General features: G+C 40.1%; 1 protein-coding gene across 1 annotated transcript; it reads left to right on the plus strand.

Moving 5' to 3' along the window:
• The first annotated feature begins 5816 nt into the window (after window positions 1-5816).
• Window positions 5817-199442, plus strand: DISC1 (DISC1 scaffold protein). The gene is made up of 14 exons (XM_027657391.1): window positions 5817-5863; window positions 24189-25186; window positions 28692-28761; window positions 61952-62102; window positions 65418-65547; window positions 69789-70024; window positions 85635-85689; window positions 90840-90942; window positions 101492-101680; window positions 155023-155083; window positions 175488-175731; window positions 182412-182456; window positions 190292-190409; window positions 197340-199442. Exons 2-14 carry the CDS (start codon window positions 24206-24208, stop codon window positions 197486-197488), a joined length of 2532 nt encoding a protein of 843 aa, XP_027513192.1. The 5' UTR covers window positions 5817-5863; window positions 24189-24205; the 3' UTR covers window positions 197489-199442.
• The last annotated feature ends 88916 nt before the right edge of the window (window positions 199443-288358 follow it).

The following is a 288358-nucleotide window of genomic DNA, read 5'->3' on the forward strand; positions in this document are numbered from 1 at the left end:
GAACGTGAATTTGCAAGGAGAGTTGGCTTCCCTTCAGGAGCATGTTCTGGTGAATACATTATTTACTACTGAAACAGAAAAGGTGTCTGGTGTAGCTGTGATGGGGCGGAGAGTGAACAACAAAGATGAATGCAAGAAGAAGAAGAAAAGCAGGGTTTGCAGCTGAGCTATGAGATGAACCAGAGGTTGTAAGGAACAGAACTACAGGAAATCTGTTCACTATGGCAGCAGGTGCAAGGGGGGAGCTCTCATACACTGATGTCAATTGGAAGCGAAGGTACCACACAAAGAAGCAGCTATGTGTAGGCAGTGAGAAGCTGAGAGGCCAAGACAAGCAGTGAAAAACGGGTCAATTTGGAGCTTGCATGAGGGCTAAGGAAGTTATTTGAGAAGGAAAGAGGCAGCAGTACTTCAGTCAGTACAGAGAGAGTTTGTTAAAATTTGGTGGGATTTCTGATGCAGCATGTAATGCTGCAGCTTCACAGTTGCTTTCAACTGGACAGAAGTTTTTGGTGGAAAAAAAGCACAAAGCGGGCATGGGGGAAGGGAAGGAAGGCACAACTGGAGATGTAGTGGAGGGAACAGGCAGCACCATTTCTTTTGGCAGCTGTGTCTGTATATGCCATTATAACGAAAACTGGAAATTAAGAACTAGCAAAATGCTCCGGCTCCCTCCTGACTAAACTAAACTAGAGGATAGCCTTATAGTATCCACTGTTAGATATGCTTTTCTTTGTTATTTCTTACACCATCCATCTCAATCTAAATACCTAACCACTGCCTAAAAGTGCATTAGGGCAAACTGTAGGGGGTATATTTCTTTTTAAGCTCTGGATGTCTCACCATGTCATTTGCATTAGACCTTACATGAAGGGCACAATTCAAACAGCATTAAAACCCAAGAGGACTATTTTCACCTAGGAGTATTTGCTTCAGAAGTCTATCTGCTTCCTGCACCTCTTTCTCCAGGTATGCTTAAAGTCTTCAGTAAAAACTATCTGCCATCTCCTTTCCAATGGTCTTTGGAGTAGATTCAGAGCAAATGCAAGGAACTCATTAGCCGTGCTTTTTTTTTCTGAGTGCAGATCATGCCGTTCTTCTCTTGAATATTCCTTTAGAGAAGAGGTACTTTTTGGTAGCTTTGGATTAACTAGCATCTCTTGAACCTCTGCTGTTCAACAGCTGAAACGAGTCTGCTGCTGATGCTGAGTTATTTGAAATAGCATGAACAAGAACTGGCTGCAAAGAACTGCAGAAGGACCTTGAGAGGTTGAATGACTGGGCAATCAAAAAACAGATGAAATTCACTGTGTATAAATTGAATCGACACCTACGAGGAAGAAAAATCTTAGCCTGTCATATAAGATAGAAAGCTCTGATATGATCACTGTCACTGAGAAGGAAACTATGGCATTAGTTACATATCTGAGAATATCAGTAAAGTATGTGGCAGCACTCAGACAATCAAATGTTACAGATCATTGGTAAAGGAACACAGAACACAACAGGAAACATGAAGATGGCACTGCAGGAATCCATAGATAACCTGCACCCTTACTTAGCCTTCTCATCCCAAAAAGCAGAAACAGAAAAAAAAATAGAGAGGGGCAACAAAGATCATCAAAAGTTTGGAGCAGCTTCTGTACAAGGTCAGTCTGATTAGCTTAGCACTGTGCAGTTTGGAAAAGGGATTGCATGATGTGTTAACATATAGGAAATCACCAGGGGCACAGACACAGTGGGAAAAACCTCTGTTTCCTAAAGCACAAAAATCCAAGAGCTCTCAAAGGCAGGAAGCCAGAGCCAGGCTCAGAGCATGCATCAGGAGTTGATGCCTTGTGCAGCAGGTAGACCTGGGGACCCCTCACCCACAGATGCTGTGTGGGCTAAAAGCTGAAGTGGGCTCAAGGCAGGGGCTGGTCAAGCCCTTGGAGAGTGTGAGAGCCACTGCAAGTTACTGACTCAACTAACCAAACTGAGCTGAGGAAACCCCTCTGCAGATATTGGTCAGAGGGTGGGAGAGCCCAAAAGGGAAGTGTGGTGTGGGCTGCCTTGTTCCTGCTCTTGCTGAGGCAACTGCCCTGGCTGCTCTAGATGGCCCTTTGTCTGCACCCATATGCTGCCCTTTTACAACCAATTTCCCCCTGACTGATGGGAGCCAGCACTGACATCATCTGAGCCAGATGCACTGCAGCAAGGCTGAAGGAAGAAGGAGAAGGATGTGGGGCTATTTTTGGCATGTGAGGCCCATATGCTTGCTGTCTTCTCTCACAAGTCAGGAAGGGCACAGACTAGAACAGGAGGTCAAAACTCCTTTAGAATGTCCTGTATTTCTTAGTAAATGGACTGGAACCAGAGAAGATCAGTAAGTTGACAGTTGTTAGATAAACCTGGGCTTTTTTTAGTAACTTTTCTGAATGTTATGAAAACTTCCTTGTGCACAGGATGGTATATTTAATGTACAATTACATTTCCTGCATCTGAGAAGGCAGGAGCGTCCTTGAAGATTAGGATGGATGGAGGTCATCTTGAAAAATGCTGAATTCATGTGTATGGTTAATATAATGGATATGATGATCCACAATTGAAGCAGGTATTACTTTAGCAAGGTTAATAAAAGCTGTAGTCAGTGGACATTCTTAAGCTTATATAAAACTTGTAATAAGTAATATCAATAGAAATAAAACTGTCAGTAGAGAGATACTAGGGGTAACAAAAGGTGATGTGTATGTTAACTAGGGAGGAGAAGATACATAGGAAATGATGGAGGACCAAAATTATATAAAACACAAACAGGAAAGGGGATTTTAGCAGAAAATCATGTTGTTACAATGATATGTGAGCTCAAGGTGACAGTCTTGGTACAGTGATCTTAGAAATTGTTTACTGTCTTGAAATTATTTACTGTTAACTCTGGTAGGCAGGTAATTCCCATGCTTGCTCACTCACCTTCCTTCTCTTGCCAGATAGGAGAGAGATTTAGAAAGGTAAAAGTGAAAAAGGTAAAAGTTATGGGCTGAGGTGTAGACAGTGCAATAGGTAAAACAAAAGCTGCGTGCACCAGCAAAGCAAAACAAGGAATTCACCACTTCCCATCAGCAGGCAGGTGTTCAGTCATCCCCAGGAAAGCAGGGCTCCGTCATGCATAGTGATGACTTTGGAAGACAAATGCCCTAACTTTCAATATCCTCTCTTCTTCCTCCTTTCCTCCAGCATTCACTGTTGGGCATGACACCATATGGATAGTCATAAGGAATATCTCTTGGGTCATTGGGGTAGCTGTCCCAGCTGCATCCCCTCCCAGCTTCTTGGATATCCCAGCCTACTTGATGGCGGGGCAGTGCGAGAAGCAGTGTAAGCACTGCTCGGCAGAAACTAAAATATCCCTGTGCTATACACTAGTCACAAACCCAATACAGAGTCCTCAACAAGCTACGATAAAGAGAATTGCCTCTATCCTAGCCAAAATCCATATATATATATATATGATAGCACCTTGCAATGAAAATAAAAAGCTTGTGACATCAAGAGATGTGGAGTCATACGAAAGAAATGAAAATACATACACAGCATTCACAGAATCACAGAATATTCTGAGTTAGAAGGACCCACATGGATCATGGAGTCCAGTTCCTGGTCCTGCACAGGACAGCCCCAAGAGTCACACCATGTGCCTGAGAGTATTGTCCAAAGGCTTCTTGAAGTCTGTCAGGCTTGGTGCCGTGACCACTTTCCTGGGGAGCCTTTCCAGTGCGCAACCATCCTCTGGGTAAAGAACCTTTTCTGTAATATCCAACCTAAACCTCCCATGACACAACTTCAGGCCATTCCCTCAGGTCCTGTCACTGGTCACCAGAGAGAAGAGACCAGTGCCTGTCCCTCCACATCTCCTTGTGAGGAAGTTGTTAAACTGTGATGAGGTCTCTCCTCAGTCTCCTTTACTCCAGGCTGAAAAAACCAAGTGACCTCAGCCACTCCTCGTATGGTTTCCCTTCTAGACTCTCCACCATCTTTGTTGCCCTCCTTTGGACGCTTTATATAATAGCTTTATATCTTTCTTATATTGTGGTGCCCAAAACTGCACACAATATTCAAGGTGAGGCCACATCAGTGCAGAGAAGAGTGGACAATCACCTCCCTCAACCGGCTGGCGATGCTTTGCCTGATGCCCCTCAGAACACAGTTCCTGGCTGCCAGGGCACTGCTGACTCATATTCAACTTGCCATTGACCAGGACTCCCAGGTCCCTTTCCCAGCACTGCTCTCCAGCCTCTCGTTCCCCATTCTGTAGGGACATCTGGGGTTGCCCCATCCCAGGTGCAGAATCCAGCACCTTCCCTTGTTGAACTTCATATAGTTGGTGATTGCCCAGTCCTCTAATTTGTCTTGGTCTCTCTTCAGGGCCTCCCTGCCTCTGAGGAAGTCAACAGTTCCTTGCAATTTTGTATCTATCATCTGCAAACTTGCTTAGTATCCCTTCAAGTCCTGCATCCAAGTCATTTACGGCTACTTAAAACCAATGAATACCATAATAATTGTACACATGTCTTATTAAATTCAGCAAGTATCTGAATGCAATGCAGTGCCAGAGTAGGGCTCACTAACAGTTACATGATGGCTCTGAGACACAAGCAATGCCTAGTATAGCTAAATTTGAAAGTAAATCGTTTCCCAAGAGTATGTTTGGCATATACATTTTGCTTAGCCAGATCCCCGTGATGCTGGGATGTGGAAGAGGGAAGCAATAGACCTCTGTACGTGTAACATAGGTGGTGTCCTGCACCTGGGGCAGAATAACCCCAAGCACCCATACAGGTTGAGGGCCGACCTATTGGAAAGTAGCTCTGTGGAGAAGGACCTGCGGGTCCTGGTGGACAACAAGCTGTTCATGAACCAGTGATGTGTCCTAGTGGCCAAGACCAATGGAATCCTGAGATGCATTAGGAAGAGCATTGACAGTAGGTCAAGGGAGGTGATCCTGCTCCTCTACCCAGCTCTGGTGAGGCCTCATCTGGAGTGCTGTTTCCAGTTCTGGGCTCCACAGTACAAGAGGGACATGGAGTTCCTGGAGCGGGTCCAGCAGAGGGCTGCAAAGTTCAGTAAGGGATTGGAGTATCTCACCTATGAGGACAGGCTGAGGGAGTTGGGCCTGTTCAGCCTTGAGAAGAGATGACCGAGAGAAGCATCAATGTATTTGAGGGAGGAATACCCTCACTAAAGCGGGAATGCCAAGAAGATGGATCCAGGCTCTTCTCAGTGATGCCAACCAATAGGACAAGAGGCACTTGGCAGAATTCTTTATTGTGAGGGTGACTGCATGCTAGAACACATTGCCCAGAGAGGTTGTGGAGTCTCCTTCACTGGAGATATTCAAGAACCATCTGGACACAATCCTGTGCCATGTGATCTAGGATGACCCTGCTTGAGCAGGGAGGTTGGACCAGATGACCCACAGTGGTCCCTTCTAACCTGACCCATTCTGTGATTCTTCATCCCTCCTAACTTAACGGCGGTGTCCCGCAGACCTGCGAGAGCAGAAACCGTACAGCCCGAGACCACCGCGCAAGCAGGAACTGGAGGGCCCTTGTTCTCTGGGACCGTGCGTGCGAACAACCCTGGCCCCACCGCCGCTCCCGCACCGCCGCCACCCGCACCACCCTCCGGAGCCGGTCCCGCCCGCCGCCCTCTCCTTCCCCAGGGCGGCGGGGCTGCTTGCGGCCCGCCCCTGGCGGGGAGGGGCCGGCGCCACGGCCGCTTTCCGCCCCGGTGTGGGACGGGGGGGCCGGGATGTGGCGGCCGCAGCCCCGGGCGGGCGGTACCGACAGGCGGCGCCGCGGCGGCGGGGGGGACGCGGCGGGCTCAGGTGAGCGGGGCGGCCCGAGGGAGCCGCGGGTGTTGCGGGGGAGGGCGGGGCGGCCGCCGACGGGAAGGGGGGGACGGCGGGTGCTCGGCCGGGGAGCTCCGGCGGAGCCCGTGAACGGGCAGGGGGCGACTGGGACCCCTGATGGGGCCGGGGCCGGCAGCGCTTCGCCCTGCTGGAGGGGCCGGGCGGCTCGGCTGGAGGTACCCTAGGGCTGGGAGAGTCGGCAGCCCCGGGGAGTCGTGTTGAGTATGGAGGGAATTTACTAATGTTTTGGTTTGGGTTTCTTTTGTTTGTTTGTGGTTTGTTTTCCCTCGTAAATAAAACACGGATCTTTCATTTCAAAGTCTGAAAGTTTTAGGATTTTATAATGTTTCCTTTTTTTTTTTTTTTCTAAGCCCCCGCTCTTGTTGGCATTTGTTTCACAGTAACTGTAGTCTAAGAAACAGTCTTGCAACTTTTAAATAACAGAACTGTTTTTACCTCAATAAACCCCTCGAATTTCTCTTCGGCTGGTGAACGCAGTTATAATGATACGAAGATGTATAATTTGTTGTGTTTTTTTTTTTTTTTTTTTTTTTTTTTTTTAATAAACAAAAAGAGGGAAGTAATAGTGCTTTTAGAAGAGTCACCCACATAATATCTCCAGTCTTGGCTTAAGGAAGAAAAAGGAAAATGCCATCCCAACGAAAACTCTGTGCATATATACTTATAAATAACTGAATTTTATAAGACCGTGACCTCTTATGTGGATGAGCTGCTCTCCTCCTCCCTCAGAGCAGCAGCAGTCAGCTGTCCTGAGCTAGGACTGCCCTTGTTACCTATACTGGTGCTGGCAAAAGGCTGGAGCCTTGGGAAATTTTGGAAGAAAGCACTTCACCTTTTCCAGGACAGCTGGTGAAGAAAGCTGTATCGCTCACTGGGTGCATTTCTGCTGTTTTTTCATCTTCCTTGCCAACGATTTAATAGAAAACAGTTCATTCGTATTTTGGTAATCCAGGCTAATCTTTCCGTACAAGTGCTTGAGTAACTTCTTGCTATACTCTTACATAGCAGTTTAAGAGTTCTGCAGTGAAGTGCTTTTATAATAAGGGCTTTCACAGAATATGCTGCAGAAGGTATACAAGCTAGTGCTGCTGGTAATTAAAAGTATATGAGTTTTCAAAGAAGTTACTGAAGTACACTGGGATGCATTATTTCTGTTTTTGTCCTTTCTTATTTGTTCATTTACTTGTCAGTTTGCAATTGGCCTTACGGTAACTCTTGAAAATGGGAGAAGTTCTACTTTATTAAACTTTTCTTGGTGTTTAAATACTGAAGTCCCTTTAATTATGTTGTATGGGTATTCCCTCATGTCATTGCTGAAGTTAAAATTGTTGTGGTTCACTCTAGGAAGACATTGACAGTGGTTTTCCAGTTAAAGCTACAGTACATTTATTACGATTGATAGGGCTTTTAGACCCTTATGAAGCTGAAAAGTGAGAGTGTTTAAATATTTGATTTAAAAGTTAAAAAAGCTGAGTTTAGAGGTTTTTGGTTTCTTAAAATATTGTGATCGTGGCAATATACCCAAGGGAATGTGCATGAACCCCCAAATGCTTATGCACAGTGTTTTGTACACTTGAGATTAGGATCATGTCCAACTATGTCTTTTTTTCTTCCTAGTGCTTGATACTATCAGAGTTATCAATTTTCTGTACAGCTCTTTGAGACTGGACACTGCAAACGGCGTGTTCTCATACATGATACTGATAATTGCAGTGCAGCAGCACTCTAAAGAACGGTCAGAGGCAAGTATTGTATTGCCACTGGTTTCCTCCCTCTTTAAATTTAGATAAATAATCCTTTGTTCCTGTCAGTAAAGTGAAGTCAAAACTTTGGGCCTAAGCTGCTGCTGCTGGAATTGTAGTGGAGCCGTGAAAGAAAAGAGGATTTATTAGCACCAGGATAAATTAATTGTGACGAACAGGAGGACAGAAAGCACTGCAAACAATGTTTTGTACTGACAAAAGGGAAAACCCTAAAGGTTAATTCTGACTTTGTTCACAAATTAGGCACACTCGGTTAGGCTTTTTTTCCTCGCCATAGCTTGAGCCTTTGACAACTACTGAGCCACCTGACCTTTTAAGTGAGATTTACTGGAGTGTGTGACACCTCACGAGTGCTCCTTGGGAGTTATGATTTTTATTTTTCCTCTCATTTCAGTATCGTGTTTTTTTGAGCAAATTGTCTTTCTAATTGAGCAGAGACAGGCTGTGACCTTTTCTGGTTTTGGCCATAATGCGTATTAATGACTCCTGTGTAAAGGGGTTTCCGTACCTCCTTTGGAGTATTGGCCTCCAAGGTGAACAGAAAGGAACCTGCAGAGTTGCCATAGTGATTTCCAAGTTCATCCGTGCCATCTTGTGTCTTTTTCCAGAAAGCAGTCCTTTCATGCTGTGTCGCTTAGATTAGGATTGAACCCAGGATATGTTGTAATACTATTCAATATTCTTGAAGGAAAACTGTTGAAAAACCCTTATGTATTCGGAATGAATGCGCCTTTTGTAAATCAACAGTCACACGAGATAAAACTTGGCCCTCTCGCACTGAAGAAGGCTGCTGTGCTTATGTTAAGCATGGTAGTATCCTTATTTGGAGGTGTTTCCTTAATTCTGTGTAATGTTAACATTATTTAACACTTTTTTCTTTTTTCTTCTTCTTTAGCCTATGGGCACAGATTCCATTAACAGCTCATCTGAAAAATGCTTTCAGGGAGAAATGTTTCTTCATCAAGCCTGCTAGCTACTGCTGCAGTGGAAGCTGAGATCCACTATGGACATACTTTGTTTGTTAAACATCAGTCTTCTCTATGGAAATTGAATTAGCAATTGACATGGAGTTGCTTTCCTATTTATTGATGCCGAGAATGTGAAGTGGCTTAATGAGTAATCTGAAGTCTGCAGGCAGAGGGGTGAGATCATGTGCTTGCCTCAAGTAGGGTTTCTTTGTTCAGTGTGATTCCTTTGGGACATGCAGAATTTGGATTCTGTCTCCCTTTTGTATGTACTGTAAAATGCTGCTTGCTCTGTTTCAGACCCTCCTTCATCTTACTGCCACGCTTCCTTCCAGAACAGCTCTTATTATCTGTGTGTGATAAATTTCTAACTGGGGCCTTGCTGTCTAATGAGTATGATCGATGGCAAATTCTGTTCTTTCTCACCCCCTCCTCCCTTCCCCTCTTGCTGCCTTACAAATAGGTGTGTTAGTTGTGTGACCCTGATGTCAGGGTAAATTGTCTAATTACTCTGCTCTTTTTGCCTTCCGTCACTCTGTTTATTTGTAACAGTGACAAGTGTAAAAAAACCCCACCTAAATATTAGATTTTACCTTGAAAAGTAAATATTTACTACATAAACAGCTCTGTACTCAGAATTAGGGATGGAAAGTGGAAAATGCATTTTCTTAGTAGTGCTTAGTGCTTTAGTTTCAAAGTTGTATGCATTACCTGTATTTATGGATTGAATGAAACAGTAACCAAGTCAGAATGAACAGAAATTTGCTAAACACACTGTATGTATGCTCAGATTATAAAATCTCATTGGAAAAGAGCTCTGTGGGAAAAGTGACTCCTGGAAAAAAAGAGCAGAAAGAATGTCATGTGTGTGAACTTTCCTTGTTCTCTACAGTGGCTGAAGAGCTGGTTGGTTGGAGGGGTTTAGTGTGCTCTTGTTGAAAGTTTTGCTTTGCTGGGCTGAGAGGTCAGTGGGGCAGGAAACCATTACAGAGGAAAATCTCTTAGTAGGGAAACTTTGAGGCAACCTGTAGAGTGAAGTCAAGAGGTTGATAGAGAGCATTCTAAAACTAAACAGGAATGGAAGGGTTAGTAGCTGTGGCATTGGTGTAGCTTTTCAAGACCTTGCTTAAGTGTGAATAATAATGGAAAATTAGAATCAAATGATAGTGATGTTTTCAATATGTCTGTAGGTAATGAAGTTTGTCAATGGCTTCATGATCATGGCTCGGCTTCGCGAACAAAGATTTGGGGAGGGCTCATGTTTGTTACAAGCACACTGGTGGCTAAAAAGGCCAATAGGAGATAGGCATGTCCGGTTGCAAAAGGCACAGCAGAAAGACTCCTTGGGTGGTATATTCTACAAGACACAATTTGTTCTGTGTTGTCTCTTCTCCTCAAGAGTGATCCTGCGTGCGTTCTCAAAGGAAGCAGCAGCGTTATAGATGGTGTGTCTCCAGACCTCCCAATTTGAGGCCAGAGTAGACCAGTGATGTTGCTAAATATGGCCAAGGCTGAGATGTTGTTTCAAGGAGTCCTTGTATCTTTTCTTCGGGGCTCCTCTCTTGCGGCAGCCAGTGGCAAGTTCACCATAAAGCAGGATCTTAGGGAGGTGGTGGTCCTTCATCCTTGAGATGTACCCTGCCCAGCTCAGCTGTGACTTTGCTGATTAATGGGGTGAGCAGCTTAGTCCCTAGCTCAGCTCATCTGTCTGACAGCACTTTGAGTTTAAATCACCAAGGTTTAAGGTCTGAAAAATAAGTTTTGAGCATCAAAGGAGACCATTCTTAGGATCTTCTTGTTTTGTTTTTGGAAAGCCATAAAGTCTCCAGAGAGCTTGGGAAGGGAAAGAATAGTGTTTTCATGCTACTAAACTGCTTTCATGCCGTTTTAGTGGGATGCTTAAAGTATTTTGCTACCAATCTTTAATGATATGTTGGTAAGCATCCTTTCCACTGACATACCAGCTTAGTCTTATGGGTTATCACTCTTGTAGATACACAGGCACCTGGAATGGTGCCTAGGGGAGACTACTTTCAAGGCCAGATGCTTATAGCCACAGGGTTTTCCTTTATGTCACTAATGTGTGTGGTCTGGTTGTTCCCCTTTCCCACACACATAAATGCCTTACTTCAGGGAAACACAATGAGGTTCCAAGGAAGGAACATCACCGACCCTGTTCAGTGTGGTAAATCCAGGCTGTCTCAGCTCCATAAAGTATCTGACTCTGTTGCAAGGGCTAAACTGATCATATCAATTTAGTTTTCTCCTCTTGTTGGAGAGCATGGCTTTGGGAACAAAAACTTTCCATTCTCTTTTAGGATTTTGGACAAGGATGGTAACTGAGGCAGGAATGAGATTGAATTTCATTGTGCTGGTCTAAATTCCAGGTGCTTCCTGTTGCTGATGGTCCATGGAGACCCAGATGATGGAGGGAAATGGGCAGCACAGCCATTTGCTGGGGCCTGGCTGTTCCCGTTTTGTGAGTAGTGCATTAACCTGTCAGTATTTGCACTAATAGCTCAGGCTGAGCTGTGGCTGTGTTGCATTCCTAGCTCTGCTCTTGCAGAGCCATAGGCACACCAATCTTGGGAGAATGTGACAAACACCTGCTGAGTTTGGTGATGATTTATATTGCTATAGTAAGATTTCCTTAATGGTAACATCTTTTTTGTTGCTGTGTCCCCAGTGGGAGTGATGCGGATAGGGTGCTGATATCTCTGCTTTAGCAGTGGTGTGGAGTCTCAGAAGCATGGGATGCTCTCAGACACCCCGGATGGTCCCAGACTATGCTGCCACTGCAGTGGGGCAGCACTGTTTTGCCAGGGAACCATGCTGAAAACTTGCTCCCGTTCTGCCAGAGCCCTTGTTTAGGGGAGCAGTACATTTTTATTTGCTTAGAGCTGTGAAATCTTGAGGAGACCCTCAATGAAATTGTGTGAGAAGGGCCTGGTCACTGTTGCCTTGAGTGCCACACCAGAGCAGCTGATCTTCTGTGTGGTTTTGCTCCCAAACTAGTTAATAATCAACAGGTATTGTGTTTACCTTTTCCATTGGGAACCTGAACGTGGTCATGGAGGGACAGCTGCTGTGGTGTTCCCATGCAGGTGGTCTGTGGGGGCCTCGTACAGACTTGGCTATGAGAAGAGCTGCTTCACTTAATAGTTCCCTTTGAGCAGTGCACCAGAGCTGGATGTCTGCTTCCTGTGTGAATGTAGATGGGAAAATCCAGTTTTGCCAGGGGTCTCAGATTGCTGTAAGGTCAGAAAAGATCAGCTTCCACTTCTTTCTTTGTTTGCAGTAAGCAATAGCGATAGGGTATTTGTTTTTTTAGCAGATTGAGAATTTTCCTGCTATGGCACCACCTTTTGCCAATGACAGAATTTTCCATGGAGTCATCTGTTCTAGGGTCAAGTTAGGAACCATTTCATGTTAGCCAATAAGGTGTTTTCTGCCCACCTTGAATATAGTTATGAAGTACATTTGTTACCAACTTTTTCTGTATGGGGTAGCACTGTGAGGTAGTAACCAGTGTTGCTGTTTTGGGAAGAACAATCCATAACAATTCTGATTGCACTTTGTGAAACCTACTGACTTGCCCAGTTGTTCTTTAGGGCCTTCTGTTTATCCTTTAGAGTGCAGTTAGTAAGGTTTTCCATCTTTGGGTTGAAGAGTCTGTATATTCATGCCATTCACCTTCTGAATTAATTTCATATAATTTAAAAATAATTTAGCTTTGTTATGACTAGTGACGGTGTGTAGCAACCCTTTGGTTGTGCTTCTGGTGAGTGTGGTGTGGCACTGAATTTCCTGATGAGAGTTCAGACCTTTCTCCTGAATCTGGATGCACACATACTTCTTACATTACTGCTTTGTGTGCTGCCCTTAGTGAAACTCTCTGTGCTTTGCCTGGCCATAAAATTGAAAGCCTAGGTGTTATGTGTAGCCTTAGCAAGTTTAAATTGGTTGTTGTTTTAATGCTGAGAGGCCAGTATGACTGTTCAGTGCAAGCCATGAGAAGTACATGGGGTTACTGTCTTTCTTCTAGGTCTCTTAGGAGTAATTGTTCTACATGTTAGCTGTCTAAAAGTGATCTCTAATGACTTGAAAATCATGATATAAAATATGAGAGGAGTTTTTAAAAGGAGGATTACAATGCAGGGAGCAAGTAGGGAATAATACTAGTAGTAATAATAATCAAAATCAAACAGACCAGCTAAAGATAGTGCAGAGGACAATTAGGAATTCTGGGTAGCAGCCTGTGGATGTATTTTGAGCACCAACATTGCTTAGTAGTGGAAGAAGAACAAGACCAGCCCCAGAAATCCCTCAAAAACCAAACCAAGAAAGAGAAGATATAGAAATAGCTGTATTACTACTTAATTCAGTTATATAGAACATACACACCTCTGTCACACTTATGGCTGCCTGATACAGCTGTGTGGCAGAGTTTTCAAGTTTGACTTTTTCCCTGCTCATGTCATAATCAGACTTCATGCTGGATAGGAAAGTGGCAGTATTCCCTGGGCAGAGGTGGTCATCCTCCTTGCCTTGCTAGGAAGTTTGTGTGAGAGGCAGGTTTTGTTGCAGCTGTTCAGATGTGATGTTAGATTTTTCTCTGTGTGTAATGCCCTTGGAACCATTTAAGGGATTATGTTTTTGAAAGGAAAGTGTCTTCAGAGAGTTATAGTCTCACAGATGGCTCCATCTTGTCCTCCAGTTGGCAAGCAGCCTAGGAAAAGGTATCAAAATAATTTTTAATGTAGTAAACCAAATAATGCCTTGAGAGAAATGCTCTCCAATATTTGTTACAGCCAATAAAAAACCCTCAGTAATAAAGATTTTGTGAAATAACTGCAGTAGATCAAAGTGACATTTAAGTGATGCTCGTGAGCATTGTTTAATCACCAGCTAACTACTAAAGGCCTTCTGCTGTGGAACAGTTGGAGTTCCTGTGTTCTTATGCCTTCCTGTGTCTGCCTTGCTTAAGGCCCTGACCATCCCAAAACTTGTGATTTCTCTGTGTGTGTGTTGGATGCTTAAATGCTGTTTGAGAACTTATTTATTTCTAGTACTGAACTTTATTCTGAACTTTATTCATTGAAAGTCAGCTGTTTTCAGCTTCCAGGATGTGATGGAACTATTGTTTTTTAATTTACTTGTGACTCCTTTGTGGAGTTAAATCAGATAAGTTGCTTTCTTGTAAGGTGGTATGCATCTTCAGAAATGAAACTCTTCAACTTCTGTGTATAGTTAACTAGTGGAATACTGAAATCCTGACATATATATTTAAATCTTAGATGTATAATAGGATAGTTTGGGTTGGAGGGAGCTTCAGATAGTTTCTGGTCCAATTCCCTGTTTAAAGCTGGACTAACTCTGAGGTTCTGTCAGGTCACTCAGGGCTTTATGCTGTTGGGCCCTGAAAAGCTCCAAGGACAGTGCAACCTGCTCTACCTCTTGGCTGCTCTCAGGATGAAAAAGTTTTTCTTAGTATCCAGTTGGAACCTTTTTTGTTCTAAGTTATGCCCATCTCTTTCTTGACCTATCTCTGTGCGCTGCTGTGTATGGATTGCTGTCATCCTTGCTACTGGTATGTAGCATCTTCAGAAAATTGTTACCAGTAGAGGGTAATTAGAAGGTAATTTCTAACATCTTTGGAAGTCTTAGAGTAGCACACTTGGCATTCTTTGATTTACTTTCCTTTCTATACCATAAAATAGCACTGTACTTAATGAAATTTATCATTGCTGCAAATATATCTTTATACCCAAAGAGGGCATTCTAACCTCAGAGATGTTCTTAGTTCTGCCTTCATGGCTTTCTCTGGTGCAGAGTCCTTGCTTATGACTCAGACTTTAAGGTAATTTAAGTTCAAGACATTTCATATGTTTTTGTTCAATAAAGCACTATGACACTTTTATTGTACAGAAATGAAAATACATGTATCTTCTCGATATCTCTCACAATTTTATTGTCATCTCTTTGTTTTTTTTTAAGGCTAGTCATGCAAGGTGTTCCTGCTCACAGAGGTTTGGAAAGAGAGGATACTTTCTAGGTTGTGAAACTTTTGCAACTGTGTTCAAAATGCTGTGATTCCTTTTCCCCTAGTCAGGAGAAAATTTAAAAGGTTTCTAGCATAAAAGTAGCACTGTTTCACTCAGAAGTGAAAGAAACCTGTCAATTAACTACTTATATCTATGGACTCTCTTAGTGGACTTCCTTGACACAGATATTTTATAAATATATTTTCCAGTCTCAGATCTGTGGATTAGTATAGACTTGTTTCAGTTCCGAGTACACAAGTGTAGACAGGTTCAAGTCATTATGGCTAAGTTAAGGAGTCATCTAAATATGATGTTTGTATTTGCTTCAAATTTCTGGTGAAAATGTAAGTTAAACCTGAAGTTTTGAGTAAAAATTCATTGGACAGGATAGCATTATTGCAGAGTCTGCCTCAGGGGGGACCTGGGACTCCAAGGTTTGATAGTTTAGATAATATAAAGATAAAATTCATCCAAGTGCTACTTTTAAATCTCCAATCTATTCCATGAAGGTGGGAGTTCTAAAAGTACAAAGCCTTAGGTGTATTCTTATAGTAAAAATACTTATTTTCTAGCTGTCTTTCAGGAGTCCTGTTTTAGTAATTTTTCTGTCTTGAGCATGCTTTGTGACTGGGGTAAGTCATATAGCTTCTCACATGGCCTGCTCTAACCACAAAGCAATGCATCAGACCACTGCTGTACCTCAGAACTGATGAGATCAAATGTCTCTGAAAATGCATTGCTTTCCTTGAAAGGAAACTACAGCAGTTCTGCCTGCTACTTCTTAATAGTAATACTTGTCAGGAGTATTGTATGTAAACCTGAAAGAAGCAGGGGAAGAAATCTGCTACTGCTGCTACTACACTAGTAGTACCCACGGACCTGTCCCATACACCTGAAAGGATAGGCACATGTGAGCTACTTTGCACAGAATCCTGCTAATCCTGGGTTCAGAATTCAGGTTTTCTAAAACAAGTAATAAATTAAAAAGAAAAAAGTATTGGAAGTAACGAGCTAACCATCTATATTTATTCTGGAAAACAATTTGAATGACACTCAAAGTTTTCCTCTGCCAAGCTTTTTGTTACTGAAGCAGATCTATTCAGGTGTGCGTGTTTAACGCCATATGGTACAATATGCACCTTTTTTATCCACTTAAAATGCTAAGCTGAATCTGGAATATGCTGACCTAAAAAACTGCTTCATTGGCTTATTCTTTTAATAGAGAGAATATTTTTGAAAGGCCAGTCTGATTTTTGAGTGTACTTCTCATTATTTTTTTAACTTGAAGTATTCTACAGAAGACTGTTTCATTACAGTATCACACAGGGGCCTTGGCACCCAAGAAACATCTGCAAGCTATCTCATATAAGGGTACAATTTCCTTAAAGGTTAATACTATGCTTTAATGTACCTAGGTAACAAAAGCAGACAAGTAAGGCTCGATGAAAGGTGGCAGATCCTAGGGCTTTGTACGTAGGTAGTAGTACTTCAGTGAATTACAAATAGCATGTGACAGAAATATGTTAAAAAAAACTTAGGGCAAAAGTGTGCTTTTGTTGAGCAGCATAGACATGTGTTAATAAGTGAAGTGTAGCCTGTATTATTAGGTAATATATGTTAGCCCAGGGAGACTGCCAGAGTAAATTGTGGCAGGTAATTGTCTTGATTTCCTAGACATGAATAGCAGTGATTTAGAGTCATGGGAAAGAAGCTCTTTCAAGAGTGTTTTCATTGAGATGATCTCAAAGGGGATGAATGGAGTCAGTGTGCCTTTAGAGTGAGGTTTGGTTTAGATTGTCATACTAACTCTTGTGTGTGCTGTGAAAGAGGTAAACGGAGCCCTGAGAACTGGCTGAAGTCCTGGTAACTAAAAGGCTGAGCACCTGGAGGGAAGCGATGAAATCAGTGAACACAGCTGAAGTGGGGTTGGGTTCCTTTTAAATGCACCTGGGGAAGCCTAGAAACTTCTGAGCCCTGCTCAGATGGGAAGTGTGAAGTAGGAAGGCTCTCCATCTAGGAAGGGATGGGGTGGTCTGAGGAGCTGGAGGGCCTGGAGGCTCATAGGAAGAGGATTTTTGGAGGTAAGTTGAGGCATGCTTTTTTGCTGTTGTGAGAGGAATGCTGTCAAGGGAGATGAAGGGAGGCTTATGCATTTTGGGCTCAGGATGAAAAGAATAAACTGGAAAGGACCAGGGAAGTGGTATTGAGGAATGATATTGGGAAAGAGGGTATCTCTCTGTGGCTTTGAACATTGTTTGGGAGCTTTGTTATCGCTCTAGACTGTGTGGTGTGAAGTGTGACCTATGCAGAGTTTGGTCAAAAGATCCAGGGCAGCAAATAGAATGATTTCTGGATTAATTCTCTTTTTCACTTGAAGAGAAATGAGTGCTTGGTTTGAGAGAGGTAAATAGGGAGCGAGGATTGAAATGCAACGGAAGTTAGTGTAAAAGAATGCAGGGTTTGATGGGAGTGGTGAAAAGTGTGTGCAGCGTTGGGATGGAGACAAAAATGAGTAAGGTGACAGTCAAAGTAAATCTATTGGTGTTGATGATGTCTTCACTCAGTCTAGAGTCTGACTGGCTGCTACTTGACTGTACTCCCTGATCCTTGTCTGCTTCTAGTGGAAGTCAAATGGCTTTTGACTGTGCATGAACGTGCTTTGGTCCTGTTGAGTCTTTAGTCATGGTGTCAGGTACATGGGGTAACTCTCAACTCCTACCTGGAGATGAGTAAGCAGTTGCTCAAATCTGTGCTCCTGCAGTACCTGGTGATGTGGGTTGGAAATACCAAGTTTGGCCTCTAATGCTAGGGCTCACACCTGGGAAGGTATAGACAGCGAGCTGTCTAGCACTGGTGGGTGCCTTCTTTGAGTGCTCCGTGATCATTTCTTGAGATCTTCTCATCCTCTGTATTGATTGCCGTTGTTGCTCTGTGCTACCATGTGTGCTACATTCTGTAATTCAATGCCATTGCCTTCTAGAGAGAAACTCTATTCTTTCTTGGAGTGTTAATTTTTTAAAATTCTTTTTAAGATATCTGACTTGTTCTAGGCAGAGTGACTTCTGTCCCACTGTATTTAGAAGGACCAGTAATTTCTGCTAGAAGAGAGGTGTTCTTGCCAGTGGTTAGTATTCTCCTGCAGTTGCAGCAATATCTGCTATAGTACTTCTTCCATAGCTTGTTCATACATAATCTCAGAATTTCCTGAACAGTCTACTTTTTTCCTCCATGCTAGAGGAAACGGATATAGCTCATGTCCTCACTTTTGTATTCTCAGGCCCAATAAAACAAACTTCCAACTTCTGTTTTGTCTGTCTACAGCCTTGGGTAAGGTTTGTAAAGATCAAGCCATATTCTCAGCAAAGGTCTCAAAAGGGATATTGTGTGTGTCTTTCCTGTGTAGCGGTGAAGGTCTCCGAGGGAACTGCAGTCTGCTTGCTGGAGCACAAAGGTTGACCCCTCACAGGTTATAACATCTGCAGGCTGATGATGATACTGAGTAATCTACTGGCATTTAGCAAGGACTTGTGTTAACTGAAGTCACTTGTGCCGCTGTTGAGGATGGGAGAGCAGTGCTGCAGTCTGTGCCTCGTGGGTTCAGCTGAGAATCTTCATCTTGCCACTTAGAGTGGCAAGTTTATTGTCAGCTGGCAGAAGTACAGTTCACACAGTTGCTGCTGCAAAGAGCAAAGAATACCTGAGTACAGAAATTTTGTTGGAGCATAAAGAGTTGCAGGGCTTCATGTGAAGCCCTGAGATTTTCATTTCAGGGGGAACAGGGTGATGGACCAGCACCACTTTTTTTGCTTTCCTTCTAGCTACAGGTTGGCCTTGTGTCCTGAGCACAGTTGTAACTGCAGTTTGTGTTCATGCCTGGCTTTTATAGTATCTTATATTTAAGCTGCATCCTGGGGTGGTGTGCTTTCTGTGGGAACTTAGTGCTCAGGTTTCCTTGTGTCTGGAGCTCCATTCCGTCTCCATTGTTGCCTAGACCTCATGGGCACTGCATCTGACAGCCGGACTGCGGCTGTAAGGTGAACTTCTTTCATCAGGCAAAGGAGGAGTATTTGTCCCAGGACTGATATTAAATTGTAAAACTAGAAGAATTCGGACTCCTCACCCTTGGCAATATAGGAACTGCCACGTTGTTTTATTTTCATTATAGTGATCACTACTGAGCTGTTAAGAGAAAATTACTTTCTATTTCAGTAAACTCAATTCTGGTTTCAGACTGACTGTGCATCAGATGCTTAATTTGGAACCCACTCTCTTGGTGAAATTAAAAATTCAAATCTCCAAGCTGGAGCACTCAAACTGTGCTTGAATTAGAAATTGACTGCTGTCAATGTGCTCTCACACTTCACTTTTTTTTTTTTTAAATTCTTCCCCCCTCCCCCCCCGATGAGTTTTATATTAGAGTCTTGCTGTAGATGATCTGACTGAGCAGAAGCAGTGGGAATCCATGCTGTCACTCTGTAGACAGAGTGATGAAAGAGAAGTGTGTTGTGTTAAATAGACCATTCTTGAAAAGGACTGCTGTGTACTAATTTCGCAGTTTCACGCGTGTTTGGTGAAATACTTTTATAAGATATGATTGCAAACCCATTAAGTGTTGTTTGCAAATTAATTTATGACCTAAGCAAACTTCACGGTTTCTATGCAATATCCTTGCTCCCCTATTTCTATGTAATATTTAAAGCTGTTGTCAGATCTTGACTGAAAGAACAGGGTGTTCTCTCCACTTTAGACATTTGCATGGGCTGCCTCTACAGAATTTTGCACTGAAACAGGGAACAAAACGTTTTTTCTCCATGAAGAACAACAAAATTTACACCCCCCCAACTCCTGAAATAAGCATTGATTTTTTTCTATTGTGAATATTCTCTGTAGGCTTGCAACTTGTGTGTCCATCTGCCTCTTTGAAAACTGGATAAATTATTCTCAGTTATTTACCTAGAAGTTAAAGAGAATTATACTTAAAGGTTTGGATAAAATTGGGCTGGATATTTGTGGGGAAGTGCTTTCTGTTATTGACTGTGCTGAAGGCACCCAGTGCTGGTACTGGCTTGTTCTTCCAGACCTACTTGTGTTCTCCTTCCACGGTGTTTTGTTGTCCATCAGATGGTCGACAGGATGGATTGCTGAGCTGGGTGTAGGGTAAGTGATGACTGAGGAGCCTAAAAACTGTTGTTAGGCAGCTAGTTATGTGAGTTTGGCAGTTCTAGCTAGCCAAGGTGGATATCCGTGGGTTGGGTGAAATATATCAGTGAGTTGTGTAAGCAGGTTTGGAGAGTGATTTGGGTTGAGGCACATCAACCACAGATGAATTTGGGAAGTGAGATGTAATAACAGCTGGAGAACGAGAAGTGTGAGAAGTGTCTGTAACAGGATTACACTGATGTTAATCGCAAGGGTCTTGGGCTTTCCTGGCTTTTTTTTGCTTGAGACTTCTGTAACAGTACTTTTAACAGAGGCTATGTTGGGATCAGTGCCATCTTATTTTGAATATTTAGTGGTATCTCTGAAATTCAGCAAATGAGTCAAACTGTAACCCATTAAGAACCTACAACATTTTATGTATTTCTATGACTTAGGAACTGAACAGTAATAGTTGTTGTCATGTCAGATTGATTAATCCCTCAGAATGGTTCGTTTTTGTTCCTGATAGGTTAAACATTTGTGTATGTGTTTGTAAATAATAAATATTTTCATCTCACTTACTTTGTTTGTGTACAGTTTGATGCAGGTGTTTAAGGCTTCCTTAACAAAAGCAGCACTACAGAAATTGCTTGGAGCAGTACTTTGATAGTTGACTTTGAATATGACCTTTTCCTCCCCACCACAGTTACCACCCACAAATGCTGTGAAGGTGAATTTGTTAATCTAATAAAAATCAGTTGTATGTAATATATGTGTATTCACATAGTTGAGCTATCTTTAAAACTGCATATATAATTTCTCACTTACTTTCAGAAAGGACTTGATGAGCTTCCAAGCATTTTGCATTACATGCTTAAAGCAGGCGTGAGGAGGTGATCGTTTCAGAGTTTCTGTACTGATCTGTAAAATTCTAGTGTACTTAACAAAAGTGTAAGGTGGTTATACCTTTTCATCCACAGATGCTACTAGAGCTTTTGATCAAAAAACCTGAAATGACACTTTTGTGGCTGAAAACAAAGACCGATGATCTAAAATAAATTAAATGATTGTTGTTCTTTAGCATCAGGCTGGATACAAGAGAACGTGCTCTTTTCATCAGTGGGAAATGCTCTTTGGCTTCACCTCTCCCTCTTTCATCTCACTGGTGTGAACTAAGATGTGAACAACATCGCTTTACAGCAGTAGACTATTTTCTTTTTCCCTGTGCTCTGGATGTGAACTGTTAGCTTCTATGAAATATTGGTCATCAGGAAAGATTGCTGTGGTGAAAGAGCTGTTATGATTGCTTCTGGGCTTTTATAATTTGAAGTAATTTGCACATACTTGCCATTAGAATATATATTGCATCATCTTCTAAGATTGTAAAATATATTTTTTTTAAAGTTGATTTGTAATACTACAATTGAAAGGCTCTTCCATTTGGGACTTCACTCTTTTTCTAAATGCATGTCTGATATAATGCATGAAACACTGTTATGTAGGATTTAAAAATTACCTTCAGTTGTTTCCATTCTGATAGTCTTGTAGTTAATTGTGAAATGTTATTTGATGTTCTTGAAATTGAGAGAATTATAAGATGAATTTGAGGCCTGTCTTTATTTAACAAGATACCTGAATTGGTTCAGGGTAGTTTCTGTATCTGATGTGCAGACGAAGCAAGCTATGGTTGGGAGGCTATGCAGAGAAACAAAGTCTCTGTAACTAAATTTCAGATAGGTGATGATAAACGACGGAAATTATTCTAATCTTGAGAAAAGGGACATGACAGAAAGGTAAACAATGCCCAAACAGTATGCCCAAGGTCATAGTAACTTCCTGGCTGGGTTTTGTGATGGCTGAGGGCACCATGACTGCTCTCTAGCTGGAACTGGGGATCAGGCTGTGGCCACTGCCTTCTCCCTCCCTTATCCTTTGGGCAAAGGTGTGAGTGTTCATGTTGGTGCCAGCTCTGGCCACTCTGCCTTGTGCTCAGAGGCAGCTACATTGGGGTGAAGGACTTGCAGCTCTCTCCTGGTAGCATCCTCTGGATGGGTCGTGGCTTGGACTATAATCTTGAGGATAATTCAGACAGTGGTCTGTACTGGTATCCAGATGAGTAACTTGGGCTGCTGGACTCACTGGGAGACAGACCTGGAGTCCCTAAAAGAGCCGAATGCCAAACGTGCTTAGATTACCTGCAAATGTTGTGAGGAATGCAGAGATGTATGGGTTTTGTGTGAACTTGTTGAGGATACTGGAATTCTACCCCTTTGGCTCTAATAATATTTAGAATTGCATCCAGTTCAGTTGGTGTGAATATCTAATGCTTTGGCCAATTTAAACCCTATTTACATTAGCTTAGTTTAAATTTGGTGTTTAAAGAGCTGTAATTATCTGTCTGCTTTAGAAATTCATAGTGATTTAGTGAGATCAATTTTAAACTGATTTTAATTAAAGCAGAAAATCTTTGACTTTTTACAGATGAGGCCTGTGACTAGCCTTTTTAAATGGTGAGGAAGTATATGCAGTCCTAGAATGATTTTTTTTTTCCTACATGACTGATTTCTTCTGCTGAAGTCAAATTTAGGCTGTTGTTTTGTATATAAACTAAAAGAATTAAATTCTAAAGAACATTTTATTGAATTTTTTCCCTTGCTCCAAGAGTGGTTTCTGTTTGTTAAGACTTCTATTAAATTGCTGCCAGTACAGCATTTCACTGTCTTTTTATTGTAGACAGACCGATGGATTCTGTGACCTTTTTTACTTTTGATTTCTGTGATTCTTTTTTCCTCAGACAAAAGAGAATGTAAGAGATAGCTGGGATATTCTAATTTATGGTGATAGGAAGCAGAATACAGAGGCCTAACTGCAGTCTCATGGTGAGATGTGCCACTATTCTAGTATATGGAAAATATATCAACTGCTTTTGTTGAAGGTTATTTGGAGAGAATGTAATGAATGTCGGGAAAATTCTCCTGGAAAGTTTCAGGTCTAATGCTTAAATTCTTGTACAGGATGTCCTTGTAGTGAGGTGTGTATGAGACCTGTGTTAGGAGTTGCTGAGTAGTTTAGATTATGTGCACATCTGTCAATGTAAAAATTGACAAAGGATCGTGATGAGAGATGAATATTAAATGTAAAGAAAAAAATCTGAAACTTGCGTTTTTGGAAAAACTCTGTGTGTGGGATATGGATATATCTAATACCTGAGATTCTGGCAATTTGATTCTGTTTCAGTGAGTAGAGGGCATAATTCAGCTAGACATCAGATTCCCTTGAAGGGTGATTCCAGCAAATAGGTCCAGTCAATATGTTTCCATGATACAAAATGGATGATAGCACAAAGCTTGTATTCCCATTATTGTGTGCAGGACAGACAAATGGAATACCTTTTAACTAGCAGTAAACTGAGAAACTGAAAGTAATTGCCACATAATCCTTCACCCATAATATATATAGAAATATGCAGAAAACATAGACAGCACATCAGTTCTGATGTCCTGCTTTTAATGTTCGCTGTGATTTATATCATGGGGTTTTTTTGGTTGATTGTTTGTTTGTTTTGTATTCTCTGCAAACAGCAAATTTATCTTTACATCTATGTAAGTAAGGTATGTGTGAGGAAATAGAGTTATTGAGCAAAGGCCCTTCCTTAATGATACTAATACTTCAGTAATGCTAGAAAGCATTAGTTTTCTAGGACTGATGGTTCTGCATGCAAAGCTTCTCCTTTAACTCTATATTTTGTACGATAGGTAGTACCATAAATCTAAATGACAACTTCTACAATATTTCATTAGACTGATATCTGCATCCACAGGGTGCTACAGAATTGCATCTGTTCTGGAAGCAGAATCTGAACCACTTGCTACTCATACAATTAAAGCATGGATATGGACACAAGAAACTGGACACAAGCAACAATAGGTTATGAACAAAATTTCCTTGTGAGTATGGTTCTCACCTTGTTGGATGCAGATTCAGTCCTGTCTTACATGTGCTTGTAAGTCTACCATCATTCTGAGAGACTTAAAAGTCTGTCCTTTAATGTGCTGTTAAGCAAGTTGAGAATGAAAAAGTAGACTGGTATTGTGAATAGGGAAGATGAGGTGATTCATTATATCCAGGTTTGTGTCCTGATGGACAAGACTGTTAGTGAGTTCGCTTAAAACCAGGTGCAAATTCTTTAGAAAGTGAATGAATACATGCTGTGTTCTCTATCTGCAGTATGGTCATTGTCTTTGTTTCGTTGAAATGGAAAACAATGCGTGCTGCTTGAAATTTCAGAAACAACTATTTTCAGGTGCTACAATGTGTTAAGCCTATAAAACTGCAGAAGCATTTCACTGACTCTTTTTCCCTCCCCCAGATGATCACCAACAGTTAATGCCTGCAGGCTCCCTTCGTAAAAAGAAGCTGGCAAAAAGACCTGGATACATGAGACCAGAAGTTCAGCAACAGATAGAGTTTCAGTCCCTTGGTGCCTGCAAACCATCCAGACCAGGAGAGCTCCAACATGGAAGGCAGGGTTGTGGAGACTTTGAGAACTGCACTCTATGCAGACAATGCCAAAATAACTTTGAATTCCTGCGCTGTAGTGCAGTTAGTAGCACTGTAGTTCCTGCTGATGGGGTAACAATGTTGACCACTACTGGAAATATGCTAGGATGCTGCAAAAATCTATCATGTTGCAAGAGTCCACGGTCAGAAAACACAGTGAGAGCAGCTTACCCTGCTGCCGCAACAAGCAAAGGAGATGTTTCTGCTGTATGCTGCACATGGCAGAAAAACCACAGTGCTAAAGTGAGCATGCCCCCAAATATGTATGCTTTGGATCGAACAGAAGTGAATAACAACTGTGAATGTCAAAACAGAGATGATATTTCTAATTCTGCTGTTGCACACAATAGTTTAGATAGTTTTAGTTCAAGTTTCAGCTTCATACAGCTCTCCCTGAACTCGGCCTCTGGAGTAAATGATGTTGAAGGCAAATCAACTGTTGAGGAAACTGAGATTGTTCTGCATCCCAAAACCACAGGAAGTCTGCAGAAGCCAGAAGAGATGTCACAAACTCATGAGAACTTGGGAGATCCATGTTGCTTCTCCAGGTCCAGTGAGGATTTGGAGCATGAACATGAGAACCCTGTGAATGATAAATTCCAGGACTGTGAGACTCTCTCTCTCTCAGATATAGATGCAACATTTTCATATTCTACAGATTCCTTGGATGCAGCATCTGCTGGCTCTTCTGTCACCTCAGGCTACGAAAGTAACTTTACTGTTAGTGACCGTAACTGGGATATTTTGATGAAAAAATATGAACCAGTGCTGCAGGATTGCTTGCTTGGCAACCGCAGTACACTAAAGGTCAGTAATCTCACTTTGGTTTTGATTCCTCTCCCTGTCCCTCAAAACATTTTTATTTATAGTTCTGAAATCAAAGTTTACATTGGAGTTCAGGTACTAATGGCTTTTGTAGCATTTGTTCAAAGAGTTTTACAGTAATGCTCTGTATGATAAAAGTGAGAGAATAGGTTTTGGTTGGTTCTTCAGAAAAAAGGTGATGTTGTTGCAGTACCCTATTCTGTGTTCACCTGAAACTCACTTCTAATGTCACACATCACTTTCTGAGTTCATTAAGCACTGTTTTCTTTCACAGGTGGCTGTTTTTTCTGCAGTTTGGGGTATATGTAGTACAAAATTTGGGGATGATAATAACTCTTTTCTTGAAGCATCATGATTTAACAATGTTAAACTTTTTAACTGGAAATGTTTAAGTTTAGCTAGAGATTTCCTGGAGTGAGGCAACTGTGTGAGAGTAGCATGTAATCAAAGAGATGGGTACTCTCCCCCCATGAAGAAAAATGGGGGTCAAGTCCCTCTCTGCCTCCAACTGGGAATGGAACTTTTTTTTTTCCTTCCACCACAGAGGAGTAGTGGAACAGTGAGTCAGGAGTCTTTATTTCTGCATGTATGTATATACCCACACTTACACCTGCGATGTGTACAGGCAGTCATTCACTGTGTCCTTTATGGGAGATGGGTGAGGAAACTTTAAGAAGGATCATCTGTGTTTTGTTATATGGTTTCTGGGATGGCAGGGTGGGCATTGGAGGAAAATAATTCTGAGTTTACCTGCTCCAAGGAACCAAATACTAGATTTGTTATGCAACCAGGAAGCAGTAATCTAGAGATTAATATGGACACAATGTATTTCACTAATTTGTTCAAGGCGCACTGAGTAGGTAGTGGGGTTTTTCTGGTGTGGTGGGCTTTTCGTTTGGTTTTTCTTTGTTGGGTTGGTTGGGTTTTTTGAATTTTTTCATTAGTGCCTTTCAGAAACTCAGATTCTTGTGACTTCTCAGCTCAGACACATAACTGTTGAGATACACTGTATTGTCTTTAGGCCTGATGAAAGAACCTGCTCTGGGGAGACTTAGCACAACCCTGCTGTCTGGGTAAGACAGAATGTTGAGAAACTTTTACTATTGCTTTTTTCTGCATGACATCTGACCTGGGCCTGCAATGCTCTCTAATACTTTCTTTCCATAGAGGATTCATGTAGAACTCAAACTAGGTTCTGTTATTTACAGACTTCACACACATTGACATGGAGCAGTTTCTTTGGCTTCATGCCTGGAATGACAATGTGCCTGTGGTCTGGGATGGTTTGGGAAATTAATTTGCTACAAATTTGGGAATATATAACACAATCAAAATAGGAAGTTATTTTTCTTTCTTTTCAGTACTTTTTTTGATAGGCACAAATGAAACATTGCTATTTTGAATTTCTGTATTCATTAATTCGTTTAAAGGAGAACTGGGGATTTGTGCCCTCAGATGTCTTTGCCCTTGGTTAGCCAGTCGTGTATGTTTAATTTGAAGCACCTTCCTATTGTAATGATAATGAGCAAGTCTTAAAGTTTTCAGAAAGGAACAAAGGCAACTGCAGTCAAGAAAAGGAGACAATACCAAAATTGTTAAAATTATGCATTCTCTGTACTTAAAAACAAAAGTGATCATCATCTGGTACAGATTTAGGACGTGCCATGCTGAAGCAGCTCTCTGAGTTGAGCTCCAAATGTCTTAGCAGCCTGCAAATAGAAAACATTTTACTGTGGCAGCATCAGTCAGTTTGCCGTGGGTGAACCTGGGCTGTGGTACCCAAGCAGACTTTAAATGACCTGCCCCTGTAGCACATGATGGAACAAACACTGCAAACAGGAGCAAAGCTGTATTGCAGTACAGATGGTTGTTATACATCATACATGTGAAAAAAAGTGTCGTTTGAATCATTCCTCCTGCAGGCTTCTTTAAAGCTCTGTCAAAAGTCAGGCATAAAATACAGAAAATAGTTTACGATGAGAATTCAGAGCTCCTCCCTTCAGTATCTTACACATTCCTCAGCAACCTCAGAGAAAAAAGATTGGAGTTTCAGGATATGAAAACCAAAATAAAATAAAGCCTTGAGGAAATGGGAATATATACAATGTTTTGTGTTTGTTTTTCTTCTGGGCCATCCTATAGCCTATTATTAATCAGCCATTTTTGGATACTTTTCTGGCTTTATTTTTTATAGTTCTTTTCTGACTAGTCCACTTTCACATACCATGTTTAGAAGGGATATCCTGAATTTAAAGGTCTTGCCTAATTTGTGTGTTGATTGTGTAGTCTCAATAACTGAGTGCTTCTATGAAGTTGTTGACTGGCTGTACCTCTTTTTCTCTATTCAATTTAGAGTTTAAATATAGGGATTAAATATGAAAGAGTTTCAGGGAGGAGTGAAGTACTCTGTAAATGCAGAATGTCTAAAGCATGGATTTTGTTGTGTTGGAAAATGCTTTCCCAAGCACTTTCAGGCTTTGGACTGTAGGAATATATGCTGCTTTTTTTCCAGTCTTACCTTTTTCAGTGCTGATATTGGCTTGTTTGGTACCTGTCATGTATAAATTTAATAAGAAACACATTTCAGTCTTGTAACTGTAGACCTGCTAGGCTATGGCTAGCATGACAATGAGGAGAGGACTAAACCTACCTTCTAACCAATTTCTTTTTACAGTAAAAACTTGTAAAGGCCTTGGAATGCACACCTAGCCTTACAAATTTTTAGTAAATTTAGAACTTTAGTCCAGACTCTTTGATGTTAACAAAGAAAAGCATTAGCTTCTGAAATAACACTTTATTATGGTAGAAGTTTCTTTTTGGGTGTGAGAGCAGTCTGTATGTGGTTTAGGTATTCTTGGTGTTCTGCTTTTTTCTTCATCCAGCATTTGGATTGTGAACTGAAAATGCAAACATCGACATTATGTAGATGAGCCTAAATTGTATTTTAATGAAACTTTGTTGGGTGTATATGAATACTGTCTTCTGACCCATGACATGAGTATACCTGTTCCAAAATATTCATACTGCATTTCTCTTTCTAGTTACAGAATAAAATGTGGTTTGCATATGGAAATATTGTATTCTGTGCAAAACTCAGGGAAAAAATTGTTGGAATGGGCTGGAGAACACACTGTTGAGTACAGCGTGATCAGAAGTATATGTCATGCTGACAGAATCCTCTAATAATCCTACTTTGATTTAGTCAAAGGGTGAAAAATATCCTGTGATCACATGATCTCCTTTTCTTTTGAAGAAATATCATTTGTTATTCTCTGTATGTGTTTGGACTAAAGCCATGCTTGGCTCAAGTAGCTTCAGTTCAACTGACTTCCAAATAGGTCTGTCTAATTAACAAATACTGGGCTTAATTATCAAAATTTGGACATTGTAGTGATTTAGTAAGCCATTATATTATGTAGAGGTTAAGAGTCTAAATACTTTTAAATGCAACTTCTTCTTCATAATTAACTTTTTTTTCTTTGCCTAGATAAAATCCTTGATCTTGCGGCTTCAGAGGCTTCAGGAAAAAGCAATAGAGGAAGATGACTATGATAGAGGTGAGAATTGCTCCCCCCTACTGTCCATGGGATCATGCTGCTGGTTTTTTTTTTTTTCTTTCCTTCTCCTTTCTCTCTTAATTTTATTTTGTATTTCCTACATAACAGTTGGTAGGTGTGGAAGACTAGTTCAATGAACTGTATTCTTTATCCTTTTGTATGGCAGGAAGCAAATTAAAGTAGGTCAGCAGCAGGTAGCAACAGTTTTTATTTTCTTGAGCCACATCACCATGTGGGAAGGTTGAAATCCAAATATCCACCATCTGGATCAGCTGTTTTGAAGCAGCATGACTTTAAAAAAAATTGCAGAAATGAATGAAAGCTTTAAAAGGAGAAAGGACAGGCGCTGGCTGCTGACAGAGTGAGATTTGTTGCTTGCCACATTTAGTCATGACACTACAACAGGGCTCAAACACAGAAATAAGGTCAGTAGCTATTATAAAAGTGAATGATACTGTCCTGTGGGATTAAGTTGATGTCACTGAATTCAATCAAAACCAACTAGAAAATATGGTGATGATAATGTTGCTGGCAAATGGCTGTCTTTCAATAGTGCTTTTCAAATACCTTGGCACTTCTGATAAGCTTGGTGTGCGCACACATTAATAATTATAGCATTTATTAACACACATATTCGGTTTCTTCGTGTTTCCTACTCTAGTAGTCTGTGTTCAGGTACTCATGTTTTGATAGTCTGGACGTTCTAGGTTAAATTCTTCCCCCTAGATCTATAATTAGTTGGAAAACCCTGCAAACATGTCAGTAAAATATGTATGAATTGAGAGAATAAGACTGGAAACAGATAACTCCTTTCCTACCACTTTTTTATTCTCAGCTTTTAGAGATTGGGCAGTGGTCAGAACTTATGGTTTGCCTTTCAAAGTGAGTGTGTGATGCTTGCAGTTGTACCATGACTTCCTGCCCTCAAAGAAGTCTCCAAGGTGATGAAAATGTGTTTTAATAGTGTGTAGGGAGTAGATATGTAACCCTTTGGCAAGAGTGGTTCTGTTGGCCTCTTAAAGGCCCGCCTGTGTATAGAAGAGTTTGCTACCATCCCAAATCATTCTTTTAGTGTGGCACCTCCTGATGGGGAAAATGTTTAGGTATGTTAAAAGCTAAGGATGTTTTACATATTCATGGGTTTAATCTCTGTCAAATAGATACTATTCATGTGTGCGCTTTACATGTGTAACACTCACAACTCTTCTTTTTCTAGTGTCTGTGGGTTGAGCTCACAGTTGGAGACTTCCCAACAACTGTGTACTTGGTGCACATGGTTAGCACAGATTCCAGCTGGGATTCTCTGGGCAGTCAGCCACTCTGACAGCAGTATTTCAGTGTGTCAGGTGTGACATCTCCTTGTGATGCCACATAGTCACTGACCACAGGGAAAAATTATGACTTGCCTTGAATCTTGCACAGAAAGCCCTTCTGTAGTTTTCCTCGGCGCTAGTCTTGTACCCTTAAAACAGGACCAATGTTCTGTTGACCATCACTTCATCAACTACCCTTTTCAGTTCCACCCTGGTTATCAAGCAGGTAGCACGGAGGGTGGTTTGCAGAATCTTCCCCTCAGAAAGATGATCTGGCTGAAATGTTATTTCACCACGTATTGTGAACACAGAGAGAAAAAGTGGCAGCAGTACAAGGGTGGTAAGAAGCATCCACAGGTGGGATTGCTGTTTTCTGTGCTAAGTCTGGTGTATATATAGGCAGAAAACATTTGTTCTGATATGGGACTAGATGCTGAAGTGCTTGAGACACTTTGCCTTGGGTTCTTCTATCCTTTTGAAAACTGGGAGACCATCTTGAGACACCGTTGTTCTCAGAAAATGCCATGCTTCAAGCATATGTGTGACCATGCATCCTTAATTTTATGAATTTCTAGCTTTTGAGTCCTTGACCTGCTTTCTGTCATACTGGTCTTTGTTCCTCTTCTGATAAAACTGTGAACCGAGGGGTTTTTGATACTGCTTTTCATTATTTTCATGGTATCTGAACTGGCTTTTTTAGTTTTTTTGTTCATGAAACATGGGCAGCATATTTTCAAGGAAAGAGTCACATGGAGAAGGTGCAGTGCTGCAAGGAGAATCAGAGCTGTGACCTTCCCTCCTCATCTTGCAGTGGCAAGATTTCCACCTTTGCTTTTAGAGCTATGTCACTGCTCCTGGTGGAGAACAGTCTTCCCTGGTGTGAAGTTTGAAAGCTTATTAAAGAGCTTACAGATTGGCCCAGTACCAATTTCTGTTCAAGTGAAATTTGTAATTAGCCTTTAAAATGCTCTTATTGTCAAATATCGCTAGCAGGGAATGGAATTGCTAAATGTGCAGAGCTGTGATGTGGAGCATAAATGGCAGTATATTATCAGGGAGTGGGAGAAACCAACATGGTGGATATGGAGGGCTAATGACATTTTAACTATATGCAGAAGATTATTGTCCCTGTAATTTGGGGAATGACCTTGAGTGTACACTGAGTCCTCTGTTAAGAGCAGAACTGTTTTGAACCAGAGAGGATAGTTGTGCTGTGTGTGGTGATGACATGGGTCTTGCTCATTTGGAAGTTCTCTAGGAGAAAGGTAGGCCTAGTATGATGTGGATAACTGATAAATGCCCTATATATGGAAGAGATGAGTAGGGGGGAAGGAGAGCAGGTGGAGGGAGGGGTATGAGTGACTGGACTCCCAAGTGGAAAATTGAATTGTCAAAAAATACATTATCATGTGTAATTACTGCTTTGTTGTTAGAGGCTCCTCGCTAGCTCTGACCATAGTTGAAGGGATTTTCTGACTTGAGCTTTCTGAGTCATCTAGTCTTGCAGGAAGGGCCTTTTTTTTTTTTTTTTTACAGCAGTTTGGTGGGACAGAGATGTGTTAGTACTTAAAACTCCTCAAAGTGCTCAGGACTGGTTTCTGCTGTGTGACACTGCGAACTTTGCAGGAATAAGGATATATTTGTTTTCCCCCTTTACAGAAATACAGGACAAATGCATGCTGCTTGGATCTGTTACAGTGATGATTCCTGAATGAGTGATGATTTTTTTAAGGGCTTTTTGCAACCACAACCTTCCATTTTTGTTTAAAAGACAAGGGAATACCCGTTTAAATCTTCAGCTTTTTTCTTCCTAGTTTTTCCTTTCTTTAGGTGAATCTATTTGCTCCTTCTCTTCTTCCTCATCTTGGGCTTGAGAGGTGTGCAGCAGAAATGGTACTTGCCGTTGCTTGGTTACCTGTGCTGTGCCTTCTGAAGTCCTGCCTTGGCATGGTTAGGGTGTTGGTGTAGGGGAGCTTCAGTCAGTCATTCAAATAATTACATTTTTTTCCTATACTTTCTTGTAGTGCCATGGGATCGAGTGGGGGACATGTTTGTTCCAAGAGTGCTGGGGGGCTACTTGGGCAGAGGCCGTCCCCCATGTCCTGTGTTACTGCTCATCTATTGCAGGTCACTGAGCACGGTGCAATGAAACTGCAGGGTGTTCTCTCTTCATACTGTAGCTGTCAGGGGTTGTTTCAAATGCAGTTATTCATACTGTGAAATGGTTACGTGAAATGCATATTCAGTGAGACAAATCTCCTCAGCCCTGGTATATTTTTAAATAGGAACCATTAGGATGTTACCTGTTTTATTGCTCTTTCTGTTTGTAGGGGTGGAAATATCAGGAAATAAGTGATTTGTTTTTTTTTTTTTTTTTCTGTATTTACTTGTGGTCTCCTCTTGATGGCCACATTACTGTATATTTTCAAAGCAGGTACAGTACCATGGGAATGTAAGCATTTTGCCTTGCCTAGCATATAGGAAAAATTGGTCTGTTCTCCAAGGATCACTTGAAGTGTTGTCATGGCTCATTATTCATGATGGAGCTTGACAACTCCAAGGTTAAACACACTGCTGAATACAGGGGGGGAAAAAAGAAGACAATATATTTTGTGTCTGTAGGAGTTGTACTTGCAGTAGGAGCAAGTGTATTTTGCTCAGTACAAATCTATTGCCCCAACATTTGAAAACCTTTTTCCTGTTTTTTGCTTCTTGAGCTGCTCAACTTTGCCTGGTGCAAGAGGCAAGTGGATTGGTAACTATCAGGACTGTCTTGCTGCTGAACTCTACTGGTGGTTCTTGTGCCATCTTGTTACTCAGAAGAAAGTTTTTTCAGAGATATTTTTTGTTTGTTTGTTTGTTTGTGGTTTTTTGTTTTCAATTATTATTTTTTTAAGAAAATTCTTGTATCCAGGAATGTGAGCATACAGATTCATTGTTTGCAACTGATAGGGAATCTAAACTTCCCTGTGCAATCAGATTGTATTCAGAGTAGCTACAGCTATTCAGTGAAGGTGATACAGTAGATCAGAGCAACTCCTCATCAGTCCAGTATGTCAGGTAGAACACAGAAACATCTTTGCCAGACATGGCAAAACCTGTCCTATCTCAGCAACAAAAATTCAGGCTGTTAATACATTTAACATCATGTGAGCCTTCGGTTATTTTAGGTGAGTTCTCAAAGCATGAACTATGTGAATTGGTAAGCTGCCATGGACTTGTGTGCTGTGTGTTCTGCAGAAAGAGAGAAGACAATAGAGTATCATGTTAATTAATGGCTGGGTTAAAAATGTTGTGTTAAGTGGTATTCCGAGGGAGGCCTTGGACTTTTCTTACAGTGGTTCTTGCAAACTCCAAAACTCTGAACTCCTGGCCAGGTGTATAGCTGTTTGGTATTTCCAAATTTCTTTTTGCAGTTTAAACTGGAACAATATTTTTTCCTAGTGTAAAGTACTATTTCTAGTCATAACTCTTACAACATTTGAACCAATTTGATATTGAAGCAGGTGGGTGGTGTGTTGTTCTTTTTGTTGTCTTTTTTTTCTTTTTTTTTAATTTCTTTTTTTCCTGGAAGTGCTATTTGTGGATGAGGGTTGGACAGAATCCCTGCTTTACTGTGCTTCTATTATTTTGAACTAAAATGCTTGCTTGACAGATGGCTGCTATAACAGGACACAAACGAAGGCAAGTTGGCTTCTTTCTGAGGAAGGACAGTGAATTTGAGAGAAGGTATATCTGGAAATAATTCTCAAAGAATATGTTACTTTGGATTGGACTTGTTTCAGTGTGGCATATACCTTTGAAAGTTAAATCCTTAAACCTTAGCTGTATATTGAGTGAAGCTCTATATCTGAGGCTGCTGACTTAATAAAAAGTGGATGCTGGAGGGGAGGGGTCCTGTGACACAGGAGATTTACTATGAGCTTGTAACTTGCAGTTTGCAGGCTATTGATTTGTCAATGGATTTGGGGTGGATGGAAGAAATAGGACTTTGTGTTATGCCATACAGTCAGAGCTTTGTTTCATCACAAGCTGTAGAAGTTTCCTTAAATATGTGGCTAAGCCTTTTTGGGTTTCATGTTCATTTTTACAACTTCCCAGTAAAGCTATTGAGAGGATTTGGGAATGGGCCTGTACAAATTCCCAACCATAAATCTTTGTTGCATGAATCTTGTTTATCTTGTCCTACTCTGACAAATTCAGATAACCTCCACCAAAGAGTTTGGGTGGTTAAGGATAGCAAATACTTATGTGAAGTATAAATTAGACTTAATTTACCTTGTAACAAAACAGAGGTAACACAAGCCTTGCAACTCTTACACCTTGTATTTCTCTAAGGCGGCTGAAATGAAAAGATAGAAGTCTTTTTTTGTACATATCCATTTATTGTTTGGTGCTGGCTGAAACTGTTGACCAAGATGCCGTTGTCCAAATGCTTTACCATGGCTTCTGTTTACTAGCAGCAGTAATGCCATCGTTTCTTTTTATGCAGTCTGTGTTAGGTGTATCCAGTTGCTACTGTGTGGTTTGTTTTGTTTTTTTTTAATCAGAAAACTGAGCAGGAGTCACAATTTAAAGGTATGAATTTCCTTATCTTGCTGTCCTGTAGACTACAGGAAAAGCTTTTTTTAATATTAAAATAATATAGTAATTACCAGTGCTCGTGAGAGGGAGGTCTGGTATGCATTTCTTGGTACTTTGACTTGTTGTGTTTACTCGTTACATATAAAGCACATGCATCTTCAGAAGCTTCTTGAAATGCTTTTGATGTGAATCCTCGTTTTAGCCCAGCTGTTTAGTTTCCATCACATCAAGGTGTGTCTTTGAGGTAGAACAGGATCTTGCTGTTGGTCTGCTTGTGCCCCCACACTGAAAATGCAGTCACGTTTTCTACATCTCTAATTCCTTAGCCAATATTGGAGAGGAAACTGCTGTACTCATGCAATATCTCGCTTAAACTGTGCAGCCTAAATATTTTTAGGAAGTGATAGTGTTTTGTAGGATTCTACTATGGTGTCGTATTTTACTCTTGGCCAGTGTGAAGAGGTTCGGCTACATCTTGTGTTTCTGGAAGCTGCTTGAACAAAAAGAAAATTGCTGAAGTTTTGGCAAACTGTGTGCTTGGAAGCTTTCTCTGCTCCTGGCCATCTGCTGTCTAAAACTGACACTGCTGGCCACCCCTCCTATGATAGTTGGGCCCTATTTCTCAGTCCATGATGCAGCCAAGCTGTTCCCAGACAGCCTGGCTAGTCTTTTACAAACAAACAGGCAATGAAAAAATATGAACAAAATAAGCAATTATGGGTAATTTAAGATATTACTTGCTGAATTGCTGTTTGAAGCATAGGGCTCTGATGGGTGTAACTTGGGAGAAGTGTTGATGTGCTATCTGGACAGTACCCACTGAGTGAGTGACATGGCTCTCCTGATACTCAGCCAGCCCATCTGCTTACTTTGCACTTGAAAACAAATTTTATATTCAGGACAGACTTATCTTTCCCTTGCTCTTTAGAAATATTAGCTCCAGATAAGAAAATTGTTTTTCATTTGCAATATGGCCACTGGAGATGGTATGGCTATTAATTCAGTCAACAAGTAGAAATTGATTTTGCTGCCCTTGTCTTACACTTAGGATATAAAAATTTTAAGGGAAAGGGGACACCTCCTCTTTTCAATTATTATCTGCTTAATAAATGACTGAACATGGGTAGAAACTTCTGGATGTCGCAGTAATGCAAATTCTCTGTAATTAGGGGTTAAAACAGTGCTGAATGAATGTGACTACCATTTGAAAGCAGACATGAAAGTCTTCCAGTGTAAGTCCTCTGTGGAGAACTGATAATACTCCTTCCTCATTGTTGGATGGTGTCTGGTCAAATTCATGGTGCACAGATGTAATTAAAATCAAATCTGAATTCATATTGAAGTGCAGGGGGTGTTGGTTTGAAATATTTTAATCGTGACCTGTACTTGGTGGAGAAAACACTTTTGAGCGAGAGCTGAAATGGCCCCATTCACAGGCAGGCTTCAACAGCTGGATAATCTGGTGCTATATAGTAAATATTAAAATAGTGAGGAGTTCTGAATAGAGTGGTTCTGGTCATGCTATTTCACCTGCCTCACAGAACCTAGGGTAAGAAGACTCAAGATGTATAAGTGTGTTTAAAAAAAAATAATTCATAATATTGTACAAAATGACAAAGTCTTCCAGAGAAAGAAACACTGAGGATGCTGAGGAGGAGAAAGAGAAGAAATATTTGGGGAAAGGAAAATAAAAATCCAAAGTAGAATAACTCTAGAATTAAAATTTAATTCTCTTTCAGAGCACTATGCCTGTAGAAGCATTGCTACTGGAAATAGCTTTCTGATATAATTATTCTACCATCACAATTCTGTTCTTGTCTGCCTGTAGATAAGTCTGAATTTTGTGCAGTTTTATATTTCCCATCTCAGTTGCTTTTTTTCCCCACCTGTAACTCCCAGGGCTTATAACGAGGAATACACAAGATTCAGTAGGATTCTCTTATTTCATTTAAATGGCTCTTATATTTCTTCTTTTGGACATTTTTGAAAACAATCATGCAGTTCCAAATAAGAAGGTGAGGAATCTGTCAGAGAAACAAATAATCTTCACTCCCCATGCCAGGCACTGGTTCCATTTTACTTATTGAGTGAACCTGCCTGTTACTGTGTACAAGAGTTATTTCTCTGTGCCCTCCTCCTGCTTTCAAAATACTTAGGCTCTTCTTATCTATAGCTGTTATATTGACTGACCCATTCAGCCTGAATATATAGGGACAGCCTTACATGCTCAGTAAAACTATTCCATTGCTGTTACTTCTTGGGGGGGGGGGGGGGTGAGCCCTTTCCTTTTCAATCAAGCAAGGAGAAGGCAAGACTGCCTGTGTGTGAATGGCTAATGCCTCCCCAGTGCGAACAGATGAGGGTTACTTGGGAACAGTGTGAGCAGCAAAGCACCTGAGCTGTATTTGACTTACTTTCTTTACTTGTAACACACTTGTTTGTTGAATGCAGGAAAAAAATTATTTGTTATGTCAAAGAATGTGAAACAAAGCTTTCTTGGCTTGTTGAAGTGCCCTGAAAAATGCTGCTTTTGCTCAGATTAAAATATTCAGATGAATTCAGTCCCTCTTCAAACCAGAGCTCAGTTATGTGATGACTGCAGGAGATGTAGGTCATGTGAGGACTGGAGTAATTTGGAGGGATAATGCAGGAGGCCTGGTTCTGCTGGACAAGCATCCCCTGGGGTTGTAGGTTTAAGGAGTAAACTTGAACTTTAAAAGGCCTGTGGTGAGAAGTTTCTTGTACCTCCATGTATGCTCCTGTAGGAGCTGTGCTATTAGTGGTGTTAACCACATTTCCTGGTCTCCCTTGTGTGCAAGCAACAGTGTCATTTCTTCTGTCTCTGGAGTTAGGGGCCAAGTCTGCCTCGCGTGCTGTGTCTGCTTTTAATTTGTCTAGAAGCCCTTTTTTCCCCTGCTTCAATTTTATCACCTATAATTCCTTAATAGAAACTTCCTAAAACCACCTCTAATTATTGTTTAGAGTGAATGCTCTAGAGCAGCTAATAATGAACTGAATGTTTGCTTATAAAATCGATTTTGATTTCAGAAATTAGGAGGGATGGAAAATTAGTTCTTCGGGGAAGCGTACCCTCCTTGCTTGTAAACACTTTCCTGCCTCTCCCTTTCCTTAAGAGGCAACCTTTCCTCTGTTTCTGTTAGAAAAGTGAACTTCTGTGCTCCCAATTCTCTCTCTGGAGTTCAGTGTGCTGCCTGGCCTTCTCTATGCTTACCCAAGTTTGTTCTTTCTGTAGCAGTTGTGGGCAGGTCGGTGGCTTGTGTGCCTTCCCCACTGCTGGAGCAGGGATCCAAGAAGCTGGCGTGTTTCTAGCCAAGATAGATGTTGGGTTTTTTTTTCATTTCTTTCATGTAAGGCTTGTAGGGTTCACATTTCTTTGTCTGTAGGAAGATCTAAAGAGTTGTTTGGATGGTTGGTTGTTCAGGTATGTATAGCTGATGCCTATTAGTTCTAAGGAGTGTCTTCTTTCTTATGCATTTTTATACAGTCTTATTTTCTTTTCCCCTATCCACTACAAAGTTACACTTCATGTCTGCCTAAAATTACCAAAGTCCCTTTTTAATATCCAAGATTCATCTGTGATGTAATGTAACAGCACATATAGTTCCTATTATCTCCAATGCCTACCTAAAAGGAATATTGCTAAATGTTACCTGTGGTGCAGAATTTTTTTGAAGTACCCTTGAGAGAGCAAAGAAAGCATTTATACACCCCTGACAGGCAACTAGAAAGGCTGCCTTTACCAAAGTAGACTGGATCACCTTTGGAAAAATCAAGAAAACAATGTAAAATACTGGATTTTATTTTTTTTTTCAGTTCTCATCTGCAGGCCAATTGACTCGACAGTTGGAGGTCTTTTTTGAAATGATGTATAGCACACAAAGCTATCTCTTGGCTTCCAGGCAAGCAGACAGATGATACTGGGGTCAGTTAAAAGTCACAAAAATTACCAGTCATCCCTTCTATCCAAAGGAGTTTAAAGCAACAACCCAAACCAACTTGCAATAGAGAGGTGTAGGGAGGCTGGATCTTCCTTGATATAGATATTCTGCTCAGCTAAGATTTAACTGCTGCAGATTTCTTTTGAATGTTAGGATGAAGCTGGTGCAATGCTTATTTCCGTTCAAAGAATGTTCTTCTTAGGAACTCAGGGTAAGGTCAAAAAGTTGAATGAATGTTTCAGCACTACCAACTCTCACGAAGTTCGTGACTGTCCTGCTTTACAACTTTGTCCCACTCTATGCAACACTTGTCAGGCCACACCTGGAATCCTGTGTTCAGTTTTGGTCCCTGCTGAAAAAAAAAAAGTGGACAGGCTGAAGAGGGTTCAAGGAAGGGCTACAAAGATGATCAAAGGACTGGGATACCTTCCATGTGAGGAAAGGCTGAGAGAACTGGGTTTGTTTAATCCTGGGAAAAGAAGCTTTAGAGGGAGACCTTGTCACTCTGTTCCTGTATTTAAGCGGTGTCTACAAAGAAGATGGAGGTTCCCTTTGTGCAATGAATCACCTAAGAAGATAAGTGGTAAAGGGCTCTAGTTACTCCGGGAGAGATTCCAATTGGACACAAGAGGAAAATTTTTCACAATGAGCCCAATAGTTATTGGAATGATCTCCTTAGGGAAGTGGTAGATTTCCCAATGCTGGATACCTTTAAGGTTCAGCTTGGCGGGTGCTGGGCTGTCTTGTCTAGACTGTGTGTCACCAAGAGAGGTTGGACCTGATAATCCTTGAGATACCTTCCAAGCTGCTTCCTTCTATTGGTGAGGAGGCCAATTTGGCCTTGAATACCTGTTTGAGAAAACATCTCGTGGATATGGGGTATGTTTAGCAGTGTTATAATGTGCTCAGTGCTGTACTGCCTGTGCAGTCTTTGTGAAGGTGATGCTCTTGCCATCTTTGGTTTTTGATCAATATTTAAATATCCTCTTCCTTTATTGCTCAACTTCTTCCAAGCATAGGCAGCTGCTTGTTAGTGAAATCTGTGGGAATGACCACGGTGAAGAAGGAATTACTAATTGCCAGTGGGAAATACAGATCTGTCAGAAGTGCTGTTTCTGGGTGGATTCTATGCTGTGGTGTTTTGCACTTGTTCATTCACAAATACTCTGCCTGGGGCTTCTGGCAAAAGGGCAGCTATTTCTTTACTGCCTTAACCTTGGTCATGAGGAGTTGCCAGGGCTCCTACTGTGCAAATTCAGCCACAGCAGATGCTGTTTTAGAAATGAAGATTTGAAGTCTTTCAGGCATGGGAGTTGTGTGCAAAGAAGAGTGCATCCTGCATGCGTGGGACTGTATGAGGAACTTAAGTGACAGTAAGGCAAGAAGCTTGCTTTTGTGTGTCTCCCTCTGTGATGTCATCTGTTTCCATGTCCTCTTCTTATAAGACTAGGAAATCTCCTAGCAGTAACTTTGCTTCCCTCTACTTCTTGTTTTAGGAAAGTGCTTGGCAAGTGTCTCATCTCCTTCCCTGAGTTACAGGTTCTTCCTCTCCTGTGCCCTTCTTACATGTTTACTCAGCCAGCAGGCTTCATTAGCCTGTGCTCCTGCTGTTTCTGCTTGTCACCTGGTGAGCAGGGCTTGAATTTGCTCCTCACCTGCTAATTGTGGTCTTCTGGGGAGGGTAGTGGATATTGTCAGCCTGCTGCTGTGATGCATTTTGTGGTTGTATCTGTCCTCTGGGCTGCAGGCTCTAACCTGGTGCAATATAGTCATTCTGCTGCCTCCCTGCAATCTGAAATCAAGATTAGGGGCATGATAACAATGTGCATCTTTCTTTTCCTTTTGTTTCAATGAGATTTTACTAGACTAGACAGCTAATAACCTTTCCTTAGCAGGTGGTGTTTTCCTGCATTCCTCTATTTGCAGCAGCCCCCCAGGTGCCTGAGGAACAAAAGTGCATGTGTGAAAGCTGGAGTTCAAGCCAGTGCACTCTTTAGTATGGGAGGGAGCCTCACACAATGTATCTAATTGAATCAAAATTAGTTGGTTTGAATTTGTGCCTTCTGGAAACAAGTAAAAAGGATTTGGGTGGTGGTGGTGTGTGTTTCTATGTATTGTTTTTCTGCTGGCTGTGAGTGGTTTGGGTTAGATTCTGTAAAGCCATCCTCTGCTCCTAATGAACTTGTTCCTTCCTCAGGTTTTTGTCAGTGTGTGATTGCAGCAGAATTCTGGCAGAAAGGTGTAATTGGAAGAGAGTGTGTTAAACTTACCCTTTGCTGTCCTGGTCTTTTGGGAGTGAGAGAACCGGATTGTACTTCTGGCTTGCTCTCTGCCTATACCTTTTGTCCTTGCTTTCCCAGAGCTTCCTATTTTGGAAGAATGGTGGAATTATTTTTTCGTTGTTTGGGTTTTATTTTTAGCAAAATATTTGCATTCAGTCATATAGTTTTTTCTTTCCCTTTTCCCCAAGAGATGGATGCATTAAATGCCTGGCCTCAAATACTTTACTTTTCTTCTAGCTTTCTTGCTGCTTTCTGTTATTTCCGTCTCCCCTCACACCAAAGAGCACATTCCTGGAGACCTCTCTGCCCACTGCATGCAGTTGCACTCTTTTGTGCTTTCTGCCATACTTTCTATTGCAGTTGGCAGTATTTGTGCCTTAATCATTAGCATCTCTGTTCTGTCTTTTCTTTTTCCTTCTCTGTTTATGTTAGTCCATTGCAGTGAGTCTTGCTGCTGCAGTATCTCTAGGAAATTCCCAGGCTATCTCTAGTATTGGGAATGAAGCATGTGTATTGAGGTATTGTGAGACATCTCTGTTGATGTGGCTCCTGAAGCTCATGCATATCTTTGTTTCTTTCTTTCCAAGTTGGTGCCTGGAGTTAAAGCTTCTGGTAGTCTGATTGTTTCCATAGTCCTGTGTGACTGCTGTCAGGCTGCAAGTCTGGGGGTTCAGCTGGAATCACCCCTTATTCTTACCATCTTGTGTGAACTTTACACTCTGCCTTGATGAGAGCCTCCTGACCAGCCACCAGTAAGACTGTAAACCTGTTTCAATCCTTTTAACCAAAATCTGCGGATATCTGTACTGGTTCACAGCTAGGGCTAATTGTTAGTGGATTTAGGTAAATAAGCCAAAGGCTTGTTTCTATGCGAAGAAAATCAAGCCAAGCTAGGACAGTGCTAGAGGATATCTTAATCCTTTCTTTAGAAAATTAGTAATTCAAAGAGTCGGGTTAAGTACAAGGACAAATAATGGTTTGTTTGATTTCCAAAGGAAGATTTGTGAAACTGGATGGAGTGACCAGGAATGCCTGAATTGCACAAGAGATATTTTGCTGTTTAGAAGAGAATTTATTTCTCTTTTTTTTTTTTTTAAGTTTTATGTTTATTCTTCCGTTTAATAACAGTGGAGGAAGAAGGTGAATATAAGTTAGAGTGATGACAGTGCAAATTTTGTGGCATCAGGGAGAACTTCTGTAGAATTTGTTTGAAAAAAATAATGCAGGCTTTTGATCATCAGTGAAGCTTAGTAACTGGAATGTAGGAGACAAAGCAGTTGTACAGAGGGAAGTATTATATAGGAGTGTTCTGAAAGAATAACATTCAGACTTCTACTTTCTTTGAAACTTTATGCAAATACTTCATTGCATTTTTTATTGTATTCTTTCATGTATTTGACACACTGCCTATTGTATCTGATTGTGCCTTCTGTCTAAAGAAGTATTTCTGGAAAATTTTTTTGAAAGTTAGCATGAGAGAATTTTGTCTGAATGTTTATTTCTTAATGTTCATTGTAGCATAATGGCACTAAATATAAAATATAGCAGCTTGGTAATTCCTGGAGCCTGCTGAAGAGGTCTGCAGGATTTCCCAGCACCAGAGGTGTGTGCAGCATTGCAGAGGGTGGTGGGCTGCCCAAGTAGGCCTTTCTCTCCATCCTTTGAAGTGTTGAAAAATCAAGTTGCCACTGCTGCAGGCAGGATCCTGTGCTCGATGGAGGGCAAATTTTATTTACACAATAATGGATCTATTTGAAATTTTCAAGTAAATAATATTTTCCAGAATGGGGAGGGTTATTCTCAGGAATATTGTATTGTGTCAATGCAGTTAAAGTTAAAGCATCCACATCTCAAGGGACATTGTTCAAACACAGTGCTTTGTTAACCTAAAAGACTTAAAAATTATATTTTCTGTCTGTTACTGAACAACTGAAACCTGCCAGAGGGTAAAACAAACGTCACTCTCATTCTTGCATGTGGCAGCTGAAGTGGCAGTGAAGAGGTCTGAAGAATGCTACCTATCCTTTGGTCAGCTTCCAGCCTTCTCTTCCCTCTGGAAGTGAAAACCTGTGTTATTATGCTATACCATGCCAGATTTTTCCTAATGAAGCAGTAATGCCTTTAAAGAGAGATATGTGGCTTCAGTTACCTGGAACTGTATCTCTTAGAGTATTTATTGACAGGATAGCCTGATTCTGTTATTAATGATGATATAATTTCCATTAGCCTCATTCTAGAGACATTCATGTAGTTAATGTTTATTCTGTATCTTAGGGACAGAGTTACAGCTACCTCTGGTTAATTTTTGTTACTTTAAGAGAAAGTTGTTACTTCTTTATTTAATCTAAAGCTTACTTAGGATGCAGGCAGTTTTTAGTTATATTCAACTAGCATCTGGGAAGGCTACTGAGATTTAAGCAACTTTGCAGCAACTCCAGAAGCCCAGTGCTTACAATTAGAGCATCAATTGTATGCTATGTTGTTTTTGGTTTTAGAATCCAGTGTGTAAAATATTTCTGCTACTCTTCCCAGTAACTGCAAAATTTCTTCCAAACTCGTCTTGATGATACAGGATCTGAATCTTATGTTTTCAATTTTTACTCTTTTGTTAGTAATGAAAGCTGAGAATACACAGAGTTATATATGAATTGCACTTGGATTGACGTAATGAGGTGAGGTGAACCTGAACATCTTCCTTTTCTTTCTCTTCCATCATTGCACAACACAACCCCAGGCTTCCTTGGGTGACAAAGGTCATGTGTCTGTGTAGGTTGGGGTGTTGCTCACTTAGCCATAAGATTTCAGTTCTATCGTTAAAGTGGCCTAATGCTAACTTCTGTATTTGTAGATGTTAATTTGATCTTTTACAACACGCTGTGTTTTTACACTGATACTTTTTGAAGAAAAAGAAAAAAGTTCTCATGACAGAGAATGGATTTTATACAGAAATAGGGAGCTAAAAGAAAGAAAAAACCCCAAAAAACAACCCAAACCCAGAACAGATTTCCATTTTTTCTTTTGTTTTAGGCTACGTGATCATATTTGCTCTTTGCTATTTTAACTTTAGGCAAGCTACTGCAGTCTGCTTCAGGTGAGCTTGGTCATAAAATGGGTATATCATTACTGGCCATACTGCAGTCCTTGGAGTTTTAATTAAAGATTGTAAAGCCCCTTGAACTCCAATCATGAAATGACAGTAGTGTTAGTTTGTCATATCTTGGAAAAAAATTAAGTACTCCAACTGCTTTTTTTTTTTCTCTACCATGTAGAGTACACCAAAGTTATTTTCTGTAGTAGCAATTATTGGATGGAGTGACCTTTACCAATTTAGACATTGATGTAGTGGAAGGGACATTTTTCCACTTGACCTTTATGCAATGTGTCAGCTTGTCCTGTAGCACCAAATGAGTTGCAATTGACAGATTTGATGGAACGCTAACTTGGTAGGAGCTTATTGTTTGAAGCAGATATGTGTTGAAATCTGGAGCCTCTAGTAAATAATGTGATAAAAGTTATTTGCATATCTTCCATCACTAAGGGACAGCTTGCTTAGAAATGACTGCTGCCTAAATTTGAACACTGGTTAACTGAGATTCTAGTAAACCTTATCAAATAGTGATATTTCTGAGTAAAATCTATTGGTTTAACTTTTTAATTATTTTTGTATTGCTGTGTAACCAAACAGTGGTTTTCTATATTTTAACTTTGCTACTTGTCTTATAAAAGGAAGAGGAATAAAAGATAATCAATTTTCAGTGTCTGACAAGGAAGGACATGTCTTTCAAGAGGATGGCAGGATGTGTGTGTGTATATATATGTATATGCATGCCACCCAAAGATGGAGATAGATATGTGTCTAAATAGCTTTTTTGGTTATGGTCAGATATAATTCTGGGAAGAGAGAAGTTCTGGTTGTGGGGAGGAGCTATGAGCACACTCTAGGGTGAGGGTGGATAGTGTAAAGAGAACCATAAAAGGAGAACTGAGCCATCCTGCCCCACTGATCCAGATAGGAAGTGCAGATGTCAGCTGCTCTTCAGATCTGTTGAAATAAGAGGAAGAGGATTGTGCTTGTTGAGGAGAAAGCAAAGAACAAAGGTCAGGTATTTCAGGTATCTTGTTATAATCCAGTATCTCTGCTCTGGTGGAAGGTTTTGATACTTCCCATAAATAAAATAATTCCGCTTCCAAAATGGATAAGTAAAAGTTGTAGTGGAACTCAGGATCTATCTGGGACTATTCAAGTAATGAATTTTCATGGCTTTTTGAAACCACTGAGCAGCAGGACTGATAAAAGAGCAGCAAATGCCATCTGTCTGATCTACATATTTTACCACAGTTCTTCTCAAGCTGTCCAGTTGAGGTAAAGTAAAAAGAATCTGAATGGGTGTGAGAGGGAAAAGCAGCTCAGCTATTTTCTGTTGCTTTTGCAGGAGGTATTTGGAAGGGAGAAAAGAAGGTGTTTGTAGAGGTTGCTGTTTACACACATGGAAATAATAAGCATTAAAGACAATCTGCTCAAACATTTCAACAACAGGGGATGCTGCTGGACAGAATCACTGTGGGAAGCTGGGCAGAAATGTTTATTTTACTATGGTAAAACAAGTTATGTGGGTGTACTGACATAGAGTGAAATTCATAGCAAGATTCACTACTGCAACAATACTATTTGTAACTCATGAAGAAAATAGAGATCAGTTATTGTGAAGCTGTCTGCTAATAAAAACTATTTTCTTGCAATGTTTTAATTTGTAGTCAATGCATGGTACAGAAGATAGGAGGCTTTAATGCACTTGTTTTACATGCTTGCAGGAGATGTGTAGAAAGCTCAGCTGCAGTAGCAGGAAGCAGAACCTGCCCCTGGTTAGCTGCAATTCTGGGGCCTACAACATGATCACATTTCAAAGACATTCTGTCTTTCATATTAAAATAGCAAATCCCTCGTCCTCTCTGGAGCACCTCCTTTTTCTGAACCCCTTCTGGAGAGCATGATAATAGCCAAACCTCTCCCTGAGCTCGGTTGCTAGGAGGTACTCCCATCAGAGTCCCACTCTGCTCCTCCTTCCCCTTACCACCTGGCTCTTAGTCAATACAGGTACTGGTATGGCAGCTTTCTTTTCCAGCCTGAGGATGCTCTGATGAATGGGGGAAGAGGCTGCTGGAGGCAGTGAAACTTTCATGGGCTCAGGCTGGATAAGGCAGTGAGCCTGTATGTAAAGTTTAAGAGGCTCATAGCTTGAAGTATGAGGACTGGTGAAGATGCCTTAGCACTGCTGTGTTCCACTCAGTTTGGGCATGCAAGAGGCTCTTCTGTGGATCTGCATGCTGGAAGAGGTTGGACTTCTTTGTGGTGGCTGTCATTGGGTGGTCGCTGCTGTTTCCATATGAATGCAATCCAGCCAGGCCTCCAACTCATTTAGTGGTTGATGGGATGTTGTCTCATTCGTAACTGCTTTGCTGATGTGGGGACCAAAATAGAGTTAAAGGGCTGTGGAACCTCCTTAGAGAGCCTTTGGTTTTCTCCCTACTGACTTCTGCGGGTATCTACTTGTGCAGCTCTACCCACTGCCCTGTGTGTTTGAGGAGTGATTCTTAACACTTGAAACAGTTCCAGGAGCTCAGAGCCAGTATGAAAGGAATTTTGTAAATGTAAAAAAACCTGACGTGTGTATGTGAAAGGAAAGAAGGAGGTGAGGAATAATGATTAAAAAAAACCACAAACAAAACAACAAAAACCAACCAAACAAAACCCCAAAAAACTTCCAGGATTCTCTTTGTTCAAATAGGAAAGATGATGGGCTTCATCTGCTTTTGAAATTAGATTTAAGAAGTGACTCCAGCAGGTGATAGTCTTTTATATGGAATAGTTTCTGAAAAGGTCAAATTATGAAAGGGTTAATACAAGGTTTCCTATGCAAGTAGAAGCTCAAATTGTGTAATTACAGGGATCCTTTTCTCTGAGGATCTCACACAGGTGTTAATTAAGCCTAATGAGGCCCCTGTGGAGCAGTTGTTACTATCTGTGTTTTTACAGAGGACCTAGAAGCTGAAAGAAAACGGGTTATTGGTTTGAGATCCTCTAATGCGGCACTGTAAAATTGGTGTTCATGGGAAATACACAGTGTGACTTCAAGCCATCTGGTGCAGCCATGGCAGAACCCTTTCCATGAAACCATGCTGCATATTCCTACTGCCTTTTTTTTTTTTTACCTGAAAGTCTAGGTATGTGTAGATACAGAAAAAGAAACTGTGGACTAAGAAAAATTACTCTTTCTAGGTGGGCTATCTTGCTTATGCCTGTAACTGCTCCTGAGTTTTTCCTTTTATTTCTTTTTTCTTATGCTTATGCTATACCTGTGATTTGTGGGTTCCTGGGATATTATGATTAGCATTCCGTGTTTCGAGAGGCTTATGGGAAGCAGCAGTAAGAAAAATATATGTTGGTGAGGTTTTTATGTTAATTCCTTTCATGTGTTCGTGTAAATCTTTTCAATGCAGAACAGACAGATTGTTTTGTCAGCTTCCTATAGGGAAATCAAACAACTCTTAATTGTTGTTTTTCTTCCTGTAATACTCCTGAACTATTGGTAATGTCACAAAAAAAATTCTGTAAAAGTACTGGTGGATGGATGAGGATGGGGAAACAGAATTTTGCGATATTCCTACACTGCTTTGTTTGTAGAATGTTGGATTTTTGAGCCAAGTAATCTAAGCTTTTCATCATAGAATCATAGAATAGATTGGGTTGGAAAAGACCTCCAAGATCATCAAGTCCAACCCCTGATCCAACTCCAATTACTATATCATGGCACTAAGGGCCACGTCCAATCTCTTTTTAAAAACCTCTAGGGATGGTGAATCCACCACCTCTCTGGGTAGGCCATTCCAATACCTGATAACCCTCTCTGTAAAGAATTTCTTCCTAACATCTAACCTAAACCTCCCCTGGCAGAGCTTGAGCCCATGTCCCCTTGTCCTATTGTTGGTTGCCTGGGAGAAGAGACCAACCCCCACCTGGCTATAACCTCCCTTCAGGTAGTTGAAGAGAGTGATGAGGTCGCCTCTAAGCCTTCTCTTCTCCAGACTAAACAACCCCAGCTCCCTCAGCCTCTCCTCATAGGACTCGTGCTCAAGTCCCTTCACCAACCTCGTTGCTCTTCTCTGGACCCGCTCCAGCACCTCAATATCCTTCCTGAACTGAGGGACCCAGAACTGGACACAGTACTCCAGGTGTGGCCCCACCAGCACTGAATACAGGGGAAGGATCACTTCCCTGCTCCTGATGGCCACACTGTTCCTGTTGCAGCCCAGGATGCCGTTGGCCTTCTTGGCCACCTGGGTACACTGCTGGCTCATGTTAAGCCTCCTGTCGATCAGCACCCCCAGGTCCCTTTCCGCCTGGCTGCTCTCCAGCCACTCTGTGCCCAGCCTGTAGCGCTGCATGGGGTTGTTGTGGCCAAAGTGCAGTACCCGGCACTTGGCCTTGTTGAACTTCATTCCATTGGAGTCAGCCCATCTCTCCAGCCTATCCAGATCCCTCTGCAGAGCCCTCCTGCCTTCCGGCAGGTCGACACTCCCTCCCAATTTGGTGTCATCTGCAAATTTGCTGATGATGGACTCAATCCCCTCATCTAAATCATCGATAAAGATGTTAAAAAGGACTGGGCCCAGCAGTGACCCCTGAGGAACACCACTGGTGACCGGCCGCCAACTGGATGCAGCACCGTTCACCACCACTCTCTGGGCCCGGCCCTCGAGCCAGTTCCTGACACAGCACAAAGTGCCCCTGTCCAAGCCATGGGCTGCCAGCTTTTCCAGAAGTATGCTATGGGAGACAGTGTCAAAGGCTTTGCTGAAGTCCAGATAGACCACATCCACAGCCTTTCCTTCATCCACCAGGTGGGTCACCTGATCATTAAAGGAGATCAGGTTGGTCAAACAGGATCTGCCCCTCCTAAACCCATCATATTCTGACTATACCCCACATGGTGTGGTGTGGTTGCCCACCTTATATTTAGTAGTTTTATTCTTTTTCCCTGATGTTGGAATTTGAGCAGCTCCAAGACTAAGCTTGTAGAAATTGCCACTTTTGTGTCTGGAAGCCTCCATAACCATTTGAATGTGATGGGTGTATTTACTCTCCCAGTGCCTGATGTGTTGGTATAGGTCTGTTTCGGAGGTGGTGCCTCTGAGTTGTCAGCTCAGTTCTCACCGTGTTACCCCACTGTACAGAGTGGATCATTTATAAATGAGTGTTGTGGTGGTGATCTTGGTGTTTCAAGGCTTTATTCTTCACATGCAGAAGATATGGCTGCTGGTTTGAAGGAAATGTATTACATCTGCTCTTCTTCTGTAACAGAGGCTTGCAGGCCATGAACGGGCAAATAGCTCAACAAAACCAAACTAATGCTTAGAATACAAACCTGCTGGGCTGTGGTTGTTTTTGATGATTGTTTTTTTGAGTTTTTAGATGGGTCTAAACAAACCCATCTATATATGTCTGTGAATGTATATCACTTCCAGTATGGAGTTGTTACCTGAGAGGAATACCTGAGACCTTTGCTTGGAGGCCATTTGTCTTCCTTGTGTTTCTGTGCCAGTTAAGGGAAGGTCCTCTAATTTTCACACAGTGGAACAATTCACAGAAGTAAGTCTGTAGTGCAAGGGCTATAACATATGGGTAGGGAGCAGGAAAAGTCTTTGTTTCAGGGCAGTGCTTTGTAGGGAGGTGGTGACTTGCAGGGCAAAACGTTACACTACTACAAAACTGCCAACATGATGTATGACTTGATAGCAGAGAAAGTGCCTCCTCTGAGGTTATTTCAGTGAGATGTGGCTTTGATCCAGTTCAACTTGAGAGCGTCTTTCTGCAGAGAAGTTTACTTCGTGCAGTACTCTGAGCCCCACAAACTTTCTGGTTTTTTTTTTTTTTTTTTTTTTTTTTTTTAACAACAGAAGTTGGTGGCATTTTGGAAATGTCAGAAAATATAGGATGTCTTGAAATTCAGGATCAATAGGACAAAGTGTGCTTGAAACAGTTTTGGGGGGGCGGATGGTTTGCAGATTTTATATTTGATATTTTATTTTTTTGCAGGATCCAACTACAGTTGTCACTGCCCCAAATGATTTAAATTGTTTTGCATATACGTTTTTGTGCCAAAAACAGACTTGGGAAAGCAATGTTGAAGATGGTAGGTAGGAAACAGTCAAGGGCTCAGTATTTGCATATGTAAACCAGATGAACTGCAAGCCAGATGAACTGTAAGTCAAATAGTCAAAAAGTTTTATTTTGTCTGTTTTTGGAAAAGAAAGGTGGCCAGAGAAGCAGATGCTAGCTGAGGTGAAGAATATGGGAAGGGAAGAGGGTGAAAGGGGAGAAACTAAGGTATAAGGATGCCTGTGAATTGTTGAGGAGAGGGAATTGATTAGTGAGGCCAAGTTCAAAGGGAAGGACAGGAAATAAGTCACCAGATATTAGCAGTCAGAAGCTATTCTGTGCTTAAATGATTTCCTTTGCCATTGAATTCAGATTCCTGGAGTTGGTAGAAATTATTGACTCTGACTAGATACAAGGAAGAAATTTTTTACAGTGAGGGTGGTTGAAACACTGGAACAGGTTGTGGGGAGGTAATGGGTGTTCCTTCTCTGGAAACATTCAAGGTCAGCCCGAATGGGGCTCTGAGCAGCCTGATGTAGTCAAAGATATCTCTGCTTATTGCAGTGGGGTTGGACTAGATGACCATAAAGGTCCCTTCCAACTTAAACCATTGTATGATTCGATGACATTTTAAATTTTGTGAATCCCTTTTTGACTATGACAGGCAAAGTAGTCCAAGATCAACGGAGACATTTTGTAAACTGTTCTCCCTTACTACTTGCTTTCTTAGAGTATTACCTTTTCTGGATAAAGTAGAATGGTGTAACTTTTGGAGCTAGAATGGTGATCAGTGGTAGCAATTGGAAAAGTTGCTGGGCTAAACTAAGTTTAATAGTTCTTAACCAGTTTTTGGTTTTGTTATCTACTGATGCAGAGTGCTTGGGGAAGGGTATCAGTTTAATTTGATGGTGAAGTTTTAAGTCTTGAAGAGCACTGGAGATGGGAAGAAACTATAAAATTAGATGTATATATTTGAAAATATGTAGGCTACTAAATGCAAGAGTGGAGACCTGGGATACAAGCAAACATTGAGCAGTACTGTGGAAACTCATGAAGGAGAATGCAGGGAGCAAGAGAGGTAGAAAAAAGATTTGCTTTAACCAGAAGTAAAATTCTGGCATCCAGGTACTGATACAAAATGAATGGATATACTGTTTTCAGCTCTGTTACCACAAAGACTTCCTTTATCTACTTTCTCCCCTTTTGTTTCTAGAAGTTTCAAGTTTCCTTGTACAGTTCCCCACTGCAGTTTTCAGAACAATTGCTTTGAAGTTGCATGTATGCATTTGTATTTGTAGGTCTCTGCGTGTAATACTCTTCCTATAAGAAGTAATATTTTACCTTTTCATCAGTATGCTTTGCCACAGAAGGAAGATAGTGTTGTCTAATTGCATTTTGTTTTTGATGGTATTAATCTGTAGCTGTTGACTTAAGCAGAACTGTAAGCCAATTTTTTTTTCACATATTATAGTCCTTGGGAAACACTGCAAAATAATATATATATGGTAGTTAATATACACTACACTTCAAAAATCTGTGCTATTTTATTTCAAACTTCAACTTAAAGCAACTCTGCACCTACTTATTGGTGTTTCTTAGCCTAGAATTTGTCTTGCTTTGTTGTGCATTTTTTTGCAAGATGACTTTTAAAAGTGGGAAGATAAAACTGTGTATATTATCTATTCTAGTTTGTGACTTCTGTCTTAAAAAAAGATCTTTCAAATGGTGTGCTTTAGGATGATACTCTCAATATATTCAAGTTAGGCAATAATAAAGGATCCTTTTCTTTGTTTGACAGCTGGAACAAAGCATTTTAGATTCACAATATGTACTTAAATAGAACCTGGTACAAAAAGTCCCAACATAATCTGACTGTCTCTAGTCATAAAATCCTTGATATAAAAACCCAGATGTAGCCCATTGGATTTTTAAATTTCTTTTTAGAGTATTTAGAACTTGCTGTATAAAGATGACAGGTATCTCACAATAGAATGCAATTAGTTGTAGAGTATTGCATTGTTGCACTGTTAATTGATTCGCCCGTTTTCTAATCAACCCATGGCATTTATTCAGAGGCAGCAAAGAAAGACAGATGTTGGCTTAGAGATTCTTGGAGCAAGGAAAGAGGCAGAGTGAACTGGGATGGAATCGTCCACAGTTGACATTAATATACAGCTTATAGTTCACGTATGTGAGGCACACTGATTAGAGACCCCTACTAAAGCTTTTCCTCTACCATCTCAAATAAAAGAAGGAGCAGTATTGCAAGCCAAGGAGCTTTGCATTGATTTCTGCCAGCTTTCTTGTTTTGAATGATCTTTTTCAGAGTAGAATTTAATTCACAATGGTTCTCTGTGCCATTGTGCTGCATAGCCTGACTTTTTTAAAGATACGGATGCAGCCTGGAATCAGCAGTACATGTTTTTCTTTATTTCTGTAAAATCTCATATGTAGTGACAGTACTGTCAGCACTACTTAAAGAATAACGTTGGTATCAAAGTGCACCAGCAATCAGCTTTTTTCCCCCCTTTAATGTATCTTTTGATGTTACTGTAAATTATTTTTTTTATAAAGTCATGTTGGAAATGCAGGCATCTTGGTGGTTTCATTGGAAACTTGAGGTTTATGAAAGACTATGAAAAGCAAACAGTCAATGGGGCACTGTTTATTTTGTATTATGAATTGACTAAAGGAGAAATGTCTCCAGAACGTGTCTATACACGAACTCTTGTGGTGTTTGAAGGAATTTACAAATGCAGAAAATCTGAAGAGAATGACTGTATGGGATAGACACTGTATGGACTTGTACTTTTAGTGCAGTTACAGGAATGAATTACAAAGGTTGCTACATATGAAAAACTGCTTGCTATTTAAGTACCTGTTATGCATGTTGGGGACTTGAAAAATTGTGATTAGTGTAGCATTTAGAAAATTATGGAAGTAGCGAGTTTATGCTCTAATGTGAAATACTTATGAAGCTCTTAGTATTAAAAAATTTGCTATTAAAATACTACCAAATCTTCATGTTTTTCAGAAGTGTCAGATTAAGTGCAATGGAGATTAAACTGCTTTCCGGTACACTGAAATTATTGTCCCTAATTTTCACCTGGAGTGTAGTCTAATGGATTGCCCTATCTGTTTTCCCCTTCAGCTGTCATTTGTTTTGTGGATTGTAATTTTATTGGAGTAGAGTTTTGGTTTTTTTTTAACCCCTATTATCTAAGCCTAGTAAAATTGGAGCCTCCAATTGAGGCTCTTCTGTGAGATGACAGTGGCAAATAATAACTACTTTGCTTGCAGAATAGTCATGTTACAGGAAACTGTAGTGTAAGTTTATCCAAATAGTCCTGATGTCCTTAAACTCAGCCCAGAAAGAACAACTGTGAGGATAGTTCACCCTACATCATTGCAACTGAGGAGAAAGTAACATGGGAAAGGAAAATTTTTCTAACCTTGGCCAAGTAATTTAAGAGATTAATTGTCCATGTCAGGACTCTGACATTTTCTTGCTGGGCTCTCACCCCGCATATTTCCCAGAGGTCTGCTGGAAGAACCTTTCTGGTTTTGTGGCTTCTTGCTTATGTTCCTACTCATGTTGAAAGTAACTGTACCTAGTCCCTCACAAACCCCAGAGAATTCTACAGCTTGTTCCCATAAATCCATTTAACTGTTATTATTAAGAGTCAGAGAATACGTTATGGATCTGAGTGACAATCTGTCAGTGATGCTGCTGCTGTGTATGTTCTACGAAGTAGAATGGATGCTGAAAGTCTACTCTAGGCTTTCCACTAGTGCCTTTCTGAGATGAAATACGATGTATAGCATAGACTTTTCAACATTAAGGTGTAATCTGTAGGTGGAAAACTTGATGTTGTGCTTCAGTGGAAGCATCTGTGAAACTTCTGAGAAATTAACTTTTAATTCGAAGCTGAATGAATGCTCTTAAATTCAATATGAATTAGAGGAGGAAAATTAATATCTGCCAATGTGTCAAGCTTCTTTTTGTAATAACGGCTAAAATGTCTGTTCTTGTATTTTTTTGAAGCTTTCAGACTTCTCAACCCTGCTGCAATGCTGATGTTCAGTACATGAAATTCTGAAATGTTGTATGTTTTAAGGAGGCAGCAATTTCCTGACTTGTAATTGGTATGAGCTGATGGGTGGAAAATGCAGAGCTTGCTGGGAGGCAGAGAATGTGCTTGAGCAGTAATTTTAAGAAATCTTTTAGATGCTGTTCTCTGTTATTTCTCTTGAAGGGATTATTTTGAATACCAGGTTTCCTTCCCTTTCCTCCCCCATCTGATTTATGTATAGTGGTGCCTCATTGCTAGGAAAGGAAAAGGAATTAGAGAGAGAATAGACAGCTGATGTTGACTGCAGGAGGGGAAGCTTGTGGCATTGAATACTAAAAGAGGTCAGTACTGTGTGTTTTGGCTACTCTGATGCCTTGACTCTGTCAGGGCATGTAGGAGTCCTGTTTTCTTGTAGTCTTCAGGTTACTAGTCTTTAAATAGCACCAGAATTGGAAGCAAACATCAATCTAGCATCTCAGCAGGAATCGGAAGGGTTTGTCATCTGTACTGAGAGTGACAAAACTATGGACTACACACAAACCAAGGAATTATGGAGTTGTAGCACTCTCTGCAGATTTTGTTCCTCCTGCTTAAGGGTGAATTTTGTGTCAGTAGCTTCTGACGCCAAAGGATGTTCAGCAACTGGGAGTTTGGTTTGTTCCACTGTTCCTCAAGGTAGTTTTGATAGTTCAGGAGCACAGGTGGAGTGTGAAATTTCACAAAGTTGCCTTTTTGATTGGGATGGAAAAAATTAAGTGGTGGATAAGCCGGATAATTTAATTACTGTGCTTTGCTTTGCATTGTAAAGCAGTCTTGGTACATGGGTTGTTTTTTTTCAGGTGGGACAAAGTCTGAAGATATGCTGCAGAGGTACCCAAAGGGCCAACTGTTTTACTGTCTGTCAATCCATGGGATTACACTAAATTTAGTCTGAAGTAGGACCTTCTGAACTGCAGATGTTGGACCTCAATTCTGAACTGTTTTGCTCTGCAGATGTTCTCCTATTGGTCCACGTGGTCACTAGGGTAGGCATAGCTCTGCTACTCCTGTTGTTTCAGCAGACTCCTCTAGTGTCTGTTCCTAATCCCTTGTCTTCTTGGAGTTTTCAGAGCACCAGATGTGCAGTTTGACTTTGCGATAGGTTTATTTTGCTGTTTTCCATGTGCAGGCTGAATGGAAGGTAGAAGAGATTTTGCTCTGTACTGGTGACCACACAGCACACAGTAAGGGCTAGCTGCTCAACTACAAAAGTGTAATCTGAAGTGCTCCCATTTACCCATATCAAGTATGTTTATTTTTAGGGCTGTGTATGTTTTTGGTACTGTTAAATGGTTAATTACTGTATTCTTAAATTAAGAGCCCATATGTACTCCAGGTGCTTGTAATGTCTTCAGTTCTTATCACAGTATATGTCTTTACGTGTCATATTTGGATATTAATTGATCTGCGTATTATCCCACAAGTTATTTTGCAGGAGGCCAATGCTAGTAATTGGGCTGTAGATACCTTGCTTACTAGTCTGTTCTCCAGATGCATTCAGTCATGTATTTAAGCTCCACATTAGACTCCTCAAATTACCAAATGGAGTATGTGTTTAATTCATAATTTAATTTTTAAGTTCTCTGTTATGGTATATTTTGGAGATCAAAACCATAGATAGCCTGAGGAAAGAGAAGTTTCTGGTGGATAGACATCCACTTGCTGGTGATTTTGTTTCTTCCCCCTACTTAAAGCTGTGAAGAGATCTAAGAGTAGTGTCTCACATAAGAAATTTTTTAGCTGACAGACATTAGAGGTTCAGGAACAGGAAGGGGGCACTTTGCACTCTAGTTCTTAGTCTCCTCTCTAAATGCCTGCTACTGCGTGTGGTTGGACACAGGTTGCTAGAGGGCTCTTTGGGTCTGAACCTAAGACTTCTTTAGCTGTCTTTGATGCGTAGTATACAAAACCACTTCAGTCATCTTGGAAGCTTTAAGTTTTTAAGAAAGTGAATGGTAGGGAGGTTACCTGTCTCTGAAAGTATCTAGCAGGCAAGAAGAAAAAAAATATTTTAGGGCTGCAGTGTGTGATTTTATGCATGTAAATCCTACACAAATCCTGTTTTAGGGCCTTCAGATTTTTGGAGAAAGTGCAGGGGAAAAGGGAGAAGGTTGTTTGCTGAATTGTGGGCTAGAATTAAATGACCTTCCTGAGTTGAACTAGCTGAAGAAACACTTTTTTTTAATGTCCAGAATAACATGATTGATCATCTTCCCACCTATTAGCACAGACATAAATAAACCTGAATATATGCAGTACATAGCAAATGAGGCTCTGTCCTTACTGAAATTATTTATTCAAATGTTTTTTAAATGATGATAAATAGTTCTAACAAAGTGAACCTTTTCAAGGGAGTAAAATGAATATCAAAGTATGTAAAAAGTAGAGATGGCGCATGGTCAATTAAAAATTACAGAAATTGCTTCTTTTTCTCAAAGCTATTACAAAACGTGACTTATGGAGAGAACACTTGTCATGGTTTGAGATTCTCCAAAATCTTAATTCCCTAGTCCTAGCCCCCTGTCACATCTCAACCTAATATGAGATGGGTTTTCCAGACAAAACACGCCAAACTCAGAATGGGGGAAAGGGAATATATATTACAATGACTGTACAAATAAATGTCATAATACATTATACACACGATCACAACTATATCTACCATGACATATAGTATTTACAATGGATCAGATCTCTTCTCCCCTCCAAATAAAAGTCCAGGAGGGAAGAAGAGACAGATCCCTTCTTCAGAGCAGCAATATCTCTAAGGCAGCAGGCTCTCCCTCTCTTCCGTTTCTTGCAGCAGCTGATAGCTGGATCTCTGCCAGCACACACGAGGGGGTATCCCCCTTGGCCACTCATCTTTCCAAATGAGGGGTCTTCCGTGGGCTGCGTTTCCCAGGGCAAGGGCGCTATCACCACGTCATATCACAAAGCTCAGGGGTCTTCGCGACGGTCCTTATCTTCAGGGGACAGCCCCTTGCAGAGCTCCTGTACCCTGCTTCAAGATGGCTGCGAGCTTCTTTGTAGCTTGCAGCAAGGGCAGTCTCAAGATCAACCTCCACACACCGTCTTGGCTGAGCTCTCAGGACGACTGAGCTTCTTAGCTCCTTTACTCCATCTAGGACTTCTAATCAGTAAGAGTCCACTCCCTCCATTTTTGGAGGGATCTCAAAGGAAGTTTAGGGGAGTTTTGCAGTTCTTACCCCCAAGCTTTCTCTCTGTAGAAACTTAGTTCTGTTCTCTGCTGCTGTTCTTTCTCTCTCAGGTTTGCAGAAGTTCTGTCTGCTTTGCTGCATGGTTGTTTTGCTGCTCTCTTTTCTTTTGACTCTGCGCCGCCGCTTTTCCTCTGGTCAGTGCTGGCTGCTGTGGCTTTCAGTATCTCTGGTTGCTGCTCACAGCGGAAAAGCATCTCCCGGCTTAACTACAGACACATACCCCAGTCTAACACTGTTCCAAGTCTCTACAGCTTCCCCCAACCAGGGGCTGGGGGGGCCCAGAGGGCCCAAGGGGCTCCGAGCCCCCTTCCTCATGGTCTTACAACATGGCTACTTTCTACTACTACCACTACAACTCTTCTCTTCCGTTTGGTTGTGATATGTTTACATGTTGCAGAAGCACTCACTGGACAAAACTTCAAAACTTACCACCCCCTGGGGGTTACCACTTTCAACTGCAGGGGGAAAACTTGGTTTAAACTACTACAACACTGTTCTCAAACTGCTATCTCTCTGAGAAGAGCACTTGGCATCTTCCAGGCCTGTGCTCTGGACTGGCTTTAAATTGAGTGGGATGTCTGAAGTACACTAGGTGGTAAGGATTGTGATGGAGGGTAATGTAAGAGTTAACTTTTACTGTTTGCACTACAAACGTAGAAGCTTTGCCTAGGATATCTGTAGGGTTCTGCAAGGCAGCAACCTTTCAGCAGAATACAATTAAATAAAAGACTGATAGGCCTAATGAGGCCAAATTAGGCCTCATTTTAAAATGCTTCTGTAAAACAGTATGTACTGAATACATTAAAGTTCCTTCATTTAAGAACTCCGTCAAATGAAAGGATTACTTTTTGCATGTAAGCTGTGCATTAAATAACTTATTTTGAAGTGAAGTATGGGACAGAGCATAAAAATATTAAGCCTTTCTTTGTGACAGAGATATGAGTGCATGTATTTTTTTGGTGTCTCAGTCCATCAGTGAGTTTTGAGGATTCTGTGTTGGAATAACAAGTTTATTTTCTGTGTTGGAATAACAAGCTTAAAAGACTAAAAAGGAAGTAAAAGAAAGTTGTGTCCGTGAGTTAGATGACTTAGGAATAGCAAAGGTCTTCCATGTCTGCTTTTTGGCTGAAAAATCCTAGAAAATATGGTGAAAGGGATCACACAGAACCACACAGACTATTCTGAGTTGGAAGGGACCCACAAGGATCATCAAATCCAACTCCTGGCCCTGCACAGGACAGCTCTAAGAATCACACCATGTGCCGAGCACATTGGCCAAATCCTTCTTGAACTCTGTCAGGCTTGGTGCTGTGACCACTTCCCTTGGTAACCTGTTCCAGTGCCCAACCACCCTCTGGGTGAAGAACCTTTTTCTAATATCCAACCTAAACCTCCCCTGACATAACTGCAGCTCATTCCCTTGGATCATGTCACTAGTCCCCCACAGAGAAGAGATCAGTGTCTGCCCCTCCACTTCCCTCATGAGGAAGCTGTAGACTGCAATGAGGTCTCCCCTCAGTCTCCTTTTCTCCAGGCTGAACAGACCAAGTGACCTCAGTCGCTCCTCGTATGGCTTCCCCTCTATACCCTACACCATCTTCATTGCCCTCTGTTGGATGATCTTTGATAGTTTAGTATCTTTCTTATATTGTAGTGCCCAAACCTGCACACAATATTCAAGGTGAGGCCGTTCCAGTGCAGAGCAGAGCGGAACAATTCCCTCCCTCGACCGGCTGGCGATGCTTTACCTGATGTCCCCAAGGACACGGTTGACCCTCCTGGCTGCCAGGGCACTGCTGACTCATATTCAACTTGCCAGGTCCCTATCCTGGCACTGCTCTCCAGACTCTCGTTCCCCATTCTGTATGTACATCCAGGGTTGCCTCATCCCAGGTGCATAATCCTGTACGTGCCCTTGTTAAAAGAAGAGAACATATCTGGTTTTTCTGGCCTTAAAAACTTAAAAACCTTAAAAACTCTGCCAGAGCTATTCCTGAGAGATGTGTGTCTGACCTAAAAATCAACACTGGTGGCGATTCCCTGTCTAACCTTGGCAGTTAGATTTAGCACTCTACTATATCTAACATTTTTTCTCATCTCCTGTGCTGCATCTCAGGTTTGTACTGAGGACTCAAGTTCTAAGGGAAGGTGAAAATAACTGTATTACTGCTTTCTTTGTAGCTTGCTTGTTTGTAATAGTACTGGAAGTTATTCCCCTCAGTTTTTATCTCTGCTAGATTGAGGAACTGTGCTTATTGCCCTCTTTTTCACATCCTGTTTACTAGACTTCTGATAATTTCCATTACTTCTGCTTGATTCAGATTTCTCTTGAGCTGCAAGACTGAAAGCTGGACTGACATGAGCCTTATTTGTATGGTTCCCAGCTCTGCAACTGGCACTGAGGTTCTTGGGTCTCTCCATGCACTCAAGATATCAGCAAGGTCAAATGGCAGGGGTCTCCTTTCCAGGAAAGGATCCTAAAAGCTGAATGCTTCAATGTTCAGCTCAGTGGCACTGGAGTCTCTTGAGACATAACCTCTCACAGCAATGCTGAAAGGGTAAAAAAATCAATTAGTGGAGAGAGATAAGTAAATATGACCAGCCATATTACTTATAAAATGCCAGTGGAACAAATTATTTAGAAGCGTCTGTTACTAGAAACTAATTGAATACTGTGTAAATTGGAATATATAAAGCAGAATGCAGCCAAGAATTAATGAAAGAGAGAATGAATTGGCATGTGGATCCCCTCATCTGTTGTCCTTCCCAAAATAGCCTGTTTCTAGGGCCAGGATGGGTAGGAGTAGAACGATGAAACAACTGGACGTGCAAACACCGTATGAGCATAATTATGTTGAAGAACAATGACGACATTGTTAAATGGCTGTAGAGGGTTGCCACAACTCCCAGCAAGCCCACTGGTGAATTGTGTGAGTAAAAGGAGGTTTTTCCATGTGTTTTGGCATTCAGTGATCATTGGTCACTATCCAGCCCTTTCGACCCTTACTCTTCTGTTTGTAACACTGGTATTTTTGATGGCTGAGTTTGAAATGTCAAGTGGCAAGTCAGCATGCAAATGCTGATATGTTTTTCTGGTCAAAATATGGAACTGGGAGTCTCATCTTGGCCCAAATTTCAGTTTCCTTGTGGTGATAGGGATAGGATGAATCTGTTCAGCTGTGGTCCCTGAGAAATGCACCACAGATGTGGTTCACCTCCACTACTGAAAAGGTGTTTCTACTTTGTAGGAATAATATGCACCTGGGTACTTGGAGTGGGGTGCTCATTTCAGCAAGAGCCTTCTGCCAACGTTTTGCACTACAGTGATAACAACATAGTGAGTTTACCCTGGAATGGTATGCTGGCCTGGAAGATATAGTCTCATTAGTAAGTCTGTGTCTATTCCAACCTGTTGGCACAGAAGCAGAATGGAGATCAATACTAATGATAGATTATTGTAAAAATACATCATTTCACTAAACCAGTAATTATAAACAACTTCTCTTCTTAAACCGCCTTTGAGGATAAAGAAAGAAAATAAGCAATAAAAAACATGCACAGGTGGATGTTATTTTGGCAGTAATGTATTGAAAATGTTAGAAGGATTGCTAATGGCACAAAATTGTAGGCAGCGAGGTCACAAGGAAAGTACTGAATTGTAAAGGTTTTCCGTTTGTGGGTTAGCTCAAAACTCTCTGATTTGACTAATGTATCATCAAAGGTGTTCTATCTTGGACCAGGCAGTCTTGTTATCTGTCACGTATGTGATTTTGCTAGCACACTGGCACAATAGAAGATAGACGTACTGGAAATAATAATTGGCAATTGGAAAGGTGTTCCTTTGTTTCCTACACAGGGACAGAAAACAAATAAGAAGTAACATATAGAGAAGTGGTTACCCTAAGAAATGTGTAGAGCTATGGTAGAATCAAAGCCATCTCTTAGGGACCACTATCATTTTTTTTTAAAGTTGAAAGTAAATCTTTTTGTTGGATGATAAACTAAGCATAACTCAGGAGAGCCTGGAATGTGATGATTGTTTAATTGCTATAGTTACATGTGGATTTTCTGCTGAAATACACTGCTGCGATATTGTATCTGATTCTTCAGTTCTTGACCTAATAACATTACAAGTTTATAAAAGACCAGAATTTAAATGTGTAACTGCCATCTAAGTTTTAAGACATACTGAAGCAGTGAAGAGTAGCAGTGTTACTAGAATTGAATTTTCAGCAGTTACTCCAGGAAAAGAGCATGGATGGTAACTTTGAACCAATTCTTTGGAGCCCTAGCAAATTAAAACTCTGTGAAAATACTGTGAAGCCTGCAGTTTTGTCCTTGTCATAGGATAAAGTAGCTTAGCATCTTGGTTATTTGATGTTTTCCATTGTAGTCTTGTTAATTCATCCTTGAGCAAAACAGACTGATACTTTTTATCAAAGGAGGAAGAAGAAAAACCATCTGTGAAGTGGATTTTATTTTTTTTTTTGAGATACTTTTTTTTCTTCAGGTAAAACAGGACTGTTTTGTCACGGTTTAATTTTTTTATTTTATTTAATTTCTAGCTGATAAATTTAGACGGAAACTGGAAGAACTGGAAAAAGAGAAAAAATCTTTAAAATTTCAACTTCCTTCAAGGCATCCTTCAGTTAGCAGTTTTTTGGATAGATTCATTACCCAAGTTCAGGCAGCATTGCGCTGGGCTGCTGATCATCGGTAAGTTTGCTGCTTCGTTATCATGTAAAATGGTGCTTCTGTTTTTCTCAAAATGTAGAATACACTTTATGAATAATTTTAATAAAGAGTTTTAATTACCTTCTAACATATTAATATGGAGCTTGTTTATGAAAATCCCACCCTGCCACTCTTTTTTTTTCTTCCTGCAATTCTTTCAGAATTGCCCTGAAAAACATTGATCATGATGAACTGGCAAATTAAATGGAACGTTTCTGATTGATGTTGAGTAGGAATGGGATTGAATCCTTGGTGTGGCAGCTTGAGCATACAACAGCAACACAGCTTGAGCAGCGGTTCCCCGTGGAGTTAATTCTGATGCTCCCTTTCAGGCAATGAAAGGATATTTAAATATAAAGTAAAACCAGATTATTTTTTGATATGAATAGATCTTTTGGAGCTTCCTTTTGTATGCTACTTGTTAGGTGTTAGTATTGTGCTCAGAACTGTACAAAGTCACAAAAATAGATTCTCGGTGTTGTCTTGAAGGGGATAACAGCTTCAAAGATTGGGGGAATGCGAGATATGTTGGACGACCCAAGGGGGGGTAGTTAGCTTAGGAAAAAAAAGTTGCCTCTATTTCTTGTTCTGTCTTCGTCTATGCTCCTAGTTACTGTTGTTAGAAGTAAGAGGATGCTTTATAGGTATTGAAAGCTATTCTCAAATGCAATAGCACAAATGAAACAAGGAAAACCTTTTGTTTTCTGGCAGCTGGTACATATAAAGGCTGCAGTGTGCTAGTCAATATGTTTGGGTGTAATTTTTGATAGACATGAAAATTAGATAAAATCAGTAAAGATAATAGAATTTATTTTTTTTTGCAAAATTTGAGAATCTGAAGTTATTTTTAGCCTCTCTTTATAGCATCTACTAATATAGGAGGTTTAAAACAAACTGCACTCCTTCAGAGCTGTTTCCTTCTACCTTCTGAGGCTCTAAGAGGCTGTTTTACCATTCCTTTAAGATTAAGATACACCATTCTCTATTTTGTCATTAAGATGTGTTCACTCCGTGCATTAATTTGTAATAATGATTTTGGCTCTCAAGGTGGTGGTGTCTCTGGTGTCATAGAACTGAGTCACTAAAGCATCCTTCAGATACGAAGTCTGCTTATTTTTGTCCCTATATAATATATATACACAATTTTTTTAATAAAGAAAATAGATGTTATATATAGTTATGAAAGTGTTCTTGTTCTTTGTATGATTAGATCTGTAACTCCTTTCTTTGTGCAGGTCTGAGCAGTGCCATTTTTCATGGTCAGATTAATATCCTCTTTTCTGTGTAATGCACACTCCTTTCTTTGAGCTTGAGTTTGAGTGTTGTTGTTGTGACCCCCTTTTTTTTTTTTTTTCTCATTTGATTCTTGTAGCCTTTTATACTCCTTTGTCTGTGGTCTGACGCTCATGCAGCATTGTTGATACAGCAAGCATACGCTTTGTCTTCTGTAAAGAAGTTTAAGACTTTTCCAAAATTATGTTTAGATGGTACAGTGGAAAACATGGCTACTTCTTCAAGGAAAATTTGTAGGCTCCAGTTTTTATTTTAATTTTGAACTGGAACAAAACCAGTATACCCAAGACTTCTTTTTTGGTTTGTTGTTGTTGTTTTTTAACTTGGAAAATTAAAAAGATGATCAGACTAGCCCCAGAAGACCAGATCATTGCAGTTTTACTGTAGCTAAGCAAGTCTCATCTTTTTGCAATGTTCTAAAATGAAAAGTATGTTTGGCAGGTTGTTTAATATACAAAGCTGAAATTCATGCCCTGGTTTTGTTTTACTTAATTAAATTATGAGATGAGTTTTTAGGTGAATGCATTTGATGTTGACACAGGATATTGGGAGCAGAGTAGAAGCCAGGTTTGGTTATGTTTAACTTAGGAAACAACGCTGTGCAGTCACCCAGGTTTGATGAGATCAGAGAGATCTTGTTTCTGTTCCATCAGTACCAAGTAGGCAGATATACATGGGATTTCCGAGAAGGTTCTGAGAATTTTTCCTAAACTTTGATCGGCCACTTGGAAATGTATTACATACCTCTCTAGGAAAGATGCAGGTCCAACTGAAGGAAGGTGGCTTCAGAGCTGCTGGGACATGTGGTTGGTTGGGTCCACAGGAACCTATAATGATTGTAAGGCACAGTGATGGTCTTAACACCTCCTAATACAGATGTTGCTTTGATCTGTGCTGTTATTACAGAAATACAGTTCCTGTCATTATGTTTATTTTGCTTAATGATATTTATTTTAGGGCCAAGGTTTTATTTTGTTTTTTTCAGTACATTCTTCAGCCTATAGAGAGGGAGTAAAGGATGCTGATCTTTTGATGGTCCTGGAGAATAGATGAGAACCTCTTGTTCTACAGGCTTGTTCAACAGCTGTGCATGGAGATCATAATTGTGTGATTAATCATGCTTAAACCAGACTTGTGATGCATATTTTGTGTGTGGCATGGATATATTTGCTTTGCAAGATTACAGTGGGAAATCATACTTCAAAAACATTCTTTGAGACTATTTTTTAAACATGATACTGAAATGCACCTGTACCCTCTATGTGGAAATGCATGTAACTTGTCCCTAGAGATGGACACAAAAATGCAACTGGCCTTGCAAGTGTACATGCCCTTAAGCAGGAACGTGCAAGGCAAAATAGGTTTGCATTGTTTGCAGGTGCATTTTGAGAGGCTGATTATAGAATTGATACTTAACGTAATTCACTGATTTCCTTGGGGTCCAGTCATGCTAACATTTACAACTGGGGGTTGTACAAACCACTGTGAGGAAACCCACTGACTGCAATTTTGAAAGAACTCGCTGTACAAGAGAGAAGTAAAATTAGGCATCGTGGAGCGAACACTCCAGATGATCTCTAATGTATTCTCTAAAAGCTGACAGAAGCTGCAAAAATGGCTTTGGCAAGTTTCTAAACTTCTGTCTAAGAGAGATATTTCTCTCTACTGATAGAAACTAGATGCCTTAGTTTTGTCTCTTTCAAGGCAGTGATGGATAAATTTCTGAAATATGAAAAAGCTGGGGGAAGCCTCAAGCTACACAAGTTTTCCATTTTCTTTCTTCAACATGTTGTAAAAACAGTGTAAATGTTTGAGATAACAAAGGAAGATATGCCAAGGAAAAATCTCTTGTTCCCTAACTATATCTGTTTAAGATCTAATCATTCTGGTGATGGAGTGTTATGACTCTAAAGGTAACATGTAGCATTCTGATCTATTTAATCTTTGAGACATTGATACTTGTCGATAACACTAATTTTTAGCTTTTGTCATGTTTTTTCAAAGGGTTAGACATGAAGAAAACGATCTTTGTCCTGAAAAAGAACATAAACTTTTGAGATCAACTTACCAGGAGAGGATGCAGGTTTCGACCACAAAACGAAGCCAGCTTTTTCAAGAAAAGAAATGGTTACAGGTAACTGGACTGCACAGTTCTGTGTAAGAACCAGTGCTGTGTGGGGAAAAACTTGTAAACTGTCATACAGAATTAAATAAATTTATTGTAGTAGCAACTTTGCTTCTGTGTTGCAATTAGAGCCTTGGCTGTAGTCCAGTTGATAATCTAAGTGATGATTGGAGATGGCAGCCACAGGAGTTGTGTTAATCTCATTACAGAGAAGCAGAGCTAGAAGGCTTGGTGGCTTGTGTGCATGCTTAAGCTTTCCTCATTATCTTTTTAAGTGTGCTTTTTATGTTATAATTTGCCATTTTAATATTAAACTGATCTTCAGAAATTTTTTTTTTTTAAGACAAAAAGTTTTCATCTGCTTCTGGTTAGAATTTATTATAAATACATGATTTACCAGCTTTTATTCCTGAAAGATGATTGATGCTTTTCATAAGGATGAAGGAATCATCATGAAGCAGTCAGCATTTGCTAACAATAGCTTCACACTGACATGTGATGTCACAATGTGGGCAAATGGAATGTTTTTAAGATGACTTCTGTCCAATTTTAAACCTGCAAGCCTTTTAAGCAAAATTTAGGTCTTTTTTTTCACTGTCCTTCAAAACTATGAGTTTTCTGTCTAGTTATAAGTCTTCTAGATCTTGGTGATCATAGTTGGCAATGTGGCACCTTAAAGAGCTAGTAGACTTAATTTTCCTTTTTTTCTGTGGTCTTACCTTAAAATCTCTTTTTTTGATACTTTCATTGCTTTGGTGGACCCAATAGTAAAATAATCTGTGTGTTTTTATACACACTCGTGTGTGTGTGTGTGTGTGTGTGTGTGTATATATATATATATATATAAAACCCGGAAAGAGAGAAAAGCATTTTAGGTGATCATCTCAGTCTTACTTAGCTGAAGAAATCTTTTCTGTCCTGGTCATCACCATTGTATTGTTTAGATTTACTTCGTCAATGTATAAGAGTAGTTCAACAGTATCACTGCGCAGAAAACTATTTTTGATCCAGGCATTCAGCAGCCACCTCAAGATATTGAATTGAAAACTGCTTCACTTGAAACTCCAGAAAAGCTAATGTTTTTCTTGTTCCAGCTGAATCTTTATTTTTGTGTAGTTATTAGGGAGAAATTACCCCACTGTTGTACAGACATGCTATTTATTAGCATTTAATCAAAATTATTAGGAATTCAAGGTTTGGGAAAGGCTAACCTGTGATGATTGGTTGCTTCCAGTACCCCTTAAGGATTGGTCCTGCCCAAAATCTTGCATAATCAGAAATAATTTTTCCCTCCCCCCTCAGCCCCACTTTTCTTTACTTTCCCTTCTTTCCTCTCTCCGGGTACTTCTGCATTTGTCTTCAGGGATTTGAAAACCTGTGACAGTATCTAAAATTTACATAATTATGTTTCTACTGCAATCTATACTTCATGGAGAACACAAGCCTGTAAGTGAAGCTGGAGGTTTAGCATCAGTACTGATTAGCTGTCATGTTAGAAATATCTGTTCAAACTCAAATCCACAAAATAAAACTTCAGCTTATGTTTAGTGGGACGAATATTGTCTGCTGCTCCATGGTGAGACTTCAAGTCCTTTTTATCTGTCCCTGGAGGCTGACCAAGAGCACATTAAAGGCTTCTTGGCATTTTTAGAAAAGAACGCGGGAGAATTCCAGTTTACTGACTAAAATTTCCACGCTCCTAAAAATGCCTGTGAACTATTCCCAAGCAGGGCAGCTTTTTCTCTGTGAATGCAGACTGCGTGCTTCTACTATCTATTAATGTTGTAATAACACTTCAGTACTAAAAGTGTGTTTGTAAAACCAGATTCTGTTCATCTTCCTTTCTGTTCCCATGTAGGTTGCTTATTGCAGTGATCGCAATTACTACTTTTTCACAGAATATGTAAGGTCTTTGTATTAAGTAGGGCCTATTAAGATTTTGGCAGTATTCCCAAACCAGTAATACAGACAGAATTGTCCTTTGTGCACATTAAAAGCCTAATTTGAGACTGAAAGAAACAAAACTGATGTTTTTTGGTCTGCTGACCTTTCTGTCCTTGACAAATGCCTGTGAGTTGAAACATGGGCCACAGCATTCTCTTGTTCCTAAATCTAAAACCAAAAAAGGAGGAAAGTAATTGATGAATCTAGTGTACAGCACTATTTATAAGTTGAAATTTTTGAGCCAACCAACCTTTGAATGTGCAAGGACTGTTTCTTCTTGTTTTAAGTGATACTGCAGAAGCTAGTTACAGTGCAGCAAACCTGAAAGTGCATTTGTTGACAAAATGAGCATTAATAAACTAAACTTCATATAAATTACATTGAAAACATTAAAATAATGTTAAGGTTTCAAAGTGAAGCTCTGAAAAAGCAAAGATGCCCAAGTTAGTTATCTGTGCGTGCTATGTATGTTTTTATGAGTCTTCAATTATATAAGGCTGCCCTCCCCCTCTCCCCCCCAGATCCCTGCCTCACACATTGCTGAAGATGGAAAGTGTATGTTCAGATATTCAGAATACTGTTTTGTCTTTCATTACTCAGTATTTGGTCTTAGAACCCCTTTACTGTATGGCACTCAAACCCTACTTTGGATTCAAATTTATTAATTAGTGAATGGACTCTTTTTACAGTATTAATCAATATGACATCTTAAGTGATTCAAAACAACTTATTTTATCTGTGTAACACCACTTCAATTGAAGAGATATTCTTATTGCCATTTTAAAGATGTAAAACGAAGAAGTGAATTGCCATAAAAAACCACACTGTTTCTAATGTCAGTTTTGTAATGCCTAGTTATTTACCTGTTAAAGGTTTAGTTTTGAGTTTGTGGTTTTAATTTTGTTTTTCATTTTTATTTTTAATTGGACTAAATGGGGTCAGAGCATGGAACTGAGCTTTGATTTCTGTTGAGAGTCTGTAGATGGCCTGTCAGAGACCTCTCTTGCAGGTTGTATTAAAAATGGTGAACGTAGTCTGTGGCTGCATGTGAAGATAATAGTTTAAGTGGTTTGCAAGGTTTCACAGAGACAGTAAGAAATGTAGGAATAGAAGCAAATTCTTCAGTATGACATTCAGCTAGTTTGACAAGCTAGTCCTTTCCCCTCACTTCGAGGAGGACATTGAAGTGCTGGAGCATGTCCAGAAAAGAGCAACAAAGCTGGTGAAGGGTCTAGAGTAAGTCATATGAGGAGCAGTTGAGGGAGCTGGGGCTGTTTAACCTGGAGAAGAGGAGGCTCAGGAGAGTTCTTAGCACTCTCTACAATTATCTGAAAGGAGGTTGTAGCCTGGTGGGGGTCGGCCTCTTTTCCCAGGTAACTAGTGACAGGACAAGAGGAAATGACCTCAAGCTGTACCGGGGAAACTCAGGTTGGCCATCAGGAAGAATTTCTTCACAGAAAGAGTGCTCAGGCATTGGAACAGGCTACCCAGGGAGGTGGTGGAGTCACCATCCCTGGAAATGTTCAAGAAATGACTGGACGTGGCACTTAGTGCTATGGTTTAGTTGACAAGGTGGTGTTCGGTCAAAGGTTGGACAGGATGATCCTAGGGGTCTTTTCCAAAATTAGTGATTGTACACGTCTATGATTCTAAAAATTATAATGTGCTGTTGAAGAAACATCAGTATCATAATGCACAGAGTTTGAACTTCTAGCAAGATTGGTGCAACTGAGGTTGAAGTTCTGGACATTTCAAGTCCAGGCATGGATTTTGTGCTCTTAATTAAAATGAAGTGTTAATTATCAAAAGGGCTGTCCAGTTAGTTAGTGTTTCTCCACTTGCATCCTGTGCCTGATGTTGGACTGGAGGCCTAGAGGAACCATTGCAGGGATATTCTGCAGGAGGACAGATCACTTCAGTTGCCAGTCTGTAGAGTGAGATTCTGTTATATGGTTGAACTTGAGATTTGTTTGTTTGGGTTTTTTTTCCTGGAAATTTTTAACTTGGGAAATACCTGTGTATTCTAAAAGTAAAAGATGACAGACAGTGAGTGTTGGAAGAGAAACCTGGAATTTGGTGTTGAAAGGGAGGAATCTTCAGACTGTTGGAAGCGCTGGAGTTTCTAAATACAACCAATGTAAGAGTTTTGCATGTCAGCAAAAGGATGTCTTCTCATTTAATATTGTGCTAAACTGTACAGACTTAATTCATGCTAACTCTTGAGACTTGTACTGTGTTTTTTTTAGGGGCAGAGGGGTTTCTTTAACAGGGTTTATATAGTAAACTCTTGTCTCTGTTCTATGCAGAAAGAAATTGAAGACCTCCGAACAAGACTGACCATATTAGAAGCAAAAGATCAACAACTAAGAAGAGAAATTGAAGAACAAGATAGACTTATTCAGTCACAAGACTGTGAACTGGCTGCTTTGCTTGGCTGCATTTCTTTGAGAGAACTGCAGGAAATAAGCAAGGCTGTGGATGACACTTTAACAGCCTCCTATCAAATTCCATTCAGTCTAGATCTTCCAGGAACAATAAAGAGGTATCTAAATTTCAATTTAGATGTAGAGTCTTGTATCTTCCTCAATGTTCTGTTGAATTGGCTGTCAATTGCTTTCTTTGTGATAGCGCCAGCTAATTTTCTGCATTCAGACTCTGGAAAATTTTCTAAGAGATGTTGAAATTCTAATATTGATGTACTTCCTCAGGAAAGGATTGTAGTTATTTGAAGGTCTTGCACTTAATGTTTTTTTATGATAAAGGGTCACCTATAGAGAGCATATGCATCCATCAATTGTTAATACCTATCATCAGTTTACACCATTTCTTCTTGTTAACTGGTGGATTTTTTTTCCCAGTTTGTTAATGCAGTGATTAAAACGTTTCTCACAACCTGGAAGTGTGTACTAGGCACCATTCAAATAAATATTAGAGATGCTGCTTGCTTCAGTAAACTCATAATCATACTAAAGTCCGATGTGATGAGTGTTAAGCTCAGACAGTGGACTTGAGGTAGTGGGGGAAAGGAGGCAGCATGAATACTTCTGGGACACCTACAGTTACATGCACAGCATATGATTCCTTAAATGGAAAAGTAACTGCTCTTGATAATGTTTTGGAAATAACCTCATCTTTATTTACAAAAGCAATAGAAACACTTGGGGCCTAGACTCAATTGGACGCTGGTGATAGGACTTTGAAAGTGATACTACTGCTGAGAAAATAAAATTCCTGTTTATGCGAGCTTGTATTTCTCTCAGATAAGCAATAACTACGTTGCTTGCAATTTCTTTTCTCCCTTTGTGTTTATTTGGTTTAGTTTGCTATTAATGTTCATGAGAAATTGCTGCCCACCCCCAGCCTACTGGGGAGTGAAGGGCAGAATGTTGGAGAGGCAGTGCTGATGCTGTGCCAGCACTGCTCAGCAATAGCCAAAACACTGGTGTGTTATCACAACTTTCTAGCTATCAGTGCAAAGCACAGCACTGTGAAGGCTGCTAAGTTAGCTCCATCTCAGTTAGACCCAATAAAGGATGCAAAAATGCTGGTTTGGGCTGCACAAGTAAAACATACTTAGGCATCTGTGAGAGCCTTTGGGAACAGTTTAAATCTCCTGTTTCAGGTTATAGTAGAGTGTTTGTGTAAAACCCCAAAGCCTTTTCTGACCATAACTAATGGTAGTGATGTAAATGCCTGCCTATGGCATGGTCACATAAGAGACAGAGTCCTTGGTTCAGAATGTGGAAGCTCTGTATCTGAGGTCCTCTGTAGCCTGCCTAGATCTGAACCTACAGACTTAGGGCAAGCTCTTACCTGCCAAGGATTTCAGTGTCCTGGCAGGGAGCATGCTCCATCACAGTTCTTAGGCTGGGCCTTATTGTATCCAGGAATGCAAAAGTAGAAATCTAGCAAAAGCCAATAGGCAAGAGGAGTCTGACTCTGGGAAAGTGGAGAAGTTTAATAATTATAGCACTCAACTAGATGAGAGAGACCTGGTGGTTGTAGTTTTTGAGAGAGTTGGCAACAGTCCCTCAATTAAGTGCTAATGTTTTGGTTTTGGGGTTGTTTTTTTTCCTTCCTTCTTCATAACTTAAAAACAAAGTGAACTGGTAGGACCATGTCATAATCTGGCTGATGCAGCCTTTCAAAGGTACCACTTACTGTCTATTCAGCAGCTCCTCTCCTTTCTGCAGAAGATGGTGGCTGTCTCTGAATTAAAATCTGTTTGTATATGCTGTGTCTGTTAATCTGTTGGAAAGTGCACAAGCTGTCTTGGGAGCACAGACTGAAATCTCCAGTCCAGCTGTGAGACTCAACCACTTGACTTTATGATTTGGCCACTTCCTTGCCTTTGGTTCTCAAATCTCTTTCCCCAAACCGCTTGCTACTTTAGGTAGCTGAAAGCATCCCATCTTGGTGGTCAGCAGCCACATTTCCAGCGAGGGTTCTCTGCTATTTCTTTCTTTCAGGGCAGGCTATATATTTGGAAGGACTGAGGAGAAGAAAATGCCCTTGCAATGGCTGCAGTTATTTAACAGCGAGAGTTTGTTCAGTTTGACAGTGAACTTAAGTGACAGGTGGCTTCCTTTTAAAGCTATGCAGTCCATCATATCTTAGGTACAGTGATCTTCTGTCTGCATCCAGTCGTGTTCTGTTCTCCTTCTGTAAGATGAAAAAGCAACATGCAGATAGTAAGACATTTGGTGTGGGTATATGTCCTGTGTGCCTGTGGGCGTCACCTACATCATCATACAGTTCTAGAATAATTTAGGAGGTCATCTTGTTAAACTGCTCAAAGCAGGACCACAATTTCCAAATAAGATCAGACTTCTCAGGGCTCCATTTGCCCAAGTTTTGTGTATATTCAAGAATGGAGATTTTGCAGCCTTGCTAGGCATTCTACATTTCATCACCCTTGCTATGAATTTTTCCTTTGTCTCATATCTAGCCAGAATTTCCATGGTTGCAACTTGCATTGGCTTATTCTAAATCAGTACTTCTTGTGAAAGAAGTACTGTATGTTAGGTAACAGGTTAAAATACTTGACTGATGCTAGTTCAGCATATTACTTTTAAATTCCAAAGTCTTGGGATATTTAATCTTTAAGAGATTTTTCTGGAAACGTGCATTTTATTTTATGAATAATTGCTGAAAAAAAAAAAAGGTTTTCCGAAGTTAGCTTTGTTTCTCACACAGATAACTCTATTACTTATGAACGTATACTGAAGATCAGTGCTTATGTGGAAACTTGTTCAACATTGATGGGCTGTACATTACAAGCTCCTGGTTACTGGGTTGCAAGATACTACGTATTTATTCCGACAGCATTGTGCTAGTCACTAAAGTACTGCTATAATGTGTTTTTGCATAAATATTTGCTTACTACCTAAATTGCATTCAGCATCGGAGTAACAAGGCAGAGCTAGTGCAAAGCACTCTTAAGACAATCTGTGCTGTAATGAATTTTATTCAGTGGCTTGCAGTTCACTATAAAACAAAAATTATTTTTCTTCAACTAAATGCTATTAACTACAGCATATTGAAGCAAACTTCGAGGGACATGAGAGAACATATAAAATGAAGAGGAGTTGCCCAAGTAAAAGTATGAAGGAAGAAGAGAGCGAGTCAATGTAACATTGGGATGAGCATTGTTTCTAAGCTTATTTTTCTTGTCAGTTGTTATTTTTTCAGGAATATTCTTTATTTTGTCTTGTTTGTCTTTGGTATGTGGTAAACTTTTTGAAAACAAAAAGCCTTTGTCAACAACTAGAGCATGCTTTGAGTTTGAATAATTCAGAAATGTTAGGCATGTTACCCTGGGATCTTTCTTGAGGGCTGTTGGAAGATGGGGTTAAAACCTGCCGGTTAATGGGCAAAGAAATATGTTTTGACAGGGAGCTCTTACTGAGGTTGAAACCACAGAATGTGGTTGTTGTGCTCATCCAGAGAGGCTTAATTGCTCTTGGTAAGCTAAAGGGTGTAATCATTTTTATAAAATGAGGAAATTGCAGGGCAAAAGCTCACTTCACTTCCATGGGGTTGTGTGGAGATGTGTTTAAAAGGTGGGACCAGCTGGTGTTGTGTGCACTGTGACATATGCTAGTGTTTTAACATATTGAAATCAGAGGAAAATGGGTATGAGTGTTTCAGTGTGAGGCACTCTGCTGGAGTTTGCAAAAGGTATCAAAATATATAATTTCCTTATTTGCTGAAGTGGACACCATTTCAGAAATACATGTTTTTAACTAGTGTAAGTTGAATTTTCCAATTATAAAGTAAGACCATGTTAATTATTTGACTGACTTCAGTACCTCTCGTTTCCTTTATTTGTTTTTTTTTTGTTTGTTTGGGTTTTTTGGGAGGTTTTTTTGGGGGGTATTTTTTTGGTTTTTTTTCATGCCACAATAAAATCTGGGGAAGTCTCTTATAGTTCAGTTCATATTTAGTTTCATTTAGTGTTTTGGGTTTTTTACCCATATCTGCAGATGCATGTGTCCATACAGCATGTTGTGCTTAAAATAAATTGCAAAGTTCCATCTGGACTATTGTCTGTGCACTGATTGCTGGCTGAAAGAAATTCAATTAATTACCTTTAAAAATATTTGAATGCTCCACCTCTTCCACTTTTTGCATGGAATGATTTTTAATTAATAGGAATTTGTTCTACAGTGGCTGTGTGGGATTTCTGAAGATAGGGAAATTTTCTATTGATATGTATTAGTTATTACAGTATGGCCAGCGTTGCAAGGAACTGAACTTGAAGACTTATGTAACCACTTCACTTTGCTATTGTGATGCTTGGAGCTCATTTGAGAAAGATGAATTTGAAGTGAAATACAAGGGTGTAAACCTTTTTAGTTGCAATGTACTCAAAGCATTCAGCAACTTCAGTTGAGGGCAAAGCCTGATCAGGTGTGTTTTTTAAGAGAACTTAGTTTACTTGGGAAAAATAGGAAAAAAGGCTTTTATATAGTTTCACATAGTAATGTAGGAAAGTAGCATTTAGAATGGGCTGTCGTGTTTTGTCATTAGGAGAGACTGCTTGGTATGCTTTTTGTTGATCTTCAAAATATATTCTAGTCAAATTAGAAGTTAGCAAGCTACATGAAATTACCGAGTAAGCCTTAATGTAGCCATGTTTATTGATATCAGCCTTTCAACAAAAATCTTAGCTTTAAAGTAGCAAAGCAAATTGCAATCCATTCTTTCAAAAGGATAACTGTTGTTTACTAGAAAACATGCAATCATGCCCAGGAAAGTCCTTTTTTACTGTGTGGTTTGACTTTTAATTTGATTATTTCTATGACAATGCCTACATATCAAAAATATCCTTTGGGAATAGAAGAGTATCACAAAGAGCAGAGGGATGAAGTGCCTTTATGGCATCAAAAAATTTATATTGCAATGCACAGGCTGCTAATGTTCGTGACTCTTTGCTGGGCCTGTATGTGGAACAGGAGAGAACCGAACTGTACTTTTAATGCCAGATACTCTTGGAGTCTTCTGGATTTACTTCTTGAGTTATTTGAAGTTTTTTTTGTTGTTGTTGTTTTCCGTTTTTCCTGATATTACAACCATAGTAGTGCTTAATTACAAGTAGAAAGTACTGTTGATAGGTAGGCTAGAAGCAGAAATGATCTAAACTTTTTTTTCTTTAAATATATTCCTGATTTTTTTTTTTTTTCCAGGGGGGACTCCTATGCTGTGTTATAAGTTGTTCCTTGAAGACTCTGATGGTTTGGTAGACCTCTAAGCTTACTGCATGATTTTCTAACTTCTTCTGGCCTCATTTGGCACTGGGGAGGTTTTAGCTGATCCTGGGACTGGCTGCACATGGAGCCAATTTCAGCAAGTCAATGTTGTTTTTACCTTCTCCTGCAACTTTATTTACTTCTGCGTTTTCTACTTGGTGGGTGATTTTCCTGTGCTGCATCATCAAGTTTTGCCTTGGGAGGATGTCGGCAATCCTGTGGTGCTCCCTTGGCAGGAAGACTTTCTTCCCTTCTGACCAGACTTTCCTCCTCCTGCTATCACTTGTCCCTACCCAATAGCCACTTGCCTTCCCAGATACTGTTACAGTTCACTGATGGTGGTGTAAGCATGTGTGTTGTGTGCATATGTCTCTAATCTCTGTAAGATTCTTGCTCCTGTGCTGTGTGAAAGGATAAACCTTCTGGGCTCCTTCCTTTGTACTGTTCCCAGCTTTGTATGGCAAATTTTCTTCTTTTTCGCCTTCTTAAAAAATACCTCTTTCTGTCACACTTACACCATGCTATCTGTCCACATGGTATTCTTCTAAAATATCAAAAGTTTGGGGAAAGGATAATATTAAAAAGGAATGCAAGTGAGTAAAATAGATAAATGAGAGATGAGAGCTTTCCCTTCTTTATTTCCTTTTTATAGATATGCATGATGAAATGACTGTCTTGAGTTGTTAGATACGCAGCCAAGACAGGTAACTTGTGTAGCGTCCACCACAGTTAGAGCTTCATCATCAAGTTGTAAGAGTGAAGGAGGGAGAGCGCTCAGTCACCCTTACTAGTTCAGTTATTTTAACTTTGCAAGTCTGCAGGAATTGAAAAACTGTTTGCATCAGATGAAGAAGTGCTGTACATCACCAGAACTGCTGTGCAGAACTGCCCTCCCTGTTGTTCACTTCTATGCCAGTTGTAATCTCTGTGCATGGGAACCTTCTGGCAGCTTCAGTTGCCCCCTAAGGTCTGTTGGGTTGACTTAATTTCCATTGGTGATAGGTCGTGTTCTCTGATGTGAGGAGAATGCACAGGTCATTTTGAGTATTTGCCTTACTGCCTTACTTAGGACCCTTTCATGCTGCTCAGATTTTATTTTTTAAGACCTTAACACAGAATTTTAACACTGTTCTCTGTGATAGGAAACCTGTCTTTGACTGTGCTACATGAGATGAGCCAAAATATGATTACAGGATTCTTAAAATACAGCTGGTACCACTGCTGTTATTATAGCTAGATATAATGAAGACGGTATGAAGCCCTATTTTCTTTTTAATTGTAGTTATCTTGTTTAGTTGATCCATTTTATTTTGTGGGCTAAACCTTCATAAAACCTGCAGCAGTGGGCTTGCAGCTGAGGAACAGAACTAAGAGAGGGTGTTCCCTGGCATCTGAGGAGGACTCAGCCGTCAGAGGGACTCTTCTCACAGCCAGCTTCCTCTACCCCAAGGGGCTTTTGAAGGGAAACTCCACATTTCTTATCAAATGTCATAACTCAAGCCTTGATAATAGGATTGTCTTATTTTCAGCTAGTCCCACAGCTGGGTTTGTGTTTCGATGAGATCATCATCTCAGCTTTCTCAAAGAAGTTGGCTATAGTCTTTTGTGAGAGGCTAAGACAAGTCATAGGTGAAGGAAGAGGTCTGCCTCATCTTTTGTTATCTGACTGATTAGGAGGCTCAGCTTTCTTTTTGTAGATAGATAGGTGTTTTCCTCTCCATTTTGTCTTCTACCTAGGGTTAATTTCATTCCTTTGTTCTCTGCCTAGGGCTGAAGGGTAGACTCCATGGGCAAGTAGTTTTATTTCTTTTTTTTCTCACTCTTAGCAGCAACTCTAGGAGTAACAGTGTACTGAAAGCTTGGCATGCCATACAATGCCTGTGCTTCAGCACATGAATTGAATTTTCTTCCTGTGAAGGTGCAAACGTGACTTTGAAGTTCATAGTGATTCTGATCCCACTGGGTCTGGTGGGGACCCCTGTTGGAGAGAGGAAAAAGGGCTTCTGCAATGTCTTCTCCCACACTGTAGGCACTGGCCTTCCTTGGGAAGAACAAGAGGGGTTAAAAACACAGCAGGGAAAGGAGAAAGCAAGTCTTCCATCTTGGAGGACAGAACCACTGCTGGCAACCTGAATATTTTGGAGCAATTTTAGAGGCATTTTTTTTCATCCTTCCGAATAGAAGGAAAAAGTCCCAGCAGAAAGATGAGTAAAACTTGCTTGAGTACCCACGTGTGCAGTGTAATGAGGAATCTGTTTTTCCCTGCTGAGCATCTGGTTCCCCCTGCTTGCTTGAACAGCATCCAGTGGGACGTAGCAGCCTATAAAGCCCAGGCTACATCTGTGCTGATTCCTCTGGGTATGCACACAATGAGATTTATTTCTCTTTAGAGAAAAATGACCAGCTGCCCCAATCAATGTAGAATACTAAATTTGTTTGTATATAACGAAGAGAAATAGCTAGCAACAACATCTAGGGACAGACTCTTTCAGCCAGTGAAGTAAAATGGATGTTATTCTTAGGAGAATAATTGCAGCTGCTCTGGGCAAGCCCTAGTTTTTTTGCACACCAGACAGATGTGGCAGAAGAATGGGCATCTATTAATACATCAGAAAATCTGGGAAAAGTATTAGGTAGGATATGTGAACTGCTCCTGCTGTTGAGCTGTTTGACTGTGCCTTTGTTTTCAGTCTGCTCCTGTTTCGGGTAGCAGCTGACGCAACAACTGCCTCAACTACCCTGCAACATCAGCTGGCACAAGAGTGGTGGGAAATGCGGCACTATGCGAATGGTTGGTTCAAACAGACAGCCAGTTTTGCGCTCTGAAGAGTGTGTTACAGGACCAGATTTCTCAATACATGGCAATGAAAAGTGAGCTTGGAATCATTAAAGATGCCATCAGCGTTCCTAGGTGGCTGTGAACTGATTGTTTCTGTTGGAGTGATGGGAAGCTGAACATGAGCCAGCAGTGTGCCCAGGTGGCCAAGATGGCCAATGACATCCTGGCCTGTATCAGAAACAGTGTGGCCAGCAGGTCCAAGGAATTGATTCTTCCCTTGTATTCAGCACTGGTGAGGCCACACCTCGAGTACTGTGTCCAGTTCTGGGCCCCTCAGTTCAGGAAGGATATTGAGGTCCTGGAGCAGGTCCAGAGGAAAGCAACTAGTTTGGTGAAGGGACTCAAGCACAAGTCCTATGAGGAGAGGCTGAGGAAGCTGGGGCTGTTCAGCCTGGAGAAGAGGAGGCTCAGGGGAGACCTCATCACTCTCTACAACTACCTGAAAGGAGGTTGTAGCCAGGTGGGGGTTGGTCTCTTTTCCCAGGCAACTATCAGCAAGACAAGAGGGCATGGTCTTAAGCTGTGCCAGGGGAGGTTTAGGTTGGATATTAGAATTTCTTTACAGAGAGGGTAATCAGACATTGGAATGGGCTGCCCAGGGAAGTGGTGGATTCTCCGTCCCTGGAGGTTTTTAAAAAGAGACTGGATGTAGCACTTAGTGCCATGGTCTAGCAACCACGGTGGTAGTGGATCAAGGGTTGGACTTGATGATCTTGGAGGTCCCTTCCAACCCAACTGATTCTATGATTCTATGATTTTATACTATAAAATGCAAAACTGAGGTGCTGCCTCATTGCTATTGCAGGCATTAAAAAAAAAACCCTTAATGATAATTCTTATAAAAAATTTTAAAGTGTCATCTAATGTTGTGATTTTTCTACAGGCCTCCTAATTGGGGCTACTGGCTGGCAGCACTGCAGCAGACAAGAGCCGTCTCAGTTTAGAGTTCTTAGTGCATGCAAGAGCTGGGCAGGATATGATGAGTTTTTATAGTCATATAGGTATAACTTTAAGAGTCAGTGAAGCCAAGTGCAGTCACCCAGCAACCCGTGAGTCAGTGAGAAATGTTGTTGGTGAGCTGAGGTCATACAGATGTTGGGAAAGTGTGCTTCTGGTTCTGCCTCTTGATAAATTCTGTGTGGGGAAGCACATGTATTGAAGCAATACTTAACATAAAGCAACAGTGAAGAAATATTGCTCGGCAAGTCATAGCTAGAAGAGCAGCAAATTGATGGAGCAAAATTTCTCTCTCTGATGGTTCAGCACTTGGTGCATAATTCTGAGTTCTCATTCATATTCCCATTCATATGGAAACCCTTGGAGAACTCTGTAGATTGAAATGTGCAGAAGGCCCAATGCTTCTGCGCCTTAAAGTACATCTCTTGATATTTTTTGTCTCAGATTAGATTAATTTTTGAAGTTGGAAGCTTTCCAAGGTGAGACTCTGCATTTTACTTCTAATTCAGGTGACTAGTTCTGGCAACTGACAGAATTTTCATTTTCAGTATGAGTTAAACACAACTCTTCTCCTATTTAGTGTCAAAAGTCCATGCCTCAAGAGTACTATTAGGTTTAGACAGAGAAATTGGATTTTCAGCACATCAGTTCAGCAGATATTTTGTGTTTTTATAATTGTTTAACTAACTTTCTCATAATATAGAAGTTTTCTGTGGACTGCATTATCCAAGGAAAAATCAGAGTTTGTTTAGAAAACCCTGAGCTATGTTTAAAGGATGATTTTGCTTCCCATTACAGAGATGTGCTGCTGTGAAAATCTCATTATTTAAAGTCCCATGGATCATTGCACAGAGATGAAAAGGAACTTACGTACTTGACTGAAATTGCTTTCCTGGTATGGTGATACTCAGATATAGCCCAGACAGGCTTATGAACTGATCACATAGAATGAAAATCTTATCTAATGTCTTCCTTGATTAGATAGAATCAAACTTTGTGGTAAAGAATTTCAGAAAACAAAAAGTGCTGCTTTACCTTAGTGCATTTCATGCTATCTAGCCCTGAATGTTCCTGAGCAGAAGTTCAAGACCAGCAACAATGTGGTCTTGTCCTGGTAAAAATCTGCTCATGATATCTGTAAGGAATGGATCTGTTGATTTTACTCAAGAAAACTTTGGGTACAAGCATATTTTCTTTTTTTCTTTTTTTTTGTTTTCTTTAATCCCAGTTGTACATGTCTAGCTTAAAGCTGTCTCTTGTTAAGTATAGTTTTATTCAAAAGCTTTGTTTTCTGGTTTGTCTTCAAAACTTTCTGAGATATTCCCACTGAGGGAACTGTAACGATACAAGGAAGTTATTGATTGATTTGATTTTTATATTGTAGATTTTTTCCCTAAAGGCCCAGCAAAGTCCCTAGACTTAAGATTTTTGGTGGATTTTTGGCTTGATGTAGACTGTCACAGATGTTTACACCAAATGTTCCTGAAGTATCACTTCTGAGGAATCACTTCTGATTCCTCCTGTTCCTGAGGAATCACTTCTGATTCCTTTTGCAAAGGACTGGACAAAAGCTTTTTTTGAAGGTCAGCTTTTGTTTGCTGTTAAAAGCAAGATTAGAAGTGTAGGGCTTGATTTAGATATTTTCGTCATCTCAGACAGTACAGCTTCTTGTGACTTGAGAATCGGAGGAGGAATCATATTAGAAGACATAAGATTGTAAAAACCATGCTCTGTGCAGGCTGTGATTACTAGAATGAGGTTATCCTTTGCAGGCAGTGTCCTTACTCCTGGCCAAATTCAAACTGTAAACTGTTTAAATCTGCTGATTTTTATCTAGGAGGGAATACATATTCATATGAATTGAGAGTTCAGCCCATCATACTTTCTCATATGCGTACAATATGAGTGTGGGCTTCTAGGATGTTGCTCTTGAATTAGAATTTCAAATTTGAGTAATTTTAAATTATTCTGATTTGTGCTTAGTTTTAAAGAAACTAAAGTGCTTTTTGCTTAAGCACTATATTGTGATGTGGAGATAGGGAGTTAAATAATAAGATCTTTAGTAATTTTTTAGGTGACAGTAATGTAAAGGAGAATATTTACTGTTAAAGGACTCTTGTCTTTCATGATCTTCAGGCAGGGATCAGAGATGGCAGCTTAGTTTCTCTATGAAAAATAAGAATTTTCAGTACAGGATTTGTTTTACACTGGTACCATATGTGTGGTGTATTTTATTGTGCAGATATGGAAACTGCATTCTGACTACATTTTTTGTTACTCTGTATATTTTATTACTTATACAGGAACTGTTTCTGTTTAAGCAGTGTGTATATTTGTATATCTTGAATGTGTAGAACAGCATGACTTGCCTTTTGCCCGTTTGCATTCTTTTCATTTTTTCTTAGGAAGCAAAACATAAATACATAATAGCCTGGTATGCAAAGGAAAGTATGCTAGAAAAGTAGAAAGAAATTCAGAAACGTGCCTTCCTTTAGTAGAAAGCCATTCTTCCCAGTATTGTGCTAGTCAGCCTTCCTCTGAACAAAGCCACTTCCATAGTATCTGCAATTCCTGCCTGCAAATCATAACTTCTTGGAATATTTTTTAAAAGGCATTTTAAACATTATCTATTATATCATGACATTTAATGTCCTCTGCAGTCATGTGGGAAGCCTGTGTTAGAGTGACGAATGTGTGAACCAGACCACTTGTTTCCTAGTCTTCTTCCGTTCCATTGAATTGACTTCCTTTATTTAGCTTGCACACCATTCCCAATTACGAACATCATCATCTCGGCAGGTTCTGTGTTATTACAATTCAACATACTCGGTAGCTATTTTTTTTTTTAAGGTCAGTAAAATGAGGTAAGTAAGGGGCAGTGGCTTGCCTGAAGTGTTTAGATCTTAAAATTTTTCCCATTTTCTCTTGTTACATGCCAGATCAGCCCGAACTCCTGAACATGCAGCATTCCCACATCCTCCTGCAACTCTCCAGCTGAAGTCCATGTTATGTCGTAGTATTACTTCCTTCATCATCCAGAAATTACATAATTCCTCAGCTCCTGCTTTCCTGTTTTGGTCTAGCATGTATACAGTGAGACCCTAGGATACAGCAAGTCTACATTCCTTTTCTTCTGTCCTCATTACAGATCCTAATGTGTGTAAGTCCACTGCAAGTCATTTAAATGAAAGGCCTATGTGGCATCTGCATGAATGAAAAAATTGCACATGATGTATAGATTGCTGTGGGTTCTACAAGTGTTAAAAACCTTTATTTTCCTGCATATTTAGTCAGTTAAATTTGCGTTAATTGAATTTCTGTCTTATTCTAGCCCTTCCATCAACTGGGTTAAGAACTTTGCTTTCTCTGTGATGGAGTTAGCTTATATTGAATTTGAGAAGTAAGTTCTAAATGGTCCTTATAATAGATTGCTAAGATTGTGAGGACAAGCTGTCAAATTCTTGATTAACTGTTCTGTCAGAGAAGAATAGCAATGAGTCAAAACTATGGATGTCTTCCAAGGCAAGAATTTAGTGTTATTCCAAGGAGCTCTTTCTAAAACCATTTACCCTTGTAGTAATACCTAAAGCAGCTTTTAAGCAGACAGAATACCCCTCTTAAAATGAAATATGATGCTCCAGGGTGCTTGTAAAAGAAAATACTCTTTCTGGTTCAAGTCACATGTAACAGATCATGGTTGTTAAAGCTCTTTGTCGGTAGAATGAATCAGTATTGACTGCCTGGTTTCTCTTGCGGGTCATTAGCTTGTCAGTTAATTGGAAAGCTTGTGAGGGGCTTCTCTGTGGTGGTGTTTTGTGGTAGAAGAAAACAACCTGGGAATAAATGTAGTCAAAAGCTGCTTGTAGTTCATAACTATGGCTGGTTCTTACATGGTTTTGATTGCTGTGTGTGCATCGTATGTTGGGCTAATCTCTAAAAGGGATAAAGAATTTCTATGGTGTAGCTCTGAAGGCTAACAAGGGTTTGAAAAAGGATTCTACTGTGAAATTCATACCATAAATAATACAAATACACTTGTGAGAGTCTGTGCGAATGCTGCAACTAACAAAAGGATTCTTTAGATTCAAGTCTGTGGTTAATGCAGCTATCAGTAGTTTTGGTCAAATTAATTACGTACTAGTGATACCCTTTATTGATATAGGTCAGTTTAATCAAAACAATCCCTTAAAATTATAGCTCTGCAAAATTCTCTTAAAATTATAATTCTTCTGTCATTGAAGCAGCAGCGTTTGATTCTTTATTTACCTTTCTTTCAGTGAATTGATAGAGACTCAAAAAATAGATCTGTGTATTAAAGAGGGTGTTGTTTCCCACTGAGCACCTGGTCCTGAAAGTCTGGGTGGGCTTGTGCATCCTTGTTAGCAATGCAGACTTAGTTTGTAATGCTGTTTTGGATGTATTGTTTTAAAGGAAGTTAAAAATTGATCTCTCTTCCCATTAGCTGTGTGAGTTCTGTAGAGCAGTGAAACGTTGTATGAACCCCGGGCAGGGAGGCTTTCTTTGAGGAAAGTAAACAGATAAGGGGAAGAGCACATGGAAGGGATTTGTTAAATAGAGTTGCCATCTATATACTGTTGTTCTTCTGGCTATAACTGCACTTTACATTTTGTTATGGCCTGGGTCTTTAGAGTTGAATTTTATGAGGCATTTTCAGCACAATTGGGTCAGTCACCCATTATTCATTCAATTACACACTGCAGCCTTGCTGCTCCCCCTTGACATCTGTACACAAAGCTCAGCTTTTTTTTAGATAACCTGACCAGCTCAGATGCCAATTGTGGGAGATGCTGAAAGTCACTGGGAGCTCCAAAGCACGAGAAAAGAAGTGGCTAAATAGTTCATTCCCTCTGGCATGCCCAGAGGCAAGCAGGAAGCTGATAATGGCATCATTACACATGTAATACTTTCTGGTTTGCACATATATTGCTGTAGAAAAGGGAGAAATTTGAGACTGCTGTGTGGGAAATGTAATTAAACCACTTTTACGTAGCTAGCTAGCTTCATTTCTGTTTGTTGCTTTACACAGGCATTGACTTAGACTGTCATGAGCTGTTTCTGAGGGGCTGCCTCATCTGGAGCTGGAGGGACCCCTGCATCCTGGGGTGGTAATGAGGTGACTGGCCTTGCTGGGCTGTAGATCGAAAAGGTGTGTGCTCCATGAAGCAGAATGTTAGGGAAAGCAATGCAAACAGCTGTCTCATTAATGTGATTAAATGATATGCTGAAATCTGCCTCTGAGGCTGTTTCACTCCTGTGTGCAGCTGGGTAAGATGGTCCAGCCCACCTTTCTGTGGGTGATCAGCAGTTGAGTGCAAGTCCAACTCCAGGTGCTTTGGGATTCAGACTCATAAATGCTACTCTTGAAATAGGGCTCAGTAAATGCTGTGCTTGGAAAATAAGAAGGAGCATGTTCTCAAAAGAAAAATAAAATGTGTAGAGGAGGTAGGCAGCAAGAAATGCGTACATGTCAAAACAAGCACTCAGTCTTAACGTGCTTTCTGAATAACAATGAGTTGTGTTTCTTCCACCTATAAAATGAATACAACGCTGTCTTATCATGCAAGAGTATCACTGAAATAAACCCAGTGATGTTTCTGAAATGTTTGGATGTTTCAGCGTCGAGGACTAAAGAAAAGCTCAGAAATAAATTAATAGTTCTTATTTGGGAAGAATAGTAACAGTAGGTTGTGAAAGAAGTACAGTTTTTATAACACAGGTAAAAGGAAAAATTGAAATGCTGCTGATGGGGAGTTCTGACTGTCATGTACACAGAATTGAGGTGTCTGACAGAAAAGAAAATAGTGTGTGATAAAGTGATTGAACACTGTATAAAAGTGTATGCCTCCTAAGTAGGAGGGAGGGAAGTATTAAATTGCAAAAATAATCTCTATCCTAACTCCTGATGTTTGATTTGACTTGGATTTTTTGCACATTATGTTAAAAATGCAAATCATTAATTTATTTACAGGAACCAAAGGTACAGATTTACACTAGATTCGATAATATAAAAGTAGTGAACCTACTTGTTTATAAATGTGGAAGAGAACCTCGACTTTGTTGGTATAAGTGTGAGTGTGATACTTCAATTTCAGCCCACTGTTGAATGATTTTGGTAAATATTTGGTAGGTTTTAAGGATCTAAAGAAACTGAGTAATGGTATTTCACATACAGTCACCTTGAGAACAAGTGACTGTAGTTGAACTTTTCCTGGCATTGAAAACTGGAGAAACAGTTGAAAGCTGCAAACTGTTTTTGTCAGAAATGCCTTTGCATTAAGTGTTTGGATTACAGTCTAGCGAAGCACCTGTCCTGGGCACTGACAGGGACTTCTAAGACATGATTACACAAATAATCTTAATTGTGTCTCAGACGGTAAGTAAAATCCATATACTCATAAATAACTGTAAAGGTCGTATTGGTTAGTCACTAGCAACACTGAAACTAGGTGTAGTTTTTGTCTTGCTATTGGCTCTGTTATGTTAGTACAAGTCATCTTAAAGCCTTATTTCCATATGAAAATGTGTCTTGTGTAGCAGCCTGTGTTGAGCAGAAGTCAACTTTATTTTATTTTAATCCCTTCTAGCCTTCAGGAAAAAGAACAATTGTTCAGCATGTCCATTAAAGAAACTACTGCCAAAGTAAGTACATGTTTTCAGTTCTTCAGAATATTTACAGAAGCAGATCACAGTAAATTGTCCATGTTTTAGAAAGTTTATTTTGCAGTGTTCCTTCTAAAAAGACTTTGTACATAAGTATTTTCAAACATACACTGAAAAGCCCTCCTCAACTTTATATTTGAGCAGGCCACTGAGATTATAATACTTAAGGAAGGAGGGTTCGAGACATACTGAAACTTGAGACCATGACACCGTTAAAAGCTTAACAAAAACCAATATTTATTACCAAGAGGTGGCCAACAAAATGAACAAACCCAAAAGAGAGGAAGGAGGAGAGAAATAAGCCCCCAGCACGACCTCCCCTGTTACCCAGCTGTTGCCCATAAAGTTATCTTACTGACCTAGCGCACCTATAATTACCCACAGCAGAAGCTGCATCCTTGGAGAGTCAGTGAGTTCACAAACTGGCAGGCGTCCCTGCCAAAAGGCAATGTTGTCCTTGGTGTGAAGATAGCTGCCTTCCAAGAAAGCACTATCTACTTTTATACCATTAACTGAGTGACCACAACCTCCCAGGTGTGGCCAGAACCACCCAGCCCGAGGCCCTCAGTCCCACCCCCTGGTTATGTAAGTGCATCTCTTCTGCTCATGCGTGAGAACTTTGGAAATCCCCTAACGCACGTGCAGTATGCCTTGGGGGTCTTTCTTAATTGAGTCTGGGGGCACTACTTCATCCTCCTCCTCCTCAAATTCTCCTTCAAGCGACCTTGGAAGACAATTAGCCAATCACAGAACACCAATTAAAACAGTTTATACAGAAGTTCTCCCTCCGAGGACAAATTCACTGTTCCGTCAGTGAACTTGGCAGGGAGAATATAAACTACTGCAGGTGGCTGGGGCCAAACACAGACCAAAAGTATGAGCATAAATTCACCCTGGTACAGAAGTGGATGGAGTAATTTCTTCTTTCTGAGCTTTTTTGCTAGTAATCAGTCCTCTTGCTCAGGTCTCTGTTCAGGAACAGACTCCTCAGCTTCGTGAAATAAAAGTGAGCTCTGGTCATAGCTGAATGTTTTCACTCTTAATAAAGAGCCTCTTTCTTTCCTACCTAACTGACTTTGTTGGTGTGAAGGGAAAAGCATAAACTAAGTACCTCACTGCCCTGCCCTTTCACTAATAATCTAGCTAGCAATCTCATTCTCACACACTCCTTTAAAAATACAAAGAAAAGTGATATGGCATATTTAATATAACTTTTGTTTCTAACTGGAAATGTTACTACTCTTCCTTTAACTTTCTTATTTCTCTTGGCTTCCTTTCAAGAAGGAGAATACTAAAGTTTTCTTTTTCTTTCGGAGTAGCTCAGTGAGCCACACAGCATCTTTGCTCCGTGAACGTTCTAGGAAAAAAAAGATCCACTTACTCTAGCTAATTCGTCTAAGTAAGTTCATCTATATGAAACAGGGAGTGGAAAATATTTCTGGGTTTTGATCAATAATCAATTTATGGTCTGAAATAAACTTATTTTTCATGTTCTTTCTCTAGTAGCACTCACCTAAATCAGTAAAAGTTTTATCCTTTATAATCTGTTCTTCCTAATCATCTTGACCTACGCTTTTAGTATGCACTGTTAAAGAGATCGTCCTTCCTTCTCTTCTGCTTTGTTTTGAACTTATTTTCTCTATTCCTTGCTTATGCCCACATATTGAGAAAATTAGTATAAGACTATTATAACGTGATGCTTCCTCCTGTATTTTTTAAATGGCTATGAATAAAGTATCAAGGAAATTATTGTAACTGACATACAGGTCATCTACTGAAATGAACAAGTCATTCAGTACCTCAAAGCTATTTGCAAACTAAAACAGAAGTTAGAGAATTTGCCTTCTCCCCAGAAAATGTGCCTCTTGAGGTTTTATTTTTACAACCGTAGTGTCTGGATACTTTTTCAATAAGAACTGAAACACTGGGTAACAACAGAGAAGTCTGCAAGGTAGAATTTCACAGCTTACTTATTTCTTTAAATTTTCAATAGATAAAATATTACTTCAGTTTCATTCTATTTCTGTGTGATGGGTTTTATTTATTAGAGAAGATAAATATGAAGCATCTAATGAGACTCCTCCAAATAATTTACTATGTAGTTTATTCAGATCGTCTCATCCTTTTATTTTCGTCTCAAAATAAATAGAGCTGGTCTTTTAAACCTTTTTATTGTATGGAGAAGACACTCATTTGTCAAAAGTCTTTTCTTTCCCTCTGTGCCACTGGCATTTCTATGGCCTTTTCTGCCTCATCTGTGTTGTTTTCAGCCGTGGCTGCAAAAGCTGAGTTTTGCCTGCTAATGAAGGGAACAGTGTCTCTTATTCACCACCTTCCTTCAGAAATTATTATCTGCTTTCACTAATGGCAAGATTATACTGTGTGGGAAGCCAAGTGGACTGTTCCTTCCTTCAGGCAGTGTTGAGAGAATTTCTTTATCTTTTCCAAGGTGCTGTTGTAAAGAAATGTGAAGGTTACTCAAAATTCTTTTTTCTTGAGATGATTGGAGGAAGAGTAAATTCCAGTGCTTTAGTTACTGTCCTTGTCCCTGTATTTCCTGCTCTAGATTAACATCATATACTGGAAAGATGGAAGAGGATGACAGTGGGCAAATTTGCTTTTGATATTTTGCTGCTTTTCATCTTGATTCCACATGTCTTTGCTAACCAGCTTCCTACTGGTTTCAGATAGACTGCTTCTTTGAGAAGGGTTTGTGTCTGAACAGAGATTTGTAAGGTATATTCCCAAACAAGAGCCTTTTTTTTTTTAAAAGTCTACTTTAAAAAACCCTCACAAACCATTGAAGAGGATTTTAAAATAGATACAATAATACTTGGCAGTAAAAAAACTTCCCTGGAACTGAAAGGGAGTTTTTTCAGACTTCAAGCTTGTTGTTCTGTGGGACACAGCAAAGCTGAGCACTGAGAACAGGGAAAGGTCATCACTGGGGCCCCAGGCACCTGCAGTCAGACTGGGTAGAGGAGGATGGCGTGTTCACTAGGAGCAAAGAACACTGGCATTGTGAATGTTCACCATCTTTGTTAGTGAAGAAATAACCTTTCCTTAGTGGAATTAGAAAAAATGAGAAGAACTGGAGCTTGTAGAGTAGACCTGATGCAATGTGGAAGTAGGGCTATTAGTTTAGGGGATATTACTTTGCCTTTCCCAGTTGCTCATTTAGTTTTGTTGAACTATGCCATATGATAGGCCTGAAGATTAATGTTGTTCATTTATCTGCAGAATACATGTAACGTAGCTACAAGCAGAGGCTCAACAATGCTCTTAGCTCATGTTCCAGGAGAATCATCTCTGAGTTGGAGGAACTGCCTTTCAGCCTCTGGTCCCCGCATTTGGTCCATTAATAAAGAGCACCAGCAAGCTTTGTTCTAATAGTAGTGCTTACAAACCGGACAGTGTTCACTAGAAACTGATTAAACCTCCCAGCTTATTTTGCATAATTGCCAAACAGCTGTCTAGTCATAATGACTTTAAGTTACTACCAGCATGGGATATATTCATGCAGTTTTCCTGGAGCTGAAAGATTCCCCATCTAATTGCAATTCACTGAGCCATTCAGTGTCCCTAAAGAGAGAGCACTTCTTAGAAAGAAGTCATTGAAAACTTTCAGATTTATTTCGGAGGTGGGAGACAGAGATGGCCTTCAGGTTCTTTTGGGCACATTTATTCACCTCTGACAGGTTTGGGGATTTAAAAATACTTTAACTGTATTAGTTGGTGAGTCACTTAGAAGGGGGTACTGAAACAAAGTGAGATATGTGGGAATTGAAAAATTGTAACAGGTGCAGAAGTGATGAGGTATGTGTTTTCAAATTAATAGGATGACTCTGAAGTCTTTAGATAGTAGCAGTTACTGCTTGGAGGATAGTTCTATTGACTCAAGAAAAAAATATGACCCATTTATGATTAAGAGGTAATCTCAGCTAAACTAAGAGGGTATTGGTAATTTAAAAGGGTTTACAGTTAGTGTCAGATCTGAATTACTATATTTTAATTGTACAGATAATCCATTAGAACTATAATGCTTTTGCTCTTAAAAAGTGAGGTAAGAGATGTGCTTCTGTTAATAAACATGGCATTTGTTTTGGAGGAGGAAAAAAAAGTGAAGGAAGGCAGGGAAACTTCTCTCTGGAGATTTCGTTCCACATCACATCTTTTCAGAATTGGCCTCTGTCTATCTTGACTATTGCTTTACCCTTGGTTCCAATGTTTTCTTAAGTGTCAGCTACAATTTTGAACAAGGATTTGACATCTGCCTTCAGAATAAAGGTTTTACCTTAGTTCAATGAAAGATTTATTCTTTTTGTTTATTTTGCTTTCCTTCCCAAATGATGCAATGTGGAGTAAACCCCAATGGTTTTGAATATGTGAGAGTTGTATGAACTGTGTATGTTGCACCTCAGTCCTTCTGAGGTGGCAATGTACACTGAAATGTAAAGTACAGAAACGGCTGAACTTCCTTGATGTATTTTTTTTCTCTCCATGTTTTTAATACCAGTTCTGATTGATCGCTGAGGGGCCTGCAGTTAAAAAGATGAAAAAAAACAGAGAGGGCAAGTCAGAAACCTGAATCCCAGTCATCTGTGTCTCATGATTGTGAAACAAAGTACAGTATCAAGCTGGTATAGCCTTATTTATTACCTGTGCAGAAATAAGGCCGCTTTGCCTTTTTTTCCAGTTAAGATGTGGAACAGGGTATATTTTGTGTAAAAATTGCTGTATGTTGTGTTATGGCACTTTAATCTCTAAATGTTGGTTTATTTATGCTCCACTCCAAACATCACTGTTAATACTAAAATTGTACAGAATTTGTAAAATGACCTTTCTTCTGTGTGCAGCCCTCAGTACCTAGTAGTACCGTGTGTCCTCTCTCATACAGGAGCTAATTCTAAAACCTTTCCCTTTTTTTATAATAGAATGTGTAGCAAAACCTGGAAATTTTGATTCATCTTGGGTATTTCTGTAAAGACATCACTTTTTATTAAGCTTTTTTAGCTTGCTGCAGGATGTTATGTCGTGTCTGTAAACTAAGAACATTTGAAGCCCCATTTGAACTACCTTATACTTTTACATGGATGAATTCTATATCATGGCTGTCTGCCTCAATTTAGGTTTGCACGAGTCAGAAACTCTGCAGTACTTTGAGGAGGAAAGTGAGTGATATTGAGACTCAGCTACCAGCTCTACTTGAAGCCAAAATGCTGGCTGTTTCAGGTAAGTCTTAAGTGATGAGAAGGACTAACACTGATAAGGGTTGTATCAGAGCAGCTACTGACCTCTTCATTACAGACTTTTCCTAAAAAGTTGTTGATGTGCTTGTGTACATGCCTTCAAATCATGGCAAGTCTAACAGAATGGGGTTGTGTCATGTCTTGTGTAAGGTATTTCAGGCCCCTCTCTGTGGTTTGGAACTACTGGCAGAGAGGATGCTGTGCGGTAGGCAGTAAACATGTGATAGACATGGTATTTTTCCATAGGTGAAATTGGTATATAATTCTCAATAGCTGTTCCTGAACTCTACAAGTTACATGCTTAGAGGTCTCTGGCTAAGTTACAAATGTATAACTAAGGTATCAAAATTACGAGTGTGACTTTAAATGACACTTTAAAATGGAATACAATAATTGGCAGCTTCTGCTGTTCAGATCATTAAGCAACTATTGCTGGCAGCAAAGGAGCAATTTTGTCCTTGTAGCACTCATGCATGTTATTTACCACCAATAAAACACTGAAATGTGGTTACAGCGTCTGATATATAACAGCTTTACATGCACCAAACTTGGCATTGTTGCACTACTGTCCGAGGAAAAAAGATGAAGCACAGCTCTTTATCTTGAAAGTTGAAAGAGGTAGGTTTCCTAATTCAGCAAATGGTTTATAAATGTTTAAGTAGGTGTCTCTCTGCTAGACACCTGCCTCAGAGTCTAGCTGAGTAGAAGGGAATGTGGATTGGAGTACAAGGAGTTTTCTGGTGTTACACCATGTAAAGAAATGCTAAAGGGTTTTTGATACATGTCAAGGTGAGATGATGTAGCTCTCCACAGGTGATTTACCTTCTCAATTATATACAAGAATCTATACTGTACACATGAATTATTTTAAAATGAAACCTTGTGCGGTGTCACATGGTTTGTTTGCCAGAAGTGGATGACATCAGGCTTTAGCAAAATCTGAAAGGAAATCAAGGCCCAGATCTTGTGCTGCTGCTGAACATGCTCAGTTTTCTTACTTCTCATAACACCTTTTTGAAATTGAAATTCTCTTTATTTCTCTGTCCACCTGTAAGAGGTAAGCTGAGCAATTGTCCTTCTCTACCCATAGGCTGCCTGAATGTAGGTAATTTTCTCACTCTCAGAAATGGGGTCAAAGTTTTCCACAGCCATTCTATGGCTTTCTTGAGAACAAAATGTGCAACTGCTTCATGCTGCTAGTAGAAAGCATTTGGCCAGGAAAGCTATATCTCAGTCTGACACTTTGAGAGAGTGAATGACAACTTGAGGATGGTTTCCAAAACGTTCATAACAGTATTTTATACTTGTTAGCTCTTGAAAAAGGTTGGTTGTTTCAGGAATGAATTCCAAAGGCGATTTAATGCTGCTGTTTCTATAAACTGTTTTCACAATACTTTCACTGTGACTGCCTTTCTATGCCTTTAAGTATCTGTGCAAGTTCTTTGTACTGATAAGAAGCACTATTTCTTTTTTCACTCTTGCTCTGAAAAACTCTTGCTTCAGGGAATTTTAATGACTGTGAATGGTACAATCCTAACTTGTTACTAAGGCAGAATTCTGCATGGCACCAGTTTGAAAATCAAGGACAAAAGATAATTTGGTGACAGTGGATACTGTCTTCACCTCCGTTTAAAGTACAGATACTTTTAGTTAATACTTTTAGTTAATATGGTGGCACTTGCTTGTGTTAAATGAAGAGTTATATGCAGAGGATACAGGGGAGATATAAGAATAAAAAGAAAATTATTTCTCTGAAGACCTGAAAGTAAAGAAAAATCTGAAAAAAATAGAAATATTTCAGTTTTAGAGCATGAAGTGAATAAAATCAGAAAAGGCAGGATACAGAGTGAATTGCAACTAGCAGATAAACAAGTGAGAGAGAAAAGATTTGGTAAATGCAGAAGAAGAAAGAGGAAGGAAGAGATAAAAATAGGTAGGTTTTTATGTTGGTGTTTTTTTTTTTCTTTTTAAGACAAAACCGGTGAGCAGTAGATAATATAAAGAAGACTGAATCACTTGTTTTTTGTGTATTCCTCTGTTTGGTGTAAATGAATGACCCTTCCTAAATAAGTCATAATTAAGAAGTAGGTCTTAACCTTCTAAATACTGGTTAAGATTTAAGCAAGATACTGTGTGTACATATCCCCTGATCTACCAGTCAGCTAACAATGTTAATGACCAGCCTGGATATATTGAATGATTAAAAGATGGAAGAATGTTCATTTGGGTAATGTACAATTATTTAAGGACAGCCCTGGAACAGCATGACATTCAGAAGACATTGTAGTGTGGACATGTAAATATGCAGTAATAATAAAGTCTGATAGTCATAGAGGTTTTCATTTAGTCTGGAAGCATCAGGCAGGGATAAATGTCTGTTACTTCTACTTTTTTTCCATACTAGTTAGATAGATAGATTAAAATAGTTTCCTCAAAACCAGTACTAATAGATACTGAGAACAACTGTTTTTCTCTATATAGTTGTCACATCATTTTTGTTTAACATAACATTTTCCTTGAGGAAGCAGTAAGAGTTAAGTGACTTTGGAACGGTGTCAAAGTAAAAGGGTAACTGTATCCCAGAAGTTAAATTAGATGAGCTTAAGAATATAGTTAAGTGATAATTAGTTTTCAGAGCTTACATGTGGCGACTTAGTGATGTGATGGCTTGGAAAGCTTTGATATACACTTCAACCTTTAATGGCTTCCTTAGTAGCTTCAGACAACATTCATCTTCTACTTGGATGGTACTTTGTAATCCAAATATATTGATTTAAAGTATTGATGTATTTGCAACAGAAAATGTAAGAATACGGTTTATCTTATTTTTAGAGGAAAATACCACAATAAATGCATTGTAAGCATAACAATTCTATTAGTTCTGTCAATAGAATACATCGGATTTTAAGGCTGTATGATAAATGACACTGTAAAGACAATATTGTGTGTGTAAATGTCTCTCCTCATTATTTTGTTCTGGGAAGAAGTATAAAATTAAATTTAGAAGACAATTTATGACTATTTGGATTATTGAAGGCCATAAATTAAATATAGTGGGTTTAATTAAATCCCAGTGAGATTTCATATGGGAAAAAGAAAAGAAACCCATACTTACACGTTCAAGAGGTATTTCTATCAACAATTACAATTCAGATCCTTTATATCAACAGCTCACTTCTGATTGAACTGCTGTGACAAATATTCCTGAGATGCTAGTCCAGACTTTTCCTCCAAAGATAATTAGTAGAACCTTATATTGTTCGTGGTTCTTAAGTCAGTAGCTTTAGATAATTATAGCTAACAAGTACTCCTGATTGCATGAGATGTTACTGTTGACATACACATTAGTAAATACTCATTCATGTAATCTTATAGTTTGGCATCTAGTAGGTTTTTGGTTGTGTGTTTTTTTTTTTTTAATTACAACTGAATACCTTAATGGCAGTGCTTAGAAACCTGCATATTATTATTCTAACAGTTGCTTCTTACAGTAGCTCTTAACATGCTTATAAAAATTTTGTCATTGGTTATGGGAAGAACGTGACAGTACATGGTGCTCCTTTCTTTTAGCATTCTGTAACTATTTAGCATGAAGTTTTTGGAGGGAATAAACTTCAGGTGAAATGTTTGGAAACTGGTAAGAAAATTCAAATAGAATGATCTGTAAGCAAGCTATAGAAATACTATTAAAACTTATTTTCATACTTTGGGCAAGAGCAAATCATATATGAGAAATGGTGTGTTTCACATTTTTCCTTAGTGAGAAAATAATTTGGTAATAGAAGGGAGGATGCAAACTAAAATGAATTTTAGTCCTGTTACATCTGTTTCCTATATTTGAATAAAAGAGTTTGTTTGATAAGTTTTGCAATGTCTTCGTAGACTCTGAATTTTTTTTCTCTTGAGAATGCATAGTAGCATGGGACTAGATAACCAGAAAGTGGCTTAGCAGGGAGCTAAGCAGGCATGAATGAAATGCTGAATTCGTTGTCTATGAGATGCATGTCATTAACTTTCCTTATGTCTTTGCAAATACAAATTAGATCCAAACACAGAAGATAGAGTGAGGTGGCTTGTAGTTTAATTTTTTTTTTTTTAAAATCTTAAAACTGTCTGTACTAATGAGAGACCATGTGTCAACATCCTGTAGTTAGCATTACCTTGATTTCAGTATATACTGCCAAGTTGGAGCTGCTTGGAAATGCTGTTGTGGGATGATTTCCAGCAGTAGAACAATAAGGGGTTTTTTCCTTATGTCAGTGTAGAAGTGTAGTTTATACGTAGCATGACGTAAATAGTAGATAGCACATTTCACAAAGTTTCATGTTAGGACTGTTGCCTCTTTGGCTGTTCGTTGATGCTCATTTAGGGCAAATTCGGTGTGGCTCAGAAAACAACTGTAACAGAAAGAACCTCCTGCTTTCCAGCTTTGATGCTAAGTGCTGTTGTTGGGACTGAGTATGTTAGAGAGGGGACAGAGCCATCAGGCTGGAAGATGCCAGTGCAGGATGAAGGACATTTTCAGCCATCCATCTGTGTTTTATGTTAATGTGGATGTCTTGTTTTCATATTTGTGCTGTAGTTGGTTGTTTCATGCAGAAATATGTATGGACATACAGTTCTTGTCATGATGTTGAGTTCTTCCCCAAACGTGCCACATACAGCTCTCAATTTGTCTTTCTCTGGAAGGTGATGGTACTCCTGTTTTTTTAATCTTCTCTGTTTCTGAGAACTGTTGTTTGGTATGTCTTGTCAGATGGCATAGCTGGTCCTACACTTTCCAATTCCTGCATCCCGTAGCAGCCTGAGTTGATGGATCAGGGGCACATGGAGATTAATTCTACTTCATGGCTGCAATGTCTGGCTCCACCATACAATGCTGTGTACTGGTACATCTTCCCATTACAGTTGCTTTATTCTCCATGAAGTAGAATTTGCCATTGTGCGTTGGTGCAAGCGATGTACTTTTTGGCACACCTGTTAACTCACTTGAAAAATAATGCTAGTGAGTCCCCCAAACCAACTCTTAAATGTTCACTCAGACTTCAGACAGCTATGTGTTGTGGTTTATCTCCAGCCAGCAATTAAGTACTACATGGACACTTTCTGCTCCCAGTGGGGAAGAGAATTGAAAGAAAAAAGTAAAACTCAGGAGTTCAGGTAAGAATAGTTTAATAATCAAAACAGCAATGATAATGAAAAAGAGAGTGAGTGGGCATTAAACTCAAGACAGGCAAGTGATGCATAATACCAATAAGGTGATGCTCACCACCTGCTGACAGATTCCCATCCAATGCCCAAACAGTAATTGCCCCCTCCCAGCCCACTACTCCCAGTTTATACACTGGGCATGATGTTCTATGGTATGGAGTATCTCTTTATCCAGTTTGGGTCAGCTGTCCTGGCTGTGCTCCCTCTCAGCTTCTGGTGCACCTGCTCACTGGCAGAGCATGGGAAACTGAAAAGTCCTTGATTTTAGGGTAAGTGCTACTTAGCAACAACTAAAAACATCAGTGTATCATCAACATTATTCTCAGCCTCAGTCTAAAACACAGCTCTTAACCAGCCACTAAGAAGAAAATTAACTGTATCCCAACCAAAACCAGAACACTGTGCTGTTTGTCCTTTTAGTCTCAATTCCAAATGAGACTGCTGGATGTTACTGGCTTTCAGCAAATTTCAAAGGTAATTTGTTGTAGCTGAAATTCCAGCATGATATGTGACCAGACAGCAGAAAATCTTTGCTTCTGTTGCAAAAGTCAGTCATGTAGCAACTTTCTTTCTCTCCTGTTACCTAAGCGGCTATCCCTGGAGCAGGAGAGAAGGTCAGCTTATCTCTTTGGCACTTCCTTTTCTGGGGTTATGTACTCAAAGGAGACATGGTAGATGGGGAGAGGTGTGAAGGGAAGGTGCTGACACCCCATGGGAGGCTGTGGTCTGGAGGCGATGTGAGAAAACCCCTGTGGAAGGGGGCAGTGATGTCTCTCTTTCCACTGACTGTCCAGGGAGGCAAGGTGACAAACATCTGAACCTCAGTGCATGCACTTTTGGGGTCTGCACGTAGGTGGCATGAATATTTCTCTCCTAGGTCTTTCTCTGGTTTTCTTTCTTGACCTGGTTGGTAAAAAGGGGGTTGATGATTTCATGCAGCCCTCAGGATCGTGGGGATCAGTTCTGGGCTGTTTTCCTCTTGTCAGCTAGTCCTTTCCTCTCTACTGAACTTGATCTCGCCACCTCTGTGAAGGATAACAAAAAATCCTTCTACAGATACATCAATAGCAAAAGGAGGGGCAAGGAAAACCTCCATTCTTTACTGGGCACGGGTGGGAATACAGTTGTCAAAGATGAGGAAAAGGTTGAGGTGTTTAACACCTTCTTTGTCTCAGTCTTCAACAGTAAGACAGGTTGTCCTGAGGACAACTGGCTTCTGGAGCTTGTAGAAAGAGAGAAGAATCTGAACAGCCCCCCTGTAATCCAGAAGGAAACAGTTAGGGACCTACTGAGCTGCTTGGATCCCCACAGGTCTATGGGACCAGATGGGATCCACCCAAGGGTGATGAGAGAGCTGGAGGAAGAGCTCGCCAAACCTCTCTCCATCATCTACCAACAGTCCTGGCTCACTGGGGAGGTCCCAGGTGGTTGGAAGTTGGTGAATGTCACACCAATCCACAAAAAGGGCCGGAAGGAAGACCCGGGAAACTACAGGCCTGTCAGCCTGACCTCAGTGCCTGGCAAGTTTATGGAACAGATCATCCTCAGTGCAATCACACAGCACCTACAGGATGGACAAGGGATCAGAGCCAGCCAGCACGGGTTTAGGAGAGGCTTTGGCACAGGTTGGGTCTCAGTATTGCTGAATTGCCATCTCCAAACTTCTGCCTTTTACTTCAGTGTATTTTTGCCTTTTCTTATTGATAATGTTCACTTGAACCTTTGAGTTATTACTGATTTGAAATGTTATTACTTTGGGGTTTACTTACCCCCTCTCCCCCACGCCCCCCCTTTCTTTTTTTCTGGGTTGCTCTATGGTGATTGATTCAGTCCAGGTACAGGAGGCTCTCTATGGCTGAGAATTACTTGAGAATTACTCCTCCAAATGCATGTCTGTGGGGTCTCTCGCCTGTTTCTAGATGACAGTTAGCTTTCAGGATCACATCAATCATTGACTTGTGTTATGCTTTGTAAAAGCGTTGGCACGTGTTATTGCTTAAAAGCAATAATTGTAATTCAAATATACTGGAATACTGTAAAATGTTTCAAGAGATGGTAGACCATCCCTCATTTGCTGTTTATTTTTTCAGAGGTGCAAACACGCTGGCAGTTATTCCAGAATCTTACATTTCTGTCATGTGTTAAGCTTTTTTCTTTGTGGGTAGGTGAATGATATTTATTTTCTTCAATTTCTTTTCTGGTGTTGGAATCACTTTGTATTCTCATTAGTCAGGGGGTGAAGGATTTTCAGCCTTGAATTCCAGTGCTACTGATAAATACTATGCTGGCAAATGCCCTAAGCTAAAATGTAAACTTTCTTATGAATTATTAAAGGTAGTGGTGTTATTCTATGAAGAATTAATTTATAGATAATGATAAAGATTGACCAGTCTGTTATTTCTTAAATTCAAACCAGTGTGCAATAGGTATACTTTACTATTAGTGCAAAAGTTGCTCCCTTGTCTGTGCTGTAGTTTCATAAGGATGGGACTTATCTCTCTGCTTCAAGTATAAATAATGGTAACTTGTGAGTGTATGGAATTTCTGCCATAAATGTGAGAAAAAGTGTGAATAAAAAATTTGAGGGCCATTAACTTTGTCTTATATTTTGAAGGGGGCAGTATTTAACAAAGTTTAATTAATAACACATTTGTTGTTTTTTATAAAGCGGGACAGATTTCAAACCATATTTTTAGTCAATTTGTTGCTGGCAAATTGTATCAGAATAATGATATTTTACTTCGAGGCTACTAAACGGACAACAATATGCCCAATATAGAAAAATCTGACCATGAGCTGTTATAATGGGCATGAGTTTGTGGCCTGTAACTATATATAAAAGATATTTGATGTGCAGAGTACTATTTAGCTGTAGTCATACAAGTAGAATTTTAGGAAGAGAGGAAATAAGGTAAATATATTAATGTTTACAGTATGTAAAGGCAATTATATAGCTACTTTCTGCCTGCTGATTTTTTTTTTCATTACTGTTTTTCCAGTGTGGGTTGTTTTGCTTGATTTGGCTGGTATTTTTGGCATTCACATCAAACTGCTGGAGCTTACCTGATGTCACTATCTGTAGAGAGTGGGTTATGAAGGATGCATGCAAGGAGGGAGCCCCAGAGGGCAAGATTAAGGAGGAATTTTAACTGTTTTCATTGCTGTCTTTGAGATAATGATAATGTTCAGTCCCTCAAAGTGAAGTGCACATACTCAGTTCCTTATGACACTGTACTGCAAGCATGTTATTCTACCTGTTCAGAGCACTGGATACTTCAAATTTGCTGCAGTAGTTTGCACCCAGTATGTTTATATGAAGATATATTCAGTGGCTAAAATTGCACATTTCTAGTAAGTGTCACTGCAAGACAGGAGGAAAGATGGCAAAAGTGACATTTTGTTCTTCAGTCCCCTTCATAGAATCCCTGTCTCATGTGTTGGTTTAGTCCATAATCTCAGCATTGGTCTCAGACTATTAATTCCTTAGCTTTGTTGTCTCTGTACAGATTTTCTGAGAGACCAGTCCAATTAGCTTCAGTGATTTTTGAGTTTCCTGGGAAGAGTTTGGTTTGACTTATATCACCCAATCAGAACTCTTTCACTGGTATGGCTGTATAAAATATAGGTTTGAGTGGTTGACAAAGTAACAGTTACTGTGTTCACTTATGCAAAATAATTATTTTATCATCGAAAAGAGGAATTTTAACATTTTCATGATATTAACAGAATAAAATATCTTGACATATGTCTTCAGAATGTTTCTGTGGCATCCAATGTGACTTTGCCTCAACAAACAACCCCAGGAGGGCATGTTTGTTCATGCTGGCAGCTATGGATTGTATATTAATTTTTTAATCAACCTTCTTATGGCATTTAGAAAGCAGTTACTTTGGTTGCTGTGATTGAGGTCAGAACTCACTGATGGTACTTGTGCTGCATGAGTTTTTTGTATGGTCTTATGAATTTTCACTGTAGACTTTCAGGCATTTCTGTTGTCATGGGAAGCTGCATCATGTGGGGGGGGTTGTTGGCTTTTGGGCGTGTATCTGAAGCCATTTCCTTATAGCCTCAGTTCTGATATAAACTTCTCCTCTGGGAATTAAGATCCATTCAGCTTGTATAAAACTTTCATATGCAATATCATACCTTTTTCCTTGCTGTCTACTGAAATGTAAGGGCAGGCTTCAGATTCTAATGAAGATTCTCTTGCCTTCATGTATTATTAAGATTCCTGTGCTTTGATGCTTGGGGTGAGTTCAGGTGAATAAAGCTGGACTTAAGTCTTGTTGCCTTAGAAGTGTCTGAATATCTGCCATTTTTCTAGTGATATTTATCTTTCTTATCTTGCTGCTTTTTTTTGCCTATTTGGAGACATGACAGATTAAGATAATAAAATTTGTTCTGTTGTTTCTCAGCAAATGCACTGGTAACCTGTAGGATCCTACTATTTGTAAAGCATATTTTCTGTTATTTAATTGTCTAATTCTTTTTAAGACAGAACTGGTAAACAGGGTTTTAGCTGAGAATTAGAAATAATGGACTTTCGACCTCTTAAAAAGAAAAAAGTGAGGAAGAGATCGACTGAAACTACCATAGCCTTGAGACTAAAAAAAAAACAAACTCAAGAAACCAAACACAAAGCAAGACTATCATACTTAGCAATGTTCAGTCTTTAAACCTGACTTATCTGATATAGTATTTTCCAAAATTTTGGAAAGTACAACCTCTCTTTGACTCATCTGCCCTCATACGGCCACTTGAGTTTGCAACAGCATGTTTCCTCTAGGAGAATGGTTGTAGTTATTCACTGAAAGTGCTCCCATTCACTCCTGCACTGTGGAGGAATAGAACTCCTCTTGGCAGCTGCTGGTGGTGGTACCTTGGGGTCTAGCAGGTTGACAGCCTTTGTTTAAAAAGTACTGTGAATTGAGGTGTACTCCAAAAGAAGAAAATGGTCTCACAGATCACACCACAATGACCAATGAATTGCAGTTTGGCGTTTCTGAAGTACGAACCCTTAGGAACAGGTTTCCTGCAAAAATATAAATTGTATCAATAATTAAAGACAATACTATTTCTGTGTATGTAAGGTCAAATCAGTTACAACAATTATTTTTTTTTGTAATATTAAAGAAATGGATGCTTGCAAAGCAGATTTTCCTTTTGGTTTTCTTTTGTTCCCCCAAAATTGATCTTTCAATTGCTTTTGGGAAGTATAATTGCCTAATTTCCTGGGATTGCTATGTAACCTACTGATGTTGCAAGTGTCTACTTCATTGTCTTTTTCCTCTTTCTTCCCCCTGCCCCCACAAAACATGCAGGAAGTAATTTTGGCACTGCGAGGGATCTTGCAGAAGAAATAAGGTCATTAACATCTGAGAAGGAGGGACTGGAAGGACTACTCAATGAACTGTTGGTTCTGAGTGCCAAAAATGTCCGAAAGTTAGAGAGAATTAAAGATGATTACACCAGACTGAAGCAAGAACTTGAGCAAGGAGAGACTGCCTTTGGTAAGTAGTTCACAGGCTGTTACAGCTTTTTACTCAGTCTAGAACTCCTGGAAGTGTGCTGGGTTTGATGAATCGTTCTGCATTTTACAAAACATACTGAATGTTCTGAGGAAAGTTTGGCCAGGACCTAGATAAGCAGTATGCTCAATGTCTCCTCAACTGTTTCCACTGGAGTTGAGGGAGGCTTGTGGGAGAAGGGATATTACAGTGATATACAACTTTTTGAAATCTCTCTTAGGCCAGTTCTCAAAACCTTTCTTTTCTAAACCGTTTTTATCACAGTGATGATGGTGCTGTGCATGTATTCACATACAGAGGAACATGTAGTCTTTGATGCAGAAGCAATAGGTGTAGCCAGCTGTGACTAAAGGAACATGTTTACTATATACAACTAAATGTTTCTTGTGTACATATATACCATATTTGGTGGTGGATCTGAACATATGAAGTGGAAGGGATGCCTGATTCTGAAAGCAAGAGTTCTCATAGCAAATTTAAGTTTGAGAGAGGGTTTAAGCAGCTTGCAAAATGCTGCTCTCCTATAACTGTAAGCAGTATGCTTGGGTTGTAGCGTCATGGTGGAAATGGGGAGGTCGTCTGCAATTACTGGGCAAGTTACTGACAAATGAGCAAATAGCGAGGTCATTCCTAGACTTTGCTTACCCTCTTGTCTGCTGTACTCTTTCCTGAAGTTAAGCAGATAAATGGCCTTGCTGCTTGCTTAAATGAAAAGACTGAGTAACATTTGACTGCCTGCAAATGTATAGTTACTATAGTTACTTCCATAGGTATAAGTATAATTCCGAGTTACTTTAAAGCTCTAGGGGTTTGAAATGTCTTTTTTTTTTTTTTTTTCAAGATCTTATGAGCAGTAGGTTAGTATTTCTTTATACCAAGTGGATGAGCAGAGCTATCTTGGAAACAAAAATATTTGTAGGCAACTGGATACATCTAAGACTGTTTTAAAAATGAATAGAACTTTATATGTATACACACTACTAGATAAGAACTTGTCTTTTTAAAATCTAGATAAAAATTTTAAAAACTGTTTCTCAAATTTAGTGCACTGTGATATAAAACCCACAAATGCACATCAGGCAGTGCTTTCTCTTTACTTGCATTTGCAAGAGAGTTGAAAAGGGTTCTAACCTTCTAATCAGTCCATTTTGTTTCTCTTTTGTTTCTAGGACAATTAAACTTACTATACTTCACATGTATTTCTCATTTGTATTTTTCTTCACCAGGGTTTTAAATAAAACCTGTACAAGACTTTTGCTGAAGCAATGGAATTTGTAGCAGTTCAGACTCTTTTCTTTCCCTGTTGCATTTATGTAGCAGTAAGGAGATGTCTTCTTGATCTGATACACTATCCCACAATTTATGAAAATAAATTTCAAAATACTGAGTGTTTGCTATGAGAATTGTTGTTTTAATTTATTGTGACTCTGTAGGCATAAGGAGAAATTTATCCTTGTGTAAAATAAAACTCTGTCAAGCAGATACTAGTCATAAATACATAAATTGAAACATGAGAGATTCCTTTTTTCTTGTTTCTGCCCCCTTTACATGTGATCTACACAATTTTCTTCTTTAACAAATGGAAACTCCCTTAGGTTTGAGAACACTAGCATGAGTTTGATACCATCGCATTTAACAGAATATGAGCCTTCTGATGCACTCTGGAAATCAGTATGCAGTTGTTGTCTTGAAGATGGCATGCACCTTTATGAAATCAGTGTTATTCAGCATTTTTATGTTTAGAGAATAAAGCGTAAAGAGTTGGAATACAATTTTTCTACCATTTGTTTTTGCTGTTTAAAAGAACGGGAGGTGTGTTGACTTTGTCTGCGCTGTGAAAGATGGAATTTGAGTTGGGTTAGCTGAGGTGACTTACTTCACAACCTCAGACTTGGTGTTTTGTTTATGCCAGTAAAATCTGTGTTGCTGTGGAGGAAAGCAGTTTTGCCTTTTCCTTGTGTTCCTGCCCCAACCCGTACACCAGGTCAGGGTAGACAAGAAACCTGGTGTGATCTAGACATTAGAATGCCCGTGTGGCCCACCAGTGTGTGGTGGAAGCACCAGCATCAGCACGAGGGGTTCAGCAGGGCTGTGGGACTTCTGATGGCAAGGGGTGTTGACCCGTTGGTTTTGGTGACAGTGTGAATTTTGGGAGAGTAAAGTGTGACAGGAAAATGGCTCCTATGATGCTTGTTCCTTGAGCAAGTAGGGCACCACAGGTTCAGTTGCTCTGTGCTGTGAGTAAAATTAGTGTGAGTTGTATCACTGCTGGTGCTGCCCAGTCTTGGTTAGTTTGACTTAAAGCTGCAAGCCAGAGAGAGAAATCCTTTCTCCATCTAATTCTACTAGCTGAAGATGTTAATGTTTTCTCTGTTTCTGTTAATATCTGTTTGCCCAGCATTTATTAGCTTGGCCTGAAGGGCTCTCTAACTGAAACAGCAAAAATGGTCAGGGCTAGGCTGGCTGATCTGTGTCCTGGTGTGCAGTAGGGATGTACTTGTGATTCCTTCTTGTGGCACACTTCTGCTATGCTTTAGCTTTGCTATGAAATAAGTGTCCATAAACTAAACATAGGCCAATGAAAGCGATATGGGGAAAGAGGTCTCTTGATCTTTATGGAGTGATCAGGCAAGGGGGAATGGCTTCACACTGAAAGAGGGTAGACTTAGATTAGCTTTTAGGAAGACATTCTTTATTGTGGGGGTGGTGAGGCACTGGAACAGGTTGCCCAGAGAAGCTGTGGGTGCCCCGTCCCTGGGAGTGTTCTAGGCCAAATATGAGGCTTTGAGCAACCTGGTGAAGTGAAAGGGGTGTTGGAACTAGGTGATCTTTGAGGTCCCTTCCAACACAAATCTTTCTATGATTTTGATCTTTAAAGGCTTATCCCAGTTTAACTAAGTCAGTGGATTTAGAAGTCCTTCGCTGTAGAAAGGAGATGCTTTATTTTTCTTTAGTAAACGTAATCAGATCAACTAGAGCTGTTATCTCCTCAGTCTTGCTTATGAATTGTTTCTGGGGTGTTATCCTATACTTTCCCTGCCTTAGGAACCCTCTCTCTTTTTATATAGCACCTCTGCCTGGCTATTCCTATACATGTCTATTTCTACATCATCTACAGTTTGAATTGTTATGTTTCATGCCTGTGAACTTCTTCAAAACTTTTTTTTTTAAACTGAAGATAATACTCCTTTGTATAGAAAGCATTCAATTAAAAAGATTAAATGCTAAAATATGTGCGTATGTTTGTCTTTCTCTTGAGTATAAATTGGTCACCTACTTTTTACTTCACTAATAATTGTTGATTTCTCACAGTAATGCAGATATAAGGAAGCAGACGTCAAGGGAAGAGACTTAATCACACAATAATCAGAGCTGGAATTTTAAATAGGACACATCATTAGCATGTTAATGAATTTTCTCACTCTGTGCCAGCTGCCCAAGTATAAAAGATATTGCAGATGTAGTGCAAAAATCAGGCTTGGCTTACTGCACTGAGAGCTGTCAGTGCTCCCTGTAAAGGAAATTTGACAAAAAGTCCTTTTGTATTTTTAGAGATGCTCAAAAATGTTTTTCCCATTGGATAATAGAAGCATTGACAAGTAATGCTATGTATTAGCATTTTAGGATGAATAGTACTAATTTGCCCTTTAGACATTGACTTTCTTCTGAGGCCATTAAAAACGCTTCTGTAAAAGTGATCAAATTTTATTGTCATTTTATATATAGGAAAGCCAGACACTTAGAGGTCATGTAATTTTACCTGAAATGGTGGTGAAACAGTTTCCCGACTGATGGTCTAGCATCAGTACAAGTCCTGATTGAATCAATCACTTGCAATAAATAGATGTGAAATCAAGTGATACTGTGATTTTGTGTGAGCTTTACATTCTTCTAATGGTAGCCTAAGACATAATGGTTCTGGGGAAATTGCTGAAGGTCTTGTATTTGATTGTTGACCTGCCTTATAAAGTCAGAAGGTTCTTTCATGGCAAGGAAGAGAACTGCTTTATAACCTGGAAAAACCAAACTTGTGTTCCAGACAAGTGAAGCTTGATTACTTACCTGTCTGCCAAACTGTTGGATTGCACTTATAAGTCCTGCCTTGTAACCCAGGGCTGGAAATGAAACATATCCTCTTGTTATTATTACCAGTACTGATCGGCAAGTTTTCCTGCCTCATCTGTTGAGTTCCTTTTTTTGCCGCTCTCAACCTTTTTCTGGCCCTATTACACTTTCGGGAAACCATTTCCTAGAAAGTAGTGGATGTATGCACAAAACCAGGGAGCACCATGTTTCCTGATCAAATTGCTAGGTTGTGCTTGTCAAGTCATGTTAAGTAGAGTTTCTATACTGAATTAATTTCTAGAGGAAATATAAAATAAAGGCTTTCATGCACATGAAAATAACTTTTTAACGCTTTTTAAAAAAACCCTCTTGTTCGAAGACTGATACTTCAGTCTCTACTGCTCAACTCTTGTTGGCATCCTTGAGTTTTATTGTCTTAGAAATTGCTTGTGTAAGACCTAAAGCTCTTACCAGCCTGCTTGTACAGTAAAGCTTTCTGGAATTGAACAGATATATTTATTAAACAATGAACTAGATGTAGCAGAGGGGTTTCTTGGGAAGCTGGAATTTTCTTTCATGCTCAGTTTTTCTTTCTTTTGTTCAATACTCACACTGCATGCTTGCACAGAATGTCTTACAGCTTTTTGTCCTCATAACAGAGGAGAAACCTATCCTAGTCCATTTTTTAATTTGCTTTTTTAAAAAAATAAATCTGTGTTTTGGCTTAACTACTTAGGAATAAAATGTATTCAGAATGTACTTCGAAGAATAACAAATTATTCTAATCTTTTTCCAGTCATTGTTTCAAAAGCTGCATCTTTGACTGTTATAGAGGATGCAATTAATTAGTCTAAAACTTAATATTGTGTGGACAGCAGAAACCACTAGTGGTGCTGCTTAAAGTAATGCTGGCTGTTGCATACTGAAATATTTATGAAGAGCAGGTTCTGTGCTCCATGTACAATTGCATGGGATGTGATTTATCAAACTGTTAATGACCATTTACTGCAAAGCATTTTTATTCTTTTTCAAAGACACATTTTTGTTCTGACAGGTTCAACAGTGAAAGTCTTATAATAGAAACGCTAGAAGCACATGCAGTGTGCTTCCCACTGGGAAATCTACCTTTTGTTTGTTTGTTTAAATATTTGTTTTTAATAATAACTATTATACAAAAGCTTCTCTTTTTCTTTTCGTAACTGATCTTTTTGAAAATGTCTAAAGATTATTAACAACTTTACATCATTTTTAATTGTTGCAAAAAAATACAAACTCAGAATCTGCCTATGACATGACCAAAATGATTCCATTTTTTACTTAAGTGATTTTTCAGGTGGTGTTTTTAATTTTCTTCCTCAGTGCTAGTTTTTCTGCACCAAGTAGGCTTTTCATATTGTTTCTGTAGTTTGTGTCTGAGCGATTATCTGATTTAAAACTGAAAAGCCAAACCTTTTGATTGCTTCTGTTTAAATAAATCATTAAAGGAGAACCACATAGTGTGTAACAGATGGGCTTCCATGAGGAAGAGGCTGCTCTGAGTTTCATTGTGTGACCACTTCTAATTTGTGCAAGATGATTATGTTCTGCATGTCATACCTGTGTGAAACGCTTGTTGTCATTAAAGTGAGTGGTGAAATGGAACAGCTTATTGCTTGTGTCTATGACCATCTCTACTTAAATAGTGATCTTGTCAGATTTAGCCAGCATTTACTCTATTTAGCTTTCACAGAAGGTATAAACCCCTCAGTGGTGATGCAGGAAAGGTACTGGCACTGCAGCTTGTGTCATCCTTTATTCTGAGCTGACGTTCAGCTGATACTCCAAAGTAGTGCTTGGCAACCTTCTGTTGGGCAGCATGGAACAGTCATGTCCACATAAGAAAAGCAAAGGATAAAACAACAACAACAAAACCCCCAAGAAGCCCAATCTTGTGGAGTTCCTTTTGTTTTGTCGTGGCCGAATACAGCATGAGTAATTACACTCTGCTCATTAGTACAGCTCTCCACTGTTTCATTTGAAAAATTGGAGTTTCTGCGTTTATATGGACTTGTACTGTTATGCTTATTCTGTGCTTGTTTGTGTTTCATTGATTGTGTGAGCATGAGTAAAATTTTTAAAGCAGTTGGGATCTTTTAGGTTATATATACCCATATACATCTTTTGATCTTATGATTCTGTAATGGTAGTAACTGCATATCAAATTGTTGTCAAGTTTTGAGGATCACATTCAGACTAATGATTTTCATTCCACATCATATCTGTTAAATATTATTTAACTTTTCAGTAGTTGAAGGGGGGGAGGAGTTTGTGTGTTATGGAATTGCCTTTTTTGATAAATATTATCACTAGAATTTAGTAACATATAAAGAATCAGTTCTGCTAGGCATTTCCTGTAACTAAAATCTCGAATAAGTTTTTATTTCAGATGTCTATTTTTGTCAGGATTGAAAAGATTGGAAACCAGTCTGTTTAAGCATAATTAAGCTTGCCATATGCCTTGAGTCACTTGTAATTGTGTTTCTTGAAATGGTGATTATAAAGGTCATCTTGTCTGATGGTGTTCATTTAAATATGTAAAATACTTTGATTTTCACTTGGAGGATAGAGGTTTAGTTTGTATAAATGTAGTGGAGGTATTAAATTCTGTATAATTAGATGCAAATATGTGTAATGTAGGAAATATGAAATACGTGTTCAGGCAGCTTGAACTGACACAGCAGCTTGGTTCAAAGACCAAGTCTTTTGATCAGGGCCTTTCTATGTTGATGCTCAAAGATGAGCTTCTCTTCTATCTCTTTCTTTCGAGATCTGGAGGTAATAACTTTATTGAAATGGTTTATATATCTATGTAATGCTTTATAGACAGCAGCATGATGTAATTGCGCACAGAATAATAACTCCTGAAGTGACCTAAAACTGGTTTTGCAGTCAGAGGGGGACTGATATACCAGCTGCAAGAAATAGAGCTTGGTCTGAAGTTTTACTCTAACTCTCTTCAGGGAAAATGAAAAATTTCATCTTTTACTAGGATAAGCATAAGGAAATCAAGGTTTTGTAAGTTTAGTGCCACAGAAATGTAGAGTGTCTCTGTTAAAATCATGGAAATGCAATCCAGTGAGGAAAAGTGTTTCTGAACAGCTTCCTGCTGCAATGAGAGATGGGCAACCTCAACCCCGTAATGCAGTGTGCATACTTCAGTGTACTGGTGTACATACAAACAAGGAAACAGGCAACATATTCATCTAAAATGCTGTTTCCAGCTATATATACAGTGTATTAAACTTTTGGGGTGGGTGTCATATAAAATTATTCCTGGTTTGCCATCTCTGCTCTAGGTTTCTGCATTGCTCTGCTTTTTAGTTCAGCTTCTTCAGCTGACTGCCTTGCAACAGAATAAGTATGAAGAAGCAACACAGATGAGTAAATTTGGAATAACTGTGGAAGTGTAGATCACCAATTTTAATCATTCTTCATTAGATTCTAATTCTACAGCTACCTCTTCTGAGATACTGGGCTCAGATAAATTTCACAATGTTTGTTTTCCTTAATGACTATAGCTAATTTCGGAAAGAATGTGGTTCTAAGGTGCCAGACAGCTAGGATTAAAAAACAGAGAAAAAATAGTGTCTTCTCTTCATTGGACAGATGGAACAGGTTCCCATGTACAATTCAAACTACTTTAGCATGACACTAGCCCTGGTGACGACCAACAAACATTCTTGCAAGTTTACCACTTCTATAGTTTGAGCAGCTCGTGTTATAAAATTTGTTTTATTTCACTGTGTAACCCCTTTCCTGGTAGTATACAGGTGCTGTTTCTACATGTTATATTAAGAGAATTCTAGTTTTGGAGGAAAGATATTGCATGTGACTGGAGCTGTTCAGAAGCAGGCAGAAAGCTCTGTCTGGTGGTGGAATGCCCAGAAGAGGATCAAGAAAGTGATGACCTATGTTGTTACGCTTAACAGATAGGATCAAATTAATTTTCAAAGAAAGGTAAATACTACTTTCCTTGTCTCACAGACAAGGTAGTGGAGTTTTGGGTTCTGTTCATTTTACCGTTTCAGGTACTACCTGTATGTATTTGGTCACGACCTGTTGGATGGGATTACAGCATGTATTTGACAACTTGATCCTGAAACATTAATAAGCTGGAAGTACAAAACCAGTTTTTGGTCTCTTAAAAACCTGAAGCTTATTGAAAAAGTCAATGAACAGTTGGTCTGGCATTCGCAGGTTTCTTTAAATTACATTCTTTTTGTTGTTAATAATGTCATACAGCATGGTTTTGCTTTGTTTTCCTTTTTTTTTTTTTTTTTGACATTGTTCAAGTTAGATTAACATGGTCAGGTCCCAGAAATGTGCAAAGGGCTCTTTAGGATACTTTGCCTCATTTAGCTTCCTTTGAGGATGAGCATAGAGATGGATAGAATATTTAAGAAATAGTGTCAATTTGTTTTCAAGTAGTACTTCAGTGAAACCAGTTTCAGGCAGTTATCCTTCCAAATACTCAGAATTTCTGCAGATTTAAGATAAAAATAATACAGCACTTTATTTTCAGTTAATGTTTCAGATTTTATTTTATTTTTCTGGCTATAAGCAAGAAAATGTTGGTTTGGGTCATCTGGGATCACTGATGTAAAATCGATGTCCTAGAACAGGGTTACACCACTGCAGAGAGTGAAAATACTGTTTAACCTTTTAGTTGCAGGTATTTTTTAGATGTATGTATTTTGATTCAAAATCTTAGCACATGAATACATTTCCACCTAAAAGTTTTCATGGAAGGATTTTGATAGTATGCAAGTCTAATTCTGTGCTTGCATAAATACATGCAATTTGTAAAGAATTGTACCTCCTTACATTGATGGTAAATTCACTTCACTGACTGAATAAAAAGTCAGATATTCATTTTTCTGAGGCATTACCTTTAATCTTTGCTTTGATATTGACTGGTAATATTCAGATACAGCACCTAGGAGTATGTACATTTAAGCAAAAGAACCCCCTAGGATACCATTCCATTTGGAATACAAAATGTCCTTCATGAAATACAGGTTTGTTTTCTCAAGTTCTTGTTCCTCTTTTTCCTCAAAGTAATTTCTGCATCATTCTTTCTTGTTTTATTGATTTAAGGCTTTATTTGAGGTATTTGCAAATACAGTAGTAAAGACACAAGCTAAATGAAGGTTTCTGTAATTAAGATACTGTAAAATAGAGATGTTATCAACCTTGACTGACTTTTCACTTAATAATTATATACTTACAGTGAATGAAATGGCTATCTGCTGGATAGGTTGTTACTTCAATTACCACAGAGTTCCAATCATGCTGCAGGCTATATAACCACAGATATGTGGAAGTATAACCAAATCTGGCATAATGGATAATATTTATCAAAAGATGGGGCAAGTATAATACCAATGATAAACCCAGAATAAACCCACTGAAATTGTAATCCTCTCTAGAACAGCTGGGTTTTGTCCCTAAAATTAGTTTAATACTACATGTATTATCCTAAAGAAGACTTTACAACAGAAAACCTCTTCCAATTGCCACCTTTTAGCAAGATACAAAAGCAGAAATGCAGAGAATTTAAATGGAAGAAAGAGAGATTATTTGTTCTGACAATGATTCCCCAGAGAAAATGTATTTTCTGTTCTTGGGTTTCTTCTGTTAAGCTTTTAGTCTTTTTCTGTACTTCCATTAAATCCTGACTGATTACTCTGAGGCAATGGAAATCTTATTATTTAGAGCAGAGTTAAGTACTTTCTAACTCCTGTTCAGGAACTGAAAGTTTTCATCCAAGAATTTTCCTCCTCTGTCCTTGGAGACATAAACTGGAGTAAAAGGCAGAAAACCAAAGAATTGCTAATGCCTGGAGTTAGGAGCTGTAACTCCATGTCCTTCAGTTTGATTTCTCTTCTTACTCGAGCAGGAACAGAGAGAGTGTGCTCATGATTCAGTTGATTTGGGCCACAGTTTCATTGTATGAGGACTAGAGGTAATCACTGCTGCTGTTACAACTCTGTTGTGAGGTCTGTGGTCTGCAGACTCAATACTTAAGCACGGGAGACGGTAGTGGCAGGCTGTAGTATAAGGCCCTGGGATTTTGTCACCTATAATTGCGAAGAATTTCTGGCCCATGTGCAGCAGGTGCTCGTGATTAGTATTATTTCCGATTGCCTGCCAGAGTTCAACTGATAGGCTGAGATCATGTAAGAAATGTAAGAAATACATCAAACCGGATATTCGAAAGATTGCTTTTTTTGTTGCTGTGTTTGAACTCTGTTTTTTTTCTTTATACAAAAATATTTAGCAGACAGAATATAATTAAAGCTTTGTATGATGCTAACTGAAAAGAAGATTCAGTCATCGTATTTGTGTGATATCTTTGGTTTGATGTGCGTGTTGAAGGCTTGGGTAAAGATAAACAGGCATGTTTGCCAAGCTGCATAAGATTAAACAGTTCATTACCTGTTGGAATTATCAGCTGGAAGACACCTTGCATAATTTGGACTACAACCTTTATATGCTTTTGGCTGGACTATTCCTCTTATCTAGTGAGGTGCATTGAAATATAATTAACAGTGTGAGCTGGAAATGACAGGCTGAAACTATGTGTATTTTTGTGCAGATAAACAATCCTGTATCTGGATCAGAAGTCGTAGTAACGTTTTATCTACTAATTTGTTCCCCGGTTCCTGTGTTCTAAAACATTGTACAGAGAAAAATTATCTGTGCTCAGTGCCAGAGAAAAGCAAATAGACACCAGCCATGTCTCCTATATGCTTGACTTTAAGAACCTTTGGAAAATGTTAAATCCTGCAGTAAACAGCAGTAGTTGTAGATCTTCCATATTCTTGTTTTTGAATGTATTGTTGGAGAGAGAATTTTGAAAATACCTGGAGGCAGAAATTCTGATCCATTGATATTAGTAAGTGTTTTGCCTCCAGTTTCAGCAGAGGTCAGGGTTTCACTTCTGGCATTCTACTACATCGAAGCCGCAACATTAATTTCTGATCTGAACTGCTTAGATGCAAGTCCCCTTATTTTGATGAAAGTGCTGTCCACATAAGAAAGAGCAGAATTTGGTGAGAAATTCTTTTAACTAGGAAATCCTTCAATCTCATCACAAATGATAAATTTTGAAGTTGGTAGGCCTCTTCTGTTAGAGAAGAATCAGTTATTTTATTTTGTAGATTTTAAGCCAAATGCTAATTGCTACTGATTTTTAGTTCAGTGAACTTACAGTCCTTTGACTTTTACAACTAATTTATTATTTTAGGATGTTGTTTCTCTGTAGTTAGGAGAAAATAATTTTTTTACAAGTAAGAGCATTTGCAATGTGGCATTTCCAACAGAATCACCTGTAGCATTTATTCTTGTTACTGCAGTAAAAAATGACCTGAATGAAATGTATTGCTCTTGTAGTTTCATGTTTCCAGTGTGCAGTCTTGTGGGTATATACATGTCCTTGATCTAGCTCTTGATCTGTATAGATGTTCTTTGATCTATTATCAAAATAAAAATTTGCTTGTGCTAGCAGAAAAATATTAAAACCCCAGTGTCAAGTTAATTCCTTCTTTTCAGTACCTGTGAAAAAAACCCTGTATGAGTACCAGTGTAATGTATCATTGTTCATTAGCTCATGAAATGGTCCCCCATGTTCTTAGGTGGGAGGATAGTATTCCAGGAGGAGAGATACCCTCTAAATAAGCCTTAGATACTGGCTCAAATATCCAAAATGGTTGTGTCCTTTTTAGGACCTTAGATTGCAACGCAAAGGCATAGATGTGAGTATTTATTAGCTTAGCTATTTTTTTTTTTCTCCATGTCTTTTCTGTTTATTTGCTTAAGTAATGCCAGTCTTGGGAAAATTTAAAAATAAAAAAAACTCTAGAGAGGGACACAACTATTCCAGCAGCTTTGTAGTGTTGAACAGAGCTTCTGACAGTTTCTGCCAAGTACATAGCTTTTTGTCAGCCTGAAAAACCATGGATGGTGTGTCAGCATCATAGCTCAAAGATACTTCATGAGCAAACTGACCAGGACTCAAAAAGATTTTGTCTGCAACCTGTCTGCAGTATGGGTTATAGACCACAGGAAATTGAAAAAGAAAGCCTATGTATTTGAATAGTTTTTGCCAAGGAGGCTGGTTAAAACCAGTTGCAGGTATGAGCCATCTCTGTTCAGCTTAAAGAACAGAAGTCTGAGATTGTTTGGCAGCCTACAAGTACCTGTTCAGAGAGCAGAACTTGATAGTGGAAAGATCATTATGGTGATAGACAAAATCAGAAGTGATCATTTCTAATAGCTCGTAATTGAAGCTTGACAACTTTAGATTAAAAAAAACCAGAGTAATTCACCTTTTATCTGACAGGACAATTAGATTTTGCCAGAGTTAGAAAAGATTGTTGTAAGTTTCCAGTAACTCTTTGGCTTTTTTTATATCTAGATCCAACTGGAATCAATTCAGAAAAATCTTACTGCCTGAGTTTTGCAGATGAACAGGATCATCAAATGGAGTAACTTCTGTTAAACTTGTGTTCTGGAACTGTTGTTTTATTAATAGAATGATAACTAGAGTAGCTATTCCTATTTTGGTATTTTCTTTGATGAATAAAGCCCAGTGTAGAATGATAACATTTTCTGTAAGTGTTACAGTTCATTGGGTCCTGCAGTAATTCCTGGTTCTCTTCCTTCCTGCTTTTTTCTTTAATTTTTAAATTACTAACTCCCAATACTTTTCAGTCTCTGCATGGTTTACTTTCTTCTCCAGCTTACCCTATATGAAACTGTTTTCTTACAATTCAGTAATTCATTGAAGTTCTGTTTGTCTGAGCTCCTAATCACATGGAACACAATTTCATACCTTTTCCAAGGCAGTGCACAGTTCACCAAGACCACATTTTTCCTACCTGATTTATTTATTCTTAAAAGAAGATGCCATACACAAGTCTTCTCTGACTTGTGTAATTCCTCAAAGGCACAAGTATGTAGGTGTTTGCTCATTCATATGCAACTTGCATTTTGCCTCTCTTGGTGACCCCTGCCGAGGTTAGTTATGTAGCGTATGAGTGGATTGGTTATGGAAATGGAGACTGTAAGGAAAGCACAGGGCATTTTACAAGCTGTCTGCCTGACCTTGAAAACCAATATTCACTGGTCTAAATGGAAGAGGTATTCACAGGTTTGCAGGATAAAGTACCAGGGCAGCAGGATCTTTTCCTGTGTTAAATACTTTGTTACAGCACTAAAATGCTGAACTGTGCTGAGAACCATTAGAGTATACATTTATTAGTTAGTTCTGTTTCTGTAGCATCCTCCTGTAGCATACCAGGCATACTTTTACATCTTTCAAAGAAATGCAGTGAAGTAAAAACAAAAACAACAAACAAACCCACAACTGTCTTTTAAATTCTTAGGTTTTTTCCCCTTAATTGTTCTTCCTATTTTTGTTATATGTTTACTTTCATTGTAAGCCTTCAACTTCCTAAGTCCAGTTAACATGTAGTTCTCCTTTGTCGTTTATCTTTTTTATTTTTCCTCATCTCTGTTCAAAAATTTTGATTTTTCTCTATTTTTTTATTTGTATCTGTGTATGTACAAAATAATTTATTATGCTATTCTCTCATTTCTAATAGTTTTTCTAATTCAAATGGTTCCTGAAGTAACTTTCACGGACACACTTTGCTGTTAATTTAATTTCCTAGTTTGTGAATTATTTTTCATATCTTTATTCTTCTCCAGTTTAACTGAGCTTTTTTGCATGCGATGCTTAACATTACTTCTTTTGAAAAAACATGGAGACTAGGTTTCTTGTTTCAGTCCACATATTGCAAGTCTGAGTTCCAGATTTTTCTTTCCATTTGTGTCATCTGTGACTTGGTGGTTAGGTGGTTGGTTGCTCTAAAAATTACCAGTACTTGCTGACAAGTAGTTTTTTTTTTTTTGAGCCTACATTTGTAGTGCAAGAGACTAATTCAAATGGGAAGATATTTATGCTTCTTTCTCTTCTTCTGTGGATATACTTTCTTTATTTTACTATTTGTGCAGTGTAAACCACCAAGTACTAACCAACCATGTTTCATTCCCCAATCCCAGTGTATTTGAAATTCTTGAGCAGGAGACCCATCTCTGTAGTCCCAGGTCTTTTTCCTGTTTCAGAACAGGCAGATGCTGTGATGAAGTGCCTTCAGTCAAAATACTGCTCTCCCTTGCTGTAAGATGGTCTGCTCTTATCAATGATAACCAGACTAGAGACAACACTCTGTGCAGCTCTCAGGTGGACATGCACTGTCATAGGGTTTCCTTATCACAAACCCAGTATTTTTCTTACCCTGCCCATTGTGGCTGTTCAATGTGACATTTAAAGGATTTGTGGTGGGGTAACCCTGGCTTAGTTGTACGATCACACATCACAAATGAGCATTTCCTTCGGCAGTGCTTTCCAGGTTCCCATCTGTTCTTTCAAGTCCCTGTTAGAAAAAGGCCTGTGTTGAGCTGCGATGAAGTACGAAGCTCTCAAGGCAGAGTGTAATGATCCCACAGAGTAGTATTTCTGCTGTATTCAGCAGCAGGGAGCCCAAGATGACTTGGCATTGGAATTACTATTTTCTGTCTTTATGTCCACCATGGCGTTTTGCTGCTGAACAGTAGATCTGGTGATAAACTTGTATACTTAACATGTGTCTGGAAATTACATTAGCTGTAAAGTTTAAAAAGGCAAAAAGATAGATTTCTGGAAATAACCTACCTAAAGTGATTGTATAATGAAGAATTCTCCTTCAGTACATAGTATATATACTCTTCAGTGAAGAGTATATTTTTCAGTGAATAGTTTGAGACTGAGTATTGTAAGCCTTTAATGTTATATAATAGGTAAAAGGCATAGTAATAGATTTGGTGTCTAAGAATAACTCTGTAATAAGTGGTTAGGTAGAAAAAGTTATCTGACTGTCTAGCAGTCAAAGGTCACTAGTACAGGAAAAACTCATTTAGCTTTTGTTCTCCATTCCCACTGTAGGTGATTGCTTTCTTCACACGTTATTTTTGTTATTTTGCACACCATGCGTGAGTGACAGCAAGCTCTTAAACTCTTCCTGGCTTTGGCAACCATCCCCTTTCCTCTGTAAAATGACAGTCTTTCTGTATGTTTTGATAAGACATCCTTTAAAAGAGAACTTAATCTGCCATCATTTATTTTATTAGATTGAAATATGTTAGTGCTGCCCCCTTTGCTGAGAGTTATTGCTTCAACAATCACAGGCAAATCTGATTTACTGTAAACAGTTATAACAGCAGAGTGGGTATGTGGGCCATAAATTGATTGGAAAATGGGTGCAATTTGCTAGCAAAGAGGAAGCAAGATTAAGTTAAACTGTTGTAGCATTCACTGGAGTCTTGCCCCATCAGCTCCGACAGCTTAACAAAGTACGAGAAGAAGCCTTATGCCAGTTTGTTCTTTGCCACTTACTTTGTGCCTGTGTTATCAGAGAACACCAAGAGGCACTTCTCTGCCTGGCAGGGTACAGCACTGGCTCAGCTCACTTGTGACTGGTAATAAATCAATTGCAATGAAGAAGAAAAAAGGAAAGAGCCTGTTCCTCCCTTGTCCTGAGGTGGCAGCTGTGATTTGGATATTGCAAATAATTTATTTTTAATTTTATCTAATGAATTGGAAAATTGAGAGAAAGGGAAAAAAAGAAGCTTTTGTGGAAGAATTTAAGTGGCAGTAGGGAGGAGGCACGAAAACCAAGGATGTATTTGAAGAGAAGGTGTTGAAGATTGGAAGCAGCTCTTGATTTAGTAATGCATGAAATGTTTCTTTTAGCCCAAAGCAAAGCTTAAGTCTCCTCCCCTTGCAAACCTCCAGAGTCAAGTGAATTCAATTTTCTCCCCTCTTAAATACAAAGTGGGAGATCAGTGGTCCAGCACTATCTCAGCGTGCAATATCTGGATTTAGTTTCTCTTCCTCTAGGATTTGAATGCACCTCTCTGTGACCTGCTGGAGGTTGGTGGTGATTCTGCAGTATTTGCATGTGCTCTGGAGGAGGGGCTGTGCTATCACCTGTGTCCTGACTACTATACTAAAGCTTTCTCCTTTTAGGGGTTATAAAACTCATCCCTTGTTATCATTCTTTGCTTTTGCTAGTGCACACTGTCTCTGGAGTCATGGAAGTTGTAATTATGCAATTTATATGATTTATTGCTTGCACTCAACAGCCAGTCTGCACTGTTTCCATTGTTTCTGAATTGGATCCATTTGAAAGTTTGATGTTCTTACAAGTATCACATAAATATAATTATAGGTAGTGTAACACTATTGGCCAGTTTCATTTGGGAAAGAATTAATTTCAATAGAAAGTGTTTTCTAGAATGATCTAATTTGGAGAGAATCCTCTTGTTAGCTGAATTTCATTTTGCATGCGGGGTTAAAGTGTCACTGTTTTCATGCACAGGAGAGGTACCTCACTGCAGGGTTGATGCTGTGAGAGGCAAGCTCTGTACTCGTTAAGGCAGCAAATATCAAATTTTATGTTAAAAAAAAAAAAGGTTTTTTAATATGATGTATTTTCCACACGATACCATTTGTACTGCCTCTGAATGTTCCTTTTGACCTTGGTGAAAGGCTGTAATTAATCAGCAATTAACGTGGCCTTCCGAGGGCCGAGGGCTTTCCCTGCCGGTCCGGCAGCGCGAGGGGGCGGCATTGCCGCGGGAGAGGGAGCCCCTCTTCCCGGACACCCCCCGGGAGCGTCCCGCGGAATCCTGCCCTCAGCTTCGCATCACCAGCCTTGCGTCCTGCGGCAAAATGCAGGCTGGAATAAGATAAACCGACAAGTATTTCTTGGTAGCCAGATGTCCTCTTAAAACTTGATTTAAGGCTGTTATTCTGGGTTTTGAATTGCATTGTGTTCTGTCTGGGTTCTTCCTGAATGAACACCTTGCTGTAATATTCCAGATGGCTGTCATCTTAACAATAGATAAGAATTAAGAATGGTAATAGGGGATATTTTATTTAAATCCACATCTTTATCTTTCATTATGTATTCACATTCTATTATACCCTGGTGCTGTATTCAAAACACTTGAGGATTTAACAAGGGGAAAAATAACCATTTAAATTAGGATATTATGTCGGCACCTTTCCTGATGGTAATTATTTTTAAGTAGTTGTGCAGTATGGAAGAACTGGAGCTGTTTCACACAGAGGAGGATGCTTCACAAACTCAGATTTCTGTTTGAATTGTAGTTATATGCTGAGAGTTAATTCTGAAAGAGAAGATGAACTTACATAATTGGGTGGGAAGGTGTCACAAAGAGGTGTGCTCACAGACCTCATGTGTGCTGCTAAAGTGATGTGACTGAGCAGAACCTTGTTAATCACATTAATAATAGATTCTTAAAATATCATATGAGCATACCATACGTTTTGTGCTACTCCTGCTGCCTAATGGAATGATATCCTACATTTCCTATATACCTGTTCAAAAACTGTATTGAGAAGTGTGAGGCATTTTTTTTTCTTTCAGATGCTGAACAGAAAAGAGCGTGGTACAAGCAGTTTAATAAGTAAAACTGGTCAGAATATGTTTTTGTAAAAGACTTTGCTAAGTTTTTTGATTTATTGGAGCATCACAGAAATGTTTTGCTGATACTTCTGACTAAAACTTTCTCAAGCAAAGAATGCAAACCATGTAGTAAAATACAGTGGTCTGCACTTCTTGCGCTGGTACCAGATTTCCTATGATGGATAGATCCACTTTCTCACTTTTCTGGTCACTGTCTCAAGGAACATTATTTCTTTCTAAGTGTCTGTTTACAAGTCTGGGTGTTGTCTATCCTACCTTGAAAATATCACAGTGCTGATAATTGATAATTGAAACTGAATTATTATCTCTGATCATTGCTGGTGGTGTTGCAACATGTAATGAAGCCAAATTTTGAAATGCCTGCAGAGTAATGAGTGATTGAGCTACATAAAGTGTTTTTTAATAGAGAACATGTTTCCTCAAATGTCAGTACAAGGGGAAAACAAGTGGGTGCCCTGACACTGCTGTAGATTTGTTTAGGTGTAGCCACTGTGTGCACAGAATTAGCCTTCTGTCATGATAATTTTTACTTACAGAGGTAGAATTATCATTTTCCTTAGGTGCTTGTGGAATTTGAGCTTGCTAAGAGAGCTTATTTGGTTCATAAAAACCGTGCTTAGTTTCAGAAGGACAGTTAAATGCTTCAAGTAACTGCTAATGAAAGACAGGCCCTTCCATGTCTTGATTTCCATCTTAATGATGGATTTGCTTATGTCAGATTTCTCAGTTGGTGATGGTCTAGATAAAATGAGTGTTGGTTGCTTTCCTTTCCTACAGCTGCGCCTCAACCTGTAGTGGTATTTTAGACCTTGATGGGAATTGTGCATGAGAATTAGCACTGCATTATAAGCATGGCACTTGAATTCTCTCTTAGGCTTGCTCCTGGAAAGTCAGGGTTTAGGTCCATTGGAATAGTGAAATGGAATCAGGGGGATGCTGATACTTTAGACTATCAGATATAACATTTTTGTAATCCATTAGGATGATGTATATTGTTAATTATTTTAATAGCCCTCAAGTGTCTGTCTCTTGACTACCTACCTTAATACAAACTTTTGGTTCTAGCATCTGTATTATAAATGCTACTTCAGTTTTCATAAGTGTTATTGCTCTCCTCTGTCTTGTTATGCCTATGCAACATATGATGCTGATACAGTGTCAGACTTTCTATATTAGTAAGAATTAATGTATTTTCCATTAGTTTGAACTAGAACTCAGTGACAGTGTGCTAGGATGAAAAAATAGATGGACCTGTATCAACAGGATACCTAAAAATATCAGTAATTTACCAAACATATAAAATATGTGTTGAGTGAAACCTTCCTTTTCAATACACTTACTTGTCTCATAGAAGACACTGATTGTTGTGTAGAAGAGCAGCTGATTGTTGCTGGTAAATCCAGTGTAGCATGATCTTAGCAAGGGAGTGGATATATAGAAGGAAACGGCCTGTAACCAAAGCACAGATTCTTCTTACTTAACATGGACTACCTGTGTGTTTTGGAGCTCAGCAAAATTGCAAGATGCGCATGTGTAGCTAAAAACCTCATCAGATTGATTGAAACATTTATATAACACCTCTGATCAATGGAGTGAAGACAATGTGAAATATGTTTTAGGGGGAGATATTATTATCTGTGTGAATCAATACAAGTGTTAAAGGTGAATTACTGTTTCAGAATATGATTGTTATGTTGAGGAATGCAGCTATTTTCCTTTCAGTGCTGGTGTTGAGCCATTTTTTCCTAGCAATGAAAGGAAAATGTGAATTGTGTAGTCAACCATATTGAAATGTTCTTTTTCCTCTTTTTTTTTTTTTTTTTTTTTCCAACAAGTTCGCTTTACTAGTTCTTCAGCAGAGGTTTCTGTAGGTGTGCTTATGGACCTCTGACATACAGCAAAGTTTTTACCAGAGTTGTAGAAACCAGGACTTTTACTTTTGTATCTCAATTTGAGGGTTGTGCTGTGAGCACAACTGAAAGCGATTTGTGAAGATCAGTTTAGGAAGAAAATTAACCCTCAGTTACAGTATGACACTGTGAAACACTTAGCCATAGATTTGTATTGACATTATAGGAGTATCTAGGATCAGGATGAAATGAGGGAATTAGCTATGAATGGGATGGAAATGGTAGAGGGTGATACAAAAAGAGGTTGGTAGTCTCTTATGAAAATCCTTAATAAGCAGGCTACTGTGTTACAGTCCCCATTTCAGCTGAGGTGATTTCTCAGGATCATAAAGCAAAGCAAATTTCACATGGAAGCTAATGTGAAGAGCACTTGTTCATAGTTTTCCCAAGTGGACAGTTTTGTGTCAAGATTTATAGAAGTCATTCCAAAAGTTGGTTTGCTGCTTTTGCTGGCAGATATGGAAAAGATTAAATCTGTGAAACTATACAGAATATCTGGAATTCAGAAAATAATTAAACTTATCTTGAAAGATTTTATGACTAAAATGCTTTTGAGGAGGAGTTTGTGGAGAGTCCATATTATGCTCAATAACTAATCTGTTTTATAAATTATCTTAGCATGTAATATAATAGCTGCAAACAAGAGATTAAATTGTAAAGTTATAGTTAAGCTAAAAATGATGGTTTGTTCCTCACAATAAGTTTGAAGGGCTGCAAAATATTGTGGAAAATGCTTATTAACGTTGATTGGTTTCACCCAGAAGATTAAATAGAAATTTTAAGTGATCTTTGGCTTTTTTGTCATTTTAATAATGAAGATGGCGTGATAGCTCAGAGCTTGGAAGGGCTAACTTGTGAGGAGGGGCTCTATATGGCTGTCAAAACAGTAAGAGTTAGTGGGGGTTTGTAGGCACTGTGTGGCGCTCATTGTTTTCCCTTTGTCTATGAATTGTCTTCCAGTTTTTGCAAGAAGGTGTACATACTAACAGCAGAAGAGATAGCATCTTTTTTTTCCCATGCTGCTGCTCACCACATTGTTGTATCATGAGTTCATGTTGAATGCAGCTGTTGCACATTGGTTTTCAGACAGTTCCGGTGTGGTGAGCACAGGGCTGTACTTTGAACTCCAAACCGGAGTGCCCCAAGCAATGTTCCATTTCCTTGCTTAATTCTAAAAAGTCGGGAATTTAAAGCAACAGAATAATACTGGGCTTCATACAGAGAGCTCTTCAGTTGTGTATTGACTCTAGCATCTAACACCTTGCACAGTTGCTGCCACTTCTGTTTTTCTTCACCCACCTTCCCTCCCTGCAAGTTTTTTGCCCCTTCTTTCACTGATAATTAACTTATTCAGATGCTGATTCTCTTTGGGTCTTTAACTGATTTCTAAAGAAAGAATCAACAAAATTTATGGGAATCTTGCAAGGATAGGCTTTCCAATGCAGTCCCAATTTTGGGTTTGTTTGAGATTTGTTGAGCTATGTCCTTACTTGTTGCTGTAGTAGCAGTATGCTAAAAGTGATATGGACAAATACAAAATCACTTGCGATGACAAAAATTCTCCTGTCCTTCTTTATTTAGAGCTTGTTTCTCACCAGTGTTACAAAATCTATTTGTAGTTGTTGATTTTGCCCAAGTTTTAGGAGTTGCAAGAAATGTATCTGCCTGCAAGGTATCTGCCACTTGACATCTGTGGGGGTGAAGCTGGCAGCAAGCTAACTTGGGATACAGTCATGTGTCTTGAGTGTCTCCCTTCACTTAGCTTGTTCAGTGGAGTAAGTTATACAAAGTGCTGAAATCCGGTTGGCTTCAACTAGGATTTAGACTGTTTAATGACATCAGTGACTATAAATAGAAGTGCTACATCTTACTTTCTGTATATTGCTTCCTATATCTTTCTGGACAGTTTTTAAAAAGTCTTGGATCATTAATTGTTTAATGAAAAGTGAGTAAAAAAGTATTTTTCCATCTCAGTAAAATCCTGTAATAATTTTTTTAAAGAAGTGTAGTTTTCATACTAAATGAAAATTTGACAGGAAAAATACATTTCTATGAACAAAAAAAGTCCTAAGTTATCCATCAAAACCTAGGGTTCATTTGATTTGATTATTGACGATTGAAAAGCTGAGCCAGTGAAATGCGTTTTTCTGAACATGTATTTTAAATTCTTCTAGATAATTTGTCCTTGGAAAGAGAAGCTACAGTGCAACTGTTTCTGAAGTTAGCAACTCTAAATGCACACAGCATTTGAGGGCTGTGGCAAATGAGGTAGTACAGTGTACTGTACTACTTTAATGTAAATTACCGTCCTGAATATCCATTTTGTGTACAGGGAGCAGTACACAACAGATGCTTCATACGCTTAACTGGGATCGTTTTAAAAACAAAGCATCTCTGTAAAACCTGTCTCTTCCTTGGCTATCAGTATTTCATTTAGTGATGGCTTTATTTCTCAGAAGAAAGTTCATCTAAGAGCAGCACAGACAGCATCTCTGCCTAAAAGCAAGTATTCAGGATGGTGGAAGTAGAGTTGTTAGGGGTACATGATTGCAAGCTGGAGTTTATAACTGTGAGTCTGTAATATATTAATATATGTGTGAAACATTAAATATTGAAAGGAGGAGTTTGTCAGAGGAGTGTCCAGGTGTGCCATGCAGGCTGCCAGCAACAACTTGCTCCCATTGATCTTATAAATAGTGCATGACTTATGTTTTAATTCAGAATACCTTAAAGGGCAGCATATCATTATGTAACTATGCATGTCCCTATATGCTCTTTCAAAAATTAACTTTGGCAGATAGTAAGACAGAGAGCAGACTTGTTGGCTCCTCACATGGAACCCACTTCTACAAGAGTTTTACATGAGCCAAAATAGCGTCAATAAATAGTGTGAGCTGTGAATGAAACATTTTCACGGGAAACAGAGAAGTATACTGATATGGATTTTAAATATACTTCGGTGATGAATTGTTATTTGAGAAGTGATGCCTGATTGTGCTTTTAAAGATGGTATCACGATGCATACAAATTGTCTGTATGTGTCTTTAAAGCACTCCTCGTGAGTGCTAAATTTTAATCTCAGTATTTATTTTCTTCCATGTCTCAGTAATTTGTATCCTCTGTCACTTCTTCCTGCCATTTTCTGCACTTGTCCAAATGATCTGGTTTTTTGTGTGTTCTGAGACATTTTCTGTGTTTGTAAAGTTCTTCTTCCTGAGAGAAGTAGGAGTTATTTGTCTACTGAAATGTACATGAAGACTCCTGTTACTAATGTAAGGGTTCATCCCTTGAAAATAATACTGCACAGTGTGTGCTAGCACAGACTTCTTCCCTGCCTTGGAACTGGCTATTATTTGTTGAGCACTGTCAACATGCTCAGTGCTGTGTGATACAAAGAAAGACGAGGATGGGATTTCTGCCCCAAAGGGTTTGCAGTCTGTTAGATGCATAGAACAGATCAGATAATGCTAAATATGGCACTGGTGAGATGCACAGATTAGTCTGAAGATGCCACAGATCTTTTTAATATAACTTCCTCCTTTGATGGATGTAGTCTGTGTTTTAATGAAAGTATAAAAATACTCTTGTCTTCCCTGAAGACTTTACAAAAAGCTACATCTGAATAACTGACAGGTAAGATCTATCATGCCAAGTTTAAGCTTATTACTAAGCCAACATATCTGATAAAGATGGTTTGCCTACTGGCAAAGAATTAATTGGATTTTATAGTTTGAGTCCTTTCTTTTGCTCCATCATTATTATCATGGAGTTACAGGAGGTAGAGATACAAAAGACCTATTAAGTCATCCAAGCGATAGGCTTCTCAAAGCCTGCCTTCTATTACCCTTCTTTTTTTTTCTTGAGCCAGACCTTTCTTAATTTCATCCTTTTATTCCTAATTGTATCTAGTTTTTGCCATGCTAAATAATTCATTTTCCTTTTTGGCATACATATTCTTCATATCCTTCTTTCAGATATTTACAGGTTGTTACTGTGCCGCCGGGAAAGTTGTTCCTTAGCTAACATTTATGCAGTTAGCTTTTAATGTCTTGATGTAATAAGTGTCTTCAATCTTCACTTATAATTTTTGTTACTTCTCTAATAACTGTCTAATGTATTATCTTTCTAGTAATGAGATGTCCAGAGCTAAATGTAATATTTCATATGTGCTTGTGCATGAGCTCTGCTGAGGGGGACTTTCAGCTTTCTGCTCTGAAAATTCATAGAATCGTTTAGGTTAGAAGAGACCTTTAAGATTCAGCTGCTAACTTAGCACTGCCAAGTCCACCATTAAACGATGTGCGCCTGCAGATGTGGGCAAAACCCCTTGAGCTCTATTGTGGTGTGTTGTATAGCAAACGGGAGACCAACTGATTCAAATGACGGTGGCTTTGTATCATTTCAGGTGATAAAGCAATATTATGTGTGTCTTTCCATACAAGTGTGAATAGGATTTTCTAGATAATTATCTCTGCAGGAGTGAACTATATTCATCAAGAAGATTTGTTTCTTTTATCCCCTTTTTATAATATAGACAATTAAAAGCTGAACAGACAAGTGAGGTTAAAATAACATGGAGGCAATTGGCAGTGCACTGCTGCTGATCTCTCCTTTGAACATCTGCTGGTGCCCTCGGGGAAATATGGTTGGGATAGGATTGATTTCTGCTGACTCATTGTGGTTTATTAACACCAAATTGAATATATTGGCAGTGGAGGTGTCCCTGAGGAGAAGCTAGAAGAACTGGTACTCTGTAGATGTGCCTTATTTGCTTGTGATTCAAATAAATAAATTCTGACACTGGAAAGGGCGGGGGGTTGCAATCAGGATGTGAAGCCTTGGGAAGGAGAGAGGAAGAGTGCTCCTGCAGTAAACCCTCATTATTTTGAGGTTCACTGATGGAATTGCAGCTGTGATTCATATCCTCTGTGTAACAGAAGATACAAGATCGAAGAGTGATGAAGGGAGGGAGAAGAGGCCAGGGAAGTGCAGCCTGTCCTGCTTGTGTGCTCCTGGGCCAGTGCCCCATGCAGCACAGCACCACATTCATCCACAGATCTCAGTGTACAGATCCCCAACAAATACACTGGGGTGTGTTTAGAACCAAAGGTGAAAACAAATGGTCTGAAACTGGGTTTGATATTATTATGAAATAGCAAAGAACTAAGCTTGCTACAATGTGTTAAATACATTTTTTTATATTTATCTACTTGTGCTCAGAATGGAACTATGTACAGTTAAAATTTTGACAGGAAAGTACAACCACTGCTCTGAAGGGAAGTTTGAACTCCAAGCATTTGGGATCCCAGTTTGTTTGAAACTGAACTTTTGACATTGCAGTGTCTTTCTTGTCTCTGCTGCAGGAGGTATGAGGTCATTTCCTGCTTTGGTTTATTTGACTGATTTAGTTTAGTGACCGGTTTATTGAACACTGATCAATTGACTGAGTTAAACTACTGAGAAACTTGTTGCCCCTCTTCCAATCTGCAAATAAAAGCTGTATTCTGACACGTTTATCTACCAGGTTTGTAGTCTTGAAATAATTTGGGACTCAGAAATGATTGTGTCCACTCCCTAGTCTGAGATGATGTTTCTTTTTGATAAATTTAAAATGCAATTTTGGGTAAACCTAACTTCCTTCATATGTACACAAGTCATCAAAAGTAATTTAGCTAGGGAATTATTACAATTCTACAGTGTTCTTTTTGTGCCTTTTTAAAATAACTCTCTTTATTCAAGCTGAGCTTGGTGTAAATATATTAAAATCACTATAGAAACTTAGCTTACTATTTAATAAAATAAACATGAGGATAATATAAAGATACAAGTTTTGTAAGTTATAACTGTTTAAATAGTGTTTGTCTTGTACTCTCAGAACATACAGTATATATTCTGATATACAGCATGATTTGGTTGTGGATGAACCTTTTGCACCTGCTGTGCAAAGAGAATCACGTTTTTTGAAGATTAACTAAAATGTAGAGGTGCTAAGACTGATTTAAGGTCACACTGTGTTCTAATTACAGTACTGTCCCAGGAAACAACATGGTAGCTTTGTTGCTCCCCACTTGTGTATTTGATGTGTTTGGATTTGTATCTTTTTTCCCTGCATTCCTGTGCAAGGCTTGTGGTCTTGCAGAATAAATTTTTAATGTACTGTTCATTTCAGTAAATAAGTGTTGATGGAGAGTGTCTGACTGGCAAGCTATGGTCCTTGTTAGCGCTGCTTTGGGATAGTTAGTTTCCAGTGTCCGGTTTAGTATCCTGGTATTTGGGATGGTCGTTCTTCAGTGTTTAGTACTCTTCCTCAAATGCCTAGTTGGAGGCAGACCCTGGTTTTGAGCAGGACTTGTGGTATGATGTTTTATTTTATCCTAATTTAGAGCAAGCATGGATATCCTGATAATATGAAAGGAAGTTAAGCCTCCCAGATGTACTTGGTTCTCTTTTTTGTTATAGGTGATCACAGATTAGTAGGCATGTATTGTTCCCAACCTTTTGGCATGCTGAGAACAACAGAGAAGAACAAAGGGCAAAATCTCTTGCCTCATTACAGTCTAATTTTTAAATTTTTTTCCTTAATTTTTCAGTCAACCTTCCATATACAGAATATGAAAACAGGGTGTTGAAGCAACAGACCCAAACATCAGCTGTGAACTGCTTTATTCAGTATATCTTAGTGGGGGATACACTGACACATGCTAAGGGAAAAGGAATCTGAATTAAATTAACCAAAGAAGAATGAATGCTTTACAAGCAGAGTAGCATAATTCTTCCATGTTTCTGAAGAGTTTTCTAAAGCACAAATTAATTAGTCTCTCAGCCCCTCTGAGATGAAGCTTTGTTTACTCAGGGCTGAGGCCAGGAGAGATTGTTGCATCATTTACTCTGACTTTGCCCTTTGTATGTGCCAGGCAAACACTTTCTTAGTCTCTCTCACAGACAAGCTAATATGTCTTTTTCTACTGGTCTTTAATAAGTTATTGAGGTCTTGATCTGAAGAAACTGGATGCTGCAAGGCAAATCGCTGGCTTCTAGGCGTTAAACCCTCCAACGCATGGTACTGCATGCCATCATGTGTACGGGCATCCTATGCAGTGCTTGGTGAGAATTAGTGCCTTGGATGGGGGTCTGCAGCAACTGCTTAGAGCTAACCATAAGAAAGGCTAAGGAGGGAGATAAGTCATCAGCCTTGTGTTTCTCCTTAGAGCCTAGATATTTAGTTCAGGCCTTCATGAAAATGTTTCTTTCCATTTGAGTTCACTGAGACTATTGCCCTCTCCTGAAGATAGGACAAAGTATAGACAGTATTTCATTTCTCTAATCACCTGGAGGGAGAGACTGACAGATTTCACTTTGTTGGAGAATATCCAGACTGCCAGGGAAGGAAAGGGAGCCTAGGCTTACTGCCAGTCCCCTTTGTCTCTAACCAAGAGCATACATAATACTATTTCCTGGTGATTTCATCTTCCTCTCTAATGAACACTGGAACATTTTAACTACACTGATACCTGAGACAGTTGTTGAGCATCCTGCTCTTGCCAAACAAGGATACTAAACTTGTGAGACTTTTGCTGATGGTGGAACTCAAAGGTTAGTGAACTCAGGAGCATGTTGAGTTTTTTAGACAACTAACAAATTGCCAGAATAATTGCAACCTCACTTTTTGGGATAATGAGAACTGATATTTTAGAAGCTTTCCAAGTCTAAAAGGTTGTTAGCATTGTATGAGAAATCAGCATCTAATTATTTTTTCCTTCCTCCTTTATTATTGTACCATTCTCATTGTCACGTAATGATTTTGTAGTGTTCCAGAAGAGGCAAAGTGTGTAATTCTTTTGTTTTTGAGAACTTAAATGAGATTAATGGCAAAATGGATCTTATGGTTCTGTTGGAGTCTGCTGATCTCTACTGCTTATTCCCTTGCTGAACTCCAGTCTGTGACAGTGAAGAGTGGTGTGGTGGAAATATCAATACCGTCATAAGTGAAGAATGGTGACTTCAGAAGATAAACAACCATTTGCAAACAGTTAATTCTGTAAAAAATTAAAAATCAGGACTTGCAAAATGATCTCTTATAAAGTAGCTGTTGTGATCTGTATAAGCCTTTTTCCAAACAGATCGAGTTTTCTGTAAAACATTGAAGTCTAACATTAAATTTTATGGAAGCAGAATTCACACTTGATCCCCCCCCCCCCCCAACTATAACTTGAAGATTTGCACTACTAGTTTTAACTACTCAATATGTGGCTTAGGGAACTTTTTTCAGATCAGTCACTTCTGAAGATGTCAGAGAGATCTCAATGAAATGTTTGTTTCAGATCCGATAGGTCTCTAACTCTTACAGTAATCAGGTAGTCAAGTGGCTTCTGATATGCTGGTGACTGTTTTTTTATCACTTCAAAATGTATGTGTCCATTATCTTCTCGTGCTTTGCTCTAAATGGTCAGATCAGCCTCTGCACTGCAATTTCAGTTAGTTTTTACTATATCCTTTTTAGTCATTGTTTTAGATGGCATATTTCCGATGAAGTTGCTTTATTGAATCTCTTAGGGGAAATTAGAGGAGGAGGAGAAGAAGATTAGAATTGAATTGTTGATGCAAAAAACGTGCTTCACTAAGTTACTGAGAGAACTACTTTTGGTATGCCTATTGCTGCAGCATGTATGGATATGAATGTGTTGATCACGTATCAAGCAATTTCTGGCAGACCCTCCTTCATTTTTTCTGCTAAAGAAAAAAAATAGTATATATTTGTGTGTGTGTATATCTTTGTTTTCTTTTTGAATTCTTTATTTTCAGCCTTAATTCTGTCACTCTTCGCAGTGGTAGAGTTTTTGGGATTCACCCCTTCATTGCACAGCTTAGCATGGATGCATTTTGAGTTATACTTCAGAGAACAAGTACAGGCTACTTCTTTCTTACAAAGAGCACTGAATGAATCATTCTAATTTCGTCTCCCTTCCTCCAGTCTTCAGCATATTTGTGTTGCTTGAAAAACAGCCTTGCTGTGAAGTTTTTCAGACGTTCATTATATAAACTCCAAGCTTGGCTTGCTGTCAGCGTTCTGCAGTGAACGTGCAGTGGTTGCTTTATTCTCCTTTGGTTTGTTGTGATAATGGTTTTCGGTACCTTTTGTGATATATTCTTCATTTATCTGGAACAGCAAAAGGTGTCATAACAGATGAAGCTGTAGTGGGGATTTCAACTAGGTGGTAAATGAAGTCCATGATTGTATTTTCCTGCCTGGGTGAGAGTGAAGTAAAGAATAGTAACATGCCTTCCCCCCCCCCCCCCCCCCCCCAATCTTTTTAGTGTTTCTCTTATTATTAAGGGGAAATTTCCCTGCTCTTCTCCTGGGAACCTGGGGAACTGCTGTGTGCAGCTCCAGTGCGAAGACTTTATAAGCATTTGATTGCATTGATTAGTTCAACAGAATTCATGCCCACAGAAGAAATCTCTTGTTCATCTTTTTTGTTCATCACTGTCAAGTCTGCCTAATTAAAGTGCCCTCCATTTTTAAACAATGTATCAAGTCACCAGTTTTACTACGAATGTTTTTTTATATCACCCACTCCTTATTCACCTTTGAGACGTAACTATTGCCGTGTGCATTAATGTTAATAATCAGTAATAACCTCAAAAATAATGAAACCTGGAACTTCTTCAGGCCTAAAGAACACGAGTTATAACTTTTTCTACTTTTTAGATGTCTTTTGCAGTTTATTTTCATGCTTAAATATCTTGGAGGTGCTTCCTGTTTGTTTAGATTAGTATATATTTCTTGCCTCTGTAAATCAAGGAATGATATTCTAGTATCGCATTTCAACCTGCATCCCTTTTGCTTCCCTCCCTTCGGCATCTGTGCATCCTGAGAGAAGTACCTACTACAGCGCTGATGTTGCACCCTTTCAAGTTGTCTGTCCTCTGAACTTTTTCATGTCCCACTAAAAAAAAAAAAATAGCAGTCTGAGACTCTAATCTCTGTGAAGAATAATTACTTTCTGCTTGTCTCTGTTAATATGTTTAGTAAAATATGAGAGCAGAGTAGGAGTTACTTGGAAGATGATACAGGCTGTTTTTTCAAATAAGGAGGGGTTTTTTTTGTTTTTATTTTTTTTAAAAACCCACAACAGTGACTACAATCTAAACTATAATTAATAACAAATTAGGCATGAAAGAATCCTGTGCACCAGCACAAAAGCTTTTTGATGAATATAATGTTCATATTGCAGCATTATCCCCTAGTTCATGGTAATGATTAAATTTCAAAGTATCTAAAGAGAAGATGGAGCAGTAACTGTGTTTCTAATGAATCTGTAATGAGTTTTAAGGCTGGGTAACCATGCAGAGTTGAGGGATTTGCATAATAAAGATTCTAACCGGACTAAGACTATAGAACTCTTTTCCAGAAGAAATTACAATTGTTGTAGAATTTAGTGAAAATTAAGCTTTTGTAGCTTAGCCAGAGATACCAAGGATAATAAGGGAAAAGAATTATGAGGAAGATGCAGTGGTGGCACTTCACTCGTGCATGTGTAAAAGTGTGCCTGAAAGCAATGGATTTTATGGCCTGTATAATTACAAAGAAATAAATTTCAGTTTATTTGAGTCTCCTTCAGCCAATATTAGGATTCAGAAGAAGTGAGTAACTGAGAATTGTAGAGTGTATGTAAAAGCCTCCCCGGCATCCTTACTGGTAAACTAAGACAATTCTTTTTTAATATGAGGATCACACACCAATAAAGGAGAGAGATTATTTAATTTCAATTGCAGGAGGAAGATCTTTGCTTAGCCCTGAGTTGCTCCATGCTGACATTGGTGTGCTTCTTTTATTGGGTATTTTTTGTTCAATTTTACTTTCTAAAGTTTTTACAGTATACAGTGAATGTACACTGCATATACAAAATTGCATTCATTGATTTTCTGTAACATAGCAAGAAAGAGCTCACACATTCTATCTTGACTAGAACTAGAGGATTCTGAGGGCTCTAAAACAGTGAACTGGAAATTCTGATTTTTTTTTTTCAATATGGACACTGAATTTTTATCTAAAAAAATACAGTAGTACAGTTTTTCAGGCAGACAATGTTTTACAATAAAATTACTTCATCTGTATGCTGTCCTTCTTGGTTTATTCTGTCAAGAACCATTTTTCACTTTATAAAAGTGTTGCTTTTTCTTACCGGTATCAAAGGGCAGCATTAAAATGAACCTCATCTCATCTCCATATGGTATGATTGGAGAGCAGCGGTACACAATGTTCTGCTTGTGATTTGAGACACTGTGCTGGCCTAATTGTTTGCAATAACAACTGTGACTGCAAAAATAAAGCTCTTCTTACTATTCTCTTTGTTTGTTTGTTGTTGGTTTTTTTTTTTTTCTGCTCCGTCAGCATTCGGTTTGTGCTGCTTGGCCTCTTCTCATAACCAGGCTGGTTCTCTTTCTGTCAGGATACTTTCTGCTTTGGTTTTCTATGGCTTCACTGATCTGATTGTATTTGCCCAGAAAATGCTCCCTAGAGCAATTTCAGCTGTTCTCTGCTTCCTGATGTTGCACCAGTTGTCTGCATTTTTTTGGTCTGACTTTGTGTGACTTTGTAGGATGTGAGGTGCTCTACAGTACAGTCAGCTTCTGGGAAAAGTTGGCAGACAGTGGGAGAAAAAAAGGGGAAAAAAATCCGAAGAGATCCATCTCTTTGGACAGTGGATGTGGTCCAACAGTGCAGGGGCAAAACATGTTTTAAAAGCCTGTGAGAAGTCAGGTGGTTCCTTACCAGGTATAGCAGGAATCATCACATTTCATTCACTTTTTTTGCCTTCCAGAGTTGCAACAGTCAGGCCTTTCCTTTTCTTTTTCCTGTGCCCTGGATGTGAATGTGCTATGGTGACCCATTAATCTTACACTGATGGAGGATTGAGGACAGCAGCTGCCGACAGTGCCCAGAGCAGTTTGTATGTCTGAGGTCAGCAAAACCAGCCAGCTCACCTCAGTCTCCAGCTGCAGGATAATGAATTTGTTCATCTCAGGGAGACATGTATGCTGGTCTCCATACAGTCTTGTTATCACGGTCAGTCTGTTACAAAGATGCAAATTCCATTTTCTGACCCCCTATTTCCAGCCAGAAATCTTGAGGTTGGACAAGGTCAGCATATGATGTCAGAAAGTGTATGAGTTAGCACCACACACCAGTCTTACGGCTCTAGGACTATCCAGAGAGACCTGTCATTTTCTTAAAACCTGAAATCCATGAAGTGCTTTCTCTGCATTGATGAAGCTTCATTTTTGTAAGTTCTTTGCTGCGTTCCAGGTCTGGAGTAGACTGAATCCATTCAAGGTGATTTGAACTCACAAAAATATTAACTTCAGCTTTATGTAGCTGTACTGCTGAACTAAATTGATCTGTTAATAGCATCGAGAACAGTGAATGACTTGATTAGGAAGAGAAAATCTGATTGATAACCCTCCTATTTTCTTGAAGAATAATCTGGCTTCTTTGAAGTAGCCTTGCTCTTGAATTGTTACCATGACATTACTTGTGCATGTGACTGTACTCCAAAACCATTTTTTCTTTAAAATGTGGTCTCTAACAAGCTTTGTCAAATACTCCTTGCTTCAGTGCAACTTTAGGAATATACTGAGATTGAAATTGATATGTTTTCTATAAGGAAATGGTGGTGTTTTGAAACTGCCCTTCACAGTTTTTAATTTATCTCAGTTGAAAACAATCAAGAGATTAGCAAGCAATGATTTTTGTTCTTAATTCTCATATCAAAGCTGCTTGTTCTAACAAGATAAAATGCATTCTGAGGTAATATGTGCAAAGACTCATTTATCAGCAAGAAGTAGAAAGTTATCCTCACTCGACCTGAATTATTTTCTTTGTTCTGTGCTTTTTCTGGGTACTTCTAAAACACTTAAATGAAAAAATAATTTATATTTGAACTGCACCAGCATAATTTTATTTTCATGTTTCATTTTTTTGTTGTTTAATTTAAAACAAATCTATAAGAAGTAGAGGGAATATTAATAAAATGGTACTTTTCTTTCAAAAGAAGTTTAATGCTACTGAGACTCATACATTTTTTAAGTATCAGAGACTAGTTATTCAGTAAAGAAAATGGTTACTTCCTGCTTTTAAAAGTTATTATAAACATAAAATTCATCTGTGATTACTTGTATGAGAGTAGTATGAAGGATATTCCACAAGAAACTTCTTGCCATAGCTTTACTATCTCATTTAAGTCAATTCTGTGTATTCCAGTTGAACCCCAGAACAACTACATTTTGTATTTGACTTACCCTTCCATAACAGCTGTCATTAGAAGTTCAACCCTATGACCCCTTGCTCTATCCTTCTTATATCTTCTTGTGCCAGTTACCTACTGTGAACCATGAATGCTCATCAGGAGTTGAAGCAGTAGGCTTCCAGACTGTCTGGGAGTTTTTTGCAGGTGGACAAAGGAGCTGTGATTGAGGCAAAGAGATTTTTCACTTCTTTTTTTCCAGTGGCAATACTGGGAGCACTGTCTATTTGAACTCTTTGATTCAATCTACAATGCCTCACCCCTTCAATAATTTTGTTCTCTATGTCAAATCTTCATGGAAAAGAGAGTCCTTCTAATTCCTGGAATGAAAATTTTTTGTTTCTCTATAAATTCAGAGTTTTGCTTCTTGTTCCTGACCACAATTTAAAGTTATGCTGGCTATATTTATTATTTTTTATGCAGTATGATGATGATTTGGGGCTGTTTTGAAGCAGGGCTCTAGTAACATTACTTGAGTGCTATGGGAGGTTGTTGAGCTCAAAATCCATTATTATCGGAGGAAAGGTTTAATTGCTCAGGAAGAGCAATTAAAGGAAGGTCTCGGAGTTGTAGTTTTGCTCCCCAAGAGCTGCAAGTGCTGAGAGGTGCTGGTTTCAGGAGGTGACCAGGAAAAGCATACAAAGCCATGAATGAGAGAATTAGTAACTGAACTTAACTAAAAATGAACATCAGGGTGAGTAATGCTTTCTCTTTTTTTCCACATTTCTCCGAGTTCCTCTGGCAGGATGGCACTTTCTGTCTCTTATGAGGAATATCATACCTAGATAAAATGGAAATGCTTGAAACTTGTATATCAAACTTGATTTTCTGAGGGTTTTTTGAAAGATTTTGGTGGTTTTAGGATGTCAGTTGTGAAAACACTTGCTTCTGCTAAGGTGAGTCCTTCCTGCTCCTTGTATTTTGTGTTGCATTGATTTTTGAGGATGTTCTGTTTTTCTTTTTATCCCTTTGTTTCACTTATAAATCAATAAATATTTAAACTTAACTAAAGCTGATCAGAAATAAGCTTTTCAAGGGACTTTTTTGAGGGATCTCCTAATTTTTTTTAATTAGTTTTACTAGAAATTCTGAAAATATTTTCATTGTAGATAGAAGAATTTTCATTAAAATTGTAACAGGAAATGTGAAAAAATGATAGCAATTGGAAGAAATCTAATCAAAAGCATTGGATTGAAATGCTGTTTGACATGTGTTTGGATTGGGTGTTCTCTGTTAAGCTCTGTGGCAAGTAACTTGCCTGTGATGAGTTGTGCTGAGGCAACACTAGAAACACCTGTTCACACTAACATCAACCTTTGTATGTGTTGGCAATTAAGTATGTGAGGGGACAGTAGTGTTGAGCTGAAAGCATATTAAGTAATGCAGCTAAAGCGGGATTTTGCTGACATTACTTTTATCAGCTAGTCTTTCAAAGATGCAGAGACGTTAATGTCCATGCGGAACAGACAGGGAAATTGTTTTGTGACAGGGGATCTTCCCATTTCTCTTTTACTGTCTTCCTGCTTTTCTTCCCATCCTTTGAATCTATTGATTCAAAATTAAGCACTCTGGTACTACCTATCCTCTCTCTCTGCAGTAGTTCTGTGCTTATAATATGTTTTGTCATGTCCACTTTCCCAAAGGCTGCCTTCCCTACCAGCCCACCTGAGCTGCAGATGTCTGCATGTGATTTCTGGGTTGAACTCAATGCAGACACTAACTCTATAGGAACAGAAACAGTTGATGCAAATACTTAAAGCTATGACTGCAGATAGATGAAATGCCTTTGTTAACAGCCTTTTGAAAAAGGGTGAATGGAAGTGGAAAAAAAAAAAAGAGGAAAAAAGCAGGTCAAAAGCAGAGCCCTGCTGAGAGGATGAGAGGAGTTTTCAGTTTGTTTCTGTGTTATGTACCAGCTGATCAACTTTCTGCTTTGACCTCTACAAGTTACAGTCTCCCTTTGAGGAGAGTTTGAGGGCCCCCTTGATGGGCGTTGTCAATCAAAATCGGTCATCAAATCTACCACCTAGGGTGCCCTGCCCTCCACGAATTGTTGGCATGTCCCAGGTCTCATTTGGTATGAGGCATGATACCACCCCTGTGCAGGAGGCTGGAAAGTAGTCTCCCTGAATGCTGGCTATTTCTGGTATCAAGGATATCCCCAGTGAACTTCTGAATCATTCTGGTCCTTCAGGTGACGTGATGATCCAGCCTGTCATCTGGAGTGAAATATACTTTGGCAGTATGGGACTTGCTTCCACCTGGGTAGTGCTTTTAGAAATGCAACACCAGAAATAGCCTTAGTTTTGGTTGTATCTAATAGGCTGTGGGTGTGTTGAATCAGCGTGCAATTTGGAGCAACAAACTGAGCAGTTGGACATTTGTGTTCAGCTCCTGTCTCTGATTCATATACTCTTGGCTGATGTTGACACAGTTCCCATGTGTTTCTGGGTCTGTTTTTGTAACTGTGAAATGGTGTAACAGTTCCGCTCTCTGTGAAGAGCATCACTTTGATTTTGGGATCCAGCAGCAAATGTTGCTTATCTAAAGGCAAGATGCTGAGTGGAATGTTAAGGGTTGGAGGGGACCTTAAAGATCATCTAGTCCCAACCCTCCTGCCATGGCCAGGGACACCTCCCACTAGACCAGTTTTCTCAAGGCCTTATCCAACCTGGCCTTGAACACTACCAGTGTTGGGGCACCCACAACCTCCCTGGGCAACCTGTTTTAGTACCTCATCACCCTCACAGTAAAGAATTTCTGTCTAATATCTAGCCTAACTCTCTCCTCTTTCATTTACTCTTTGTCCTATCACTACAGTTCCTGATAATTCCCTCTCTGCCTTCCCTGTAGGCCCCCTTCAGATACTGGAAGGTTGCTAATGGAGTCTCCACACAACCTTCTCTTCTCCAGGCTGAGCAGCCCCAACTTTCTCAGCTTGTGTTTTAGGGCAAGGGCTTCAGTACTCTTACAAACTTCATGGCCCTCCTCTGGACTTGCTCCAGCAGTTCCATGTCCTTCCTATGTTGAAGGCACCAGAACTGTGTGCAATGTTTCAGGCTGGGTCTCACAAGAACAGAGCAGAGGGTGAGAATCACCTCCTTAGACCTGCTGACCACACTCCTTTTGATGCAGCCCAGGATTCAGTTTGGCTTTCTGGGCTGTGAGTGCACCCTGCCAATTCATGTAGAGTTTTTCATCAACTATCACCCCCAAGCTCTTCTTCACAGGGCTGCTCTCAATCACTTCTCCATCCCACTGTAGGTGTGCCTGGGATTGCTGCGACCCAGGTGTAGGACCTTGCACATCTTTGTTGAACTTCATGAGGTTTCCATTGGCCCACCTCTGTCCAGGTCCCTCTGGATGGCATCCCTTCCCTCCAACATGTTGGCTGCACCACACAGCTTGGTGTTTCCAGTGAACTTTCTGAGCATGCACTCAATCCCACTGTCCATGTCACCGACAAAGATGATGTTGACCAGTATCAGTCCTAGTACTGACTCCTGAGGGCCACCACTCCTTGGCACAGGAAATTCCTTATGGAGCAGGTTGCATGCAGTTGTCATCTGGAGGCTGCTGGGTAGAAAACATCTGATCCTGGCAGAAGCCCACATAGCTTGAGAGGTGCTCTCTTTTTGCTAGAAACTAATTCCCAAAGGAGTATTCTATTAACTAGCTTGACCAGTCCAGAAGATATTTAATCAGCTCACTCTTTTAGGTGAAAGTGAGAATAGTCATTTTGTTTTAGCACTTGTAGTGGACAAAGTACACTTTACAAGAGTCTGATATTTGCCCTCAAGTACAGTCCAGCCATGCAAGCTGTCACAATCATCTGAAGCTTCTTGGTCTGAAATAGTTGTGGTTCCCATCAGCTAGAATTCCCATCAGGATAGCCAAAGTACATTGCTGCCTCCATGCTTTTTGTAAGAGGTTTTTTCCTGAAATAGACTTTTTTGAACAGTGAAGAATTTTGTTTTCTCTGTTGTCCATCTGTTCCCTTTATCCACATCTGGAGTGCCATGATTACCCAATCAACAGCACCAGAGATAATATAAGAGCCTTAAAAAGCCAGCAGAAGTTTGTGGAAAGGATTTATAGCTTATTAGGGTACCTGTATAATTTTTCTCTGTCTAAAGAATCTTTGCAGTATTGTGTCATTTCGAAGAATGAAATTGCCCCTAGGGAAAACTGAAGCCCATCATAAAAATATACTTGAGAGTAGCATTCCCTTCCTAGAAATCACTGTAAATACAAGAGGCAGTATAGGTAAACACTGACAACACAGAGCCTGTTTCTTGGACAATTTAGGTCAAAAGAAGAAGTATTCTTCAAATAATTGGCGAAGCAGGATAATGACTTTTATTTCTGTTATAAATGTTTTATTTCTGAGATATATCTGTGTTGTATTGCCTGTGCCCCATTAGAAAGCAGATTATGTTAACACCTTTCAGAACTGATGAAGTCTGAAGATGGTGCAAATCAAATAGAAGAAATCCAATGTCATTTAATGCCTTTGTTGCTAATTTCTGAACTAAGGAGGGTGGAAGATAAAAGGTTAATCAAAGATGATTCTTACTAGGCTACAAGGTGATTTTATGGCAGGGTGACAGAAGCTGTTGCACAAGGGTTTCTTTTCATTCCCTCTTTGTTTTGTCTGCCTCTCTGCTCCTCCTTGCACCCTGCAAGCTCAGCAGGTCTGTCCTGCCATCTGAACCTGGTAAGTCATTACATGCCTGACTGGCTGCCGTAGAGGGCTGGCATGCCCCAGGAGCTCAGGGCAGCGAGGCAGAAGGTGGCACTATTCGCTCTCTGAGGGCCCAAGTGTGCTTGTGGTCCTGAACCTCCATGAACCAGAGATTCCTGTTTTTCAGGGAAGGCATGACAGAAAGTGTAAAGGAGAGCTCCTTAAACCACAGAGAGTGGATTTTAATAAATTGATAAGAAGCTCAAGAGGAAGAGGTGGCAACTTCGGGCAGTAGGAGTTGTGTCAGAGTTTTGTGAAATGACCATACCTGGCTGCCTGTTGTCTATTTGGATGACTCAACTGGCCAATAGCTCTTACAGGTCATCTGATTTGGGGGGAGAACAAGTGTTCAAAACTCTGTTACAAACAAAAAATAAATTATGAAAACATCAATATGTTAATGCTTTTCAGAGAATTGTAGCTATCCAAATGTCATGGACCTCTACACAAAAATGCATTCGGAGCAAAGATGAAATGCTAGAAATCAAGGTAGGCAACTGTACTTTTCTATGCTGACATGCTGCATTTTGCTGTAGTGAAGCAGTGCTCACTTCCTGCTGTTGATTGCAGTCTTGTGCCCTGTTTAGATAACTTCTGGGGAAGACCAAGGAGAATGAAGTTATTAAAAATCTGAGCTTCTCTGGGTTCATTTGAAATGAATCATTATTAAGCAATTCTGCCTCACAACTTTTTAGAGAGCGAGTATTTAATTGCTGCTACTCAAGTCTATTTTCTTAGGGAATGATTCCCCTTTGGACATCTCCTTTATCTTTAAATAATTTAGTTTTAAAAATGCCGAAAATTTGAATAATGCACAATAAGGAATAATAGTTACACCACTCATTAGGGAAATGATAGCAGACTGACAATCTCATGTGAAACACAGAGAAAGCAAGGAGAAGCTATTTTCGCCCCTCTTCTTTACCCTGACTCTCAGTGAATGCACCTAGAAGTCTGACACAAATTACCACACATTTGTACATCTGTATATCTTAAAGGGAGACTTCTAATTGATGTTTCTCTGAGGATATAGCAGTGCAGAATGACAGAATTTTCTTCTTCAGAACAAAATGTTTGACAGTTTATCTTCCTCTTTATGAAATGTGATGTAAGAAACATTAACCACCAAGAACCCAGTGGAAAATAACAGCAAATTGAAAAGAACAGTTGTAATGGAAATAAGGAAAGAAAACAACGCATGAACTGATTTGAAAAAAAAAATGGAGAATTCAAATCCACCTGAATAGTCCTTTAAAGACAGAATTTTTTCATAGTAGATCCTGTTGAATCTTACAGTAGTGTGTTGCTTCCCTGCCTCTGCAAATTCATTTGTGCTTGTAATATGAGATTCCTAAGACTAATCTAAGCCTTCCTGTGCTGCTAAATAGGTAGATGTAATAAGCAGTCAATTGATTACCTAGTTTCAGAAGCACTTATTGTACCATATCTCTTTTACTTTTTCAGGCACTCTAGCTCATCTCTTTTTGCTGCTGAGTTTTCATGCAACAGTAAGCATTTTATAGTGCTTACTTTCCAAAATATGCCTTTTGTTTGTTTGTATTCTGACAATATATTCAGTTTCTTTCAATTTACGTATGCTTTCTGATCTTTCATGTGTTACTGTCATCCATATAAAGCATTTTTCACCCATCTGAGTATTCAGGAGTCCTTGCCAGCTATTTATAATTCACTAAAAGCCTGTTTTCTGTTTCGCACATGAGTTTGTATTGCAGCTAGGATGGAATCTGTCATGTATTTGTGTGCCATTTTCTCTCAAAAAGCATGTCCAGTGTCTCATATGGGCAAATCCTTTCATTCTCACCGCTGCCACCAGGAAGTTACAGCTGTTTAGCTGGTCATCCACATGGACCTGAAAGTATTTTGCAGAGGTACTTGACTCAAACATCCAAATTCGTTTTCTCGAATCTCTTTTTTTTTTTTTTTATACCTTTCTACCTGGTCCTGCTATATCACAGTAATTTCTTTCAGGGCTTGTAAGAAGCTTTGGTTCCTGCAGCCCCTATAGATCCCCCTGTAGATTAAACTCTTGCCCAATGAATTGAAGAATTGTAAATATTAATGATGAAATACATCTCTGTCCCAGCTCTAGCGATCCAAGTGTGTGAGGAATGACGATTTTTATATAGTTGAGTATAAAACCTGTCCACTGAATGATTTCTATTATGTAATCTGAAATCCCATAATTCAGTTTAAGATAAAATAATTTTAAAGTTGACTAACTGTTATTCCTGTTATGTTTCTGCAGAGAATAATGATGTATTATGGGTTAGCATTTGTAGAATAAGCAGCCTTATAAGGCAGTTACATAAAAATTGCAAAGGCTTTACCACAAAATGGTCCAAGGAACGAATCTTAAGATCATCTTTGGCCAGGGGGAGTTATAGCCCAAGTACTGTGCTGACATGATGGCTTGATAAGACTGACCTGAATTGACTGTAGGGTCTAGACCAATTGATGGACTTGTCCAGAATAATACCCATTGACTCTTTCTCTTGTTTTTATGTGACACCTTCTGTCTTCATCGGAGTTGTAATCCTGAGGTAGAACTTCATTAGGATACATCTTTTCCTGTTGTGTCTATGTGCTTCTGTTTCAGCAGTTTGATCCAAAGATGCTATGTGGTCTCTGAAGTTCATTAAGTTGGTTAACTGCTTCCACAGTTGTGGATATGTGTATATACATGTATGCTGTTTGCCCAAAAAGTAAGTAGTCCTACACTACTTGTTAGTGGGATCTTCCTGCCTTAATTTGTTGTGGGCCTCCTGTCATCATTATTAAACTGTGGCTTTTTAGTCTCTGACTGTGTGGTTGTTGTGTGCTGGGTTTGTCTCCGTGAAGGAAACTGAATAGCTTTTGTGTGTTAGTTGCATTTTCATGTAAGCAGTATATTCTGTGTTAAATTCCCAGATCGTCCAAGTCTTCCTCATACTGTTCTTTTCCTCACACCTGTTCTTTTAATTCAGATGGGAAAGAAAGTGTTGCTATGGGGTTCTGAGGATTTCCACACCTCCTGCAAGTTAATTTTGCCCTCTCTTTAGAACAGGCCAGTACTGCTTATCAGGCATCAGGGTCACCAGCATCAGACCATGCTGCTGGGAGCTGAGACATTCTGGCTTCTCCCAGAAGTGAAATCAGACATCTTTTTAGAGGCGCTTAGCCCAAGAAGAGGATTTCCTAGAATTCTAATCATACCCCTTATGTTTTCACCCAAAATACTGTGCTTTGGAGCTGTGCTAATTGACCTAATGTTCTGGTTTTAGATTCATGGTAGTAACCCTCAGAGCTAATTTACGCAACGCACTCTGAACTGAACTTGGTAATGCAAATATAATGTTGTATTAGCAAACTGTGAATGGTTCCTACTGGGATTTGTACAATGATTCTGAGCTCATTATTACTGTCATTCAATACTGTCGATGAGTACAGGAAAAATAATTAAACAAAATAGTACTTTAAATCCCAAAAGGAATGTAAAATCAACAAAGTTGAAAACCCAGAAGTCTTAACTTGTGTTTAATATATACACTCTATGGAAAGGGAGGGGGAAGCAAGGGTGTTGGATATTCAGCATAGCTGCCCAACCTAATTGGATGGAAAAATTGATACCCAGTGAATCACGTATTCCCCCAAATGATTCCATATTTCTCCGAATTTAAGACTGGTAATGTTACATGGAAAATGGTTTAAGAAGTATTTTCTTCTAATCCTTCTTTAAATATAAATCATCTTCCAAAAGTGTTGCTTGGGGATTTAGCTGTGTGACTCCTACTGATATCACTGAAAGTTTCACGGCTAAAATGCACAAACAGCGCTTTGAAAAAGCCTCTTGCGAGGAAGGAGGCAACACTGTAGAAGCACTGCTGTGTGAGCATTTTTCATTTCTGTAACTTGACCTGGTGTTAGCAGCAAAATCCATGAGGGACCTCAAAATTCAGAAAACTGTTGAATATTCCTGAACTTTGCATAAATGTACAGGCTGGTACAAGTCCACTTCTATTAGACTGTGGGCAGTTTGTCCCAGCCTTTAAAGCTCAATCGGGGGCAGGAGGAAACTGGCAGGAAAGTCACTATAATTGTTCAACTGACATATCAGTGAGTCAGCCAGGCAAAGAGGCAGCAGCTTCATTGAAAACTTAATGTCCAGTATGGTGAACTGTAGCACTTGGCTATACTCTGACTTGAACAGAGTGCCCTAGAAAATGGGCTGTAATGTGTTCATCTGCTGCAGACCAGTTCAGACCAATGGAGTTTCCTTTGGGCTCAGTTCTTCAGCAGCACTTTTGAACCTGCTCTTCATTATGACGTTTTTTTCCTATCTGACTCCCTCCATTTCTGTTTTTGGCACTACTCCCATGTTTTTCTGGGCAGGCTGTCTCTCTTAAGCTGTTAAGTGCCCAGTAATTAGACTGGATATCAGAGTAGGAAATCCAAGTCAACTTCTCTATGTACAGGACGTGGGACTGGTGGAAAATTTCAGTCATTAGGTGTCACAACCCTTGTTGTTGTCCATCTGGTGGACAATTCCATCTGCCTCTCCACCTTTTGTATAAAGGAATGGTGCGAATAACATGGATGTTGTCTGTAGGGCTGAGTAGTTTGTCCTGAGAGTGTCCAGAAGAAGTAAGAGTTATTGCTGCTCTTGAACCTTAGTGAGAAGAGAAGGTTAAGAGAGGAGGCATGAAATCCGAATTCTGTACATTTTGGAATAGCCTCATAATACTGTTCTTGCTGTAAGTTTTGGGATGTTTTGAAGATTTGGACCTTGTTTTTTTACCAGAACTGGACTTCTGCCTCATGTCTTCAAAACTTAAGACATTAAAACTTTCCAGGTGACACTTGAAAACTAATTTAGATCATGAAGATTAGATCAACTAAATGTGTGAAAGAATACATAAAGAACATTTGGTATTAGAAAATGTTCAGTTAAGCTACTGTAAAAACCATTAGGGATTTATTTCAACATCACCAGAATGACCAATAGAATGCCCGCAAACTACTGTCTCAGGAGTCCTTATGAGATTGTACTTAAAAGCTTTTGTTTCTGGAAGTAGATTAAACACTGCAAATTTGATATGGAGAGCAAAACCAGAAGTAAAATTCCCTGTTGTATTGAATGATTTACACCTTAAGTGAAAGAGGAATTTGAAAGGTGGAAGAATGGAAACTAAAAGGAAGAATGGAGGACAAAACAAGATACAAACAGCATAGACTTAGGAGTTGGGGAGGGAGACAGCTTGGGTCATATGGCAGACAAAATGTATATAAAAGAAAATCATAGTTGAAAGTGAAGAAAAAGTGTCAGCTCCAACAAAAATTGTTATTTTCAGGGAATTTTTTTAAAAAGGCCACTGCATTAAAGCGAACTGCTTTGAAGAATTGAGTTCACTCATCCTACTTATAATATAGCAGTGCTGAGACTCGATATGAAGGGCAAAGTATTTAATTTCCTTGTTTTATGGACATTACATAAACAGAAGTCTTAGGGTTTAATTCAAATAAAAGATTTTCTATTGATGGTGAAACTCTCTGCTTCAATCGTGAAAGAGATTTTGAACTAGTAATAAGGCTGCATTTTCATCATCCTTCTAAGGAAAATATGATTTGAGTTTGCTTTTTTTTAAAAAAAATAAAGTTTACAGGGACCTCAAATATTTTACAGTTTATCCAGATAAGGGGAAGATGCAGATTTATGCCTGGCTGTGGTGACAGAAGAGGGTGTCAAGGAAAAAAAGATAGGAAATAGAGAGTAGCACAGATGAAAATTACATGGTAATTGGCAGTGTAGTAGGTTTTGTCTTCCTCTGGAATGTCATTGGAATCCCTTGTTTATTACAGAGTGTAAAGTGGTGTGAACAAGTCATTTATAAAATGTACTTTACCATCCTGTGGGAAATCTTATACCTTCATTGTGACCACCTTAACTTAGAGATATTAAAGCTGTCGCTTTCAAGAGCTCTAGTGTAGTAGAGTTTTGCGCTAGGAAGTTAATAAGAAAACTAACAAAGAATTTGTAATAGTGTAAGCAACATTTTTAAGTCAGCCAATTAAATTAATGATCCTGTCTTGAAAGCATTTCAAAAAACACCTGCCCACTCAATAGTGTGCCCTTGTGTCTGTGACTCTGCCCTTTTGGGTGCTCAGGATTAGTAGAAGCACTTAGTGCACATGCATTCTTGTAGGTACATCTGTTTTGCTCAGCTGCAGTAACTCTCCCAATTATATTGTGTAAATCTCTGCCCTGGCTTTGTGTGTAAGTAGCAGAGAGGCTTTTAAGGCATTGCTGCATGTTCATGGCCGAAAACATCATGTTTACACTGATATGTCAAGTATAGCCAAATATAATTGATTGGTTTAATGAAACTCATAAGCAGTTCTGTGCAGGTTGCATAATGCTAGGAGAAGGATGAGAAGGAAGTATCCAGGGAAAAGATATTAAGGATTTAGGAAAATGATATATTAAAGCTGTCTGCTTTAGTCTTTGTCCCTGAAATAGCTACAGAACAGCCTCTGTTCAGCCTCTCTGCTGGGTGGCTTCACATTTTTCATGTTTGGAAGCCCTGTAAATGCACTGCAGAAAGGATGCCTGGTATAGCCAACATTGGTCAAGTAGTTTACAAAGGGTTTCTGAAAACTTCAGTGTATGTGGGACACTTTGCTTCTCTGTATCATGGTCTCATTGTCACCTATTCTTCAAAAAGAAATTGCTGCTTCTCTGAAGTTTGAAGACCTGTTCTAGATCCTTGGAGAGAACAGCAGTACAAAAATGCAAGGTATCATTTTTAAGCCTTGGTATAGGCAGTCCCTGCTTTATTTGATGTCATTTCAAGGTTGTTAAAAAATAACTTGCAATGCTGAATATGCTTTCTCATCACTATTGCAATTTGTTTTACTTCTAACCTTCAGTATATACCTTTGAGATCAGCTTTGCTTTCTTTAAAATAATCTGAAGGACTGATGTTTTTGCAGCGATTTGTTCTACTATAAAGATAAGTGTTTGTGATTTTCCTTTGTCCTTTGGCCTTTTTAACACTTTCTTTTTTGTTATTGTTGCTTTTCAAAGCTCTTATGCTCTCCCTTTAATCTCTTCTAGTAACCAGATTCTAAGACAGCATTTGGGAGCAAATTCCTTCTTTTTTTTTTTTTTTTTTTTTTTTTTTTTTGGCTGTGCTGCAGTGCTGTGGTTTTGTTCTGTAAAGAAATTTTGAGCACAAACATCATCTGTATTAAACAGTTGTATTTGTTGAAGTAAGAAATATATTTTATCCTCTGACAGAGGACTGTAGGTCCTGTAGGTGCCTGGGTTCTTGCTAATTTATATGGCCTGACTAGTCAGCATGTTGAGCTGGGGAAAAAATAATTAGCAGTATTAAGACTAGCGTGGAATTTTGCAGAGCTCTTTAGGAAAAAAAACAAACTTCTGGAGGGGTTAGAGTGATTCAAAGAAATCTTTGACCATTTTTCCTTTGTGACCTTAAATTAAAAAGCCAAAGTGAGCCAGTAATTTAATATAGTTTTTTGGTTGCAATTTAGGTACTAAAGCATTAGGTGTAATACTGAATACCTGAAAGTTCAGCAGAACAGCCACTATGGTATAACTGAAAACAGCTACTGTTATTTTAAAAGCCTTGATGTTGTTGAATGTTTGTGACATATGTCCAGTTCTCTATGGATCATCCATATTAGTCGTAAAGTATCCTCTTAAGCCAAAAATTGAATTATTATTTCACTTTTTTATAGTTTGTCTCTTCAGACAGAAACCTTTGACCTGTTCCTGCTTGTCATAACATAAGCATTAGGTGTTGTCAGTCATTGTCGTGGAGCTTAGCTCTTGCATAAAGCCTAATTGTTCTCTGTTGTTTGTCTTGGATAGCTATATAAAAGGCTCATTCTGTGTCTTTTTATCTTATCTAACAGTGTTAAAATAAATCTTACTTCCAGGAAAAACTTGTGGCAATTCGAGTAACAAGTCTGAACTCTTCTGGTGCCTATGCACATGTTGAGTCTGGTTGCCTTGTTCGGTTGTGTAATGATTTCCAGATGATGTCTTGTGACTGCTGACAATCTGCAGAGGGCAAGCTGGCCACATGGCTCTCCTTGATGTTCAAGCTTTGCTTTGTGAGGAGAAAGGAGAAAAGAATTTTTTTTGGGGGGGGAGGTTGTGTCTGAACAGATGGTTAGCAGAGGATTGAAGTAATAGGTAGTGAACGGGCAGAGAGGAAAACCAGGTAAGAGAAAATGTGAAGAATATGTACACAGATCGCTCCCTCTCCCTCTACCTTCCCCTTCATTTCTCCCCAATTGCTCAGTAAAGAATGGAAGGGAAATAGGAATGGAAAGTGAAAGGAAACTTTCCTTTTAGTTTTTGGAAAAGACATGATACTTTCAATGCTAAGGTAGGTTAATAAGTTATTGTGTAACAAAATGTGAACAATTATTTGGGTTGCTGCAGAGAAGCAAGCAAAACAGGATGGTCCCATCCATGTGTTGGGATGGGAGAGTGAAACTCAACCCTCACCTGTCCCAAAGGAGAATTCAAGAGCCTCTATCCTCTGAGGATGTTGACAGTGTAGATCCCCAGCATTCTCCCAGAAGTGGTACTAGACAGTCACTCTAGAAATTGTGCATGGATCCATGTCTTAACTTATTTTAAATAAAGTAAAAGCTGTCTGTAATGAAGAAACCTTTCTGGTGCAAGTTGGCTTATTTATGTCAGCAGTGTAAAGCAGAGAGGGAGTTTGGGTTTGAATTCTGTTTTCCCTGCAGTGAGAATGTTGCCATCTGGTAACAAAGACGAAGTAGGAATGGTTTCCTCCATGGTTTTCTGCAGCCAATTTAAAACTCCATTTGGTGCACTCCAATCATCTGTAGCTTTTGAATCATTTGTGGAAAAGCAATCAAACCTGTGATGGGGGATCAGCACCTAGCCTGTGGTTATTGCAGAGGTGGTACATGCAGGAAAGAAGTTGGAAGGCCAGGAGGCAGCTTCCAGACCTGAGGCTGGACAGGTGGGTGGTCTTGTGCTATTTGCTTTGTAATCCTTAAAGTCCCTTAAAGTATCAAGGCAGGTCTTTTGCAATGTAATTGTGTGCTTTGTGTGTACTGCTGAGCCAACATGTCACCTACCGAATCAAAGCAAGAATCAGTATGCTTGCTTTGATACTGCATAATAAAGCAACTGATAGAATTTCAACTGTTATTTTTAAAAGGTAGATTGTTTACTGAAAGTAATTTGCCTCCTTCTGCCTGCTGTCTCCCACGTGTAGCATGGAAGGACCCCCTGTGTCAGGCTTGACAGATTTTACAGAAATCTGAAAGAAGCTTAGAATGCATGTGAAAGTATGGTAATTCTCTGAATTTGGGCAGTTTAATCATAACAGAACTTGAAGGGTCACCTGTCTCTTTGGATGAAAAGTACTGCATACAACAAAGAAGGTTCAGGAAGCAAATTCTGGGAATGTCTGTTTCTCAGATGTGCCTTTTTATACAGGGTGGTTTCCCCTGCTCCCTGTCACCTCTGCAAACCTTTTATGCGTTTCACAGAGAGACAGAATTGTCAGTTGTTATAGGCAGAGCTGCTGGCACCTCCTGTCATTTCTCTTTGTAAGATCTATTTTCTGGTTTTTATTTCTTTGTCAAAATTCTGTTCATGCTGAGATTTTCCATACCTTATGTCCTCCCTGACATCCAGCTTGAGAGCAGAATATGGCATCTCTGTTAAAATCAGTATTTTCTATGTACTGTCTATGTTTAGCTGTAATTTTTTTTACATCAAAGGCAAGGTATCACTTGTCTCATTGCAGGCTCAAAATTCATTGTTGCACCAAGACCTACAAATTAAGCCATCCTTAAATACATTGAGAGCCTTGTAGAACAGAGACACAAGCAGATGGAGTATGTTCTTTGCCTACTTCTGCTATGTGTAAAATACTACCATTCCTCCAAATGAGCTGGTATTTGGCCTTTATGGGATCTCCTAAAGAGAGAAAACTGGTTCTCCTGGTTTTGCAGTACCCACCCACTCCCAACATGTCTAGAGGTTAGACTATGCTTCTTCCTGTTCAGGATGTACCAATGTGTTTGAAAGAAATTTAACAGTAGACCTTCTGTATCCACAGCTCCAAAGGGAATTTCCTGAGGAAGACGAGTTCACACTGTACTTTTAGTCTTTTCCTGTTTCAGTGCAGTGGGAAAACACTATGCTGTCCTGTGTTCTGCCAATTTTGTATTTCTCTATTAGTCTTCATATATTTTTATTATTTCCTATATTTTTCCGAAGTTAGAGGGTATGAATTGAAAGTATACTACAAGATTTTAAATGTAAGAATGAGCAAAGTATTTTAAGACAGTGATGCTCCAGATAAAACCTTTGTTTGTTCCTATGTATCAGAAGAGTTGCTCTACAGTATCTGAGCAGTTGACTATCTAGTGCTGAAGAGGCAAGTGATGGTGATGGAAATTTTCATATGGACAAGATAAAACACACTGCATCCTTCTGCAAGCTCTGAAAGCAGTGGAATAGCATTTGACAATAGATCCCTGAAAGCCCCCTGTTCTCTTGTGGGATGGGATTATGACAAGATCGACATTTCTGAATCACCCAGCAGTTGCTGCAGACTCTTTCCCATGCAGAGGAACTGAGACCATCTAGCAGTCCTATATAGTACAGCCCTGCTGCATTCACACTTTTCAGTCCCAGCAGAACTGCTGTTCTTGACCTGCCTGCCGGTGGCATCCACAGCAAAGCACAGCTTTCCATTTGTGTGGTCTGACAGTATCCTATTCTCCAGGCCAGCTGTTTTCAGGAGAGACAAACTTTGTGATTGAGTTATGAAATCATCTCTAACTAGGGAGAGGGTATTTTCAACTCCATCAAGTAAGACTGGGCTACATCTTTAAATGTCTGGCTTTGATTTCTTAGATGTTCAGATTTTAGTCTTTCCAGATCATCTTTATGTAGTGTTTCTGTTTATGGAATACACAGTCCATTTGGACTCCTAAATTTTGGTCACCTCATCTCTGGTGGCAGTAATTTCCTCAGGCAAATTTTGTGCTGTTTTGCAGTGATATTTTGAAGATTAACACATTCCTTAGAACAAACCACAATTCCTGGAAGAGACAGGTAATAACTACATATACTTCTTTACTCAAAAACAGTCAGTGAACCAGCACAGAATTTCATTCCTCTTTTTTCAGTATTTGCACTTTTTTATCAAAGCACTTATTTTCCTCTCTTTAATCCTGGCCTTTTAAGTTCTTTCTAGAGTTCTTTGGGAACAATGCACTGGAGGGAGGCCATTGTTCTTCACACAGAGCTTGTTCTTTGGTTTATCCCCTGTCTGTCTGCAGGATGCAAAATTCCTTACCATTCTGTAATCCAAAATCTTACTGGGGGCTGGATAAATCATCTTGACATGTAGTTGAGCAGCTGAGATGTCATCTCTGAAGTTTGACTGTCTTTTCAAGTTAACCTTTAAATGTATCGAAGCCATTCTTTGGTTTTTCAGAGCCCAACTTCACACGTTAATGTAGTACATCTTCCATGACAGAAAAGATTAGAATCATTTTCATAGAATCATTTTCTGCTTTTGCTTTTCTCTTAGCATTAATAACAATTTCTACACTTAAAAAATAGAATAGCGACAGGACAAGCAACATGTCAGCCTTGTTCACACCTAACTCTGCCCTCAGAGTTTGCCCCAGGTGGATCGATGCATGTCCATGTAGTTACTTTTATTTTTATATCATTCTTAAGAGACTAATCTCATCCTAGACCTTAAGTCAGGCAAAAATCTCCCTGAAGCCACTGGGAGTTTTGCCATACCTGACTAATAAGGTATTTGAGAAGGAACATAATGCTTGCGAATTGGAGAGACTAATTTTGTAGGCTTCAGGTTCATCACGGAGGCAAGTAATGTCTGGCAGTTCTTCTCATGCTGGGTCTTGATCTTCCAGCAGCCATTGCAGCTCTTCCAACCTTTAATTTTGTGTAAAAATGTGTGTTCACATTATTTATCTGCACTGTCCACACATTAAAAAAAGAAAAAAGAAATAATACCTTTTAGGGTGGAAGGCAAAAATTAACTTTGGACTTTGTATCTCTGGGACTCAGTATATCACTTCTTTGGGAGAGAACTACAGACCTGTGGGGTAGCATGTAAAAAACTACTGTGATATTGACTACAATTTTTTTTAGGCCCATAATTCAGTTTTAAAGACTTATTCTTCTGAGTTGCCAAGCATCCACATCTGGAATGTCCATATGAACACTGTGTTCAAGGTGTCTCCAGTCAGATACTTTATTTTAGAAAATATTGATAATAGAACCCAAAGCATATGTCATGGTCCATGGTCTTTTTAAGCTCAATTTTTGAGGACCAAAGAATAAAAGACCGAAGAATAAAAGTGATGATATCCTTTCGTATGCAGGCTTGAATAATCTTTGTAAGTAACAGAAATAGCATTACCCCATTGGGGCTGCTTTCAGATGAGAAATGACACGTGATGTTATTTTAAAAGAACGCTATGTAGGTTAATTATTGAAAGGTATTTATGCTGCTTCTAAAATGGCAGATTTATGCTCTATTACAACTAAAAGGCCACCACAGGAGTTCACTGCTGCTCCTCAACTCTGTCTAACCAGGACTGATTCCAAGATTGGACTTAGCTGCTCTAAGGAGGAAGAAAAATTTATGAAAAAATAAGAGAAGGAAATGCTGACTCACTTTTCTTCAATTAAGAGTTCATAAGAGAAGTTTATTTTTAGTCTTTGCAAATTCCCTGGTGTCTGATCTTCTGTGAGTATTTATACTTCTTTATTTTAATGGAGTATTTATACTTTTTTATTTTAATAACTCCCTTCAAGGCCAATATGAGCTAAGCATGTAAATCCCCAGAGAACTGCTGAAAAAGGCAATCCCATTCACTTAAATGTAAAAATAAACCATTTGGCATGCAGAAAAGAATCTCATAAATTATTATTTCCTTTTTTTTTTCTCTGTCATCTAGTACTTTCTTGGCCAGATTGAAGGCATACACAGTTTCCTGTATGCATTTTTTTGCTTTGAAGTGTTGGTGAATAAATTCATTAAATTAGAACAAAAAAATTTTTTTCTAATTTATTGTTTGTCTTCTATTTCAATGAATAATCTAAAAGACTGAAAGTATATCTGTATTTGTTGTAGTGCCATTTGCAGTTTGTTGCAAGGGAAGTAACCTTAATCAGATTTTTAAACTGTGTTTTCCTTCCAGCAAAATCTCCAGGTTACAGCTTTTCCAATTACATGCAGAGGAAGGCAAGGAGACAAAGATAGTCTGGGGAGCTTTCTCTTTCAGCAGCAAAGTTTGCATTTCTTTTAATGTAGTTAAAATGTTTGACAGGAGAGAGTAGGGTTTAGTGATGTGAGGTGATTTCCAAATGAGTGTTAGCTTTTTACTGACCTACTTTTTACTAGTGGTGTATTCTTGTCCATTACTTTTTGTCATTGAATAATGCTGATATATTAAGCTGTGTGCTTCAAGGGCATTGTAAAATTGCATGTAGGGGCAGGACTGAACTGTGAAAGTGCGAATTACTCCATCAGATCAAACCCAATTAAAAAGTGACAAGCACAGCAGGAGAAATTGAAAGCAAGGTTTATCTTTCATGTAACATAAGAAGCCACTATATCGGTTAGAAACAAAGCCAGTGTGAAACAGATTCTCCACCTCTTCTCATCCCTCTCCAAAAACTAATAATATCTGCTGACTTTATTATCGAAAAGAATAAACCCCTGAGTTGTAATGGCTCATGTTGAAGGACACTGTGACAATGGCAAGAGAAGGGGAAGTACGGCACCTGTACACCTTGAAGCTATTTGCTGTCAAAGCATGCACTGGGCCTCAGGTCAGCGCATTTGGGGATTGACGGATAGGGAGTTTGGAAAAGTGGTGATTAAAATGTGTCATTAAAGGAAGACTTGCAGTTTTGCCGACTCTCTGCAGTTCCACACAAAGTGTAGGAATAAGAGCACGGTAAGGAAACTGTGAACTTCCACTAAGCCTATAGTTGTTACAGAACTGCTACAAGCTAGGGAAAGGTGTTTAGTCTCCAGTGCCATTGCAGAAATCCTTATAGAACCTTTTGCATAATATCTACCAGCACTCTTCTAATGGTCGGTTGGATCTGTGAATGTATAAGCTAATGCAGTTGTCTATGGACAATATAATACTGCAGAATCATCCTTCTAGAGTACTGGGGTTGTGGTAAGTTTGGGGTTTTTGTTTGTTTCAGGTTTGTGGGAGTTTGATTGTTTGTATGTTTGCTAATCCAATAAACTTGTAAAATAAACAAAACAATAAACCAACCAAAAAGTAAATCAACTTGGCAAAATGCGTAACTGTGTTCCATACTTGCTATTGGGATGCAGAGTGCTTCAGTGATGTGTGACTGCTGCGTGACAAGGTGAACATCACCTTTGACAGATAGTCAATATTACATTGACCCTCATACCTGCTGCTAATGGTATAACCTCAGTGAACTCCTGTGTGTGTGTGTGTGTGTGAACTAAACTTTAGCACAGCTGATTTGATTAATGCTGAGTTTTGAGGTTCAACTTTAGTGCATGTGACATTCTACTTTTTCAACAAAAAAGCCCCAATAAACAAACACGAAAGAGAAAAGTGAGAAATATGTGAAGCACTTGATATGTGTAAGTTGTGCTCAATGGCATTGTATTGTGGGGAAGATAGGGGAGATGAATGGGTAAATTCACGGGGTACCTGATCCATATCACAAGTTTTGCCTGTGAAAACAGTGATGCTCCATAGGATGCATATTCATGTAAAATATATATTTAATTGATGTACAGTGAGTTAAGACTTTATGACAGAGACTGCCTGATTTACAGTCCTACTAGACTTGAAGTTGGCAAGCAGCTGTTAGGGAGGGAGAAAAAGTTATCATAGTGTTAAAATGGTTATTATCTAAAAACCTCCATTTTCCTGGAGGAGGTTTACCTTTTCCCCATTTGTACCATTGATAAGTACCAATGGTCATCCAAAGGAATGGCTTTATTTTTGTGTGTTATGGTCTGTTGGAGTTTCTTCTGGGTAAAAAAGCTGTAGGGACTCTTTCAGACAATGTCTAGGTCTGAACTTTAAAAACAAATACACAAAACCCCCCAAAACACCAAACCACAAAAAAGGACAACCTAAATTTCTTTTCTAATAAAAGCTTTTTGGTTTTATCAGAAAAAGTTTGATACAAGATTCATAACATTTTAAAGGACTGTTATGCATGTGTTAGGCTTACTTCTTTTCCTAAAGGTAAAGGGGAGGACCTAGCTGTGTGGATGCTGTTTCTTTTTTTGTGGGGATGATTTTGGTTTTTTTTTTGTCAAGAGGAAACTTCCACAAACTATGCCTTTGTTAGTCTTACCATTTTTCTGGCACAACCAAGAGGTTAATGCATTCATTGCTAGATATATTACTGTAATACAGATACAATAGATTTTCAAGAAAAAAGGGAGAAGACACCCACACTGTAATTTGAATGTGAAAAAGATTAATGGAATTCTTATTCCTGACTGATATATGTAAAATATGTGGGTAAGAGTTGAGTTGGTTTAAAAAAAAAAAAAAAAGAAAGCCCCACAAAACTGTGCTGTTATACCATTACCTAACTCTGACCTTTATTTTGTAGTGACCAGTGTAAAAGAAAATGCTGAGAAGTACATGGAGATTCTAGAGGATAAACTACATAGGTAAGGATGACATAATGGAAAACTTTGAAATCTTAAAAATGCTTGTTAATGCAGCATTGATATGCATAAAAGGGTTAGGGAATTTGCATTAGAATAATACCAAAAATAGTTCAAAGTAGGAAATTCCACAAGTGTTAAAATCTCTGTTCATGATCATGTTCAGCAGCTTTTCTGCCAGCCTGGCAATGGGTGCAGGTAAAAGAAAGAATCACTGTTTAGTGCACAGGACTGCCCTGGAATGGTGGTGGTACAGCCGGAGAATGGGCTCCATGCGTGGGGTTCTGATGTCTCACTCCAGCTTTTCCTGCAGGTCTTGTAACCAGAAGTGTGCTCTCTTAAGCACCCAGAAACCCCCAAGTTTTAGGGATGTGACAGCTGGTTGAAAAATCACCCCTTTGTTACTATGCAAAACCAATTCTGAGCAGGGCCAAGGAGTCCCTAACCAGAACTCTGGGCATCTTTAACAAGTAAAGGCACTCTGTCTAACAGTTTTGAAAAAATGCCAATTTGGGGTATTGTGGAAAGCGAATAGAAACCAAGACAATAGAGATATTTTAAGAACTGAATCCCAATGCAGAATTTACATATGTTTATGGCTTTGCTTTTTTTTAAAAAAAAATGCTAACATTTATATTTCCTTCTCTTGCTGCATGAAGGGGGCTCTATGTGACCCCCTCCAACTTAAGGCTTTTCCTTGAAATATGATCAGCAAATGTTACAGTGCTGTTCTAATAGAATCTTCTGCATTCGTGAACTTTGCCCTGAACAACTCTATTTTAATTGAAAAAAGGCTTTCATACATAGACATTGGAGCTTGAGCCTTAATAAAATGCAACTCACCAAATTAGCACCGCTTCCATTTCCACTACTAAGCAGGTATAATTAATAAAGTGTTGCCCTCACTATTTTTTTGTTGTATTGATAAAGAGAGGGTTATATATATATTTTTTTTGCTCACTCATACTTTTGAATATAGAAGTATTTATTTGGCTCAACTCTTAAATTTGAAAGTAATACAGAACTGAACAAAAAATTATGGAAGATCAAGCTGTGTGTCTGTGTGCTGCCTTAATAACATTTATACTCCATATACTCCAATCCATAAGTTTAAGACAAGTCTTAAGGACTTTCAGTGCATTGTCTTTTGGAAAACAATATTCTTTTTTTAGTTTGGACAATACTCCCAAGTACATGGTGTAACTCTTGGGGATGGTCCTGTGCAGGCCTAAGGGTTGGACTTGATGATCATTGTGGGTCCCTTCCAACTCAGTAAATTCTGTGACATGTTTTGATGCTTCTAGGCTGTATGGGTTTAATCGACATATCAGGCTCCCAGAAGGACGTAAATTTCTATTTAAGTGCTAAATAGTTGGAGAATCTGTATATTTCTTTTTCTTCTTCCAGGGACTTATCAGATAGAATTTGCAGTTGTGATTTTTTTTTTTTTTAATTTAGTTATGGGGGATGATTGTATTTTTGAGCTGTCTATCTTGACTTTTCTGCATCAGTCTCTTAAATTGCAGCACCTTTTTATGTGTCTTGATAGATGTTGTTAATGAGCTTGGAGCATGCTTTTTTCTTCTCTTCTTCTATTTGTGGGAGAAATTTGCATGCTAAACTACTGGTATTCATCCTGCTTCTGTGGGGACCGTCATTTCAGGGAAAGGATTAAAAGCTAAACCTTCTTTTTGGCACTGCTTTATATTTTGGAGGCATTTTTTTTAATGCCTCCAAACAGTAGTTTAAAACAGTAGTTGACCAATTCTTAGCAGCTTTAAGAATTGTCAAGTATTGTAATGTATTTTGTTGCTTTTGTGTGCAAGGGTTGACTTCCTCTGTACCACATAGACCTGGGCTCGTTTTAGTCCAAGTTCTCTATTGCAGCTGGGCTACCTGCTTCAAAGTTTTACTGTTGAGGAAAATGTTCTTCCCAGCCTGTTCTGAGAATACAAATGCATCTATACTGCTGCACTGAACATGCTCTTCAGAGCTTGCTGTCAGCTTCTCTAACAGACTGTTGTGATGTTGCCAAGATTCTAAAATTCCCCTTCCAAACTTAAGAATAAAAAAAAAAAAAAAAAGCAACTAATGAACCAACCCCCCCCCCCCAAAAAAAAAAAACCACTTCCCCCACCCCTAGCAAAACCCCGCTAAAACTCAGCAAATAAACCCAACAAAATACTCCCCCAAAAAAACTCAGCACAGTGTTGGCCAAGGTTCCAGATGGTGAAGATTCAGTTCTGAACGTGTTTTTCAACATGTGCAAATGGTATTAGTCTAAAAATAGTTAATCTTAAGTAATTAAGGAGTATGAATTTATTTTAATATTGGTGGAAAAAGAAAATCTATAGTGTTTTTAACACAAAGAAGTCTCTTAGATACTATGTCTTGAAAAATATATTTATGGTAATAAGGTGGTTGAGATATTTGGTTTTAAAAGGTTCCTTGGTCTTTAAGTAATTAACTACACCTGCTTTACAGCTTGAATTAAAAAAAACCCAACAACTAAGCAAGAGCCAGAGAGGCTTCCCCATCCCCTGTGCCCCCTTCCTCCTGTTGAGAGAAGAAACTTGAGAGTCTTTCTCTTTTTCTGGCCTTCATATAGATGCTCAGATTACTCCCTTATATATATATATCATAAACTAAAGAAAGAGTCCCTAAGGAAAATTTAAGGTGTAAGTTTTAAGTTTACATTTTAGACAGCAGTAGAATTTGCGTCTGGCTCATGAACGCACCTTTGGGGTTGCTCTTGAAACCCAAAGAGGATCAACTCTGGGTAGCATGAATTCAAATAAGCCTCTAGAGCTTTTCTCCAGATGAAACATATCATTTTGCTAGGTAATGTTTCAAATAGAAACAACCTAGATTCAGAACCCTTCAATTTAAAATGGAGCTTCAGAGTAAAGTAGAACTCTTAGAAATGTAATTTTTGACCACTTTTGCAACAGAAGAAAGTTAATGAAGAAAACTCAGACCAAAACAGCTTTAATGAAGATTTGAGTTTAAAAAAGTCAGTATTATCAGTTAATTTCCCCCCTTCCCCTCTCCCCCTTCTTTTCTCTTTTGCTTATTTTGTGGGGTTTTTTTTTGTTTTTTTTTTTTTTTTGCTTGATTGGTGAAGGGAGAGGGAACCTAGGTTATTCACTGGAGTATGTTTTGGAAAGGTGGAGCTTTTTGGTGTGGGTGTTTTGTTTTGTTTTTGATTTTGTTTGTGGTTTTTGTTGTTTGTTTTTTGTTTTGATTGGTTGGTTTTTTGGTTTTGGGGTTTTTGGTTGTTTGTTTTTTTGTTTTTTTTTTTGGTTGGGATTTTTTTGTTTGTTTTTTGGTTTTTAAAACAAATGCAATGCTTTTGACTGCAGCCTACAAAATACATGCTGTCAAGTAGCTTATAGAATATGTTTGATTAGGAGTACTACTCTTCTGATAGCCTTGTACCTAAAGGAAAAAAAAAGGGAAAATATGCATTGACAAAAAAATAAAATATATTCAGTATCTACTGGTTTCACTCCAAAGAAGGCAAAGCACCCACTAAGTACACAGATTACTTGACATTGGTTTTTCCTTTTAAAATAGAGGTTATATTCTGAGCAGTGGATTGACAGTTGTTGAGGACAGTATCCTTCATGAAAAGAATAAATAAATAGTGTGTTTTGTAATGCTGCTGGCTGTCTCTTTCCCAGTCACCAGTATATATCAAGCCACTCCTCAAGTTTATACATTAAATCACTAGCTGCTCTTTTGAGAATGTAAATACCATTGCCATCACTTCCAAGGTAGACCTTGCAAATTGCTTACCTTTTGTTAGTAAACAGATGTGCAAAAGTAGTCAGAGTTAGGATAATGAAAGTGTGTTCAGCAGAGACATTTGTCTGTATAAATATCTGAAGTGCAAGAAGTTTTGCTTAGATAACTTCAGCCCATCACTTGAGTCGTTTAAGAGGGATTGTACAGGAGAAGTTTACCATAGTATTCTGATTTAGCTCATAAAAATTCAGCTGCACATCTTCTTGTGGGACCTGTGTTCTTTCACGGAGAGTATGTTTTTTTCATCTTGCTTCTTTCCACACCAAGTGAAGGCTCTGCTGGCGCTTTATATCATTACCATGAATAAAGGGGGCTTCAGCCGTCAGCAACTCTTTTAAGAACCATTAAGTTCTGCCGTAAGTGAGCTTAAGTCATGTAAATTATTGACAGTCGTGAATTGTGCATTCGAAAGGGTGCTATAAAGCTGTAAAAGGAGATTTGGGTTAGGATTCTGTGATTAAATGGTGTCTCCTAAATCAATACTTAAATAAAAGTGGCCAGATATTGAAAAACATGTGAGGTACAATAAACACCTTTTAAATTGATGTTGATGGAGAGAAAGTATTAAATTATATTTGTTTAGATGTGGGAATCCAAGTCCAGACTTGGGTTTGAAAGTATTCACTTGTTTTTGAAGATAGCAATAAAATTGCCTGTCCTTTAAATGAAGAAGCACAGTGGAAAGAAACCTTTGATATATATTTCTGCATGAAAAGTCATCATCATCTGAGTTATTTGCTAGCTCTTATGTATGTCAATGTAGGTCATGTGACATAAGCCATTGTGCATCTGTCACATTTTACATGCACCCTGTATCATTAAATCTCTGTCCTAGCTTCAGTTTGATTCCCTTCCATTGCAGAGGGGGTTGTGAGAAAGATTGATCTGTGTAAGAACTGTATGTGATAGCTGGAGAAATGAAAACAAGTATGTAGAACAAGATAAAAATTTTAAAAAATCTTTCAGAACCTTGCCCTTGCAGATGCTGGTAAATGTTCTACAGTAAATGTGTTTATCTTATAAAGTGCTGTGCAAAAACAGGAATTCAGTTACACTACTGAAACATGCACTAAAATGACTGGTTGTTTCAGCTCAGTCCTGCCTTTGGAGACACTGCTGTGCTCTTCTTGTAGTAGTAGAGGGAAAGTAGAAGTCTTTCTTTAGGTTTCTCTATACCAAAGACAACTAAGGTTAAATTAATGGTGCAAATGAGCTTAATGAGATTTATGATGAAATAACAATACTTTTATTTTCAAGTATCCGTCTGCTATATATCCATAGAAACATATTTGGAATTCACTGCCTCTGTGAAACTTATTAGAAACTGATAATCTGTGAAAGTTTGCCCTCTTAAGCAGATAGAATAAACGTGGTGAAATTGTTAGAAGAGAGTGTCACCTGAAGATAATTTTTTTTTTGTATGCTGTAAATTATTTGATATTTGCCCTAAGAACTGGTTTTATTTGGCATACCAAATGTTTCCTGAGTGGCATTGTATGCTAACATGAATTGTTATGCCTGACCCATGACCTAAGCCATTATTGTTAAATATGATATATAGTGAAGGAGCATCTCACAAGTGAAAATACATATTGGAGGGAAAACGCAGAGAGCAAATAAAAAATCAGGAGAGACCAAAGATCTTGGGACTATTGTCTGTCCTTCCGCAGGCACTCAGAATGCAAGAGCAAGACCTATCATGGACCACTGCACCCTGAGGCTGAAGAAACCCCAGAAGGAACTGCCTTCATTGCTAATTAAACAATTGGCCATTTAAACCTTTCTCAAGAGTGCAATGATTTTCTGCAGTGAGGTGAGGTTCCTGCATCCAGCTGGAGCTTGTTAGCCTCCTGCACCCACTCAGAGCTCTGTTTGAAGTCTGACACTGTGCTGTTGAAGGGCAGTCTGTGGTAGCCAAGCCTACAAGCACAAGCTTGCAAATATTGAGCATTTTCATGACAAAGCCCCTTTTTGGTCATCTACAGACCCTTACCTTCTGTAAGGGTAAGATTTCATCTTGAACTGTTAGTGCCCTGTATGTCATGTTTTAGAAACCCTGATACCTGCCATAGGAGAACTGCTAAGGCTGCTGAGTAAGGCTTTCTGAAAGCTTTTGCCTCTTGTACATGCAGCAGTGCAGGTGTGCTCAGGCATGCCAGATGGCCTGTGGTAATTTTGTGTAACCCATGACCCACCTCAGTTTCACTGAGGGCTGTTTCAGCTGCTGGTAAAACCTTAGGAGTGCACAGATAGGACTGAAATGCCATCTTTGCCTGCCTCCCCCCAAGACTATGTGTTTTCTATTGTGCTTCCAAGAGACCATACAGCCCCATCCCTTGCTGGATAATGATCTGATCTTATTTTGCTTACCAGCAGTTCTGCTGCTGGAGTGTTAAATGCAGGTTAGACAAAATACTAGTGACTCACTTAGTCCCTTTCTTCTTCCCAGCTGGTCTTAAGTCATACACAGCTGTGAGAACATTAGCTCTGAAATTGTGAGCAGCAGACACTTTATATGCGTTGATGCATTCCTTTATATCTCATGGCCCACATGGTGATGATTTCTAAATCCCTTATCATAACTGCCTCAGGCTGGAAACAATTTTTTTATACCAGCTGATGTAAAGATGACATTTCTTGAGCTGAGGGAATTTAATGTGATTGCACTGTTCTGTGGGCCTCAAAAGATTATGCTGTGACTTCCATTCATGACAAAATCAGGGCTTTTAAGTGCCTTTTCCTAATTCCCAGATAGGAATCATGAAATTATCTTGGGAGAATAATATCATTCCAAAATAACTGGTGACAATTACACAAAGATATTTTATTGTGCTATTTTCTGTGCTATTCTGCAAGAAAGGGGAAACAGATAAATATAGTAAGATACAATACTACAATGACTGTACTTTACCATTATTGAATGATAAAGCACCTGGTAACTTTGCAAATGTGTGCAAAACCTTTCTTCTTTAATTGACTGTCTTTCGCTCTTTGTGTTGGTTTCTTTTTTTGGGGGGGTGCCTTTTTTTTTAATTCATGGGTACACAGTATGGAAAATTACATAGAGTCTTGCTCTGATACAAGTTGTGCTCATCTTCATGGTTCCTTGTTCACTGAGGTGTGAAGGTGACTATGTGTGGTTAGGACAACTTGCATCTACTGAAGAAGCAGAAATCAAGCCCTAAGTCTGTTCTACCTGATTTCATCTGTAAGTTTGTTTTTTTTAAGAGTTTCAATCAAATGTTACTTGATTAGTTCAGAAGAAATGTGGCTGCAACCTGGCTGCTCAGACTGCTACGGCATGCATGCATTCTCTGTCAGAAACAATGTTTTCTCATGCAGGCAGTGTTTTTAATGCATTTGAAGATGTCATCCTCGCTGAGATCTGTCCTTTCAGACAAGATATCTGATGTTCTGAGGGTCCCATGCCCTAAGAGGACAAGTCAGGATTAAATGCCACAATATCACATTCCAGTTTACATGAAAATAAACAGTCTTAAAAGCTATTCTCTTCCCTTATTTTTCATTCTTTTAGCTTACATACCGCAAGTCTCCTTTATAACATACTAAGTTTCAGATATGTTTTTGTGTGCTGAGCTGAGTATGAATGCTCTGAATAGGGACACTGCACACTGAAAGGACAACATTTCACACTGCTGACGGTCTTAGTGGCCTTGGAACACATAGAAAGAACTGCGTGTCTTTGCAGATGCATAATTCTCTTTCTCTACTGTTCCTGTCTGTATGGAATATTTCTTTTTTATAATGTAACATTGATTATATAGGGGTAGTTTCCCCAAATGTGTTGTTTGCTCATGACTTTGAACGGTTATTTATGAATGGTTCTTACCTCCCTGAAAAAACGCCCTTGGATAGCAGTGAAATCACTTGTGTTGCCGGCCCTTTCAAAAAAGCACTGCAGGACTAGGCCTGGTGTGATTAACTTAAGTACTGAAAATTGGGAACATAGTTAGAAGCTTTTGCTGCTGAAAGTGAATATGGTACATAATTTGCCAGATTTGGAAGAAATCTTTGTACACTTCTCTGACATCTGAAGGCATTCTGCCTAAACCGTGGTTTGCTGTTCTTTAGAGTAAAATAGTCTGACTTGAACATAATGAGTAGTTTTACTTACTTGTTGGGTTTCAGTAATGTTGAAAAAACATTGCAGTGTCACCAAACCCTCATGGGACAAATCAAACACTTTACTTTGGAGAATCAGTTCTCCTTGTTGAGAGGACATACACATTGTTTCAGTTACCTTATTTTTCAGTTTATGTGAGAGATGATGTTATGAAAATAGGATTATTTTTTCTTAGAGGCTCACGTTTTCCTGATATTCTTTTCCAGCCTGAGAACAGCAATTCCACTTTGCTGTGGAAAGGCTGTGATACCATGAATTGAAGGATTATCACTTCAGCCATGTAACTGGTAACAAGAACATAGGAACTTGTGAATAAAAGTATCATTTTAAAGAGATTTCTGTAGAGGAGGGGAAATTCGGCAAGATCTCAGTGATCTTTTGGTATTGTAGTAAGGGAAGTTAACTTGTCCGAAATACTTGTGAATAAAAGGAGCTGTGAATAATGAAAAGCAAACTGCTAAGTGTGCTAGTTAATAAATTACAGGTGATTTTTTTTGTTTCTATATTGACCCAGACTTATTTGGGAGATACGTCACCTTTTTTTTTAATAGTTCTGGGAATTTCATTTTCACAGTGATGAATCCAGTTAACAAAGAAGAAAAACTTAAGTATTCTTTCTTACTCTGTTTTCCCCCTCTGCTTTAAATGTTTGTGTACTTTTTCATTTGCTGTTCTTTAATTACTCTATCCTGAAGTTAGCAATATGAGGAAAAGGGCTTTCTGATTCTCTTCTGCTTTTTCCTTCACTGTGGCTCCTCTGTCTTCCTTCATTGGAGTTGTCTCACTTCCGTTTTGTGTGGTTTATTCTTACCTTTGTTTTTTTCCAACTTTCTTCCATAGGACACCTATTTTTGCGCATCTCCTTTGTATATCATGGAGGTGGGGGAAGTTGGATAATACAAATATAATAGAATACTTGCTTTGTAGAAAACCTGTTCTCACCTTTAGAACACGTCAGGTTACTTTTCAGGCCACAGTGCAGATTCTCTTTAAATATTCTTATTGTCTTCACAATCACTTACTTGAAAATGTTTGCAGTGTCCTGGCAGAGTAGTATCTTGGAAACTCTTAGTAAATGTAAATAATGTAGGGAGAAATTTGGTGGTATTGCTTTACAGAAATGGATTAGCCTGGATTAACTGAGTCTGGAAGAAAAGGGAAGAATCTTCACTCTTCCTTTTGTTTCTGGTTGTGGAAAGTGTAGGTAATGCCCACAGGAGGTGGAAAGGAAAATCATCTCTAGAAGCGCAGGAGATTAGAGTTTGTAATCATGTTTCTACAGCATAATGTGCATTTTATCTTCAGTGTTATCTGGTGCCATGTGCTAGTGGAGATCCTTTGATAAATTCATGTCTCATGCCAGGATGAAACTCTTGATTCCCAGCCTGTAACTTGTGTTTTCAGCACTGGCAGAACTAATATTTATACCCATGAAATGCACATTGCACAAACAGTAAAAATGGAGGAGGGCAAAGAATGCAATCTGCTTCTTCCACCAAGTGAGAAAATATACTAAAAAAACCCACCAAAATTAAACAAAAACCAACCACCCAAAAAAAAAAAAAAGCCCTACTGCTTTTCTCTGTGGCCTCCATGAGATAGGATATAATAGCATTGATGAAACGCACCATGTCTTTTGTGGCAGTGGCAAAAATGTTCAGAATTTGCAGTGCTAAAATGAATTCTTGCTACAAAGGAAGGAGAATTTTGTTTAAATTCCTGAAGAACCATCTGCTGGTTTAACATGTAGAGAGACATTTTCGCAGAAAGGGAGGGATGAGATAGGGAGGCTTTTTGGTCCAACAGTAGTGTGGGAGAAGGGGACATAACATAAAATTCACTTTTCCACTTTAAGTCCTAGCAAACAATTAGTAGTGCACCAATGTGTATGTGGTATGTTTTGTGCACTGTACATTTTTTGATGACTGTTTGGCTTATATACGAGATGATAAAAAGTGAAGAAGGGCATAAGAATTACAAACAGAAATTGTTATTGTCTTTTTTTTACCTTTTTTTTTTTTTTGGCTTTTTGCCTGTTTGGAGACACCAGGTCACAAATACTGATTTTTAATTGGGAGGTAGGGGAACTGTGGTACATGAGTGTATAGCTTTATGAGAAGTAGCAGAAAGCTCTGTTCTTTTCAGCTATTCTCAGCATTGAAACTAGATCTTTCTGGGGGGGGGGGGGGGAAGGTCAGACTTGAGGCCACTTTCCAGTGCCTCAGAGCTTTAGAAAAAGCAAAGCACATGGTTGAACAGCTTTTACTAACTCCCTGTCCATATTAATTCAGGTTTCATCCAGGGCTTTTTCCAAGTTACTGAATTAGCTTCAGTAGTTAGTGTGCAGCATTGTCAAAGAAAAGATGACAGAGGATTTTACTGCTTATTCAGGGAAAAGCTTGCCCACCTCCCCTCCTTCCCTCCAGGCTCTTTGTCTTCCATTCATTTTATTCTTAGCATAGCAAAAATCATCAGAGGACAAGGCTGGACCTTCTAAAAACATTAAGTATTGCCCTTGCTTAAAAAGGAAGTGTGATGAAAGTTCACAGCCTCTGTAGCTGGTTAATAATTGTGTGTTTTGTTAGGATTTTGGTTTTTTTCTGTATGCCTTTTTCTAATGCTGCATTGTTCTGGTGCTGGTCTGTCATACCTGTAAAGCTGGAGTCCAACACGGCTGAAATTCATTCCTGTCACAGTCTTGTGATATAACCCCAGCCAGCCACCAAGCCCCACACAACCGCTTGCTCACTTCCCCACCAATGGGACTGGGGAGACAACTGGAAAGGTAAAAGTGAGAAAACTCGTGGGTTGAGATAAGACAGTTTAATAGGGAAAGTAAAAGCTGCTCATGCAAGCAGAGCAAAATAAGGAGTTAATTCACTGCTTCCCATGAGCAGGCAGGTGTTCAGCAGTGTAAGAGCATAGGATCTGGTGAGAGGCAGTCTAAAAACCAGGAACTGAGTGAGAAATTGATGAAAGATATCCACTTACACAGCAGACTGTTTCCAGTAATTTCATGGGACATTTCCCAGTCTTACTGAGAAAAATGACTGTAAACTCTTCAAAGTGCTTCTCTTTGCCCTTCAACATCACCTGTGCCTTGCCCAGCTCTGCCCTGCTGTTGGCTCTTTTGTGAGCTGATTTCATGCAAACCTCAACCTATCTTAGCAGTGAAGATATGACTGTGTGAGGGGAGGGAGGGATACGCAAAACTGTTTGTCACTTCTGAATCCATGGTATTAAGCTTCTACTTTCTTACCAGGTCCTCTTGGTGGCTGCTTGTAGGTGAATATGTGTAGTGAGAAAAAGCTGCTCCCTTCTGAACTTGGCGAGATCCAAACTTAATTTGTGCTTTTCTCAGAGGCTTTGTCATCTCTCTTGAGCAGGATTGCCATCAACAGTAGTAATGGGTGTAGAGCAATCAAGGGAGATGAGGATGGATGCCTGACAATCACCTGCCTGCTGTCCAGCAGTGCTGCTAAATTCTTCTGTCCTGTCTTTGGATGATACTTTACACAAAGCCCTGGCTGGCCAATTAGATAGAAACATCATGATATTTAAAGTAGAAAATAAATAAAGTATTGCCATCTGCATAGCATGAGTATGAAGATGAAGGATGGCCCTATCTTGCATGTAGCTGGGGCAGTCTTTCCTACTAGCATTTGGAAGCTCTCATTCCTTAACGTACTTACTGCTGGGAGTGTACAGTGCTAGTCTGGGTAGATACACAGGGCTCAGCAATTTTAAATATACTGTCTGCAGCCATGCAGGATTCATTATAGCTAACAGAGTCCAACCAGGGAAGCTCTGTAGACCTTGCCTTTCCTTCCTTGCTCTTTTTGATCCAGAACAGGATTTGGCTCCTGAACTTAGATGACTCTGCATGACTACAGCAGAGGTGCCCTTGGATGTTTCAGAGGAACCCTGTAAGCACATGGCTATTGACATCAGTATTTGGCCAACACTCTCATTTTTCCAGGTGTGTCTTCCTGGTTACAAAAGTTGAATTTCAAGGTGCATTCCCACATGATGACAATATATCATCTCTCCCAACTGTATCTCTTCTAAAAGGGCAATTCTTTGCCCTGTTGTTTTTAATTGTTATGTATGCTTAATTCCTGTTCGATAATAGTACAAAAGAGTGATTCACATTCCGAATTCACTGGACACTTAAAGTCTAAATCTCTCATCATCTCAGAGAAAGAACTGTTGAATTTTATATCAGAAAGCAGAGGTGAATAAAAATGATAGGGGAGTTGTAAATTCCTTCGATGTGCTTCCTAACACTTGTGGCCAGAGACTGTAATAAGCAATAAGAGATCAGGCTCATTATTCTAATTGCTTTGCGATAACACATTCTTCTCTTGGTATAAATCGCCTTTGCTGCTTTTGCAGCCTATTTGTGGCAGCTGGGAACGTGGCCTTGGTGCAAATGTTGTGCTTTCTTCCTGTGGCATGCTTTTGGAAACAAATATATTTTCTTGGATTGGAACTGGTTGTGACTTTGAAAGCCATTGAATTACTTCAGTTTCAGTGGAATTCACTAGAAGTTGAATCCTTTGTGGAGTTCAAGCTTAAGAAAGTATTGAGGTTTGTGTAGCAGCTCAGCTGAACTGAGCTAAGATGAATATGTAGATCCTGAGATGCATGTTTTCCAAAATCATGGCCTAATTCATGCCTCTCCTTTAAATCTGATTTGAGATCAAGTATTAAATAATGCAGAAAAAATATCTCACTTCAGGTATTCCCATGCAGACAAAATTAGTGACGATGTGAGGTTTTTCTGTTATTGCAGGAGCCAAAGGCAAGCAGGATGCTGACTGAGTTATCAGAGTTAGTACCAAATTTGAACGTGCTTTATCAGATTATGGACGAGGTGGAGGACAAACTAGGATCGAGAAGCTGACTTTATGTGGACTGCTTAATAAGAAGAATTCCTGGGTAGCTTTCTCCTCATCTATCAAAGTTAAGTTTTTTACTCTTAGAATAGATTATTTATCATAAATGTTTCAGTGGAGATAGGGGCAGAGGACCATTCCTTTTTTTAAAGAGAAATAAATAGCCCTGAATGCAGGTAGTAAATTTTTATACTATAGATTAGGTAGTATAGGAAAATAAACTGCACAGTAAATACAGGGACAAAATTGAATAGTAAATTCTCACTACAAGATGCCTCCCTTCTTCCCTTGTAAATTACTGAATTTCCTGCATCTGACATGTTGGTCCCATTCTTGCATCCACCCTATGTTAAGAATCAAAGTGAAACCCATCAGCTTCAGCAGTCTATCATTTTGTGTTTCCAGTGGAGATAATTTAAGTATAACACAATGACACTGAATATTGTTAGAAAGATGACAGGCCATGATTAAAGTTCTGTTCCAGGTAAAATAAATGGCTTGAGGATTGAAGAGAAAACAACAAAAATATTGTTCGATATTGTGTGGTATCTTGTTTTTTTAATAACACTAATCAAATGGCCATTGTTGGTTTTCACTAGAAAAATTGTTCTTCCTCTTTGTTTCGAACAGGCCTTTCAGGAAAGAAAAAGCAGACATAACATTTGTACATTTCACTTAAAATACAAGGTGGTAATTCTGTCCTTAAGATGCTGTATCGGGGTTTTTTTAGGGGCAAGAGAAATAATTCTTAATGGGCTGTTTTTAGATTTCAGTTCAGATGCTAATCTTTCAGTATGCTGGATACAGTAGGTAATGTTTTATTGAGTGGAAAAATTGTGGACAATGAGTGTAGCTGATAAGCTTAATTTTGAAAAAAAATTTACCAGAAAATACTGTCAGATATTTATGTTTTTCTGTTTACTGGGATCACTGTGAGGGGCCATGTATATTTACATTAATATATTTCTTATTTGTTGTTATTAACATCTTTCTATGAAAAATTCTGAATGTCTTAAGGGGAAAGAATTTTTTAAGATTTATGAAGGCAGTTCAAATTCACAAAATCACATAATGTGCTGAGTTGGAAGGGTTAATAGCTTTTGCAAGGTCTAAGAAAATTCCTTAGGAATCCTAGAATCCATCATAATAGAAAGTGTTTACCCTTTTTTTCTTAATTATACAATTTATAGAATTGGTGGTGTAGCCTCATTATGCGTATGTGTAAAATGTCTTTAAAGACACTCCCTGGAGCTACCACGAGGAATAAAATGGCAGTGTTAGCTGCTGGGCAACAGCACAGAAAGGGGGAGAAAATGGAGGCAGTGAAGAAAAGGCTTAAGTTTTCAACTGAAATGAGTGTAAAGACCTGTAAGGGTTGTCTCTGTGGCCAGACCTGTAGAAATACACCTTTCCTGGAGTGCAAGTCCAGATATGGGCAAGGAGAGATGTGATAGAAGCGAGGTCTGTGCAGCAGGCAGCAGTAGTCTGAAGGAGACTGTGCAGTGTTTGGCTGTGTTTCAACATGGCATTTTTCCTTCCAGCATACATGTTGTTGCACTTCAGTTCCATTCTCTGTTTTTTATACTAGGCAGAGTGACCATAGTGTTAAATATCTCAGATGACCAGATGTCTGAATGTATTTGGGCTTCTTCTCTAGGACTTGTCTGAAATTTGGCAGATGTGAGCAAGGAGATAACTGAAGCATTGCTCTTCTTATTGCTCACAAAGCCAACAAGTGAGAGCTCCTAATCCCAACATAATTTAAAAGATTGTGGTGGATGTTCTGTAGCAATACTGTAGAGGTTGGATCACAAAACAAAGGCACAGGATACCTGTCTCCAGGTACTCTGTCTACTGCACCTCTAGATGTACCCTGTGCTGCTATATCCCTGAGGAGATGTGGATGGCATAACCACTACATTGAGGGCTGGTTTTGGTGCTCAGCTCATCTTTTTCCTCAAATTTGCCCCTTCCTGCACATTTGCCTCTAATCCTGGGGTGCTGTAGAAAGCAGAGCCACTGCTATCACCCATTCTTTCAGCTGCAGGAAAGTAGTGTCCACACCTCTTTGCTGCACTGTCATGTCTTGTCTGAGCGCACTGGGTGTCTTTTGAATAGGACTGTTGTGCAGAACTTGTCTGTAGCTATAAAGTATAGATATTAGAAAAGTCAACCCAGAGCAAATTTTTCAGGTTTTGAAGATGTAAAAGTCTAGAAGCTAGACGGGGATTGTGAGGATTGCTTTCTTGATCTTTAGTGATTCTGGTTCAGAATATTCTCTAGTAGGTGAAACATCCCATTTAAAGAGGGTTAGCCACTTGTTGTTTTCTAGATATTATTGTATATTTTATAAGGGAGAAGACAAGGTCAGAGAAGCAAATTGCTTGTGCCAGAGAAAAGTACTGCAAGCTTCAGACTTTGCCTGGGAGTTTTAGCTAGTCTTCAAGGTAGATGATAGAGTGGGTTGTCATATGACAAGGGAACATGTGGAGTATCCTTCTGGGAGCAAGTCTTGTTTTGTCATGGAGAAGTGCAACAATAGTGCTAAGCAGCAAACAAGAGTTATCAGTGAGCTCTGAAATAAGGGAGTAGGAAGAATGTCTCCCTCACTGGGGGACAGTCACGTGATTGGAACCATATGTAATCAATTCTTGAGATTTTCAGCTCCCAAGGAAAATGGAGGGGAAAGACACAATGCAAGGAATTGAATTGTGAAATTGAGGTTATATTGAAAGTGTTTATAGGATTAGGGAGACTTGCAAGAAGGAAAAAAAAAAAAGGGTTGATTTCAGATATTTAAGAAAGGTGATTTTCTAGTGTGCAGGCCAAGGAAAAAAAGTGTTTTGCTGTTTGGACAGAGTCCAGGTTTTCTTTATCCTTTTTCTTACACCACCTTTCTTCTCTTTTTTTAAGTTTATCAGCTGAGAGCTGTGATCTGGTGGGCCCTAGCTGTACCTTTGCCCTTATCAGTGCACACCACTCCACACCAGTCAGGTGGGGAAAAGCAGGTTATGTGCCTCCTTCCCCTTAGAGCCTCATGTGAATCACGCATACACACATTGTAGTCCTTGTTTTGTTCCACAGATTGGTTGTAGACATCTTAGAAATATAACAGCCGAGGTGAAGGGGCAAGAACTGATCAGACTGGAAACCTTTTTTTTCTTTTTTTAATGAAGGAGAGAAGCAAAGCATATACCTGAAGTAGTAAATACTTGTTAAATGTAAGAAGGGTTATTAATGCATGACTGTGCATTAATATGATAAACCAAATAAAACGGTGGGTTTCTGCTAACAGTAAAGCAGTATGGTTGCCTTCTTTCCTCTAAATATTTTTACTGGATACTTTCTTTTTCTTGCCTTCCTTGTTCACTGCATGGCTGTCGCCTTAAGAAAGGCAACAAAGACACAACTAAATGTTCAGTAAGAAGACCTCATTCCTTCCCCATGGTGCAAAATATAAACAGAAGTCAGTGACCAAAATATAGAGAAACTTTCCCTAGTATGTACAATAGTTCAATAAAGAATGGGGATATGGAACAAAGTCTTTTGATTCACACTGTGATTTTCTCCAAACCTCAAAACTTTCCAGTCATTTTAATTGTCATAATGAAAATCCCTGTTCTTTTGCTGGACTATTTTCGTTGCATTTCATTTACTCTTTTTTTTTGTCAGAGAAAACTGCCTTTAGAGTCAGTGAATGTAGAGTTAATATATGTGCCAAGTACTGGGAAAAGGTAAATACATGGTTTCCTGATCCACATCTTATTGTGGCTCACCTGTTAGAAGGAGGTTGTCTAGGGTATCTCTTCTTAGTGCTGGGTAATCTCACCTCTTAAGTTAGTTTTTGATTTTGCAGTTTCTAAACAGATGTCTTACTGTGTATTTTAGGTTCAGTTTCATTCTCTTAGCTTTCAACATGTGCATTCTTACAGGGATTTCCCTTAAAATAAGCAACATCATCTTATCAACACAGTGTTGACCTCAGGGTGTTATAAACCACTTTTAACAATTCACTCACTAAGGGACATTCCTGAAAACTGTAGGTGGTGAGATTTATTTATGAGTAGTGACATCTTCCTATGTCAATTGCAATTTGCTTTTGAGGATGTTTTGGGAGACTTTCTTTTGTTTTGGTTTGGCCTTTTTTTAATAGGGTTTAATATAAAATCTTTTGACTATTTTTACATGGGCATGTTTTCATTTAGACTATAATGTTCAAGAACTGAATGTGCCTTTTGTATATATGCAGAGTCCTCAATAGAAAAGTCATGTTCTTGTAGTTCCAATTAGCACTATAAATAGCTTTAGAATAATGCTGTGCTGAGAGCCGTAGAGAGAGCTCCCACTGACATCTCCCAGAATCTTGTGAAAAGACAAAGGAGCAATGTTCTTTGGACTTCAAGAGAGAGAGAATCCTTGCTGGATATGTCTCTAGACATGAATTTCACCCAACATCATAAGTAGATTGAAGATATCCTCTAGTTTCCTTTTACCCTCTAGTCTCTTATGGCTCTTCCTAGAAAACTACTTGGGACTTGGTAAAGGCATGTGAAATTACAATGTCAATTGCCACTTTATGAAGAGAACTCAAGGATAAATCTCTCTGTTCCATATTCATTTCCTCCTGTCCATAAACAGCTCTGTTTCTCTGACAGCTCTTTCATCATCATCAACTTGACTTAATACAGAATTCTTTCTGCTGTGTACTTTTGTGTTGCTGTGGATGTCTCAGCCATTCTTCAAGTCAGCTTAGGCCTGCTCTTGTAGATTCTTTCTGCATAGTATCCTTGAGATAAGACCTGTCACAGCTATGCATACAGCTAAAAAATTACTCATGTTGAGTCTTGCATCTCACTTAGTTCGACATCCATTTCCCTGGCCGTGACTTGACAAAAGCAGTCTTGCCCCTTGCCCTGCTCTCATTCATTCAAAGTCAGCACTACTGTCTTTTGTTCATTTCACTTTGTTTTTCTCCATTGACTCCCTCTGTTCTGTCTCATCAAGTCTAACTACTAGCCTCCAATATCAGGGCTGCTCACAATCTCACAATCTTTTACCCCCTACTCAGTCTTTTTTTTTTTTTTTTAGTATCAAAAAACTGACTTTCATCTGCAGATGTTGAACCACGTTGGTGTCAATTACTTTCCCATGGTGTTCTTCTACTAGCATCTGTTGTCTTTCTTACATGAGTCCTTTTTGGAGGGATGGAGATCTTGTATATCTAATGACATGTTTCATTGGCCTCTTCCAAATCCTTAAAATGCAATACCACTGTGATACTTAAGTGTGCTTGACACCAATTAGAATAATCAGTTACTTGTGTAACTAATTAAACTGTTGCATTGTAAATAGCCTGCCATGTTCACTGTGTTCCTTTGAACATCTTCGTCTGTATCCTAGCTGTTGTTGCTTGTTTGAAACTTAAGGGTCGTCTTAAGAAGAAGGTGTATAAAACCTAGAGGTTGATATATCATAAAATATTTGTAAGTAAAGGAATAATATGAAATCTGATCCAGACTTGATCCATCATTTTGAAATGTTGCATACCTGAAAAATCTCGCTATATTCAGTACAGACGCAATGGAGGCTTCATGGAGACTGCAAATGCACTTTTAGCGTGGATTGAACATGAATAAAACAAACTCTGGAATTCAATAGAGTTTAGTTTTACACCTGATGTAAAAGCTAAAGTTTTTTCATGCTGGGGTCAGCATAATTTTTAATAATCATTTGGTATGTGTGTCTATGTCAGCTATTTGCAGCTTTCAAGTAATTTTCATTCAAAAAGTGTGTCTGAGGAATGCTTCATGGCACTGAATTCCAAAATACAGACTAAAATCTTAGATAGGTTGGGCTTAGTATTGGGATTGGTTTGGAGTATCCAAGTGTATGTTCATTCACTGATTTTAATTGAAAAGTTCAGCATAACATCTTAGCTCAAGATAAATCGGAGTTTTACAGATACCATGGTAAAACAAAGAAGGCCTTCAAATAAAAGCCATCTGTTAGCCTTGTGTTCAGTAATTGCTGAGTACTAAAATGTGTGTAAAACTTAGTCAAAACCACGTTGACGGATGAGCTGAGTCACGACCGAATAATAGCAGCCTAGGCACCATTATGCTGTACTTTTACATATGCTGTTCATTTTCTCCACTCTGAATATGGCATTCACCACCATCTCTGCCTAATTTTGTCAATAGTGGTTTTCATTAAATTAAATAGCCAAAACAAGCTATCTATTGGAAATTGTGATTTAGCCTTTAATAATAAGCCATATAAAACCGCAAACAAACATTTTCAAAAAGCAAGTAAATGGGCTTATGTATGTCTGCAGGGAAATGTTTTGATTGTGTAACTATGATGATGTGACTGACAAGAAGAGAAACAGTGGGGGTTATTTTATTTTTCTGTCCTGCTAAGTGAAGTGCTACCTGGATGGAACACAGATGTGTAATCCAGTGAAGAATTTTTCCCTTTCTAATTAGTGATATTCTGAACTCCTTCGGGGAGACTATTTGTGGACCCCATGCTATATTATGCCTTCAATAAACATATATGCTGACTCTAAGCACAGATCAAATAGCTCAGCTTCTGAAGCCTAATTTTGCTCTCATTCTCTGTATATTGCTGTGTGATTTTTACAGCTTAGCATCGTGTAAATTTGTGGAGTTCAAAATGTACCTTTGTTAGATTATTGAATTCATTGTAAGCAGTGCAGCTCCTTTATCCTTCCTTTCGGATAAAAGATAAGCTGGTATTTAATTTAGTCAGAAAAGTTAAAATCAAATGGTTATTTTTTTTCTTTTAGTCACTTAAAATTGCTCACAATTATATATATATATAGTAAATTATATAATTTGAAAAATAATGGTGAAAAAATATTATTAGAAATGTTATTAGATATTAGCATTTGTATCTGTCTGGCAGTGCGTATTACCATGGGAATTACTGCTTCTGAGTCCCATCCTGGGCTCTGCCACTGATCTGCTATGTTTTAGTAGGCAACCTAATCTTTTGATTCCTTAGAGACAATATGTATTAAATGGAGAAGTGACCACATCACTTTCAAACAGTGTGATGTTAATATTCATTGTCTTGTTCTGAAAAACTATCTATGCATAGAATTCCCATTTACTTCAGGTGAATATAACTCTTGGACAAATCTCAGGAGCAGTATTTGTAATGTACACGGACATGTCTGAGAGATGATACTGGATTAAAAGTATATCTGGTAGCATGAAGGAAGCTCAAGTTATGATCCCAAGACCCCTGGACCTGTGTCCTGAACAGGAGAAAGTCACACGTAACAGTTGGAAACAACATCTTAGCACAAAGGTGGTTTTATCTCATTGGCTTTGTAATAAGGCAATAATTTTACTGCTTTTCAGTTTGATATAGCATTTGTTATCCCTGTGGGGGTATTTGAGGCACTGTTGGGTTTTTTTTTTCATTGTTTTTATTTTTCTGTCTAATAATAAGCAGTTAGCCCAAATGTTACTTGAAATAGCAACTATTTTCCCTGAACTGCAGTTTTATTTTCTTTTGGCTTTTATTTCAGCTGCGGGAGCCAGCTGCTCCAAAGAGTGTGGGAAGCTGACTTGGAGGCATGTCAGCTGTTCATCCAAGGGTTTCAGCTGAAAGAAACCAGTTGCTGCATTTTTGAGGAAGAAGAGAACCAACTGGAGGAGATGGAGATGACTGCTGATGGTCCACCTGACTCTGAAAAAAGAAAAGAAGGTCACTTTCTGAAGGGCACAGAGTGGGTTACTGTTTCCTGCCACAAACACAGTGAGCTGAAAGAGGTATCTGAAATAGTTTACAGCTGCATTTCAAGCAATACTTATGGTTTTCCTTTTGAGAAGAAGAGTTGAATTTTGGTGACGGGTCAACAGGGCAGGTTAAGTATGAACTTAACATCTGACCTCCTATCTGGGACATGAATAAAATAGCTTATTAGTTTCTCAGAAGCCCTTCAACCCTTTTTCCTTTTACCATCAGTCTTTTTAAAATGTGGGAATTATTCAGGCCATAAATACAGAATGTACTTCAGGATGTAAAGGTGTACAAGTTTCGAGCTGGCTTCCCGCCAAGTCCTCGAAACCCGACAACAAGGACCTGCTTTCCCAGAGAGTGAAGCAGCCAAAGCTGTAGCAAAAAATATATATATATATTTATATGAGACAGATATATACAATGAGAATGCTATACACCACAATAGAAATCCTAAATAGCTCACCAAAAGGGGAGACGGGAAGGGAGAAGGGAAAAGGACAAAAAAAGGGACTAAGACCAAAAAAAAGTCTACACAATCTAAGCAACCAGACAACTGAAGGTAAATTAGCAAAATCTCACCACTTCCCTTTGAACAAGCAGGATGGCTAGACACAGCCCAGCACTCTCCCCTCATGCATGGCAGATAACAGCAGTCGCTGTAGGCCTCAGCTCCAGATAAGCCAGACCGAGACAGGGACCCACCGTTCTCGAACCTCACCGGAAAGGAGAGCGCAAGGTCCCTCCTGCTGGCTTTATTTATACCTCCAGTTACGTAAAGGAATAGCATGGAATACTTCTGTGATCACCTTCCTAGTTCCTTCCTGGTTACAAACTGGTCTCCAGGAAGGCCTAGAGTGAAACCATCACAAAAGGTCAAACTATTAAGTATTTGACTCAAATTATCAGATATTCCTCATCTCACTGACAAGTTTCACTCTGACTTGGTTCTGCTCACTTGCTAGCCTGGATCTGGAGGAGAGAGTAAATTTTTTCCTCCCTTAGTGAAATGGTCAAAGGCTTCTGAGCTTAGATGCTAATAGGCTTACAGCATCCAGCAAGTACAAAAAGGAGGATGAAAAATCATGAAGCTTAAAAGGCTTGACAAATTTATTTTAAGTTTTCATGTTCTGATCTGGAATGCCATCCTGCTTGAAAAATGTACAACTATCTAATAGCCTTTTAACTCTACTGCCAAGGTAAACAAGCTGTTAAAAAAGCTTCATCACCCAACAGCACCACTGTGACAAAAGTACCTTCCAACAGGAGTCATTAGTTTTATTACCATGGAATTTAGTTGACAAAAATTTAAAGTTTCCTAATTGCATTTGATGTTAAGAGCCATTGAACTATGCGTTGCTTTGAAATCTGATGCCTAATTTTGCATTCATACTGGCTGAGACTTAGTGGAAAGCAGATGCTTACCTTACTGTAAAATCTCTTGTAAGTAAAATTCTGGTTTTATATTGGGCTTCAGTAGTTCTTGCAGTCTTTTCCCAAGGAAAATGATTGCAATGGACTGACTCCACATAGACAACGTTTTTATTAGAAATGGTCATCTGTGGCTTTGATTCTGTCTCTACCCCTTCGTTATCATATTTCTGATGAGTCTACTGAAGTAATACAAGGAGTTCTGTTGGTTATGGAATATTGCACTCCCCTTTCAAAAGTGCAGCTTAGAAGCTCTGAAGGGTTTGGGGTTTTGTCACTGTTTCTGTAGCATTCTTGAGATCTGTACTATAGATTATCACCTCTTTAACCCCTACAAGTCCAGATCGTTTCCCTGAAAATCAACCTTGCTATCCTAGAAGGACATCTGGGCAGCTGAAGTTAGGTGACCTCTGGTTCTGGAGAGAGGTACAGGAGTCAAGAGACAGGTTCCCCATATCTTAAATGGAAGAGGAAAGTGTATGCTTCCATTAAACTCCTCCTTTTGAACTTGCTTTTCCATTATTTCTTCTATGCCTCTATCAATCATAGAGGGAACTTAGGAAGACTACCCACTAACTTCAGCTCTTCATCTAGGTGCTTAAACTTCATGGTGTAAATGGCCCATCTTGGTATCCTGAATAAACTCCATTTTGAGAATGTGCCAAAATCCATTCAGAAGCTGATGTGTAAACACGAAAATGTCCTTCAGGGAAGGCCTTGTGGAGGTACTCCTCCATCTGCCACAGCACTCCTATGACTGATAAACTTGAAAGAAAAAAAAGAAGCAGTTTTGCTGGTATGAGACTGGTCATGTATTGTCCAACTTTTAAATGAAGTTGAGCAACAGAGCTCTGTTTTATTGTGACTTACTCAACCAGCTTTCTACTTCTTCAGTGCTACCTGCAGCTTTGACCATTGAGGCAAAGTTATGCATCAGTGATGACTGTAACCCATTGCAACCATAAACCCCCCCAACATATTGACTGTATTCTGACTCTGGATTTAGGGTTGGGTTGCCTGCTTTTATACTTTTAGAAGCTGAGATTTTTTTCTTTGTTGTGGGGTATAGAAGTTTTACCCAGAAAAGAATGTTTTAGGTTGTAAAACTGATGTCAGTAGGATCGACAGGCAGCATCTAAACATTTAGAGAAGACCTGTAGCAGAATAACATCCCTAACATCTCTTAGTAGTTCATCACAAGGCAGAATATAAAAACAAACAAAAAACTCTGACACAAATCATGCTAACTTACAGTTTTGATTGTGTCGAAGTACAAAAAAGAATATGCCTTGATTTGCAAAGGGACTTAGTTGAAAAACAAACCGCTTCTGAAACATTTAAGTACTCCATTACGTGGTAGTGTATTATTTTATTTAAAAATTAATTTCGTATTTGTGCCCCCCCCCCAAAAAATAGCAGTGTGGTGCTTAGTCTCTAAATATAGCCATTTATATTACTTTTATGGAAAAACTTACCATTGTCCATTAGTAGAGAACCTTTTTATAGCCATTTATCAGCAAGTGAGAATACCTAATAGAGAAGCATGAATTTGTCAGAATACTTGGTTTGATATTATTTACCAAGCCTCTGGTGTTTTGTGGGAGGAGTAGCTTGCTTTGGTTGCCATGTTTCTAGAATATTGTCATGGTTTAGGAATGACACTCCCCAATTTAGTGCCCCTCCCCAACTGAGACTCCCCCAAACTAGAAGCTGTTCTCTTGCTCCTTTCCCCCCTAACCCCTCTCCCTTCCTGTTCCGGGGATGAGGTTGAGAATTGGAGGTCCAAAAAGGTGAAAATTACAGGTTGAGATAAAATAAGAAACAGTAACAGCAACAATATCGATAACAAAAGGTATAAGACAAAGAAATAATCAACATGGAAAAAACAGGCAGAATACCAGCTGGCTCTTCCCTACCACATCTAGCTTTCCCCTCAGAGAGGTGGAGTCCCTTACTCTGACCCTGTGATGGTATTGAATGACCAATAATAATTAGGGTCTCTTCCTGGCTACTGTAAAAAATTAACGCTGTCCTGGCCAAAACTAGGAGAAATGACTAATCTCTTCAACTGTGTCACAACCTCTGTTCCCCATTAGGGAATTTCTAGAGTTGGTCACTGAAGTAGAAGGAAAAAGTGGTGTAGTATAGGAAAGGCTAATGATAGCATATGTACATATATGCCTTGGAGGGTACGTTTCATTCCCAGGTGATTGATTTACTTTACAGTGAAATGCTATAAATGAAGCTCTCCAGTTATTTATTGTGTCATATCTAGCTAAACATTAGTGTTGGGTGGATATTGGTTTTGTTGATGTGTACTATAAACAGTGTTCTTGCATATAACTGTATCTTACTGTTTGTTTCATTAGAAAGCAAAAAACTAAGTAAGAAAAATAATTATAAGAAAAGCAAAATAGATGAATCGAAAGAGCCCTTCACTTAGATCCTCAGATAGTGCTTTGTAGAAGGACTGTGTATCATTTTTAATTAAATATCCCCACTAGATCACAAAATATTACATGTTCTGGTTTAAAAATATGTAACATATAAATTCTTTGAAAGTTCAATATTTTACTGTCATATGAGCACAGGTTTATTAACTGTCAACAGTTATTTTATAGTTTTCATAACTGTGTTTTCTAAGACTGCTGATTTTTTTTTTCCCAGTTTTTATGTGGTAGACTGGCATCCCAAAATAATTCCGTAAATTAGGTTTACTTTACAACAGTGACTGTTAACTAGGGAAGACAATCACATGCTTTTACAGCTCAGCTTGTTAAGCATCATTACTAATGTCTTGGTCAAAACTAAATAAAGTGGGGCCAGCAAAAATCATCCTGTGAAACACTCTGAGTTACTTAAAAAATAAGATGTATTTTTCTCAATTACAGACAACTCATTAGACTGTAGTATTAAAAAAAATGCTGAGGCAAAGTTGCAAACAATATTACTACCCTCAGTCATGTGAAAGTCAGCTTGTCTAATTTATTTGATATAGATTATTGAATTTTCATATAAGAAGATACTTTCCAGCTGGTAGCTATATTGATGAAATTAGGGTATCCTATCATTGCAGTTGTAGTTTGTCTTTTTGTGACTATTTGGGCTTGATTTTTCTCCCAGATCTCTGAGGAATTAAAGATAGGTTCTAGTTTTCATCCTAGAAATGTTCCATACTTCTAAACTGACTGCAAATTATTTTGTCTGGGTGATATGTGAGTGAGGTGGAAATTGCTATGATCCTTACTACATAGTTAGATACATATCTGTGTGATTTCTAAAATATACAGTAGCATTTAATTTTTCTTTAGACAATGCCTGCTTGTTCCACTCCTTATGATAACTTGCTTTATTTTTTGCTTGTTGATAACGTATGTGTAAGCAAAAGCTTTTTATAACAGCGGGAACACCAATGATAACTAATAAACTGAGAGATGTGTGTGTGCTGGGACCTTCCTGATAGCATGTAACTTGATGAACCTGGGTATGTGTGCACCTGCAGGCTTGAGTTCCTGACCTATCCTTTTTTCTTCTTCTTCTGCTCTCTGGCATGCTGTACAGTGCTCCCTCTTAATCACTATGAAGGAAAGAAACACCTACTAGATTTCAAGAAAATTGAGGTGATTAAAGTTACAAGGTAAAATCCAAAATTCAGTAGTTTTACCTTTTGTAAGTCAGCATTTTTGGTAGTTTCCCATGAGAATTCTTTGTAGATCACTTCTTCCTTTTTCATCATAAAAGAGTAGAGAATAGGGATAAGGGTAAGGGCTACTGTCTTTTCTTCATCTCTGCATACTTAATTTTTGCCCCCTGGGATGATGTTTTGGGGTCTTTTGAAGATCATGCTGGTGTTGGGAAGATGTTCTATAATTGTAAAACCTTCATGCAATTAACTTTTTAAAAGGTACTGAGTGTTCTAAGTGATACCAAATGAACAATTCTGAAAAAATAATAATATTTAGTGTGGTGTCTCATTAAAAAGAAGCTATCACAGGACATAATACAACATTTTTCAGAATTTAGTGATAGCAAGACCAAGAAAGCCTTTGTAAGCAGGCTGTAACTCATTACTGTACATTGAGATAGCTTATGGTCCAGGAGGTAGATGGGCAATGTGTAAAGGACAAAGCCTTTCAAAAGCTAAAACTCAAAAACATTTGAGTTTTAATTAAATATTGTATTTGTGAAGCTTTGAAAAAATAGTTTGGAAACTTTAAATTTAATCTGAGTTTTAAGTGTCAGCATTAAGCATTACTGAAAGTCAACATTTCTGTGTTTTTTATATTGATCCGAGATGGAAAGGATTTCAGTAGCAACAGGCAGCTGGCTTGTACACAGTGGTCAGATCATCGCTGTGTAGTCACATGCATAGTTGTACAGCATGATGCCCCTCAGGTACATCTGATACTGTGGTGTAGTGAAAATGCTAACTCTTTAGCTAGGGGTTGTAGCATCGCAGTAGGCTTAAAGCTTACATGTATTTTGCAGTAAAAATATAATCTGAAAATTAATATTATGGGCAAAAGAAATCTAAGCAACCTTTTTTCAGATTGATTACTGAAAATAGTATCCAGTAACAATGATGAATTTATGGTAGATTAATGATTTTGCACTTTTTTATATATTTATGTACCTACCTCTGATACCAAGTACTGCCCTTCCAAAGCAATATGCTTATCTCAGTTTATGTAAAGATTATCAATACTGTAACATGTGATAAGTATTAATGATTTTCCAGTAATGTTAACATCAAATTTCTTTGCTCCTCAGCCAATCAATGAAATGTTGGCTAATTTCTTACAGACTTCATAGATGAAGCAAGTTTTGAAAGAGGAACTGACTATGGTTAGCACGTGTTACCAATAGAAAACATCAGTGGGGTCTCTCATTTCTCCTGAGCAAACTCATGTACAGGGTTTATGCCAAAAATACTTCTGTAGACTCTTGAACAGTATACAGATTTGCAAAAGCTTGATAGAAAAGTTTGTTTCAGTCTATAGTTAGTCCTTCCATTTTAGAGGCGGTATTCTCTGTGCATTTTAATTAAGAAGCCAAAGACAGGCTTTAATAAAATGTATTCAAATATAGTTTTTAAGATTGGGTGACTGCCACTGCCCCATTACAAGTGCAATTTAAATCTTTCATGCATGTGAAGCAAATTGATGCAGTTGTTCAGCTTATATAAATTTTATTGTGCTGTATGGTTTTTATAAGTTACATTGAAATTGTACTGTTTATATAGCATGTATCTACTATATACTTAATAATTTATCTCTAACAGGTTATGGAAGACATTTCATTTGGAACAGAAGGTCATTTGTCTGAGGTAAGTGTTTCCTAGGCAAAATAAAGTGGTGGTATTGTATAGACTTTTCTTTGTCTCAATTAGAATTAATGACACTTGTTTTTATAAGTGTTACGTTGGGGTAAAAATTGCTAAAGAGTGTGTGAGCACGTAGAAAAGCAACACCATCACAACGAGAGTGGACCCATTCCTTTTTTTCTTTATTTTTTTCCATTGAAAATAATGGCAAAGTTGCTGAGTGTTTCAGGGAGTTTATAGTTAAATCCTGTGCTAATATTTTTAAAATATACCAGCAACAGCACGAATATGTTTGGGAAAAGTAGGACCAGTAATATTTAGCCAGCCTTACTTGTAGCACTGTCTTGATGCTTAGGAATGGAAAAAAGTCATGATGCTTAGCCTGTTTTCTTGTGTACCACTAAAAATACCTTTCACTTTACTTTTGGAGTATAAAAGCATACAGACTGTGGCAGAATACAGGGTAATAGGAATTCCATCTGAATAAAAATACTGGATGTTTGTAATTTTACATTATTTTCATAAACAAAAATATGTCACATCCTAGTCCATGTATTTAAGAAGGCTGGGATAATTAAGTAACATAAGATGCATTTCCTGTGAGAAAAATCTGCTTATATACAAAAATCTACCTACAGACTAAGAGTTTAGGTAATAAAAATGTAAGGAGAGTTATACTGATTCTAAGAGCTGTACTGTTTTAGTCTTGTTCATTTTTACATCCGTATGCCTTGGGTTCCAACTTACTTAAAAAGGAAATCTAGTATCCAAGCATTGTGTCCAGCCAGCAAATAAATTGCATGAACAAGTAACCCTCAGTTCACCTTCCATAATAGCATACATGCCACCTGTCAAGTACAAGTGCTCAGCCAAGCGAATATTAAATAAATAAATACTCCAGTTTAGGATAACTATTCAGATGAGGCATTTCTTTAGATTCCCACCAGTGAATCCAAAGACTGGATCAACTGGAATGCTTTAGGAAAGATACAAGATATTGCAAGACCAAATTCAGATTGTTGACCTTGTGTTCAGGGCAAATGTGACATGAGAGCATGCCTAGGACAGGCTGCTTGACTGTGTGTGAGGTCAGCATAAATAAAAACAGGAAACCTTGAGAATGAAGGTGAACTTTGCAGAAAATGCAAATGACCTTTCTGATCAGTGAACTTTGCTATGAATTAAAGCAAAACTGTGCAGGTGCTTGTGTCCACAGATGACGTGAAATAGGGGAGGCAGTCCTGCGGGATAAAGGTAGCAAAAAGCCCTACTTCCATCAGGGCAAAAAATACTGAGGGCACCAGAGCTCACAGGGCTACCTGTAGAAGTATTCTTTAAGAGCTTAATATCTTACAGTCCTCAGAAGTGGAGAAACTTTGCCCTTTTGAAGTTTTGAGGGGGGAAAATAGTGTATAAAGACAATAGAAAGCAACGATACAAATAAAGGAAATGGAAATACGCTAGAAAGCCAGGCTCTACCACACTGCCAGAGATGGGTTGATGTTGACTTGTAGACAGCTCTATAAAAACTCTGTGGAACTGTCAACACCCTGTACCATGTCAAGGCTTTGCCTAAGTGTTCCTTTGATGCTCTGGTCCCCTAATCCTTTCTTGTCAGTCTCCCTACTGTCTGCAGGAGAGCACCCAGTTAGTCATTCCAGATTGTTTCATCTCAGAAGCAGAGATGGGAGTGAATACAAGGAACCACCTATAAATGATACCCAGCTACGCTGACTCCTTTCACAGCAGGGTGTTGACACTGGAAAACAGTTTGTTGCTTTTGTTTCCTTTTCCAAGTCCTGACCCACTGTGAATTTTTATTGGTAAGTCAGTAAATAGCCTTATCCTCCCACAGCAGGAACTGGAATTGTCCCAGTTTAATTAAATAAGCCAGTGCAGTAGTGTGCTCTCATTTTAGGAAATCTGTAGTTGGGGAAGATCTTCAGTCTACTAGGGATGAGAATGGGAACACTGCTGTCAGCCTACAGCAGGGTACTGGAATGCAGCGAAAAACTCTATTCCTGCATAGATGCTTTTCCAAGGACACTCTTCCACAGCTGTAATGGAAGATAAAAGAAAGGGAACAATTGCCAACATTGGACGTTGGCAATTCCGATGAGTCATTTAACACTACCATGTGTTGTTGTATCCCTGTGGTGGAGGGAAGGGGATCAGTGCAAACAAAGGAAGTGTGAGAAAAGCATGTGATTGGTGGGAAGGAGGTAGGCCACAGTTGCAAAACAGCTGTCTGGAAAGCTTTATGCCTGAATTGTTGCATATGAGAAAGTGGGGAGTATGTTGTAGTGCTGAAATCTCCTAAATATGCATAAACAGGCTGATGGAACAAGCTAGCAGTCTGTAAGTGGAAGGTGACAAGAGCAAGAGTAACTGGGAAACAACCTTGATCTCTTTTCTGAGAAAAGGTGGATAGCTACCTCCATGAAAGAAAAACTCACCTAAACAAAATCAGGGAAGAAGCAACAAGTGAGTTTACATGAGACAAGCTCTGTAGGAGGAGGAATCAGGAGATTTTCTTCAGTACTGTCCTGAAGACGTCAGGTTTATAGTACAGCACCGTCTTCTTTTGGTGTAGAAAAGAACAAGCAGAGTCATAGACTAGATATCTATGTCAGCAGCTTTTCAGCAGCTCAAAAGAGTGTTGAAAAGGAAAGGACAAAAATGTTCCCAAGAATGACTCTAAAAGGGTACTTTAGCATGTAAGAGTGAAGGCAGCAAGACCACTAAGCACACTAAGTTATTGTAAACAGAAGACGTGAAATTTTTTCAAAAGAGTTCAGGTACAAGTTGTGTGTAAGAGATAGGTGAAAGCAAGCATGTGTGTCTTCTAATAAGAAAGGTGAATGAGAAAAGAAATGAGATCAGAATTATTTTTTCTTCTTTACTTTTTTTGCTTTTGGTCTTTCTAAAAATGATAAGCTATGTCCAAATATGTAGTGCTCTTGGTATTTGCTACCAGGTAGCAAGAGACAAACACAGTAAAGGATCCTAAGGCAAATGAGATGTACTCAAGTTAGGCTAGACTGATGAAATTTTTTCTGAGTGCATAGGAACCAAGGAAAACAATCTCCAAACCATTAACAAGCTTCTTCGAAAACTCCTAGAGGAAGCTTGAAGTCCCAGGGGGTCAGTAAAAGGCAGACATGGTATTTGCCTTTAAAAAGGAGGTAGACCAGGAGTTTATGTGCCAGTCAACATAATTTCAATTAGGATTAGAATTTCAAATGCTCTTGATAGATTGAAAGAATAGCCTGAAATCAATAAAAAGGGATATGTTAAAAGACAGGTGCAAATTACATTTGAGGGAGAAAAAGAGTCCAATTTATATATACCGACGGTAAATAGCCACTAAGATGGCAATACTGCAGAAGAAGAATCTAGGCTTACAGTGGACTACAAATATAGTGGGATTCATTACCTTCACTGAGCTGGAAGAAAGGGCAAATGTCACTTGCAGCCTCATTAATGGGAATGTCAGTTGTAAGACAGAAATAATTACTGTGCTTAGCTGAGAATGCCAAAGCCTCCAGAGGACTATGGTTTGGACACCTCACTCTGTAGAAGACAGGAACACAGTGAAGAAAAGAAGGAAAGGAATAGAAATAAAAGGTTTAGAAATCGTAATCTGGTTGAAAGTCAAAATCTTCAACCACATAAAACATAATGATAAACAGGACAACTAGTAGTTAATGATGTGTGCTATTTAAGGGTAAAAGGAAATGTAACCATCCTGATTTGTAGCAAGAGAAGTTTGCAGGACGAAGACTTGCTCATGGCAAGGGCAGTTTAGCCCTGGAGCCAGTACCCTGCAACCATCTGTTGTCAGCTGCTAAGAGCCATGTATACAGACACCAGCTGAGCACAGTCACAGTAGGCTTGGTCACACTGCAAGTCACAGAGTGGGCTTTGGTGGTCCCTGGTTGCTTCCTGGTCAACCTTGCCATGATGGTGTTGGTCACAAGTAACATTCATTATTTTCAGGCTCAGAGATTAGAACTCTTCTCGGTGGACATGTTGCCTTCCACATCTACGATTATTCTGCCCAGAACAACGCATATGGGGCAGGAAATCTGGGATACAGAGCAGGAACGAATGCTTCCTCCACCTGCACTTTGGACACCTCATGGCTGTGTAGCTCATTGTCTGGGGTTATGTGCACTTAGCCTGCATGTGACTGAAGCATCTGCTCAAGCAGGACAAACATATGGATTGTTGTGTTTTGTTTCTAGAAATTATTTAAGAGATACTCTGGCCTGATGTTATGGAGTTTCAAGTGCTGACAATTGCCATTAACTTCTGCAAGGGTCGAGGGTAAACATGCAGCACTTCTGCCAACAATAGGTCACTGTTCTAAACCTTGTGCCATAAAGAGAAGTGTCTGTCTGCAAGGGCAACTTTTTGTAGTTGTTATTTATGTTATTTTGAATTATTTTAACTGTTATAGTAGAGAAAATTTAGTGCAGGTGAAAGAAATCTGGCTTTGACTCTGCAGAAGGTCTTCTAAGGCTTGTATCTTATTGGAATTATGATGGTGCTACTTGGAAGCAAAGCAATGCCTTTTTACAGAAGTTCCTCTGTAAGAATGAATTTTAAGGATATATCTGTGAATCCTGTTTTTCAGCACAATGACCTAAGACTGTAATATAGACTCTAATCCATAGTAGAATTAAATTAATCTAGCTACTACAATTCTGATTCTTCTGTATAAAATTGAACCAGATTCAAGAGCACAGAAGGTGTTTGCACTGGAAAAGCTGATCAAACATTCTCCTTGAGTAATGCTGTTGAGCAGCTGTTGCTCACAGGTTACTAAAACAACTTGTAAAAGAGTAAAATGAAATGCAAAACACTAAACCAGAAGCCATTCCCTCTGCTCTCAATGCAGTATGCTGATGTTCCAGCAACGCATCATCTGGAACATTGTTTGTTCTTACTGTTTTTTGCATCAGGCTCTTACATCTCTAGGAGAGCATGAGAATTTCTACTTTATGTGAGAAGGCAGAAGAATTTCACCTTAAAAACTAATTCACGTCCATTATTTGTGCTGTTTTCACTGGCTTAAGGATTTAGAGGAAAAAAAATTCCCAACCAGCTACATTCCCTGTTTACAGAAAAATCCATAAAGCAATATTGCATCTCAGCTCATTCCTGACTCCGGCAATCTCTCCTAGCTGCTTCCTAAAAGTGATGCTAGTGCAAAAATAACCAAAGAAATCTTAAGACTTACAGCAGCTTGTAACACTGAGATAACCTACAAGCCTGGATGGGTTGTATTTTATTAATATGTTGAGCTTGAGGCAGAGTCCACTCTCCTCTCAGAGATATTGTTGATCAGTGTAAAGTGCCACTTTCCAACCGGGAGCTATTCTGAATAGTTTTGTGTCGCTGACAGTGGTTTCCCTGCCTACGTAGACAAATGTCAAATAAAAATATTACCAGTGATGCTACCAGGTATAAAAGGCACTAAGAGAATTCTTTTCTATCTACTTCTCTGGGTTATCAAACTTTTTTCAAACAAAGCCTTGGGAGCAGAAACTGTGGAATTGCTTGAATATTTAGAATTATTATTGTGTATTTTTGAGAGCAGTGTATATTTTTTCCATTTTCTTTTATATATATAAGTTCTGGAAAATCATACTTTATGTGATGGTTCTCCTGCATTTTTCATATGACACATGCAACTAAGTTCCTGTGAGACAATGCTGGTCTAAAGTATTGGAGGAACTTCTCATTTCAACTAAAAAGGCAGCTGGGTTATGTAGATGCAGAAATAGTTTATCCCTACACTGTTATGGCTGTATTAAAGAGAAATTAAGCTGCTGTTAGAAATGACGGTTATTTGAAGACCTGATTTTCTTAAATGTTATTACTGTTAGAGGAAAACCAGTGATCAAAGGTGGATCTTTCCATACATGGTTGTAGTTTTAGATGTGCTTTCAGAGTACTCGGTATTTTTTTCTATTTACTGAGTTTTTTAGCCCAAGACCTAAGGTCTTTTAGACAACTCTCATCTGTTCTTGCATGCATGTCACAGAACGATTCACATCAATTTCTGTTGATAGAAATTGCTTGGGTTATCCCACTCCATAGCAGCATATAGAGTCCTGCTACCAGCAGGACTGAGTAATAATTTAGCTGCTGAATGGAAGACTTTGTCCTCATCTTCTGTTCCTGGTCATGAGAAAAGGATGTTCCTAGTTGCTGCAAGGAAAATGTTTTCTTTCTTCTCTCCTGTTGTCATTTTAAAAACAATGGGTCATTTTCACATCTGTAAGTTCTGTGAAGTGCTGCTTCTGTAAGTTCTGTGAAGTGCTGCTGTAGATTCTCATGTTTGGTAATGTCTCTGGAGATGCTGGTCTTGTGCACAGAGCCAGGGACTCAGGCGCTGTGCTGCTCTGTGTCTAAACTGCCAGTGTTTGCAACGTGACCTCTCTTAACAAGCCCACCCGTCCAGGGTTTGAGCTGCAGGTGGTTGTGCACCTGTGCAATGTACTGGATAGCCATGTCTGGCAGAGGCCCTAGGGAAGCAGGAGGGTCAAAGCTCTGTGCCATAATTGAGGATGTGCCAGGAAGCGTAGCTCTTCTCACATTTGACTCCTCCTATGCACTGTGTGATGCAAAGTGAAAGGATAGCACAGAACTGAGGTCTAGTAAATGTGTTTACCAAATGGGCAGCTTTCCAACAAGCATTGGCACAATTTATTTGGAAGGCCTTTGATTGAAGGCTTGAGTTTTCTTAGACAACCACTGATGGTTGCTCTTACAGCAACAAATCAGTGCAAAGGACCCCAAGTACATTTTCTTTGTTTTAGCAGAGGAAAAACTTTCTGTAAATTGTATATGGCCCCCTGGTCATATTGCTTTATGAATGAGTGCATAGATCAGGTTTAGAGAAAATCCAGTTTTCTGGATCCCAGTTGATAAATTATTCAAATTTTTTTTTTCAATATGGCTCCAGCAGAACTTCATCTTGGCACTATAATCTTTTCCTTACAAATAATCCCTGTCATTCACTGTAGGCAGTGCTATGGTGCCGTGGGAGGGAGAGGAAAAGCTTGTCTCAGAGCTGCACAAATTGATTTAATTTTTTTTCCCTCTTCATATTTGCTGCTTGCTCGGGTCATTTCTCAAATTCACTGAAAAATGTCAAAGATAGCAATTATTCTTGTGCAGTGTATCTGAAAAAAAATTATGGGAAGGACTTAGAATTTATACAGACAAGTACTTCTGCCATTTTACACTAGTTTCAAAGTAGAGAACCATTATTTTTGAAATTTTTTTTTGTTTAATGATAATTCAGTAAAAAAGCATGGTTTTGTCTCATAATCTCCAAGACTTTGATGCATTTTCTTTGATTAGTTGAACAAAGTCCCTAAGTATTTCAGCCAGACTTTTCTTCAAAAATGTAAGTACATTTTGTGTTTATAAGAGATACAAAAAGTGATACTGCTTGAAATATTTAAGTGACCTAAAAGTGTAAATCATATTGCTGTGGTGAGTCAACAGGGGAAAATGGAGAGAAGTTTGGTCTTCACACCCCTTTAATCATCTGCTGAAAGTGATATCATGACTTGTTTCTGCTGGGAAGTAGACTGAGACCACAAACTCATTCCATTTCATATAAATCACCAATTTATTATACAGTAACAGCTTTTTGTCTCTTTAATAGGAATTTGCTTTTAAGCCATATCTTTGCACTGCAAAGCATCATATCCGCTTACTAATATTTTATTTTCCCTTTATTTGATGCAAATTTGATGTATGAAAGTGCAGCCAGCAGCAAACATGCCTTTTTCTTTTTCTTTTTCAACTTTCTGTAGGAGTTCTTCATATTTTCTGCAGAGTTAGGAGAAAAATGTGAAGCAATAAGTGAGAAATTGGTGCATCTGGAAGATCAATTGCAAAGTTCCACCTGCAGAGTTGATGACGGAGTTATTCATATCCTTTTTGCTATAGCTATAGATATGTATCAATCTATGTAAGTATGTACATGAAATACCTTTCAGATTCTCATCGAATGCTAGTTCTTATTGTAGATTTGATACATTAAGAATGGAAGAATTAATTGTCTTGCTGAAATGGGCATTTTTGTTTCCTACAGTGCATTTTCACTGTGGTCTGATCTAGCTTTAATTGATTTAAATAGAAATTAGTTCTTTGTAAATTGAGATTAGGCAATGAAAAGACTTTATTTTACTGTTAAAATCATTTTGTTTGTAATGCTCATATAAGTAAAAACATGATGCACCAAAAGCTGCATGGATACAAGTGTTCATGCACCTGCATTTCCCAACATGATTTAACTAAATTAAATCCTACATTATTGACTCAGACTGTGTATATTGTTACATATAGTTTGGGGTTTTTTAATTTTTAAAAAAGTGGGAAACAGATGTATCATGTGGCATCCTACAAAATTTAATCTGCCTCTAATAGTCCAGTGGAAGCAACCAGATGAGATGTCTTATGTACCCTTATCTCTTTCTGTGCTTCATCTGTCAGTATTTTTTTTAAGATTGCTTAACCTTTATGAGGCATTCATTAGGAATTTTTCAAAATTTCAAAATGTAAGGGCACAGATTTTTTTAAATTTAATTTGTAACTTTCATAGGAAAAATGTATCATAAAAGAGATTTTGTTCTTCTGAGAAAGGGTAAAGAGAATAAGAACCAATGTGGCCAGGGAAGATGAGAGTACTTAGCTGGTAAAGTTTTTTTGAAGAAGAGGTGTCAGTCAAGAGGATAATGAAGAAAGATTAATAAATTCAGATTGGAGAGATTAGCAGAGGAGCCCTTGCAGACACCTGAAGGTGAGTTAAGGTGATGATGGTACTAGAAAGGATTCAGCTCCTGCTAAGCTGAGGTGGGGTAGTTTAGAGAAAGGAGAAAAAATAGTGTGTGGAAATACCACTGTGTTTTAAGTAATTTGGCATCAGTTGCCAAGTCATTGCAAAATTCTTATTTTAAAAACTTGGTTTATTTAAAGGTATCAGAAGGATAAACTTAAGAAGGCAGGTGGAGGGGAGAATGGAGCTGGGGCAAAGTTGCATCGGAGGGGACAAAATCCAGTCAGTAACTTGTTACCACTTCAGATCTTTCTTTTCTAAGTATTTCAATATACAGACAATATATAGAAAGATTCAACATTCTTTTAATTATATTTACAGAGTGCATACTTGGTTGTGTGTACAGCATCTAATTCCTTCCTCCCTTATATATATTTACTCTTAAATGAGCTTTTCTTATTGACCATAATAGAAGAAGAGTTTTGAGGGTTGGAGTTATGGGCTCTTTGCAGGGGATTTAAACTAATGACCTTCTGAACAGTCAGGTCTGATCATAGTTATAGTTTACTATAAGGTAAGATAAAATAAGCTGAAAAACTGCATTTTTGGTTCCAGAAGATAATACACTACAAGTATGAAAAATAGTAGTATTTGTACTTTTTATGGAGTATGCATATTTCTTCATAGCTGTTCAAACTGCAAGAGTCAGTTGAAAAAATGAAATTAATCATTGGAAATTTCAGAAGTGTTATAGATTAGTCTTGTTTTAAGCCATGGTTGTCTGATAGAGATCTGATTTCCTCTATCAGTGAAATTCAGCTCACGTTACCTAAATACAGAAATGCACACTGTGTGATATCCTGGTCCTAGCAAGACCATCAGTCACAAAATAAAAAAACATGTTTAAAACATAGGGACATACAAAGAAGCAGTTTAGCGATTCACTACCCCTCATTAACATTCAGTTGCTATTTCAGAAGTAGCCCAGATCAATGTGCATAAAATGTTACCATCTGGTACATGTAATCACTGAGCTATCCTTCAAAAAGGAATGAGAAAAATAGCTACCACAGTGCTACAGACCTGTAGATTGTTGTGGGTTTTTTTAAAAATAAAAACTGCTCAGTGCCTATAAAATAAACTTTCACTCATTGGTAAGTTGAATATATTTCAGGAACTAGTACTGAGATAGAAGACAACAATTACCCTCAATAGAAGATGGATGATTAATAGATGGATCTGTTGTTTGCGTAGTAGTTTATTTGGTTTTAAATAATTTCCTACCACAATAGTGGAAAATTATGCAGTCTTCATTAAAAATCTTTAGAACTCTGAAAAACTTATCCTGCTTTCATTACAATTTCAGATATTTAAGCTCATGCTCTCAAACTTTTGTTCATTGATTATTTTCACCCCTCCCATCATCCCCCCTAAAAACTGCCTTGCACATGAATGTAGCAAACTGTATTAGGTCAAAAATCTATCTGGGGGCTGCACAGATGTAAATTTATCCTGTGGTCTGATTATTAAAAGGCTTTTAAAGACTCCACTGAGAAAAATAAATGCATGATACTCTCGAGCCATTTGCCAATGTTTAGTGTGTGTCATAGCTTTGATTAATAATTAAGTTTGTATTAGAAGAAAAAACCCAGATGTCATTGTTTTTCATTCTATGAAACATTCTATGTTTTGATGGGATACCACACATAAATCAACCATGCTGCTCGTCATAATTGCCAACATGAACTGAACTAAGGAGAAATTTAGTGATATTTCTTGGTCCTAAGTATAGGCACAGACCCACTTGTGATTCTAATTTATTATTGAAATTTTTCACAGCAAACGTTAAACTGTACTTTTGTATAAAAAGCATCAAACAATGGCAGGGGGGTTGTTAGAGCTCTCTGCAGCACTATGACAGATCTGCTGAATTCTACACAGTATAACCAAACAAACCCACAAAACATTCAATTATGATTAATCATTAGTGAGTGTATGAAAACAGTCCACATCATTAATTGGAAAAACCAAAGGATGAGAGGTGACTCATTCTGGTGTCTGCAGAGCTGATGAGAGGTGTTACTTTCCTGACAGTAAAGGACTGGAATTCCCACTAAAATTAAATGAAGCCTATATTGCAATTTCACAGTAATTTTTGTTCTTAATTAGCAGTTACATTTTGATAGACAATTTGAATGCATGTAATAGTTTGTCCTCAGGAAAATGCTTTGTTGGAAGAAAACCTGGCTAGAGTATTACTAGAAGAGCAATCTTCATTCCTTGCCCTAAAACAGACATTTTAATCCGCTATTTCGAAAATGGAATTTTGTGCTTAAATGTTTGTTAAGCATTGCAGGTCACTTTGCTAACCTTTCACCTTTATCATATGGCAGGCACTCATACAAGTCTTTTTTTACACCAGAGTAGGTTTTCAACAGAATCACAAGTGTAGAATTTAGCCTTGTCTGTACCTCACGGAGGAATCTCAGCCTGGGTGAACCTGTAAGAGATTTTGGGATCCCACAAGAGTGGCAGTGGTACCCTCTTTGATCTTATTTTAGATCACAAAAAGACTGAGCCCTTCCCACTGTAAGTCACTTTGAGAGTCCATCTCTGTCTTTTACTGTGGAGCCCACAGCAGCCAGATGGGACCTCACCACTGCTGCGTATCAGTGAAAGTATCAGCTCCCTACACCTGCTGGCAGTGTTTTCTTAATCCAGCCTGGTAGGATGTTGGCCACCTTTGCCTCAAGATGCATTGATGGCACATGTTCAGCTCTGTCCCCCATGACCTTAAGGTCCTTTCCTGCAGAGCTACTTTCCAGCTAGCTGGCCACTTCATGTGTAATGTTGCCTGGGGTTGGAAGAGACATGTGCAGTTAGGTGGTGGTACATCTAGCAGAGTTTCTGTCTCCAGACACTGTAACTTTTAGCTGTTGGAAACAAGAACAATAGTTAACCAATTTAAAAAAAAAAAAACACAAAACATCTTTGATTATCTCTGTTCTTCAAGACAACTTCTTCTTCAGATGTCCAAAAATTGCTGTTATTCTCCAAAATCCCAGAGGCCCTTAGCTCAGCAGTAGTCCTTGATTATCCTTCTAAGGTTTTTTGTTTTACAACATATACTCTTAGTTTCTAATCTTTTCTATAGAAAATTGATTCATAATATCTACCTTTTGACTCTCTAAACATCTGTGCTGAGAGAACAGAAGCTGCACCGATGAGCCCATTTTTTCAAAAAATTAAATCTCTACAGTATTTAGATCTGCTTTTTATCTCCATGTAAATCATGGACTTTCTCATGATACTCAAGTTTTTCAAAGAGAGGAAGTCAAATAGGTGAGAAGCTTAATGGAAGACAATGTTCAGTGTTGTTGAATATGGGTTGTGCCTGTGTGAAACTGTGCCCAAGTACTTTAATTTACTGCTTATGAGACATTGGAGAGATTTTGTCAATTTTTCACAGGAAGACAGCAGAACCAGAATATATTCCTAGCTGAAACTTGGTTTTGCTCCTGCCTTGAATACTGGCTCAATAGTTGCAGGACTGGATAGAGAATTTAAGCATGAAGAGCACCTTTGCATGTGGACCCATGCAAAACTGTTATTTGAATTTAAAAAATGGGTGAAGCTGTTTATCCAGATATAACCTTTGTATATGGATAGAGATTCCATGCTTAGCCATATGCCATATATTTTGCTTAGCCATAAAGGCTTGTTTGACAGATACTTGTCTACAGATGATTGTGGTATTATTTATGAGGTTATTGGATCTTGCTGTAGTTAGATTATCCAGTCATCTTTTTTCTGTTACTCCATCTTTCTGTTGGTTAGGAGTTTCTTTCCTTGTCTTTGTCATTTTCTTCAATCCTTCAAGAGTTTTCATCCGGTGAAACATTTCAATTTTGCTTTTTCTCTCAACCTGAAAAGAATTTTTTAAATGCTTGGGATATTACAAGTAACAGCATGTAGTCAGAGACTACACATCAGAAGTAATTAAATTTCAGAGACTTCATGGTGTTCTTAAGCTGAAGAATTTCTGTTTTACTAGTTAGATTTTCAGCAGAGCCTCATGATTAAGTTGCAGAGGGGTGGAGAGTCCAGGACCACTAATAAGAGGATAATAACTCTTCTTACTTCAGAGAAGACGCAAAACATAATTAATTTGTCCTTGTACACTGCTTTGAGATTCTTGGATAGGAGAAACTTTGTGTGTACTGCTATTATTTGTAATCAGAGACAGAAAACCTTTAGATAAACAGAGCTGGTCAGAAATTAGAAGTATGCACAAATATTAAGAGCAAAACATCATAGTAAATGGATGTAAATACACAAAGATGAAATATTGAGGAACTGATAACAGAATCAAAAGCAGCCAAAACACTTTTCAAAGGCATAATAATGACTTCCTGAAATAGCAGTGATTTGTATAACTTTACCACGGTGTACTCTAGTTGCAATTTTTCAAAAGGAGTGTCTCACTTTTTACAGTTGTATAACCTGAGGCTGTCTTTTTTTCTTCACATTGTATTAATATCAGGGGTCAAGTAAAACATCATTTCATAATGTATGAGCTCTGTAAAGGATGAAGATTGTCCTCGTGCATTATCTTTTCTGTGCATTGTATTTTTGAAACTGAGCTGTTTCAGTGTCCTCCTGTTTCACTTCCCTTGAAGTGAGATTCTGAGATAATTTCATGACACACTGCTAGAAAGGAAACTGTTTCTGTCTTTTGGGGTCCTCACCCTTCAGCCATACCTGTGGAGGAGGCCTCAGTGTGGTTGGGATGGGCTCTAGGCCTTGTTCACATAGGCTTGGTCATTCGTTTCACATTTCAGCAGGCTTTAACTTTCCTCTGCTTGCTTTCCTCTTCACATAGTGTAAGCTGTGGAAGAGAAAATAATGCTGGTCTCACTGAGCTACACCCAGTCCTTGCACTTCTTTCAACAATGAATAGCCTTGCTGATATGAGATTATCAGCAGAAAGGCCAATATATTGAAAATACAAAGTGCTTATTCTCAGGAGAGTCTAGTCATAGAACAAAACCTGTGCTGCATAGGAAGCCCAGCCACTTAAAGGCTTGTGCACGTCAGCAGTTGCTACTATCTCCATTCATGTCCTACCTTCATCAGCCAGTCTGTTCACTGCTGCACCCCTTGTATTCTAGTGGCCAGCACCTGACACCTTTCCTCTGTCAGTGTGGAGCTGGGAAAGAGAGAAGTAGAAAGTATTTTTCAGAGATTGAGCCATTAGACATCAGTTTCTTCCTGAATGCATTGCAGGAAACCTGAACTAGACAGAGACAAATAAAATGTGGAAAACTCTTTCTTAATCAAATTAAGCATTTTATACTGAATTATTTAATACTTTTCAAGTGGCCTTCTTCCTTGTAATGCACAACAGTACAACCTTGCTACTGCCCTCTTTGCTTTTCAACTTGTTTAAAGCATTATCTGTGGAGTCTTGTATAGCTTTATATTTGTGTGTTCTGCACCACAATTATATTGATAATTAACGTTTAAGGTTTCGGGAGGTAAGTGGAGCAGAAACACTTTCTCTGCTATAAGCTCATTTTGCTTCTTACCTAGATTCCCATCCTGCCTTGCACAGCACGTGCTGCTAAGCTCACTAATGCCCCATAAGCTGCAGTCACTTGGGTTATGTCTCTGTTCCCACTGCCCTGTTGCCTTCACCTGGGGTCTGATCTACCCAGGTCAGTGTCTCTCTCTTAAAAATCCACCTTTCATCAGGCAGAGAACTCACAGCTCATGCTGCTTCCTCCATGGTACAATTTCTTTATCTCCTTCCTTCCCACGAAAACAGTATCCCCCATCCCCTCCCTTTTTTAAAGTGCCAAGTAACGCTACTTGAGAACTTGAGTTTGCCTGGATTTTTCTTCTGAAAGCAAGTGTGAGAAATGTATTAATGTTTAATCCAAACAATTTGGAAAAAGTTGAAGCTACAATTAGATAGCCATGGCCATCTGTCGTGAGCAGCAGAACAAGAATTTACTTAATAACTTGGAAAGAGAACAGGGACTGCCAATCACCTATAGATTATTCCTTAATAAAGCTTGCACAGTCTCTGCAGAGGGAGATCCAGGTAGTGAAGGAGACACTCCAGACCATGCTAGTGCAACTTCAGTCAGCCAAGGAGGCAGGAGAAGAAAAAGCTGGAGACTTCCTCTGTGACAGCTGGTGTCCAGGAAAACAAGACTTGAAGGAATAATGAGCAGAAAGAGCTGGTAGGATAACATTAATTCACAAAGGGCTGCTTTTAGTAACTGAATACTGTTTTACTAAGCCTCAGGGATCTCTTCTCTCCCCTGCATAACTAATAACTAAATCAATTATGGAGAAATAGAGCCTGAAGGTCTATCATCAGAAGTATGTTAGGCAGCCTCACATGTTTTGGCACAGATTGGGAAACAGCTTTCAGAGCAGAGCAGCTCCTGTAAATGTGTAGATTACAAATTGATACATTTCAAGTGAGTCTGCAAAGTTGCCTTTAATGTCAGTGAAATGTTCTCCTTGAAGACTCGTAAACAGTATCTGTCTCATGGATTCCCCCCCCCCCCCCGATTTAAAAATGCATCATTAAAGCTGGAACATCTAGTATTTCTTGGAAAATAGCTGTAAGAATAATAAGAACTTTTTTTCCCCTTTGGCTTTAAACAGCTTTCTTACACTGAATGTATTTTCACATTCCTGCCAATAATTAAATCAATAGGATGAAATTCAAGCTAACCAAGTTCTTTCAACAGAAATTTGGATCTCATTTACTCTGTGGTATTGAGTACAGTGGAGGTAACTAACAGCAGTCCTATAGCAGTAGTTTAACTAGCTTTATTTAGGCATAAACTTGCTTTAGTATTAACAGGGGTTGTAAAGCAAAAAAAAAAAGCCTGTGTTGATATGTGTTCCTTACATTTAAATATTGTATGAACAATAAGACATTTAAGTCTCCTTGTAAGGGTTACTACTATTACTTTGATCTTCCTTATAAACTTCAGAAGGAATGCAGATTTTCTTGCAAGACACATCTATATATACATCCTTAAACATGTATTTTTATAGGAAATAAAAGCAATGCTCAACTGAAGCCAACCATTATAAATTACCTCTATTTAGATCATTGTTCAAAACAGTTAATGCCTTCAAAAATTCATTGTGTACTCTTCCTGTGATACCAGTATATCCCTGATGTCATAAAAAAATTGTTTCTGTCATTTGTTCCAGAGGGAAAATTAAAAAAAAACAAAAAACAAACCACTTAATTGTTTTAAATCCAATAGATGAAGAAAATGTCTTGCAACTCAGTGCTGTACTTTTTTTGATACTGTTTTTCTGCCACATTTAGAATTACTTTTCTCTGCTACTTCAATTACTCATTTTATAGCCACATTGTGAAGGTTTTTAGCAAATTCTGGAGGTCACTGGACCAATAAGATTGTGTTCATTTTCTTGTGTTTTTAAATACTAGTTGAAAATTCTACCTCAATGTTAAGTACATAATGAAGGAGGAAAAAAAGTGCCAGGCAGCTGAGATATACAACAGGATTATAATTGCCTGCAGGAGCATACAGTTGTCAAACCAGGGAAGCAGAGCTCCTGTGGTTTCTGAGGTCATCAGATCCTCAGGGTCACATTACAACCTTGTAATTCAGAACCTGGTTGACTTCTTGTTGTGTAATATATGGGCCAGCATCCATGTTGCTGTAAAGACTTTTGGATCTTCAGGTTACATGGACTCTGCTACTGCATTCCCATCCTGTTTCAAATGGAGGTCTCTTGCTGCTCTGCTGCTGCTCTGACAAGTTTCTTCCTGTAAGTCCCTGTTCAATACCTACCTCCCCCTAGTAGCTTTGACACTTTCTGAAACTCCCCTGAACAGATGACCAAGGTGTTTGTCTCCAGCTCAAGGCAGCCCAACAAGCATGGGTGGTAGCCTGTAGCACCCTGGCATTCAGCCCATGCACAGGACCAGCTCCATGGGAAACCCCACCTGCCAGAAAGTACTCATGGAAACCCATATGAGTTCAGGTAACAGGAAAGAGAGCACACTGACAAGACAGAGTTCTTAAAACTGTTTCTTTAAGACCCACAGATGTTCCTTGTGGGTTAATACCACAGAGGGCCCAGGTACTGAGTATCCAGCAATGAGCATTTATATAGGACAGTGAGGACAGGGAAACAGCACCCTCATTCTCACTAGCAAGGTTTCTTGAAGACACTCCCATTCAATTAAAAAAATCCTGTGTGGCTTTTGTGTTTTGAAGCTTCAGAGCATCACTGCATTTTAATAAAACTCCACTTAGGTAACCACTCTAAGAAGACACTGAACTCCTGAGAAGGGAAACTGGATCACTTGTCATTCATGTTATATTTGTATCTGTTAACATTTATTTTAAACATAATGTTGACTACTACTACTTTAATTTATTATTCCATTAACTTCACTGTTTGTTGTGGGAAGTTAGAACCAGTAACCATCCCTTTTCTCAGACACATTTGATAATAAGCATACTAAAAAAAAAAAAAAATATACTATGCAATGTCTCAACTGCTTTTTATCTGTGGATAGAAAACTTTCAAATAAAGAGAAGTATGTTTTTAACTAACCCAGTGTCTGTTCACATTCTGTGCAGTGTACAACGTTTTAGAAATTTTATCATGAGGAGTGGAGGGGAGGAAAGGAGAAAGAAACCATGTGTGTAACTATTATTATGCTGTTGACAGCAGTAATTTATCTGCTTAGAGGAGTCTGTTATGCCTTTTGGAAATAGTCTAAAGACATATTCAACACTAGAGTCTGACTGCAAAAATGTAGCTGTTTTCAGTATGTGAGGGAGAAGGAAATATCAGGCAGTGAACTATACAGACAGGCAAAACCTGCACTTGAGTCTCAGCTTTACTCTCTCTTGCTGTGCAACTGAATCCTGCCTGCCCCCCCTCAGTTCCTCACCCATGGTTAAGTGTTGAGGGAGGTATGACTGTGTATTGGCTACAGCCATATCTGAGATCAAAGTTATGCCCTTACACGCATTTAGTGCCATGATTAGAGGTAGGAGAGTATGTACACTGTCCCAAGGACCAGTTCCGCACATACTTGCTAGAATTCTCACTTCCAGGTGGGCTGGTCTCCCATCACCTGCAAACAATGAGTATCACCAGAAATAAGCCCCTGTCCTGCCCAGGACATGTGCTGTCCCCATCCAACACCCCAGACCCAAAGGGTTTGAAGAGTATGTAGGCATATAAGGCTTTATGTGTTTATCTTCTGCCACAACAATGGAATAATAATTTAAATTGAAACCTTACGACTGAGCCCAACCATTCACCCAGCACTGCCAAGTCCACTACTAAACCATGTCCCTAAGTGCCACATCTACACATTTTAAATACCTTCAGCACTGGTGACACCACTCACAGGGTAGCCTGTTCCGATGCTTGACAACCTTTTCAGTGAAGTGTTTTTTCCTATTCAACCTAAACCTCCCCTGGTTCATAGCCCCTTTAAGGCTATGTCCTCTTGTCCTAACACTTGTCACTTGGGAGAAGAGACTGACCCCCAACTTCCTACAATGTCCTTTCAGGTAGTTGTAACAAGTGATATGTACCCCCTGAGCCTTCTTTTCTCCAGGCTAAACAAACCCAGTTCCCTCAGCTGCTTCTGGTAAGACTTGTGCTCCAGCCCCTTTATCAGCTCCCTTGTTCTTCCAAAGCACACAGAATGGACTGCTCCAGGAGAGCTGCAAAATGAGGAAACAACTCATGATTAGCAGTGTCTTGCACGTGCTTTGTAGGAGTAGCTTGTGTTGAATACACACACACAAGCCCTCCTCCCCACCCCAGTGTAGAAACATATTCTCAAAGGACTAAAAAGAAAGCAAGGAAAGGCCTGCACCTCAAAGGGTGTTTAGCTCCAGCCTGGTATTTCTTTTCTTCACAATCAATTAGCTAATCCATTCTTTCTAAAGCATGACAGCTCAGGCTTTTGCTATCATTACTTGTTAAATCAAGATAAGTGCCTCTTTTCTAGAGCACTGGAGAAGGCAGTTCAATAATGGGTCCCAGATAGGCAGTAGTGCTGGAGAGAGCTCGAGGGTGAGATTAGAATAATCCTTATGTATCCTCTTAGTTTACTATCCTATTAAAAATGAAACTGGGACCAAGAGATTTTTTTTTTAGTCTCAGAGATTAACATGGTACAAAGAATCTCTAAAATATTATGCTCATGTGGATATTTTCCTGCACTGCTAAAGATGATGATACAAGTTTCTGGAGAAGTATTAAAAAAATAAAAAGAAAAAAAGGGCCTGTGAATATAAGAAATGCTGCCTGAACCTGAAAAGCAGCCAAGCCAGCAGCCACAGTAAAGCATTTCTCTCAAATTTCTAATGAAGTTTTGAATATGAGGCCTGGGAAAAGAACATCTGGGGTTGAGTGAGTAAGGAAATGTTTGAGTTCTGCAAATGCATGTCATTTAGTCACACTGTCCTTGTTTTCTCATCTGGAAGAGCAGTGTCTTTGGGAAGGAGGTGTTGGGGCATTGTCAAAGACACACAATGTCAATACATCACTAGGCTATTTGTTCTTATAATTGCTTGCAAAGTTGAACAAATAGTTTATAATAACAAGCAGCTGTACAGGAATACTAAGTGGCAAAAGAAAGAGAATATTTAACTAATCATTCACAGCTAGGAGATGCATTATAGATCTCACTGGAGAAATGGAAAATTAAGAGACCTTTCGACAGTAACAGTCCAATTTATAAGAAGAAAACAACCTCAGATTTATTACTTCTCTGACAATGAGACTTTGAAACACCAAAGGAAGGGCCACTGTGTTTTCTTGTCAAGTAGACTCAAGATTTTAAGTCTACCAGCGCAACCCAAAGCCCAGAGCTTTGTGCCTGCTCTCAGGCTTCCTTTTAGTACCAGTCCCAGGGCAAGGCTCAGGGGCAGCATCTGGGAGCCAGACACAGCTCTACATCTAGGAGCTTCTTCAGGACTGTTCTGGGAGTCAGTGTCACAGGGACTGGGTTAGAGGTATCAGTGCCAACCTGTTCCACTCCTTGGGGCTTGGGAGGGGTGATAGTGATACGTCCACCTCATTATTTCTATGCTATTCTAGAAGCTTAAAAATTTTTCCTATTGTTTTTGCTTTAAAGTGGGTTTTCAGAAAGTTCCTTATGCATCCTCCATAACCTGAAATTTAGAGGTACCAGGATTGTTTTATTTGTCCTGGTTCAAATACAGTAAGGTCAAGCAGTGAGATCCATTTGTTCTTAGCTATTGTCTGATGAGTTTGGATCACAGTTTACTCCTTTAAATTTCAATAATGTGAGTTCCTGGAGCAGCAGCTGATGAGTTGACCAGGCTATTTCCCTCACTTAGGTGGGCAACATTGAAGAGCAGGAACAGGGTATTGCCATCTGCACATAGCACTGCCAACTCTATGAGCACTGCCAACTCTGCTGTGCCCTCACAAAATTAGAAGCAGGCAAGGTTTCAGGAGAAGAGGTATAAGACCCTCTAGGACAAACAAACTTTCTTAAAACGGAATGCCAACAAAGTTAAGTACAGATAACTTGCTAACTAAAGGCCAAAAAGTGACCAGCTCATGTCCTTTAGTATTTACATAGAGAAAGATTTCCAGTGCCTACTGGTTGTTTCATCTAGCAGAACTCTCCACCATAGAGAAAAAAAAATATTTTTAGCATTGAGAGTAATTGTCCATTGGAGCACAAAACTGTCTTTCAAAGTTAAAAGAACCTTGGGATTTTTTCCCCAGAGATTGTGAATAAAGCCCTTCTGCATCCCAGATGTAATGCACTTGATTCAGAAAACACCACAATCCCAGTTCATATAGCCTGCATGATATGTATGACACTGAGTAATAGTCACACTCCTTTACCTTAAATATATGCATTTTCCTTAATGGCTTAAAAAAAATGGCACAGAAAGAAAAAATGCTTTCATAAACTGCTGTTTAGCTGCAGAGATGGAGTTGGAGGACAGAACAGCTGGGTGTCTGCAAGTTGGGAAAGCCTATTTACCTACTCTCTGATCTTGACCTTAGCTCAAAAGGGCAAGTGAAACCAAATGCTAAGGAAAGCCTTATTGTAAATCTTTCTTGGGAAGCAAAGACTGAAGCTATTACAAAATGGTTCACAGCCTGACTAGGGAGGAGCCTAGGCTTATGAGCCAAATTTCTTCCCTCCCAGGTGCAGGCAGCTTAAATGGGCTACGGACATGTTTCATGATGTAGTACCAGGCAGAACAGGGTAGTGCTGGCACCAGATTTGGTGGCTGGGGAGCAGAGGCAGTGCCACAGCACTTAGACTGTGCTCCAGCATGAAAAGCAGCACATCCACTTGCAGTGCTGACCATCCTCCTCTGCAAAAAGGAAAACCCGAAGAAACCCAACCAGCACCATAGCTATTGAGCACTGCTTGTCTTGGCTCATAGTGCTGTCATTTGATCAATGTTGTGTCACTTGATTTTGTTAAATGAGAAAGAGAAGGTGAAAAGAACACCCTGCCCCTCACAGCCATACATGATTTGTCATTGCTAATTTTCTATAATGAGCTGTAGCAAATGAAACCAGTCTCTCTCCATTAATCCTGATGGGAAATGTTTCTTCTTTATCTTCTCAACAAGTACCCCAAATTCTTTGAATCAATACACTACAGCTGTACCAAACCCCCAGCTGTCCACAAAACTTCTCCCTACCATTGTGAGCACAAGGCTGCAACACAGAACAGCTCTTCCAGTACAGTAAGTACTTCTTTCATTATGACATGGGAATAGTAAGGCATCACCAGCATTATTTCTTTCTTCCTGCTGTGTGAATTTCTTTTTATCCTGAATTGAAAATGTAATATTGATTGAGTCTACTACAGAGGAAAAAAAACCCTAAAAAAATTAACCAGCAATATTGTCTCCTTGAAGAGACCTAAATCACCAGGCCTGGTTAACGTCTTCTCTTCTGCAGCCTTAGTTCTTCGGCTTTAGGAAGTTCTTCCCAGAAGATATATTGAGATCAGCAGAACAATCATTCAGGGATTTCTTTATTCACTTTCCCCATAAATTGGTAACAGAGCCTGCTTATCTTTTGCAGAAGATATTGGTAAGCTTCAAGTTTTGCCTCCAGCTGTTAACGGTCACTGGGTCATTTGCTATGGAAGGTGGTATTTAGCCCTAGGAGTTGAATCAATAGAAGAAAATAATCCCAACTCCTGTGTATGGACTGTCCACTAGAGAAACCTAAGCAAAGCATCTGATGTCTTGTGGTCAGGAGCTCCCAGGGTGCTTATCCTTCCTTCCAGTCAGTCCACCCCTGAGGTAAAGGCTCAGGCAGACACATGTGCTCCACATTCATCCCTCTAACACCTTTAACATGTGGCTTATGCATGTCCTAAATGGTGCACCAATTTGAAAGAAAGGAGGAAACTTCATACTGGAATTTTTCCCCACTGCTGCTAGTCATATTTTCATTTCAGCTCTCCTCTTTGATCTCCCTGCAGAGCATCCTGTCTTTGCCATGGCCTGGCACATCAGCCTTGAGAAATGGGTGGTTGTGGCAGTCCTCACCCCTGCACTCTGCAAATGTGTGTGGGCATGTGCACCCCTCCTCGCACGCACATTCCATCCGAGGGAATAAACAGAGCCCAGATGCTTTACCCTGACTCCTTTGGGTTGAAGTCTACTGAAAGCCTGATGCTTAGGGGAGGCAGGCATGCTCATCGAGGACTGAGGAATCCCCAGAGCACAGGTCAGAGAAAGCTCTTTTCAGCCAAGTCTTGCACACATCTGCCTCTTCGGAGGTTGAAGCCAGCCAAGCAGAGAGCAGAGCTATTTGTCTTTAAACCCACACCAAATTGTCTCCTAATCTTCTCCCTCTCCCTGCAAAAACACTGACAGAACACCACCAGATAGGCAAGACAGCTTAGTTCTACTAGTTGAAGTAGGAGGTAAAGGTACATTTTGGACAGGCAGGGGCTTGCCCCAGCAGTTCTCCCAGAAGAGCTAATCTCATCACAGAACAACAGGAAGAGCCACAGGACCCAGTTGGCACCACAGGCCCAGGCTCTCACAGAGGATTATTAGCTGCAGTGGTACCTTCTCACACCTTCTTTCCCGGCAAAGCAAACTCATCTGCCTGGAGATACAGCAAAAGCAAATTCAAGAGTCAAGAATAGCCTGGATCTCTGTTTGACCCTACCAAAGCTGGGCTGTGTGAGCATGGGCTTTCAGTACCTCACTGTACCAGTCTCAGCTAGAGTTAACATATCAGTCCTGGGTGGTTACTGTGTAGTTCAGTTACCGGTTGTGGAAGACTTTAGAGAAACAGGAAAGATGAATCTCTCATGCCTTATAGGCAGTTCCAAACTATCTCCAAATAATTAGCAGTGCTGCCCACTGAAAGCAGATGAAAGGGCAGAGGTCTCCATCCCTCAGGGCTTTTAAGCACATCAGTGATTTTGAGAATGCAAACCTGAGTCCCTAGTAAATTTTACCAACAACCTTACAATAAAAACATGGCATATCGCCAAGGCTACTGTCCAAGCTGAGCTTTCTAGTCAGGCTAGGCTGAAATCCACATGCCTCTATGTTCTTGGTGAACCTAGTATTCACCAGTCAGGTCTCCTGGCCAGTCTATAGGAACCCCCATGCAAGGTTGCACTGTGCATCTGGCAGAGGATGTTCAGACCCTTTTTTCCACATAAGCCTGTGACTTTGAAAACCTACAGTGGTTCAGTGAGGCTTGGGGTAATTGCAAAGATATCATGGTCCTCTACAGTTAGGCATGGCTTTGTGTAACCCTGAATTGATGTAGAAGAAATAAAGCTTGTAAGACATCCTCCATGAAGCATGTGGCATAGGAAAAAGCAGACACTGTGTGACTACGCAGACTGCAAAAAACAGCACCCACTAGAGGTCAAGTTTTTCCTTGCAACTTGGTGACAAGATTTCAACCATATGCTCTTGTAAATCTCTGTGTGTTACTGAATGCAGCTTAACTCTCACTCAGATTGAAAACAATGCCCCAGCAGAAGCCTGCTGCTTCAACTCCCAACCACTGGCCAAGAAGTTACAGTGTTCACTTCAAGACTCACCAAGAGGTAGAACAACTTCTCCCATGATATTTGGGGCTAGAAGAAGGGTTTGATGACTTTTACTACTGTTCATGTGGAGGAACTATGTTGCTCTGCATCTGGGAGGCAATGAGTTTCAGCAGGCACCACTCACATGGATGAGTCCAGTGAGCAGCTCGACTTCCCCCAGCCTCAGCTACTCCCCTGATACTAATTTTTAGCTTCTCTTTCCACCTTCTGATGCTCTCTGGAGACCTTGCCTCCTTCTTCAGGTTTCCCCTTGCAGATATGCACCTTCTCTAACAGACGATACAGCACAAGAATTTATATCAACAGCTGTTCAAAGAAGAGCTTCTGCACTTTAATATACACATTCCCACTCCACTGTCTCCTAGGCTAAACACAGAGCCTTGAACCAAACCCCACCTGCCCTTCCAGGTGTCATAAGCTATAGCTGAATTTGCTTTAGCAGGGGGAGGGGACTAGAAGATCTCCAGAGGTCCCTTCCAAATTCAATCATTCTGTGATTCTGTGATAAGAGGCAGAAAAAGCTCAGGAAGTAAACAGCACTACTTAGTTGAGTTTCAGATCTGCCAAGTGTTCCCTGCCACTTTTAATCATAAGTCAAAGTAATCCTTTAAGAGGTTTTGCTGGAGGGAGCATTAAAGTGTGCAGGATCATGTAGAGTTCTCCAAGGAGAGTCACAAAGTGATACCAGGAAAAAAATGCAGGCAAGAGGCACACCACTGATATGGCTCCGAAGTTCTGCTCTTAAAATGCTAGAAAAACCTGAGATTAGACAGATATTGACACAGGATTCTTGTAATGGCAACCAGTAAGTGCATTTCATTTCCAAATTGCATCTTTACAAGAAGCACTGACCCAGACATAAAACGTAAGCACAAGCAACAATTTACAACCCCTTTTGGAATAACGGCTGAGCTGCTTAAGGAAAGCTTGACCTAAGGTAATAAGATAAAGACCTCCAATGTCTGCAACAACATCCCTACAGCATTTGAACTCTGCTTGGGCTCCTCATGTGTCTTTCCCCTTTGAAACTGGTATAAGACAGCCCTCTCTTAGTTCATCTCTTTTGTTCTCATAAAATAACAGGAATGATGACATTTGCACACAAACTTTGCACCAGATGGTAGGCATTGCAGCAGTAAAGGACAAACCTGGCTCCTTCAGCTCATGGACAGATGTGAAGCTTTCAGAAGGTGATAGAAATTTGCTCTTCTTGCAATAAACAGAAAACGGATTCAGACCAGACACTGCAGAATTTCTACAGGCTACTCATGAGTGACACTTTTCACTCAGTAAGGCAGGAGATGTGGGGTGTGTTTCTTTAAAGGGCACAACTTAGTATAGCTCATTTCTTGGATCCCTTTAAGTGAGGGCTTGTAGGATCTCAGAGCCCACTATGCATTTCAAGATAGCAGCCATGACATCATTGGATTCACTAAGGAAAACACTACCTTAGATTCATTCTTTTTATTTCCCCCCTCATCCCAAACATCTTGTGAACATTTTACCCCTAGCTGAAACAAATTCGCTTTTGTAGAGGGCACGGGAATCTTTCTAATGTAATGATGCTTTACAACAGTTTTAAAAAGGAAAGGAAAAGATGCAGTCCTCATTTTTAGCTACAATAAGGAAATAAATAAGTCAGCAAGGTTAAAGATTATCTAGGAAGAGCAAGGTATTTATTTTTCCAAAGCAGGATCTGTCTTTAGCCATCTCTTTAACTAACTATTGACAGCCACAAAGGGGCACAGACCCATCTTCTCAGCAGCCCTATCATGACAGAGGCAGTTACATATTCATATACAATGCCTTTCCCAGAACAGTCCACAGACTGAGTCTCTATCTGGTCCCTACACCACCAGCAAGACAGTGCAGAAAGTAGTATATGCTCCATTCCTCGCATTATATGGAGTATTAATTAAAAAAAAAGAAGAACAACAAGCAGCCTTCTTAGTGAAGGAAGAAGGTGAGGTAAGGATTTCGGCCACCATCTCCTCACACACCTGGAGTTTGCAGCAGTATCATTCATGTCAGACTATTTTGTGTGGAAGAAATTTTGTGCTTTAGACCAAACCCAGGACAGGAACTTCTTTCTCCCTTGAAGGACTTGCAGTCTTACAAACCTAGTATAAAACAGCCAAATAGCCTCCTTCACCCAGGTTCATTGATCAAGACCAAAACCTATGTCCAAGCGTGGAAATAATCTAAAGAAACAAGGGTTCCCCACCATTTGCCTGCTCTGCATAGCAATCTCCTGCTGGAAGGCCTTCCTCCACCTACCGATCATTTCTATACTGCACCCCACATTGGAGGTACCTTTCTCACTCCCTGCTTATCCTCCGTCCTAATTGATAAAATGAGTAGCATGCACTTACCAAGAAGCAGCCCACTCCAAGGAAGCAAAGAAACACTCCATGACACTCACTCAGGGGTAGGAGAGAGGAATTTGCCATTCCCACCACTGGCTCCCATCAGCTTCACACTTAGAGGGCGAGGAAGGGATTGTCTCACCAATGACCCACCAAAACCAAGTTAAAGGAAATGCAGAGATCAGCAACCATCAGTTCATAGATAGATATATCACATTTCATCCAGCAATCAGGGTAGAAATTGTCTAGATAAGGGCAAGATAATCAGGACTGGCTGGCAGAATCTGCAATTCCCTCTTCGGAGAGCACAATATCCCCAGTTAATCCACAGGGTCATTTCTTCCTTCTCCACCTCTAAGCCCTTTGATACTACTAATTCCTATCTGCACATAAAAGACTCTGTTTTCATCGTGACATGAGCTAATTGACTGATTCTGATGTGGTAATTATCTGGTAAAGGTAGGTCTACATTTTCTTATTTAACATAATTGCTGCAGTTCTTGTGCCAGGGAAGCTTCTGACAGTGGCTGGGCACACGTCAGATGGCCTTGCTGCAGTGCACTGCTTCATGATGCCAAAGAGCTGCTGTACACAAAGCACCAGGGTGTTCTGCGTCAAGAGATACAAAGGGACAGAGCAGGACCAGGGGAAAGTCCGCATCTGCCTCAGAAATCACTCCACTGGTGAATCCCCAACAGCCTATTGAACTGGGTCATACTTTAACACATCAGACATGTTTTGTATGAAAGCTCTGGCACATCCATATCTGTGTCAGATGATGCTTAACCGATTTTGAAGTATCTCTCTTATTTGACGAGCCTGTTTTGACCATAGCCATGTCACAGGTGGTACTGCCAAATAGTCTACAGACAAGGATCAAGTTCCATTGAGCCCCACTGAACCAGGGAACAGGATGCACAGCCCTAGGAATCCTGGCAAAGCAGCTTTTCACGTGCCATCAGCTTACTCTGCAAATGATACTGAATTTTAAGTCTCAAATGATCTACAAAACATGATGTTTCTCCTCACCTTACCCCCATTCCCCACCCTAGGGGTCATATTACCCTCATCTCCACTTCCAGCTTGGAGACTTCTTAATGAAGTTTCAGTAATTCTCTTCACTCTCTGGTCAGCAGTAAGTAGATAAACCACACAGAATCATGGAATCAAGTAGGAAAAGACCTCTCAGATCACAGAGTGCAACCTATGACCCAACACCACCTTGTCAACTAGACCATGGCACTAAGTGCCACATCCAGTCTCCTTTTAAATACCTCCAGGGATAGTGAATCCACTACCTCCCTGCGCAGCTCATTTCAATGTCTGGTCACTCTCTCTGTAAAGAATTTCTTCCTAATGTCTAACCTAAACATCCCCTGGCACAGCTTAAGATGGTGCCCTTTGTCCTACTGCTGGTTGCCTGGAGGAAGAGACTGACCCCCACCTGGCTACAACCTCCTTTGTAGAGAGTGATGAGGTCTCCCCAGAGCCTTCTGTTCTCCAGGCTAAACAGCCCCAGCTCCCTCAGCTGCTCCTCATAGGGCCTGTGCTCCAGTCCCTGCACCAGCCTTGTTGCCCTTCTTTGGACATGCTCCAGCAGCTCAATATCCTTCCTGAACTGAGGGGCCCAGAACTGGACACAGCACTCAAGGTGCAGCCTAACTACTGCCGAGTACAGGGGCAGAATCACTTCCTGGTCCTGCTGGTCACACTATTCCTGATACATGCCAGGATGTCATTGGCCTTCTTGGTCACCTGGGCACACTGCTGGCTCGTGTCCAGCTTCCTGTCAATCAGAACCCCTGGGTCAATTTCTGCCTGGTCACTCTCCAGCCACTCTGTCCCCAGCCTGTAGCGCTGCAGGGGGTTGTTGTGGCCAAAGTGCAGAACTCAGCACTTGGTCTTGTTAAACATCATACCGTTGGATTCAGCCCATCTATCCATCCTGTCCAGGACCCTGGAGGTTTTCCTTGCCTCTCCTTTTGCTATCGATATATTTATAAAAACACTTTTTGTTATCATTAACAGAAGTGGACAGATTAAGTTTAAATCGTGCTTTTGCCTCTCTAATTTTCTTTCTAGGAATGTAATTAGGTCATGTAAACACGAGTTGCCTACCCTTTATTCCAAATGTGATAAACTCCCTTTTTTCCCCCCTAATTTCCTGCAAAATCTGTCTGTTCACCCAGGCCAGTTGTCTTCCCTGCCAGCTTGCCTTTCGGCACATAGGGACAGCCTACTTCTTCAAGATTTCTTTCTTGAAGTAAGTCCATCCTTCCTGGACCCCTTTGTTTTTAAGGGCTGTTTCCCAAGGTACTCTCTGCTGAACCAGCCCCCTGAACAGCCCAAAGTCTGCCCTCTGGAAGTCCAGGGTAGAAGTTTTGTTGACGCCTTTCCTTACTTCATCGAGTATTGAAAACTCTATCATTTCATGGTCACTGTGCCCCAGGCAGCCTCTGACCACCACATCTCCCACCAGCCCTCCTCTGTTTGTGAACCACAGGTCTAGCAGAGCCCCAGCAATGGTAGGTTCATTTACCAGCTGAAGAAGGAAATTATGCTCCGTACACTCTAGGAATCTCCTAGACTGCCTCTTCTCCACTGTGTTGAGTTCCCAGCAGACATCCGGCAGGTTAAAGTCACTCATAAGAAAAAGAGTTGGCAATTTTGAAACCTCTGCCGGCTGGGCTGCTTGTGGAATAATTCATCACCTGCTTCATCCTGATTGGGTGGTCTATAACAGACTCCCACTGGGATGTCAACCTCGCTGGCCTTCCCCTTGATTCTTACCCGTAAGCACTAAACGTTATTGTCACTGACCAAGTTCTGCAGAGTCAAGAGACTCTCTAACATACAGAGCCACACCTCTACCTCTCCTACCTCGCCGATCTCTTCTGCAGAGCATGTAGCCATCCATGGCCACACTACAGTCATGCGAGTCAACCCACGTGTTTCTGTGATGGCAACTACATCAGTTTCCTGCTGCACGATGGCTTCCAGTTCCTCTTGCTTGTTTCCCAAACTGCTTGCATTGGTGTACACGCACTTCAATTGGGTTGCTGATATCACTCATAACCCTGGCTTTCCACCCTTAGGCTTATCTCTGGGGACCCTGGTTTCAACCCCTTTCCCCTTCAAACCTAGCTTAAAACCCTCTTGATCAGCCCTGCCAACTCACATGCTAAGTTTCTTTTGCCCTTGCTAGATAGATGAAGCCCATCAGACTATAGCAGGCTTGGTACCATAAAAATTGCCCCATGATCAAATAATATTGAGGAACAGACACTGTCTTCTGCCCAGAGTAGATATGCTATGTGACTAAGAGAGAGGGAACATTTTATTTTGGGAAGGCACTTCTAAATTTTGTTTCAGGGTAGGGAATACTAACTATCTTGGAGCAAGCCAGGACCAAAAGACCTTTATCCTTCTCTAACACCCATCGGTCCACACACTCTGAATAAGTTCCAGACATGGTTAAGCCAAGCAGGCTGGGGCTATCTGTCTGCACCCCTGTGCTGAGTGTCTGACTTGTGAGACAGTATACGTACATCTATCTCTTCCCTCCTCCCATACACCTCACTAGAGGTATTGAATCCCAGTGCCACGAAAATTAATGGCAATTTACAACCACTAGTGTATGGGGAAAAAGGCTGGCCATGCTCTGGATCAGCTCCTGACTTTTGGCCTAATAAAAGAGCCTGGACAGGGAACTGGGAGCCCACCCATATTTACAGAAGAATACATGAAGCTTGCTGAGAGAAACCCTGCTATAGGTCACTATGAAGATGCCACCATCTCATAGCAGATGGCAGCATCATATGCTGAAACATTTTTTAAAGCACTTTATGTGTCAGGAAGTAGTCACATCAGGTTAGCAGTTCAGAAGCACACTGAAGTTCAGAAATTAATTTACTGCTGTCTCAACACTTCCCAAATGGCACTTGTGAACCTTGCTGCCTCTCAATCACTGTATTGCTATATCCATGCCCCAGTAGATGGAAGATGCATTTTATGTGGTTTTTTCCCCCCCACTATGGATTCCTACAAACACATGACTATTCAGAAAGACTGCACAACCCATCTGCCTTGCCTGGTTTTGTACATCTTTAAAGTAAACACTTTGAATAGACCCAAGGTCCAACAAGTTACGGTTGCAGCACCCACAAGAACGTGACCTCCACTAGTTGGCTTCAGACAACATTAGTATTGCAAACTCTGTAACACAAAACATAGTCCAGTCAAATATTGAGCTCATGATGTTATCCCGTCGCTGTTCCCCATTAAGCTTAAAGTGTTCAATAGTAGATGTGTTAGGTGTTTACTTCACAAGCCCCTCCAGCATCCTCACTTTCAGAAGGCATGGAGGGTGCCCAGAAGCTTAGTGAAGGGGTCAGTTACTTTAAGCCATACCCTGATCCCTCGATGCTGATGATTTTTAAATTTATCTTTCAGTTAAATTTAATAACATGTAAGGTGTTCCGACTTGGCCACAGCCTCCTTTGAGTACAGGTTTCAAGTGGATATTTAAGTAGTCACACACCTCAACAGCCTCTTTAAAGAATATTACTCTTGGATGAGCATATAAAAAAGTGTTCCCTCTGTCTCAGTAGATACGTTAGCAAGTTAATTTTTTTTCCTCAAGTAAGTGGGTACTGTCAAGGATATCCAAACAATTACCAAGAGGGATTACCCAAGAGGGACAGCTCAGATTCAAACAGTAAAATGCCAGTGAGCAGCCTGAGCTGAGCCATCCTCTGTGGGGACTGGGACTCTGAAATTGCAGCATTAAGCCAGAGAATGAGGAATGTTAGAAGTCAAAGATGAAGCTGGGGTGAGATTAATCTCAAAGGTGGGCAATGTAAACTGTGATCTGTGATTTTAAGATTGCTTGCATCTGCATAACCAGCACTCTAGTAAGAAAATAAGAACACTTAAGAAAATTCCTGGATTATATTTAAATAAATCCCTGATTATGCTATCCCTTAAGGCAGGTTAGAAGGTTAGTAAGGTTTTCTTGCCTCCTAAATGTACAATTGAGGCTGCACTCTGAAAGAGACAAATTATCACTGTCAACCAGAACCCAGACTGGGGAAGGGCAGCAGCACCTTACTAGAAAGGTCCTACTAGGGTCCAGGAAAAAAAAAAAATAAGATCACAAGACGTGTACTAGCACACCACAAAGCACTACCTGGTAATTTTGTGTTTCTCTGACCCAACATGGCCAGGTCCCATAGGCTACAAATTCATGGATTACTGTAATCCATACAAATGTAATTACAGATCTCTATGGCTCTTAGCAAGCTCTGCATACTGGCTGTGTGCAGAACTATGGGTACTTCTCTAATCTCTTTTTCTGATTTTTTTTTCTCCCCAAAAGCACATCACCAAGTCTTCCTTTTCTCAGACTGAAGTCTGATGGTTTTGATCTCTGAGGACTGAAGACTACATGTTGCCCATCACAGAAGCTTACTTTTTCTTTTCTCTTCCTCCACATTCCTTTTAGTCTGTATGACCACAAGAAAACATTCAGGAGAGACATCAGGCAATGAGGTTTGTAACGACAGTCAGATTTTAACTGCAGACCTGTGACCTGCTCCTAGAATACATGTGAGACTACACTATCCTTATATTTTCTCCACCAATTCTGCTTCCAGTTCCTCCACTTGAGACCTAGTATTTGGGTATTCCCAGTTCTGGAGAGGAAGATCACTGTGCTCTGGGACACTACTGCAAGAGGGAGAGCACTGATTAAATTGGCAGCTCACCCTAGCTCTGGTGCCTAGTTAGTCTGGGAAGGCAGAGGAGGAAGGTAAGCTCCAAGACCAATTCAGCATCTTACCCAACAGCTTTCAGGAATCCTATGGAGGCCACACAGGTAACAAGTTATCAAGTGTCAGTTCACCCAGAAGCTGCTTCAGGAACAGGCAATTAAAAAGCAGCCATCAGAGGAAGTTTCCAGCCTGTCACCTGTATCACTCTCCCAGACGCCCTGTGGGGGTGTAAATGCTGCAAAGGATGCCCTTTCTGACAGCCCCAGCTCTCGGCACTCCCAGAGCAGATGGGGAGCTAGACCAGCTCCCTCTCACACAGCCAACACGCTCCATCCCTATGCTGCAGGGACACCGGCAGAACTCAATTTCTCTGACCTATTGCATTAATGGCCTCTGCGATGGAGACAGACAAGAACTATGCCAGTTAATAGCAGTTATAATGAGAGAGAGAAACAATCCTTTTTCCAGTTGAGGTCGATAACAAGGCTCCCATGGGTACCTATGGGAAGCAGATTAGGACTGTTACAGGAAATTAAGACATACGCAGAAGAGTGTCAAAGGAACCCTCAGAGGAGTTTCAAAATTCCTGTAGCCTGATGAGAAATGATTAATTCATTTTCCCAGGTGGATTTTAGGAGAAGAGGTAGAGTTGCACGTATGGTAGAAATGCCATGCATTCACTGATAATAGGTAAACCACAAATGTTACTTGCTCAGCTGTAAAGCCTCTTCTCCATATGGATTCTTGCATCCACAAATGCAGACAGCATTCCCACCTTCCCCTCCAGCTAATGGAAACCTTGCTTGCAGTGTGCTTCACCTAAAAATAAAGTAGGGAGCCAGTAATAACTGGTCTTATTCCCTATCAGGGTATCTAATGCAGAGTGTTCCTTTAGCACAGACTTACAGCTTGAATGTGGAGCAGCTGCCCTGGCATCCGAACCAGAGCTACAGCCCTGCTGCAGAGATTCCAGTAGCCCTAAAACCTCAACTGAGGACAGCGCTCAAGGCATAAGGGACAGGAAAAAATTTTTTTCTGAACCACTGACTTCTTCTAAAGGCAGAAAGTTCTTAGCTTGAACAAACTGTATTATGGTTGTCCTGTGCAAGGCCCTGAGTTGGACTTGTAGGTCCCTTCCAATTCAGGACATGTAATGATTCTATGATACGCTCCTAGCTGGTGAGAGTTTATCCCTTCCCAGTCTCTACTAGCCTCCCCAGCCTGGAGTCACAACTTCACTTCTCACACGATGAATTATATCTCCAGCAAGCCTAAACGGCCATTAAATTCAGTGCCAGCCTGACTTCTCTGCTTTCAGCAGTCAGCATCAGAGAGCATCCCCTGCTTGGAGCTAGTCCTCTCCCAGCCCATGTGCTCAGGGCCTACTCACCCTCCCCTCACATGCAGGTGGCCGCTGCTGTGCCAGTTAGTATCAGTTCCAATTTTGCTTCCTAATGTGAAGACGTGCATTTAGGACAGAAACCAGACAGCCTGCCTGACTTCACTGAGCAGCTAGGTCCCAAACAGCTGATGTTGCATTATCAGCAAGGACCACATTTTAATACTGGTTTATTAGTTACCTGTCCTCTGGCCATTCAGAGCAAACCAAACAGAAATCATTCATAGTCTCTGAAGAGCTGCTCCTTTTTAAGTTCAAGGCTCACCTGCATTCTCCACCTTCCAACACCAGAAAAATGTTTGCTTTCCCCTTTGATGCAGCACTTTACTGTTTCGAAAAGCAGGTCTTGAATGCCAATTTTCCAGGTAGCTAGGTTAGGATTACCATACATTTCAGTTTAGGCCAGAATAGTGTAGTTTTTACCATGATGATGAGTTTAACACTTCTGCTTGACAGCACAGTGCAGCAGGTAACACTTATAGACCCGGGAACACCAGTGTGTACATTGATCCTGGACAACAACAGAAACCCACAGACCAAAACTCACTCAGATAATAGCATTTCATGTAAAAAAGCAGGACTGTCCTTGTCCTCTATGGCAGCTCCTTACTGTCTCCACCCCAACATGACCTGGAGGTAGGAGTAAAGACTCTGCTTATCTTCCATTTTTGGAAGTGGGACTCCACAGATAAAATAGCAAAGAATAGAAAAAACACTGTTCCCCTTCCAAACAGAGGTGAACATCTGTGATTATATTTTCTCAGCTACTTCTCATTATCATCTGAGACTCTATCCCAATAGGAATACAATATCTGTATTTCTCCTATATTGTCTCCTTCTGTTTGTCTTCCAGGAGCCAAAGAGGCTCTGCTGGTTTTCCAAAGAGAGGAATGCTCAAGCTTCTCACCAGTTTCTGAGGAAGCTGCAGGTGCTATGACCTATGAAGATGAGAATCCTTAAGGTCAGGTGCTTACATACATACTTTGAATCAAGTTTGTTCAATTTAACAGAAGCCTGGATCAGGGCTCAGGAGGTCAGTGGTGAAGGGTTGAAGAAAATGACTGCAGAGCAGAAAGAGGTTTGGCTGTCCCAGGAAGAGCCATTTCCTGGAAGGGCTGGGAACAGGCAGAGTCAAGTGGAGCGCAAGGTTCTGGTTTTGACCATCCAGTGTCACAGTGGAAGCATCTCCATTTGTAAGAACTATTTCATAGAGGATACTCAATGAATTAGTGATACCAAAATCCTCCAAATATCTTAGAATCATAGAATCAACCAGGTTGGGAAAGACCTCTGAGATGATTAAGTTGGATCATTAAGATCCAACGCCGCCATAGTTACTAGACCATGGCACTAAGTGCCACATCCAGTCTCATCTTAAAAATCTCCAGGGATGGTGAATCCACCACCTCCCCGGGCAGCCTGTTCCAGTGTCTGATTACTCTCTCTGTAAAAAATTTCCTCCTAATACCCAACCTAAACCTCCTCTGGCAGAGCTTAAGACCATAAGCTTCAACCTTTTAATCTGACTTTGAGACCTTCAAGATTGATTTCCCAGGTATTGTTGCACTTGCTTGTGGCACCTGGAGAAGAACTCCAATTGCAGGCTTTTGTTCCATCTCTAAAGTCAGCTCAAGAGTCATCTATAGTTACTCTTTTATTGTAGTTACAGTGAAAAGGGATACTTCAGAGTTTTTTTTGAAATGCTGACATCAAAAGCCCATATAAGATTAGCAAAGTACATGCTTGCTATACAGCCTTAAGGACTCCAGAAAGCTTCTCCCTTATTTATCTGCTATATTCAGCTCTCAAACATCGGGTTGTCTGTCTTAGATAGATAGATACCAGGGGCAGATAGAGAAAGGACAGAGCCAAAAAGATGCAGGGGATGCCAAATTCTTTGCCATACAGAACTGTAGTAGGTTTCAAGTTAGACCTCTTATCTGCCCTAAACATACACAGAAAAATGCAACTGGGGAGGGGAGTGGGGAGAAAAGAGCATTTGTAGCATGCAGGTCAGAGGTAATATGGCCCTCTTCCCCTTCCTCCATTGGCTCAGTCACAGATACAGCATCTGCAACAAATTAATTTCCCTTGGTGTGTTGCAGCCCTCTTGGCTGCACACAGACTTTGTGGTCAGCATCTGCTGCCTTTCCTTACAAGTTCATGGCATGCTTTCAGCCTATCATCTCAGCACCTATGACTGTGGACTTTCAAAGTCTTTTACAACTGTGTACAAGATGGATCATCAAACCCAAAGTTGAGACAAAATCTATATGCTAAATTCCATACACTGCCCAGATGAGAAATTGAACCTGGCTCTTCCTACAAGAAAAGCTAGGTACAAAACTTTAAAGGACCCACATCCCTTCAAAAGCCATAGCATAATCATCTGATTTCCTCAGGAAGATCTAAAGTCCCTACTGAGGAATGCTGTTATTTTGAACATACTTTTCTCTACCATTTCAAAACCCGAGGTAAGATGTAAACAATTTCAATGTACTACACATTACTACCACAGAGCATCACCTATGATTATGAAGGAGCAATGGTCTTGAAATTGCACGCTAGAAACCCATCAAATGCACAGTTGCATAAAGATTTTTCTCTTAAAAGAAGTAGTAGCTTAAAGCATGAATTTCAGCTTTAGTGTCAACTTTTGAAGATTCTTTCACACGAGGTACATAGCTCAGAGGAACCTGATGTAAATAGGAAGAGGATGCAAGATATATAAACACAGAACTGCCAGAGATTGACGTGAGCTACAGCATGTCAACCACAGATGACTCTTCATCCCTTAAATTCCTACTTCTCAAAGTTTCCTTCTGCAGACAGGCCCTTCCTCCTTTGTTAGCACCTCCTGTTTGGTTTCCTTTGCCACCAGCTCAAAGGAACACTCAAGTGCACCCTACAAACCTGCTCCAGTAAGGAATTAACTCATCCAGCACTACGTGCCAGATGGCTAAGATTTCCCTTTCCAGAAGGGGCAGGGGGACACTGTTCTGCGCATCAGTGTGCCATCATCACTGGGAGGTGGCTGTGGAGCCTTGAAGGCAGGAAGAGATCTAGTGAAGAATAGGGGAAGAGAAGCAAAATATTGAAACCAGAGTGCTCACTTGCTGAAAGACCCTGGTGGCATGCAACAACCTTCCAGAGACCAGAGCTCTGACTCCAAAGCCATGGGCAGGAAGAGTTGCCTCCAAAACCTAGCTTCACACTAGCTCACCCTGATAACCCACCTGTTAGGACACCCTTGTTGTGGTACTGTGTCTTAGCTTGGTTTAGACCCAGAGTTCAGCATGCCACCCCCTGGCTGCTGAGACAGGACCTGCCCTTCCCTCCACTTCTGTCTGCAGGTTCAGTTTTCACCAATAGGAATTCATGCTCTGGAGCGTCATAACTTGCTCAAGGCTGTGGTTACAGGACCCCAGTAGGGCTTATGGTATTTTCATTTACTTAAACCTGAAATAAAGAAACCTGGACAGGAAATCCCAAACATTAAGCTAAGGATCTGGGATATCTATCATGGGTTTTCCTCTAAAAGCCTGAGAATCATATTGCTCCTTTAGCACGTGCAGAGTCTCAGCTCCTACAGTAAAAAGCCCCTCTATGTAAATGCTTCCTCCACACACTTGCCTTTCCTAGCTGTTTCTCTAGCACTACCTTACACAACTTGGGGTTTCCTTCTCACCCTTCTCACTTCATGGTGCAGCATAAGTAGAAAACTCTGCTAGGTAAGGAGGAGAGAGGCTTAATCCTCCTTTGACAGATCCAGCAGGTCAAGAGATGACCCTGGGCAGATGTTTGTGCTCTTATGATTGCAGAGCAATTCATGGTGAACAAGAATAAACACTCAATATAAACAAAAAAACCCAAGACCAAAAGGTACATCATCAGTAGTACTGCCATTTATAAGGAGTGTGCACGTGACAATTTGCACAGAATGAGAGGCAGGATATAGCATTTTGCATTTCACTGATAATACAGATGTGAATTGGCCTAGCTCTAATGGCTTTCATCTGTCATCTAATGCTTCAGCTTAGTTCAGCAAAGGCAACAACTTCTCTTTTTGATGACATTTGTTGTGTTCCATATTCATCTTTGCTGTGCACTAGGAATTGCTATCTGGGGGAAATCTAGCAGGACTGAGTTTCAAGCAAGGGGAAAAAACTAAACCCAGCAACAAAACCACATCTTCTTGGGGTAATACAGAGCTTTCTGTTAAGGAGAATCCCCCAGCAGCTAAGCAATGAGGCACAGAATTTGTTTGCAGGTTTATTGAATGCCAGTCCTTGCTGGAAACAACCTGTACACACAGACTTCTCCAGGACTGTTCTCTACCTGACTGGAGCAACTCAGTGTGGGCCAGATCACACCCTGCCCAGCCTATGCTGCAGCTGGCTGTCCCCATAGCACCACAGAGTATCAAGCAGCTACAGAGCAGGCCGGGACAGTGGCAAGGACAAGCTCCAAGTGCCAAGTCATCCTTGCTCCTCCCTGTTACTCATTGTTCTTCCAGAAAGCTTTCTGCTCTCACCCAGCAGCAAGAACTAAGTTCTATCCCCTTTGAGGGAGTGGAAGGCTTTTCCTTTCGCACTGGCAGGAGCGCCTAGGTACGGACTCCTATAAATCACTCTGATGAACTTGGATGAGGGAGTCGGTGTTCACAGAATAAGAGCCATCGACCAACACAAAGTTCAGCTCAGATGGAGGCTGAGCTGACTTTCAAGCCTGGTTAACCACAAATATGAACGACAAAGCCTTCCCTTCCTGTGCATCTTCTGCCTTCCCCTGGATCCTGCAAGAACAGAGGGTGGATGTAAATGAGGGGTCATCTTTGACTAATTCTAGACTTAAACAGGAGCCAGAAAATACTGGAAACAGATGTTTTTAGGGGGATATATTTTTTCCCTAGAAGTTTCTCATCTGTCCAGAGACACTGTTTACCTGAAATATTGCCTGAACTAGAAGAATATTGCTATTAGAGCTCTGCAGGAAATATTTTTACTATCCTATTAAAAGAAAGCTTTATTTTGTATCCCTCCTGAGGAAATCATGCTTTGTTAGTCTTCTTAATCAAGGAAAGGAAAGCAAAACAAAATAACAAAAAAAACATTAATTAAGAAACCACCCATGTTTCCCACCATAGCTAGTAGACAAGCACTTGTGCACTTCCTTGGAGGAAGGTTCAAATTCTTTATCTCCCCAAATCAGAGGGGCTTTACTCTTGCTCTTTCTGTATCCCTGATAATCTCATAGGTCCCCAAGGCTGCTACTTCACTAACAATACTTTCAAAAGTTTTGGACAACATGAAATTCCCTGCAGGATGGCAACCCACCTGGAGCCTGATCTGTACTATAGAGTTGGGATAGGGAAGTTCACAGAGCACTTCTTGTGAGCAACTCAGAGCCATGGAAACTGCCAAAACAAAAATGAAAGAGCCTTCTATGGTGTTGACAGACAACTCCAGCTTGCTTGAAACCATGTCCTGGGTAACAAAGTGTGAGAGATCACCAGAATTATGCAAAATAGGAAATAACTTACTAAAGACAGGTAAGAAAAGTGCCCCAGCCTGTTATTCCCACTGTATTTCAGTCCAAATGTATTCATCTTGCTTATGAAACTTGAGAGGGAGTTTCACACCACAAAAATTCAGGGATTCTTCCAGCTCACACCTGGCTTTGTAAGCTGGGATAGGTGAACCCCATAGGCAAGGCAAAACCAGTTTTGCAGCTTTACATAGGGAAATGGTTGTACTGATAGGCAGGAGCTTTTGAACCTGCAAAGGCAGACACCCAAGCTCTACAACTACTATTATAGCCAAGGTGTTTTGGAAAGATTTCCAAAACTGCTGAGCTAGAAGAAGAGTGTTGTAAACTATTTGTCATACCACTTTGTAGTTGTACAGGAAGTCTGATAAGACAGAAGTCTACTTTCCTGTGTGCTGTCTCCACGCCCTTCTTTATTCACATGAGGAGAACATCAGGAATATCCTAGTGCAAGGAATTCTGTAGGTGGTTCCATACAGCACTCAATTAATCGACACTTTTGCCTTAGACCTTCATCTTCTATCTTGAGGAACAGCACTGAAGACAACAGTGCATATCTCAAAGCATACAATGCTCCAGTACAAACACATTAATATTTTTGGGCAGAGAAAGAAATATGCTAGTGTTATGGATAGCCAGATCCTAAGACTTAAGTTCTTAGTTCAAGAAAGGAAAAAAAAAAATTATTCTCAGTGTCTTTAACCAGCCAGTGAAGCATAAAGGCCTTTTACACAGTTGTCATATAGGCAATTATAAGTGGTAACAGATTTGACCTACAGATCAGAAACAATAGATTAATTTTCTCAATCTAGATTGAATCAGATTAGTGCCAACATACCACATCAGAAATTCAAACTATAGGCTATCCTTTCCATGACAAACTGAAACAAAATCGCACATGCTTACAAAAAAGGTCTTTCATACAACTTCCCCAGATCGAACTAAGAAAGCACCAGAAATTAAACAAAATATTAGTACATCCATATGTCTGTTAATATATAAATCAAGTTGTCTCAGATATCTATTATCTCTACTTTAAAATAATAAAAAAGTGACGTTGTATGATTTTTGAGGGGTCATACCTAGCCACAGACTTTATTTTTGACTGGCAATGCTAATGTAACTTTAGAGCAGTTAAAGGTAGTTCTGCATAAAACTGGAATAATTCTTGATAAAATCCACAAAATCCTAATCTGCATATGTTTAGTAATGAAAAAACATTTTCAAATGGGCAAGCTGAGGGTTGTTTTTTCTGCCATCATGAAAGAGGTTGAAAAAACAAATTATATTTTTATTATTTGTTCACAGGGCCATTTACTAGAGCTCATTAAAATGTGAGTGTCCACAATATCATGACCAAACCTTGACATCATTCACTCTGACAGTTCACACTACATGGAAAGTCTCTGTGCCCACTTCAAACTATGGAGAAAAAAATAAATCTATGTGTTTGATAAAGGGGGGGGGAAATGTCATTAACCCATGGGCTTGTGGTGAAAGTTTCCAAAGGTTCCAAAACCTGACAAATTCAGTTACATTAACATCTCCCAACAGACACACAACCTTCCTGAAAAACTAGTCTCTTAAATAGAATACCTAGAAGATAATCTGTTTTTTAAAACCATGTTCAGTATCCCTCTGATCAGCCTTCCTGTTTACCATTTGCATGGCTGTGGCAGTTCGAAGCCAGAAATTTTGCTATGCAGCCCCTTAAGACTCAGGCTTCACTATCAAATGCTCACCTATTGCCCATTATCACTGCTAGAAGCCAGGAGAGCCAGCATCCCTCCCTGCCCTCTCCAACCTACCAGGCCTGTTGTACATTTCCTTCACAAGCCAACTACTAACAACAACCGCTTGAGTGGTTTTTATTTTTAAGATTGGTTTATCTTTTTTCTCCTTACCCCCTCTCTGGGTAAGCTAATACTTTTGTTCAAGGTTTGTAGAGCATGGTCTGGTTAAAGGCTGCAGCAGATGGCAAAGATGCATTATAGGAACAACAGCAAAGACAATGGGATGCATGCAAGATCAACACAAAGGAGCACTGAATAGCAGCAATACTGAATTGTGGCATTGTTTGCCATTGTAGATGGCAAAGGTTATCTCAATGGATGGTTTGAAACCCCACTGGGTCCTCACAGCTATCACCCTGCAGTTCTGGTTATGGAGCAATTCTATTGCCTGTCATTTAACCTACCTAGTTTGACACTGGGGAAGGGGAAGCACTTTATTACCCACGTAGCTCTTCCTACAGTGAAATGAGCAGTCTCACATAGCACTAAGAACCAAAGAAATAAATGTTCTTAAAACTAGAAAAAAATTACATGAAGCAAAATTTTCTACATAAAGCCAACAGGGTAAAAATCAGGGGCAGAGCAGGAATGAGGAGTTAACAGTGCTTGATGGCCAGGGTAATTCCTCTGGATGATGCTTACTCCCACTTGCAGGAAGACTGAACAAAAGCAGCTTTCCTTTGAACGCCAATCAGCTCCTTTACCAGATACTCTTAAATCTAACTTTATATCCCAATTACCGCAATTCTACCACATTAAGCACTTCTACTCACAATACTGCTAATTAGCAGCCAGAGCATCAGAGGGACATGGTTATGTTTTGATTTCAACTGAATTACCAACAGAATAGAAGCTACAGTACAGAGCCAAGATATGCACAGCACAACTGTGGCAGTGGTCATACACCAGCAGCTCAATGCCTCCCCTTCCTCAGTTTAAAGTCTTCCTAGAAATACCCCTCTTCTTCATGGCCCTGAGTCAGTGCATGGGAACTCACACCATTCATGCAGGCAGAACCCCAAGAATGAGAGAGAAGCTTTGCTTTCTGAGAAACAAGACTCCTCTTCACCAACAGGGACAAAGTTAGTTTCTGGAAGCAGCACCAGCTGGAAAGGCTATAGGAGCTGGGGTTTAAGGAAAGGGAGGACATCCCAGGAGGACGCAGTCTCTTCACATGAAAGACATCTAAAAGCTGAGATTAAAAAACACTTCAAAAGGAGCAATTCCCTTTTCAAAGGAGAATGGAGAAATCACCCCAGACCAAACCAAGAACAGCTCTTCCAGTAGACCTATTTCAGCATGGCCAGGACCAGTCTCTTTGAGCAAAATGGATAGGAGCCTAGACCTCAGCGGGGTCAAGAAAAGTCTGACTAGAAGAAGATTACTCTCAAATTTAACTCTACTGCAAACTTCAGTATCAGAGCACCAGAGTTTCAACATGTAAAGATACAACTCCCTCATCTGAAAGCAATTCTTTTCAAAGAATTCTGCCACTAAGGCAGCTAAAGGATGCTCAGATACAATTAATAAGGACATAAACACTTCCAGCAGTCAGCTTTTACCATGTTGTGTTCTGCTAATTGTAGCCAAGCTGCTGCAGAAGGGTTTAGCAGGTAGAAATAAACACTCGTCAGTAATTTTTTTGCAGAGATCTATGAAGCTCAGTCCAGAAAACTGTCTCTGCAGCTTTTGGCACCTATAGCAGGCACAGCTTCACAACACTTCATCATCAGCCACCCAAAAGCAATCAGAACTTACCTCACTTCTCAACAGGACTGACCTCCTTGCTCTGGGCTATGCAGCCAGAGAGCCCATGCAGAAACACCTTATCACTAGTGACAGCTGATGAGCATTCACCACAGCTCTAAACCATGAGATTAATTACAGTTTTGACTACCACACTGGTAAATTAAATTACCTCCTTCAGGTGGCCTGAATGACCAAAAATGTCCCATCTCCATATGCACAGAGCATAGGGAATTCAAAACCCAAAAACAACCCTCCCCCCCAAAAACAAACAAAACCCCCACAACAAAAAACCCCAAAACCTTCTAGAAAGAGTTCAACACTACCAGCCCAGGTCAATAGCTCAATTTACCATACTGCTAAAGGTCTAGGTGCTTGTCTTAATCTCATTTCTTTTCAGGGTCTCTGCACAACAAAGGATTCAGTTTTGCATGTTCTAGAAACTGCTTTTTACCCTGAGCTGAACAAGATCATTGTTTTGGAAAGGTGTGTATTTTACCTGGAGGAATGAGCTGCTTTTAAGTAGGGTTTGCTAATGTGACAAAGCTGTGGCACAGAGGACTTCACCAGTGCTCCTCGGGGAAGCGCCTCCATTTCTTTACAGCTTCTCAGTGAGCTGTCTCAGCTCTGACGGCTGCCCCAGAGCTGCTTCTGCAGTGCTGGGAGAGTGCCATGGGCTCCAGAGAGCAATCTCCTTACTCCTCCTTTTTCCCCCTGTGCCTGCCCTTTTTACTGTAATGCTGAAGACTCCAGCTCTAGCTAGTGTGATACTACAGGTTATGCCACTCTCAATTCAAATGTAGTAATCCTGTTGAAATAAAAGGATCCTGTCCTGCTCCTCCTTGGAGGAGACAGAAATGAGGCCACAGTAATAGTTATTTTCTGGTTTGGGGTCCATGGGAGTTCCTGGGAGCTCAGCACCCTGCTCCTGTGGGTCATCCCCAGCCAGCTCCCTGCCAGTTCGCAGCTCATGAGCAGCTGAAATCTCAAAGAGGAAACACAATTGTTTTATTTTACATATTGTGTGTCTTATGCTCCGTGTAACAAAATGCAGTGATTTTTAATGGGTTGAAGAGTGTTTTCTCAGAGCAGGACTTTATAAACAGGTTGATTGTTTGAAGTAAATTCAACTATTGAGCCATAGAAATTTCCCTTACTAAACTTTTTCAGTTCTGAATCACCATCTGGAGTAGCTGCCTGGATGCAGGGGAGGCCAAGGGATCAAGTTTAGATTGGAGGTCTCACTTGAGAAGAACTAAAGTTAGGTGAAAGGAATTCCAACCAAGATATTGGAACAGCTGCTGAGAGTATTTCTGGAGCAACCACCAAATGAAATATAACACGAGTTTTTTGACAGGGTGCACTGCTTCTTTTAGAAATTAAGCTTTACAGCCCTGTTCCTGTTTTGGAATTCCTTTAACTGCATGAGATGCAGGAGGTACTTCAGTTCATCAACTCCAAGGAAAAATAGATTCCTCAATCCCAGTGACTACAGTAGGAGCTGAGATCTCATAACTCTAGGGCTTTGGAATCCATTTAGTTTCCCTCTTTGGTGACCAGTTTTTCTGTATACATAACTAATTGCAGCAAAATTGGTAGATTTCATGATTTTTTTTTTTTAAGCAGAATTCACTGAAATTTGGGGAAAAAAACCCCTCTCCTATGAGGTGTGGATCTGCCAGCAGATGGAAGGAGATGTTGCTCCCTGCATTGTCACCCATGGCTGAGCAGACCAGTCCAGGCACTGGGAGGCAGCAATGGCTGAGTGCTGGGCAGCCCTACATCTGCACTCTGCAGCTAACCTGGCTGCGACCTGCTCTCCTGCGTCCTTTTGTCGGCTGACACTACCAAACTTCATGTAAACTTTGTAGATTTTTTTTCCTCTCATATCCTTTTCTATCCATCCACACCCCTATTGCTGGGTAGCAGCCATAAATAAATTAACAGATTATGCTATCTGTGAGCTCTGAAATTACCTACTGTTAGCAGTCATCCTACATGTCCTGTTACTACTTCAGTATCTAACTGGTTTGTATGCTGGGGTTTTTTTTCTGTTTTATTTCCCCTTGTGCATGCAGCCAAATAGGGCAATAGCAGATAACTGACCAAATAGTTTTATGCAAACTACATCTGTGTGCAGTGAAAAGGCTCTGTGCCCATAGGCCCTGAACAGTAGATCAGCTGTTGACACTGTTATATTAATTTTTGTGATGTACCTGGGCTATCCTGTCTACTTTTACTTTGAACACCGTAAAGTTCACATGTGAGACATCCTGGAAAGAATTCATTCCCTAGACAGCATTTATTGTAAGCATCAATGAAAATTTACTTCTACACTTGATACAAACTGGGGTAAGGTGAAGCCTTTTTAAAAATTAGTATTATTATTTAGAAATTGGGAAGAAGAAAAAAGATCATTTAAACTATCCTTGAAAGATTCTTAACTTAATCTTTTCTTATTTTAAGTGGCAAAGAAAAAAACCCAACCAAATAAAAACCAAACCTATAAACAACTCAGAAAAAAAAAAGATTAGGCATGTCTCACTCATGACAGCAGGTTAAGAGAGATCTTGGACTGATCATTTAACTTGCCAAATCAGACAATGTGGAGCTGTGAAGTTAAAAATGTCTCAAAAAATTTCCATTCCCTGAAATATTAACTTTATTTATTACTAGCATTAAACCAATGAATGGGTGTAGGAAACAGTGGTTAGACAGTAATCTAACCATAGCAGACTCCCAAGTATTCACCAGATATTTGGGTAAACCAGCTGACTATCATGCATGGCATCATACATCTTCTGGATGTAGCTCTGCACAGACGGCTGCAGCGTTCTGTTATAACATAACATAACATAACACAACATAACATAACATATAACATAGTACAACATAGCGTAACATAACATAATGTAACATAACATCTTAATGTATTTTCTGCATTACAACAAACCAAGCATGGCATGGTGGTGGCCCTCATTTCCCAGCACTTCCTACCAGATGATACGGGCACAAACTGGCAGAAGGTTGGAGTCAGCTTCAAATACGAATGGTAAAACAACAGCTACAGAAAGAGATGTGTTGTAGACCATGACGAGTTGCACTCAGAAAGGAGCCCAGCTGGAGTTCAAATAAGACATGACTGCAGATTTGAAAAGACCTTTTTGCTGGAAAACAGCTTGATCTTGCCTGAAAACACATACCAGACTGCAGAAATTTCTATAAGCAAAAGGAAGAATCTGGCTGTGAGTAAAGTGATTAAACAACAGCTTTAACATTCGGTGACAAATGTCTCAGCAGCATCTGAAGGCATTTGAGGGGCCCAATACTCCTTGTTTTACGGAGTGCCAAGGAAAGAAGAAATGCCTTTAGAAAAGCAATGGAAAGCCACTGTATTTAAAGGCTCATTCTGATGCTCTTGCTCATTCTCAGCCACTGCATTTGCTTCCGAGGGAAGGTCTTATTGTAAGCTGCTGGAAGTGGTCTAACAGCTAAGCAGTTTGCTACGTGCCAGAGCATGCCAGATTCTGTGGTGCCACACACAGTGGCAAAATGGGCTGGAGGCCCAGCTGACTCCTCTCACACCATAAAACCTGTTGCCTTCAGGCTTATCTTGTAAATTTTTAAGGATTCTGTGAATTCTGTGAAAATTTTACAGCCTTCAGCTGCTGGAGCAGGGAGTGGTGGTAGGAGCAGGAAGGTAGACAACAGAATAGGGAGGAACAAAATTATTTATTTCTCGCTAAAATAAAGAATTGGCTCACTTTGGCTAAACTTATGCACACATGTGCACTCACATATAGTTATCACCGGCATAAGACAAAATATAAGAATAGTTATCTCAAAAGTAGTTTAACTTTCGTAAGTAGATAAATTAAGGTAGTTAAACCAGACTTGGTTTTAAAGTGGATACTAGACAGATATAATACAATTTTTGGATACTAAAATATGGATACTAAAATACTGTTCAAATCTTTCTACAACAGGAATTCCTGTAAAACTGTCTTGCCCTGCTTGGGTATGAACAGTGAGAGAATCAATTCTCCCAGTGCATCTCTCCAGAGAACACCTTATCCTCAAGCTCCCTGAACAGAGCTATCTCTTTAGTCTTCAGTGTAGTAAAGACGCTGGTGGTGGCTTGGTGGTGGGGTGGGATGGACTTGTGTTGCCCACCATGCCCAAGATAGATCACATTTGGGATGAGGTATCTGTGAGGCTGCTTCTTCCCTGGGGCTTTGACAGGAGAGAAGTACCGAGGACTGGCCACTGCTGAAAGACCCTTTTATAAACAGTGCTGAATGCTCTTATCTGCTATTTGTAATGATGACACTTTTTCAGATGTGCTTACCATGTGAGCTTCCCGGTCCAGGTTCTTCCCTGTTGACCTCTTGATGGCACTTGGCCCTGCAGGTTTCCAACCAAGGCTGCGGCCAAAGGCACTGCAGCGATATGGACTATAAGACCTGTATGACTTGCCAGCGTGACAAGCATCTGCCTGTTTACACCACATTCCTTTGTATCTGGATGATGTTAAACCAAATCCTTGACAAGCTCAGAGAGTGACGGGGATACCCCTGTCTATAGTTGTTTTGCATGGCTTAGAACAGAAACTGCAACAAGCATGAACAAGCAAACCATGACAGAGAATGCTTCCTACAAGCTCCAGGCACCATCTACTATCTTTCCACAGTATGAGTTTGTTTTTTTGGGGCGGAAATGAAGCAATTAGGTCAGGATACACTTTTAATAGGCAGTACTATTATAGGAAAGCCTTGTAATATGCTGCTAGTGACATGCTAGGCATAAATGATGGTAAGTTCAGGGAAATATACAGAAATTCAACATTCTGCCTCTCTGTCCCCCTCCCCACCCTCTGGTATATATGACTTTGAATCTGCTTTTGAGAACCCCTGCTGTGCAGGGGCTGTCCATCCATCTGGCAAGGTTACAAACGCATTTCAGTGCTGTCTACAACATGCCTGATGTAACCTCTCCTCCTCGCAATCTTTGTTTGATGCGGAGGAATGAAGCCTTGCAAAGCAAACCCAATGAACCATGAAGAATCACAGGGCCCAAACTGCCAGCGCCCAAGAGGGAGAAGGGGGTGGGGGAAAGCATAGAAGGAAGAAAGGCAGAAAGAGGTGGAAGAAAAAGCTAAAAAAGACAAAGAAGATCTTACAAAGACAGGGTGGGGGAGAGAGGATAAGGAGAATACCAGCAGAGATGGGCTGTGCCCTCACTACGGGGGTTTAACACTCGGTTATTACTGGCTTTGCAGCCATGTTACATCTGTCAAAATCTCAGATTCTGCCTGTCAAGGTATTTACATTATGCTCACTCATGGCAGCAGTAAGCCTGTCACCCGCTTCCCTTCTCCTCTCCAAGGCTCTTAAGGAGGGAGAAAGCCTTTGTTTATTTGTCAGTTGTGATGTTTTTTCTACGAGGAAGCTTGCCCTAACCAGGTCATGGATGGGCCCCCATTACAGAAGCGAGGCACAACAGCATTGCAGGTGCTGGTGGTTGTTATGGCTATCAAGGCAAGATGTTGAAGTTACTGTGTTAATCAAGAATTGTGTTTACATATTTAGCTAAGAGCTAAAGTGTTCATCTGGTTGTTCAGTAATTTATTTTGGTTTCTTTATGGCACTGAGGCAACCGATTCTGTACCCATTAATCAGAAGTTCTATGGCCCATGACTTCAGGATATTTTATAAGAAATTATAAAGAATTTATAATTTTTTTATAAGAAATTTATAAGAAAAAATGGAAACAGCCAAACCTTTCTCTGATATGCCTGTGGAATAGCTGTTTACATGTTCAGACCCAGTGCACTGAATACAAATATGTGAGTTAGAAGCATTTAAGATTGAAACAGATTCTCAGCTTTGTTTTTCTAGGAAAGAAATTCAAATCGTGCTGATAATTTACGAGGGAAGCCCAGGTCTTTCTAACTCGATGCCTTTGAATGACAGCATAAACAGGATAAGTTTTCCTGAAGAAACTGCATTTTATTTAAGGGCGGTGTGAGACTGGGGCACTGACAGTGGTTGGATCTCTGAAAGGCCAGCTTCTGCTCCTGGATGCATCTTGCAGTATCACCTCCTGGATGCATCTAACAGGGCAACCAAATATGTTGGTAATTAATACAGGAACATCTTTCCACTTTTTCATCTCAGTTCTTTTCAAGAGCAGGTCACACCGACTCAGCCTCATTAGAAATGTTCCCTTCAAAAATAAAATAATCTCCTGTGACCCATCTTTGGAGACGGTGGAACCCCCTCACGTGGGCCTCCATCAGCTTTCCACTGACTTTTGAAAAACTAAATAAATTTATTTGATTTTCAGTATTGTACTTTGCACTGCTCATACTAAAAGAGGGGCACACACAAAGGCAGGGAGAAGAGCTGTATGGTTACTGCTTTTACTTTTATTTCGAGCTTCAATGGCAGTTTGAAAAGAATTAATGGGCTGCAAAATTCCCAGCCAGGTCTTCAACCTTTGGAGAACTGAGAGTTCAGCAGGAGCCAGTAGAACCATCTTCCTTAGTAACAGCTCAGGATCTGGCCCCAGGCTTCTGTGTTTCAAGGGAGACTAATAAGGAAAACATTTCCTCCGAAAAAGGAGAAATATAACCTCTCTTTTTAAAAAGGGAAATAAGGGAGAACTAGGGAACTACAGGCTGGTCAGTCTCACCTCCGAGCAGATGCTCCCGGAAACTATACTAAGGCACATGGAAAACAAGGAAGTGATTGGTGACAGACAGCATGGCTTCACTAAGGGCAAATCATGGCTGACAAATTTAGTGGCCTTCTATGATGGGCGTTATAGTGGTGGTGGAGGGAAAAGCAACTGATGTCATCTACCTGGACTTGTGCAAAGCATTTGACACTGTTCCGCATGACATCTTTGTCTCTACACTGGAGAGACATGGATTTGATGGATGGACCACTAAATGGATAAGGAATTGGCTGGCTGGTCACACTCAAAGAGTTGTGGTCAACAGTTCAAAGTCCCAGTGGAGAGCAGTGACCGAGTGGCATACCACAGGGGTTAGTATTGGGACTACCACTGTTTAACATCTTTGTTGGTGATGTGGACAGGGGGATTGAGTGCACTCTCAGCAAGTTTGCCCATGACACCAAGCTGTGTGGTGCAATCACAGTGGAGGGAAAGGGATGTGTTATGGTTTAGGAATGGTAGTCCCCAGTTAAGTACTTTCTTTAAAAAGACCACAAATTGCTCCCCTCCCCCCCGAATGCGAGGCACAAAAAGCAGAAATCACAGACTGAGATAAGAAAAATTTACTGGAAACAACAATGAGATAAGAAAATGAACAATAACAGCAACAAATATTAATAACAAAAGTATACAAAAAGAGGGTGATTCACATGCAAAAATGCTCACTGTGGACGCGGACACAATGATCAATGGCGGACAGATTCCCCACACCACCACTGGAACTCCACGCCCTTCTCTTGGAAGCCAGAGAGGCCCTTACCTGCACCCAGGCAATTGACACCAAGTGGTATAGAATAACTTCCTAACCAAGCCCAAATGGCTCCAGGCTCCTCCTCCTCATGGCTACTGCAGAAATTAACTCTGTCCTGGACAGAGCCAGGACAGGATGTCATTCAGAGGGACCTTGACAGGCTTGAGAGGTGGGCCTGTGTAAACCTTACGAAGTCCAACAAGGCCAGGTACAAGGTCCTGCACCTATCTCAGGGCAACCCCAAGCACAAATACAGGCTGGATTAAAAATGGATTGATAGCAGCCTCAAGGTGAAGGACATGAGGGTATTGGTGGATAAGAAGCTCAATATGACCCAACAAAAGCACATGTACAGCTAGAAGGCTAACCATATCCTGAGCTGCATCAAAAGGAGCCTGGTCAGCCGGTCAAAGGAGGTGATTCTCCCTCTCTATTCTGCTCTTGTGTGACCCCCACCTGGAGTACTGTGTTGATCTCTGGGACCCCCAGCATAAGATGGACATTGACGTGTTGGAGGGTCAGGAAGATGATCAGAGGGCTGGAGTACCTCTCCAGCTGGAGAGTTGGGTTTGTTCAACCTGGAAAAGAGAAGGCTCTGGGATGACCTTACTGGGGCCTTCCAGTACCTAAAGGGGGCCTACAAGAAAGGTGGAGATGGTCTTTTTACAAGGGCATGTAGTGACAGGACAAGGGGCAATAACTTCAGACTGACAGTAGGTTTAGATTAGATATTAGCACGAAATTCTTTACTGTGAGGGTGATGAGGCACTGGAACGGGTTGCCTAGAGAAGCTGTGGATGTCCCATCCCTGGAAATGTTCAAGGCCAGGTTGGAAGGATCTCTGAGCAACCTGGTCTAGTGGAACGTGTCCTGCCCATGGCAGGTGGGTTGGAAATAGATATCTTTATGTCCTTTCCATCCCAAACTATTCTATGATTCCTCACCGGTTTTGTATTTTTTCCCTTTTTTTTCAACAGGAATCAAGCTGAGTTTTGCTTACTCTCTGCTGAAGCACACAGGTTACTGCAAAGTCAAAATCTGCTTACATAACCACAGAGGAAGATCATGTATGTGCTTGCAGCCTTTCATACCTATTAAACTTATTCCAGTCTGCCAGGCAAGAAATAAGAGGTGGAATTACTTGTGTGCTGTATTACTCCACTTAAAGGTCTTTTAACAATCTGCTATTATTTGGAAAAAATTGCATGTCATCTCTATTAGTCACTCTCTTCCTCCTAGGAACATAACCTCAATTAGTGTTAGTAGGTTTGCATGCCTAATTTGTTTGGTCCCACCTATTTTGCTTGCAAACTGGTTATTTTCAATCACTGCCTTAAAAAACATGTACTTCATTATTATGACTGTGTTACCTCTTCACTAAATGCTATGATAGTTATTTTTTTCTAGGCTGGAAGGATGAGCACAGCGTTTTGATTGCTTTGGTTTAAATGGTAGCATCTTTTGTTTTTCCTGTTATTCACAAACCATAAATATAAATGGTTTGTAATATGTAAATGTAAAAGGGGTGTAACGCCAGCTGGCAACTAAGTAACAGGCACCTGCCTGCTCACTCCCCTACCCCCACCCTGGTGGTATGGGGAGGACAATCAGGAAGAAAAAAGAATAAATAAGAACAGTTTAATAATTGAAATAAAATAGAATATAATAATAATAATAATAATAGTAACTTAAAGGTAGACAACAAAGAGAGAGGAATAAAACTCAAGACAGGCAAGTGATGTACAATACAATTATTCACCACTCACATACTGATGCTCAGCCCATCCCTGAGTCAACTCCTCCCAGTTTATTTACTGGGCATGATGTTCTATGGTATGGAGTATCCCTTTGGCCAGTTTGGATCAGCTGTCCCAGTCCCAGCCATGCTCCCTCCCAGATTTTTGTGCACATCCTGGCTGGGAAAGCATGAGAAATTGAAAAGTCCTTGACTTTGGGTAAGCACTACTGAGCAACAACTAACACATCAGGGTGCTATCAACATTATTCACATACTGAACACAAAATACAGCACTGTACCAGCTACTAGGAAGAAAATTAACTCTGCCCCAGCCGTAGCCAGGACAATGGTTCAAAAAATAAAACAAAGATGGTGTATTGTTCCGATTTTATTACTGACTAAACTGTAACCCTTGGAATGGGAGGAAAAGGAATATAGTGGCAAATGTCCAACTGCAGCAGTTGCCTGCTCCAGAGAGGCACTCAGAAATAACCCCACTCAAAAATCTGGGGGCTTCTCATATGTACTTTGCTGTGCTGCCCCTTGGATCCCGGGAAGCTACTTGATAAAGAGGTGGCACCCTGATTCCTGTTGCAGGATGTACAGTGACAGACTGTTTTTCTTCCCCAGTCTGCACCATACCATATCAAGACTACTGGCTTCTTTACCTCACTGCTGGGCTTTGTTTTGTTTACTTTCTCGTTGTAATATCATCACTTTAGTATGTGGCCTGAGCACAGAGGGCAATTTTTCTCCAACTTGACTTTTTTTTATGGTAGGTTTTCAGCTTTTGTTGCCTATGAGTGTGTTGAAAGACATTCATACTGTTTCCACACTGTTTTCACTTTTCCTTTTTCTGAACTTAATAGGAACTGTATATACAGATGCCACAGAGACAAGTTAGCTGGCCATCCCGTGCTGTACAAAGACAAAATGGCCGAAGAACACAGATTCTTTGACCCAAACACTTTTTTTTTCCCCTGAAATTATCCTGATTTACAGCATCCCAATTAGAATTTCTTGCCTTAGTTGCATAGCAGAGGTTTCCCAACTACTCATCCCTTTCTTTCTCCTGTGAGACAGCTGCAACTTTTTTTAAAAATGTCATGTCTAATGCCAGATACAAAATGTCACAAAAGAAAAGGATCTGTAGAGAAAAGTCTGCTTTTCTGTAAGACAATACTTCAGATTGGTTTTTGCTTTGTCCCCACAGATGTCAGCTTTAGACTCCATTTTCCATCAGCACTCTTTTCAGTGTGAAGCCTGTTACAGTGTCATTAATAAGAAGAATTTCTTTAGGAGATTAGATCATTTAACATGAAATTCAGCAATACTGGTACTTTTAACCTCATTCCATCCCAAAGGTGATAAATGACTAATTGAGCTCAATACAGTCTCAAAAGAAACGGTGTGTGTCTGAAATCTTTGGGTTTTTAAGAGCCCTGCAGAGTGAGGCTGAATATATTCTGCTTTTGTCCTAGTCAGGTGCTGAAAATTTCCCAGATGCCAGTTATTACAGAGAAAAACAACACTGAAAACTGTTATAAGGGTTGTCAAATGACATGCTCAAAAATTAGGTAATTAGAAACCCATCATGTCTGAGATCACCTTGCCCACATCTCTTTTCTTATCGTAGAACCTATTGCAGTAGCTATACATGGTAGATTGTGCTCCCTTGATGGGCAGATATTCAATATTTTCTGTTTCCAATGCATCTTTCTGCAAATGAAGCCTACTTTTCTGCTCACTGTACAAAACCTTCCCAGAAAGCTATGTTTCTGGTCTGACTGTCTGCCAGATGAGCACTACCATCTTTGAACCCATCTCAAATGGTCCAAGAATCCCAAGCTGCTTTTCCCATTATGGCCTTCCTGGTGAGCTCCGTAACAATCCCCTTCCTTCACACTGTGGCTGAGACAATGCAGCATCCTCTGATGTACTGCTTCCAGCTCTGCAGCCAGCCGTGTAGTGTGTCCCACAGGCCACCAGCCTCCCAGAATGCTGATTCACACCTGGAGTCCCACGGTATTTTTGCATGACTTTGCACCACAGCAGGTGCTATGAGGGGTGGAGGCTGTCTGATCCTGTTTTACAGCTGAGGTATAGAAAGAATAAGGTCAAAAGCTAGCACTGATTTCAGCATGTCATAGAAATAGTGGGGGTGTGATGATTTGGGCGTATTTGACAATGTAGGGCTTGAAACACACCCCCTAGCTCTGTCCATTGTCAGCCTCCTCAGATGTAAGAGCTCCGGCATCTCAAGTCAAGCAGCAAAAAACAGGAAAAGAAATACAGTATCAGTGATGACTAATACTAGATTTGGGTTAAGTAGCATGTCAGGCATGACACAGGATCTCTCTGATGATTGTAAGGACAGAAACAATGATCAGTTCTTTCAACCTTGTGATAAGCTTTTAATTTCCTGTTCTTCAATACCTATTTCATCCTGTAACTGCTGATTTCTGCAGCAGATGAGGCTTTTTTCTCTTACCAGTCTTCCCACCTCTACCAAATCCACCTTACCTCCCATCTCATCCCATTCATCCCAATTCCTTCTCCCTGAGTTTCTCCTTGTGCTGATGACTTTGCTCAGGCTTCTCCCTTTCTGCTGTCCCACTCTCCCCTCTCCCCAGGTGCTGGAAGATCTCATTCCTTCCCAGTGCCCCCACCTCATCTACAGGGCCATCTTTCCCCTTTTCCACTCTACTCCAGTTCCCCTTGCCAGCACCCTCTCTGCTTGGTACTAGTTTTCCCTTCCTTTTCCTCCCCACCCCAGCCTGCCCACCCCATCTGCCCTCTCCATGCCTCAGAAGAGATCCTGCAGCAGCTGTCACACCAGCCACTTCCCATGACAGAGGTGATGTAGGATGAGCCTGTTTGTGGCACGCTGGGATGACACCCTTTGCTTAGCACAGACCAGCTTTGGTGGCTTCATCATCGGAAAAACTGCAGTGGTCCCAGGGCAGGACAGAGGTAGCTCCTCACTGCTGTTAACACCTTAACAGTCAAATTAAACTAGCTAATGAACTAAAATAGTTACACATATGCAGATACAAGATGTTTCCTGCTGTACACTGTGAGAACTCAAAGGTTACTTCAATAATAGTAAACGTTGTCTGAAGTTCTACCAAATAGTAAAAATGTGTTGCAAACTAAGAACCTATCAGAAGCACAAGGGAAGGTGCAAATATATAAACTAAAAACATTCATTTTTAAGATATGCCCATTTGTTTCTTTTTTCCTTATTCTCCTAGTCAGAGATATTTTATCAATGACAAAACAAGAACAGAATGCAGAAAAAATGCGTAAGGTGATAAAACCATCCATGCACAGGACTTAGTATTTCTGAGTACTCGAAAAATCTGCTGAAAATTTTGAGGTGCAAATGGACAAAACTATGTGAATAAAGACCATTTTTATCCCTCACCACACTGTCATTGCCTATTCCTTTCATATCCCTACATTTTGTATTGTGAGTTATTCTCTTTTGCTGAAAGAATTATCTCCGAAAAAGGGTCACTAATCAAATTATGGGGATGTTTACTGTACGAACTATAATCAGTGCCCATTGCACTCTGTAGTCACTACAAAACCTGATGAAACATTTTGAGTATGTGAAACATACACTGAGTAACTGCACAGGGTTAGACTAGAACCTAATCTTCCCTCTGGAAGAATCTGTTTGGCCTAGGAGGCCAGGAAATGACCAGAGATGAAGACACATCAATTCTCAAGTACCACTCCAGTGGTTACACCTGACCAGGGATAGAGCAAAGCTCCTCAAGTCTTGGTATTCCTTTTCTATTCCTTTTCTAACACAGGACTGGGACACTATCAGTGACAACACTACCACTGCCTTTGCAACTCTGAAGTCATACCTCTTGCTCACAGAAGCACAGCATGAGAGACAACTTGCCCTCATCTCTTTGGTCTATAACACTAGTGGGTCTTACTTGTGAAGATTAGAGCTGCAGTGATACAAAATTTGACCCTTCACAGGTGCATTCAAGATAACAAGTCAGTTAATGGTACAAAGTCGATAAACAAAAGTTAGAGTGCATTCAGCTCCTATGCAGATGCCCTCCCCTGGGAATAGCATCATTGTCTAAAGAGGATGATGCAGTGAAAATGTAATACACATCTGAATGAGACTACTCACCTGAGGATTTAACACACTCTACACCCTGTAATTTAGGTGCATTAACATCACACATTGAATTGAACTGCTTTGTAGTAATTTACTGTGTTCCATGTTTACATGTTCCTGGTAAGCTCTGTATGTGTATTTGTGTGCTCTGTCCCTTCCTCCACGTATGTTTCTTTTGAAGGAAGGTCTTCAGAGTCAAAGCCAGAACCATCTTTCAGCATGTGCATCTACACCAGCTACCAGTGACTCTATACAGCCCCATGACACTATGGAAGTACAGCCAATACATGTGGTGATCCTGTTTCATATTGGTAATTCTGAGAAACAGCTCAAAAAGTGCCTCATGTGGTATCCAGCACACATTTTACATATAGCAATTCCAAGCATAAGGACTGGATTTAAGGCTGAGTTTGGTGCATGAGATAGCATGAGCGCTGCATACGGTACAGGTAGATCACAGACACCCATCCACGCCATCCCACACCATCAAAAACTAGAAGCCCTATTGTCATACCATTATGCTATCACTACTGCTATAGCCGATTAGTTCTGCTGACAGACAAGACTACTCATCTTATGTGCAGCCCTGTTATCTTCCACCTATATGTTCTTAGGGAATCAAACTAACATTTGTTATCACTAATAGCTTGCAACCTGTGTCATAAGGTGGTCGGAGATCAGTCAATTGTAGCCTGGGATTCCTGGCACCATGCTCTTATGTGAAATAGAGGTGACCCCAAGATGCCCACCAAGCATTCCCTGGTGGTCAGAGACGGTGCTTTTCCTTCATCAGAGTCTGCATGCCATCTTTTGTAGCATTCCCAGTGACATAATTTCAACTTGCTGGACAAAAACAAGTTTCCTGTCTGACTTTTTTGTTCTGGCAGTTCCCTTAGACAAGATCAGATTTATTTTTTTTCCTGATGATCTATTGATCTAATGTAATGCAGTTTCATTGATATTCCATGTTAATCCCACTCTTGTCTGGCATCACAGAAACTTCTGCTTGCTCATGCAGTGTAAATTAGCTTCAGCTCAATTAACCTATTGACATATGTTGTTTTTTCCAATTTCTCTTCAGATCTGCTAGTTTTCCTTCAGAGCATCAGCACTCGGTTCCTCTGGTGAACACATCCTGCATAGCAATACGGTGCTGTTTCAGCAGTGGCTACTATGACACAAGGGCACAAAGTCACTTTATAGTACAGCTTTCAGGGGAAGGCAGCTGGGTGCCCTTGTGCATGAAAGCCCCTGGACTCTTCGTCTAGACTGTGCAATAGCTCAGTGAAAATGGAAATTAGAGAATGGAAGAGCATAATAGGTTTGTAGTATGAAATGAAGCTTGTGAACTTGCATTTCCATGTAATGCCTATGCCCATATAAGAAGAATTTGCCCCAGTACCATCAGGGGTAGGTATGTGCAAGATGTAGTATTCTGAAGCAGTTTATCCTATTCATCTTCATTAGCTCCTTTCCTTTAAATTTTTCCTAATTCAACAAGGGGAGTTCCATTCATTACGGTCAAGAAGGCTACTACTGCATGTGAAGAACACACAGATTTCCAGTGGTGAGCTCCTGCTTAATTTAATTCAGTGAATGACAACACTATGACATTGCAAAGATTAATGACTCAATAATTTTTGAGACAAGGCAAAACGTGAAGTAAATTGATTGCATAAATTTTTTTTTTTCCCTTGGAAACAGTACTGCATACCAGCTCAGCACCACCCTGGAGAGGACGCTTTGCTGATACAGAGTAAAGCCCAACTACCCCTTCTCAATTCAACTCTTGTACCCTGACATCACTTTGAAGTAACTTTTAATGTAATTGCCTAGTTGCAGAGATGCAAGACTGACAATAATTGAGCTGAGATCTTGACAGACCAAATGATTAATGCAGAGGGCTTTTTGGAGTGGAAACTTCAGTTATTATTAGATTATTCAAGAGAAAGAGAGAAGGTGTCAGAGCATGGAATGGAGCACTGCAGTGCCTACACATCTCACTCTTTCAAAAGTATGAATAGATTTTAATTTCTACCATCTTGTTAGTAACTCTTATTCACATACTAATCAGTTCTTGCATAAATGCAATCTCAGATGTAACATCTTGCTTAAAAATCCATATGCAGACAATGAAGCAAGGCTGCTTCTCTCCTGCATGTGGTATAAGTTGAGATGGCTTTTCACATGGTATTTGTGATAATGTCTATCAAAACTAAAATGTAAAGAGTAGTGTTTGGTATTGCTCAACATGATCTGCTTTTCTTCTTTTTTTTGTAAGATAGTCACCAAAAAACCAATGGTTATAAGCCTAGTGAGAAGAATTACATAGGCACAGTGGTTTGTTTGTCTGAAGAAGGCAATGACAATATTCTAAAGCTAGGATTTTGCTATTTAAGGTATAGATAAAAAATGTTAGTAAAAGGATCTTGGGGAAGAGGGAAGACAGAAGATAACTCTTTTTATATGATGCCACGCAGAGCCCAGAAACTAATCACAGATGTTTAGAAGATATTTTTTTCAAGTAAACTATGTGAAAACTGGGGTATTTGAGCTTGGGATGGGATAGCAAAACAGTTTCAGCTTTTTCCCTCTACCCTTCTCTTCTTGGGCAAATGGGGAGTAACAGGAGGCAGTAGTGGCAACAGCCATATCTGACAAAGAAACTCCATCTTACATCAATAAAGGGAGATTCTGGTGCTTAACATAAGAAGAAAGAAATACAAAAAATAGCTGAGATCCACAAAGGATCTTTAGCGGTAAATATAAACAGTGAGATTTTTATTACTTTATGTTTGTATTCTATTGTATTATTGCAAATATTTCTCCTTTAAATTTCATGTAGTGGTTCAATTTATCCAGAGTTAAGTGGCAGATGACAACAGGTTCCTCAACCAAAGTTGTGTGACCTAAAGAGCAAGGGTCCTGCCATGGGTGTCCTGCTTCCCAACACAGCCCTTTCAGGAAGAGAAGGCAGCCCAGGATCAGAGAAACCGTGCTCATCCCCTCCAGGAGCTGCTTTCTTGAGGCTCACCAGGGAAAAAGGACCTCTTGGAAAGCAGGCACAAAAGAAAACCTACAGGCATGTATGAAGGAGAGCACTCCTGACCCCTGCAAGTTCCAGAGAAGGTGATAACAATGCCATATTTCTTGCCATTTCCCCTTTCATTCTATGGGCTTCTCTGCTTTTAATCCTAGGGTAGATCCATGTGCTGTACAATGGTGTAAAACACACACTGTTGAACAAAAGCCCTGGAACATAAGAACCGGTGGCCACAACAGAGCTCCCAGTTCCTCTGGCAAAGAAAGAGCTCTAGATGAAGGCATTTGTGTGATACTTCAGTAGGAATAATAACAGGAAAAAAAAGATCTGAACTCAGGCCTACTGCAAGTTCGAAATTGCAGGCCTTTGAAATTTAATGTAAACCAGTTGTCCACTCAACTAATTTGGGGGCACCTGCAGCTGAGGATTTCATCTTTCTTCTTTGCAGTCTGACAGAAGGAAATTTCATCACTGTGGACATCTATATGAATTGCAATTATGGTTCTCCCGCAGCATTCCTTGGTTTGTAACAGTCAATACTGAGGGGAAAAAAAAGGGATTTTCAATCTGGAAACAGATCATTTTCTACCTCAATAGCTAAATGTGATGTCCTTGTTTTAGTGCTATATCATTTACCTTGCTGTCCAACTGCAAGGCCCCTCATCCAGACCTAGTGCACAAGAGATGACATTAGCAAGGAAAACTGCTCCTTTCAATAATGTTGCAGCAGCACAGGGAGTTTATGACCCTGAAAAGATGAAAGTTTACAGTCACAGAACACTGAATCATTACAAATTCTGAAGGAAAAAGGGCAAGCACAAGGTTTCCCTGAGCTATAAATAAACTCAGAAGGTTAAAATACCTTTCAGTATGAGCTGATGATCAGCCTGAGACTCTGTTGCAAAGGCAGAACCTGAGGATTTCTAGAGCGTTGTTCTCATGTGCCTGGAATAAGGCTCATTGCACACTTATAGTCACATTTCCATGAATTTGTATTCCTTCCTTTGGGGTACCATCAGCGGTTCAGTCCCAATTTCAGGCACGATTGCCTGTATCTGAGTAGGGCTGGAGGCTCAAAAGTCTGCATGAAGTTTACAAGAACTGAAGTTAAAAGATTGTCCTTGCAAATCAGAAAATGAGTGCCATAAGCCAGACATACAAAACCATTTGGAAAATGATGACCTTTGGGAAGATTGTATCATGTGCAGTATGCCATGAATTTAACAATGTTTGACCAGGAATTCCAGCCATCTCAAGGGATTCTTACCAAAGGAGTATGCTAATTATCTGTCTTGCTCTTAACCAGAGTGAAAAGCACTTAGCTATAGCCCATGGTCAGCAGAATTTGCTCTAGAAATGTTCTCCAATCAGCCTGGGATCAGCTTTAAGGCATGGAAGAACACTACCCAAAGGCTCCCCAAGCATGTAGGGATCTATAAAATCAGTATTATTGCTCCTTCTGCCACCAGGGAAATAGGCAGGATGAGGACAATGACTGTTCTTGTTAAAACGGCTTCACAAACAATAGTCACTTTCTCATACACTGTTACCTTCTGTAAGGTAACAGTGTATGTTACCTGGCAGGAGAGCCAGGAGCCAGCCTGGGTTCCCAGGGTGGTAGGACAGGTAGAGCAGGCAGAAGGGAAACCAGCAAAGACCTGAATTTGTGGTCAGGACATCACTTAGAGATGCTGTTTTCTCCTGCCTCCATCACAACTGGTTCTATGACTTTCCTGCTCCATCCTCTTCTTTCTCTTCCATCTGTTGGAGTTAAGGATTTTGGTAAATGCTTGGTTGCCAAAGATGATCATCACTAATGCACTCCTCATTAAAGTGGACCAACTGGGTAGCACTTCAGGGAAGCCATACAAGATACATAGGACTCTGGGCTTTATTGTGAGACAAAAGGCAGGGACCTCATCAGGGTTTCATTTGCCATCATTAATCAGCAGAAGAAAAAATCCTTCAGCAGTGCTCACAATCACAGTTTTGGTTTCCTACTAGATTTAGACAAGATGCGACTCCAAGTAACAAGAGAGTTAGGGAAAAAATAATAATCACAGAATCACAGAAAATGCTGAGTTGGAAGGGACACACAAGGATCATCAAATCCAACAACTCTTAGCCCTGCACAGGACCATCCCCAAGAGTCACACCATGTGCCTGAGACTGTTGCCCAAATGCTTCTTGAACTCTGTCAGACTTGGTGCTGGGTAGCCTGTTCCAGTGCCCAACCACCATCTGGGTGACAAACCTTTTTCTAGTATCCAACATAAACCTCCTCTGACACAACTTCAGGTCATTTCCTCTGGTCACCACAAAGAGATCAGTGCCTGTCCTTCTTCTTCCCCTCACAAGGAAGTTGTAGTCTGCTATGAGGCCTCCCCTCAGTCTTCTTTTCTCCAGGATAAACAGACCAAGTGACCTCAGCCACTCCTCATATGGCTTCCCTTCAAGGCCCTTCACCATCTTTGTTGTCCTCCTTTGGACACTCTCTAATGGCTTTATATCGTTCTTATATTGTGGTGCCCAGAACTGCACACAATATTCAAGGTGAGGCCGCAGCAGTGCAGAGCAGAGCAGGACAATCCCCTCCCTTGACCAGCTGGCGATGCTTTACCTGATACACCCCAGGACATGGTTGGCCCTTCTGGCTGCCAGGGCACTGCTGACTCATATTCAACTTGACATCAACCAGGACCCCCAGGTCCCCTTCCTGGTGCTGCTCTCCCGCATTTCATTCCCCAGTCTGTATGTACATCTGGTTGCCCCATCCCAGGTGCAGAATCTGGCACTTCCCCCTGTTCAACTTCTTATAGTTGGTGATTGCCCAGTACTCTAATTTGTTGAGGTCTTGTTGCAGGGCCTCCCTATCATCGAGAGAGTCAACAGCTCCTCTGAGTTTTATGTTGTCTGCAAACTTGCTTAGTATCCCCTCCAGTTGTGTGTCCAAGTCATTTATGAAGATGTTGAAGAGCACATGGCCCAAGATGGAGCCCCGTGGTACCCCACTACTGACAGGTGGCCAGTCTGATGTTACCCCATTCACTATTACTGTCCATGCTCTACCTGTGAGCAAATTGCTCATCCACTACATGATGTGTTTATCATTCCTTCTTATTTTGTAAGTGAGAAACCTGCAGTTGTGCAGCTTCCAATTAAATAGTAGTGATAGCAAAGTGTAGAGGTGAAGGAGATATCCAGACGAAATGCCAGTTTTTTGGTTATACGTTGCCACATGACTTCACTGACTTCAGCTCAATCATCAGCTACTTTAGATAGCCCTTTTCCCTTTGCTCTTCTCCCTGTGCCAGAGGAGGCTCAGATTTCTCCTTAGGGGTGGAATAGGGACTACTTATGCCCTCCTAGGAAGGAGAGACTGAATGACTTCCATCACAAGAACTGGCTGGGGGAGAAAGGAGGCAGAGCTCACCAAGATAACTGAGTAACACTTCTCTTTTCATTGCTGTCAACTCCTTTCCCTCCTTCCCACTTTCTCCCCAGAAGCAGAAGCAGGGGACTCTGCCAGAGGCAAAGGCCAGTCTTTTTGCTGCATGCTCACAGACACCTTCCACAGACAAACACTTGTTGTGATGGCACCCAGTCCTGGCCACTTGTTTCATGGTGCAGCTAAGGTGGAAGGAGTGACTGGGAGAGTTCAGCCAAAGTCCTTTATCCCTCTTTTAGATGTTTGCTAAAGGTGACATCACCTATTCAAAACATTGATTGCATTCCATCTGAATAGGCCTGCACCCTTCAGGGCTTCTCAAGTATTGGAGCTCATTAGAGAATCATATGTCCCTGATTTGATGTGCCACAGCTCAAGATGATAGACAAGCCAATGGAGGAAGCTTGCTGTACTCCTATGGTACAAACCAATGGCAAATGCATCTTAATTTGCTGTCTAAACTGGGTCGGCTTTTGATTTGAGTCACCACATAGAACAGCAGTATTAGGAAGTCTTGGTGAATCTTGCCATACGGCTTATCCAGTGGGGAAAAACAGCACCTGTAGATTCCCTAGGTTGTAAGCACCATGAAATCAGTAGGAATCTGCAAGGTAAACACTGATTTATTATTTATTATTTATTACTTATTATTACGGATCTATTTGAATTCAGACATTGTTTTAAAATGTGCTGTTCTTACACTGATTATATTAAGTGCGGGACTGAGCTTACCAGCAAGAAGAAAAAGGTGGGTTTCAAGATGGTTTTATGAAGATTTCTGGCATCAACTTTTGTCTTGACAGTGTCTGTAAGACTCAGACTCATGAAGGGCATTTGTACAGCCACAAAAAAATTCTGTTTTTATTTGAGATACTTCACATAAGTTCTTCCAAATTCTTGAAACAATAGGCATAATATAATTGGTCTTTAAGGAGTCTTTGGATACATTACAAATAACAAATGATGGGAACAAATTATGGTAGTATATGGTGTCTTTCCTCCAAATAAGACTATGTTCTCAAAACATTGGGCAAGTCCAATACAACTGTACACAGTCATGAATTGCCTGGCTAAAGAAATAATGTCTGTCCTGCAACCTTGAGGAAGTGCAGAGAGAAAAGTAGGAGGAGATGCATTCAAGAGCTGTGCCCAGCAGTGTTACGAACACACTCAGCAGAATAGGTTGCAGCGGCTCATGCCACAACACACCTTTCAGCTTTGAAGTGAACAGCAAAGGCCAGCTCGGGATACAAGATCTGAACCACGTACTGGAGTGGGTGTTTCTCTCCTCGTCTGTGTTGAGACTGTAGATGAGGAGCAGTGTGTGTTGGTATGTGATGTGTGTACGGGTACAGCTCACTCAACCATCACTAGACCACAATCTGCTCTGAAGTGGTAGATGGATGCCTCTAAACTTGATGCATGTCTGCACAAAAAGTTTGTGATTGGTTCTTCGTACAAATAAGGTATAAGGAAACTGAGACATGTAAACCGTAATAGTGTAGCTGGAACTCACCCAGGACACTCAAGGCAGCAACCTTTCATTACTGTTGTGAAGATTGACGTGGGAGCTAGATGTTTATAGCTTGTTCAAAAGACTGCATCTCTGACAACCAGGTGTCCCCTGGCACTATTTTATTGCACGGAGTGATAAGGGGGAAAAAAAGGCCGATTGTTGACCTACTTTTTGTGGCACCAGCATTTGCTGTGTTTTATTCCACGGACTGAAAAAGTCTCAAACTCACCTAATTTATACTATTTAACTGTGCTTCAATGCATAGTTAAAAGCTAGGCTGTGGAAGAGAAAATGCCCAACTATAAAATAAAATGTGCTGCTAATAAAATCCAAAAAACTGAGGCTACAGAATAATGGTAAATGGCCAGGTAGCACAGAAATAATCATTTTACTACATTGAATTACAACATATCAAGGGAATTGTCATTGAGTCCAGTTTTAATAATGCAATACATAACTGATTAAAAGGCAGCAAAATGCAAAACTCCCTCCTGAATCAGTCTAACAAGTGTGAATTTATGGGTAGACTAGGCCTCAGTAAGAACAAAAGAGAAAAAAATCCCCTTGTAATGCAGCATTTAACACCTAGCAGTCAGGTGATAATTGCTTCAGTCCAAGGGGATTAGCACGTTGTAACCTCATTATGATGTAAAATGTAACTTCCCTATATGGGGTTGTCTACTTGGAAAACTTACAGTGTCATAAACAAAGGTATGAATTCAAACTGATTTAGTTTTACGGGAGTAATTCATAGTGTGAATTTATTTCTTCGGAGAGAAGAATATGTTTTGATTGTGGTGCCTTTTTTCCCTTCTTTTTTTTTTTCTCCTGCAGCTCAGTCAACTTCACTTTATAGAGTATGTTTTTTAAGAGTTCACCCAAAATGAGAGACACTGGATGTCAACCAAGTCCCCCATCCCTTAATGACACCAAAGCATTCCTAAACTAAGGAAGTATAAGATTTGGGGGACTCAGTTTTTATTAATTAGCAAGCTTAATTGAATGAAGCCAAGTAAGAATGCATTTAAGGAATATCCATACACAGAAACACTAGACAAATACACATTCTTGATGAAGCGAAATGATTTCTGGTCTCAAATTGTTGGTACAGGATCAGATGCATGGGATACTTGTGACACAAAGATACATGAGAAGAAGCAATTGCCGATGGTTCAGTGTAGAGTGAAGTCCCACCACAAGACCTGGTGCTGGAGATGGCTGCTGGAGTCCCCTTTGCTGGCCTGGGTTATCCAGAGCATGGCTGGAGCTGGCAGACGGGCAAAATTCTCTAAGAGAGATGTGTGGTGTGCTGGTTTAAAAGTTAACCAGCAGGGGAAATGAACTCAACTCAAAAGAGAGATTGTAAGTCAGAATAACAATTTAATAAAATAATACAATAAGCACAACTACACAGACAAGCAATTGGTATCAACCCACAAAAACCCAAATGTACAACCTGGCACCCCAGGGCACAAACAAAACAGTGCTCCCTGGGCCCCCCCTGAGTCCAAAGCAAAGGGAGAGGGGAAAAAACCTGCTGGTGGGAGAGCTGCTGCAGTCCAGCTAAAAGTGGTGATTGTAGTCCAGCCGAGTGGTGGTGGTGAGCTGCAGTCCTCCTCTGGGTCCCACGAGTGGAGAGAGCGGCCAGGTTCTGAAACTCCAGGTTTATATATTCTCCAGCTCAGGCAGCAATGCTTAGCCCCTCCCCCAGAGTGGGGAATTCCATAAAAGGATGTTCAGTCCTTCCCTCAGAGTGGGGAATTCCATAAAAGGGTGTGAGGGTGCTCAGTCAGGGAATTTCCACAAAAGGGCATGAGGACAGGAGCATGGGGGGGGGGCACCTTGCAGGCCTCTACTGACAACAGTTTCTGTGAAATGGCATGGAGGGCTATAGAATACACAGTTTTGGGCTACACCCATCCAATGATGAATCGGTCCCAGCTGCTCTAACTAGGACATGTGGTAATAAGAGCCTCAGTAAATGCTGATGCTGAGGAATAGTCATACTAACAATTCCATACCAGTCCAGCAACCCTCCATACTCCAGGGCTGCTCTGCTTTATCCTGACTTCTTCAAGTCAACAGCCCAGTGAAGGACTGTGGATCCAGCTCCTAGGACTGAAGTACTAATCCTTTTATACAGACAAATCCTGAGGACACTTTCCAGATTATACCTTACTCGTGAATATATTCCTGTTATTTATTATATCAAGCCAGTTCATTAGCAAATAGCAAAATCGCATTTTATCAAGGACCTTGAACCAACATTAACTAAGGCTCAAGTCCACTCTGAAAATGTCTTGTGCTATGTTGATGTGATCTAAGCAAGGAAAAGGGTTAAGAGAGCCCTGGCCCACAGCCACAATGTGCGAGAATGGGAGAGTGCTGGTTGTGAGGGTCTTTTCCCATAAAATGGCAGAATCAAGGGTTTATCACATACTTCTTTCCACTTCTCTCTAAGGAGCAAGCCCTGGTGAATTCCCACTTGCTGTTGTTTAATGCATAGCGAAGGGCACAACAAAGAGTAAAATACAAAAATCTAATCAGCTTTGCTAATGCAAAATAACTTCTTTCTGTATGTAACCTCACACAGGGTTCAACCACTCAGATATAACAGGCTAAAGATTGCTTTCAAAGATTTAATTCAATTTTGGTGAGCTTGCTGTGCACTCCCAGAGAACAATATGGGTTCCTCCCTGCCTTCCCTGAAAGGGATACATTGCAAAGCGCTCCAGGACAAGCTCTTTGATTTCAGTTGCATCAGTCAGCTCAGTTGCATCCTTCAAATTTGAATCACCTGGGGATTTGGCCATCTTATAAAGAGTGCATGTTGCCACTAAGTAGGCATCTACATACCAGAGATGCCTAAGGAAAATTCTTCCATATGCTGTAAGCTTTCTCTTAGCAAATGGGAGTATACAGGAGGGCACGTGTTTTTCTAAATAGGATTTCCATTATAGATAAATCAGTATGTAATTGTCCATCCATGTTTTGCTCTGGACAAGTACTCTAAGATTCTTTGACCCTTGTTGTACATGGGTGATCAAAAACATCCGTTAATTGTTCTGTTAATTTCTCACCACTTGCTGCAGTCTGTGGAGTTAGGCACTAAGGAGCATCTGAAAATCCAACCTAGATGCCTGTGTCTCCATCCACTCTGAAGATATTGCTTCAAACACAAATGTACAGTTCTTTGCACTTTCCTCTGAAGATGTGTCATTGCTAGTAGAAAATACTGGCTTTGCAGACTAAGTTTTCATCACGTTGTGTGTTCACATCCCCTGCCCTGTAAATACTACGGATGCCAATGGAAGTTTGCTTGGGGTACATGGGATCATACATGGGATCAGTATCGAGGTCTGTGTTACTTCCTGAGAAGCCAGGGTGACAAGGTAGAAATGACTGTAAGGCTAGAAAAGTGGTGGCATAAATTGATCAAAGTGGACTTCCTTACATTGGAAGTGTAGTTGCAAATGTCTCCTGATCTTTCAGTTCAAGATCTTACCAGGTGGCTTTATAGACTAATACCTTCCTTTTTACTGGTACTACTTTCAAGTACTGAGGATTGACAATTCTTTTCATAGAAATTGTTAGCATCAGTAGCAAGCAGAAAAAAATCTGTAAAAAGAAACGTTGTTCAATTTAACTGGAAGTGTCTAATGGATGGGGCTCTCTAGAAAAGGGTCTTTTGTCAGGAAATAAACACTTATCTCCCTACAGCAAGTGCAATTAATGGTTTGCTAATTCTTTATAGGAGGTATTAATCATTCTATGCTTGTTCCCCTAAATAGATAGAAAAAAATGTTTCTTTTTAATTACTCTGCGTCGCCTTTACTACATTATTCAATTCACCTTTAATAACAATAATAATGATAATAATACACAGCACAGATGTAGCATTTTACATCTTCATAGTGGCCTACAGCATTAACTAATACATCATAAAACATCCTCCGCTTGAATTAAATAGGTGCACTAGTGCAGGTAAATATTTATTTCCTTAGTACCTTTTGTGGTGTACTTAAAGATTACACAAATATAAAAGAGATCACATTCCTGTTATATGTCTAGGACCATACCTAGTTCCTACAACTTCTCCCTATTCTTTTTACCTTTAGCTGTTTTTTGATGTAACTTTCCCATCACATACTCGTGTTGAAGAAAAAGGCCTTTTGGGATAAAGTATGTTCAGCGTTCTTTTAGAAAACTATAAACTGGAGGCATTCTCCAGCCTGGGAAAGGAGATAGAGAGTTATTTTTACTCTTAAATTCCATTGAGGGAGAGGCACTCAGATATAAGTGTGACAGGAGCCATACTACTATATAGAATGAGAACAAGAGAAGGGAAAAAGTAAATAATGCAGCTTGGCTACACTGCTGGCTATAAGATGAATCTGAACCAGGAAACACAATATTTTACAGAAAGATTTCTTTCCAACTATGGTCACTTTCAAGTTAAAGATACCAGTGGCACTACTGACTCTGGCTTCAAACATCTCTGACAATAGCCATCACTACCAACTAAAAATTACTCTTCTAAAGCAAATGACTAGAGATAACCAGTACCAATTGCTCTTCCTAAGCCGCCTGGTATGCTCAGATTACTTCCAGGCTCCTCTCAGGGTTTGATGGAAGTGGCCTGTCTCCAGGGAAGTCTGTCAGAAATCAGCTGAGTGTCAATGTCTCACTCATGCACCAAATGGGAAAGAGCCAGTCCTTGATGGAAAATGGTACCGAAGTCCCTGCACTGTGCCACAGCTAGCACCCTAGGGTACCCTCTTGCTGTGCAGAGCTGCTAAGAGCAAAGATCCCAAGCTAGGCCCCTCCACAGCCACGGATGGCAACACATCCAGGTCTAGTACCAGTGCTAGCAGAGCTGGAAACTCTGCAGGACACACAGGCATATGCAAGTCCAGTCAGGGAAAGGTAATTTCTTCTTGACTCTTGATCTGACTCTGGAGCAGATGTATTGGTCACTACCAGCCCTCATGATGTAGACCAAACAACTCTGAAATTACCAGCAGAATAGATGGCATGAAAAGAGAGTCTCAAAGTTGTTTTTGCTTTTGGTTGCTTAAAGAAGACAGAAATGTCTAGAAAATTCAGGCAGCTAAACCAGTTGTGTTTCTAGGAAGGTTATGTGTTTTTATGGTTTTTGGTGGGGAATATCTGTGAGGCTGTGAATACAATCAATAGATGTATCAAACTGCAGCCTTAAAAACCCAGAATCATTTTCCACAGTGAGGACATTTCCCCTCAGGAGCTGTTTGTGACTCACTGTTCCCGCCAAGCAGGTTAATGTGCCTCTAAATTGCACCTGACAGAAAATGTTATCACAGTGTCAGCTGCATTAGGGAATGACGAACACAGCCCAACGGTGGTACTGTCAAACACCTTGAGGTTGCTCTCAGCCAAGGACGGGTAGAGGAAGTAACCCACCTTGGTTCCAACAAAATAAAAGGTTGTGGCCAGATCGAGGACACACTAAGGCAAGTTCAGCCACTTGAAAAAACCCTTCTCTCTGAAATGAGTCTTCCAGGTTCTTGGAGAGAGGGCATGCTGAGGTGGAATCTCTGTGACCTGCTTATAAGCAGAATACTGACTTAGAAACAGTGCTTGGCCTCTGAGCAACCTCTGCTGTTTTGGAATCGCCTTCCACTGGTCCATCACTCATGGCAGGTGCGGTCTGTGCAGCCACAGGGATCTTGCTCTTTCCCGTGAGTGGCTGGGACATGCTGAACTGGGACACACTCTGCAGTGTGGGGGCCCATGTGCCACAAAGGTGCTCCTTATGCTGCTACTGAACAGGGGAGTTCCTAACAGCTTACAGGGCTTTCACGACCCAGCCTTGTAGTTATTTGCTTCATGGATGTGCCAATCTACATGGATTTAAATAGAGATATCCCAATGTGTTTATAGACTGTTACTGTCTCTAAGTGAGAATATCAATGCTTTAGCCTTAGCCATACTTACTTTAGCTTTTGTATTGAAAAAGACAAGTTCAAGCCCTGTACATATCTTAACAGAATTTAGGATCATATACATCCCATCCAGAAATGGTCTTTATCATTCTGGAACTTGTATTTCCAAGCCACAAGATTTACTGCTGCACAAAATGATGCCATCTCCTGTAGTAATGGTTCTAGGGGTGTACTACACCAGTGACTGAGGAGCTGGAGTCCTCGATCTGGAATGAATTTGGGTGAAAAGAGAGGAACATTCCAGCTCTTGTCTTCTCTGGCTCTCTAGGAGTTGTTATGGTGTATTTTGTTTGAGCTAAGACTGATGCTGCGAGCTTCCACTATGAGATTTCAATTCCCTTTCAGAGCTTGATTTATTTCTCCTGGATTTTTTCAAATTCTTTTTTAAAAAGTCTGAGGAATGAAAAAAAAAATATGCTAAAGCAATTCCAGCCAGCTCTCATTTGTCTATTTGTATATCTTTATCTATTCATTGATGCCTTTTTTACATAGATCTCAAAAAAATGACTGTGGATGCAGGTCAATGAATGAATACCTCCAGTCAGACCCTTGTAAAAAAAAAAAATCACTTTTAAGCAAACTGGTTTTGATCTAATGTCAAAGGTCTCAATCAAACAGAGCAAATAGTTTGGGCAACCTGTCTGCACTGTGCTCCTTCTTCTTCATCCCTCCTGATGCAATGTAGATGTCCAGTGGCTCAGCAGCACAAACATCTGCCTTTGGAACAACACTGCAGATAAGCCACTGCAGCAGCTACAGTGGTTAACCCACCAGCTTCATGGGTCACCAGATTTATGGTGAATCTATTCCATGAGTAATCGACAGAGTCTTTGAAATCCCCGTCTTTCTGGATTCCTTTGGCATCCCTTCCTTTGCACTATAAACAAACATTGTAATAAAGATTTACTGAAACAATGGTATCCATCTGCTGAATCTCCACAAACCCACATTTGCTAGGTTGAGATTAAGCAGTAGGCCAGAAAAGGTAGTCAATAAACATAGATGTAGCATTAAATGAAACCACTGTGTGAGGGCAGTTTACGTGAAACAGGTTTGTTTCTCAAAATCCTTGAAGTTCTCCCCAGAAGTCTGAGGGCTTTTTCTGTCTAGCTGCATTCCTCCTGACCCTACATTCTTCCCTGTTTTGGCACCCAGCCTTTTCTTGCCCCCAAACAGTCAGACAGGCTCAAAAATCCACAAAACAAAAGACTGCAGTATTTTTAAACTCAGTTTGTTAATCGGGCTTTTTTTTTGGTTGGTTGGTCTTTTGTTTGTTTTCCCATGAAAATCAGAAATGTGTTCGCTGAAAAAAAAAAAAGAAGAAACTAAAAAGTAGCCCTCAGCTGTTCAGGCAACCTTTTGTTTCCACATCTATACTCAGTAAATCATCAGCTATCGCAAGACTATGGACGAAAGATAAGAGCTGGCAACAGCGAGATGTCACATTAAATCACAGTTGGCAGAGAACAGCTGGACAAGGGTGACTGGAAGCAAGTCCTCCAAGGATCCCGATCCTGAAGAGGTTCTGCTCACCATTCACTCTGGGGATCTGCACCTCAGAAAAAGGGGAAGGAAGTCCTGCAACCTCTGTCAGACCTCATGGCTCAAACTCATTTCTCACTAATCTCAGTGAGGATGCTGTAGAGCAAGAGGAGAAACCTTCTCTTTCCACATACTAATGCTTTCATGGTAAGAGTGAAACAGGTTTAGAGACACACTCATCTATCTAGAAAGAATGGGGAGGATGGAGCAGGCAAGCTTGCTTATCTGCCACCCACAATGTTTTTGTCCAGTTGGTAGAGGACTATACTTCTTACGCAGCATAACATGACAACTAACAAATATTTAAAGCTTTCAGGAAAAAAAACAAATGCACTAGTGCTTGGAGCAGGTTTTAGTCTGCTGCTAGTAAGGCCCTGAGAACATGATGCCTATCTATGCCTCAGGCAGGAGAATAAGCCACCACTACAGGGCAAGCGTGCCACCAAGGCCACTGCCTTTCCATCTGCATGTGGTACTCCACCCTGCTTACAGCCATGGTGTCGACTGCTATGTCTAACAGTGGGTTTTTCCTACTTGGGTCAGGATAACTGTGTGTGGCTGCTGAGCACTGCTCATCACACCCAGTTTAAAGCCCATGTTTCTGTGAGGGTTTCAGTCTGACTACTGAACAGAAAGAGTGTGGGGCTAAAGAGGAGTGAAAGACAAGCCACCTCACAGCATTTTTGGAGGCTGTTGACTTCGTTGGATTTAGGTTACCATGTATTACCGCCTCTTTAAAGCCTCTGTCTCACAATTTCATACTTTGTTGTTTCTCAGGACATTAGTTTAACCCTCACTGGCATCCCGCTGCCCTCCACTCCATATATCCTTTACCACAGAGCCATAGGAGTCTTCCATAGCTAGCTTTGCCTTCAGGACACCAAAGTGTTAAACCTCTAATGTGCTCACAGACTGGCTGTGCTTTTCCATCCCTGAGAGGAGGCTTGTATTAAGGTCCAGAACCCTCTCCCTTGGGCCACTACAAAGGCCATTAAAGTTGGTGGTAGGGTACATTGTAAGCAGTGACAGGATCAGGTGGGCAACAGCTTCGTAATTGAAAGGACTTAAAAAATTCAGGATCAATTTGTCAGATGTGGCAACTCATTAGCAGGCAACTGATTTTTGAGATGCTGCCAGCCCAACCTTCAAAAAGCATTCCTAATTCCCAGTGTGTCAACAAGGATGAGGTGTGTTTGGCGCTCCTGAAATGAGTCCCAGGAGCATCATAAGGGTAAGCACCCAAAGGCATTTCAAGTTTAGAATTTGTGGAACTCAGAGGTTGAACTCGTTCCCAAAACTTTGGTTCCAAAATGTTGGTGGAAATACTTTGCACGTACAAGTCAGACAATTTTGTTGGAAACCCTCGTGGTTACCCCTGCTGGTTTACTGAGCATATATTGTTACTATTTTTAAGAAAGAGCATCTCACTAAGTTTTTCCCCTAGTCTAAGAATAGGAGGTTTTCGGGGAAATAGCTTTATTGCAGAGTGGTTTCGATGCAAAAATGTAACTGTCCCTGCTCAAGACAGTGTGTTTCCAAGCTTTTTTAAAAAAATACGCATTTGATAATTTTACTGTAACTTATTATGAGTGTGAAATAAAACAGGGGGATTTTTGTGGTTTGATTTGTACTTCTGCATATATATATGGTAATTAAATGTAAAAAATGCCAATTAAAGACAAACGTTGGCAAGAGATTAATCAAAATATGTGCAATTGGATTTTTTAGGGGCTTGAGGAGACATTCCTTAGATATTCACTTTTAAAAAAATTACTTAAAATATGACTCTTCAAAAGCAGCTGCTTTGTGTGGTTTCCATGTGTAGAGTTTGTGTACAAATATGTATGTGCCCACGTGACCATAACCATTGGTAATAGGTTAAATAATTATTTGCATAGTCTCAAGACTAGTGATCTCTATTAGTGCTCATTTTATCAGAAACAAGTACAGAAAACAAACTGTACCAGCAATAAATGCCCCTACCCAGTGCAATGTGCTAGAGAATGAGCTAGTATTTGTGCCATGAAAAAAGAACAAGCAATCTTACGCAGCTGTCAGAATTTTCTTACCTGTTTCTGTGAATGTAATTGTGTCCTGACCTGGTCACATAAGTTTTTTGTATCTCATCTTCCTCATTTGCAGAGTGAGTATAATAATTTTTCTGACAGCTGTCCAATATAACAAAGCAAAGTGCACCAGGAGCGCAGAAAATCATTCTGGGAAAGAGTTGTTCATTGTTATACATAAAAATTGCCTGATTAGCTGGCACTGTTGTGAAAGATAGGAAGACAAAGTGCTCAGATGAGTGAGAACTCATCAAGTCTTTTTCTTATTGTGAAATATTGTTTTAAATAAACTGAAAGTTCAGATGTGCTATTGCGGGAATGGATTGCACCCAGCCTGCTGTGCTTTGTTCCTGTCCTGTGGGCCTTTGCTCTCTCACTAGGCAGCAGCCCAAGCTATGATCCATTCCACTTCTGCCAGAAGGCTCTTTCCAGAGACAGTCCCACACCTGCCTTGGGGACTGCTCAGCTGCTGGGCCGTAACTGTTCCTCCTGCTAGAAAAAAATGCAGCCTTTGAGACCAAAACCATCTGCTCTTAGCAAACCCCTTCAGGAAAGCCAGGCAAGCGTGAGATCTCGTGGGGACTGGGAGTGTTAGTGCAATATACAGTCATCACTTGAGACAATTAAGAAATCTGTTCACAGGAGAAGCAATGGTAAACACAGTGTTGCATGCTACCTGGTGTTTATCACAGAGATTTTGAATTTAGAAAATAAATAAACATGCAGCCTCCAAGCATCAGTCAGGAAGAAGGTACAGATCTGTGTCCTGTCAGAATAGAGTTCTTGTTTTATCAGGGACAAGGAGACCTGCCTTGCTTGTGCCAATGCATTTATGGACTTCGTTGCTCTTTGTTGCTAGCCTGCAGCTCCCTTCTCCTGCTTGGTAGCCTACCCAAATGTGAAGGTTTTCTCAATCTCCTTTCATACTCAACTTTCCTTCTGCTCTGAACCCATGTCTGAGCTATACGCTTTCAAGTTTGCAGTGCTTTCTGGTCCTTGAGGCAGTGGTGCCTGGGTGCAGTTGTGAGCTGCTGTGCATGGTGTGGGTGTCAGTGTGCCCTCCCTCCCCCTTTCCCAGGGGTTCAGGTCTCACTGCTTCAGTGGGAAATCACAGGGTGAGCTGGATACCCTTCCAAAAACTGAGCCGGTAGGCAGCCAAATCCTCCTGCTGGAGACTCGGGGAATTTGTGTCTGTGGAGAGCGTTTGCCTCTTTCTGCTAGTCATGGACAGATGTATAATTTTGTGTCCCACTCTGACTCCTAGATCTGCATCACCCAAAATTGTTAAGTATAATCCCTTCAGCAGCCCCAAATTCTTGAGTCACACATGTGTTGTGATGCTGTTTCTCCCAAGGTGTCAGAGGCCATGCCAACACTCAGAGGTGGCAGGCTGGCAGTTATGTTTTCCATCCCAACTTCTCCATTGTGTTTAGGACAAGCTGGGGTCTGGTGGCACAGACACAGCCTCAATGAACCAGCAGCAGGCTGCAAGGGAAAACTTATGCCTTCCCATGCAGACCTGTCAGGAAGGTGTTCCCAGTCTGGACTGGTCTGCAATTGATGGTGAGGGGGTCAACAAGATTGATGCATTTTGGGAAAAAAAACCCAAGACAAATAACTAGATGTCTGCACTAGAATCATGCCTACCAGATTTATATAAAATATCAATATTGATATAAAAATTAAATAAAAATTTAATAAGAACAGTAAAACCTTCCAGTCACCAACTGCAGACCAGTAACCCCATGCATCTCCAAAAATTTGGGTGAAAAGAGGAGAACAGGGGAAGGAAGAAAATAAAACATTCCTTGTAAAATAAGATCCAGACATTCCCATAATTAAAAGAGGAATACAACCTGAATAGACAATGTCACGGACATTTACAGCCAGATGAACACACTAGTAAACAAGATAATAACAAAAAAAAACGTAACTGCCTTCAAGCATGTTTTAGTACATGTTGCCCTTTCATTAAAGCCCAGAGGATTTAATTGAGAATTTTTGTGGCAGTGCTCGCAAAGCATGTGTCACAGTACAGAAGGGAGTATTTTGGCAATGAGTTCTCTACCACTCTGGTGACGAGCACCAAAGAGTCACATTTTTTCCTAAACAGGCTCTTGGTTTGTTGGTTCTGATGATGGCAGTGCTGCAGGAGCAGTGTCTTTCCCAGATGGCATTCTGGAGTCCCCTTCTCTCCTGGCTGAACCATCAAAGGTCCATCAGGAAACAGGACTTGTCATAACCAAGTGGAGGAAGCATTTGTCTTGCCTAGTTACCCAAATCTGGCAGCCCCTGCCATGGACTGCTTAGGAGGGATACAGCAGTAATCCCACGGAAGGCCATGCTTCACATTTTCTCTTAGTTTCTCTTTGAAAATTGCCATGGAAGGAGGCTTCCTACTTTCTTCAGAATTAAGTTTCTTTATAATATTTACTTTTATCTTCTGTTTCAACAGGCCATGAGCCCACTCTTTGAGACAGCACTTTCCTTTTTTTCTTTGTACTCATCAGTTCATCACTCATGTGGGTGCTGAACTAGGAGAAAGCATTTTAAAGCTTTTCCAACCTAAAACCTTCTTTTAAAACTCACCCCTTCAGGTCTTGTCAGCAGCTCCAGGCATCACCAGAGCATATTGAAAAGCAATTTGTGACATCTGCGTTCTGCAATTTAAGTCTGGGTCTTGCCACAAACAGCTTAAACTAGAAGCGCATTAAAAGGTTAAAAGGACAGCTGCACAGAGAAAACTCTCCCCAGGGTTCCAATATTAGTTGGTCTCATGGTCTGGGACATAGAGAGAAGTTAAGAAACAATTGCAGACATACCACTGAGCATAGCTGAGAAAGTCACTCCCCCACTGAGATCCTAACCAGGCAAAGAAGAAGCTGAATCTTGAGAAAGACTAGCCCTTCATCTTAGCTGAGCATTTTCACCTTTCCTGAGCAACTTAATTGACTTTCCTTGTAAATGAGCACATGGTGAGGACACTGCAAGCTCATGGAGGGGGGAACTGATAGCCAAACACAGATGGCTGAGCTCCCATCTCTTCTCTGCAGAAAAACACTACTGCCATCCAGGATTTGGCCCCATAGCAGGAGGCACAGCACCTGCACAGTGGTGGGGAGGTGATCTTTTCCCATGCCCTTTCCTTTCTCCTGCACCAGGTGTTTTTCCCTTGATCCCCACATGCAGCCCTTTGGGTGTGAGGTCAGGGCTATACCTACTTATACTCATATAGGGTCCACCAGCCCTTTCCTCCTCAGTGACACGTGCTCCATGGACCTCAGTGCTTCCCTCCAAGCCCCTCATCCTGGCCTGTGCAAGTTCCCCATCTCATCCCTCCCACCTACCGTAGCATGCACTCTATTCCTGATAACCTACTGTCTCAGCAGTGTTCCCTCCCTCCTGTGGAGTGGGGCACAGGGGGAAGGCAGGGACCTTTTCTTTGCTGCACCGTGCCTGGCAGAGAGAAGGAAGTGTTGCCTGATAGTGAGGTGGTGATGGGAAACTTCATGACTTTAATTCCCTACACAGAGGCAAGGGAAATCAGGCACAGTTGGTTTTATTCTTCTCCTCTTTCCTGTCATACTGCCACTGATGAGCAGTTTAAATACTTAAATAGTTTAAGTAGTTTTTAAAGTGGGTTTTACAGACTAGGCTATGATCTTAATGTATAACATTTAACAAAACTATGTCAGTTTAAATTCTATTGCTATAATTCTGAACTGAAATGTTCTACATTGTTAGAAATCAAAGCCAGCTCTTTTCTCTGGCATACGGGAACAAGAAAAGCAGGAAAGAAAACAACTCTGCCTTAACTGTTCAAGCTAAAAAAAGCCTACTCAACACTTGTAATATAAAATAAAGAAGCATAAGCAGTCAGAAAAAAAATATTTGATTTTAAAAGTTTGTCTGTGTCATTTGTAATATGGGTAGATAATTTCCTTAAATATATGAGTGTAAGTCATATTATTTGCATCCATAAAATTGAAAACAGTTTGATCCCTACTGTGTTACACACAACCATGTCACATACACAGGTTACTTATAACAAACGAAAAACAAACTAAAGGAGACTGGGCATGGGATGGTGTTTTTCTTCTGAGGTGAATTTTTATTTCCCCAGGAAAACCTGATTTCACGGCACGTGTGCTAAATCATGTGTGCTAAAATCATCACTTGCTTCCTAGCTGGTACAGTTGGAGGGGAAAATGAAAGAGCACAGGATAATGTTAATAAAAGAAATGTTCCTTGTTCACCAAGTGCCTGCAGAGACCAGCAAGCAGATTCCTGCATGAGAGCCAGCATGGCATGCAGCACTGCTTCAGATTTCTTCTCTTTCCCGAAATAATTTGTTCCACATGCTGTTTACCCACTGGTTCTTCCAAACCACATCTTGGCTAGAAGGCAGGTGATGACAGGTCATTGAAAAAACAGAAAAATTTTGCAGCTTGTCTTGGCTGTACCAAATATGCCCTCGTGCTTGAAACGAATCAAATGTTTTATGCCATTAACAAATTGTGGCAAGTCCAGTGAACCTTTCCTCCCTGGCCAGGGCTGGAAACATGCACCAGTGATATAAATAACAGGGAGTTATGGGATGACTTCAGTGCATTGACACTCATAGTAGAGAAAACACGATATGGGCTGACTTTTCTGAAAACAGATGCACGAGTGTACTTTGGTCTGGATGGGTGGCAGGGGGAAGGGAGATGTTCTCCATGATCAGTATGTGTCATGGCTTCCTTTACTGCCTACCTGGAAGCTGCTCTTGAAGAACATTCATCCACAAATTCCTTGTCCTACAAGCCACTGGGGTGTCACTTGCTAAAGATACACTAGGAAGCAGCTTTGGTAGTTAATAAACATGGCAAGATTTACCTAGTTCATTGTGTCAAAGCTTCACAGTCAGTAAAAGTAATACCACCATAAAAATACATAACTTATAGCTCATGCTGCCCAAACCTAATCTTTAAGAAATATGCATGAGGAAAACTCCATCTTTTACAAGTTCTTCTTACTCTGGAACATGCAGAGGAAAGGAACCATACACCTCTGGCTCCATTGGAGAGCAAAAGAGCTACGCGCTTCCTTGGTAATATATTCTCTGCTTCTCTGGGTACCACTGAGGAAAAGCCCAAGATTTCACATGTCTGGGATCTGAGCAGTGGAAGTGAAAAGCCAAAAAAAGGGAGTGAAATGTGACAGCTGGATGCTGTGTGGCTCCAGTGCCCATGTCTTGTCCCCATAGGCACATATCTAGGAAGGGCAGTACAAGCAACAGGACTGAGCCTGAGCATGGGCTCAAAGGCAGCTGAATAAATGTGCACAGATTTGCGTCAGTATGTTATTTTTGCTGCTGGACCCCGCTGAATTTATTTGACCTGGAAGTCACCGATCATCTCCCCAGCTGGGAGAAGAACAGTAGCACATGGTGTGATCTGTATAAAAATCTAAACTACAATGGCTGAGAGAAAGAGAGGAATTTGTTGGGGTATATTTATGTGTCTGTGTCAAAAGATCAAGTCTACAAAATCACTGGATTGTTATACCAGTACGATATGTCTCTGTAGCTAAAGATGAACAGAGACAGAGGTGAAAAAATGCCTGTTGTGTCAAGCAGCTCATCTAATTCATCTCCATGACAATGTATGTCCATCTTCTGCAACACATTTCCTAGTTTTCAGTTAGTTTTTCAATGTCTCAAGAAATGAAACTTCCCATGCAAATTTGCTTCACAGATGACATTGCAAAGGCTGGTGGGGTTCTTTTTAACATATTCAACTTACTAATTTCACTTCATTACTAATAGACACATCATTCTTAATATCACTTAATGCCTGAATCTTTCAAAAAGCTATAGATAACCAGACCTTTATGAATCTAGTCTTTCCAGTTATAGAATTATTTTGCCCTGTCTGAATTCTAGCAGTTTTTGTCTGGTAATACAATGCAAAGTTCCTTAAACCCCAGCCATCAGCTGCTCTGTGAGTTTGTTTCCCATGGCAAGTCAGTGTCTGATTGCCTCTTGGTTGGCTAAATAATCTAGAATGTCTTAGATTTCATTGGTTTTCATCAGGATCTACTCTTAGGGAAAAATAAAATAATCCAGTACTACAAAGATGTTAGAATATTTTTTTAAATGAATATCCTATTCAGCTGCATACTCTTGACCAGGTATTTGACACCCACATTTCCCCTCCTGCCTCGAAATCTGGGTGTACGTTGGAGGTTGTGCAAAGGAGTGAGCTACCCTAGTGCCGTATGCCCTTGTTACCTGAATTTAGCACAGTCTTAACTTCCAGTCTTCATCTTTCAGCTTATTTCTCCCTTAAGACTTACTGATGCACTGAAATCCAGATGCAGTCACCCAGAATCCACCTATGTCACTTCTGGGAATAATTAATAAAAAAAACTAAAAAAGGCCTAAAACCCAGTAAAATTTCTGCCTTCTTCAAGATTGTCTCTTTATTGGGATGTGATTGGCAGTTTGTAGTTGACATATCAGTTTTTCCTTGCATGTGCCAGCATTAAAGGGAAAGTACATGCTCCTGTCTCCAAGTAAGAGACATTTTCCATATGTGTGCTCTCCACTCTGTCCTGCCTAATGACTGCTTAGGATATTAGGATATTATGCAAGAAAGGTTGCAACACTTTGTAGCATATGTCTGCGCAAGAGAGAAGCATGTTTCACACCTGCTTCTTGGCTTTGGGATGTTATTTCTCATAACTCCCTTACTGCCTGGCTGGCTTGTGGTACTACAGGCTTCAAATGGCAAGCTAGGGCAGCAAAGCAGGCCTTTCCCTGCTTGGGGTGCCAAGCTACGTGAGAGCCTACAGTCCCTTCCGGGGACTGTGCTCTTGGGGAAAGAGTGCTCTGTAGGAGGTAATGGCCAGCCCTCTTCAAAATAAGGCTGCCAAACCACTTCCAAAGGAACCTCACAATTATTCACATGGAAAGAACAGTTATCACTTCTCTTTTCATTCGAAATTCAGAGAGCTGGTCTGAAATAGAGACCATTTTCCTTTAAATAGGAGCAGGATTACATCTGTCACAGATAAAAATGCTCTATTTATGCCTTATTGTAATCCATTCACTGGTTTATGGTCCTTGTGTCCTTCAGGGAATGTTGGAAACCCACACAGTGCTCCCAAGTGCTACATTTTGCATTCGGATCTCCGATTCTGCTGACAGATGTGTACAATCACACACAGCAGTCAGACAACTCCCTCTTGACTCTGTATCGGAGGAAGAGTGAGAGGGTAAATTATTTCAGCTGAGGTCAGCATTGACTGAAGCTTAAAATAACTCCCTCCAGATACACCTGTTTCAGACAGAAGCATGTGAATAGGAGGTGATCTTTGGTGAATTTCAGCCACTTCCCTATTTCACATCCCATTTTGGGGCTCTGCCATCACAGATGTAGACAGCACGCATGTACTCAATTAAGCAAAAAAGTCTGCAATCAACCCGATAACTGAAAAAAAATTACCCTCACTCGGCAAGTGGAATGTAATGGGTTAGTAAACACATATTTCCCATTTTACATATAAGTACATATAAATACAGCATGTTCCTGGATGCTTCAGGGAAAACATCATAAATTTACTGAGAACAATCCCTTAAAAAAAGAGGCTGATGAATGCATTAAACAAAGGTTTCTGAGAAGATACCTTTTAATCAAGAGTGTTTCCAGTTCCTCTTCAACTGCTGAGAGTAATAGCTTTCTTCTTTCCAGCCTTTCTATACCAAAATATAGCTTCTTCTCTCATTCCTTGTAATGGGCCATTCCTAATAAAGCTGAGTGGCTCCAAAGAAACGAGATGAATCACTGACCCTTATTCCTTGTTGCCTTGTGATCTGAGATCCACCTGTCCTCCAGGGCACGAACCTCTTTTCTTTGACTGCATTCCATCCAACTTTAGGTTGGAAGGATCCTGGCCTCGCTGTACCCCACTGAAAATGTCAGGCAACATCTGGAAACAGAATCACGTTTTTGTCAGTCTCAATTATCAATATTGATATGTACTGGCTAGTGTATCCCAAGCCCTTCACAACTGCATCTCAAATAAAGTCACCCAGAGTTTAAACAGATTCTCAGGAGGGTTTGGGAAAGTGAAAACAGGACTCTGCTCTTGAAACAACCATCATTCTTGAAATAACCCATAGTAGTATAAATCTGTTCTCCTTCACGTCCACTCAAACTAAAGTTTAAACTCTCAAAAACTGGGAGATTTTCCCCGAGGAACCACAAAGCTTCTTATAGCTGGAGGCCAAAGCTGAGGGGAGGTACCATCATGTTAACCTCAGACAGCTTTGATATTTTTGTCAGCTGTGTCCTCAGAAAATAATGGTATTAGCAGCACTGACTGAAAATACAGAGAGCTGCAGCTTCCTCACAGCAGGCAAACAATCTGTGCAATTGGGCACAAATGCTGATAACAAGGCCTCATTCCAATTAGGAAGCAACAAAACAAACTACATCAGCAAAAATTCCTGCGAGGTTCCTTAACCTGTGAAAAAAAAAAAAATCCTGCGAAATTACTTATGGTTTCTTTGTGCTCTCATAAAACACAAACATTTTTACCATGCAATACCACCAAATTCATCAGCTGCTGACAGGTATACCCAAGCACTGCTTCTTTGCAAAACTGCACAGAAAAGATTGCCTGGTGCTGCTGCAGCTAAACCTAGGGGTCAGAGCTGGAGGGACACACAGGAGAGGTACAGAGGGACATGCACAGACACAGAACTGCTGCCTGTCTGTGCAAAGGGAATTTGCTAGGGTAAGCTGAAACCTCTGTGTAGAAACATTAATTTTCAGAAAGCAGCTTGAATGGAATGTACTTCAAAAACAAATGTGTTTTGAGAACACTCACAAAAAATATCAAATGTGGGTAACATGTGGGCCTGAGATTACACCACCAGAAACATCCTGCCCTTGGTCCTGTCTGCCTGAACATGGAGGGCTGGCATCTAACATTGCAGAAAGACAAGAGTGTTTCTAGAGATATGCAGTTCATTTTTCATCCCTGTCTACACAGTTCCCTAGCACAGCCAATTACTTTTTTTGACAGTCTTAGCCATTTCTTACACTGTTAGAACTGCCTGGCCCCCAAGTAAGCCTCCCTGATGATGGTGCATCCTATGGGTCTGTGATGACCCTCTTCCCCAAGGTCCAATTCATAAGCTGTTGTCAGTACGTCTGTGTACTGCATATGCAAAGCAATTGGATTTTAACGTTGCTCTGGAGCAGTGAGAAAAGAATGAAGGCAATCAAGGAAGAATTAAGACCCCGAATTACTGGACTTATAAGGAAACAGTCAGTGACTGTATTTGAGGCTTGTTTCTGACCTCCGGAAGGTCAATTGTGGATGACATTGAGGGGTCTTGGAAGACTTACTGAGAAAAAGGTTCTTAAGATAATCCAGGGTTTAGGGAATAAACACATCATCAAACAAAGGTAAAAAAAAAAAGACCAAAGAGAAGAATTTATAAGATGGCAGAAAGCTTGATGTCAGTGTTGATAACATTGGAAAATATCTGCTTTTTATAATGTGCAGGCATGGCTTTTTTCTGTATCGCTGGAAGGAGTGATTTCACTGTCCACCTGGATGCAAAGGGCACTGCTAGAAGATGAAGAGCTCTTTCTGGGGCCAGGGGCACTTGGCAAGGCTAGGGTGGGAGCAGGAGAGGGGCCACAGCACCTGGCAAAACAATCTCCCACTACCTTCATGTAGTCAACCTAGAGTCTTCCAGACCAGAGTTTTACTGGTGAGCTAGGAAGAAGGAGTTTCCCTAGCAAGGGTAACAGCACTGCCTCTGGGAGACTGAAGTTCAGTAGCAGGGAACAGAGTTCGCCAAAAGTGGTTTTTAACAGTCACTTTGGCTGTGATCTTGACAGCCATTTCTGTCAAACTGGGCTGAATCATCTCCAGCACAGCTCTGTCTACTCAAGAGACACAAGATTTATAATAATCACTTGGAATGGCTTTGTAAGTGCTTTGTAAACGACTTTGATTTGCACATAACCTTTTCCAGTGGAGATTCTGAGCATCATAGAAGTGATGCAGTTGTCTGTGGACCGGATAAATATGAGCTAATCTTTCTGGTGGCAAAGTCCTTTCCTACAGCTCACAGTAGGAATGGTCCCTTCAATTACAGTAACGATTCATGATTATGTTGAAAGTTGATAGCTCAGCATGCCTATGTCTATGCCAAAAGCCTGCACAGGATGCCTGGACATAGCCCAGGTGGGGGTAGGAAAACTACGGTTGGTCTGGCTAGGAGACCCAGCCAAGTCCCCAGAATTAGGGCAAACCAGATGGCACAGTAAGGTAGTTCAGGACAAATACTTCTGTTTAGATATGGATGTGAGGCTTAGACACCTCTGACATACTCGAATAACTGTCTCACAATATTAAAGAGGAGTGGATTGAGTGGGAACCATTCCATATCAGCATGATCTGCCCTTATGCGTCAGTGCGGCCATGTTTTTTTCTGAGTAAGTAACAGGTTCATAAGCTTTAGCAGTGAAGAAGAAAGCATGTGTATTTTCTGCAGGGAGTTTGCCCTCCTGGAAGAAGACCCACTGGTAAGTGTGGAGTCCTTAAATGTTCAAGATTTTTCAGGGATGGGGCTGAAGTTCTTTTCAAATGCGGGTTTTATCACCAAGATCAGCTGAAAATCCACCCTGTATGTATTCTGGATATTCAGTTGTTGAAGCTTGGGTTTTCCTATGTATGGACAGACTATAGGGCAGGGAAATAGTTTCAGTTTATCTCAAGGCCAATATTTATGGGACGCAATGGTAAGATAGAGGCCTTAAAAAGTGTTACACAGCTGTTAAGAATTATTTTATTGGTTCCTTCCCTGAGAAATTCTTAAAGCTAATGAAAAGGTAATAATGTGAAAACAGAAAACGAAATAGTTGGTGCGAAGTGGTAGAAGACTGAGAAGTGTCATGTTAAAGAGAAGATGGAAGGCAATCAGATATATGTCTGAAGTGTGAGGTGCGACTGCTGAAAACCCCACTGGTCTTCACAAGTTTTATAAAAATGGGCTGTTGTGTAAAGTGAACTACTAGAGATATTTCCAAGGACACAAACAAAATCAAGGGCAAAGTTAAGATAAAATAAATAGGTTGTCTGATCTTCACCAAAGTGTCAGGAACAAGAGCAATCACTGGATGGAAGGTTCCAGGACAGCAACAATACATAGAAGGACATGGAAACAAAAGGGTGCACATCCAAAGCCTACAGCAAGAAGTGTTAGTTTGATGCAAGACAGGGAAGAATCAAAGTCTATAAAAGACTATTGAATAGGATGAAACAGATGCACCATCAGGAGTTAATAATAAATGATTGTTGCAAACACATTTCATACTATTGGCAATCTCTGCAATTTCCTTCGATTAGAAAAGAGCTTTTTGGTGGAGTAGTCCAGAATCTTTCTGTTGAAAAACACTCAGTCATAAAAATATTGTTTTAACAAAAGCATTTGGATATTTGTATGTCTGTGCATATGGGCATGCCTCTGCATATTTGGACCGACGTGAATGAAATTCTCCAGGAAACAAATCATAAGTTTTGAACTGATCTGCTTTTCAATAATAGTGCTCATTTTACAGACTTTCATCGCTTTTCAAGGATTCTTCCTGTACAAGTAGATAAATTGTAAGAGTTTCCACTTTTAAATATATGTTCTCTTATGCTATAAGGGGATTGCTTACATCCTATTGAAGATTTTTTTTTTGTGATTCTTTTTTGCTTTTATTGAGAATATTAAAAGGAAAGCATACGATAGTTAAAAACTGACTGTTTTGATTTTTATACTGATATTTCTGCCTGGAAGATGCCAGAGATCGGTTTGTTATAAAAGAAAAGAGGAAGCACCTTGTGTATTGCCCTTGGAAATTTCCACTGATATGCATGCAGGTATTTCTAATTGCACACTCTGCAGCCATGCAGTGGCAATGTGAGTCCTCCCTCTCTTTTTCACCTGAATATTGGCAAGTGAATGACATGACTGAAGTATATCAGAGTCTTGCCATAACCACAGTAGTACAAGGACATTGGTAACATGAGGCATTTGTTTAGAGCTGCCTTCACAAATAAGCACCCCCATATTTGTGCCCACATCTTCCCCTTGCATAGCAAAGAGGCATTTGGGTGTGGTGGGAGTTGGGTACTTTGCTACTGTTACTCTGAGACTTTGCCCCATAGGCTGTCTTTTATTAGACTGAATGGCATGGCTGGAGAAGATTATGCTAGGTTTCTAGCACGTAGCACCTTTGCTAGGTCTGAAACATAGCAGCTAACTTCAGAGCTAACAGCAAGCCAGAACAACTTGCTCAGAATTTGGTCCCTCCATGGAAAATGCTTCCTTATCATAACATTGCTTGCAGTCTCTTCCTCTGAAGTCAGCCGAAGTCTGCCTCTGACTTTCAGCTGAAGTCGGCCAGTATGACACTGAAATTTGAAATATTTGCTTGAAAGAGACTGTTTAAGGTAGGCATCTGGGAGAGGACAGGAGCAATAAACAGACCAAATTCACTGCTTTGGGAAGCAAGCAAAACTTACGTGGTGCCGACAGCAAGCTCAACTATGGGCACAACACTGAGGAGCCTGCAAAAAACAAAATGTATAAGTACTTGTGCAGGCATTGCACACCATTCCCTCTATTTTTATATGCTTTAAAGGGGACACCCCTACGGCAAATAAAATAATGCTACAGTGTCTGTTACTGTGGGGTTTTCTCAGGATGCTTTCCTTGATTAACAACAGGGCCAGGATGGCTCAGCAGCCCACTGCTTTGCTTTTGCAAAAGCAAACCTCCACAGTCTCCCAGAATTTTCAAGCCACCTTCTTTCTTGACAGATTCCTGGCCTTGTAGTTTCCCCCACACGTCCCCAATTAAAATGTTCCGGCTCTGGATGAGGGAAGCCATGCACAGCTGCGTGCCTGGCTTTCCAGTCACTGTGACGGCTGGAGCTGCTGGCCAAAACCTTGGAAAGAGAGTTTTAATTTAGATTTTTGGCCAAGCTGTGGCCTATTTTAAGCCTTTAAAAACACTCTGGATCTTGTGCAGATAGATCTCCATAGCCTTTAAGTAAACCAGTGGCAACAGTACAACTGAGCTTCCCAGCAGCACCCTGGGGAAAACGGGGAGAGGGGATCAGGATCCTGCCCATTGTTTTACTGTTTACACAGAGTAGCTTCAGGTTTTGTTCCAGACTCTCAGCAGAGGCAGACCTTCTGCTGCTTTTTCAGTTTAATGGGAATTTAATGTATCTTTTTCTTCTCTCCAGATGTGTTAACAGATACACAGATCTGCATCTTTATAGCCAGATCCCTGAACGAATGTGCAAAGATGATAAGAGTGCAAAGAGCTTTCCCTTATCCTCTTCAGAACATGTCCTAACACCCAGGGTGTTCCTGCTACCTTCTCTGCTGCCCCGAAGGACCTTGTGGCCAGGCGGGGGAGGGAAGACCAGGGGGCCAGCATGCCCCTGCCACCAGCTGAATTGTGGCAAAGAGGCAAGCTTCCTTTTCCAGAAATCTGTGGGAAGTTCTGTTGCAGGGCATCACAGCTCTGTTACCAGCTCTCTCCCATCAATCCCTGGCATTTTGCACGAGGTTCCCCCAGCCCCGAGCTCTGCATCTGGGAGGGTAAGAGGAAGCAGTGGGGAGGTGAACCATGTGAGCTTGGCCATCATCTATAGATCATCTCAAGTATTTCCCAGTCAGGAATATATTTAGTTGGGAAACAAGAAGGTTTTTATGCAATCAGAGCAGTAAAAGTCTGTTGTGGACTTTTAGGAAAGAAAAGAAGACCAAAGGATGAGCTCATTTAAAGTGTAGTTTAGGCAATGACTGGACTTACATGGTGTGGTGATCTGCGAGGAGGGGGACCCAGGGAGCTGGGCTGTAGCAGCCCTTGGCTATCCCATGCCTGAGTGAGCCAGCCTCTCTAGGGCAGATAGTGCAGGCATCTCATCCTCCACCAGGAACAAGGATAGGTCAGGTCATGTTGCCATGGCATGACAGGGCTCATCTGATAGAAGCAGTGTCTTCACAGAAGCAAAAGCACTTTGCCTCACCTTTTACACAGAGAAAGCAGAGACATCAAACATTAACTTTCTTCTGTTGCCAGGGAGTGGGGTTAGAGCTTAGATCACAGATGTAAGGAATATGGTCTGAACATGAACTTTGCTCCTCTTCTTAACAGCACAAGCTTTAGGGATGAAACTCACCTCAGCTCAAACAAGGTCTTGGTACCTGTTCTGTGCCTTAGTTCTCTGCAAATGGAAATCCTGCCATGATGACTGTGTTGAAGACCTAAGACAGATATGAAGCATCACTTCTTTACTCTGGGTGGCACCACTAATTGAGTTCATTTAAACAGAAAAGATACTGTTTTGTTTAACAGTTTACAGTTGGTCTGAGGTATTGGGTACCAGGCAGATTAAAATGCAGCATTGTTAATTTTCAGTTATTCCTCTCATTTGCTGTTAAATATAGAGAATAGATCTATAGTTCAAATATAAAGGCACCTGGAGACTAATCCATAGCACTGGCCTGCAGAGTGGATTGGACTCTGCCATTAGGCATTCCTGTGGAGTCTGAGGCATTGCTATACTTAGCGACATGCTTTTCTCTGAGAGCAATGATTGAATGAAGATCATGAACTAGTTTGCTGAGGCAGTTTTATAAATCCCTCCTCAAACCTAACCCTTACTAAGATTGTGTTCTTCTCTGTTGGACTTTCTTACAGTTGTGTCTTGATGTTAGTGTATTATATCACCCGTCACTACAGGGAAAATGACAGCAGCCAATTTCTGTACACTGGAACGAGATAGGCTAGTTATAAGGTGTCTACTGTGATTCAGCATTTGCTGAACTGTTAACATTTCTTTTCAGCTGACAGTGCTCATTGGAAGTCTAATTGGAGTAAGGGACTTACACAGATCTGCTCTCCTGTAAAATTTGATTTTTAAATCATTGGCAGTACAGTCAGATTTACTAATGTTCTGGTTTGGTTTTTGTTTGCATTTTGGTGTTTTGGTTTTTTTTAATCAGTGTTTTTCCTTTAAATAGTGTGCTGTTATATGTGTAATCAAAATTCATATAGAAAAAAATCCAGGGGACATGAGTGACACAATACAGCTGCACAGCAGCCTGGAAAGCTCTGCAGATGAAGGCAAGTAAAGCAGACATCTCATGATCCCTGACCTAGCAGGTCTCCATGTGTAATAAAAACTTTTGAGGGGAGTAAAGACTTCTGTGCTTCAGGCAGCCTTGGCTAGGTTAAAAATTATTAAAGAAATATTTTCATGGAGCTTCTCCTCACCAGACCACAGCACTGCCTGACCATGCAGGGTAAAATTTCTGCTCAGTGACAGCCCCTTGCGCACTCCATCCCTGAGTCCTCTCTCCTGCATATCTGCTTCTGGCCTGTTTGGAGATTGAGGAGCGAAAATCATGGGGCCTCGCAGTGGACTTTAGGAAAGGGACAGAAGGTGAGTGAAGCGGACCAGAAACTAGATGTTTATAGTCAAGGGGAAGGAAGCAGAAAGGCAGTGTTGCAGATTTGGAAATCAGAGATGAAGTCATCAAGGGATATATAACACAAACTGATAGCCAGCAATAAGTGAATACAGGGATTCAGATAACAGTAATTTTCACTTGAAATAAATATGCCATCCTTCCAAGAGAACAGCTATAATTAGGGAGGAAGTAATTTCACAAACAAACGTAAACAGAAATCAGCTCTTCAGGCTAGAAGAAATGAGGAGCGTGGTCCCTTCCCCTTGAGATAACCTTGGGGTAAGGACCAGACTGGGAGGGAAACATCAGAAGTCAATGTGACTTGGCAGTGGCCATCGCCAAGGGAATGTGATATGTCAGACTCATTTCTAAAAATCCTGTCTCTGTCTGTCTCAATTATCAAGGACTGAAGCACCCACAGCTTTTGTGCAGACTGCACAGGATGGGGCATGGGCACACAGTGGCTTCCCAAACCTGTTCTTTGGCCTTGCCAAGGTCTGACCCCTCAAGTACAAACCACTTCTCCCTTCTTTCCTCCAAGGCATAAATCTTTTCAGAATGAGATGGGAATCAGGCCAAGGTTCAGCTGGTCTTAATCTTTTCCCTTCTGCCTCCACCTTATGATCTAGGTCTCAGGAAAGAGTGTAGCTGCAGTTTCCATCATGTACTGTAGCCTGGTTATCTGGCAGACAGTGCAGATACTGTACAGACACTGGTCAGTAGCAGCACAACTCCTACAGCACCACAGAATAACTATGTCTGGTCTTTATGAAATGGTCCTTTACTTTTTGATCTTCATTCAGTGCATAGGTTGGGTGATAAAGGATCAAAACAGAAGTTTCCTGCCACAAACCTTTAAGTGTCACCTTTGTGAAGCAGCAATTACTTCCTTCTTGAGTGCAAGTTAGCTGCCAGTTTGCATACAAAAGGGAGAGATTACTCATGTAAGGATATTAAGTTCTAAAGTCAAAAGAGGATTTATTGTGGAGTTGAAGACTGATAAGCTTTGTCACTTTGCATTCATCAGTTTAAAAATCAAATGAAAGACTGCTTGCTTGCTTGCTTGCTTTTTGGTTTCTGAGAAATATAGTTTAAGAAATAAAAGTATAAAAATGTATTGTATCTGCAAAACAAGCCATAGTAAATAATATCTATTCATATTCTATGTAAATTCACGCCCTGGATTCGCAAACACTAGTTCAGAAACTTGTTGCCAGCAGATGCAATAGACAAATATACACACTGTTGGCAGAAAAAGCACTTCCATTATTCATTTGTCACTGGTACCCAGGACTGTGATGCTATTCAAGGTAATGTACTGTCTCAAAATAAATCTTTTATCACTACTCACTTCAGCAGCCGGAGCTGGTGATATATACAAACACATACAGATACAAGGCCAAATGACAGCCATCTCTTGCTGGAACTGCTCTATTGCAACACAGTTTCATTTAAATACTATGCACTGTTCTTTTAGAGGGTTTTATCAAGTTATTGGTCAGATATGTCTGCTGATGTACAGATTCTGATGTGTACAGTGCCTTACGTGCACGACATCTAATAAGGTACCTTTACAGCAAAGACCTGTGGCAGTCTGTGCAGAAAAGTAGTAATGATGAATGATCTGACAGCACTGGAAAAGGTGAAGGGACTCTGCTTCCCTGAAGTCTGGACTGCAAGAGTGATAACAAGACCCAGAACAGAGAGAAGCAGCAAGATAAATTTTTAAAAAGTCTTTCTTCATTAGACTGGAATGATGCTAATATAAAGGAAAACTCTGTTTGTCCCTGAAGCGATGAAATAGTATACAGTGTTAATAATTTTGATCCCAAATTGACTCCATCTTATTTGAATCAGGTTAGGGTTTTCATCAGCTTAGGTGCTAGAATAGACTTGAAAATTGACAAAAAAGAAAGGCAAAACTTTTCAACTGAAGTTTTAAATCACAAAAACACTGAGAATATAAATGCACTGTCACATTTAACTATAAGTCCATATAGCAAAAAGCAGAATGGCAACTTTGAAAGTGCTTAATGGAGTATTTAAGTTTAAAACTTAACATTCAGAGTCCTTTGTTTGGTCTGAAACATAGTGGAGGGGTTTTGGTGTGTGGAATCTGAAGCATAGCAAGGGAGACTATGTTATGGTGTACAAACTCAAGGAGACAAGAAGAACAAGGCAGAGAAAGATGGTTCCCACAGAGACTGATTCAATTTTTTTTCTGGTTAAGTGGTGCTAAAGGTCTTTTGGACCACGCTTAAAGACTAAAATGAGAAGTACCTGATAACCTAATAAAATATTTACTGCTCCCATAGTCATTATGGGACAAGAGGACCCTCCAAAGAAGTAGAACTTGGCCCCAGTAGTCTCACTTTGGGGGCTGGTGGTGGCAGGATATGAGGCTGTGCTTTGAGGAAGTGAAAGCAAGTCTGACTGCAGAGGAGCCAGCAGCACACATGGGAGGGAGCATAAGCAGAGAGGATACTCCAGTAAAATGCAGAGCACTGTGCAAACAATGTTCAGGTGAGGCGTGAGAGGAACCACAATAGCAGAGCACCTCTAGCACTGAGCATCTAGAAAAGAGGGGTTAGGACCATCTAAACTCTAGCTGTGGGGTGCTGCTCACAGCCACTGGAATTACCTCCAGTGTGTGGCAATGCCATTGCCCCAGCATTAGGATCCCCCACACCGTGGTGGCCCTGCAGGGATTCTCAAGAGGCTTTCACCTGCTTCCTTGCTGCTCCATGAAGAACCACCAGGCTTTGCTGGTGCTGGACCACAGCTCTGTTTCTCTTCCAGGCCTCCAGTTTGAACCATTGCCTGCAAATATCTCAGCAGAGCTGCGGTCCTGCAACTCCTCTGCATGAGTCCTCAAAGGGCTCCAGAACCATGACCAGAGAGTGGCATAATGATCTAGACCACCATCTGCAAAATCAAATTCCTTCCGTGAGCCCTGTGGCTTGAAGACCGGCCTTACTGCTTCTTCCCCTCCACCACCAGCACCCATGCCAGCAGCTGTTCTCTTATGGATAGGATCAGAGAGGTTGCATTAATGGCACCCCTCCTCTCCTGTGTTTGTCTGGCCAGGGGGGCCAGGTATTCATACAGAAGGGACAGGAAATAGCATTTAGATACACAAATGAGTTGGCTGAGGGCTAGGATATGCAGTGTAACGTGTTTAAGATAATTGTATATGTAGTTCTTGGAGACTCATTCCTCCAGGGTTTGATTAACAAGAAACTCCTTGCTTCTCAAAAAGCTAATGAGGGAAGTTGACAGAGATAATGCAGCTTTAATCCAGATAGGGAAAATACTATCTTTTAAATTAATTTCATAGTTCCCGTCATTTGCTGCAAAGACAGCGGCAATAGTTAAAAGTCCGCTTAGTAACACTAAACCCCTTGTTTTTTCTTGCCCAATATTTGTTTCAATATATAGATATTTGTCCTTCAAAATCCTTTGAACACTATCCAAGTCTCCATGTCTGTTGAAGTCACTGTATTTATTGATCTTCTACACTGTAATCCACTGTTCACTAGAGTATGTAGACACCACAATGAAATAGCAGAATCAGTCTCATGGGAGAAATTTCTTGTCCATCTTCTGACAAGAAAACCATGATTGCCCACTTTGGCTGAAGAGTTTTTCGTCCTGCCTGTTCTGCTGCATGCCTGTATGAAATAAAGGCATCTGCTTTTTGTGCAGTCTCTTCTGAGGGTGCAACCAAATGGTCTTGTACCACCTCTGGTGACCAGGCCATGAGCAAAAGCTAAGGCAGCTGCTTCAGTTTTGACTGGCACTGCTAAGTCTTTTCACACAGGCAGCAGAAGCATTGTCTATGCAGTGGGATTAATAACATTTTTTAATGGGTTAGATTGCAGACACTGTCAATAGGCATCAGGTGAGATTTGGAGTAGTTCAGAGGAGAATTCTTGGATTTCAGCATCAGTATTCTAAAACTGGATGTCAAATTCTTGAGGAGTAATACATTCCCAACCAGATATACAACGTTGTTAAGAGGTTAACTTTCACTGGTCTAGTGCTAGTTGTTTGTTGTAGACATTTAATGAGCTAAAAGGATGGTTACAGAAAGCCAAAAGCAAACAACGAAATTTACATGCAAGTGGGAAGCCTCTAAAACCAGACAGTGCAGCAACAAGAGATTCCACACTGAGATTTTAAGGTGTTTGCTAGCATCTGTACAAGCAAATCAACAATATTACTCATCAGGGAGATCTACTATGCTCTCTCAAAGCTTATGTATCATGTAGGCTTGGGTCATCTCAGCAGTAGGAGATTCCCCAGAACAAGAGCAGGCTTGAGCACTTGCCTTCGTGCCTCATGGCAATTAGAGCAGCTAACAAACTCAGGCAGGACCTGACATCTGAAGAATTAATTCTTCTTTTCTCCTAACCTACAGAAAAGTTCTAGCATTGAGGTAGGTCTGCTCTCTTCTGCCAATGGCATCCTGGCTTGTATAAGCAATTGTGTGGCCAGCAGGACCAGGGAAGTGAGCATTCTCCTGGCACTGGTGAGGCTGTGATCCTGTGTTCAGTTTTGGGCCCCTCACTACAGGAAAGACAATGAGGTGCTGGAACATGGCCAGAAAAGAGCAATGGACCTGGTGAAGGGGCTGGAGTACAAGTTTTATGAGGAGTGCCTGAGGGAGCTGATGGTTTTTAGCCTGGAGAAAAGGAGGCTCAGGGGGGACCTTATCACTCTCTACAACTACCTAAAAGGAGGCTGTGGCCAGGTGGGCTGTGGTCTCTTCTCCCAGGTAAAAAGTGACAGGACAAGAGGAAATGGCCTCAAGCTGTGCCAGTGGTGGATATCAGGAAAACTTTCTTCACCTAAAGGGTTGTCAGGCATTGGAATGGGCTGCTCAGGGCAGTGGTGTAGTCATCATCTCTGAAGGTATTTAAAAGATACGTAGATGTGGCTCTTAGGGACATGATTTAGTGGTGGACTTGCCAGGACTAGAGTAACAGTTGGACTTGATGATCTCAAAGGTCTTTTGCAACCTAAATGATTCTATGTTTCCATCCTCTGCCCATGCAGTTCCTCTTGCTAACTTCTTCTGCATCTTTCCTGATGTCCTTTGTCCTTTCCTGTGGTGGAAATGACCACAGTCATGCCCTCTGAGCACCACAGTATGCATCACCATACACAACATGATGAAGAATCTTCATATGAATACAAATTTTCTTCAACTTGACCTGCATCATAATATGAACCTAGTATTTGACAGACTCAGAAAGTCAGAAGCCATAAGGTTGAAACAACTGCCACGTTTGTGTGCCCAAAGTCTACAGCATCCCTTCCTGCTCCTCTGTTGCCCTGACTTCAAATCAGCATTCCTTGTTTGTGATTATATCGTTCCAGGAGTGCAAATGCAAAAAACCATTTCTGTGCTGTTTTAGTAAGAAGGACGTAAATACACTGGGAACATCTTCAATGAGGAGAGAAAATGTGGGAGAGCATGGGCTTTAATGTGGCATCACACTAATTAAGGGATAAATGGATGCAGAGAAAACAGTATTGTGGGAAGCTCAGCTCTTAGCATATGCAAGCCCCTGGCCTCGTTGGCAGCGTTCTATAATACATCATTCCTGTGTTACACGGTCAGGAGGTGCTGTCGAGAGCTATGAGGTGTTTGACTGGGCAGTACTGATGGCTGTTAATCTCACAAAACGGTCTTGGTTGTGAAGCGTTTATGTTCCACAGAGTAGTGAAGGGAAGGCTACCCAGAAAAAATATAGAGATCACTGAGAGAGAGAAACATGAATACGGCCCTGTAAATGGACTGAAGTGTTGGTACACGTGAAAGGCTGGATCTGAAGCTGCTGCTGTTTACCCTGATTGTCACAAGACTATTTCACCTTACTTACTCATCTTCAGATCAAATTTCTCATTCCCTTAAAATGTCAAGCCTCAGCTTCCCTATCTCCATGTTGTTACAAGTGTATCTTTGGGGTGCATTCATAGAGTGCTATATTGTTCTCACATCCAGTTGCTTTGCTAAAGCTGATATGATTCATTTATCTGGTTGGATTTTTACCAGGGCTTAAGCTCGTTTGATCAGATCTACCTCTGCCTGATGCATGCGTATGCCATTCCCACACATAACAAAAGTCTGCAAGGCACCTATGGAAACAAATACCCATCTGTCCACAAGCTTCATTTCTGAGGCCTTTTTGGCTTTTGTTTTATGGATATGAGTCCTTGTTTCTTAGTTTGATGACTGTTTAATCAGATAGTTTAGCCTAAAACAAAGACTCTCAAAATGGCTCCTGAGGCAGCTCACAATTATTTGTAATCCATCCAAAATTTCTTCATGGTAAGAAATTACCCTCTGTTGGTTTTTTATCTTAAACAAAAAGACCTCACAGATTTAACAGGAGAAAAGGAAGTCTAATGAACAGCTTCTAATCCAAACAACCCCCTCACTTAATTTGCTCTTCAAGTTAGATATACACATCAATAACCTGATGGGTAATATCTTATATCAGAAAGATATTTATAAACCAGGAAATTCAGAATTCACATTGAATTAAAAAGAAAAAGAACACCAAATAACTCCACAGAAAATATGTTGAAACTCACAGATCTTTCACAGAAAAAGATTGTGGAAAATTTCAGAAATACAGAAATAACTTGGACTATTCAGAACAAGAAGTGTAGCTGGTTCTGCCTCAAATGAAAATCGTTAGAAGTAAACTGCCGACCAGCAGCATCCACTGTACTTATTTCTAACTGTAAATGTTGTGCTTAGAAAGACATTGCTAAGCAGTTCAAGATTTTCTCATACACAGGAGTCTTGAATAATTGCATACATCCCTGAATTTTGGCAAATATTAAATAGGTGAATAAAAACCTGCTTTTTGGTTCATATTCTGTACTTATGGTACATAGAGGTTAGTGGATTTTGCACTTGGCTTGGTGAGTTTTCAGAGCAGTTCATTAGTAAGAAAGGAGTTAAAAATTAGCAGTACATTAACTTCTCCTAAACTTCAAAAATGGCATTGGTGCTGATGTAAGGGAAATGTTGTACACACAATCTATGTCTTATATTTGGAACTGCTAAACCTGAATAAACCCACAGACACACACACGTGCACACACGGAGAAATCTCTGCTACTGCAAATTGAAACAAAAACTGCTTCTGTGTGCAGTTTCACTTCTCTGTGCAGCTGGGAGGATGAGGCCTAAGCATCACTGGGGGCTGTCAGTCACTGAAACTTACCCCCCAGGGACCATAATTACCCAAACCCAACTGTTCAGAAAAGGGCACTAAAAGCAAAGGCTTCTGAATAATGCCATCTTCCTAATTACCTAAGGGTTTCTGTCTTCAAGAGACTGACTGATCAATTCTCTTCTCAGAACTCGAGAGCTAAAGTTCACACCGTGCTAAGGGAACAGCTTGATGAATCCGATTGCATTTGCTTTCCTCAAATATCTGCAGTGGCAAAAGCTGTTCCTCATCCTAGTGATTCTGCTGGAGAAGAGCAAAGACCCAGCTGGATGACGCTACATATACATAAGCATCCAAATGTGTCTATAAAGCACCTGAGTCTCTGGTGTCTGCAAATTTAGATGAAAGTCTCATGATAGTAAGCTTTTCTGTGAAATCTGTGAAACGTCTGCTCTTTAACAGGTCAGAAGTTTCCCATGAACCACCTTGACTGCTGTGCAAAAATATAGTCCCTGTTTGAATCCTATGGTATCCCTGACTTTTGGGAGCTCCTGCAGAGGACCTCCACTTGTTTCATTAGCCTGCGGCTGGAAATGGATTCCTTCGTCAGAAATATGTAATGTTATTTCCAGAGTCTGTCCCCTTTTCCTTTTTGCTATAAAAAGAAAGAACAGAAGGCCCTGAAATACTTTCTCTCTAGTGATGGTTTTTAATATTTTCAGCTTGTATTCCCCTTTCTTTTCTATATGCGTTCAACCCTTCCTCTGGCATCTGCTGTCTGCTCTGGCCTACCCTGGTGCTCTGTACCCCGGGCCCTAGCCTTCCCCTTCAGATTTGACATGTAACCTGTCTTCTTCCCTGCAAAGAAAACCTGTGATCCCCACTCTGCTGCAAAGGGACCCCAGACAAGCTGCCTGGCAAGATCCTGATTGCCTGCCCCTGCCCAGGTAGCCCCACTGTCTCCAGCTCTGGCCACCAGCCCTGATGGCCCCTTGCCTTCAGGGGTCCAGATGAAATGTCTGTCTTCACTGAAGTGTTGGCTTGTGTACCCAGCTCTGCCTGTGCAACAGATGCAGCCCCTGCAGGGGGGAGAGCGGATGGGCACATGAAGGGGGCAACACTTTGCCCACATTCACAGGTCATGCCACAACCACAGGGCAGCTTCTGAGCCCATGGTCACTCACTCCACCACTCTACCCACCTCTGTCCACCCACCCTCACTTCCCACACCCTGTCACTGTGGCTCAAGGCAAATACCTTGCTCTTCATCCTGGTGCCTGGGGCACAGGGAAACAAGAGATGCAAGGGCTGGCAGAGGCTCCTGGGTCCCCTTCCCTCCCTAGCCCCAAGATCTGCCCTTGGCTTCAGCGTTGCGCCTCTCCCTTTCATGCAAACCATTCCTGCTGGCTGGGTGATTCCTAGTCAGAAATACATCCCTACCTGCATGCCATTATTTATTTGTTATTCAAAGCATGTCAGCTTTGAAATTTTTATTCAAAGAATTCTTGCCTCTGCAGTTTGCCCAGGCAAGTGAAGCCATAGAAGCAGGCCCAAACACATCAGTCTCAATGCTGAGAGAGTGGTAATCTTTTAAGGAGACTTATACAGTGATAGATCTCCAGAATGAAACGTAATTAACATTCATTGGATGCATTTATGTCAGTGTGCAGCTCCAGACATATAGGTTGGCACTCAGTGAATGCGTATGACTGTGTGCGTACTAAACAGATGTTCAGTTGCTTCAACTCTTGAGGAGTTAAAGTCAACTTTAATGGCAACCACAGGTTGGCCTTGCTCATAAGAATGAGTCACATGCAATTTTTCACCTGAAGGGATGGGATTTGATTCTGTTTCAGCAGAAAGATAGAAAAGCTCTCATTGTCTTCCTTTCAGCTGGATAAAAAGAAGAAAGGAAAAGAATAAACAGATTTTCCATATAACGACTAATCATTGCAATACGATTTCTTTCTGATAAGTTTCATAAGTTTCATAAAACTAAAAGGTGTATGAGTCTGATTCAAACTTTTGTAAAATATTGTCTGGCTTAAAGGAAAACATGCATAATTTCAACTGAAAAGAAGAATTTTTCAGGCTTTTACAGGAAGAAGAAAAGAGGGGTTTAAAATGGAAGTTCCAGAGCAACCTCAGCTAATGCTTTCTGTACCAAGGCATGCTAGAAAGACAAAAAGCTTGTGTTCCACATACACCAAAAGCACATTTTTAACAAGCTGTTCTTTATTGTACTGAATCACACTGTTTATATGTTTTTCCCTCTACAAACAATTTGTGTGCTTTAGACAGAGTAGGGAGGAACAAAGAAATGAAAAAAAAAAAGGCAAAACAAAGCAACTTATAAATGTACTCAGATTCATTCAACTGAGATAATCAACACATGCTGTACTTCAAAACTGTTGGAAAGGACAACAGAACAACTTCATTAGACAGGCTGTTGTATAAAAACCAGACCAACTGAGGCAAAATACCCTGTGAAACCATAGAAAATATCTATCAGTCATTAGAGCTGGTTTCCTTCCCTGAAGTATATCCTGTTGAGAGTGGACAAAATGTGACGTTTGGGTTGGAACCACTAAAGTCTGTCAGTGAGCTAATCCATTTCATCTTGCATCCTTCTCAACATCCCTTTTCCCAAACATGTTCTCTCTTCCTTTTCACTACACTGTTTAATTGGCATTTTTGATGTAGCACTGCAGACTCTGATGGTTTTCTCTCAAGACAATCACTGGTTTGGGCACCCATGAGAAAGGCAAAGCACATTAAATCCCACAGATGTCATTCTGAACCACTGCTGCCGCGTATCTCCCCCGGGAAAGAGTAGATTTTCCCCTGGCAAAGAGAAGAAGAGCTGTAACCTTGAAAACTTACTGAACCCAATGATCTGCAAAAAGCAGAGACAACAGAGTAACATGGGGGCTACTGCCTGATGATCCTATGGATGATATCTTTCTTTCCTTTGGTTATTACTCATTTACTAGGCCTTTCTGGAGGCATTGTATCTTGAGAAGACATGGAGTAATTGACTCCTTCCTCTGTCATTGTCCACCAGTCACTAATTACAGAGATGCAGAACCACAGGATGTTTTTAACGTTCCTCTGACGTGCTTTAATTATCTTGCAGAACTCACTCATAAGAAGGGGGATTTTTTCCTCTAGTCGGGGAGCTTGTTGCACACATGCATGGAGGCCACAAAAAAACCAAGGAGCTTATGGGCAAAAATGCAGTGAAGCATGAAATGGGCTCCATGTCTCTACAGTTCCCTTGCCTACACTGGCACAAAGGCAGAAGAAACACCTGGGTCCCTCTGCTTTAATAAACAACAGCTTGCAAGTGGTGTGGCAATGGGGTCCATACATGAATTTGGAAAATACAAAGCAATAATGAGCAAGAGCCATATGTTTTCCTGTGTGACAAGTGAAAAGGTGTGGAAGGAGCCACGACCTGCAGAAAACCGATTAATGAGTGGTGCAAATCTTTTCGTGGAACCCATGGATACCACCCTGATAATCAGCCACAGAGGGAAACTGCTGTTCAGAGCTGCTATCGAATACCAAATCTTACTAGGAAAACTGCTTGATTTTTTTACATGTTACTTTAGCTAAGCTGTCTTTAAGGTAGCTCACTAATTTAAAAGAAACTGTATTACATTGAGTAGGGGAGCCAAAACCTGCTACATGGATATAAGGTGTCATTTACCTGTAGCTTTACTAAAAGCTGTGTGCAGGTCTGCTACACTGCTGTGCTGTTGCAGTGTGGAAATCAGTTCACAGCTGGTTTAATAAGCAAATATCAGACTCTGCTTGTGAGGGTGAGGAACAGCAGATGGATCTACGGAGCTGACCATGCACAGAGTTACAAGGGTGGAAACAAAAGCTGGGGTTCTTGAAAGGTTTTGGCTGGCATGCCTGGCAGCTTTTGGGCTCTGGGTAGCCTTTTCCAGAGCTTGAGGGTTGGAAACATGCTGGCAGCACAGGATACCACTTGGTCAGCACTCTGTGCAGAAGATATTTCATCCTTGTCACAGTCAGCTGTGGCAGACCCTAATCTTAACTTGGCCACCACCAACTGTGCAGGTCAGCTGCACACCAGGTTCATTCAGCAGGTTTCCATACCAGTGCACAGTGGGGAAAAGCTACAGGTATACCTACAGATATGCCAGTGATCAAGCGACAAAGTGGGGTCTGGCTGTTCAGCAACATATAGACAGCCTTTCCTTTATATACAGATATATTTCCTCTTCTTTACATTGCATAATGTGTCCTCCTTGGTCACTGTCTTCTATCACACATCTTGTTTTAATTAGCTAAATATCCATACATTTAGCACATATGAATGTTACAATCACTAGTAATTCCCTTAGTGTCATATCACTGGATGTTATTTATGGATATTGCCTCATCCACTCAGTTTTCTCCACACTATACTTTCAGTACCAGTGCAGACTTCAGCTGAGGAAAGACACAATTTTTCTGGTTGTTGGTCTGTTATCAGTTGTGTTTTCAGGCTTCCTGCTACTGCCCTTATACACCTGCAAGAGTTACGTCTCATTTCTCACGTCTCAGTAGCAGTGGTGTCACTAACTGGGGCGACTTCTCCACGTCACTTGCAGCACTTCAAGACACAGCTGCTTGTGCAATGGTTGAAAATAGCATGGGAGGACCTCTTCACAAGCAATCTGAGGATCAGAAATAAATGTTTTATATAAACAAATCACATAAATGGTACTGGTAGTTGATGTGGAAGGAAGGGTCATAAGAAACTGAATTGTCCAAGAAGATGGAAGCTGCAAACCGATGAAACTCAAAGTTGTTGAATATCCCTATGTATTTCTCTCATGTCATTGGCACCCAAAAAATAGAAGGAAGGAAACTCACTGAACATTCACAGAAAAGAGAATTTGGAAATACCCCAACAGTTCCTAAACATGATGATAGATCTGTTTTGGAGGCAGGATTAAGAACAGAATTTTTTTAAAAAATGGTCCAAATAGTGTTGCTATCTTGTCTGTGGAGTATTGACTTTTAGGCGTATTAGCTTCTAGAATTATTGATGTCAGACCTTTTCCTGACTTTTGGGCACTCTCCCATTTCCCATCTGCAGAAAATGCTGGCATATACATTTCAGTCACTGGTAGGAAATGTAAATGTGCACCAGCACCTTGTCAGCCTGCCCTCAGGACTGAGTTTTCTGCATGTGGCAGGCAGGCTAAGCATAACAAATGGGACTGACGGATGGATACTTGCCAGTAATAGAAATCAAACTGGGACCAGTGTTCCCTTGTCTGGACAAAATATTTAAACAGGCGGAACAACTTATAAACCTGCATGACTGACAGACAACCTGCATCTCTCATGTAACAACTTCTTCAAGCCCTTCCCTGGTGGATTGGGCTATGACTGGAGGATGTGTATGTAAACATGTGGATTGGATCCTAGGCTTGGTGGAAACTTAGGGTCTTCGGGTTAAAGAAAAATTCAGTTCTTTAAAATGTGTATTTTGTCCCTTTTGTTCTTATCTCATCTGCTCTTTCTCATCTATTCTGCATTCACTTTTCCATTTATCTTACCCATGCTTATTTAACCTACACACAGAGACACATAAATAAAATAAAGCACTCTGAGATTACTATGATGCATGAATGTTGTGTGTGTTAGATGTTTTTCCCAACCCTGCCTATTCAACTGTAACTTTCATGATTCAGGGGCTGTCAGCTAATCTTGTACAAGGATTCATCCATGGTTGGTCTTAAAACACTAGAACACTAAACATGAATAATGGAAATGATGTTACATCCTGCACAGTGTCACACAATTAGCTTCTCTTTGACCTATAACAAACCAATGAATCAAACTTGTGGCCTGGCCACTTACTCTGAAGGGTGCTTGGACTCACTTGTTCTAGAGGGTCATCGGGCTCAGCATGTTCACGAAACAAAGTTTGTTCCCTGAGCATCTCTGGGACTCACACACCTCAGAACCATCTGCACCCAGGGCATTAAAACCATTATTTCATCCCTAGGAAATAGCAGAGATGGAAAATAAAGCCAGATTCAAATATGTTTTGTCAAGTTTTGTGTTGTTGGAAGCATGTGAAGTGGGGAGGTTCTCTGTCTTTTCTGCCAGTTGTTCCTGCTCTACTATGGTTCTTACTTGTCCTCAGTAAATATAATTTCATTAATCCACATCTATCCTTGATCCAAATACTATGCGTCACCATCATTAGTCAGGGATTTAATACTGAATCAGAGAAATAGTTTTCACAAACCAAATGTATAGACACTTTATTTCTGTGGTTTTCTTGTCCTTTCTTTTCCGTGAATCTTGTCAGTTTCATTCTGTGATTTCCATAAGAATCTAAGCCCAAAATATTTGCTTTCCCATGCACCTATTGTGAGACACCAGTTTGTCAATGTTTGTACTAAGCTTTAAAGTATAATTCCCAGCTAATATAATGTATGAGTCCATTAGAAATAATAATATTAGAGAAACAGTTTAATGCAAATGTTATCTCCTCATTTTCCCCTTAATCTAAAGAACATTAAATATAATAAAAAAGTGGTATGTATTTGTTGGCATTCTGCTGGGCAGTGTTTTCAACCCTGCTTGCTGTGCCACGAGTCCCGTTTGGAGGGCTGCGGGTGAGCGGTGCAAGGGGGGCTTGTGGTGACATGGTGGGGGGGGAGGGTAAGGTTAGGGTGGGTAGTGGGTTTTTCTGGGGTTGAGGGGTTTAGGCTGGGCTGGGGCTGTGGGAGGTGCCCGAGCCCTGGGTGGGTGCAAGGATGCCTTATCTGTGTGCCCGTCCTGCCCGGGTGTGTGTCGACATCGCTCCCTGTTCTGGCATTGTTGCAGTGAGGGTGGGATGTACTGGGCTTGGCTCGCTTGCAGCTTCTGCCCAGGAATGGTTTGTTTTGGAATTATAGCGTCTTGGAAGGGTGTTTAGGACAAGGGAATGTCCTTGAATTTGAGTGTAGGAGGCTGGGGGGTAAAACTAGGGAGAGAAAGGCTCGTCCAAATCATTTTAGTGGGGGAGAACCTTGTGTGCCCTTATGAGGTTGTGAGCTGTGCTGGCGGTGGTATATGCCTCTGGTAGGGTCTCCCATGCCAGACAGGTCAAAACTGAAGGGTCAGATAAAATGTGTCCATGGGCAGGATGGGCTCACTAGCGTTCCGGCAGTCATCCTAGGAGAAGGACAACTCTAATTCCAAACCCAGGCAGATGGAGCTCGCTTAGCGCTGTAAGGCCATCCATCCGAGAGAAGGATACTGTAATTAAACATATATCCTGAGGACTTCGCTGTCACCATCCAAGCTTGCTAGGCCCTGGTAGATGAACCTTAGGAGTAAAGGGCGGGACCAATTTTGTGCATGCTGTGCCTCACCTAAAAAATCCACTGTGCAGGCTTGAAGGATATATCCACATTTGTAAAGCCCTGTAGCGACAGGCAAGTGACAAAACAGGAGGTGATAAGGTGCACTGGAAGCTGCAGACCCAACCCTGCATGCAGGCAGTTCAGGACATTGGTCACTTGAGACTGACCCCGGAGATGACAGTCTTGTTTGGCAACATCCTGAATGACCAAGCAGCCCTTTTCAAGGAGAGCACTGCTTGTTCCACACCGAGAGGAGCCTAGAAAAGGTGGCCTAACCAAAGGTCATTTCCACCCTTCACGCAGTTGGTTAACCGCAGCCAACGGGCATCTTCTGATGCTGTCAAATAAAGATAAAGAGACAAAGGCACACACCTGCCTTTAAAGATGTGTTCAAATTGACACTCACATGCTGGAACATCAGAACCATGCTTAATACCGTGGATAGTGGACGTCCTGAGCATCGTTCTGCTCTAATTGCCCATGAACTGTCACAACTTAACATTGACATTGCTGCTCTCAGTGAAGTTCGTCTCCATGAGGAAGGCAGCCTTAGAGAACATGGTGCTGGTTATACACTCTATCGGTCAGGTAAACCCAGAACTGAAAGTCATCTTTCAGGACTTGGCTTCATGATTAAAAACTCTATTGTCTCTAAATTTGAAAATCTGCCGACAGGTCATTCTGATTGTATTATCTCCTTACACCTTCCACTACATAACAAGCAATATGTTGTTCTCTTTAGTATATATGCCCCGACTCTCCAAGCTGACCCTGCTGAAAAAGATAAATTCTACACTGACCTGCGCCGCCTTACCCAAAAGGTTCCTGCAGATGATAAGGTCATAATCCTTGGTGATTTCAATGCGAGAACAGGAAAGAACTTTGAAGCCTGGAAAGGAGTATTAGGCAAGCATGGTGTTGGAAACTGTAACAATAATGGACACCTTCTGCTAGAGTTTTGCGTGGAGCAGCAGCACACCATCACCAACACTATCTTTCAGCAGAAAGATAGTTTGAAGACAATCTGGATCCAATCCTTGATCCATGCAACCTCATTGACTATGTTTTGGTGCGACAGAGAAACGTTCGCGATGTTTGTCATACCCAAGTGATGCCTAGTGCAGAATGCCAAACAGATCATCGACTTCTGCGTTGTAAACTTAACTTCCACCTTAAGTTCAAACCTAAAAGGGGCAGTATTCCAAGGAGGAGATTCTAAGTTACCAATCTTCAAACAGCTACAGTGAGAGACAGCTTCCAGGTAAATCTTCAAACTAGACTCAAAGATCATTCCATAGATCCCTCTCCCAAAGTGCTTTGGCAACATATTAAAAATAGGATCCTGCAGTCCTCTGAAGAATCCTTAGGGTTCTCCTTCAAGAAAAACAAGGACTGGTTTGATGAAAACAATCAAGAGATCCAGGAATTGTTGGTAAAGAAGAGAACTGCCCACCAAGCACACCCTACTCAGCCATCTTGTTATGTAAAAAAAACAGCCTTTCATCTTGTATGCAGTAAGCTCCAACAGAAACTTCAAGACATCCAGAACAAGTGGTGGATCAATCTAGCAGAAAAGATTCAATTATGCGCAGATTCGGGTGATTACAGAGGATTCTATGAGGCTTTGAAAGCAGTGTATGGACCTACACACCAGGTTCAAAGGCCTTTACTCAGTGCAGATGGTCAAATGCTTCTCGGAGATAAAATTTCCATTCTGAATCGGTGGTCTGAACATTTTCAGGCTCTTTTCAGTACCAACTGTGTAGTTCAAGACTCAGCAATTTAGTACATTACACAACAACCAGTGAAAAATGAATTGGATATTGCCCCTACTATGGGAGAAACTATTAAGGTCATACAGCAGGTGAAAACTGGCAAGGCAGCTGGGGTTGATGGAATTCCACCTGAAGTCTGGAAGCATGGAGGCCAAGCACTTGCCAATACCACCTGTGCCTTTTGCAACCGGACTTGTCTGTCTCGCGCTGGCCTTTTTAGCCATCAGTGTGCTTGTAGCAATCATGGATAGAATCCTTCTCAAATCTTTGTTTAAAGACTATGGTTCTGGTGACCATCCCAAAAGAAACAGAAATTCCTGTTTCCAAAGCAGAACATTTGCAAAAAATAAAATGCTTTTAGCTGGGGCAAACCCCCCCTCCCTCCTACTGTGCAGAAGGGCAGTGCATGGCCTCTGGTCCCCATGCTCCCAGGCTGTGGTGGAGGGCAGGTGGCAAGGTGGTTCTTGGGTGACCC

The sequence above is a fragment of the Corapipo altera genome, unplaced genomic scaffold, assembly GCF_003945725.1.
Source record: "Corapipo altera isolate COAL_440 unplaced genomic scaffold, ASM394572v1 2c, whole genome shotgun sequence".
In the NCBI taxonomy this organism is placed as follows: Eukaryota; Metazoa; Chordata; class Aves; order Passeriformes; family Pipridae; genus Corapipo; species Corapipo altera.

Coding starts and splice junctions, on each gene's coding strand:
- DISC1 (XM_027657391.1), top strand. CDS start 24,206: ATGCCTGCAGGCTCCCTTCGTAAAAAGAAGCTGGCAAAAAGACCTGGA. Junction 65,548..69,788: donor AAGAAAAGAAATGGTTACAG/GTAACTGGACTG, acceptor TGTTCTATGCAG/AAAGAAATTGAAGACCTCCG. Junction 155,084..175,487: donor CTAGAGGATAAACTACATAG/GTAAGGATGACA, acceptor CTTTTATTTCAG/CTGCGGGAGCCAGCTGCTCC.